The sequence below is a fragment of the Cetorhinus maximus genome, chromosome 11 (genome assembly GCF_964194155.1).
Source record: "Cetorhinus maximus chromosome 11, sCetMax3.hap1.1, whole genome shotgun sequence".
NCBI lineage: Eukaryota > Metazoa > Chordata > Chondrichthyes > Lamniformes > Cetorhinidae > Cetorhinus > Cetorhinus maximus.
Window position 1 is genome coordinate 38,801,532 of NC_135889.1, and position 279,360 is coordinate 39,080,891.

Genomic DNA, 279,360 nt, shown 5'->3' on the forward strand with positions numbered 1-279,360 from the left:
ATGCTCAAATTTCCAAGCATATTTAAAGTAGAGTTGACAACACTAAAATCACCAAATCCGTTAAATTTGAATCAGTATACGTTTTCAGCCTTGTGTAGGTCAGGAATTATAGTGAATTGTTGATTGCTTTAACCAGGGCAGACCTTATCAATATGGCGGGTAGAAGGGAAGGTCGTGTCCCCTCCGGCGACATAACGTCGATGACGTTGCTACGCCGCCTTGTGAAGTCAACCTAACGTGATAACTGAAAGATAAAAGCAAAAAACTGCGAATGCTGGAAATCCAAAACAAAAACAAAAACACCTGGAAAAACTCAGCAGGTCTGGCAGCATCTGCGGAGAGGAGCACAGTTAACGTTTCGAGTCTGTATGACTCTTCATCAGAACTGATAACTGAAAGTTCGCGTCCCCGTCTCTTAATTTGACAAGCCTGGGCGCTGCTCAACTGATTGACAGCACTCTCCACCAATCAGGTGGCGGTTCCCCAGACAGGGCGGCAGCAGGTTAGGTAGCACCAGCTCAGTCGAGAGCGCGGCGATGGCTGGCGGGCGGATGAGCTGGTTGCCTGCAATATTTTGGGGCTTTCTATTGGCTTTTCTGGGTCTCGGAATATGGGACGTGTTGTTCGTGTATGAAGAGAACAAGTGCAGCATGACCTACATGTTCGAGTACCCAGAATATATTGTAAGTTGCTTCAGCTCCGACGGCTGAATGAAAGATCCTGGAGACTCCTGGTTTGTGCAGAGAGTTGTTCCCTGCCTGACAGTGCAACAGGCCATTGGGGTTCTGCTTATACAAGTTTTCTCTGTGCGAAGTGTTTTGCCAAGGTTTTTAAAATTTTGCTCGCATTCTATGATGCCGGGATCCAATAAACTTTCTAGTTTAATAGCTTTTTTTAGACAATACATAAATTCAGTGTTACCTTTTCCTAGGTTCTGATTAGCACCTATCCACCTTTTCTTGCACTATTCAAGGATAGTCTTTTTTACTCTGTCATTGTGCCATGATTTTGCTATTAAAATAATTGACATTTATAGCATAGAAGGAGGCCATTTGGGTCATCATGCTGGTTTAGCGTCCACTTTCCCATACCCGTTTAAATGCACCTTCTAAATGCTATGGTGGTTTCTGTTTCCACCGTTGTTTCATTGTAGGGCTTACCATGTCCCAACAACTAACCCGTCATTTAAAGCAAAAAAAACATCTTTTTGTTTTTTGATATATTTGTGCTTTTTAGGTACTATGTCATCAATGCCCCCTGAACTTTCGACACTTTCATTAGGTATCATCATAACCATTTGTTCATATGCAATGAACCCTATTTTCTCTCTTGGTCCACAATTAAAGTATCTCATTGTATTTTCGTGAACTTCCTCCATATCATTTCCATGACCTTAATGTGCTGCCTTAAAGTGATGTGCCCATAAACAAACACACTTCTTCCTCTGGTCTAGCCAATTATTTCTCTAGATTTTTGCATTTGTGCTCTGGTCCTTTTTGTAAAATCCAGGATCAGCTTACTGCCAAATTGAGCTGCTCTCCCACGTATAAGAAAGAAAGACATTTTTTATATAGTGCCCTTCACAATCAAAGGCTGCCCAAAGTGATACATAGCAAATGAAGCACTTTTATACTAGACACTTTTGTAGGAAATGTGGCAGCCCAATTAATCAATTATGATCAATTAATCTGTTTTTGCAATGTTGATTGAGGGGTTAATATTGACTAGGACACGTGGGATAATTTCCCTGCCCCTCTTCAAAATAGTATCATGGGATCTTGTACATCCATTTTAAAGATGCAGTATTGGAACCAATAATTATTCAGTGAAGGTGCCTTCTTTTGTTAAGCCCAAAACTAGGTAGCAATGTGATCACAACTTGAGTTTTGATGATTGCGGCTGATGAACATTAAAAATCAATATCTCCAAATTGCAAGACACAGAAGAAAATAAACTATCTTACAGGCCAGACTTTTAATGTTATGTTGTATTTTCATTTTCAAGTGACCACTCAAAAATAAGATTGGTCAAAAGGGACACCAATTATGTGGGTTCAATCCCTGTACCAGCTGTGTTAATTCATGGAGGCCTGCCTCCTTTGATGTGGAGTGGTGCCCCATCAAACTATATAACCACATCTCTCTCTAGCAAAGTGAGATACCTATGGTCCCTTGTAGACTATGGCTAATTACCAACCCACTAACCAAAAATAAGAGTGTCAATCCCAGTCCTAAATTGAAGCCTATTTTATCTATCTCCCCCCACCAAAGCCAGAAAGATCTTTGAATCAACATATCAGACCTCATTTTTCCCAGTGCAGCAGATGCCTTTAACTCTTAGTTAAGTTTTCATGCAAGACAAGATAACGGCTATCCATGTATATATTGCAAGAAAAAGAACATTATTGGAAAAACTATTTCAGTGTTCATTGGAGCTGAGAAGATTAATGAGAATATAAATGTTCAGAATATTGAAAAGATTTGAGATGGGAAAACTGATTATTTACACTAAGTAGCACATGGATAATTAAGCATACATTTAGGTCTAACATTAAAATGGTGGAATTTTGAATTGTTATCGGTGATGAGTATTGAAGCCAAGTGAATTACTTTCTTTGAGAGGGAATAACATAAATATTTGAAGGAGGAGGGAAAGGGAGTTGGGATTAGTACATCTAAAGTGCAGTTAGCAATTGGCACATGCTCAATGGACCTGTGATGTTAAAGATAAAACTTTACAGTTGGTTTTCATAATTGAAGTGGCTGTGTTTCTTCTTTGTTCCTACTCATGGTGCATTCACTTCGTTTGAGCTTGAAGGGCGAAACTTAGCAACTTGGAAGCAGGATCTGAAATGACTGAACATAATGCAAATTATGTAGATACACACTTGTGTAGTATGTTGTTTTTCAAATAATGCTCACACTTAAAAAAATTAATTGTCTAGGAGTTCTACTTATTTGATTTTTGATTCAGCTGAGCCCCTCAGATATGTTATAGCTTCCTAATCCTCTGAAGGCAGCAGTAATTCAGCAATTATTTTCAAAAGATTTGATAAATTGAAAATTAAGGACTATGGTCTTGAAAATGAAAGTGAAACACAGACAGGTTGGTGGGTTTAAGAATATAGAGAGTCAGACTAAATAGATTGAAAAATGTAGCTGATGGTTTGCTGAATAAGCTGTGTTGGGCCATCTTTTGTTCTTAATGACTTAGTCAGGGATTCAGAAGGAATATCATTGCAGTTTGCTTACAGTTCCAAGTTTGGGGACTTGGTAAATTGTTAACTAGATTGTGACAGGGATGGATTTCAAAGGAATTGCCAGACTTGTGTCAAGTGCAGTTAAACACAAATATATGTGAAGTAATACACTGGGGAAAAATGAAAGTTAATGCTAAATGGTAACATTCTCAGTAGGGTGGAGAAACAGAGAGCTCAAAAGGTGCAGCTTTTTGAAAGTAGAAAATACAGGTGTGAAAGAGGTAAATGAGCTTCTGAATTTATCTATAGTGTCATTGGATATAAAAGTGAGGGAATTACGAACCCGCATGAGGCGTTAGTATATCACAGTTGGAATACAGTGTAAGGCTGTGGTTACCCTTTATTTAAAGTTTATTGAAGACATTAAAAGCTGCAGTTTAGTTGCAATGAAGAAATAAGAAATTTACAAATGGATATGGACAGGTTAGGTGAATGGGCCAAAATTTGGCAGATGGAGTTTAACGTGGATAAGTGTGAGGTTATCCATTTTGGTCAGAAGAATAAAAAGGCGACTTATTATTTAAATGGAGAGAAATTTCAGAATGCTTCAGTGCAGAGGGATCTGGGTGTCCTTGTGCATGAATCGCTGAAAGCTAGTATGCAGGTACAGCAGGTAATAAGGAAGGCAAATGGAATTTTGGCATTTATTGCTAAAGGAATAGAGTATAAAAATAGGGAAGTGTTGTACTAAAAGGCAAGGCTCCTATGCTATCACCATTTTTTTGGTGGTCGGAAGATCTACTTCTGAGGTTAATCGCTGTATTCTAGCAATTGGCCAAACTGCAAGTTGCTTTTTCATGCAAATCGGGTGCGTTTGTCTGTATGTGAAGGGAAGCCTGCTCCCTCCGACAAGGCAAATGGAATTTTGGCAGAGTATAAAAATAGGGAAGTGTTGTACAAGGCATTGGTGAGACTGCACCTGGAGTACTGTGCACTTTGGTCCCCTTACTTGAGGAAAGATGTAGTTGCATTGGAGGCGGTTCAGAGGAGGCTCACTAGATTGATTCCAGAGATGCGGGGCTTGTCTTATGAGGAGAGATTGAGCAGTTTAGGCCTATACTCGCTAGAGTTTAGAAGGATGAGAAGAGATCTAATTGAGGTATATAAGATGCTAAAGGGGATAGACAAAGAAGACGTGGAGCGGATGTTTCCCCTTGTGGGGCATTCTAGAATGAGAGGCCGTAGTTTTAGGCTAAGGGGTGGCAGATTTAAATCAGAGATGAGGAGGAATTGCTTTTCTCAAGGGTTGTGAATCTGTGAAATTCACTACCTCAGAGTGCAGTGGATGCTGGAACGCTGAATAAATTTAAGGAGGAGATGGACATATTTTTAATTAGTAACAGGTTGAAAGGTTATGGAGAGAGGGCGGGAAATTGGAGTTGAGGCCGAAATGAGATCAGCCATGATCGTATTGAATGGTGGGGCAGGCTCGAGGGGCTGAATTGCCTACTCCTGCTCCTTGTTCTTATGTAGATGGGGATTAAAAGATACATTTCCGATGAGGCACTTGGAAAAACTGTTTGTGTGTTCAGTGGGGCTGAGAAGGTTAACGGGAACATAAGTGTTCAAAATCTTAAAAAGATTTGGGTTGGAAAAACCGATTATTTCCACTAAGTAGCAAATTGATAATTAGGCATAAATTTAGGGCTAACATTAAAATGGGGGAAATTTAGAATTGTTATCAGTGATAAGTTTTGAAGCCAAATGGATCACCATCGTTGAGAGGAAATAACATAAATATTTGAAGGAGGAGGGAGGGAAAGGGAGTGTGTATTAGTACATCTAATGTGCAGTTCACGATTGGCACAAGCAAATTGGACCATAACCTGTGCTGATGTACAACAACAATTTGCACTTACAAGGCACCTTAAACATAGTATAACATCCTAAGGCAGTTCACAGGAGTATTATCAAACAAAATATGACACCAGCCTTATAAGACGACATTAGGCCAAATAGCCAAAAGCTTGGTCAAAGACATGGGTTTTGAGAAGTACCTTAAAGGAGGAAAGTGAGTTAGCGAGGCAGAGACAGAGAGATAGAGGGGGGAATTATGGAGTTTCAGGCCTAAGCAGCTGAAGGCAGAGCCCCCAATGGCAGAATGATTAAAATTGGGAATTCACAAGAAGCTAGAATTATAGGAATGCAGATATCTGAGGGTGGTAAGGCTGAAGGAGGTTGCAGAGATAGGGAGGACATGGACGGATTTGAAAATGAGGATGAGAATTTTAAAACTGAGTTTTTTCCTGGGAGCTAATGTAGGTCAATGGGCACAGGAATGATAGGAGAATGGAACTTGTTCATGACTCATTTGTTTCAAATAAAGTACTCTTAATTTAAGTTTTCTGATGGTGCACACTAAATTTCCACTTATTTTCTTTCTCATTTCAAACCACTGGATGATTCAAATTTTCATGATAAAAATAAGTCTATTTTACTTGAAGCAATTGTAGGACTGGTAAAAAGTTCTTGGTTAGTGGTGAAATCTAGTATTTTCTGCATCAGTGTGTTTGAAATTAATCTTACTGTAATAGATTGGCCATTTAGTGCATTTTCTCCTCTCAGCAATATATAGAAAACAAAACATTTAACAAACTGTTTACTGTAGAATGAATTAATGATTTGCTGTTGGTCCTATCACTATGCCCAATCTTGCATTGTCAACGAGGCTGATTCAATATGTCTATTTAAAAGTGTAAAGAATTTATTTAGATATTCTCTGTACCAGTCAGGGATAAGTTCACTTAATCACTTGAAGGAAAGCTACAGATTTCTTTCAAATCTACCACACAGTGAATAGTCTTTCCAATGTGTTTTTTCAAACAATAAAATATTATACCTTCAACATTATATCAGAAATCCTATAACATTTGCATTCCCAATCTCTTACCTGCTTTGATCTAGGCTTTAATACAAAATTTACTAAGCAGTATTGAGTTTAAAATTATATTTTTGTTTCTACTGTTGGCTTAGTGTCCCCAAGAACATTTATCAGACTTTCAGGTTCTAATTGTGATTCATTACTGAACGTGTGGATATCTGGTGAAGATGGGATCAGGTTTGCCTGGGATGGTGCCCATAATTCACTGGCATTAATCATGTGAGCACTGAAAAATGGCGAGTCCTGGAGGCCTTTTGCTGCTCTGCATGAATTATTCTGTTCAATAGAGGACCGTAAGGGTGGAAGCAATCCTCACAGCTGTTTACCGTCACTGGACTACCCATTTAAAATTTCCGATTTATGACCTAACCTGTTGATACCTTGCAATTTTCCAGTATTGCAGAAAATATTTTCTATTCAATTTCTGATATGGCTATTTTGTGTATACCCTAGCTATTATATCAGTGAATCCTTAAGTTGTAGATCATTTACATCATTGTGACATTGACTCTTGTGTATATGTTTATAAGGACAAGTCAAAAATGTGAGCGCTTCAGTTTGAACCATTGTAGTTTTAAGAACAAAAAACTTCTTATAAAATGAAGAGATATAGCTCCAGTTAATTTTTCTCTGTTTTCTGTGAACAGAAAATCAAGCTTCCGAATAAACTTACCAGAAAGTATCCAAGTTACAGCCTGTACCTTTATGGAGAGGGAGACTCTGCTGAAGCACACAAGAATCTAAAAGCCACAGGAATCCCTGTTCTGTTTCTTCCGGGAAACGCTGGGAGTTACAGACAAGGTACGCTTAAACTTGTTAATCAGCTTTTAATCATTCATACCCTAATGACTGCACAGTCTGATCTTCAAGAAAGGTTGACAAATCAGCTGAATGGCAGATAGTAAACACAACTTTTAATGAGTTAAAGAGCCTCTTAAATGGATCAGAAGAATCTAGTTAGAAGCTCAGTTTTATTTGTATGTTATTTGTTTCATCTGAATATTTACAAATCCTTTTCATTTTGATCTTGTGTTTCAGTTCGTTCCCTGGGCTCTGTTGCACTAAGGAAAGCTGAGAACATATATAACAAGTTCCACTTCGATTTTTTTAGCATTGATTTTAATGAGGAGCTTGTTGCACTTTACGGTGGAAGCCTTGAAAGGCAAACCATGTTTGTACATGCGTGTATAAAAGTCATTCTTAAACTTTACAAGGTAAGATTGGAACAAGATATTTCCTTTCAAAATACTTCACTGATGAGAAACTAAACTGTTTTGGCATTACTCACTCTGGAACTTATTTCAAACTTGGTTCTTACTTCAGTGGATCATAAATTGTACATCACAGAAACTGGCCCTTTGGATAATCAGGTTCGCATGGATGTTTTCTTCGTGTGAACCACCTGGTCTAGTCCCATTCTCCTGCACACTTCCCATACTATTTAATATTTGTCATTTTGATAGGAGCCATCAAATTCCCTTTTAAAAGGATTGATAGACCCTGCTTCAGCAGTGATTTAAGGAAGAGAATTCACATCCTAACCACTCTATAAAATATGATGAGGCAAAATTGATCAATGCCAGTCATGCAAAACAGGCTTACAGTGAATCAAAGGTAAAAGCAAAAAACTGCGGATGCTGGAAATCCAAAACAAAAATAAAAATACCTAGATAAACTCAGCAGGTCTGGCAGCATTTGCGGAGAGGAACACAGTTAACGTTTCGAGTCTGTATGACTCTTCAACAAGAGTCTTGTTAACACAGGAACACAGTTAACAAGAGTCTTGTTGAAGAGTCACACAGACTCGAAACGTTAACTGTGTCCCTCTAAGCAGATGCTGCCAGACCTGCTGAGTTTTTCCAGGTATTTTTATTTTTGACAGTGAATCAACATTGACATCCAGTGTAAAGAAAATTGGGCCCAGTGTAAAACAGCCTGCTAATTGGCTATAAACCCATTTTACCGTCGTTGACCAATTTCGCCCCCATTTTTTTCCCGAATTTTTCTTTAATTCCTTTTGTGATTATCTTAAAGTAGTGCCTGTTTGCTGCTTTCTTATTCACCAGTGAGAACAATCTGTCACTATCATAATTCTTAATAATCTTCAATACAGTAATTCAGGTCAGGTTTCTCTTTATTCATTCCTGGGGAGTAGGCAATGCTGGCAAGGCAGCATTTATTACCCCTTCCCAGTTGTCCTGAGAGCATTGAAATCAGCCATATACTGTGGGGCTGGAATCACATGTTGATCAGATCAGGTCAGGTGGCAGGTTCCCTCACCTGAAGAACATCAGTGGAACCCTTGAGTTTTTACAAAGGTTTAGAAATCAAATGACCAGATTTATTGAATTGAAATTCACAACTTCCTATAATGGGGTTTGAAATCACAACCAAAAAATGCCCTGACATCTTGAGTTTCACTCATAGCTATAATCTCTCTTTCTTGATACCATCCAAGTAAATCTGCACTGCAACTTTTCCATTGCTGTTGTATTCTTTCTAAAATGTGGTTGCCAAAATTATATGTAATGCTGCAACTACAATCTAACATCTCGGTCGAGTTCATGGCATTACATTTTTGCTTTTGTAGTTTGTGCTTCTAGATACAAAATTAAGGATTCTGTTTGCTTGTTTTATGGCCTTATTTACTTGTGCACCTCCTGTTTCCCTATTTTTCTAAAATGTATTACTTCACATTTTGCTGCACTAGACTGCACCTGCCACCTACCTGTTCATTTTGTTATAAAAATAAAATACTGCGGATGCTGGAAATCTGAAACAAAAAAAGATAGACCTGCTGAGTTTTTCCAGTATTTTCTGCTTTTGTGTCCATTTTGTAGCCTATCTAGGTACTGCAGACCCTAAGCTTTGTCACAATTTGAAATTTGCTGTAACCAGCAAATGTCGTTATTGCTCCCTCAACTCCTAAGTCTGGATTATTTATTAGAAAGTAAAAAAAGAGTGGCTCAGTGGAATATCAAACCACAATTTTCTAGCCTGACACATTTATTTTTACTTTAACTCTTTTCTTTCTGCCCTCCAACTATCTAACCATGTTTTCATATTCCACAAAATGCCATATATCTCATATGCACTTTGTTATTGAATGCTTTTTGAAAATCCATGGCCAGAATTTTCGGCATCGGGTGTGTGCCCCGACGTTGCCACACGTCATTTAGATTTTCAGTTCGGTGGGTGAACAGCCGACTTGGCTGCGCACCCCCTGAACTGTCAAAGGCCTATTAAGGCCATTTAAAAACTCATTAAACTAGTAAACTGAGCTGCCCGTCCAACCTTAAGGTTGGCGGGCAGGCGAAGAGCCCAGGCAGCCTTCAGGTTTTTCATGGAATCTCATCCACGGGTGGGATGAGGTTTCGTGAAGGGTTTATAAATTGAATAAAAAAATTTATAAAAATTCATTGACATATCCCAGCTCATGTGACACTATCACATGTGCGGACATGTCTTAAAATTTTTTATTTTCTATATTTAGATTTTTAAAACTTAAACGAATCTCCCTGAGGCACCTTGAGGGAGATTTCTGCACTCTTTCGTGCGCATGCCCCGATTCAGAGAACCCTCCCCCCGCCTGCACAGGGAGCGCTCAGTGCTTCCGGGTGCGTGTCACGCTGAGCGGGCCTTAATTGGCCTGCCCATGTAAAATGGCGGCATGGACCTGATCGGGTTTGCGCCTGCGCCCGTCCTCGCATAACCCCCCTGATGGGGGGAAAATTCTCCCTAATGTAAACTGCGTTTCCATTATCTCTCATATTCTGCAATAGATTCTATTAAAAGTGTTTTAGATATTTTAAACAATATAAAGCTCAAATATAGTTAATTAATTAATGAAGTACTCTCATGCATGTTATTTGATTGGCAAATTGTTTTTCAGTTTTTGCTTTGAATGTTAATTTTCAGTTCACTCAACATGCAGTGTATTGATCAGGTAGTACTGGTGGATAACCCCTCTACCTCCACCCTGCCACAAGATTTACAGGTCATTAAAACCTGGATAAAGATACACTGCAGTTTGAAGACATTATTGCTCCTTCTGTGGAAACCCTTCATTACACTGCATATGATTTTTGAAATAGGTTGTCATTTCCTTTTTAAATCTGAAACCCACAGTTAAAAAATTATTTTGCCCATTGTTTTTCCTATTTTAAAAAAGGAGCTGCTTTGTATGTCCATTCTCAAACATCCAATCCATATGCTGTTTCCTGGTTGGGAAGATCCAGCCTTCATCGAAGTGCAGGAGGCATGCTTGAGTGATGTGGACAAGAATTGTTTCCTGTTCTGTTTTCTTTTTGTCTCCCTCCCCCTAATGAGACTAAGTCTAACCTTCTCTTGCTGTAAAACTTTAAGGGAATGTTTGAGTGGGACAAAGGAACAAGAACTGGAGTAGATCTATAACCCCTTAACCCTGTTCCACTATTCAGTTCAATTCTAGCTGATCTATGCTTCAACTGCCTTTGATCTACATCCCTTCACATCCTTACTCAACAAAGTAGATATCAATCTCGGTCTTAAAAATTTGACTATAAACTTGGTGTTCATGTGACCCTTATGATCACAGAATCCTTATACATGTCAGAGTCTCACAAAATGTCAAAATAATTTTATAATCCAATTGTGTTAAATTACATCTGTTAATCTTTTGCTGCAATACTTAAGCTGCCATTGTGATATAAGATGAAAATCTAGACTTTCCACATTTGATATGTTATGCTACATTTCTGGTATATTTAGAGACACAATGCACTGTTATGGGATATGATTGTCAATTAAAAGTTAACAAATGACTCATCTGCATCAAGGATTGGGCATCTCCCCAATTCCATATCAGGAGACTAACTATCCAAAGAATGCATAGTTGTGTTTGTGCTGGTTCTCTGCAAAAGTATTCACCTAGTCCCACTCCCCTGCTTCTTCTCTCTAGCTCTGCAATTTTTTTCTCATCAAATAATTATCCAATTCTCTTTTGAGTGCCTCAATTGATTCTGCCTCCACCACACTCAGACACTGCATTCCAGATTTTAACCATTCGCCGTGTAAAAAAAGTTTTCCTCGTGTCACCATTACTTCTTTTGCCAGTAACCGTTAAATCTGCCCTCTGGTTCTCAATCTTTCTGCCAATGGGAACAGTTTCTCCCTAGCTACACTGTCCTGACCCCTCATAATTTTGAACACCTCTAGCAAATCTCCTCTTCATGTTCTTTTCTCTGAGGCAATGACCATCTCCAACAAGAGAGAATCTGATCATCTCCCCATGACATTCAATGGCATTACCATTGCTGAATCCCCTACTGTCAACATCCTGGGGGTAACCATTGACCAGAAACTGAACTGGACCAGCCATATAAATACTGTGGTTACTAGAGTGGGTCAGAGGCTGCCAATTCTGCAGCAAGTAACTCAACTCCTGTCTCCCAAAGTCTGTCTGCCATGTACAAGGCACAACTTAGGAATGTGATGAAATACTGTCCACTTCCCTGTATGAGTGGCTCCAACAAAACTCAAGAAGCTCGAAACCATACAGGATAAAGCAGCCCGCTTGATCAGGACCCCATCCACCATCTTAAACATTCATAATCTCCACCACTGACACACAGTGGCAGCAGTGTGTACCATATACAAGATGCACTGCAGAAAACCACCAAGCCTCCTTTGATAGCACCTTCCAAAACATCACCTCTACTACCTCGAAGGGCAAGGAGAGCAGATGCATGGGAACACCACCATCTCAAATTCCCCTCCAAACCACACATCATCCTGATTTGGACCTATATCGCTGTTCCTTCACTGTTTCTGGATCAAAATCCTGGAGCTCCCTTCCTTATATCACTATGGGTGTACCTCCACCAGATGGACACAGTGGTTCAAGAAGGTGGCTCACCATCAATTTTTAAGGGCAATTAGGGCAATAAATGCTAATCTTGCCGGTGATGCATCCCATCTGGTCCTGGTGACTTACCAACCATAACTACAGCCAGCCTATCTTACCACCACCTTATCAAATTTTAGCCCATCCAGCATCTCAACTACCTCTCCTTTTACTATGACTTGGCAGCATCTTCTTCCTTGATAAAGAGGACTTTTGGAGTCCTTTTTACATTAGCTGCTAATCTCTTCTCATAGTCACTGTTTGCTTCTCTTTGTGTTTTTCACTTCCCGACTGAACCTTTTGTGATCAGCCTTTTTGTGAATTGATTATCCACTTGACATATGTCATATGCGCCCTTTTTCTTTTGTCATCTAGGGAGCTCTGGATTCATTTGCCCTACCTTTCCCCCTCATGGGTATGTACCTTGACTCTACATGAACTATCTCCTCTTTAAAGGCAGCCCATTGTTCTGTCACAGTTTTGCCTGACAGTATTCTCCTCGAAATTACCTGGGCCAGTTCCATTCTCACTCTGTTAATGTTGGCCCTCTGCAGTTAATTATTTTTACTCTGGATTTCTTCTTGACCTTTTCCTTAGCTGACCTAAAGCTTAAGGCAAACAAGTGCAGCTTTGGAACTGAGTGCATACCTGGGAATTTGGTTAGTGGGGGAGTTTGAAGTGCTAATCTTGTTCTTGAAAAATCTAGCCTAGTCTGGAATTAGCAGTAACTGGAAAGTACTGTGTAAGTAGACTAAGTTTCTTTCTTTCTTCCAGCCTTAGGCAGGCTAAACACACTCTGCTGAGAGAGCTGAGTAGTTGATTAATTAACTGGTTGAATATGGTAGCTCTGGTTCAGTTTACTATAAATCCAGGGTTCTTTCGTGCAGCTAAGGCAAACGAGTGCAGCTTTGGAATTGAGTGCACACCTGGGAGTTTAGTGAGTGGGAGGAGGGGAAGGAGGTGGTTCTTTCCTCCTGCTTTTTCTACCTTTCTCAACCTGTTGGAATTGGTTCTTAGTCTATTACAGGGAAAGGAGCTAGGTATTTGTCGAGCACCTGGTAAGTAGTTAAGATATGTTCCAGCCTAAGGTTTAAAATAGTACACAAACTTGTGGTAAAGTTAACAAAATACATAGAAAAGGAAAATAAATAAGGGAATAATATAATTAAGTAATGAATTAAAACACATTAAGGATTGCAGGACAGGTGATGTGTCAAGGCTGCAGTATGTGGGAGCTCATGGATGCCAGTGTGATCCAGGACACAAACAACTGCAATAAATGTTTGCCGCTCAGAAGCATTGAGCTAGAGACCGACCTGCAGATACTGAAGGAGGAAAGTTACCTAGATGCTTTGTACCAGGAGACAGTCACACCACTTAGGATAGGGTCTTCTGATTTGGCCAGTGGTCAAGGACAGGAGGGTGTGATTGCAAGTGAGGCAGGTAAGGGGACCCAGAGGACAGCAGTGCAGGAGCCTCAGCCTTTGCAATTGTCTAATAGGTTTGAGGTTCTTTCAGCTTGTTTGGATGAGAGGAAGGGCAGGGTGGTGCTGCAAGGTGGATGAGCTGACTGACCACTGTGGTAAAGGAAGCCATTCAAGTTGGGGGGAGCAAAAAGGAATGTAATGGTAATAGGGGGCAGTATAATGAGGGGGATTGACATTGTTCTCTGCAGCAAAGAGCGAGAGTCCACACAGCTGTGTCAACTGCCTGGTGCTGGCGTTTAGGATATCTGCTCAGTGCTGGAGAGGAACTTAGAGAGTGGGAGGATCCAGTTGTCATGGTCCATGTAGGTACCAACGACATAGGTAGAACTAGGAAAGAGTTTCTGCATAGAGAATATGAGGGGCTAGGCACTAAATTAAAAAGCATGACCTCAAAGGATTGTTACCTGAGCTCTTGCAAATTGGCATAGGACAAATAAGATTAGAGAAATGAATGCATGGCTCAAAGGCTGGTGTGGGAGAAGTGGCTTCCAGTTTGTGGGACACTGGCACCAGCATTGGGGAAAATTGGGGCTGTACCATTCGAATGATCTACACCTGAACCATGCTGGGATCGGTGATCTAGCGAGCTGTTTGACTAGGGAAGTAGACAGGATTTTGAACTAAATAGTGAGGTCAAGGGTTCAAATTTGGGAAGATGTGGTAAATCAAAGAGCATAGACAAGACAAGAGAGACAGGTATTAATGTGGGAAATGATAAACAGACTGTAACAGGAAGGGGCAGAGTACAGGGAGTGCACATCTAAGAGTAAATCAGCAGATAAGGCTAGAGGTTGCAAAAATAATAAAAGGATGAAACTAATGGCTCTGTATCTGAATGCAAGTAGCATTCAGAACAAAACAGATTAACTGAAAGTGCAGATAGAAATAAGCAGGTACGATCTGATAGCTATTACAGAGACATGGCTGCAGCATGACATGGATTAGGACCTGAATATTGAAGGGTACATGACATTTCGGAAGGACAGGAAGCTCAGAAAAGGTGGAGAGGTGGCTCTGTTAATTAATGATGGTATTAGCACATTAGAGAGGGATGATCTAAATTCATGAAAGGATTTAGAAACAGTTTGGGTAGAGGTGAGAAATGATAAGGCAAGAAGTCACTTATGGGAGTGGTGTACAGGCCCCCTAACAGTAACCATTTGGTAGGACAGGGTATAAGGGAAGAAATAATGGGACTTGTCAGAAAGGTACAGGGATAATCATGGGGTACTTAAATCCAGATATAGACTGGGAAATTCAGATGGACAAAGGTAGCCTAGAAGAGGAATTCATAGAATGTTTTCAGGATAATTTCTTAGAACAGCACTTCCTGGCACCAACCAGAGACTATATTAGACCTGGTATCAAAAAGGGAGGGAGACAGAAAGGAGGAAATTACAGACCTTAAAAGGGTGGATGTGGAGAGGATGTTTCCTCTTGTGGGAGAATTTAGTACTAGGGTTTAAAAATAAAGGGTCACCCGTTTAGGACAGAGATGGGGAGAAATTTTTTCTCAGCCTTAACCCTCTTCCTCAAGAGGTGATGGAAGCAGAGTCTGAATATTTTTAAGGCAAAGGTAGATAGATTCTTGATAAGCAAGGGGGTGAAAAGTTATCGGGAGTGTAGATGGGAATGTGGAGTTGAGCTTATATCAGCCATGATCTTACTGAATGGCAGAGCAGTCTCTAAGGGCCGAGTGGCCTACTGCTGCTCCTGATTCGTTTGTTCGTATGCTATGATGCTGTGGTCACTATCCCCTAAATGTTCCCCTACTGACACTTGATCCACTTGACCAGTCTCGTTCCCAATAACCAGATCCAGCAATGCCTCCTTCCTCGTTGGACTGGAAACATAGTGATGTTGAAAATTCTCCTGAACCTTTTTTAAAAACTCTTGCCCCTCTCTGCTCTTTATACTGTGACTATCCCAGTCTACATTAGGATATTTAATGTTCCCCATTATAACTACTCTGTAATTCTTACACCTCTTTCTAATTTCCTTTGTTGTTCTATATCTTTCCCACTAGTTGGTAACCTATAGTATACACCTCGCAATGTAATGGTACCTCTGTTGTTTCTTAGTTCCATTCAAATAGATTCTTTCCTTAACCTCTCTAGGACATCCTTGCTTTCCAGCACTGTAGTCCTTAATCAATACTGCTACCCCTTTTCCTTTTTTTCCTTTCCTATCTTGCCTGAACATCTTGTATACTGGAATATTTAGTCTCCAGTCTTTTTTGAGCTAGGTATCTGTTATCACCTCAACATCATATTTGCATGTGGCTATCTGCACCTGCAGCTCACCAGCCTTATGTACCACACTTCCTGAATTCACATGTGTGTACAGTAAGCCTAATTTACATCTCTTCCTCTGACTCTACGAAATACATTACTATTTCCTACTCTCATGCTGTCTGTATCTCCCAATTATCTGCACCTTGCTTTTCCTTTCTAATATTACTCCTGGTTCCCAAACCCCTGTCAAGCTAGTTTAAACACTCACCTCTAGCACGAGTAGATTGTCCCGTAAGGCCATTAGTCCCAGCTCTGTCCAGGTGCAACCCCTCTGGTTTGTACAGGTCCCATCTCCTCCAGAACCAATCCTAAAGTCCCAGGAATTTAAAACCCTCCCTGCTGCACCATCTCCAGCCAAGCATTCATCTGCTCCATCCTCCAATTCTGTACTCACTTGCACATGGTATAGTGTTGCTTGCTAGTTTCTTTCCTAGCTCCTTAAACTTTGCCTGAAGGACCACATCCATGTTTCTACCTATGTCGTTGGTACGGATATGGACCACTGGCTGTTCACCCTCCCCTGGCCTCAGAGTGCTTGGCAGCCACTCAGTAACATCTTTTACCCTGGCACTAGGAAGGCAGCATAGCATCCTGGATTCACATCTGTGGCCGCAGAAATGCTTGACTGTTCCCCTAACTATAGAATCCCCTCTGTCAATATTGCTTTTCCAATCTTCCTCCTGTTCACCCTGTACAGCTGAGCCAGCTGTGGTGTCTTGGACTAGATTCAGAAAGCACTTTTGAGAAGAACCATCATTCTCACCAGCATTCAGGATGGAATACTGGTTGGAGAGTGAGATGCACTCAGGGATTTCTGCACTACATGCTTGGTCATTCTTTACTACCTGGGGTCACCCATTCCCTCTCTGCATACCCTTAAGCTGTGTGGTGGCTACATCTATAAATGTGCTATCCCCAAAATTCTCAACATTGTAGATGCGCCGCAGTAATACTAGCTACTGCACAAGCTCCAAAACCTGGGGCTTGAGCTGCCGCAACTGATTACGCTTCTTACATATATAGTTACCCAGGATACGAGAAGCACCACGGATCACAGAATTGTTACAGCACAGAAGGAGGCCATTCGGCCTGCCATGTCTGTGCCAGAATATCCACATGGAACAGAATGCACACTCCATGGATCAGAGCTGCCCTGCTATGCCTCTAATGGATATTTAAACTTATTGCTTAAATAAAAAGAAGACTTACCACCTACTCGCCAATCAGCTGCTTTTCCAATGCTGATGCCACTTTATTTTATAGGGAGGTTAACTGAAATGTTTTTTATTTAACTTTTAATATCCAAAAACCTTAGATTTTAATTTACTAAAAACGTCAGACATCTTTAGTTTTACTATCCCCGACTATTTAACTTTTAACTTTATCCCCTAGATCTGATTGATTAATTGAGCACTGATTTCATTGATATGATAAACCTAAAGCCGATTTGATAATTTTACTTTTTATACTAATTTCATCAAATCTAAAACAAATAGCCTCTATTTCCTCTATTACAATCTAGTACCTTATTTAAACCATTAATTTTAATTAATACCTCTAGACCTGTTCTGGACTAATAACCTTATTAATCTGCTTACTGATATAATTAGTGCAATTGAAAATTTTAATTTCTTGGCTCTTATTTTGAACAAATACCCTAGTGTAGAGAGGAAAAAAAGAGAAATATCAATCAATCACTTCCTAGCTTTCCTGAGACGTCCCACTTTTTTTTTCTTTTTTTCGAACATGGCAGCTCCGGTCTGAACCATCCTAGCCCACTATATTCAATGGTTTCACTGTTATCCTGCTGTGTCACTGCTCCTTATACCCTCCAGTCTTATTGTGTTCCTGCTACTGCTCTCGCTCTGCTCTGAACTACCAGGCTTTTTGTAACCATTGGCCTCATAAGAACCTAAATAGGAGCAGGAGTAAACCATACGGCCCCTCGAGCCTGCATTACCATTCAATTCAATCATGGTTGATCATTGGCTTTAACTCCGCTTTATTGCCCAGTCCCCATATCCCTTGATTCCAAAATCTACAGCCTTAAATATATTCAACAATGGAGCATCCACAAGCCTCTGGGGGTGCAGAATTCCAAAGATTCACAACCCTTCGAATGAAGAAATTTCTCTTCATCTCAGCCCTAAATGATCGATCCCTTATTCTGAGACTATGTCTCTTTGTTTTAGATTTCCCCTGTCAAGGCAAACAACCTCTGTGTCTACCCTCTCAAGTCCCTTCAGAATCTTGTATGTTTCAATGAGATCACCTCTCATTCTTCTAAACTATAGAGTATAGGCCCAATTTACTTAGTCTTTCATCATAGGACAGTCCTCTCATCTCAGGAATCAATTTAGTGAATCTTTGCTACCCTGTCTCCATGCAAGTATGTTCTTCCCTGAATGTGGAGACCGAAATTGCACACAATATTCCAGGTGTGGCTTCACAAAGCCCTGTACAATTGTCACAGAACTTTGTTATTCTTGTACTCCAATCTCCTTGTAATAAAGGCCAACATATAATTTATCTTCCTAATCTTGCTTTATCTGCATGCTAACCTTCTGTGCTCCTTGTACGAGTATGCCCAAGTTCCTCTGAACATCAACATTTCAAGGTTCACACCTTTTTTAAAAAAAAAATCTGCTTTTCTATTCTTACAACCAAAATGAATAACTTCACACTTTTCCACGTTATACTCCATCTGCCATGTTGTTGTCCACTCACTTAACCTGTTTATATCTCTTTGTTGCCTCTTTGTGTCAGCCTCACAGCTTACATTCTCAACTAGCTTTGTATCGTCAGCAAACTTAGATACATTGCTCTTGGTCTTTGTCCAAGTCATTAATATAGATTGTAAATGGCTGTGGCCCTAAACACTCATCTTTGCGGCACTCCACTAGTTACAGCCTGCCAACTGAAAATGCCTACTCTCTGTCCATTAACAAATCCTTTATCCATGGATATCCATTTATATATTACCTGCAACTCCAGGAGCTCTTATCTTGCATATTAACTGTGGCATCTTATTGAATCCTTTTGGAAATCCAAATCTACAACATCTACTGGTTTCCCCTTATCTACCTTGCTAGTTACATCCTCAAAAAAACTATTATAAATTTGTCAAACACAACTCCCTCTCATAAAACCAAGTTGACTTTGTCTGATCTTACTATGATTTTCTATAAGACTTTCTTAATAACAGATTCTATCATTTTCCTGATGTCTGGTGTTCCTAGTTTTCTCTCTCCCTCCTTTCTTGAATTGTGGAGTTATATTTTTTAACTTTCAATCTGCTGGGACCATTCTAGAATTCAGGGCATTTTGGAAAATCATAATCCAACTCATCCACTATCTTTCAATTACCACTTTTAGAACCTTAGGCTGTAGGCCATCAGGTCCTGGAGATTTGTCTGATTTTAGTTTTGTAGGTTTCTCCAATACTTCCCTGCTGACATTAATTACCTTAAGTTCCTCACATTTTTAGCCCCTTGGCTAACCTCTATTTGTGGTATCTAATTTGCGTCTTCTAATGTCTCACTGTTTTCCTGCTGCTGGTCTCGCTCTGCTCTGCCACCGCTCTTTGTACTCACTGGCCTTGCTGTGTTCCTGCACTGGTCTCACTCTGCTCTGCCACTGCTCTTTATATCTGCTGTTGTCACTGTGTTCCTGCTGCTGATCCTGCTGTGCTCTGCCGTTGCTCTGTCTACCTGCAGGTCTTGCTATGTTATTGCTGCTGGTCTCACTTTTGTTATGGACAGGAGGGGGTTTAATTTAGAAGAGCTGTGATTTCTCCTCTCGCTACCTGTCCGTAAATAGATGTTTTTGATTTTTGATTTCCCTGTTTATAAGTGGTGGTGTATTTTCCCCAACCCTTCGGGTTTGGAGTGGCCCAATCCTCTATTAATAACCTCACAAGATAAGGTAAAAAATAAAAGGAGTAGTTTACTTTACACACACACAAAACGTGGGAAGGGGTTTTGCAATATTTTTCCATTCTTGCATTCATACAATAAAAGAGGGATAAGGGAAGGAAAGGGTTAAGGGAAAAGACCACAATAAGATACGAATTATGTTTTCACGTGAGTCCAGAATCAAAGTCCAGTGAGCAATTCTTCTACAGAGTTCGGCTGGCTGAAGACCGGTGGTGTAAGATTCGCTTTTCTGGACGTGTTGATGTTCCAAGAAGAAGTAGGCATGCAGAGATTGAAACAGTTTTGTAGGTGATAGTACAAAATCTTACCAGCAGAGTCAGGTTAGATGGGTGCCAGTTGTCCAAGCTGGCCAGAATTTGATTCTATGTGGCCTGCCAGCCAGATGTTAAACAGCAGACCAAAGATGGAGTCCAAAGGCTGTAAAATGAAAGCAGTTCAAACAGCTCAAGGCTCGGCCATGTGATTGGATGGTTTCAGGTTGAGCTATTCTGTGAACAAGGCCTCTTCTTAAAACCTATTGTGTTTTGAGCAGGTAACTGTAGAACTATTAGCACAATGTTGGGGATGAGGAGTCACAAATAGCTATGCCTTTGTCCAGAGCTGGCTGATGCAGCCATCTCATGTACTATGTTTTGTGTTGGCTTGGCTGGAACATTTATACAATGCAAGGAGTGTTACATTCCAGGGGTTTGATGTGTTAGCCTTTGTACACTTTTAAACTGCTTAGAAAATTCTAGAGCAACCACCATGTGGTCAGCAGCAGCCATTTTATCAGTCCAGCCATTTGTCCAAATGTTTAAAAGAAAAATAATTTTATGAAGTAGCCAGGGTGACGTAGATATATATAATGTCTTCTGATCATGACACTTAGCTCTGCTGCTGCTACTTTTGCCACTGATCTCATTGCGGAACTGGACAATGGAGACTTTTAATTTGGAGAATGTCTTCCCTGACTGATGCTTTCTTTTGAGATTCCTTGGGACAGAGGGAAAAAGCTAAAAAAGATTGAAATCTCATAAATTAAAGGAAGGCACTGAAATTATTGTTTGTGATCTACAAAGTAGAAGGCTCAAAAGATATGATTTTGGGGAAGGGAGTAGTATGAGTGCAAATAGTTTGTAATCATCATCACAATTAGTTTCTTATTGTGTTCTCGTAAATTATAAGAAACATATTCCGTAAGGCGCTTTGGGTCAGAGACCTTTCTCTGCTTGTGATAGGTCCTCCACAATTCCTTTTGTGCCCATAATAGATGTCTCAGAGTAACTTTCAGTGTTGTATGACCCACTTTTAAATGCTAAGGTGCGTCACCTTTAATAGTAGAAAAATTTAGCGTCCTATATATATTATAAATATTTATTCTCTCATATCCTGTTACTCATCATTACATCTTAAGTTATATTAAGGGTGAAAATAAATGTAGGGTGAGCATTTCAGTGAAAACTGCTACACTCTGTTATCTTCTTGACAAAGATGCTAAAAAGTTCTTGCGTTGTGGCAAGGATTTTAAATTGAAGACATTTTCTCTTTCTATGGAGATCCAACGTTCTGAATTTCTAGATTCAACATGAAGCTTTTTAGCTCAGCAAATTGAAATGCTGGACACAACAAGAGAACTAACATGGCTGAGAACATGAAAGCACTAACAAGGCTTTATATTATAAACCCCTGGCAGAATCAGAACTTAAGATAACTGGGACAAATAAAGTACACTTGACTCATCAAGTTTTCTCCCACTCCACAAGACATGCATGATTACTTTATTTCAATCATGGACACCGCCCCCAAACCCATTAGATAGTGGATGTTGGTTTTTGAATCCCATGCCTGTATGTCAATTTTTGCAGTAAAGATTTTGCAGTACCTAGCCAGCTTTTGCGGTGGAACAGTTCTGATGTTTGTTTCACGTAGTAAAGGGAAAAATGGGCAGAAGTTGTCTGCCCTGGGGAAGCACCTCACCTGTTTGTTTTTCACAAAGATCAAGCATACTGGCTGTGGGAGAGTTCAGAGTGTTCCAAGTGAAGAAAGTAGTCATCCACTAGGGCATTGTAAAGAAGAATACTCAAAACGCAGAAAACTTTGGATATTACTCACTTAAAAATGCAATTTCAAAGTAAAACCCTGAGGATGGGGGGGGTGGTGGTGGTTTGGGTTAAGTGAGATTTAGAAAACCATAGAAAAATGTTGAGGAAATAGAACAGTGTAGGAAAGTGGGCAGTGACGAGCAAAGCAGGACAGGGAGTTTAACAGTAATTGTGCATCAGTAAGAAAGGACCATGAAGGGAATACTAGTAAAACGATAAAATAACATTTTTTATCTGAATGAGTGAAGCATCTGCAATAAGATAGATGAACTCGTAGCACTATTAGAGATGAATGGTTTAAATCTAATTGCCATTACAGAGACATGGTTACATAATAAAATAAACATTTCAAAGTACACAGTGTTTCGAAAAGACAAAGAATGGCAAAGGAAGAGGGGTAACCCTGATAGTAGGGGACTGCATAAGGACATTAGTCTTTGCTCAGAAGATAATGAAATAAAATCAGTATGAATGGCGATTAGGAATAGCAAGAGTCAGAAACGCTGGTGGGGGTAGTTAATAAGCCCCCTAACAGTCATTATAACATTAGACAGAGCATTAAACAAAAAATTATTGGAGCATGTAACAAAGGCAATGTAATAGTCGTGGGGGTCTTTCATCTTCATATAGACCACACCAATCAAATTTGTAAGGGTGCTCTAGAGATTGAGTTTGTAGGTGAAAGTTTCCTGGAGCAATATGTGTGGACCCAACTGGGGATAAAGCTATTTAGATCTAATATTGTGTAATGAAGCAGGGTTAATTAGTAAACTCATAGGCCAGAATCTTCTGTTTGGCGTGCGGGGGTAGGCCCCGTATGCTGACGCGTAAAATGATGCATGGTGATGTCGGGCGTACATCCCGACGTCACCACATGTAATTCCGATCTCCCTGTTTGGCGGACGCACATTGGAGTCGGCTGCGCGCCAGCCGAACTGTCAAAGGCCTGTTAAGGCCATTTAGAAACCAGTTAGTCCTATTGAGAAAGCTGCCCGTCCAACCTTAAGGTTGGCGGGCAGGCGAAGAGCCCAGGCAGCCTTCGCATTTATCATGAAACCTCACCCACGGGCAGGATGAGGTTTCATGAAGGACTTGTTAATGAAATAAAAACTTGTATCAAAATTAATAAACATGTCCCAGCTTATGTGACACTGTCACATGAGGGGACATATCTGAATAATGTTTTTTTCTTTCTTCCAATGTTTCATAATGAACTTAATCTCCCTGAGGCAGCTCCGTGCCTCAGGGAGATTTCTGCTTTCTTTCATGCGCATGCACGAAAGAGCGCAGGCCCTGACTCTCCCTCCTCCCCCTGCACGCACAGGTAGCACTGAGCGCTTCCGGCTGTGTGTCATGCTGGGAGAGCCTTAATTGGCCCACCCACATAAAATGGTGGTGCGCAGCCAATCGCGGGCGGTGATTGGCTCCGCACCCACTCCCAAACGGCCTGCTTGATGGGGAGAAAATTCTCCCCATAGTAAAAGACCTACTGGCAGCTAGTGATCAAAGTACAATTGAATTCCGTGTTAAGTTTAAAAGTGACATACTCCAATCGTAAACCAGAATCTTGGAACTTAAACGAAGTCAGTTACATAGGTATGAGAGGAGAACTGGCTAAAGTTGAATGAGCAAATAGACTAAAAGACATGGCCATAAATAAACAATTCAAAATGTTCAACAGAAATATATTCCATTAAAAACTCAGCAAAAAGACTTATCCGTGGCTCACTCAAAGTTAATAATGGCATTAGATTAAAATAAGAGTCTTTTAAGGTTGAAAAGAACAGTAGCAAATCTGAGGATTGGGAGTGTTTTAGAAACTAGCAAATGTCTACCAGAAAGTTGATAGAAAGGGAAAAAGTCAAAAATGAGAGACCATATCCAGTTGGCCCAGGCGTCCAAAACTCAAAACACCGTGTCCAACACATATGATTCTATGATTGGACAACATTTGCAAAATAATCCTCAGTGTCTTAAGAATTACGCTGACAACCAATTTAAGATCGTCAGTCGGGCTTGCATTTTCGTGTACTGGAAGCTACATATATTAATGCACAGGGCCCTGTTCTTTGCAGACAGAAAGAATATATATGCACATTGCACCTGTTTCAGCTAAACAAAATAAATAATAGCCATTTGCTGACTCATCCCTCAAGGCAGTGCCTTGACCAATCAGGGCCAAGCTTCCTGATTTAAATTTCAAACAATGCTTGGCAGTTAACTGTCAATCACCATTAACTGGCGCATTCTCTATGGCTGCTCCTCTTAACAATCAGAGTCCATTTACCAACCAATCAGCACTCTCTTCTCATACGGTATAAATTGTTGTTTTCCCCTTATATTGGTATTCTTGCGAAGTGCCCTGATGAGTGCATGACAAAAAGCCTCAACATATCTCTTTTTTCAGCAATATTAACAAAGCCTTAACAATGCACTTGGAAAATCATTGTATGATTCATCAAAGTCAACATGGTTTTGCAAAAGGGAAATTGTGTTTGACAAATCGATTAGAATTTTTTGTAGATGTAACTAGTAGGGTAGATAAAGGGGAACCAGTAGATGTAGTGTACCTGGATTTCCAACAGGCTTTTGATAAGGCTACAAAAGGTTTTTACAAAAGACTTATAGGTAAGACAAGGGCTCATGGATTTGGGGTAATATATTAGCATGGACAGAGCATTGGTTAAGGCACACGAAGCACAGAGTGAGAATAAATTGGGCATTTTCGGGTTGTCAGACTATAACAAGTGGAGCGCTGCAAGGATCAGTGCTCGACCTTAAGTTATTTACAGTCCATATTAATGACTTAGAGAGTAATGGATCTATGTTTGCTAATGACACAAAGCTAGATGAAAATGTAAATTGTGAGAAGGACATGGAGTGGCTGCAGAGAGGTATAAACGGGTTAAGTGAGATGGCAGATGTGTGGAAGTGTGAAACTGTTCACTTTGATCGTAAGAATAGAAAAGCAAGATATTTTTCAAAAGGCACGAAGCTTTTAAATGTTGATGTTTAGTGAGACTTGGGGGGGGTTCACACAAGGAGCACAAAGTTAGCATGCAGCAATTAGAAAGGCAAATGACATGTTGGCCTTTATTGCAAGGGGATCGGAGAACAGCAATAAAGACTTGCTACAATTTGGTGAGACCACACCTGAAATACTGTATGTAGTTTGTAGTTTTGGTCTCCATATTAAAGGAAGGAGGTACTTGCATTGGAGATAGTGCAGCAAAGGTTCACTATAATAGCCCCTGCATTGAGAGAGTTGTCCCATGATGAGAGACTGAGTAAATTGGACCTAGACTGCTTGGGGCTTAGAAGAATGAGAGGTGATCTCATTGAAAGATACAAGATTCAGGGTAGACACTGAGAGATTGTTTCAGCTGGCTGAGGAATCTAGAACATGAGGGAACAGACTGAGGATGAAGGGTTGATCGTTTATGACTGGGATGAGGAGACATTTCTTCATTCCAAGGATTGTGAATCTTTGGAATTCTCTACCCGAGAGGCTTGTGAATGCTCCATCATTGACTATATTTTAGGCAGGGATAGATAGATTTTTGGTCTCAGCGAATCAAGGGGTATGGGAAGTAGGCGGGAAAGTGGAGTTGAAGCCCAAGATCAACCGTGATCATGTTGAATAGCAGAACATGCTCAAGGGGCCATATAATCTACTCCTATATAAAGTATTCTTGTGGTCTTAATGTAATAAAACTCCCAAGGCACTTCTCAAAAACATTATAAAACAAAATGTGATACCGAGCCATCTAAAAAGGATATAAGGTCAAATGACCAAATGCTTGATCAAAGAGAGAGGTTTTTAGGCCTTAAAGGAGGAAAACGAGATAAATAAGTGGGGAGTTGTAGCAAGGGAGTTCCAGAGCTTGGGGCCTTGGCAACTGAAGGCAAAGCACTATGGTGGAGCAGTTAAAATCAGAGATACTTAAGAGGTCAGAATTAGCTGAGCGCAGCGACCTTAGAGGAGTGTGGTGCTGGAGTTTACAGAGATAGAGAGGGATGAGGCCAAGGAGGAATCAGAAAACAAGAATGAGTATTTTAAAATCAAGATTTTGCTTGACCGGAATCCAATGTAGATCAGCAAGTACATGGATGATAGATGAACAGGACTCAATGTGTTAACACAAAATTCTTCTCATTTGACAATAATCAGCATTCATACCTTAGAATATTCAGAATATAAACTAATGTCATGTTGGTATTGTAAGTGGTATTTTTTGAGGTTTGGGCTGAGGCATAGATTCAACTTTGCTCTTGTCCCATAATTTTGTTCAACAACCTCCTTCGATCTATTTACTTGTCCTCTCAAATCTTTATATTTAGCCCTTTTAAAGTTTTATGCCTGACTGTTGGCCTTTGATGTTTCTAACTCCTAAGATATTCTGTGAACATTGTCCTCCCAGAGTTCCAATTCCTGTTTATTGTTTGGGTCATTAACAAATAACAGGTCAAGATGAGCACTGACTCACAGGACTGAATTTTCCCAGACCCATGGAGGTGGGTTAGGAGACGTGAGTGAGAGCAAAGTTGGAAAACACCATGTCAGGTTGGCTTATTGATGTATTCCTGCTCCTGAGCAATCTTGCCAGAGGCAGGGTTAATGCAGCAGTGGCTACCTGCCCTCGGCAGCTGTTGGAGCCCAGCAGGTAACTGGAGGAGTCCTCCTGTTGGCAGGGCGGTGGTAAGAGGGGCCATTGATGCCTCCTCTTCACCACCCCAGCATGAACCTGCTGGGATGCGACAGCCATAGCTGCAAACTCAACTCATCCTGTAGGGGGATTCCCCTCAGCAACGATGGCCTGACAGCTGTGGCCAGCGTGATTTTAAATTTTTCACAATGCTGCAGAGAGTGCATCCATTTTGAGGGATTCTTGTAGTCACTTGCCTGTCTCTGCAGCACCCACGTCTGCTGTTGGGATTGCTGGCTGTAGGTCATTGTGGCCCCCTTTCTGGACCTCCCACTCCCCTGGTCTGCCTGCTGTCCATATTTGGATAGGGCTTCTGGAGGCAGCCTCGTCATTGGCTGCTTCTGGGAAGATTGTGATCGGCATCCCTCCACTTCCATTTCTTGGTTCTGGATCTGGAATTGAGGCAGACATCGGGATTGTGACCCACCTAGAAAATTCTGCCCATGGTTCCCTTGACACAGTGGATTGTGAAGCAGTCATGTATTATATTGCTAACTCTGACTCAACTCTTTGAGGTAGAGTTATCACTTATTTACACTAAGATTCCAGCGCAATCTTGTCGAACCAGTGCAAAAAAAAAAGTGGGTAATTTTAAATGTAGGTGAGATGCACCAAATTGTGCTTATTTTCTTAGATGCATAGGTACCTGGTTGATATGTTTTAAAAGTTTTTTTCATATCAAATAATATTTAAATGCCATGTACATCAATGAAACTAATAAATGGTTCAGTATAGTTTTTTAACGTAATTTTCACTGACTTGAATTCAAGTTACTCATGGGTGCGGGACTTTGCACCTTTACTAAAAATGCTTATTTTTTGAGTTAAATCCATTTTTGTCTTTATTAGAAACAATGCAGCAAGTTATCACTCATTCATCAGGGAACACTTTTTAATGGCATGAAAAAACAATTATGTCTTATTACACTGCCTGATAGTATGTTTGTGATTATGCAAATTAATTTTTGCAGAACCTTGAAACCGAACAGAACCACCACAATTTCAGGCACATTTTGCACACAATTTCCAAAGCAGAAGCTCTGCCCTTTGGATTTTCCTAATTTGTATTAGGCTGATTGCAATGTCTCATTAAAATAATTTTCCAGTTCTTATATATACTTCCTATTTCTTCACAGAACAAACTTAATTGTGCTGACCTAGTGTAGCGTACTGCTAGTTTTAGCTCAGATTTTTTTGTATTAGAGGCTTTTGATCAAAATGGTTGATTTTGTAGCTTTTCAAACTGCACAAGATCAACTTTACTCGCCTTCTTAATCACAAATTTACCAAACCAAAAAAAAGGACTTTGCTATCCTTGTGACATCTTCTCTGTTTGTTGTGGGGAATTGATTTTAAATTCCTATGTTTGTTTATTGCATAATAAAATGGTTTAGCCTGGACCTCAGTTGGTCGTAAACTAGCTTGACAGAAGTTGATGTCTCCAACCTGTTTTACCGTATCTATATGGCATTGAAAGTACACCGTGTGCCACATATCCAGGCTTCTGATGTTGTAATAATAGTTCTGGGTCTGGGAAATTCCACTTACCAGCCAGTCTAAAAAATATTGCTATCTAATTTGATAATTTGGCCAAGCAAATTAACATTTTAACTTGCAATGCCAGTGAATTATTATATTTTCCCAGTGTTTTGTTATAAAACTCTCTGTTGCTGTGCTATAAATAATTCCTCCTGTTAGACTTTTATGGCGACGTTCAAATTATGGTTATGGCTGAATTTGTCTCTCTATTTTTACTCACATATTTTCCCAGTTTCTTGTTATAAAACTCTCTGTTGCTTAATTTAGTTCATGATAATTGATTCCCTGCACCATATATAATTCCTCCTGTAAGACTTTTATGGTTAACGTTCAAATTATAGTTATGGCTGAATTTTAAAACAGTGAAGTTTCAAACCAAGTTGCAAAGAACTTTCTAACATTTCTCAATTATTGACAGGATGAAATAAAATGCCTGTTTGTTCTCAGAATGTCTACCACATTCCATGCAAACAGCAACAATTTGCTACTGAAAAATTTTAGAAAAACTATTCACAAATAGAAAGAAAGCAGTTATTTCCTGGCACTTTCCTTCTCTTCAGATAATCTGAAAAGGTTGCTGAGGTAACATGGAAAGGAATGATGTAGATCCAATCCAGGTAAACTTTCACAGCAATAATTAGCCTGAAATTGTCAGAGGACCCATTCAGATCACTTCCCAACCGGGGATACCCAAGCAGTGCCCTGAATGGGACAGGTTAATTTTGTAGCCACATATTATAGCAGTGCTCCCCAGGAGCAATAGGTGAACCAGTCTGTTTACTAAAAGCATGGGTTAGCGTATAAAGGTATCCCACTTTGTTATTCCTGCAAAGCAATCTTAAAGTGGCGCACCTAAGTGGCAACCTGAAACTGCACATCCCAATCTGCAAGGTTTCCTAATTTAAGGGAATATCTGGCTAAGGTTAATTGGGTAAATAGACTTAAAGGTATGGAAGTAAATGAACACTGGGAAATATTTAAAGAAACAATTCAAAATGTTCAACGAAAATACATTCCATTGAAAACAAAAACTCAGCAAGAAAAACCCATCTGTGGTTCACTCAGGAATTTAAGGATAGCATTAGATTAAAAGAAGAGGCTTATGATATTGCAGAGAACAACAGTAAGTCTGAGGATTGGGAGTGTTCTCAAAACCATCAAAGGGCCACCCAAAAGTTGATAAGAGAAAAAATTGAATATGAAAGTAAACTAGCCAGAAACATAATAACAAGTTGTAGGAGTATTTATATGTATATAAAAAGGAAGAGAGTAGCTAAAGTTAAGGTTGGTCCATTAGAAGCAAGACAGGAGAAATTGTCATGGGGAATGAGGAAATGCCAGAGGCATTGAACAAACGTGTATGTCTTCACAGTAGAAGACATAAGTTTCATACTAGAAATAGACAGTATCTAGAGGTTAAAAAAGGTGGAGAAATTAAGGAACTTAATATTAGCAGAGAAAAAGTATTGGAGAAACTTGAGGAACTAAGATCCAACAAATCTCCAGGACCTAATGACCTTCACCCTAGGGTTCTAAAAGAGATGGCTGCAGAGATGGTGGATGTAGAATCTATGATTTTCCAAAATTCCGTAGATTTGGGAACAGCCCCATCAGATTGGAAGTTGACAAATGTTACATCACTTTTCAAGAAAGGAGAAAGAGAGAAAACAATGAACTACAGGCCAGTTAGCCTAACATCAGTTGCTGGAGAAAATGCTAGAATCTATTATTAAGGAAATCTTAATGCACTTGGAGAAGCATAGTATGATTAGAATAAGACAACATGGTTTTAGTAAGGGGAGATCCTGTTTGACAAATTTATTCGAGTTTTTTGAGGATCTAACTGGTAGGGTAAATAAAGGGGAACCGGTAGACGTAGTATACCTGGATTTCCAAAAGGCTGTCGATAAGATGCCTCACAAAAGATTAATATGCAAGGTAAAGGTTCTTGGCGTTGAGGGTAATATATTAGCATGGTTAGAGGATTGGTTAACAGATAGCAGAGAGTGGGCATAAACAGAGCTTTTTAAAGTTGGTAGGCAGTGAATAGTGGAGTGCTGCAAGGATCAGTGCTGGGACCTGAGCTTTTTGTTTTATTCATTCAAGGGATGTGGGCATTGCTGCCCACCCCTAGTTGCCTAAAGAAGGTAGTGGTGAGCTGCCTTCTTGAACCACTGCAGCCCATTGGTGTGGAAGAGAGTTCCAGGATTTTGACCCAGCAACAGTGAAGGAATGGCAATATAGTTCCAAGTTAGGATGGTGAGTGGCTTATAGGGGGACTTCCAGGTGGTGGTGTTCTGATATGCTTGCTGCTCTTGCCCTTCTAGATGGTGGTGGTCGTGGGTTTGGAATGTGCTGTCAGACGGAAGCTTGTAGTGCATCTTGTAGGTGGTAGACGCTGCTGCTTCGTGCATCGGTGGAGGCAGTGAATATTTGTGGATGAGGTGCCAATCAAGCGACCTGCTTTGTCCTGGATGGTGTCAAGCTTCTTGAGTGTTGTTGGAGCTGCACTCATCCAGGCAAGTGGAGAGTATTCCATCACACTCCTGACTTATGCCTTGTAGATGGTGGACAGGCTTTGAGGAGTTGGGAGGTGAGTTGCATGCTGCAGGATTCCTAGACTCTGACTTGCTCTTGTAGCCACAGTATTTATGTGGCTACTCCAGTTCAGATTCTGGTGAATGGTAACCCTTAAGAAGTTGATAGTGGGGGATTCAGCAATGGTAATGCCATTGAATGTCAAGGGGCGATGGTTAGATTCTCTCTTGTTGCCTGGCACGTGTGGCGCGAATGTTACTTGCCACTTGTCAGCCCAAGCCTGGGTATTGTCCGACCTTTGCTGCATTTGGACATTGACTGCTTCAGTATCTGAGGAGTCGCGAATGGTGCTGAACGTTCTGCAATCACCAGCAAACATCTCCACTTCTGACCTTAGGGTGGGAGGAAGGTCATTGATGAAGCAGCTAAAGATGGTTGGGCCTAGGACACTACCCTGAGGAACTTCTGCAGTGATGTCCTGGAGCTGAGATGGCTGACCTCCAACAACCACAACCATCTTTCTTTGCGCTAGGTATGACTCTAGCCAGTGGAGAGTTTTCTCCCCGATTTGCATTGACTCCTGTTTTGCTAGGGCTCCTTGATGCCACACTCGGTCAAATGCTGCCTTGATGTCAAGGGCAGTCACTCTCAACTCACCTCTGGAATTCTGCTCTTTTGTTCATGTTTGAACCAAGGCTATAATGAGGTCAGGAGCTGAGTGGCCCTGGTGGGACCAAAACTGAGCGTCAATGAGAAGGTTATTGCTAAGCAAATGCCGCTTGATAGCACTTTTGATGATACCTTTCATTACTTTAGTGATGATTGAGAGTAGACTGATAGGGTGGTAATTGGTCGGGTTGGATTTGTCCAGCTTTTTGTGTACAGGACATACCTGGGCAATTTTCCACATTGCCAAGCAGATGCCAGGGTTGTAGCTGTACTGGAACAGCTTGGCTAGGTGCACGGCAAGTTCTGGAGCACAAGTCTTCAGTACTATTGCTGGAATATTGTCAGGGCCCATAGCCTTTGCAGTATCCAGTGCCTTCAACTATTTCTTGATATCACGTAGAGTGAATCAAATTGGCTGAAGACTGGCATATGTGATCTGGAGGAAGCTGAGATGGATCATCCACTCAACACTTCTGGCTGAAGATTGTTGCAAATGCTTCAGCCTTATCTCTTGTGCTGATGTGCTGGACCTGCCCTATCATTGAGGATGGGGATATTTGTGGAGGCTCCTCCTCCAGTGAGTTGTTTAATTGTCCACCACCATTCATGACAGGATGCTGCAGGACTGCAGAGCTTAGATCTGATCCATTGATTGTGGAATCGCTTGGCTCTGTCTCTCGCTTGCTGCTTATGCTCTTTGGCATACAAATACCCCTGTGTTGTAGCTTCACCAGTTTGACACCTCTTTTATTGGTATGCCTGATGCTGTTCCTAGCATGCCCTCCTACACTCTTCATTGAACCAGGGTTGACCCTTGGCTTGGTGGTAATGGTAGAGTGGGGGATATGCCGGGCCATGAGGTTACAGATTGTGGTTGAGTACAATTCTGCTGCTGCTGATGGCCCACAGCGTCTCATGGTTGCTCAGTCTTGAGTTGCTAGATCTGTTTGAAATCCATCCCAATTAGCATAGTTGTAGTGCCACACAACATGATGGAGAGTATCCTCAATGTGAAGATGGGACTTTGTCTCCACAAGGACTGTGCACTGGTCAATCCTACCAATACCCCCTGGACATATGCATCTGCGGCAGGCAGGTTGGTGAGGATGATGTCAAGTATTTTTCCCTCTTGTTGGTTCCCTCACCACCTGTCGCAGACCCAGTCTAGCAGCTATGTCCTTTAGGACTCAGCCAGTTCGGTCAGTAGTGGTGCTACCGAACCACTCTTGGTGATGGACTTTTAAGTCCCCCACCAGAGTACATTCTGCGCCCTTGCGACCCTCAGTGTTTCCTCCAAATGGTGTTCAACATGGAGGAGTACTAATTGATCAGCTGAGGGGGGTGCAGCGGTACGTGGTAATCATCTGGTTTCCTCGCCCGTGTTTGACCTGATGCCATGAGACTTCTTGTGGTCCACAGTTGATGTTGAGGACTCCCAGGGCAACTCCCTCCCGACTATATGCCACTGTGCTGCCACCTCTGCTGGGACTGTCATGCTGATGAGGCAGGACATATCCAGCGATGGTGATGGTCGTGTCTGGGACATTATCTGTAAGGTATGATTCCGTGTGTATGACTATGTCAGGCTGTTGCTTGACTAGTCTGTCAGACAGCTCTCCCAATTTTGGCACAAGCCCCCAGTTGTTAGTAAGGAGGACTTTGCATAGTTGACAGGACTGAGTTTGCCATTGTTGTTTCCGGTGCCCAGGTCGATGCCAGGCGGTTTGTCCAGTTTCATTCCTTTTAGACTTTTTGGGGTTTGATACAACTGAGTGGCTTGCTAGACCATTTCAGGGGGTATTTAAGAGTCAACCACATTACTGTGGGTCTGGAGTCACTTGTAGGCCAGTCGAGGCAAGGATGGCAGATTTCCCTCCCTAAAGGGCATTAGAGAACAGAGACACAGAGACGCTGCCAATAGATATGGGCAGCAAGGTAGCAGATGCAGTATAATGTAGGGAAGTGTGAAGTTATTCACTTTGGTCATAAGAACAGAAAAGCAGAATATTTTTTAGAAGGTGTGAAACTTGTAAGTGTTGATGTTCAGAGAGACTTGGGTGTGCTTGTACAAAGAATGCAGGTGGAGCAAGCAATTAGAAAGGCAAATGGCATGTTGGCCTTTATTGCATGGGGATTGGAGTACAAGAGTAAAAAAGTCTTGCTACAAATGAGCTTTGGTGCGACCCCATCTGGAATATTGAATGCAGTTTTGGTCTCCACATTTGAAAAAGGATATACTTGCATCAGAGGCAGTACAGCAAAGGTTCACTAGATTGGTCCCTGGTATGAGGGGGTTGCCCTAAGATCAGAGGCTAAGTAAATTGGGCTTATATTCTCTGGAGTTTAGAAGAGTGAGAGGCGATCTCATTGAAATCTACAAAATTCTGAAGGTGTTTGATAGGGTAGACGCTGAGAGATTGTTTCTGCTGGTTGGGGAATCTAAACCATGGGGGCACAGTCTCAGGATAAGAGCCAATCATTTAGGACTGAGTTGAGGAGAAATTACTTCATTCAAAGGGTTGTGAATCTTTGGGTCTGTTTTTAACTGGTAAGCAAACTTTTTGTCTTTAAAATAGAGAAGCCAGGTTAAAGCAAGATGGACCGTAGCAGCAGAATAATAAATTGCACTTTATGTTGCGTTAACACATTACCAAAGAGCATGTCATCTGATTTACAATGAGCAGTGTCACAGAAGGCTGCTGTTATATAGAAAACAATCGTGCAAATAGTACGTCACATTTTAAATGTGTCTCATGCAGATAATGGCACACTTTACTTATTGGCCCAAATTTTCCATGTACCAATCAAGAAGCACTTTACCTACATTTACTTACTTTATGATTTTCCACTTACTTCATTCCCTCTCACTGCATCGTTCACAAACTTTTGTCAATATTCTCTGCCTCATTATGAGCTAGCCATAGGAAATCCACTTGTTTTCTATACAAATGTGTGCCCAGAACATTTAATGGAAAGAATGTGAGTAATCTGGCCTGTGCATGTAAACAGCAATCTTCAGAGACTGAAATGTGTGCTTCTATTTTCTTATCATCCTGACGGGGAAGTAATTTAATGTAAAGTAAGTTAACAGTAAAGTAAAAAAAAGTAAAATGATCATTTTAAAGCTTAGTCTTGCTACACTATTGCAGAACTCAGTAAATCACATGTCAATAGCTCAAGCTTGAACTTGCTTTTTAATTGAGGGGCATAATGCTTCTCTATAAAGTAATACATTTCCCCAAGACTATTGGCAGGAGGGGAAATTTTAGCCATGGTCATAGTGAAATCAGAACTTGATCTTTTTATGTTGCAGCTTCTTCATTCATCACCATCAGAAAACCAAACTGGTTGAGCCGAGTTCATGAAATAGAAATATGTGCCAAATTTGTGGAATGAGTGATATAAATATAATATAAAAATATTATAGTATGATATTAATATAAACTTTTTACATTAAGTAAATCTTTCCATTTTGCATTTCTTCAGTTTCAGCCTTGTTTAAAATTTTCAAGGATCAATAGGCCCCTAACAAAAAATAGTTATGATCAGCAATTTCACGTAATTTCTGAGCAATTCTCCTCCGGCACCCCCCCTGGACTTTGAATGATCGGTGACCAACTCAATTGGTGCTGTTGTTCAATCAAACTTATATATTCTGTGTGTGGGATGCAGGTGTTGGCTCCTTTTATGGCTGCAGTTGCTACTTGCAACTGACAGCTTTCTAGAAAGTTGGGTTACAAAGGGTAAGTCTCACATATTAACTTGTGTCTCAACAGTAATAGAGAAACTAAAAATTCCTCCCTCCCATCGCGCTAAAATGTGCATAACCAATTTAATGTCATCTCTTCTAGTTTTCCCCAAAGTCATTTACCCAAAATGTTTACTAGGAAGTTAACTTTGATCTGTTTGTGTCCATAGGATCAAAAAGCTGCACCCTGCAGTGTTGCTATTGTGGGCCATTCAATGGGTGGCATCGTTGCGAGAGCATTATTCACTTTACCCAACTTCAAACCTACACTGATAAGTCTTATTATAACACAAGCTACGCCTCATATTGCGCCAGTCCTACTATTGGACAGCTACCTCATAGGTAAGTCTGACGTGATCTCATTGCTGGTCCAAATTCAATTCATTTCTACAGGTGTTTCCCTCAACAAATTTGAACATGGGAAAGGTTTATTGAAATCAATTTTCCTTTAATTGTTTTTAATTTTTTTGGTTACAACATGATGTACATGACATTCATGGTGTACAAGCAATAGTGAATTTTAGTGAGTTATGCTAAGTGATTGAGGTTGTGCAAGACACCACACTACTGTTCTCACTCACTGTATTAGTGCCTGACGGGTTTTAATGCGATCACCATGAATTTGACAGTTACCTAGTTTAGGTGGATTTGAGCAGAAAGCTTACAAATGCTTGGCATGCAACGAATGTGGAATCTGCTTTGGATGGCTCATTTAACAGCTGGTAGTCAGCCAAGAGTAGATTTTGAGGAATAGTTCCTGTATTAACCTGAGACAGCAAATTAATTCCTTTGGCTGGACTATCCTCCCTACTACTTCAGTTCAGATGGCATGAGGGGATTGTCCTGCTACCACTTTTGTGTGATTTATCAATAAGCTGTGGTCAGGGGAAAGGAAATAAGTGAAGAGAGCAAATGCAAAGTGAGATCAAAATGGGAGATTTAATAAATGTTATGATCCTGAATTGTTATTCTGTATGCAAATAAATAGGAACTTGGAAAGATGTGTAAAAAAGGTTCCATTGTTTTCAACCATTTTGTAACTGGGGAAGCAAATGGCAAATATAGAAGAGAAATATTATAATAGAACATGAGCTACTGCTCTTTATAGTAATATTAGAATACAGTCATTTACACATTTGTATAGTTAATGGTAGTTTTGATGTTTTAGTCATGCTTGAACCCCCATTTATATATGATGATATATGTAGTCAAATATGTCTCCAAAGTGTTTGCAAACTCAATTGTATATTTTCTGTGGTCCTGATCCTGTAAAACAATATGTTATATTTATGTTTATCAATAAATTTAGTGTGGCTATTGTTTAAAATGGCAGTGCTACATAGCTGTAGGATGAACAGAGAAAGCACATTGTAATGCTGGGTCGTGAGTAAGAGAGAAAATGAAGAATTGCAGATTTTAACATGGTCAAGAATAAATGAGGTATAGCATAGAATAGTGAAAGAATATTGAGTAGAGCAAGGAATAAGAAAAAGCTTGCATTGACAGAGAACCTTTCATGCCTGCAGGATGGTCCATATTGCTTCACAGCCAATGAATTACCTTCAAAGTGTTGCTCAGTGGTGGCACTCTTGCCTCTGAGACCAAGGGTTGTAATTTCAAGCCCCATTCCTGAAAATTGAGCACATAATGTCGGTTGGCACTTCGGTGCAGTACCATGGGAGTTCTCTCCTGTCAGAGGTACAGTCTTTTGAATGAGACATTAAACCAAGAACCAGCCTGCCCTCTCCAGTAAAAGATCGCAAGGCGCTATTTGAGGAAGAGCAATGGCGTTCTCTTGGTCTGGAAGCCAATATTTATGCCTCCATCAACACCTAAAACTGATGACCTGGTCATTGTCTCATGGCTTTTGTGGGAGCTTGTGTGTATTTATTGGCTGCTGCGATTCCTACAATACAACAGTCACTACATTTCAAAAGCACTTCATTGGCTGTAAAGCATTTTCATAGAATCATAGAATGGCTACAGCACCAAAGGTTACAGCCACACATTCAGTCCATAGTGTTTGACTTGGCCATCTGAAGGAGCAATTCACCTAGCGCCATTCCCCTGCCTTTCCTCTGTATCCCTGCAAATTTTTCCTCTTCAGATAATGATCCAAATCCTTTTAGAAGCTTGTTTGATCCTCCCTGCACCACACCCTAAGGCAATGCATTCCAGATTCTAACCACTCACTGCATGAAAAAGCTTTTCCTCATGTCGCCCTGGTTTCTTTCACTAGTTACCTTAAATCTGTGCCCTCTGGTTCTTGATCCTTTCACCAATGGGAATGGTTTCTCCCTATCTATTCTGCCCAGACCCCTTATAAATTTGAATACCTCTATCAAATCCCCTGTCAATCTTCTCTTGTCCAAGGAGAACAGTTCCAATTTCTCCAATCTTTAGAAGAACCATAGAACACAACAGCACAGAAAACAGGCCATTCGGCCCTTTTAGTCTGTGCCGAAATATTATTCCGCTAGTCCCATTGACCTGCACCTAGTCCATAACCCTCCAGACCTCTCCCATCCATGTATCTATCTAATTTATTCTTAAAACTTAAGAGTGAGCCCGCATTTACCACGTCAGATGGTAGCTCGTTCCACACTCTTACCACTCTCTGAGTGAAGAAGTTCCCCCTAATGTTCCCCCTAAACCTTTCTCCTTTCACCCTAAAGCCATGTCCTCTCATGTTTATTTCTCCTAATCTAAGTGGAAAGAGCCTACTCGCATTTACTCTGTCTGTACCCCTCACAATTTTGTAAACTTCTATCAAATTTCCCCTCATTCTTCTATGCTCCAAGGAATAAAGTCCTAACCTGTTTAATCTTTCCCTGTAACTCAACTCCTTAAGACCCGGCAACATCCTAGTAAATCTTCTCTGCACTCTCTCAATCTTACTGATATCCTTCCTGTAGTTTGGCGACCAGAACTGCACACAATACTCCAAAGTTGGCCTCACCAATGTCTTATATAACCTCACCATAACATCCCAACTCCTACACTCAATACTTTGATTTATGAAGGCCAGTATGCCAAAAGCTTTCTTTACAACCATGTCTACCTGTGACGCCACTTTCAGGAAATTATGTTTCTGAACTCCCAGATCCCTTTGTTCCTCCACACTCCTCAGTGCCCTACCATTTACTGTGTATGTCCTACCTTGGTTTGACCTTCCAAAATGTAACACCTCACACTTTTCCGCATTAAATTCCATCTGCCATTTTCTGGCCCATTTTTCCAGTCGGTCCAGATCTCTCTGCAAGCTTTGAAAGCCTTCCTCGCTGACCACAACGCCTCCAATCTTAGTGTCATCAGCAAACTTGCTGATCCAATTCACCACATTATCATCCAAATCATTGATATAGACAACAAACAATAATGGTCCCAGTACAGATCCCTGAGGCACACCACTAGTCACAGACCTCCAGTCTGAGAAGCAATCATCCACTACCACTCTCTGTCTTCTCCCACACAGCCAATTTCGAATCCAGTTTACAACCTCTCCATGGATACCAAGTATCTGAACCTTCTGAACTAACCTCCCATGTGGGACCTTGTCAAAGGCCTTACTAAAGTCCATGTAGACAACATCCACAGCCTTTCCTTCATCTACTTCCTTGGTAACCTCCTCGAAAAACTCTACAAGGTTCGTTAAACACGACCTACCACGCACAAAGCCATGCTGACTATCCTTAATCAGCCGTTGGCTGTCCAAATAATTATATATCCAATCTCTCAGAACACCTTCCAATAATTTACCTACTACTGACGTCAGGCTCACTGGCCTGTAATTACCTGGTTTACTTTTGGAGCCTTTTTTTAACAACGGAACAACATGAGCTACGCTCCAATCCTCCGGCACCTCACCCGTGGCTAAGGACATTTTAAATATTTCTGCCAGGGCCCCTGCAATTTCTACACTAGTCTCCCTCAAGGTCCGAGGGAATATCATGTCAGGCCCGGGGGATTTATCTATCTTTATCCGCTGTAAGGCAGCAAGCACCTCCTCCTCTTTAATCTCTATATGTTCCATGAAACTACTGCTTGTTTCCCTTCCTTCCTTATACACTATGCCAGTTTCCTGAGTAAATACTGATGCAAAAAAACTGTTTAAGATCTCCCCCATCTCGTGAGGCTCCACACATAGACGACCACTCTGATCTTCAAGGGGACCAATTATGTCCCTTACTATCCTTTTACTCTTAATATACTTGTAGAAACCCTTCGGGTTTACCTTCACATTATCTGCCAAAGCAACCTCATGTCTTCTTTTTGCCTTCCTGATTTCCTTTTTTAGTATTTTCTTTCATTTTCTATACTCTACAAGTACCTCATTTGCTTCTTGTTGCCTATACCTGCTATATACCTCTCTCTTCTTCTTAACCAGATCGCCAATATCCCTTGAAAACCAAGGTTCCCTATGCCTGTTAACTTTGTCTTTAATCCTGACAGGAACATGCAAACTCTGCACTCTCAAAATTTCGCCTTTGAATGCCTTCCACTTACTGAACACATCCTTGCCAGAAAACAACTTATGCCAATCCACTCTTCCTAGATCCTTTCTCATTTCCACAAAATTGGCCTTTCTCCAATTTAGAATCTCAACTCGAGGACCAGACCTATCCTTATCCATAATTAGCTTAAAACTAATGACATTGTGGTCACTGGACCCAAAATGTTCGCCTACACATACTTCTGTCACCTGACCTGTCTGGTTCCCTAATAGGAGATCAAGTACTTTCTATGTAAGTGGTTCCAAGGATTAGGAATTTCATTCTCATGAATCTTTTCTGCACCCTTTCGAATGCCTTCACACCCTGTAGCATCCAGAACTGAACTCAGTACTCCAGTTGAGGCCAAACCAGTGTTTTATAGAGGTTTGACATAACTTCCTTGCTATTGTACTCAATGCCTCTTTTGATAAAGCCCAAGATGCTGTGTGCTTCACTAACCGTGCTCTCGACCTATCCTGTCTCCTTCAATGATTTATGCACGTATAAAGCCAGGTCGCTCTGCTCCTGCACCCCCTTTAGAATTGTCTCCCTCATGTTGTATTGTGTCTCTGCGCTCTTCTTACCAAAATGAATCACTTCACACTTCTCTACATTAAATTTCATTTGCCACTTGTCTTCCCATTCCACCAACCTACCTATATCCTTTTGAAGTTCTTCACTATCTTCCTCATAGTTCACAATACTTCCAAGTCTAGTATCATCTGCAGATTTTGAAATTGTGTCTTCTACACCAAGGTCTAGGCCATTAATATATGTCAGGAAGATCAGGGGCCCTAACACCAATCCCTGGGGAGCTCCACGATAAACCTTCCTTCAGTCCGAAAAACAATCATTCACCGGTCCTCTTTGTTTCCTATCACTCAGCCAATTATGTATCCATGTTGTTACCGTCTCTTTTATCCATGAGCTCAAACTTTGCTCTTGAGTCTGTTGTGTGGCATTTTATCAACTTTCTTTTGGAAGTCCATGTACACGACATAACAACAGTACTGCCATCAGCCTTCTGTTACCTCATCAAAAAACCCAAAAAAGTATATGATTTGCCTTTAACAAATCCATGCTGGCTTTCCTTAATTAAGCAACATTTGTCCAAATGACTACTAATTTTGTCCCAAATGACCTGAAAGCTTGCCCGCCACCGAGGTTAAACTGACTGGCCTGTGTTGCTGGGTAGATGAAAGTATTTTTTTTGTAGTTATGTAGTAAAACACTGCAGCTGATTTGTAGAATTTGCTAATTTTGTGTTTCAAATATTGTTTTAATGTTTATTTTATTTTTAATTTATTATATATTAAATGTAGGACCAAATGTAGGATGTTTGATAGAGTTGCATTTGTGTTTCTCGCATTTGCTGAGATCCAGTCAGAGAAATGTTAATTAATGGAGCCATGGATGTCACATATCACTAATTATAACTTGCTGTCTTTTTCGAAGGTTATACTATTCCTTTTGAAGCTTAAAATACAGTATCATGTAACCTGATTGAGGAAAAATGCAGTATGAAATGTGTGAAATTGACTTCTAATTAATTAAAAACATTCATTCTTGTAGACTTTTACACCACTGTGAACAATTACTGGATTCTCAAGGAAAAAGATTTAAGAAATATCACCATTCTTTCGATGGGAGGTGGTTTCCGTGATTACCAAGTCCGGTCTGGTCTAACCATCGTGCCAAGCCTGAGCCTTTACAATAATACTCTAAATGTTGTGGTAATATAAAGATTTTTTTTTTTAAAGATTCTATATTGTTTGCTGTTGGTAACAGTGATGTGCTCATATTGATGCTATGTGCTCATAATGATGCTATGTGCTCATAATGATGCTATGTGCTCATATTGATGCTATGTGCTCATATTGATGCTATGTGCTCATATTGATGCTATTTGCATCTTTGTTGCATTGGCAATGCTACATTAGCTCATAGGGAAGATTCAAATCTTCAGGAGTTCAGTGTTCTTGCTCTCATTTTATATTGCTGTACATTGCAGTTCTTCAATTATTTGAGGGTGCTTTAGCTCCAATGTTAGTGATGGTTGATGCTTTCTTGCTAAGAATCTGCTTATATTTTTGTCTGATTTTTCACACAACAACTTATTGTATAAAAGTGAAATTAATCTAACATTATAACAGTAAAGTTGGATTTGTACTACTTTAGGCTTTTCTGACCATATTTTTCTAATAGTAGTGGGCAACAACAATCCTTGCCAGGGAAATAACACAAGAGATTCAAACCTGCATAAAATATTTGAATACAGTTAGGCAGTAGTACTTCAGAGGTTACTGAAGAAAATGAGGAGGAGTGAGTTAATGCTGCGTTTTGTTTCCTAACACTGCCATGTTCAAAGGATATTGCTTGGTTGAAAAATAGTACGCTGTGAAATTCATTAATATGTCTGGTCAGGGATTGTCTTGAAAGAAATGACAATTTGAGAAAAAACATTTCAAACTACAGTGCACTGAAAAGTTATTGACAAATTCAGCATGTTTCTGCTACTGTATTCTTTGTATGACTAAAATAGTTTTTATAAACTTCCCAGGTTAGCAGGTTTTCTTATGATGTTTTTAAATTTTATACTCTGTTACTTCGGCACTGTTGCAAACTGGATTCTATTCGTTTAGTGCAGCCTGTTCAGTTGGACGAGATTTATCTTACTTATTTTTATTATACAAAACCCAGTACATTTATCCAACTTTGTTTATATTGGTCTAATAGTTTTTCGGTATATGACCATGATTAACCTTTTGCTGCACCTTCTGGAAGTTCTGATGTAACTGATGAGGCCTGCATATCCCATATCCAAGTGCAGAAACTTCCTCTTAATTATAAGGAGGGCTGGTAATTTTTAGGCAAATGAAATACAGTACAAGAATACCTTTTGCACTTTTACCCACCCTGAGGTTAGTTTTCTTCAGACTCTGTGGTAGCTAGCTCATGTTTTTTAAAAATTCTTTCACAGGATGTGGGTGTCACTGGCTAGATCAACATTTGTTGCACATCCCTAATTGCCCTTGAGAAGGTGGTGGTGAACCACCTGCTGCCTTGAACCACCACAGTCTATGTGATGTAGGTACACCCACAGAGCTGTTAGGGACCGAGTTCCAGGATTTTGACCCAGCGACAGTAAACGAATGACAATATCGTTCCAAGTCAGGATGGTGTGTAACTTGGAGAGGAACTTGCAGGTGGTGGTGTTGCCTTGCACCTACTGTCCTTGTCCTTCTAGGTGATAGATGTTGCGGGTTTGGAAGGTGCTGTCGAAGGAGCCTTGGTGAGTTGCTGCAGTGCATGTTGTAGATGGTATACATTGCTGCCACTGTGTGTTGGTGGTAGAGGGGGTGAATATTTAAGGTGTTGGAGGGGTGCCAATCAAGCGGGCTGCTTTGTCCTGGATGGTGTCGAGCTTCTTGAGTGTTGTTGGAACTGCGCTCGGCCAGGCAAGTGGTGAGTATTCCATCACGCTCCTGACTTGTGCCTCATAGATGGTGAAAGGCTTTGGGGGTGAGGAGATGAGTTACTTGCCTCAGAATTCCCAGCCTCTGACCTGCTCTTGTAGCCACTGTATTTATTGCAGATCCAGTTCAGTTCCTGGACAATAGTAACCCTCAGGATGTTGACAGTAGAGGATTCAGCAATAGTAATGCCATTGAATGTTGAGGGAAGATAGTTAGATTTGCTCTTGTTGGACATGGTCATTGCCTGGCACTTGTGTGACATGAATGTTACTTGCCACTAATCAGCCCAAGCCTGTCTATGGTCCAGGTCTTGCTGCATATGGGCACAAACTGCTTCAGTATCAGAGGATTCAAAAGTGGTACTGAAAGTTATGCAATCATCAATAAACATCCCCATTTCTGACTTTATGATGGAGAGTTGTTCATTGATGAAGCAGCTAAAGATGATTGGACCCAGGACATTACCCTGAAGAACTCGTGCAGCGATGTCCTGGGACTGAGGTAATTGACCTCCAACAACCACAACCATTTTCCTTTGTGCTAGGTATGACTCCAACCAGTGGAGAGTTTTCCCCCGATTCCCATTGTGGGTAGCACAGTTGCGGGACTTCAGTTAAGTTGATAGACAGGAGAAATTCTCCTTTGCGCAGAGAAAGATATAAGGGGATATTTACTAAAAGTGTAACCAAAGGGGACAGATTTAAGATAATTGACAAAACAAAGTAAGGTGATAGATGAGTAGGCATTTTTAATAAAGTGAGTTGTTGTGACCTGGAATGCACTCCCTGTTATAACCACAGCAGATGTTGCTGAGCAAACCAAATCCCAGAGAGAAACTTGGCTTACAGGCCATACCTTTTTGTATTCTGAAAACTAGAAGAAAACGCACTGATCTCAGCAGCAAGAAGTCCAGGGATACTTCTGGGATTTTATAAATTAAAAGTAAGAAGAAAAAAAATTAAGTACACAAGATTACAGTTACACAGTTAAAAGTAGTCTTACAAAACATTCCCCCAAAAGACTCCCTACTTGGCCAGGCCCACAAAGTAAATACCTTCCAGGCAACACTCCCTTATAGATGTTTAACTATAAAAGTACAGTAATATTACCCAAGGCAAACTGCTGTAACTTTAATAAAGACATACTACCCGACCCCTTAAACACTCTTCCGCTCTGCTGTGGAAATCAAAGACTTCAGAACAAGACTGCTTGATGCAGCCCAAGACTTTTCTGGCTTGACTGGGTGGATGATTCAAATTGCATCTTCTCCCAGCTTAGAGCTGTTCCCAGGGGCAGGATTTTGAGTTTGGCGGGCCCGGGAGTGGCTGGGGAACACATCCCGACCGCGATTTCATGCTGGCTGGCCAATTAACAGCCAGCCAGGGTGAAAGGCCGCTGAAAGGCTTAGCGCTGCCGGGGTGGGGGAGGGAGGAGGGTGTGCGGTGAAGTAGGTGTAGAGGAGTGTGGAAGGAAAGCTCCCTGAAGGCAGAGAGCTGCCTCAGGAAGCTGAAGAATTTAACAGCAAAAAATAAAGATTTTAAAAACCGGGAAAAATGCCCACGCATCAGAATCAGTCACTGGAACACATACCTGATGAACATTCTGTCCAAACATTTTGTCTTGTTTTTAAATAACTTCAGACACCTCATCCTGCCCTTGGATGAAGTTTCCTCAAAAAAGCAAAGGCCGCCTGGCCGATTCACCCACCTGCCAACCTTAATATTGGACGGGCAGCGAAAAACCACCTTCAGTTACTACTTCAATGGCCTTAATAGGCCTCTTGATTGTCGGCGGGCGAGCTACTGACTCTCGCGCGTGCCTGCTGACCGAAGTATCGTGGAAGTGCGTGATGACATTGGGACGCTCACCCAATGTCATCGTGCGCTATTTTACACACGAGTGTGCCGGGCGCATGCCCGCACGACGAGTGAAAAATTCTGCCCCAGGAGATCTTCCTCACACAGTGAGCCATCAAGCTCTCCACAGTAACTCTAAAATACCTTTTTTCCCCCTTTCATTTCAGGTTCCATTATTCTCTCACCTGTTTGAAACTCAAATCCTTCTAAATATAAAATCTTTCATGTTTCTATTTTCTCTCTGCTTTTGGGTCAATAAAATGTAATATACTGTCTTGTGTTTACCCATGGAACTCTTGTAAGATGCAAAAATGTTTCTTGTTAACTCTGACTTCCCTTTGATATTCAAACAAACTCTCAACTTATCTAAAAGTGCAAATATTAGATCCAACCTCTTTAACTCTTTTGGAGTTAACCCAATAAACTAAATTAACACAATGAGGGATAAAATAAACACAGCCCCTAAATTAGGGAACTGCAAAACCAAAGACAAAGTTTAAAGGAAACTGACAAACATCAAATTAAAATGTGATTAAAGGGGTCGATAAAGCACCCCAGTCCCCGCGGTGCCCACCGGGCATGGAAGGCCTCGATGGTGCCGGCAGACACCGCTTGCTCCCTCTCCAGGGACACGTGGCCATGAACGTAGCCGCAGAAGAGGGGCAGATAGTCAGGTAGGACGACACCCTCGATCGCCCGCTGCCTGGATCTGTAAATGGCTAACTTGGCCGGGCCCAGGAGCAGGTTCACGAGAAGGTCCCCCTCCCTCCCGGCCCCCCTCCACACTAGTGCCCGTAGATCAGGAGCGTGGGACTGAAGTGCATACAAAACATCAATAAAACGTTTTTTAAATAACTGAAAAGGGAGTGCAGCCTACAACACTCTACATACATGTGGTCCACGGACTCCACAAGGCCGCAAAAGGCGCAGGTCTCTTGGGAATCCGTGAACCAACATATCCTTCAGTTATACGGGACTGCTGCGTGCAACACCCTTCACCCCAGGTCCCCGATGGAAAGCGGGGGGACACCTTCTTGGAGGGCCCCCCAACGGAGACCTCCACCGTCGGACGGCAACAAGGCATGCCAGGGAAAAAAGGAACAGGGTCCATCAGCAGCTCCTTATGCTGCTGGCCGACGACGGATCCCTTGTCTTGGACCCGGAGGGCATCAGGGCCATTGCTAAATCCTACTGCACTGTCCTGTTCTCTCTGGACCCACCCAGCAAGGATGCTCGCAGAGTTTTGTGGGAGGACCTGCTGCAGGTTGGACCGGAGGGCGCCGGAAAGCTTGACTCCCCTATAAGTCTGGGGGAGCTGACTAGCGCCCTCGACAGCCACTCCAGGGGCAAATCCCTGGGCTGGGCAGGCTGACTGTGGAGTTCTTCAGGGCGTTCTGGGACGTCCTGGGGAGCGACTACGTGGGGGTCCTAGGGGAGAATATCGCAACTGGGGAGATGCCCCTTTCGTGGCGCAGGGCGGTCATTGCCCTGCTGCCTAAGAAGGGGGATCTCCGCCTACTTAAAAATTGGCGCCCGGTCTCCCTCCTCAGCACGGATTATAAAATCTTCGCGAGGGCCATATCTTCTCGCCTTGGCACCATGCTGGACCACATGACCCACCCTGACCAGTCCTATGCTGTCCCAGGCCGAACCATATCCAACCTATTTACTTGTACCTCAAGCCCACCAAAATATCTTATAACAAATGCACAAACCTGACACCTCTATTCTTTCATGTCTTAATATAATGAATTTGCACTTCAGTCCCAGGTCTCTAGTAACCTTTCCCCAGCTTAATTAAATCATTTACACACACACACAGACACAGCCTCCTTCACAGAATAACACAATATTCCCCAAAACATTTTTAAAAATCCATTCTCACACCCCTTGAAAGGGTGGAGGAAGCAGATTCTATTTTTTATTCATTCATGGGATGTGGGCATCGCTGACTACATCAGCATTTATTGCCCATCCCTAATTTCCCTTGAGAAGGTGGTGATGATACAACTGAGTGGCTTGCTAGACCATTTCAGAGTCAGTCACACTGCTGTTAACCTGGAGTCATATGTAGGCCAGACCAGGTAAGGACAGCAGATTTCTTTCCCTGAAGGACATTAGTGAACCAGATTGGTTTTTATGACATTTGACAATGGTTTCATGGTTGTTGTTAGACATTTTTAAAATTCCAGATCTTTATTGAACCCGAGTCCACCTGACCCTGGGTCTCTGGATTATTAGTCCAATGACAAAACCACTACGTCACTGTCTCCCCTTAAACGTAGTAACTTTCAAAAAGGAATCAGATCAATACTTGAATAGGAAAGATTTTTTGGATTATAGAGAAAGAGAAGGAAAGTGGGAGTAATTGGTTAGCTCTTTCAAAGATAGCACAATTGGCCAAATGACCACCTCGTGCTGTGAGATTCTTTGAATCCCAGGAACTATGCTGCTCTTGAAGGCTCACTACTCATCAGTGTTCAGTTTTTGGCTTCTATATCCGATCTCAGCCTGCCCACTTGGCATGGCAGTAGAGTCACACACGCAGTGGCGAGCGTCTTCATTGTGAAGATGAGACTTTGGGCTGGATTCAGTGTAGCCAGTCGTAGCGGCTATCAAGGCGGCTGGGCCCAATCGCGGGAGAGGCTGCACATCAGTCTCCTGCAGCATGAAAACCTCCAGTGCTTCAGTGGGAGGTGGGAAGAGGCCCCACCAGCTCATGGCGGACTTCCAGTTAGGTTCATTATTCAGCCGGCTGACACCAATTATCTCTGAGCCCAGCGGATTTAGTGGTGGGGCTGGGGGATTATATACAAATGGCCTGGCTTTCCCATGCCTGTGATAGGGGTGGGGACAGGTCCCTCTTTCATTCAGTGCCCGATTGAGGGAGCTGGCATCGGGCAGGGGATGGCCGCTGAAAGCCACTCCCTCCACTCCCTTGCCTCCTACACCCCTGCCCCCCAACTCTCGTGACCTCCATCCCACCCTCACCTGCAGCCTGGATCCCGCGGTGATCCTAGGCCTATTCAGTCACGGTGTTGCCTGTACTGGAGAGCTGCTGGCCTCTGATTAGCTGGTAGCTCTCGGTGGGCGGGATTTCCACCTGAATCCTGGGGAAAACTGATGCTGGCCGGTTAAGTGCCTGACAGGCATTTAATCTGGTTGCGCTTCCCACTCAGAAGCGATGCAGATTTCCCACTGGTTCCCCAACCAATGGATTGAACCGTGCTAGTTACATTAAAATCCTTTGTCTTTGCAAGATCTGTGTGCCGGTCATTCCTAGTAATTCTATTGTGGACAGAAGAGTCAGTGACAGACAGGTTAGTGAAGGTGAATTCAAGCTGATTATTCCCTCCTTTTGGTTCCCCAACAGCTGACATGGGGCCAATCTAGAAGCCATGTCCTTTTGGACTCAGCCAGCTCGGTCAGTAGTGGCACTACCAAGCCAAACTTGGTGATGGCCTTTCTAATGGCCTTGCTTCCTCCAGGGCTTCCTGCAAATGATGGTGGACACAGTTTGGAATGAAGGTGGGTAATAACCAGCAGAAAGCTTCCTTGGTCTGTTTAGACCTAAAGCTATGATATTTCATAGAGTTCGGAGTCAATGTTGACTACTCCCACCCATGATTTCAGGTACACCTGTTCTGCCCATTGAATAGCAACTACCCAGGGATGGTGATTGAGGAGTCTAGGATTTTGGCTCAAAGGTATCAGTCTTTGAGTATGATTTTGTCAGTTTGTTATTTGAATTATCTATGGGACAGCTCTCCTAAAATTAGGTACCAGTTTCCAGACATTAATGAGAAGAACATTTTTAAGTTGACAGACCTAATATTGTTGAATCTTAGCCTGATTCTATTCCTGTTTTGTTGTCGATGGGGAGAAGTCAAGAATTTTTTTCGTATAGAGGGTCATTGGGATGTGGAGTGCCCGAGATGGGTATTGAGGCAGAAATTAGGGCATCAGTAAAAATGGAATTGAAAAGGAATATTGGGAAAGGACATGGGAAAATGGGATTAGTGTAGGTAACTGCTAATGAAGAGCTCATACTGGCACAGGCATGATGGGCCTTATGGCTTTCTGTGCTGTAGCTTGATTTGATGATACGTTAAATATTTCAACCGTAATCAAGTGGAAATTTGGTTATCTGATTGGAGATAATTGTATTTTAAAATATGGAGACTGAGAAAGCATGTGAAGGCTTGTACATTCTAAATGACATGCATGGTGTTTTGACACAAGTCAGGAGCTGCATTACATTGACTGTACGCAGCTTTGATTAAAGCCTCTCGGACATGTTGCAGCTCTTTCTGTGTGTCAGGATTTTTTTCACTTATGGAGAGAAATCAGTTTTCAAGCAATGTGACTTTTTTTTATAATATGCAAGTGTCTAGACTGGAAATACAAGAAGTAGTTTGTGTTTCAGGGAGGGTTTCTGCAAAACAATTTTCCATTTGAAACATGGAATAATCTTTCAGTTTCACACAATACTTTATGGAAGGATGCTGGAAATCTGAAAAATTTCTAAACTGTTCTTGTTATGGGTCTGTATAGTTAAAGTTAATTTGGTCACTATTACTTTCTCAGATTTCCATATAAATATTGTTTGTATTGGGAGATTGAAGGGAGACTACAGCAGTAGCTTCACTTTATGCCTTGCCATTTCAGTTTGTTTCCCTGACCATACTAGTTACCATATTGACCTCACTAGTTTCAATGCATTATAAATAAAATATCCTTTTATACTCTTTTTATTATTTTTCTGTTGTTGCACAGGCTCAATGTGCACCTCAATCATATTATTGTCTGCCTGCCGGTAAGGTGTTTTGTGAAGAAAATGGTTTATTGCTAGTTTTACTTGAGAGTAATTAAGCTACTCTTTGAACCCATATTACCTTCAACCTGTTCCTCACTATTACTAGAAGGCCCCAGGATGGAGGCTTTATCGTTTCCCACAACACAATTTCATGAGCTCAGCTGTGCCATCAGGGGACTGTATCAAACAAACATTGGGTATTTCTTGGTGGGGGAATAGTGTGTAATGCTGCAGCTTTAGGTAGGCATTTGATAAAGCCTTTAAAGGTATACAGAATAACTTGACAGTGCTTTTTATTTCATAGACATCAGCTGTCCCAAGAGCATGGCTCTCAGTAGATCACCTCTGCATAGTTTGGTAAGTATAAAGAAAGACCAACCACTGGCAAGGTCCTCATTATATGAATATGTAGTGTTACGGACAGGGGAGAGAGGCAACCTTGACCTCTCTTTCCTCTCCGTCTGTCTGTAAGCAGAGGTGTTTTTGATTTTTGAAATAGGCTGTGACTTGTTTCCCCAAACCCTTGGTTTGAGAGGTCAATTTTTAAAGTGACTCGCAGCAAACTCTTCAGAGTTAAATCAGAAGAATTGTTTATTCATGTATTCAAACCCAGCGAATGGTCGCAACTTCATACACACACACACAAGCACGCAATATGGTGATAGGAAAGAGGAGTTTTTACAACAATGAATAACTTAAAAATAAAAAGAACCACAGATATGCATATCAGTTGACATCATTGCCAGAGTCTGGAAAGTCAGAGTTCAATGAGGGCTCTTTCACGGAGGAGTCATAGTTCAGACAGGCTCAGCTAGCTGAAGCAGGAATTGCAGAATTACTTTAAAGTTAATGGTGACGCAGCGAGATGTGGTTGGTATACAGAGACTTGGTCTGCTCGGCAGACAACGACAGGAATCTTAACAGCCTTTGAGGAAGCTTGGACTTGATGCAGGCTGTTGGTCAGCCTGGAGTTCTGCTGTGACGTTTGCAGGCTGGAGGTTAAACAGTAGACTGACTTGAGAGTCTAGAAATATAATATTACAATTTTACAACAGCTTAGGTCATGTGTTTTTGCCCATTAGTGAGTCAGTTGCAGGCTAACAAGCTGTTTCTATGCCTCTGGTCAAAATCCATTGTTCACCTTCGGAGATAGATCATGACTATTAGCGCCTCTGTGGATATAATGAGTTTTGATGGCTCTCCCTTTGTTATAGGACCAGGCTGGGCTGCTCATCCCTGGTTTCGTTGATTTCTGTGTCCTCACATTGAGAGGTGTGAGATTCCACACAGATGAGGGTTGAGTTTTTGTCTAGTAACTGCTGTGGAAATTTCTAGAAATTATAGCCAACTTGTGAATCATATAACCTGCAGCAGCCATCTTTTGGTTCAGCAAGTCCACTTTTTAAATAAGCAAAAAGTAAGGTTTAAACAGTTTGTGATCCCTTTCATGTGTTAGGGATATGACAATAAAAAGGCTGAAAAAAGCCCAAGTACATCTCTCCAGCCAGTTACTATTTTTGGTTACATTGCTGTCAGCATCCTTCCATCTATATAAAATGATGAAAATGCAGCAAATTCATTGGGGATAGGGTAGCTTCATATACTACACTTTTGCTTACGGATGAAGAGATCAATTCACGTGAGTCGCATATGAAGTGGTTGTCAGGTGTCACTGAGAGTTGTTTTCGGTGTTGGTGCCTGTTGCCAAGCCGCTGTAGCCACTGATCGTCATGTGGCACATGCTGCCCCATAGATGATGTCACCATTTCCCTCTGTGTCCTTCCATGAGATGCCCAGAATGAGTTGCAAACAGCGAAGTTGAAAGTTGTTGAGCTCCCTTTCTTGATAGCTATATGTTGCTCTTGTTTCACAGCCATATAGCACAGGCCTCATAAACAAGCATCTTGGTCCTAAGAGTCAGCTTAAAAGTTTTTCCATGCGTGTTTTGTGAGTCGGCCAAAGGTGGTAGTTGCTTTCCCTATGCATTTGTCAAGTTCTGTATCAAGAGACAGATTGTCTGGTAACATGGATTCAGTGTAGCAGGATTTGCTAACCATCTTGAGCAGGGTGTTATTTAGTGTGATCAAGGACAGAGATGTGACACCCTGTCCCATAACCACGGTTCCTTGATGCTAATATTTAGTAAGGGAAAACAATTTACAGGCCTGGGAGAGACTATCTGTGGTGTTTGTGTTTAATGTTTATGCTTTTTTGTAAAAGGGCATTTTAGTTATAAAGAATTGTTATATAAAACCTGACAGTAGGATGTGCTCAATCCCGGGGATGTATTGCCCTCTGGTGGAGAATAAGGAATAGAGGAACCTTCTGTTTTTCATACAGGAAGTTGGAGTTCAGAAGCAGATAGCTATGTGTGTATTCTTAATTGTTAAGAAGTGACAAAACACTTCAAATGATGACGACGATGGGATCATCGTTATTAGGGGCTTTTGATCCAGCTACTATGGACTTTGGTTTATGTTGAGCAAATGGAACAGTTTTTCATTGCGAATGAGATTGAAGAGGAAAAGCAGGCCTCAATGTTTCTTACAGTCATCGGAATGAAAAATTTCACTTGACTGAGAAATCTCATTGCTCCTGACAAGCCAACGGATAAAAGCTTTAAAGAGCTTGTAGATGTTTTGAAAAAACACTTCGATCCCAGACCAGCAATTATTGCCGAGAGATTCAAGTTTCACCGAAGAGAACAGCATGACAGTGAGTCAGCTTCCCAGTTCCTGGCTGAGTTGAGAAAATTAGTGGAACATTGTGACTTTAAAGGTTACCTGGAAGAAGCGTTGCATGATCACTTGGTTTATGGACTAAGAGATGAAAGAATTCAGTGTAGATTGTTAGCGGAGCAAGAATTGACACTGAAGAAAGTGTTCAAGATTGCGCAAAGCATAGAAATGGCAGAGAAACAAGCTGGAGATTTGAAAGCGTATTCTAACAATGCCAAAGGTAAAATAGTAAAGTCAGGGTATACTCGCTTTCAAGCATGTTACCGCTGTAATAGAATAGGACATAATGCAGAAGCCTGTAAGTGGAAAACTACAGATTGTCGCTACTGTGGAAAAAAAGGACACATACACACATACAGTGTGCATGTGGATCAATGACTGATCACAGTAAAGCAGTACCACCAAGAAAAGGCCATCACGAGGAGCACACAAACAAGTCACGCTTGAAAACAAACAGGCAGTTTAAAGAAAACGCATTACTTGGAAACAAAATACAAAAGTAATGAGTCCAGACAGGACTGAAAATGAAACTAACAGCGACAGTGAGGAAGAGCAATTCTATTGCATTCAGTCTGATCTGAAACTAGATGAAGGACTAAAAGTTGGCATTGCCTTAAATGATAAAATGGTTGAATTGGAGGTTGACACAGACGCATCTGTTTCTGTTGCTTCAGAGAAGACATGGGAGAAAATTTTCAAGAAATGCCCATTGGAGAAAACCATCCTCTAGCTTAGCACCTACACTGGTGAGCCTGTGAATATATTTGGAAAAATGTCTGTTCAAGTTAAATATGGAGATCAAATAGCAAAGTTGCCACTTATCATTGTGAAAGGGGATTATCCATTGCTTATGGGCAGGAACTGGCTAAAAGAAATTCGGCTGGACTGGAATAAAATAAACAAAGTGCATTGCAACCCCCTGTTGCAATCCTTGTTAAACAAGTATACTGAAGTCTTCAAAGAAGGTCTTGGAGTTATTCAAGATATTGAAGCCAAACTTGCTGTGAAGGCCGAAGCTCCTCCAAAGTTCTTCAAACCACGTTCAGTTCCCTACTCAATGCAACAGAAAATCGAGCAAGAACTAGAATAACTTGAAACTTTTAGATAAAGTTGATAATGCAGAATGGGCAGCTCCAATAGTTCCAGGAGTGAAGGATGATGGGTCTATCAGAATATGTGGTGACTATAAAATCACCATTAATCCTTCCCTGGAAGTGCATCAGTATCCGTTGCCGAAAATTGAGGACCTATTTGCTGCTCTGAATGAAGGTGAATTATTCACAAAGCTTGACCTATCAAAGGCATTTTTGCAAATGCAGCTGAGTAAAGATTCCAGGAAGTATATAACCATCAGCGCACATAGAGGTCTAAATCAATACAAATGACTACCATTTGGAAGCACGTCATGACCAGCCTTATTCCAGCAGGCCATGGACAAAATACTGCAGGGCCTCCCTGGTGTAATCTGCTTCCAAGACGACATGCTCATCACCAGGAAAAACCTCCCGACTCGTTTAGAGAACCTAGGCAGGGTCCCGCGTAGACTGGAAAAATACGGCATCCGCTGTGAGAAGTCCAAATACTCGTCCTTGAAGCCCTCAGTGGAGTACCTGGGACAGGTGATCGATGAAACTGGCCCCTCAAACTCACCCAGAAAGGTGGAGTCAGTGGTGAATGTTTAGCCCAAAAATGTTAAGGAGCTTCGTTTGTTTTTGGGACTTGTGAATTACTACGGCAAGTTCATTTCCAGTTTGGCTACCTAGGCAGCACCACTGAATAACCTGCTGAAGAAGAATGCAAAATGGGATTGATCACAAGCCTGTCAGGAAAGTTTCAAGGAACTAGAGAAAGAGCTCACTTCTGCTGAAGTCCTGGCACATTTCAATGAAAAGTTACCTGTCAGCCTGGCTTGTGATGCATCTGGATATGGTGTTGGCGCTGTCATCTCCAACACATTTCCTGATGGCAGGTGAAAGGCCCATTGCATACGCCTCACGCACATTGTCCAAGGCAGAACAAAGTTAGGCCCGAATTGAAAAGGAAGCTCTTGGACTAATCCATGGAGTCAAAAAGTTCCACCAATATTTTTATGTGCGTAAATTCACATTAACTACAGACCACAAGCCTTTGATCTGGTTGCTTAGCCCGAAGTCACAAACTCTGCCACTTGTCATTGCATGCTTACAAAGGTGGACACTGATCTTATCTGCTTTCCAGTACAAAATTACATTTTGCTCGACTGAGAATCATGGAAATGCGAATGCACTTTCCAGACTTGCGTTACTCCACACTCCACGACCCGAAGTGAAGTCGCTCCTTTCAATGTGAACCAGATAGACATGTTACCTGTTAAAGCAGATCAAATTCGACTTGAAACGCTGAGGGATGCTGTGCTCTCCAAAGTTTACCTGTAGACACAGAATGGTTGGTGTGTACCTCAAGAAGTACTGAGGTACTGAGCCACTGAGCTTAAACCTTACGACATGCGTAGATTTGAGATGACTTTGCAAGACGGTTGTTTGTTATGGGGAATCAGAGTTGTTGTTCCTCCAAAATTCCAAACACGAATGTTAGAAGAACTTCACCTCAGTCACATGGGAATCGTCAAAATGAAAGCATTAGCTTGTCTACATGCATGGAGGCCACACCTGGATAAAGACATCGAAGGCATGGTCGTTGATTGCCTTCCATGCCAAGAAATTAAGTCCTCTCCTGCACCTGCTCCATTACATCCGTGGGCTTGGCCTGACCGCCCATGGCAGAGACTTCATGTGGACTTTGCTGGACCACTTCTCGGACATACATTCCTGATTGTGGTGGATGCCCGCACAAAGTGGCCTCATGTTATTCCCATGAAATCTTCAGCAAAGACCATTGATGCTCTCCGGAATGTGTTCACTACCTTTGGATTGCCGGAGCAGATTGTGTCTGATAATGGCACACAGTTCACATCATGTGAATTTCGAACTTTCCTGAAAAACAATGGTATCAAGCAGATTCTCATCTTGCCTTACCACCTTTCCTCAAATGGAGCGCTTTGTCCGGACATTCAAAGTGGCCCTATTGAAGGGGAGGACGCAAACAGATTGGAAGTTGAAGCTGAAGAACTTTTGATGATGTATCGTAACACTCCATATTCAACAACAGGTGTATCCCCTTCTGAGCTGATGTTTAGAAGACGACTGTGTACCAGAATGGGTTTGCTGTGCCCAGATTTGAAAGGAAATATTGGTTCAAGGCAATTTAATCAGAAAAGGTGACACGACACAAGTAAACAAGCTTGTGGTTTAATCTGGATCAGTCTGTTTGGGTCCAAAATTACTGCGGGGTATCAAAGTAGCTCCTGGGAAGAATCATCAAGCGTCGAGGACCACTGACCTATGATGTTGAATCTTCCTGTGGAACCTGGAAGAGACACTGACCAGATTAGATAAGCCAAATCCAATGAACCAAATTTCCAGGGATCTCCATTCACGATGGAATATTTTGGAAGATTTCTGGGAAACGTCTGCTTCAGTTGGTGGAACCTGACTTGATTCAAATGACAAACCTGTAGCTGCAACTGCTGAACCTGAACAAAAACAAGTGGAACAGCAGAACCTTCCATTTCGAAACAAACAAACTGAAACACCTAAGCCAACACTCCTCTCTAGACCAAAGTGAATCTGCAAACCGCCTGACTGATTTGTTCCTGTCTAAAGGGGCAGGAGATGTGATGTTTGTGTTTAATGTTTATGCTCTTTTGTAAAAGGACATTTTAGTTAAAAACAATTGTTATATAAAACCTGGCAGTAGGGTGTGCTAAGTCCTGGATGTATTGCCCTCTGGTGTAGAATAAGGAATAAAGAAACCTTCTGTTTTTCATATTGGAAGTTGGAGTTCAGAGGCAGATAGTTGTGTGTGTATTCTTAATTGTTAAGAAATGACAAAACGCTTCACTATGAGACTTTGTTGCTGAGTTTCCGTGTGAGCAACTAGCGCAACATCATCAGAGTAGAGGAGTTCTCTGATAAAGATGTGCTGTATTTTTGTCTTCACTTTCAGTGTGGACAGTTTGTAGAGCTTGCTGTCTGACCTAGTTTGCAGGTAAACTCCTTCCATATCTGCTGGGAAGGCCAAGGTCAGGAGCATGAAGAAGAAAATACCAAACAAAGTGGAGGCTAGGACATAGGCAGCCGTATTCCACCCTGAAACTGTCAGAAGTGGTCAAGTCAAGCTGTGCAGTGCATGTTGTCATGAAAGGAGTGGATGAAATTGAGGAGCTTTGGTGGACAGTGAATTTTCCCCAAAATCTTGTCGAGTCCCGCCTTGCTGACGGTGATTAATGCTTTAGTGAGATCTATGAAAGCAAAGTAAAGAGGTATATCCTATTCCCTACGCTTCTCTTGTAGCTGGGATATATAAAAGTTTACGTCCATTATAGATCTGTCAGCACGGAAACCACAGTGTGCTTCTGAATACACTCAGTCTGCAATTTGATGGAGTCTTTTAAGCATGACCATGGCAAAGGCCTCCTCAGTGACGCTGAGGAGTGAGATCTTTTTGTAGTTGTTGCAATTTCCTCTGTTGCCTTCATTTTTGTGTAATGTGATATCCTGTGGTACGGATCCTAACCTCCAACAGAGAAGGAGGTGGTCACAAATGTGTGGCAGCAGTTGGGACTTTTCATGCTTGAGCAGTTCAACTAGAACTCCATCCCTGTCGGGTGCCATTCTGCTTGCTAAGCAATCAATGGCCTTCTTGAGCTCAAGTTAAGAGGTTTCTTCGTCTATTTCAACCATGGCAAGAAGCTGTGGGAGAGCATTAAATGTAGACTGGCGATGTCCGTCTCATGGGAGCACAGCTCACGGTAGTGTTCAGCCCAATGGGATGTCTGTTTACTTCTGTTGGTGAATGCTTCACTGTGTGCCAATCAAGGGGGCAACTTTAGTGATGGCAGGACCAAGCATCTCCTTGCTCCCATCATACATAGCGCGTAGATTTCCGTTATCCCGGACAGTTTGGATTTCCTGTCATAGGTTGATCTGTATTTATTTGTGCAATATCTCCCTGTCTTTTGCACAACTGTCCTGACTACTTTCAATGGCTATTTGGTTTATGTTGTGCGTCAGGTAGTTTTGCTTTTTGCTTCAATGACAGATGTCATCTCTTCTGAATAGGTCTGAAACCAGTCTTTGTTGCGAGTTCCGCCTTTACCAAATGTCGCTGCTGCTGTGTCATAAATTATTGAACTCCAAGCTTTATCAATATCAACACCAGCATTTCCTTGGATCTTGAATGCCAGCATTTCAGACAAAGCTCAATTCTGTGACTCTCCACATGACTAGATTTCTAAGGCACATTTCAAATGGCAAAGTTATTCATCCTAAGTAATTTCAGTGCAAATGTTGGGTTGGACAGAAATTGACGCCTTGGTCCTCATAGGGTGGCTAGATCAATGGCAACGGACAATTGCTTCTTAAACATTGTGCCCAGAATGAGCTCTGCATCACCAGCACTTTCTTTCAGGGCACATATCGCCACAAGATATCATGGCGCCATCTGATATCTGGCCATTGACATCAACTCGACCAGATTATCACCAGAAGCCGAGCGTTTTTCATATCCACATCTACCTCTGCAGATTATGACACTGACCACTCTCTTATCAGCAGCAGGGTGAAAGTGCAAACCAAAAGTTTCACAGCCCCTAACACGATGGCCCACCACACATCAATATCTCTGGTACAAAAAATGATGCGAAATACCAGTAATTGTAAAAAAAGAAACAATTTTTTAAAAAACTAGTTAGTTTTTGGAAAAGCTATGGGAAATTCCTCACCAGTAGCTAAGGTAATCAGCTACCAGTATTGCTGTGAAGACCGCTAGTCAGTGCAGTGGCTTGATTTGAAGAGACTTGACTTCTGTATTGCCCCAGCATAAGATTCCACAATGTTGCAACATCGTATGGTGCAACCAAGATTGACAACAAATTTTTATGTTGTTGCATTGCTTGGTTTGGTGTGTCAAATTTTAAAGGTTTTTGTCTCTTTTACTTTTCGTTAAGATGAAATAGTGATAGAAAAAAAACTATACATTCATAAATTTTTGAATCCATTTAAAATGTTTAGTTTTAGTTGGATTATTCAACTTTTCTCTGTGCAAATGAGTAGTTTACAGTAAACCTGCTACTTTGCAAAATTTATTCTTCAGATATGAATTGTAACCTAATTAGAGTTCCAATTATAGCAAGATACAAGATATGACCGTTTTTTTCTTTGTTTTCTCAGGTGTAAAGAACTGGTCCTAGCCACTGTTAGAGCTTTTTTTGATCTCGTTGATCATCAGACTAATCAGGTAGACTTGTTTTTATGTGAAGTTTTATTCATTATTAATAATTGTTACATGAGTTTTGTTGATCCATAGACTTGGATTATTACTATAGATGTTAGTGTATAAGCCGACTTTTGAAGCCTTGAAAGGTCCTTCCAAAACTGGGATCGACTTAAAAGTCAAGTATAAAAGTTGAACCACTGGTGTGGGTGTGAGTGGTTGCCATTTTGAAATGTCATTGGCGTCCAACACGAGGAGTGGTTATGTCTTAAACTTCCATGCACCTTTGCAACAGCACCTATATTGCCTGCTTGACCCCTTGTGCCCAGTTATAAGTTACCAGTAAGTAAAACATGCATTCGTGAGATGAAAAATGGAGGCTGACTATTAATTCGTGTACAGCATGTCGTGACTGTAAAAGGGGATAGGGGTCAACTTATATGCCGAGCATATGCAAAAACTTGATTTTGGGGCTGGAAAAATGGGGTCGGTTTATACGTCGGGTCGACTTATATGCCATAATTTACAGTAACTCCAATGCTATAAATAGAGCCATTTGAAGCTCATTATTTAAAGCTCCAAACTATGTGATAAATTCCAGAATGAATCCATAATGCACTTCTACATCAAGGTATTTTCAAGGCATTTGCTTACCGTGTGTTTTATTCAAAGATAATGTCTATCCTTCTGCTTCCTTGGTTCTTTGTATGCCATAACCATCCTTTTTTTCCTGCTTGTTTAGTATTTTTCCATCTTTTTGCTGTGGCAAATTGCCCAGCCTCCACATAAAGCTTCCCCATGGTGAAAATTCAGTGTGCATAAATCATGGTCATGAATCTGTGCTTCAACAGCAGTGTAATTGTTGATCAGTTTTTTGATGCTGTTATTTGAGGGAAGAATGTTGGCTGTGACACCAGGAGAATTTCCTATTTTTTGAATACCGACGTGGGATTGTTAACTGTTATTTGAACCACAGTGACAGGGTTTAATAGATCTGATGGCAGACGAGGATTTTGTTTAATATTGCATCAATAAGGCATCATCTGCACAGGGCATCAGTACTTAGATTTAGGACATAGGATTTAGGAGCAGTTGTAGGCCATTCAGCCCTTCGACCCTGCTTCACCGTTCAATAAGATCGTGGCTGATCTGCTAGTGATTTCAACTCCACTTTCCTGTCCGCCTCCCTCAGCCCTTGACTCGCTTGTCTATCAAAATTCTGAAAAAATAGTGGAATAAAATTTCAGACAAGTTACTGGAAATAAAAAAAATGAAAAAATTAACACCAGCCTTTACAACAGAGAAAATATGGTACTTTGAACTCCTATAGGTTTGCTATTCAGTTGTAGACCTAAGAAACAAAATGGGACTGAATTTTCAGTGGGCCATGGTTGGCGAGGCTGGAAACAGCGGGCCCGAAAAAGGGTAGAAATTCTCGTCCAGCTGAATCCATGGCACATTCCTGGCTGTATGGGATTCTGAAGGTGAAAGATTGATGTCAGGAATTGTTACCTGTCCAGCCGTGGCGCGTAACCAATTAAGCTCCTTACGGGCTTAATTAAGGTCACTCTTCTGATGCCAACCAGATTTTCGATCTGGTGCACAGAGTGCCTATCTTGTTAGGAGGCTATCCATGAAACTCTGGTGACTTCCCAGCTGTAAGGCAAGCAGAAATCCAAGCCAGAAGGTTCAGTGTATTCGGTAGCCTCTGCTCTGAGAATCAGCCGCAGTCACGGAAGTGCCCATTACAGTAGGGGGCTTTCCCCCGATCTCCAAAGGCCTAACCCTTCAACTTGTGTCCCAGTTGTGTAGGTTTCCCAACCTACATTTCCTCCCGACGGCAGGACTGGGAATGAAAATTCATTGCATAGTGCCTTTGTAATTATTTCATGATCTCCAATACTGTTAAATAGGATGGAAAGGTCTGGTTTGCAGTATCGAAGTCTTTGTTAAGAATTCTTTGTTTTTAGATGGATGTAATTGTGATAATATTGTTAATGGAAATTCAAAATGACTACAAGTTTAAAAAAATGTCATTAGCCTCATGGAAGAGATAACAGAATTAGCTCAGAATGTTAGGATTCTCTTTTGTTTAAAAAAAAACTTTTTTGCTCTTTTTGCCTGCCCACAAACAGTTAGGCTTCGTCTACAGGTAATGCAAGTTGTAAACATTGTCGGGACTGTGTGTAGGGTCTTGAGTAATCTAGGGCCAATGTTGCAGTGCAACGTGTTCTGGTTGTGCTCCCCCATGACGTTCCAGTGAATTTCTGGATGAGGTTCACCTTGGTTTTTTTCTTTGTAGTGGGTGTTGATGAGATGAGGCTGTGGAATACTGCTCTGCCTCATGGTCCTGCAGCTCTCACGCAAAGATCATGGACATGCAACTTGATGCCACAAGAGGATGGTACTGGGGACACTCAAGTCCAGTCCAATTGAGTGGTTCCCAGTGATGTCCCACATTGCTCCTGCCTGCCAATTGCTTCAAAGTCATTGTACTCCGTAAGATGGAGAAGGTCCTGAGCAACACCGTCCTTCCCATTCACAAAGACCTGAAAAACCCATCAAGAAAGCACTTAAAATCACGCCTACCAATCTGGGAAACGGCAACTGATATTGAGTCAGCTGGTAACCACCTATCGAGGTGGACAGAATCATGCGAAGCATGCAGCATAAAAAGCCAGCAACTCGTCACTGACCTGACAGCAGAGGCCCTTGGCTTCAACCTCTCCTGAAACCAATGGATAGTGCTCAACCAAATCTGCATAGGGCATGAATGATGTAGCCATCTACTCCATAAGTTAAAGATGAGGGTTGACCCTAACTTCGATTGTGGACGAGTCCCAAATCATGGAACAGATCACATCAACCTGCCCACTGATATCTGTTGAGGGAGACATCTCATTTCTCCATTCAACATCTCAGGAGGCCATTGAATGGATAGCCAAACTAAGTATTCGGGTAAGCTGTTCCTGTAATTCAAAAGTAGTAGTAGTAGTAGGGTCTTGAGAGTGTTAGCAGCGGTCACTTGTCTTTGATAGAATCTTTGCATTATAAAAGAGGCCCCTCCCTGTGGATCTGAAATGATGGGAATAATGCACACTGTGGCTTTACCAGGTTTATATTACTTTAGTAACTGACGAATTTTAATTGGACTACTTCATGGCTACAGAGTTGACATTGTAAGATTATGCTGCATTATTGTTGGCCTGTTCAGTCATAAAATTACTAGTGATTTCTTGATTTATATTTTTTCAAAAATTTAGTTGTGACTAATGGTTTGTTTTTAAGATAACAACAGATCTAGAGAGGAGGATGTCTGTTCTTCACCATCATTTTGTCAACCATTCAGAAAAAGACTCTGAGGAAAATCTTGAGTCTTCTATCTCATTCTCAGGTTTGAAGCGGTACATTGTTTAAAATGAGTGATTTAGCCGAATATATAAAGTATGCTTAATATTTGCCTTTTCATCTTGCACTCATCAGGACAAACACAAGAATGCCAAATTCCCAACAATCTCAACAATTTATACTGCCAGAGATAAGAGTGCTCATTGTTTGGCAAGTCAACTCTGGTCGGCTAAGGCATTGCCGCGAAGAAAGCAATGGGAAACTATAGGCCCCCCAAGCTCCCGGGTAATTCAAAAAAGGCACAAGGCTTGAACATATTCTTTTTGTTTGCAGAGAATGGGTCTATGCATTTGTCACTTCTAGCCAGTGTAGATTGAGCTTGTAATGTAGCTAATCTTTTATCTTAAATTGGTTGTTAGTGTAGCTATTAGCACACTCAGGCTTGTTCAGCAAGTACTGCTCAATCACAGAATCACATCTAACAATAGAGGTACAACAGAGTACAGATTGTACTCAATTAGCTCATGCTTGCAAAACCCAAAACAAAATGTCTACTGTTACATGTGATTCTGTGACTGGACAGCACTTGCTGAAGAATCCTGAGTGTGCAAATAGCTACACCAACAACCAATTTAAGATAATCGATTGAGCTCAGTAACGTAGCTAATTTATGCTCGCTAGAAGCAACATATATTCATATGAAGGGACCCCGTTCTCTGTAAACAAAAGAAAGATGTTCAAGTCTTGCGTCTATTTTTTAGTTACTCTGGGGCTTGGGGAACCTATAGTAGTTCTCCGTTGCTTTCTCCATGTCAACGCCTTGGCTAATCAGAGTCCATTGCCAAACAAACAGGACTTTTTTTCTCCTGTAGTATAAATTGTTGTGATTGTTTGAAATTTGTCATTCTTGTGTTTGTCCTGATGAGCGCAAGATGAAAAACTTCAGCAACATGTCTCTCTCTTCAGCAATATTCAAGCTCTGTACTACCTTGCAACTGTTTAATATGTGTATTTATTTTAGATTCATCTGCTACATGGAGTGAAATTAAAACATACAAATGGACTTATATCAGTCCAGAGGTATGGGATACTGCCTTTATTAATCTTTTTTGGCATATTCTGAACATGTTTTCGATTTTGAAATTATTTATGTGCCAAAATATGTTTCAGTTTTCTGCATGGGAGCCCAAGGCAACATATTTTATTTTACCGCTTCCAAGTGAGAGGGAACCCTACAGTAATTTATATTGTCGAACTACAAACTTGGTAAGGAAATATGCCTTTTTTGATCAAAATATTTAATTATTAACACCTTTTGCTGAAGTATTCATTGCCATAAATAGTAAATTATGTCAACATTTTAAAAAATATATTGTTGGAAAAAAAGACGTGGGACTATACATCACATTGGAAAATATGCTGCATTAAAAAGCTATTTCCAGTTAATTATTTGCAAACCATTGATTGTGAATATGCTTTTATATTTTTATAAAAATGTAAGTATACTTTGATAAAATGTATACTTTTTTTTAGCTCAAACAAAAACAAAAATTGCTGGAAAAACTCAGCAGGTCTGACAGCATCTGTGGAGAGGAAGACAGAGTTAACGTTTTGAGTCAGTATGACTCTTCATCAGAACTAAAGAGAAATAGAAATGTGGTGAAATATAAGCTTGTGTGGGGGGTGGTGGGGAGGGGGTTGGGGAGGGGGTTGGACAGGTGCAGCTGGTTAGAGGGCCAGTGATAGGTGGAGGCAAAGGAGAGATAGCCAAAGATGTCATAAACAAAAGGTCAAAGGGGTGTTGACGGTGGTGATATTAGCTAAAGGATGTGCTAATGGTGACATTAAGGGTAGAAAGCAGAATGAGCAAGTGACAGATGGCCCTAGTGGGGGTAGCGTGGCGGGGAGGGGATCGAAATAGGCTAAACGGTGGAGATAAAACAATGAATGGAAATATATTTTAAAAATAAGAATAAATTTTAAATTTTGGATGGAAATAAATGGATTCTAGGTATTACTTTTGTGCCTCTGTTCATAGACTCACACACCTCAGTTTGCATTTTAAAATACTTTTATAACCTCAAATGCATCTGGATTTTTGAATTGACAGGAACCCAGTAACTGGATCTATGGCTGTATGAAAATTAACAAGTCTGTTTGGTAAGTACTTTTAGACAACAGATTTTTATTTGTGAGCCCGCTTTTGTGTGCACAATTATGTTAAGGTACAGTATAAGTACTTAAGTTTTGTCCTTAAAAACGAGGGGTGAGAACTTTAGAAGGATGGACCCTATGTTGTCACTTCCTACAGTTTCTTGTTGAAACAAGTCTTCTATTTTGGGAATATAAAAATTTGCAACCAAACCTTTATGTTCGACAATGTCACCCATTCGGTGTGCCATTAGCTTGTAAAAATAATTTTAACCGTGTATGAAGCTCCTGTGGGATTGACAATTGCATCTGAGTGAAAAAAATTGGGATCTGGATCCTGTTAAACACTAACAGCGGGTCCTGAGAAGCCCTCGAGCTGACAGTTTTGTAGATTTTAAGCTCATGTGTGATAAAGCTGAAGAAAAACTAATATTACGTTAATGGAACTACTTAAACACTGGAAGATTAATTCTGACCCTGAAATATATATGCCGAAAGCACAATTTTGAATAGAAAGAAAAATATTTAAAAGCTGTGCTCACCATTTTGATGCATTTTTGAACTTTCATGCAAGATTTTGTATTGGAATCTGTGTCACTGGCCACTCTTGCATGTGACCTACTAACCAGACTGTGTGTTTACCAATATAACTAGGTAGGTATAGTGAGACCGAAAGTTCAAACATATAACTCTTGTCACTGTGCTCCTTAGAGGAATACACCACAAGCATCTACAATATCTTTTGGTCTTCAATAAGCAGTAAAACTGAGACTTAAAGTATAAATCACTCAACAAATTTTTGGAAATAAAAATGGGTAGATGAGCAGTAGCCAACCCAAACAGAAGATTTACAGAAAATGGAGACTACACTATTCACTTCAGAATCGAAACAGCAAATGTGCTTTCCCAGTGCTAACTCTTAACCTAAATCTAATGCGTGAAACACAAGGCGATTACTTGTTATGTGATGGTTCACTGTCATGGAGTCTTCTGACTACCCTATCCCAGGCTGTAACAGTTTGAATGCTGTCTGTTAGTATTGCAGCCAAAAACATAACTCCAGTTTCTTAAAGATATCCCAGAGCAAAAGGAGATTAAAACTGTATTTCACTTAACTCCATTTGATGATTAACTATTCACAGGGCTCAGATTAATGTTTGCCATCTGAATGCAGCTATCAAATACATATATAATGTAAACAGAAAACCTGTGATTGAATGGAATGACATGACCCATTGAACAGTTTCAAACACTTAAAAGACTTGTTAGACAGGGCTCCAACAGTAACGTGACAGCGGCAGGGATCCACATCAGTGTTTCGAAGCCTTCCAGAACAAAGTTTGTGGCTTGATCTCAGATAGCATAGTCATAGCTATGTATTCTCTGCACCTGTAGAAACCTCGTAACTGTAACCATTTTAATCATCTGTGTGCTGTAACCAACAAGAAAGACACCAGCAGATAATCTATAGTACACAATTAACACTACTTTGTCAAATTTGGCCATCCCTTTTCTCCCTCGCAAAAAAATCTCACTTATTCCCTATCTTTTTTCTTCCCTGTTTGCTCCCAGAAAAAGATTGCAGAGGGAAGTAAATGCATCCATGGCTAAAAGATTGTAGAGGGAAGTAAATGCATCCATGGCTTGCTGAATGTTAAATTGGATCTTCTTTGAGCTTTTCATTGAGGAATATTGATGCAAATCAGATTATAATCTTTGGTATAGACTGCCCTGCCCTTTTGTCTGGAAGAAAAAAATTAAAAACACGTGAATTATTTTAAGGAGACCTGCTTTCCCCTTCTTTATAATGTCCTTACAGTTCCAATGTGTGCATATCCAATGTGTGAACAAATGTTAGTATTGAACAAATACAAATATTTGCAGGCATTCCATAATTTCCTTCAATAATCAATATGGATCACCTTTTCATCAAATGTAATTGCATAAACAGTGAAATTTCAAGCTAACCAGCCAGATTTATAACATTTTAGATTTGATAGCCAGGGTGTTTTAGTTGAAAATGGAAAAGCTATTTTTCTTGTGTTTGGAAATCTTGGATGTGACATTTGGAGTTAAAGACCAGATTTTGGTATGTTGGCTTTGCCAAAATACCCAATGCGTTTGACTCATTTTGGGTTAGTGGCAAATGTACAAGCATTTCTTCTGGCCCTTGACTGCGTAGGTATTGATAAGAAAAGTGTAACAAAATGCCTCCAGAGGGCAGTATATAGTGGTGGTTGACGATGCAGAAGTACATTGTGCTGAGAGGAATGTTCTCACCATTGATTTTCCCGGACAATGAGTTTGTTTTAAGGACTGCTTCTCCTAAAGACACAAGAAGTCAAGCCTCAATAGACTGGTGCTCTTCCTAGCAATGGCTAAAAGAGTGGTCTGGACAGAGCTTTGTGATCAAGTTGCCTGTGTGCCTTTTCAGGTGCTTTTATTTTACCTTTATGTTGTTCTGGCCTGAGGAAAATGACTGCCAGGTGCTGCTCTACCCTTTATTTATTACAGCTTTGTTCCAGGCTCTATCAGAGACCTGTTCAAGGATGAGCCTGAAAACATATTATTGGCTATTTCTGGATATCTGAAAGAGTAAAAAAAAAAGTGTAGATTGAATATCCGGGACATGAACCTGATGAATAATTTACGTGCTGGTGAATTTCATTGCGCTCCGAGCCAGTGCTTCTCCATGGGTATCTGCAGCCATTTTATTCATCCCCAGCAGCTGCTTATCTTGTACAGAAGCGATTGGTTATATATGTCTTAAGATACTGGCTTGGACACTTCACCGATATGAAGTAATCCATAAAGCTCCAATGTGCAAAATTCATTTGGCATGGAAGGCAGGATTGCTGCCTGTAAATTGGGCATGTTCATTTTTTCTGCGGTGACAGGCCCACCGAGAGCCAGTCTCATCTGCCAATGTACTCACATCTTGTGTAATTTTGTGTCAACCCACAGTAGCACTGAATGGCTATATGCACTTAATAGGTCAGTCAACATGGACTGCAGCAGTTCAAGAAGGTGGCTCACCACCACCTTCTCAAGAGCAATTAGGGATGGGCAATAAATGTTGGCCTAGACAGTGACGAAGATGGTTGATACGTGGATTGGAATGCCCATAGAAGAAAGTGTGTCTCTGCTGCACCCAGAAAGGAAAAAAGACATGTAACACCTTTACAAGGCCTCAGTACATCCCCAAGTGCTTTTCAGCCATTTTGAAGTGTAATCACTGTTGTATGTAGGGGACATGTCAACCAACTTGCCCACAAACTACAATGTGATAATGACCAGATAATTTGTTTTAATGATGGTGCTTAAGGGATAAATATTGGCTAGGATACTGGAAAGCGCATCATTGCTCTTCTTCAAATAGTGTCATGGGTCCTTTTATGTCTAACTGAGAGGGTAGGCAGGGCCTCGGTTGAGCATCGCATCCAAAAGACTCGATCTCTGACTGGATACGACCTGGGTTTTATGCTCAAGTCTTGGGAATGGAACAAACCCACAACCTTCTGACTGAGGCTTAGTAGTGCTACTACTGAACCATGGCTGAGACCATAGCTAGGTTTAGATATTCCCAAGTGTGGCTGAAGGGAAGAAATCAGCATTTTGCCTTTAGTTGACTTTTCTACCTGCAGTTACAGAAATGGCAGGATGTCAGAAGAAAACAGAACATACCAAATGAGGCCACAAGACAGAAAGAAAAGTACCAATGTTTAGTTGTTATAGAGAAGTTTGCAAACTGCACATCGATATTAGTAGCAGTTAGTGGGTGGATATGGTGAATGGAATCCTGGCACCAAGGATGATTGTGATCTATTGATGAGCTAAATTATTTTCTCATTTTTCATGGGGATCCTGTGAACAGATATTTAATTTATACGTGGCCAGAGCAGAGTAGGAAATGATGGTACCAAGAAGAAGGAATATATATTGTATGACCTTTTGATGTAGTTATTTTGGGATTTAAGATGCTTCCATGATTTGTTGGCACCTGTCAGTAGAGCTAGCACTCGACATAATCCTTGTTATTTTCTGACTTACCTTTTGTTTGTTTTTTATGATAGTGCTGGGAAATGGAACCCTTTCCCTTTTTATGCTCTCAGTGACCACTTGAAGCACTTCACTGTTAGGTATGACATGGACTGGTTGCATTGCAGGTCTAATGCCTGCATTGCTAATGTAGCTGAATCCCGATGCCAGAAAGGCACCCCTACTTGCACCAGTGCATGTTCCAACACAGTGTACAATCCTTTATTTTCTCTTTTCATTCTTTCCTACCCCCCTCCTCCACCCCAGTTTTACGTATGACTTATATCAGATATTTGCAATAATGCATCATTGGAAGATTTCTAAGCATGTAATTTTTTTGACTGCACTTGTAGATGTGATGATGCTTCCACTTCTCCATACAGTTTGTAATGACTGTGGTCCGCGCTATGTTTTTCAGGACTATAATTTTAAATAGCTGCCAACAAATGTAAATAATTGTTAAACCTGCATTATGCAAGTTTCACATATATACTTTGCTTAATTCTGATACGGTTCAAATTTAAACAAAATCTGAATGTAAAGAGCACACTTCGACCACAGGGATAGTTCTTTGAGGATGACGATAATAGATCTTTCAGAAAAAAATGATCTGTAAGGCGGCAGGGTGCTTTATGTTGAGATAATTCTAGTTTATGTCAAGATTACTGAGAGTTGGGAAAAAAAGTGTTCCATGCGTAGCACACCCCAGGTACTAACCATTATCAATGTGGAAAATATTGGACCATTGAATGTTAGGCTCTCATCGATAGTGGCTCATTATTTTTTTTCATTCTTGGCTGTGTCAGCTGGGCCATGTGACAAGTAGCAGAAGTGATTCACCCTGGGATGATTTTGCACATCTTGTGATCAGCCTGAAAAAGCTAATGTCAGTACCTGGAAGCAAGTCACTTGCCTACAATGCAAGTGGTTCTTTGGTGTAGAGCCCAAAATATCCTGAGATCTAAGAAGGCAAAAAGAAACTTTTAAAAATGAAGCAGAGAAAGTACAGCAATTCATTTGAATAAATGAAAAATCAGTTCTCGAAGTGGCGAAACTAAAAGTTTTTAATAAAAGCATTTAGCTCAATTAGCCATGCCAAGTTCAAATGCTACTTTTGACTGTCATTCACAATTGTATTTGCTTAGAAGTTAGTTGCAACAAGGCTCCCTGAGAGAACAGAAGGATAAGTAGGGTCTGCACTGCTGAAGTAATCTCGGTAAAGTGAGGGAAAGATCCATGGATGGTACTATTCTACTGCTCCTCCCAACGAATAATATGGATTGAAATGGAGACAGTCCTAATTTGAAATCGGAATATCACTTAGAAACTTAAGTAAAACTTCTCAGCTATGACCCCCAAATATGTTAGAAGTTGAGACTTAGGGATACATGAATAATTGGGAATGAGAAGATTGAGTTCAAATTTAGAATTTAGGACAGCAATTTTCACCTCTACCATAACTGAAGCTTAGCATTTGAGAGGGAATACCAATATGACAAATATAATAAATTCAAGGAATTAACATTTTAAATTATAGGGTCAGAGTTATTTACTCACTGACTCAGTCCTTGTTTTACTTGAATTCATCAAAATTACTGATACCAATTAATCTAGTGTGGCATATTTCTACAAGAGATCAAACAATACCATTGTAATATCTTAAATGATGCTCAATTATGTTTAACTCTTCTTTACAAACCTATTGTCATTTTGGTCCCATGCTTACAGACTATCAGCTAGATGCTCTGGAGGTGGTTTACATTTTCTGATGGCTGGTATCTGTGGTGTTTGTGTAAGGTTTTGTTCAGGTCGTTCATGCTGTGTGTAGTTGTATCTTCATTATTTCTGCAGATGCGCAATAAGCCTAGTTTTACAGGGCATGTACCTCAGATGAACCACGCCCACCACCACTACATATCTGGATATCGTGGCACATTTCCTGCAATTTTCCTTTTGATGGACAGGAATTGTAAGCAATGTGTCGGTGATTTCCTTGTGTGTTGGTGGTGAAAGTTGCTTACAGTCAGTACATAACACAAAAATATTTCCCTCGTAGCGAAATAAAAGCATTGATAAGGTTCAAAATCTGGAAGAAAATGAAAGTTTGTTAGATACTCTGAAGATTAGAAAAGTTACATATTATTCAGACTGATCAGATTAACTTAATATGGTTTATTATTGTGTGTAACTAGATTAAGAATTTAATCATCATTAACAGCTAACAATTCTTTACACTTCCAACAAATACAGAGATAGGATTATATAAGAAGCAGCATAGGTGCCAAGAAATACATCAGGAATTAATGTTGATTTCACAAAGTAGAAATAAAATTAAAGCTCTTGTATATTCCAAATAAATCCTTAACCCTTATCTTGTGCATTCTGTTTCTTTTCATGTTTGACATTTAATCCTGAAAGGAATGTAGTGAATTATCTAATGTGCATGTTTAGTGATTTGCTGTGGCTACTCTCTTCTTTGCAATTTGCATATTATTTTTTAAGTTACTTTTTAATGTATGCTTGGGAATGTTGCATGAGTTCTCTGATCCACTGCAATGAATGTCAACCTCTTCTAATTTTGATTTTTATCATAAACATTGTCTTGCAATTAAATTTCCCATGCAGCCAAGAAAGCTTTGACTTGACTGGGGAAGCAGAATTATTGAAAATGTACAAGGTAAGCTTAGAATTTCCTTGGAATTATATTTTTACTCAACCTCGAGGGATTTTCTTTCAATCAGCGTTTTTATATGATACTGTGTACAGTTCTGACACCTTTTTTTCTCAGGGTAAAAGTCTGTGATTTTTTTTTGACTTTCCTGCTAAGCTATTCTTCCTTGACTGTTATCCTTCATTATGTTCCCATTGGTTTTCACAATGGCCCACTCAAGCATCACCATCTGCCTACTTAATCAGTAAAATTAAATTCCTCTTGGTGAAGAATTATGATTTTAGAATGTAAAAATATTGATATTTGTGGATTGCTAGCGGCAATTCAAGCATTCAGTTTACGTATAACCTTAGTTGAACACTGAAAACAGGAATGTTTGCATAGTACAGATTCTGACCAAAACCAACTTGGAGTTTGTAAGAATCTGCTTCTGATTCCCTGTACTTGCTTTATCCTTCCAATTTTGAAGTATCTTTTTCTAAATATATGACCAAATTTTAAGCTTTAAAATATTCCAATGCTGCTGTATTTGGCTTCAAGACTTTTTCTGTCATTATACTATGTGCGCATTGTATTTGTCAAAAGTGTCAGTTGGAAGACAATTTTAACTGGATTATTCTATCAACTACTGGAAACATATCCAGCATTAGTTTATTTGAGTCAATTATCTGGTTAATAAATCTGGATTGACATTTTAACTAATTGATAGGTCCTTCAACTAGGATTATCATCCTTGATTTTCTGAGATTGCTAGTTTAATTATAGTACAAGGCCAAGCATATCTTCTAAATCCTAATCTGTTGTTTGTCCTTCAGATAGTGAACTTCAATCTGGATGAGTACCGCTCTTTCTCTCATTTTATCATTCATATATCTAAGGCTAGTGTTAATAAACGGGTAAGTGAAAACAAAATGACATATACACAGTCTTGCCTCCTTCCATAAATAAGAAATATTTCTATTTTACCTCCTTCACTGCTGAAATCATTGCAATTTTTATTGCTTTTGTTTTTATTTATAACTAGTGCTAAATCCATATGCTTATATAAAAGCAACAAAAGCCCTAAATATGACACTGGAGAGTTGAACACAAAATTAATAGATCAGAGTTCAGATTCCGCCTCTGCTAGTAGTTTTATCCAGATTATCTGGGGGAGGGAAAATGGTTCAGGAACGATTGCTTCCCACTTGCTTAAAACAAAGTTCTTGGCAGATTATAAGAAATCTATGAAATGTACCAACTGCATTTTGAAAGCTCATAATATTTAGCTTCTGTCATCATGCCTGGAAGATTATTCCAGACATTTCTCTTAAACAGAAGCTAATTCTTTCTAATGACTGTTTGAAAAATTTGTTTCAGTATTTTAAATTTCTGTCCTCTGACCCTGCTAGCTTGTTCGACATTGAAGTAATATTCTGCTTTTACCCCCTCTAAGCCATTTAATACTTTGTATACCATAATGAAGTCTCCTCATTGAATCTTGTCTCTCTAGTATAACTCAGATATAAAGGTATCTCACACTGAATCGGCTTTCTACCAACTGCAGTATAACTGCTGGATCAACTAGGACTTTTAAAAGTAATTTTTAACCCTTTCGTTGCTAGTAGAGCATCACCTATCCTGTTCAGTGATGGCTTTCTTTAAAACCTGACAAACATTTGAACACTGCTGTGCAATGCTTTCCTTAGTTTAGCATGTGCTGTGGGGCTTGCTGTATATCTTAGACTGCTGGCTCTATTACTTTCAGCAGGTACTGGCCTCAAATTGATGTCTTTTGTATGGCTATACCGTAGTGCTTGTCAATTCATAGAATTACATGCAAGCAGGGAGCCCATTAGCACTGATTATCTGTAAGTACCTCACCTTAGTAACTGTTATTCACGTGTGAGCCTAGGCAGTGAATGTCATCCAACTATTAAATTGTGTGGAGCATCATGATAAGACTCAATTCTGTCTTTGCCCAATGCCAGCTTGCGCACACCTTCAGCAAGAGTTACTGGAGCAGGAAATCTGACAAATTTTCATAGGAACAGGAGTAGGCCATTCAGCCCTTGAGCCAGTTCCACCATTCAGCTAAATCATGGTCGATCTTTGTTTGAGCTCAATCAACCTGCCTTGGTTCCATTGCCTTTGCTTAAATTGGGTACTAGGGTCAGGTGTATTGTTTCTATCACTGCCTCACCACAGACTCACCTAAAAATTCCTTGTTTTATGGATCAGCTACTCACTGGATAAATCTTCTGAGCCGTTGGGTTCATCTTTAAATGAAACTTGAATATTTAATTTTGTGTAAAATGTGTCAAGATATCTTTTGGCAATTTTATTTGTTTGAGCAGAAAGAGAAATAACTGGGATCACAAACTGTTAATGTAAAAAGTACTTTCCAGAGTCTACAGGTCATGAGTTCCAAAGAGAAAGCAATAAACCCACAAGACTTCAGCAGCAGAATTGTCAGATATTTCATGAATTATTTGTGTTGCTCCTGTAAGGAAGAAAATATTGCATCCAAAAATTGAAAGGTGCAATGTGTTGTAAAGTTTTTGATGTGGAATTTTGCTGAAAGTCTGTGTGTGTGTGTATCTAATTCATGAGACTTCACATTATTGAGGCATGTATTGGATCATGTCGGAGTTGTCAGCTGTTCTTAACAAAAGTAACTAAATCTGTCCCCAAATGGCAGTTGCCTTTATGCTGCTTGAGGACAGCAGTTGACTGATGGTATGATAGTTCCATGCACTGCTTTATAATTTTTTCAGTTTCGTTATCCTTACTTTGATCTATGTATTTTGTTTCAAGAATAAAAGTTGTAGAGCAAATTCCCTAATTATTCAGTAATTTTTATAGTTGTTTCCAAAAACAGTCTTTCATCTCTGTTTATGTAAGATCTCTGGAAATTCATATATGTCAAAGAGCCTGACCTTAAACTGAGATTTTTTTTTATCGTCATATTGCAAAGGTGAACCATCTTGTGCTTTTATGTACATATTATATAAGTATATAAACAGAAGTGCTTCACATCAAAGCTGAAGGGTTAAGTTTCCACTTTGTTGTACCATGAGTAGGAGAATAATTACAATTTTAAGTTCAAAGAATATACATCCATACTCCGTTCTATGTAGTTTCAAATAATGTAGTTTTGTTGCTAAGTAGTTAACAAATTACCACTCATTTTTTCATTGTATGTAGTATGCACCTCTTTGTTAGGTAGTTGGGAACCTGGTGCAAAAATGTTTTTTGTAACCATCTGCATTATTACGGCCTGGGCGAAACAATGAAAGGGCTGTTTCCCCATTCTCTGAAACTTTTGGCTTAGGTCTTCCCCCTCCCCCTCACTCTTTGAATTGCGCCATTGTTTTTTTCCTCTGGATGCTCACTTGCTGTCAGATTGAGGGAAGATAGACTGCGAGCCAAACTGGGCACACTCGATGTGCATGTTGTGGTTGACTTTCAGCATCATCCTCCTGGGGCTCTGCATGTTCAATGGCAGCAGTGCTCTCACTCGCACATCTCATGCATCTCTAACTTGGAAAGCAGAGCCCCAGGAGGTTGACTAGGAGCCTGATGGCTCCGATCTGAATCGCCACTACCACATTCTGGATCCCCCGGTGCTCGCTGAAGCGCTCAATGGCCTCGAATATGATGGTAAAGAAGAGGGTCAAGGCCAAGAAGTTGGCCAGTAATGGGACAAGTGCCCATGACCGGGAGACTTGTTGACAGTAGATACACTGTTTTCATACTGTGCTCAACCCCAGGGATGTAACTGGTGCCTGTCTCGGAGCCTGCTCACTGTGAACAGGTCGTGACCCTGGCTCATTATAGAGTAATCAGGAAAAACAAAACCGGTCTAATTGGTTCTTTCCCTTATCACTGGGAATGTAGATTTATTTACATTGTGTTTTGTTTATTTTTCACTCATAAATAGGGTGTATTTCATGTTTATGTTGCATATTGGGTTAGGAATGCATCTCCTGATATTACATTTAAATGGGAAAAATTGTTTCAATATATATAGTTTCGATTAACGTAGTGGCTTCCAGGAATGTATCTATTACTTATAATGAGATATTCTTCTGTTAATTTTGCCATCCATCATTTTGTCACCCGTAGGCACTCCAACTGCCACCTCTTCCCCTGCTGTAGTTTTCAATCACGCAATAGAAAATGTGTATCTGAGAAACTTAATCATCCTACTGCTTCCTGCCCTATAGCATCATTTGGCTAATAATATTATATCACCCAAAGGAGTCAAATTTGGAATGTCATTTGAGGCTGTGATTTTAACTGGAGCCTTTAACCTTTTATTGCTTGTGATACTGATACACATATATGCCCTTTGAGAATCATTTGCGAATGTTTTTGTGATGAATACAAGGAGGTAAAAGTGTAAACAGAATGTAATTTCTAAACATTAAGTTAATGATTATTAAATTCTATAACTTTCCTGTTGCAAATTCTTTTACAGTTCAGTATAGACTGTGAATTCTTGACAGCAAAGTCCAGAATGATGTCCACCCCAGTAACAAATGTCCTGTCTTTGGGTACATGATTTTCTTTTTCCTCCTCTATTATGTTTATTGCAGCAAACTTAATTAACTGTACTCATAAACTGCTATGAGAAACTAACTGCATTCCTTCCATGTAGGTGCCTCTACCAACAGAATTGTTATAAACTCTACGGGTCTAGTGCATAAGATACAGCTTCAAGACTTTAACCAGGTATTGCGCTGTATTACAGTGAGAATTGTGCAGCATGGAGACTTATTTCAGCGAGTGATCAAATAGCTTTCTCAATCCTCATATTTGTCTCTCTCCCATTTAGATATACCAGGCTTTTAAAATCCATGTAAGGAGTCAATGCCAGTTCATCCATGGTAAGCTATCATTCTAAAGTAAGTTGTATCAGTGTGCGTCTTGTAAATCGTTGAACTTCACTTGGCACTCAGGCATCATTTCACCTCAGGAGGCATTCTAAGTGCACAGGTGTGCCCAGAGATTATATATCCATCAAGGATTCATTGTCTTCTTTGCAAGCTTTGAATTGCAGTGCTTGAGAAATTAACTATTCTCCAAAAAGTTTTTGTATGGTTTGGAATATTGTGCAGAACATGAGGTACTGGAAAAAGGATGTTTATTTTATAAGGGAACTCTTGAATGTTACTGTAAATGCAGAGGAACTATGTATTACATACCATTATAAAATGTGGTGAACTTGACACTAGACTTACATGCAAAGTATTTCTTTTTACTGTTGCTTGTACTTGGTAAGGTTTCCCTTCATAGTCTTCTGCCAGGGAAATTTCATAGGAGGGGCGTTTCAGTGCAGTTGATAGTCACTTTGAGCTCTTTGTCTGTGGCTGCCTGGATAGTAATGGCTCCCTGGATATTAATGGACTGCCCAGCTAGGTGAAGTCCTGTATGATGTCAACATTGTTTTAATTGACAGTTTCATATGTTGGTTGTTGGTGGTCTCGTGTCATCATTTTTTGTTTTCTTGGCATTTATGATGATCCCCACTCTCTAAGCCTGATTGCTAATTGAGTTGATCAGCTGTTGCAACCTTGCTATGCTGTCTGATAGGGCAGCAATGTCATCACCAAAGTCCAAGTCTGTAAGCTGAACATCCCTGATCCATTTCAATCCAAGATTGCCCTTAGTTGATTCCTAAATGCCCAGTCAATGGCGACAACAAAGAGTAGGAGAAAGGATGCAACCTTGTCTGGCACCACACAGCACATGGAACCAGTCACTGCAACCATCCTCTGTTTTGACACAGCACCTGGAATTCTCATAGATCTTCTCAATAGCTGAAAGCATCCTTGATGGGATGCCATATGAAGAGAGAATTTTCCAGCGTGAAGGTCAGTGTAGGCTGTCAAAAGCCTTGGTGGAGTTTATAAAGCTGATGGCTGTTGTAAGGTTGTATGTTGTCTCAAGAAGAGGCCTAGAGGCTTGTATGGTTGAACAATAATTGTTTATTAATAACACATGGCTATATACATATATATATATATATATATATATATAGGATACAGTCCTGACTAGGTTCTATCTTCATGCTGACTTCTACCAGACTCACGATGACACTCTACTATTCCTACATTATGTGGGTGGTACTGTTTCCCCGGTCTCACATTAACCCTTATAGTCCTGAACACCCTAATCCCTAATACTACACCTCCCTCCCAAGTCTCTGACGTTACAGAATCAGATGGCCTGGAGGCTTTACGACTTTTCCAGATCTCGTTCTTTTCAAGTTTGGAGGAGAGGTAGCCTCAACTGCTTTGGGCTGATTTTGTTGGTCTGGAGTTAAAGTTGTAGTACTTGGTGTTTATGTACTCAGGTGTCAACATCTGGTTCACTTCTTGAGCTCCTTAGTGTTGTGTTTTCCCTTGTTGACAATCTGTCTTCCTTGATCGGATACCATGGGCTAAGCCCTCTCCTTCTGGAGGGAATGTTCGCTCCATTCGCTAATAGAGTGGGCTCAGGTTTTCTTTTATAGTGGGGTCTGCCATGTTCTTCCTGGAAGTGGTTTACTTCCCTTAAGTTTGTATGTTCCTCATCCTTGAGCTCAGCCTGCAGTTTGGCTTCTAATGCTGCATTTTGTTTCTTCATGTGCGCTTATGTCTCGCTGAGTTTTGTCTTGGTGAGTCAGTCGCTTCTCTCCTTCTGCAGGATCAACTTCCTGTTGTGCTGTGAGCTCGAAGCTCCAGCTTTGTTGTTGTAGTTTTTCCTGGTCCTGTGACAGCAACTGTTTGACTCTGAAGCTCGGGCCAACCTTCTGCTGCTGCTCCTTCTCCTCTATATCTTCTGTTTTAATTAAGTTGGTGCTAATCTGGAAGTTTGGCTGGCCTGACCGAAGAAGAGCATTTTCTGCCATCTGCAAAGGAGCTGGAATAACTGCTTCTGCAAAGAGTGAGGACAATTCCGAATTGAATTTTTGGACTTTTTGGACTTGCGCCTCTTCTCAGAGTGTCCCAGGTAGTTACAATGAGAGCACTGTATGGTGATTGCTGGACACAGCTTGTGCCTGTGAGACCTTTTAGTGCCAGAGCGCTGACGTAGTCTGTCAACATATTATGTTTTGCTTAGGTATTGCTTTCCTTGCCCTGTAGTCTTATTGTCTTTTTGTTGCGTTAAGAGCTGGACTCTTGGGGTTGCTCTTTACCATGGTTTAACTTCACCGTACAAAATGGATCAGTTTCGCAGGCAGACTTCTGATTGACGATGCGGATGGCTTTTTCCAAAGTCTGATCGTCTTTAGATAGGAGTATGTCCGAAAGAGTGACATTGTCTATTCCGACTACTATTCGGTCTCTTATGAGCTCCTACTCCTACACAGCCTTCAGCCAAATTTGTATAACTCATTTATGAAGGAGTCTATGGTTCCCCGGGCTTTTGGACACTCTTGTTAATTTTGCTCACCCCAAAATTTTATTGCTTCTTAGTTTAAAGTAGGTATCAAAGGACTTCATGACCTCTTCAAAGTTATTGGATGATTAATTTATTCCTTGACTGGCAATTATATTGTTGGCTATTGGACCTACTGAATATAGTAGTGTATCCATTTGTTCCGCCTCTGTTTTCTTGTTCAAGACTGATGCTATCATATATCTTAAAAATCATAATGCCCAATTTTGCACCTTTTATCTTCCTTAATTATTCTGGCAGTGTTGATTTACCATCCATGGCTGTTCTCAGCACAGGGGAATACAGCTTTAATTTTTTCTTAAATGGCGATGCAGTAATTTTTTTTTTCTCTTCTTGCACTTTGAGATTTGGCAGTCTCGCATTGCGGTTACAGAGCCGGTTTAAACTTCAGTGATTCTGTAGAAAATCTTTTGAATGAATCATTTTGGCCAGCTAGTTGCTTTCCGGAGCTTGGAGAATCAAACTGAAGCAGATTTTTTTGCTCTGACTTATTTTTCAAACATTTTTTTCTCCTTTTGTTCACATGGGGTCGCGAACTCTGGATCCATGCTGCAGCGTTCTTCAAGTTGCACTCGTTAAATAATCAGGTAGCTAGTGCTACCTGATTATTACACCGATTTTACAGGCTGATTTCAGCCAGCTAGTTGCTTTCCTAAGCTTGGAGAATCGAATTAAAGCTGATTTTTATTTTGCTCAGCCTTCTCTTTAAAAGGAAAAATTTTTTTTTCCACTCGTGTGTGGGCTGACTCTGGATCCGGGGTGCAGCGATCTTCAAACCACACTTGTTAGAACAATCAATCTGCTAGTGCTGCCTGATTATTGCACTGAATTTAAAAGCTTATTTCAGCTGTTTTTTGTTGTAGTTTGCTCAACCTGTTGCTATCCGGCTAGGTGCTTTGACTCTGCTTTCAATTGCGTCTCGCAGTGGACCTCCATGTGCTCTGTTGGAGTCCTCTTATGCTGCACAGTGGATCTTTCTTCTGCCCTTCAGCCTTCATGTCTATAAGGGAGCTTCTTAGGTGATCTTCAGCTGTGTATTCAAGGTCTTCAAGTTAGGCACACTTCTCTCAGATCAGACTGCAGTTTCTTTACTTCTTCATTCTTAGGGATTTTGGGGTCCTTCAGCTGCTGCCACCATTTTATAAGGTTGTATGTTGTCTCGTAAAGAGGTCTAGAGGCTTGTATGGTTGAGCAATAACTGTTTATTAATAACATGTAACTATATGCATATATATAGGATACGGTCCTGACTACGTACTATCTTCATGGTGGCTTCTACCAGACTCACTAATACACTCTGCTACTCCCATGTGACTCTCTACATCGTAATGTGGGTGGTACTGTTTCCCCAGTCCCGCATTAACCCTTACAGTCCCGAACACCCTAACACTACAGTGACCGGGCGGGGCTTGATACTCTTGGCAGTTCTCAATGATGCACCTTAGTGTAAAAATCGGTTTGGCATAGAATCATTTTTTTGGTCTGAAGGTTGCCAGCTCTTCTTGAAGCCTGCCATCCAATATCCATCGAATACGGTTAAGGATAATTTCACAGGCCTCATCAGAGTCTTCAAAATTGTTGTAGACAAAACCATTGGCCCCCTCCTCAAAAACTCTTTCTTAAGTCTGGGGTAGCACCAAATTTCAAGCATTAAAGTGGGGTCACAGGGGGAAAAAGTTTGGGAAGCACTGTCCTACAGGCTACCGGAAGAATATTGAAACCACAACAAAGGTGCAATAAAGATCCACTAGAATTAATGCCAGAGGAGTGAGAAGTTAGTTATGAAGAAGGTTTGAGAAATTGAGGATTTTTGATTGGAGCATAGATGGTTAAAGGGGATACAGTGGTGGTTGTCAAAATTATGAAAGTTAAAAAGGTAAATGGTGAAAAATTGCTTCCCATCATTAGCAAATTTGTAAAGAGGAGGTATTAACTAAGGATTATTGTGTAGAAAGAATATTTTCATACAGAGGGCTTTTAGAAAATAGAATTCTTTACCACAATTGGCTATTTAGGCAGGGATTATAGCATCATTTGAAAAGCAAGAATATATAATGATATGGGATAGGGAAATGAGATTTTAGCTTCTGTTGAAGAGCAAATAAAGACCAAATTCACTTAAAGACCTTTTTTGCTGCAGTTTGCATGACTCAATAATTTTTTGTTTTTCTGTATTTATCCATAGCAGTACATCGTAATTCATCCACACAATAAGCATTGTTTTTGTTACTTTTAGAATATTCAATTTTTTTGTATTTTGTTGTTAAGAATGACACTGATAACTTGTGCGTTATCCTAAATATTTTGATGGCTTATAAAAGTAACATGCATTTATATACTGCCTTTACCTTGTAAAGGATACCAAACCTGGAGCACTAGGTCTGATGATGAAAGATTTGGTCAGAGAGAATTAAGGAGTAATTTAAAGGAGGAAAGAGAGAAAGAGGAGTGGAAAGGTTTAGGAAGGAATCCCAGAGTTTAGGACCTTAACAGCTATTGGAACAGTCACCCATGGTGGAGCAATTAAAATTGAGGGATGTGCAAGAGGCCAGAATTGGAGGAGTGCAGATATCCCACAGCATTGAAAGGCTGGAGGAGATTACAGCGTTAGAGAGGGGTGAGGCCATGGAGGGATTTGAAAACAAGGATGAAAATTTTTTAATTGAGGCCTTGCCAGACCAGGAGCCAAAGTAAGAAGTGAGTAAGGGGTGCTGGGTGAACAGAACTTAGTGTGAGTTAGGATATGGGCATCAGAGTTTTGAATTACCTCATCATTATGGAGGGTGGAAAATGGAGGATGACTAGGGGAGCATTGGAATAGTAAAATCTAGAGTAAGAAAAGAATGGATGAGATATTTATAGTGATTTTGCACTATTTAGGAATGCATTAATGGAGATTATGACCCTTCAAGGCCATCGATCTGAAACGTTAACTCTGTTTCTCTTCACAGTTGCTGCCTGACATGCTTGGTACTTCCAGCATTTTCTGTTTTTATTTCAGATTTCCAGCATCTGCAGTATTTTGCATCAATTTTGCTTAATTTTATTTGTCTTCATTGTAAAGTTTGATTTTATTGTGACTTTTAATTATAACAGTTCAGTTCTTGTTCAGATTGTGCACATTATCTTCCCTTTGTCCCAAATTACACATCATACTTTAAGCAAGAGGCTGAACAAGAGACCATCTCGTGGGCCAAGGGTCTACAACCTTAATGACAAGAAGGGCCATTAGTCAAAAATGCAGTAATCTTAAGAGCCACAATGCTGTTACTCAAGCTCCAATAATAACAAAAAAAAAGGCAGACACATTTGTAGATTTTTATGCAACACCATTTCACTCACCCTTGTAAACAAACTTGTTTTAATATCAATGAAAGAGGATATTTGATTATCGACAACCTTGTAACAATTTTTACAAGTAGTTGCTAATTTGAATGATGCTCCCTCATGTACATTGTTAATAAAAGTTTAAAACAACAAAACAAGCTATTTAATTAACATAACTCCTCCCTTAAGTGAAAAAAACACTCTTACTTTAATGTGATTTTTGCTGCTAGATTTCTTTGGAGAGTCATTTGATATTTGGACAGTATGCTTTCATTTTCATTTCCAAGCAAGACTGAACTTTCATCCTTCAGTTTGCTTCTCAATTTGCTTTTTATGAAATTATTACTTGAAGATACTTGCACACCCTGGAGCTGAATTTATACCCTCAACCCTGTGGCTGGTGATATCTGTTGCCATTTTCACTGTTCTGTCCCTCACAGTCTTCACAAATAAAGGCATGTCTTCAATTTTTGAACAATTTCATTTTGGTTTTTAAATCACTGAGACTTTGATAAAACATTCCTTTATATATTCACCATCTGTGACTGGCTATCCTTGTTTCAGTCTCTTGAGCTGCCACAGAACTAGCAGTCGTTGAGCTACTTGGTGATTCCACATACATAGCAAGGATGTTCCTATATTTCTCGGCCTTCTTTCAAACTTCTACAGCAGGATAACTTTTGGCTAAGGCAGTGAGCTTTTTTAGTGAATTGCCTCTCAAGATTTGATTTCTTCTTGTTAGTGAATTTCTCATTATAAATGGGACACACAGGGAGGCCAGCTGAATTTGGGATGAATGTGGATGAATCAATCCATTCATCTTAAAATCCCTGATTTTTCTCTTCAACTCTTCTCCTCTTCGCAGCCATTTCCAAAGCAACCTCAAAACAAGGGCCAGAGTAAGTTTGTTCTTTCAATGATTTATTGCCTGCCTGCACATGATGTAAGTGCTCACCAACAAAGCCTCAGCACCAGAACCAGAGTGAGTGCGCGCTTTTATTGATTAAAGTACCTGCCTGCACGTTTTCACCAGCACAGCATCAAGAGCACTCTGTTAAAATTGACTAATCAATACCCTATTTGTACATCTACCCAATCGCGGAACACTTACCATTAATACCAATCAGTCAGGTTCAAATTATGGCGACCAATCAGAATGCGCCAATTTAGGCGAACTGAGTCAGAGTGAAAGTTTATTGATTAATGTGCTAGCCTGCATACATGATTGGATGGTGGGCGATAGCGCAGGTAGCATTCGAAAGATAAGAATTTTCAGATAGCTAAGGGTCCTTTTCCATGTTTCTGCATTGGGAGCACACTGGGGGAAGAATTTTCTGAAAACATATTGCAGTCAACATTTGAAAGATGTGTTGGTTGGGAGCAGCACATTAGACCCCGGGGAGCTGCATGTTGCCGACCTCTGTCCTAGGCCTCTAACTATGGGACTTGCGACGTAGATGTGAGTGTAGGCAGGTTGATTTTTTTTCCCTTGTTCCTGGCCCAAGGTGTTTAGCTGTGGCTTGCTACTTATTATCTGAATGGCACCTTGTGGGTGAGAATTTATGATCTTCCAAGATCAGGATTCCTTTGTTTTCCCATCTGCAGTCATGCTCAGGTGTCAATTAAGCTTCTTTTATAATTTAAGACAAGGAAGATAGGCCACTTTCTTTCAACATCAGCTCTATTTACCATGCTTATTACCCTCATTTTGCAGCAAAGTGAGAGTCCTGACAAAACAGCAAAAAACATAAGTGGGCCTACTGAAACTGGGAAGGAAGCAAGACCATACAACAGAGCCATTGTTGTTCATGAGGGGACAGCAGAGAACCTTTGGTTGTTTGAGTCCCCACTGATGTTCATTCATGACTTCCTTAAACAAACATTTAATCTGAATTAATGACTTGAGGAGCAGATGATTAACAAATCTTGGAGCTGCCCACTTTCAAGTCTGAATAGTTTTTGCCATTTTTAAGATATAGTTATTTTACCATGTAACATCTTCAAATTGGTTATTGTTGCCATATGTTTTGGTTGATGAAGATGTTTGTTTTTTAAATGTGTTGGTTACATAAAGCTCTTTCTAATCTGACAGGGAAGACAGAGGACGTGTACAGGTTTCATGTACCATGGTCGCATGAAGATTTTGTTGTAACAACAAGGCCAGTATTACTTTATAAACAGCTCGACTTAAGACTATTTTAAAGCTTAATCTTAAGGTTTTCATATGTAAAGTTTAGAAAAGTCAGGTTTCCTTTCCTTCCTCTCACCTTTTGTTTCTCTTATTTTTGTATTCTTTTTGTCTCCTCACTACTCAAGGTGACTTGGAGCTAGATGGACTCTGACTTCTGCGGAAATTATCTTGTTACCTCTGCCTGGGTACAAAATAGGGCATCGGGGTGGGAGGGAAGGAAGATCAGAACAGGGGCTCAGATTGGAAGAGATTGGGAAGTGTTGAGCCACCGGAGTAAAAATCAGGAATCTGAGGTCTGATTCAGGGGAAAAACAAAGTGGCTGCATAAGACCAAGGGGCTGGCTTTAGTTCCACCTCTACCTTAGGCAGGCTGGATTCTCTTGCAGTTGCTAATGCATTTGCTCTGGAGCTATAAGCAAGCCTGGTGGTGTTCCCAGAGTTGACTGCAACATGTACAAGTGAGAGAGAGAGAAGTTGGGGGCCTCAGCTGGAAGGGAATAAGGAAGGCCCAGCCCTTAGTAGGGCTGGGAGGAAGCAGTGATATCCATGGCTGTTAAAACAGGAGAGCCTTGGAGGAGTTGTGGGCAGTGAGGAGATAGAATGTAAATGCTAGGCTGGAGCTGTGGGAATGTGTGTCAGGTAACAACATGAATATTAGTACATTAGCAATCTTAAACTCAACACGAGCTAATCACAGGTGAGATTTTGTTTACACTGATGAATCATTTCTCTGAAATTGTATAACTAATGATTAATGCCGGATTTTTTTTACCTACATTACTATATAGCATTACAAGTATATTATTACAAAATCCTAAATATACATTAAAAACCCTTTCAAGTTTTGAAAAGAAATTTGTCTCGTAGATGCAAAACCTTCTGCCTGGCAATATCAATTTTTGCCTGATACAGGTTTTAAAATATAAAAGCAGTGTATATGTTAACTGCAATTACATTTGATTGTTTTCTAAAAATATTACCATTATTTAATACACTGGAACAAAAGCACACAATTAGTGTATGATTTCCTGTTGCTGACCTTCAAACCATTTCAAATTTGATTTTATCGACAGTATTACAGAATGAAGGGGTGTAAAGCACTTTACATGGTGCATCTATAGATTTTTTTCGCCAACTAAGAGGGTGGAGTGGAGTTGTTTTGAGTTAATGAAGATGACTGATGCAGTAGGAATTTGGCATTTGTTGACCTTATCAGCCTGTAAAATGGAAAGTATGGGCAAACCATTTGGGCCTAATTGGGACTGAAAGTGTCGGAAGTGGGAGTTTGCTAGCCTGCCAACCCTGAGTTCTACTTATGTTTCAGGGTGAGAGGGGTTGGTGAAACAATTTTGTCTGAGAAAGTCACTTCCCACAAATGGCTATGTTGTTCAGCTAAATACTAGTATTGACATTCAACTGAAGCATGTTTAAAACAGTGTTGTCCAATAGAATTTTGATGCTCATCAAGCTTGTGGTGACCAGGTCACTGTGTTCGCCACATGATACAAAATGTATACAATGTTAATAAAACAAATGCACAATCTTTTGAAAATGTTTTTTGGTTTTAAACCATCAACAATCCAGACCGATACACTCTCAGCCAGAGCCAGGATAACAGCTTCGAAAAGGGTTTTGCAAGCTAACTGTTCGGCAAAGTAGTCCTGCTGTATACAGTCAAATTGTGATGACAATCTGTTATCTGAAGCGTTCTGTTTCTGACATTGTGCTCCAGTTTATTTCGAAAAAACTAAATTTCTTCAATTGTAAATTATCTCTTTTTTATCAGAATTGATACATTACGAGACTGAGGGCAGGAATAGAATTGAAGAATTTCTATGTATTGGTTTCAGCGCTTTTGACTCTCCTTGCTTTCTCAGTCACCTACCATTTCCAAACACAGTGTCGGGACATTTAATATACCTTTAGCTCATGACCAACTTGATGTAATCTCTCCTTTTTGTGTCAGTGTCGCTCTGTTCCTTTTAGTTACTCATTTTAATACATTTATTAAGATGAAGGCTGAATACATTTGGATCTTGCTGCACCACCTAACTTGCTAAAATTGCACATTCAACCCTCATTGGCAGTCATTCAGTGCCCTCAGTTGCTCACTCACCTCAACTGTTTTGAGAAAACTGCCAACTACCACCTAAACTAAACCAAAATTCTTGAGTTAGCATCCCCTGTATCATTAGATTCCCCAAGCAAGTCTCTAGAGCAGTCAGACTGCTCTCCCTCCAAAGGCTGGCCCTGCTTTCACAGTGCTTCACAGATTGTCATTTAAGAGAAAGTAACAGATGGCAGACTATTTTTCTTGTTTCATTGAGCAAGTGGTCCTTCAGCTTCCAGGTCACTAGAAACCTGACAACTGAGCTATATTCTGATAAACGTGGTCATGATGTGACCAATATGTGACTCCTGTCTAACAACGATGTGGCTGATTCCACCCTGCTCAATTAGGCACAGACGTCAAATAACGCTTTAGCAAGTGACACCCATACATATACCCACCACTGCAACTTTAACATAGCTCCATATTATGTAGCTGTATTCATGAACAACATCAAACCGCCACACATGACAAATGGCGAGCATGTTGGACAACACTGGTTTAAAAGATGTTCTTTCACTTGCATGCAAGAAGCAATGCTTCATCACTTTTAAAGAAGTTTTATATTTCGGATGAAAGATGATCGAACCTTGGGCTGGATTTTCCCATTGGATCACAAACCTGATTTGAGACTCAATTCCAAATCTGAAAGCAGGAAGTGGCCACAGTGAGACATCCCTCGCGATCTTCCCACACGCAACCAATTAAGGCGCCGCCTCCAGGGACCAAATTCAATTCAGGACCGGGTGGGCCATTGAAGTGAGAGGCCAAATCAGAGGGCCTGCTGTGATGTGCAAAATGGAGTTCCTCTCTATCACATTGTGAAAAGCAAAGAATACCCTCATGGCCATAGCTGTCAGGAGGGGGATCCAACTCACCTGCATTCTAGCAGGTCTGTGCTGTGGTAATGGAGATGAGGACTCGATGTCCTTCTGCCCCCGGCCTTCCACCAGCAGACCGCCTCTAGTTCAGTTCCAGGCTCTGTTCTCTGTTGGGGACCTGGCTGCCGTCAGGAAGATCCCAGCAGTGTCAGCATGCCTCACCCAATTGGCCTATTGGCTACCCCTGCTGCTAGGCAGATAACTGACAAGATCTCTTGGAGGCAGGAGTGCATTGGCTGGCCTACCTAAAGTGCCGTTTCCTGATTTCATTCCAGGTTCCGCCTCCTAACTCACCTCCATAGAATACTGCTAGATCTGCTGGAGTGTTTCCAGCATTTTCTGTTCATTTTTCAGATTCTATTATCCATTTTTCTAATTGATTCTTTCCCCTCATCAGATTCCATTTCTATTTGAAAGTGCACACAGAGATCCACACTTCCTGTGCAGGAAGCTCTAATATTTCTCCTATATTGGCTCCAGTGATTTGAAAATTCATAAATGGGAATGGTGTCTAATGGGCCAAAGGGACTTTTAAATTTCTCTAAAAATGAAGCATTGGTTCTTAACAGTGGATAAAGTTGGCACTGAATTTATTTTTAGGTAAGTTGGTTTTCTGTATTGAATTCTAATATGACTGTTTTAATTTCAGTGTACCATCTTCCACTGTGCTCTTTGCCAAACTACACAGAGCAAGACCTGAGAATGATAGCTCTGTACCAGAGTTGCAACTTCACACTGCTAGAAGTTGTCAATATGAGGTAAATAACAAACTTATTTTGGTTTTGTGCTTTTACCCTTTTATGAAGTAATTTTGTCCATTTAAGACTGTAGATTGGATAAGGTAGAACATTATAATAATGTTGGGGTCTACTGTATGCTGGACGACTTTACTCTGCAAAGAGGCATTGTTGCAGCCTTATAGAGCAGCAAGGAAACTACTAAGGGGAGCAGGAGCAGCCTGAAGAGGTTGTGGAAGAAAACCCGATACTGACTTTGAAGGTTGTTAAATAAGCTCTTGCATAGGAAATGAAAGGATATGGGGAGCGGGCAGGAAAATGGAGTTGAAGCCCAAGATCAGCCATGATCATTTTGAATGGCGGAGCAGGGTTGATGGGCCGTATGGTCTACTCCTTCTATTCCTTATGTTCTTTTAAGCTTTCACCTGCCTTGTATTAAATCATCCTTGTCAATCACAGATTTTCTAGTTTCTGCCTCTGAACGAAACATGTTTCCTAAGCTTTCTAAGAACACAGTCTGTACATACAACAACTTTAGGTTAACCAGATTTTTAATAGCCAAACATTTCATGTTTGAGTTTGTTTGCTTCCGTGGTGTTCCCCTTTAGTGCAAAGTGTAAAGCATATGGTCTCAAACCTGCTGTTACAATGGGCTGGAGTTTCACGGAGTTGGGCATACTCAGCAGACTTTTAAAAACAGTGGACGGAACCCTATTCCAGGATTCCAGCCCCCATTCCTGACACCCCCAGTTTTCACCAGCATGGGAGAACGGTGTGGGCGGCAAGCCCACACACTGCATCCCTGACCTGGCTGGCTCCATTGCAGGGGTAGGCATCTCCTAGTCCACCCCCAACAATTTTCGTGGAGTCGAGCCAACTTCTCAAGGACTTGTGGTTCATGGCCCCTCAGAGGAGTCATGAACCATAGTCTGGATCTGGGAACCTTTTGAAATATAACTTCAAAAGGCCTTACCCATGCCAACCCATGCTCCTCCACCCACCCACCCAATGGCTTCTCATACCCTCCATACCAACCCATGCCCTGTCATACCCTCCATGCTAACTCATGCCCTTCAACTCTCCCCAATGGCCTTCGTAACCTCCATGCCCCCTCATGCCAACTCCAGCTTCCATTGCCATTCACTCAGTATACACCCTATACAGAATCATTGAACCCTACAATAACTATGACATGTGTGGAAAAGCTTCCAAAAAACAGCCTTTCATAACTTTTTTTAAAAAATTGCTCTTAACCACAATCCTATAAAAGTTTCAATCAACCAGACCTTTAAAGTATCGATATTAGAAACTATAAGCGTTTGACACCTCTTTATAATGTGTAAGTGAACATTGCACCATTGAAAACATAGATCTAAGAGTAAAAAGCTGTCAATCAAGTAATGTTTTCCCTAGTGTGCTCCAGTTACAACAAACTAATGGGAGCCTGGACTCTCAACCAAGCCTCATAATGCATACACCATTATGCCAACACCAGCATGCACCCGTCCCTCCCTGGAACAAAACTTGTAATTTCTCCCGAAGCAGGCCGAGCCAGGAGATTTCCCAACTCCCGCTACCAACGCATTATATTTATAAGCTCAGAAATGTGCAAGCTGGCTGTGTGCTTTGTGTGCATGAGAGGTGACCCTCTTGTCCCTGCACCTGAGTCCAGACGTACAAACTGCACTAATTCCACAACTATGTGACAGCCTGCCCTGAATGCTTACTGTCACCTGCAGTTATTGTAGCGGCCTGGCAGGAACATCTGATGTCTTATCACCCTGAGAGATGGCACCACCACCAATCCAAATTCCTGCCACGATCTTGCTGCTGGCAATCACCCAACATGAAGACTAATTTCTTTGACAACAGACCTAATGATACGAGTTAGAAGTCTTGCCTCATTGTTGTGTCTAGGTGATCCTGAAGCTTGTTGAGGCCAAAAATTCTCAGTTTTCTGGAGCTTCATCCCAGTTGTGTTGTTCAATATTAGGCCCTCTAGCTCTCATCCCTCACATTCTCACATCCCCCCTCCCCTAGGTACATGCTCTGTGCTATGTCCCATTCTGGTGTGGAACCCCAGCCATTTTGGACAGCAATTTAAGCATAAAGTCCAAATCCCTAGAATTATGCTGTATGTCCACCTGATGCATTCCTGCTAGCGCTCTGTATTAACCCCACAGGATGTGCTTGGGCTGTTACTTCGAAGGGATAAATAATGAGTCATGATGCATGCAGGTTCATTGAGGACTACCTTGGTTTCCTCTAGCAGAACTGACTTTCAATAGAATGAGTGTCTTGGTAAGGTATTTAAGCGCAGACTTTGTTACCTGAAATTGAATGAGAAGAAAGATCGTTAGAATATTGTAATGAACTCTGAGTTGGTGTGAATCCTCCACCCACCTAATATGTAACACCTTTTAATGGCCTTTCCAACATACCTTATGGCAAATCTACATGGCTGACTCTTGAAGTTTGTATTGTCTTTTAAAAAAAAACTAGCATTAGACATTGTAAAGTAAACAAATAGATTAGGAGATTGAGATGATCTGAATGAGGTGTTTTAAACTAATAAAAGGTTAGATAGCTAAGGAATGATTCATATAGTTGATGAATCAGTACTCCTCTGCTTGGAGGAAGCACTGAGGGTGGCAAGGGTGCAGAATGCACTCTGGGTGGGGGACTTCAGTGTTCATCACCAAGAGTGGCTCGGTAGCACCACTACTGACCGAGTTGGCCGAGTCCTAAATGACAGCTGCTAGACTGGGTGTGCATCAGGTGGTGAGGGAACCAACAAGAGGGAGAAACACATTTGACCTCATCCTCACCAACCTGCCTGTCGCAGATGCAACTGTCCGTGACAGTATTGGTAGGAGTGACCACTGCACTGTCGTGGTGGAGACGAAGTCCCGCCTTCACATTGAGGATACCCTCCATTGTGTTGTGTGGCACTACCACCGTGCTAACTGGGATAGATTTTAAACAGATCTAGCAACTCAAGATTGGGCATCCATGAGACGCTGTGGGCCATCAGCAGCAGCAGAATTGTACTCGAACATAATCTGTAACCTTGTGCCTCAGCATATCCCCCACTCTACCATTACCATCAAGCCAGGGGATCAACCCTGGTTCAATGAAGAGGGCAGGAGGGCATGCGAGGAGCAACACCAGACGTGCCTAAAAACGTGGTCTCAACCTGGTGAAGCTATAACATAGGACTACTTGTGTGCCAAACAGCAAAAGCAGCAAGTGATAGACAGGGCCAAGCGATCCCACAACCAACAGATCAGATCTAAGCTCTGCAGTCCTGCCACATCCAGTCGTGAGTGGTGGTGGACAATTAAACAGCTCACTAGAGGAGGAGGCTCCACAAATATCCCCATCCTCAATGATGGAGGAGCCCATCACATCAGTGCAAAAGATAAGGCTGAAGCATTTGCTGCAATCTTCAGCTAGGAGTGTTGAGTGGATGATCCATCTTGGCATCCTCCAGAGGTCCCCAGCATCACAGATGCCAGTCTTCAGCCAATTCTAGAAATAGGAAGATAGTGCAGCTGAACACGTGGCTAAACAGATGGTGTAGGAGGGAGGGTTTCCGATATCTGGATCATTGGGATCTCTTCCGGGGCAGGTGGGACCTGTAGAAGAAGGACGGGTTGCATCTAAACTGGAGGGGCACCAATATCCTGGCTGCGAGGTTTGCTAGTGTCACTCGGGAGGGTTTAAACTAGTATGGCAGGGGGGTGGGAACCAGAGCAATAGGTCAGCAGGTGAAATAAAGGACTGGGAACCAGTGAATATGGCTAGTAGGACTAAGAGGAAGGGCAGGCAGGGAGAAATTACTGAACACAGTGGGACTGGGGGTCTGAAATGCATTTGTTTCAATGCGAGAAGTATAACAGGCAAGGCAGATGAGCTTAGAGCTTGCATTAGCACTTGGGACTATGATGTTATTGCTATTACAGAGACTTGGTTGAAGGATGGACAGGATTGGCAGGTAAACGTTCCAGGATTTAGATGTTTCAGGCAGGATAGAGAGGGATGTAGACGAGGTGGGGGAGTTGCACTGCTGGTTAAGGGGAATATCACAGCTGTAAGACAGGAGGACACCTCGTTGGGCTCATGCAGCGGGGCAATATGGGTAGAGCTCCGGAATAGGAAGGGTGCAGTCACAATGTTGGGGATTTACTATGGGCCTCCCAATTGCCGGCGGGAGATTGAGGAACAGTTATGTAGGCAGATTTTGGAAAGATGTAAAAGCAATAGGGTTGTTGTGGTGGGTGATTTTAACTTTCCCTATATTGACTGGGAATCACTTAGTGCTAGGGGTTTGGATGGTGCAGTAAGTACCAATTAGTAAGGTGCATCCAGGAGGGCTTCCTGAGACAATATGTAGATAGTCCAACTAGGGAAGGGGCAATACTGGACCTGGTATTAGGGAATGAACCCGGCCAGGTGGTCGAAGTTTCAGTAGGAGAGCATTTTGGGAAAAGTGACCATAATTCAGTAAGTTTCAAGGTACTGGTGGATAAGGATAACAGGAGTCCTTGGGTTAAGGTGCTTAATTGGGGGAAGGCTAATTATAACAATATTAGGCAGGAACTGAGGAATCTAGACTGGAGGCGGATGTTTGAGGGCAAATCAACAACTGACATGTGGGGGGGTTTTCAAACGTCAGTTGATAAGAATTCAGGACCGGCATGTTCCTGCTGGGATGAAGGATAAGCATGGCAAGTTTCAGGAACCTTGGATAACGAAAGATATTGTGAGATTAGTCAAAAAGAAAAGGGAAGCATTCGTAAGGGCTAGAAGGCTGGGAACAGATGAAGCCCGTGGAGAATACAAAGAAAGTAGGAAGAAACTTAAGCAAGGATTCAGGAGGGCTAAAAGGGGTCATGAAAAGTCACTGGCAACCAGGATTAAGGAAAATCCCAAGGCCTTTTATACATATGTAAAAAGCAAGAGCGTAGTCATCAGTATTCACCAAAGAGAAGGACTTAGCGGTCGATTTGTCTAGGGAAGAGTGTATAGATAGCCTGGATCATGTTGAGATCAAAAAAGAAGAGGTGTTAGGCGACTTGAAGAATATTAAGGTGGATAAGTCCCCAGGGCCAGAAGGGATCTACCCCAGAGTGCTGAGGGAGGCAAGGGAGAAGATTGCTGGGGCCTTGACAGAAATCTTTGTATCCTCACTGGCTACGGGTGAGGTCCCAGAGGACTGGAGACTGGCCAATGTTGTTCCATTATTTAAGAAGGGTAGCAGGGATAATCCGGGAAATTACAGGCCGGTGAGCCTTACGTCAGTGGTAGGGAATTTATTGGAGAAGATTCTTCGTGACAGGATTTACTACCATTTGGAAGCAAATGGGCGTATTAGTGAGAGGCAGCATGGTTTTGTGAAGGGGAGGTCGTGTCTCACTAACTTGATCGAGTTTTTCGAGGAAGTGACAAAGATGATCGACGGTGGAAGGGCAGTGGATGTTATATGCATGGATTTCAGTAAGGCCTTTGACAAGGTCCCTCATGGCAGACTGGTACAGAAGGTAAAGTCGCACGGGATCAGAGGTGAGCTGGCAGGATGGATACAGAATTGGCTTGGTCATAGAAGACAGAGGGTAGCAGTGGAAGGGTGCTTTTCTGAATGGAGAGCTGTGACTAGTGGTGTTCCGCAGGGATCAGTGCTGGGACCTTTGCTGTTTGTAGAATACATAAATGATTTGGAGGAAAATGTAACTGGGCTAATTAGTAAGTTTGCAGACGACACTAAGGTTGGAGGAGTTGCAGATAGTGAAGAGGATTGTCAAAGGATACAATGGGATATAGATCGGTTGGAGACTTGGGCGGAGAAATGGCAGATGAAGTTTAATCCGGACAAATGCGAGGTAATGCATTTTGGAAGGTCTAATACAGGTAGGAATTATACAGTAAATGGCAGAACCCCTAAGTGCATCGACGGGCAGAGGGATCCAAGTACAGGTCCACAGGTCACTGAAAGTGGCAACGCAGGTGGATAAGATAGTCAGGAAGGCATATGGCATGCTTGCCTTCATCGGCAGGGGTATTGAGTATAAAAGCTGGGAAGTCATGCTGCAGCTGTATAGAACCTTGGTTAGGCTACACTTGGAATATTGCGTGCAATTCTGGTCACCACGTTACCAGAAGGATATGGAGGCGTTGGAGAGGGTGCAGAGAAGGTTTACCAGGATGCTGCCTGGTCTGGATGTTATTAGCTATGAGGAGAGGTTGGAGAAACTCGGATTGTTCTCACTGGAGCGACGGAGATTGAGGGGCAACTTGATAGAAGTTTACAAAATTATGAGTGGCATGGACAGAGCAGGTAGTCAGAAGCTTTTTCCCAGGGTGGAAGAGTCAAATACTAGGGGACATAGATTTAAGGTGAGAGGAGAAAACTATAAAGGAGATGTGCGGGGCAAGTTTTTTAACGCAGAGGGTAGTGAGTGTCTGGAATTCGCTGCCAGAGGAGGTGGTGGAAGCAGGTACGATAGTGGTGTTTAAGAGGCAGCTTGACAAATACATGAATAGGATGGGAATAGAGGGATACGGACCCCGGAAGTGCAAAATGTTTTAGTTGATGGGCAATGTGATTGGCGCAGGTTTGGAGGGCCGAAGGTCCTGTTCCTGTGTTGTACTTTTCTTTGTTCTTTGTTCTAAAGGAGAAGGCATGAACAAGAGGACTTGTTCTTAAATTAAAACTACAGCAGTTAAGTGAATCTTGAAAAAATAATCTCCATACAAATGGTTGTGAAAATGTGCTTGAGAAGTAAAGGTATTAAAGGGATCTGGAAAAAGCAAGAAAATGGAATTGATGAAGATAGAGCTATCAGGGTAACATAATGGACAAGCATGATTGACAGAACAAATGACATATTCCTGTTCTTTTTGAGCGAGGTTGAAGAAATCAGAAAAAAGTTAAAATATTCATGATAATATGATAATGACTAAGACTGCACTGTTAAGATCTATAGAAGGGTTTATAGGAAAACAGTTCTGGTCATTTGGTTTCTTTCCCTTATTGTTCCTAAAATCTTACCCACTGCTGATGTTAAGCTGACCGACCTGTCATCACGAAGAATATCGTGATACCCTTTCCTGAATAAGGGTGTCACATTTGTCACTTTCCATTCCTTTGGCACCTCCCCTGTATCTAGGGAAGATTGGAAGATTATGGCAAGCCCTTCCACTATCTCCACTCCCACTTCATTCATCAACCTAGGATGAAAACCATCTAGACCAGGTGACTTATTCACTCTAAGCTTAGCCAGCCTTTCCAGGGCATCCTTCCCATCCATTACATCCATCATCCCCACTTTTAGCAATATTTTGTCAGCATCCTCTTTACTCAGTAAATACCAATACAAAGTACTCATTGGGTTGGATTTTATGGCCCCCTACTGGGTGTGTTTCCAGGGGATTGGGGGGGGGGGGGCACATAAAATACAAGGGGTGACAAGCTCATCACCTTCCTGCTCACACCATAATATGATGGGTGCATGGGCGCTAAAATAGGCAGTCCACCTGCCATTTTAAAATAAATAATAAGGGCAATTGAGCTTGTTACCAAGCCAGTTGACCTGTATTTCACACTGCCCATGCCATAAAATGGTTGGCGTAGGCAGGCAGGCGGGATTGGGCTAGCTGTTTTGAAAATAAAATTATGTAAAGGAGGGGGCAAAGCATGCGGAGGCACCCTTTATGCCTACTGCCTGACCTCCGAAACCTGCCCCCTTGCCGCCCCCCCACACCTCCCCACCCTCGACTGCCCAATTCTCCCCACCCAAAAAGCCCCGACTTACCTGGCTCCGGCGTCCATCTTCTCTTTTCCGTGGAGATGCTTGCCGTCCCAGCGGCGCCCACTACTTAGTTCTGGCACTGCTTGGACTGCTAGAGCTGCCGGCCAATTTCTTAGAGTAGCATGTTCCAGAGCCAACCAGAGAGTAGCCTGTTCTAGACCTAGTAACGTGCAGGTTTAATTAATGACCTTATGCTAAAGGAGCCTCTAGGTAGTAGTGATCATAATATGCTTGAATTTCACATTCAGTTTGAAGGAGAGATGGGTAAAAAGTGTGGGTCTAGGACTAGTATCTTAAACTTAAATAAAGGCAAATACAAGGAAATGAGAACAGAGTTGTAAAAGTGAACTTGGAAAATAGGTTAAATGGTAGGACAGTAGAGAAACAATGACAGACATTTAAGGAAATATTCCATTACTTTCAGCAAAGGTATATTTCATTGAGAAAGAAAGACCCTAGGAGAAGGATGCACCATCTGTAGCTAACTAAGAAAGTTAAAGATAGTATCAAATTATAAGAAAAAGTGTACAATACTGTGAAGTTTAGGGGTAGGTTAGAAGATTGGACAAATTTTAGAAATCAGCAAAGAATAACAAAAAAAACGAGAGAGAAATTAAAGTATGAGAGTAAACTAGCTAGAAATATAAGAACAGATAGATAGTAAGAGGTTTCATGAGTATTTAAAGAGGAAAAGAGTAACTGAAGTGAGTGTTGGCCCTTTAGAGGGTGAGACTGGAGAATTAATAATGGGAAACAAGGAAATGGCAGATGCATTGAACAGGTATTTTGCATGTCTTCACTGTAGAAGACACAAAAAACATATCAAAAATAGTTGAAATCATCAATAGGTAAAAGGGAGGGAGGAACTTAAAACAATCACTAGGAAAAAGGTACTGGGAAAAGTATTAGAACTAAAGGTTGACAAGTCTCCTGGACCTGATGGCTTTCATCCTAGGGTTTTAAAAGAAGTTGCTGAAAAGATAGATGCATTGGTTGTCATCTTGCAAAATTCGTTAGTTTCCCAGGGATTTGAAAATGGCTAATGTAACACCTCTATTCAAGAAAGGAGGGAGATGGAAAGCAGGAAATTATAGTCAAGTTAGCCTCACATCTGTCATAAGGAAAATGCTAGAATCTATTGTTAAGGAGGTATAGCAGGATATTTAGAAAATCGCAATACAATCAGACAGAGTCAACATGGTTTCATGAATGGGACATCATGTTTGACTAATTTATTAGAATTCTTTGAGGATGTAATAAGCAACATGGATAAAGGGGAACCATAGATGTGGTGTATTTGGATTTCCAGATGGCATTTGACAAGGTGCAACATCAAAGGTTAATTCATAAAATAAGAGCTCATGCTGCAGAGGATAACATATTAGCATGGATAGAGGATTGGCTAGTTAACAGTAGGGTTAAATGGGTAATTTTTGGGTTGGAAAGCTGTTGCTATGAAGTGCCACAGGGTTCAGTTAGGGCCTCACCTATTTACAATCTATATCAATGACTTGGATGGAGGGGCTGAAGGTATGACAGCTAAATTTGCTGTTGACGCAAAGATAGGTAGGAAAGTAAATTGTGAAGAGGACATAAGGAGTCTGCAAAGAGGTATAGATAGGTTAGGTGAGTGGGCAAAAATTTGGCAGCTGGAGTATAATGTGGGAAAATGTGAACTTTTCCACTTTGGCAGGAACAATAGAAAAGCAGTATATTATTTGAATGGAGAGAAACTGCAAAACTCTACGGTATAGAGCGATCTGGCACATGAATCACAAAGTTGGTATGCAAGTGCAGCAAGTAATTAGGAAAGCACATGGAATATTGACATTTATTGCAAGGGAAATCGAGTATACAAGTAGGGAAGTTATGGGGTGCAGGGCATTGGTGAGACCACGCCTGGAGTACTGTGTCCAGTTTTGGTCTTCTTACTTAAGAAAGGATATAATTGCATTAAAAACAGCTCAGAGAAGGGTCATTCGACTGATACCTGCGATGGAGGGGTTATCTTATGAGAAAAGGTTGGTCAGGTTGGGCCTGTATCCATTGGAGTTTAGAAGAATGAGAGGTGATCTTATTGAAACATATAGATCCTGAGGGGACTTGACATCTTGCAAAATTCGGGTGGATGGTGAGAGGATGTTTCTCCTTTTGGGAGAATCTAGAACCAGGGAGCACACTTTAAAAGTTAGGGGTCTCCCGTTTAAGACTGCGGTAAGGAGAATTTTTTTCTCTTAAGGTTGTTAGCCTGTGGAATTCTCTCCCCAAGAAAGCAGTGGAGGCTGGGTCATTGAATATGTTCAAGACTGAGTTGGATAGACTTTTGATCAGCAAGGGAGTTGAGTGTTATGGGGCAGACAGGAAAGTGAGGTTGAGACCACAGTCAGATCAGCCATGATCTTATTGAATGGCAGAGTGGGATCAAATGGCTGAATGGCCTATTCTTGATCCTAATTCTTGTGAGTTATACCTGCTTACTATTTACGTGCCGATAGAGGATATTTGGGTTCCCTTTTTATTGTTAACTGTCATTCTAATCTCTCATTCCCTCTTTGCCAGTCTTAACTTCCTCTTCATTTTCCCTTTCAACTTATTACATTTGGCCTGGTTTTCACTTGAAGAATTCACCTGACATGCATCATGCACCTTTTTGTTTCATCATAATCTTTATCACCCTTGTCAATCAAGGAGCCCTGGCATTAGTTCCCTTACCTTTTCCCTCTTGTTGGAATGTACCTAGCCTGTACCTGAAATATCTTCTCCTTAAAGTTCACCCATTGTTACCTTACTGTTTTTCCAGTCAAACTTTGGTTCCATTTTTTCCTGGCAAGATCCCCCCTCATCCCATTGAATGGGATAAATTGTCCTCTACCCAAGTGTTCCCACAGACACCGGTCCGTTTGGCCCACCTCATTCCCTAGTGCTAGTGCCTCCTTCCTATTTGGACCAAGAACTTACTGGTCACAGAATCACAGAATCTTTATGTTGCAGAAGGAGGCCATTTGGCCCGTTGAGTCTGCACTGGCTCTCTGAAAGAGCATTCTGCCTAGACCCACTTCCCCTGCCCTAACCCCATAGCCCTGCACATTCTCTCTTTTCAGATAGCCATCCAATTCCCTTTTGAGTATCTTGATCAAACTTGCCTCCCCCACCCTCTCAGGAAGTTTGTTCCAGACTTCAACCACCCTCTGGGTGATGAAATTTTTCTTCACATCACTTTCACTCGTTTTGCCAATTATTTTGAACCTGTGCCCTCTAGATCTTGATGCTCCCTTGAGTGGGAACAGTTTCTCACTATTTACCCTCTCCATACCTGTCAGGATTTTGAATACCTCTATCAAGTCTCCTCTCAGCCGCCTTTTCTTCAAGGAAAACATTTCCAACCTCTCCAATCTATCCCCATAACTATAGTTCTTCATCCCTGGAATCATCCTTGTGAATCTCCTCTGCTCTTTCCAATGCCTTCACATCCTTCCTCAAGTATGGTGCCCAGACCGGGACGCAGTACTCCAGATGAGGCCTCACTCGTGTCTTGTACAAGTTCACCATGACCTCCTTACTCTTGTACTCAGTGCCCCAATTAATAAAGCCTCAGGTACTATATGTTTTGTTAACTGCCCTCTCAACATGCCCTGCCATCTTCAATGACTTATGGTCCCTCTGTTCTTGCATCTCTTTTAGAGTTTCTCCCTTTATTTTATACTATGTCTCCATATTCTTCCTGCCAAAATGAATCACCTCACATTCCTCCATCTTCTTTCCCTTTTCTCTAACATTACCCAATCAATGTTTGGGTAATTAGAGTCCTCTAATATCATCACTCAATAGTTCTTGCACATCTCTGATTTCCCTGCCGATTTGCTCCTCTGTCTCTCTCTCTCACTATTTGGAGGCATATGGAATACCCCTTGTAGCGTGATCATATTCTTCTGCTTCTCACCTCTAATCAAATGAATCCTGTTTTTGCCCCATCCAGGACGTTTTTCCAACACTACAATGTGTTCCCTATAATCAGTACTGCTATTCCCATCTCCCTTTTTCTCTTTATCTATTGTTTCTGAATACTTTGTGTCCTTGAGTATTAAGCATCCAGTCTTTACCATTTTTAATCTACATTTCAGTTATCGTCACTACATATATTCCCAGTCACTACTTGTGCAACTACAATCATTTGCTTGCTCTTAGTTTTATTCTTATGGTTACATCTGCCAGATAATGCTGAATGCTTGCAAAGGATATTCCCATTCTGACTTCTTCTTCTGGTGTTGCAGTTCACCAAGCTACTTTGATAGGGATTGAATGTGTTAGATATGAAAAGAATTATTCTCATTTTTCTTGGCGAGAAAAAACTATTCACTAAGAAACAAGAAAATGCTTTAGAATCAAGTAATGCTATATGAAAACATACTAAAACATTACACTAACTTCTTGCCATGTTTGACATTCTCAGTATGGTCCAATCCTATGAAATAGTTTGAAATCCAGTCGGACTAAAGGAAAAGTTTGAATTCAAAATCTTAAAACACAGCTTCATTCCTGGTGAGAATATGCACCCACTTTGACAAACAAGTTCTAGGATAGCCTTTCCGATACAATTTGCTCGTAGAATCCAAATGATCTATTAAGATGAAACTTTGAGGAAGAGGAAAGCTAATATTTTGTACTGCATTTAGCAATTAAATAAATTACTGAAGATTAAGGGCTTCAGTAAATACTGCATCTTTCTATTCATAGCAAACACACAGGAATTGAAAGGGAAAGAATAGGAGTTGATATTTCAGTTCATTTAGCTCTGCTGCAATTAGTTAATGGTTTAATGAGAGTTATTATGGGCAGCTCGAGATTGTGCTCACAGATGGTGAAACCTTTGCAGTGTGCAATTGTCTTCATTGTATTTTGCTGAATATTCGTATTGGAATAAGCATTACAACTATCCATTAAGATTTCTTTTAAGCAATGGTGTTTCTCATTTTCTTGTTAAAATCCTTATTGAAGAGAACATAATGATTTTACTGGTCATGAATTTGTACAGTGTAGCGAAGAGTATATCATAATTGCCGTTTATACAGGATATCAGTCCTAACGACATAAAATTTAAAAAAACAAGGTTTCATAGAAATAGGATAAAGCCCTTGTAGGTTCTAATTAAATAATTGTAACATAATTAAATGACCTGAGAAAGGGCTGTTCAACAGTGCTCCTATTCCTAACAGAAATTGAAAGCACTTAGTAAAGGACTGAATTTACAGTAATCTGATTTTAAATATACAAAATATAGATGTTTCCTTTTCTCAAAATTATGGCGCTCAATAGGTCCACTGAACTTCACAGGAAGTGAGTAACTAAATTTCCTTAGACAGTATGTAGTTCTTTCAGGTCAGTCTCCTGCATAGTGTTATCACCATGTACACGTCAACATAAGTAGTGCAGAGATAGATAAATAACAGGAACTCATCCTTGTAACTGACTTTTTAGAAGAATCCTGATTAGTAAGATACATTTATAGATATGGTTCTTCACAATTCCCATTACAGTTTTTGGTCCTAAAATGTGTTAAGTTATAACAATTGTAAATTGTTTCAAAATGAATGCCTAGTGAATGAGAGCTGAATCCCATTAAATATTAATATTTAAAGAGCAACACAGGAACCCAATGAGTGGCTACAGTATGAAGAAGTAAATCATTATTAGTATTTTGAATCAAAATAATTTCTGTGTTCAATCATTTTAAAATTTTAAAAACTGTGACATTCATTTATATCTTTACCTGCTTTGTCAGAGATTCTTATTTATTTCTCCATTTCAAATCAGAATTTTGTTTCTTCTGTTTTAGATAACCATCAGGACGTCTTTCCTTGAAGTACTTGGGCAGGTAAGGTGATTATGGTTTAGTTTACATTTTATCCTGTTTCATTAGGGTGATGTGAACACCACCTGCATATGTATAAACAATGTTTAAAAATTTACTGTTCAACATTTGTGTAGAAGTCATTTTGCTGAAAAATTGTGTGCTTTCCATTAATGGGGACAATATTCCTAGGCTTAGCGCCCAACCAGCATCTGAAAAACCATGCAATGTAGAAGCAAAAAGGGCACCTATCCTTTTCTTCTATTCTGTGCCTGAATAGCAGAGTTCTGCTGTATGGTTTTTCAGGTATTTAAACTTGAAGAAGGTAAATTTCATGCAGATAAATCGTATAGACCTGTGCACATAGAGTTCAAGGGCCAGATTTTCATGAAAGAGAAGGGACAGTTTCAGGACAGTTTTGAATCCACAAACACGTCTCGGTTAAGGAGGCCCTCACCTGCTATAATTTTTGTTCCGGGTAGGTGGGGGCAGAATGGAGATGGGCCCGCCACCTCCAGATGCAGGCCCGATGCAGCAGCGGAGACAGGCGGATGTTGAGATAGCAGGTTAGAAGGCCAGTCTCTATTTATTGGGAATTGGTCCAGTTGTGATCATGTCTGTCAGGCCCTTAAGCTCCCCACTCCCGACCCCACCAACCCCCATGCCTGTGACCTACCTCCCATGCCCCCTGACAACAAGAAAAAATAAAGTTATTGGAAATTATTTTAAAATAGCGTTCTATTGGGAGTCTGTGGCTATGTGTGTGTCTTAATTGGATTAAAACCAGCTAGTCTGGGTGCTTTGGGGCGTTAATTAGATAAACGTAAGGAGGGTAGAAGGTAAAGTGTAAATTTGCATTTGTTAAAAGAAACCATTCAAGACTGCGGGTGAAATCTTACACCTAACTAGAAGACGCCAAGCAATGTGTTTATTTTTTTCAGCTTACTAATAAAATTGGTGGGATGAAAGAATGTTATTGTTAGATGAGGTAAAGTTAAAAGCCTAGTGACACAATGGAAAATTTACATTCAAAGAGAAAGATATGTATAAGGAGAAAGGAGATTGTGTGCAAGGCAGAGGCATTTTAAAATCCAACAAGTGTGAGAAGCCTCCAGCCTGTAAGCCTCAAGTCTGCCTGCAAGGACCCAGAGCTGAAAGAAACTCCTTTTGAATGCAACTGTCCAGGGTGTGCTTTGCCGGAGGTTTGTTAAATCTGAGTTTTACTAAGATAAAAGCAAAATACTGTGGATGCTGGAAATCTGAAACAAAAACAAAAATTGTTGGAAAACCTCAGCAGGTCTGACAGCATCTGTGGAGAGAAAGACAGAGTTAACGTTTCGAGTCCATATGACTCTTCATCAGAACGGATCTGATACACCATTCTGATGAAGAGTCATATGCACGTGAAAGGTTAACTCTGTCTTTCTCTCCACAGATGTTGTCAGACCTGTTGAGGTTTTCCAGCAATTTTTGTTTTCGTTGTCCATGAGTTTTATTGTTGCCATACTGGGGGTGTAATTGAGAGCCAGATTAATTAGGGGATTTCTGTAGTTATTATAGTAGTAATTTTGTAGACATATGTATGTGTTTACAATCTTTCTTGTATGAATAAATGTTTAATTTAGTTTTATAAAAAGCCTCTTGAGACTTGGTGGCCTTATTACTACTGAATTCAAAGCCTGCATCTCAAAACATACAAATTACAAAAATGGGTTATGACAGTTGTTTCAAGTTTCCTTCTGGGATTTGAACAACTCAACCTTTACCATCGGCTGTGTCATAATACCCCATGCACTCTCATATCCACGTGCCCTTCCCATGCTCCCATACCCCTTCCATTGCCTCCATGCATCCTCCATATCCACTTTTCCAGTATCTACTATGTACAGAAGCACTGAGCCAATGACAAATCTAGAAGCCTCTGAAGTGACCCTAAAACTGATAACATAAGCAGAGGCTTTGACAAGATACTTTGAAAATATCTGCTCAGCTTACAACATCTTAAAAGCATCAATTAATCACAGCTATTCATCATATCAGTGTCAGGCTTTAAACTGAATAATGGGGGTGGCGGGGGTGGCGTGGGGAGGTGGTTGCGGAGGCTTCACATGAGGGGAGATTTGGAAAGTTGAAGAGAAAAGTACAGGGTAGCGATACAGGTAAGAGTATGTCAGGAAGTGACAGAGCATACAAATGTAAGAATACACCAAGTAAGGTCAAAGTAGGGAAAAATGGTAAAAAAGACAGAAGGAAAGGCTCTTCATCTGAATGTATGCAGCATTCTTAACAAAATGGATGAATTGATGAGACAAATATAAATAAATGAATATGATATGATAGCCATTAAGGGACATGGTTGCAAAGTGACTTGAATATACAAGGATATTTTGACATTTTGGAAGGACAGGAATAAAATAAAAGGAGGTGGGGTAGCTCTGTTAATAAAGGATGAGATCAGTACATTAGTAAGAAATTATTTTGGTTTGGAGGATCAAGATGTAGAATCAGTTGAGTGGAGATAAGAAATATCAAAAGAAAGGAGTCAATGATGGGGATAGCTTATAGGTCCACTGACAGTAGCTACACCATAGGGCAGAGTATAAATTAATAAATAATGGAGGCTTGCAAGAAAGGTATGGCAATCATCATGGGCGATTTTAACCTTCATTTTAATTGGACAAATCCAGATTGGCAAAGGTAGCCTGGAGGATGAGTTCATAGAGTGCATTCAGGGCAGTGTCTCAGAATAATATGTTCTGGAACCAACCAGGGAACAGGCTATTTTAGACCTGGTAATGTGTAATGAGGCAGGATTAGTTAATGACCTCATAGTAAAGGATCCTCTTGGTTAGTAAGACCATAACATGGTAGATTTTCACGTTCAGTTTGAGAGTGAGAAATGTGGGTCTGAAAGCAGTGTCTTGAACTTAAATAAAGGCAATAATGAGGGTATGAAGTCAGAGTTGGCTAAAGTGCAATGGACAAATTGGTTAAAAGATAAGATATTAGAGAAGCAGTGGCAGACATTTGAGGAGATATTTCATAATGCTCAACAAAGATATATTCCATTGAGAAAGAAAACCCTAGGAGAAGGATGCACCAGCTGTGGCTAACCAATGAAGTTTTGGATGGTATTAAATTGAAAGACATACAATACTGCAAAGATTAGTAGTAGACCTGAAGATTAGGAAAATTTTAGAAACCAGCAAAAGATGACTAAACGAATAATAAAGAGGGAGAAATTGGAGTATGAGAAATATAAAAACAGACAGTAAAAGCTTCTATAAATATTTAAAAAGGAAAAGAATAGCTAAAGTGAGTGTTAGTCCCTTGGAGGATGAGACTTGGGAATGAATAATGGGAAACAAGAAATGGCAGAGACTTTAAATATGTATTTTCTACCTGTCTTCACAGTAGATGACACAGAAAGTATCCCAAGAATGGTAGAAAATCAAGAGGCAGAAGGGAGGGAGGAACTTAAAACAATCACGGTCACTAATGAAAAAACCCTAGGAAAACTAATTAACTAAAGGCTGACAGGCCCCCCAGACCTGATGGCTTGCACCCTGGGATCTCAAAAGAAGTGACTGCAGAGATGGTGGATGGACATGGCAGGCCTGTGATTTCTTGAATGGATTTGATGTTTTTGAAGTTGAAATGAGGGCCTTGTAAAGCAAAGGGTTCACACCAGGTTGAGAGATTTCCTGAGTATAATATCTAGGAGGTTGCATCTCAGATGAACTTTGAAACTGGAACAGGTACTTTGGCTGCTTGATGGCTTGCAGACGGTTTCAGAGTTTGGTTCTCAGACTGGGTGATGACTGATGGATCTGCTGGGTCCTGGGGTAATAAAGGCACAGTCCCTGTAGCTAGTTTTGATCACATGACCATTGGGTTCACTTTTCTAAGGCCCACCCTGTCTGGTTTTGGATGGGGGAGGCCATCTTGATACAGTGGGAAGTTGTGAGTGGCCATTGGGTTTCAACCTCCCCCTTTGTCCGGTATGAAACATGGAGACAGGCGATCTTGAAACTCCATAGTCTTTAGTTGTTAGTCCATCCTTAAACAATGAGGTGTGTGAATTCCATAGATGGCTGTGAGGTACCCTCACCCATGTTCATATTTAATTTGGTATTCGCTACTGATACTGTCTGTAGTCCAAACGCCAAAAGTTATGATTTGTGGCAGCCATCTTAACAACTTGTTTGTATCCAGTTTTTAAACTTATTGACTGAAAGTTCATACTATGACATCTGTACTGGGCACGACAAGAATGAGAGGTGACCTTATTGAAACATATAAGATTCTGAGAAGTCTTGACAGGATAGATGCTGAGAGAATGATTCCCCTCATTGGGGAATCTAGAACTAGAGGGACACAGTTTAAAAATAAGAGGTCTCCATTTAAGATGGAGGGAAAGAAGAATTTCTTCTCTCAGAAAGTCTTTAGTTTTTGGAATTCCCTTCCTCAGAGAGCAGTGGAAGCTGGGTCATTAAACATATTCAAGGTTGAATTAAACAGATCTTTGATTGTTAGGGGAGTCAAAGATTATGGGGAGGAGGCAGGAAAATGGAGTTAAGGACACAATCAGATCAGCCATGATGCCATTGAATGGCAGTGCAGGGTCGATAGGCCAAATGGCCTCCTCCTGCTATTTCTTGTGATCTTTTATCCACAGACCTCTTGTGTAAAGATACACACAGGCATCGAGAAACCACATCGAAGAATGAATAACATGGTAATAGAGATGTCAATCAAACAAAGCTTGCAACCCCCTGCAAGCTGTGCTAGCATTGCCTGCTGAGCTAAGTGGACCTGTCATTCTTGGAACTCTGCCAAGAGCAACCAAATCAACAGAAGCAGGCATCTGTTTTTCCAAAACCTGTTTTTTCACCAGTTGTACCCTAAATATTGATATTATTTTAGTCCAAATTCCAGGAATCTGGCATTCATGTGTCAGCTTCTAGCTTTGCAGTACTCAATTAAATTCCCTAACCTACCGGGCAGACCAGTATTTTGGATAATTAACTGAGATAGAAGATCACGAGTTCAAGTTCTCACCTGAATATGAGCACATTATCTACAACTACTGAGGGACTGCCACATTGTTGGGGATGCCATCTTTAAGGTGAGACATTAAACCCAGGCCCTATCCACTTGTTCCAGTAAACATATAATATTGCATGGTAGTAGTGGAAGAAGAGTATAGGATTTCTTCTGATGATTTGGCCAGCATTTATCTCTCAACAAGCATCAGTTTAGCTAACATAGCAACCAATTTGTGTATACCAACATCCCACAAACTGTAAATTGGCTGCTACATTTGTCTGTATAACAATAGCGAGTACACTTCAAAAGTAATTAATTGGCTGTGAAACGAATGACATGCTGAGGATATGAAAGACATTCTTTAAATGCATCACAAAGCATATTTGTTCCCCTTCCAACTCTTGCTTTGTGTCTACATTCACTTTGTGAAGAGTCAGGTTGGGGGGAGGGGGCGTTTTGCTATATTAAATCCTTTTAGAAGTGCAAATCAGAGCTCTTGTGAGCTCTGTAAAATGCTGAGTGTTTACTTTAGTCTGTACCTGATCGCAGTGAATCATTTAAAATCATAAAATTGACTCATCAACGAACAGACATTGCCAATGGTTAAGAAGCTAAGAGTTGTTTGTAGGTGGTCCAGTCCCAGGCTACAGTTTCTATTCAAATAATTTTTTTGAAGTCCAAATTAAGGCGACCTTAGTCATAACAATGGCTGCATATATGCTGCAGCTGCCAGACTCAAACCCATAACTGCAATTTCGATCCTGCCAAGTTTTACCCTATTTACATTGCTCAGCTCCTATCCGACTGGCATTCCAGTTATGCTGCCTGGATTAAGTTCTTTGCATTTGTGTAAACACATGTGCACAGGTCCTCTCTTAACCACTGAAATTTAAATATTGAGAGAAGAATCCATTTAAACATTTAAACTGATATTAAGTTGGTTTAAAAATGCTCAAAAGGTTTAGTGGGAGCCTGCTGAGCTCTTTGCATGTCAGAACAAATTGCTCCAGATGCTTTTATATTTGCTTTCTCAAGCAGCCAACAATTCATTCGGAGTTTAACATTATTCCCAACAGTACTAAATATGTGGATCAACCAATACAAGCTGGTTGTAAATAGAATGGTCAGTCAGTGTAGTTGTTCTAGGAGGGTGACGCACAATTGGATTTAGGAGCTGGAAACAAAGGTAGATCAATGGGCAAAATGTTTTGATTACATTTTTGTTAAAATCTGAATCTTTCTAAACTGGGCTGTTATCCAGCTGAAGTAAAGTTAGTTGTATTTAACATTACTGCTACACAAATGCAGTTAGCAAAATGTTAGTATGCAGTATGTAGATAGAATGTTTGTTTCTGAAGTGAACTCGCATCCTGCGTGTTTAGTGCTGTGACTTTGAACACTTTATACAATAGTATTGATTTACATTTACTCTTTCAATTCTAAATTTGTGAATCACTTTTAGTCAATAGTACTGTGTCAATACTTCACAATTTAATCATTCTTACACATAATTTTGGCAATTTAAGACACTTAAATGTAATCAATTCATTTAAAGAAGTAAGTAGTTGAAATATTGAACCTTAGCCCCACAATACTTTTTTAAAAAGAACAAAATACAGAGTTGAAGTGTAAACAGTAGTGATTAGTTCCTGTTTAAGTTGTGGGAGTGTATTAGAGGCTTCCAGTAGCTTTCCCAGATTGGTTGGTTTTCTGTTTGTAAACCCATTACGTTGGACTAATGATTTAAAAGGGTTTTTGGCAACATTAGCGAACATTGTAACCAAGAAGACTGCAGCTGGTTCATTCTGACAAGTGGAACTTGGTTACTGGCTGGGATTTTGAAATATGAAAATCCCTTTTCCCAATAAATGAATGACAACACTTTGTGGAAGAGATGGTTTTGCATGAAGTGGCTGACTCCTTTTCTGAAGAAAATGTAAAGAAGCACACAGCATTGTTCCAGGAACAGGACTGCAAACACAATCAGCTTATCAAAGAAAACATAACATCAAGGGAAAAGTGCTGTAGGTATCTTACACCATTAAAATTGCTGGAAATAGAAATGTGGAGACTCGCTGTAATAGCAGAGAATGAAATGGCACTGATGAGAACAAAAGTCTCAAAGTACAAAATGGCAAGAGAATTGATACCGAAGGAGGCCTCTGAGTTCCATATCTATCCTCTACATGCATGGGCAGGTGAAAGGAATCTGAGTATCACCCTTCAAGAGGACAAAAATGCTGATTTACATGAAGATAACTCGAAGCAATTTAAAACCTCTTTCAGTGCAACCAGATTGCCACTACAATTACCAAAGGTGCCATTCTAGTACCTGAGGGAGAGATACACTATTTCTTCATCCGTTAGCCAGACCTCATTAGAAAATCGTTTCTATAATGTTGGCTCTTGCTGCTTTTCCCTTCGAAAATCTTTGTGCAGTCCAGTAAAAAGTGGTGGCTCTTTGCCTAAATTACCCAGACACACAAGAATACTTTAGTCTGCTTTTCCAAAGAAAGAACCTGTAACACAGTTTTTAGAAATAGTTAAATACAAATTTATACTTTGAACAGTGCAGTCTAAATATTTTGAAAAACAACTTTCAAGATTCAGTGATAGTTATTTTAAACAATAAGGAATAATGCAAACTGTAGTTTTTGTAAAATATGTTTTCTTTATAATATTAACTGTGTATGTAGTTAAAGAAAGCAAGATCGTTCATATGTGAAGCAATGTTGCTGATTGTTGTTCTGCATATATGAGGGACAGCTGCTTCCTGTAACCTGGGATTTCAAACGAAGCGGGATGATATGGTTTTGAGTGGACAAACCTCTTCAACAGATCTTTGCTAAGTTTACTGAAATTTTTCCTGTATTTGCATACCTGGATTTACTTGTACTTTTATCAATGCAGTTTAATATTGTGGTGTTTTGTAATGTATAAGATCTTTTTATAATTTGATTTGGCCTCAGATTGTAGCAAACATCAGAAAGCAAGAAAGAAGTACTGCCTATACCCCATTCAGTGATTTATCAAATCTCAATCACTTCTCCAGAATGAGCAGTGGCATAAAGTTGGACTGTATATTGCCGCAATAAACTGCAGTATTCGGGGATTAGAGTTCCATGAGTTTTTAACGTGATTGTTCACAACTGCATTTGTCCTTTGTGTTTAAGCCAAAATTAAACTTGGACTGCATTTTGCTGTTGGTTACAATTTTTTTTCTCCTCTTGATATTTCACAATTTTCCCATGTTTTTTTCAATTTTGTAGAAAACACTTATACAGTCCCCATTGCTTATAGTGTGTACGTTTGTGTGAGTGCGATTTGCCGGCTTAATCGTGATGGCCGGTTTAATGAAGTAGTATTGTAATGTAGGTGTAGAAATCTTCCCGATGGGATCTGAACAACCCCAGACACAGGAACAACTCCAGCTTTCTCCCTCATCACCAAGGAGTAGATTATCTGCAAACTACAATTCGAGAGCTGTAAATATGGAATGACCAGTGACTGGGTCTGCTGATGCAATCCTATTACTGATGTTTGGATCAATATGTTGCTGCCTCCTTTTCTGTGTTGATTGCTTACGGTTTGGCTCAGGGTACATCTCACAAAACACGGATGGGCTGTAGTAACATCATTGTTAAAGGTATATTCTCTCGCTTGTTTAATGTTGTCTTTAATTTTAATCGGAATAAGATTAATATGCATTGAGTGGCGGAGGTTCCTCAACAAAGAAACAATTGAACAAACCAGGAGACTGATTAAATTTCAATCCTGAAATTTGAAATTGAAATTGAAATTCACAGAATTTATTTAATTTAATTGGATATAATCTGTGTTTATTTGAAATGCAGTGTCACAGTAATCAAGGTGGAAAGGAAAGATAACAATTCATGAAATTGTCAGGGACTCATAATACAGATGTTTCTACCCTGAATAAAAAAGCACATACAACGCAATAAACTAGCAACATTAAAAATGATGCTAAAGCACGTACATAAGTGACAGCAAGTTGTAAACCTGGATGTTCTAAAAGTGGTGGGTATGCATTTAATGAGCCTATGCGTGGTTCCTTAAAATGTGAATTCGGGACAATTTTATTTTACAACTCAAAAAAAACCCACAAAGTCTTAATTCTCAAAATATTTTAAGTAAATCATAGACACGGTATAACTGTTTATTAAAACTATATAATTCCTTGATAGTAATAATCACAAAGTCCCATTATTGCAGACCGGAAAACACCAAAGCAAACAGATTGCTGAGCTGAATTGGCAAATCAGTAGAGTACAAGTCCAAGGCCATCATGCTTATGCTGTATCATAGCACAAAATGTAACCCCAGATCGTAATGTTAGCTGAGTGAATCATGAACAGAGCAGGACCCCAGATTGTAACTTTAACTAGTGACTAAACTGCTGACCACTCAGCCTCCCCTTTTGGTCCCCTTTGTAGGTAATATTGTTAATGGTTCTCTCTTTCCTGGTGTTGACCCTCTATCCTTTTAATCTGCTCCCCTTTCCTCAAAATACCTACCGTTGATCCCGCCCTACTTGAAAGCTTTCATCTCATTCCCAATCTCTCGTTCCTCTCCATAGTCCTTGAGCACATTGTTGCTCCCCAAATCCATGCCCATCTTTCCCAGAACTCCATGTTCGAATCCCTCCAATCAGGGTTCCACCTCACCTAAAGTACAGAAACAGCTTTTATCAAAGTCTCAAATGACGTGCTATGTGACTGTGGCAAAGGTACACTTTCCCTCCTTGTCCTTCTCAACCTCTCTACAGTCTTTGACATAGTGCACCACACCATCCTCCTCCAATGTCTCTCCACTGTCATCAGCTAGGTGGAACTGCTCTTATCTGGTTCCATTCTTATCTATGTAAGCTTAGCCAGAGAATCACATGCAGTGCTTCACTTCCTATTCCTGCAGTTACCTCTGGTGCCCCCAAGGATCTACCCTTGGCCCCCTCCTATTTCTTATATAAATGCTGCCCCTTCATCCAGAAGCACAGTGTTAGTTTGCACATGTATGCTGATGACACCCAGCTCTACCTCACCACCACTTCTCCTGACTCCTCCATTGTTGCTAAACTATGAATCAGACTGCTTATCTGACATCCAGTACTGGATGAGCAGAAATTTCCTTCAATCAACTATTGGGAACACTGAAGCCATCGTTTTTGGTCCCTGCTCCAAACTTTGTTCCTAAGCTACCAGCACCATCCCTCTCCCTGGCAGCGGTCTGAGATTAAGCCAGTCTGTTTGCAACCTTGTGTCACATCTGACCCTGAGAATTGCTTCTGACCTCATACTCGTTTCATCACTAAGACCCCCTATTTCCACCTCCATGGCATTGCCTGACTTTGCCCCATCTCAGATTATCTGCTGCTGAAGTCCTCATTCATGCTCATGTTACCTCTAGACTTGACTATTCTAATAGATCCCCGGGTGGTCTCCCACACACTACCCTCTGTAAACTTGAGGTCATCCAAAACTCTGCTGTTCATGTCTTAATTCACTGTAAGTCCCTTTCCCTTCTCATCCCTGTGCTCGCTGACCTACACTGGCTCCCAGTCAACCAGTGTCTTGATTTTAAAATTTTCATCCTTACTTTCAAATTCCTCATGATCTCAAGCCCTCCCTATCTCTGTAATCTCCTCCAGCCTCACAACCCTCAGAGATATCTGAGTTCCTTTAATTCTGGCCTCTTGAATAACCCTGATTTTAATTGCTCCACCATTGGTAGCCGTGCCTTCCATTGCCTCGGCCCTAAGCCCTGGAATACTGTCCTAGCAACTCCCTGCCTCTCTACCTCGCTTTCCTCCTTGAAGTCACTCCATAAAACCTTTTTCTTTTGGTCATCTGACCTAATATCACCTTATGTGGCATGGTGCCATATTTTGTTGTATAATGCTTCTGTGAAGCACCTTGGGACATTTTTGGGATGTTAAAGGTGCAATATAAATATAAATTGTTGTTGTGAATTGTGAACAGAATGGGAAGTTGAGAATTTGGTGAGAGTAGAAACTCAACACAGAGGGGAAGGAGTTTCTTTTTGCCTTTAAAACTTGAGATGAGACAGCAAGAAGTTAAATTTTTGATCAGTATTTTAGCATTTAGTACAAGTTCGTGTGCAAAAAAAAATACAATGTAGATTAATTACTTGTTAATAAATATAGGATATAGGCCAACATAAGGTTAAGAACCAAAAATAAAGAACAAAGAAATATAAACTGGGTTTCAAAAATGTGATTTTCCAATGGCATCCATTTGCCTGGGGTAGCGTACATTGAACCCCCTGATGTCTGTAGAAAAACACCCTCTCAAAGAACACCACCAACTGACTTAATGAAGCACCCCCATTGACAAATGACCTAGGAAAAAAACCCCCACGCATTTGTCTGATATCCTGTAGCTCCTACTGGGACACACTCCACACCCTCCAAACTGGACATAGCCTCGATGGTGCACCTACTGGTTGACCGCAAACATCACCAACCGCAATCTGGTAACTGACCTGAGAGTTGAAGACCCATATTTCAATCTTCCATGGAAAATTTGGACAACCCTCAACCATTTGAGGAAGGGCCTAGGAAGACGTGGTCACTTGTTCTAAAGGTAGAACATGAGGAACAACTAAAATTATGACTGTGAGTCAGATCATCACCCACATATTGAACTTCTGCCCTGAGAGATTAATTCTGGTGGCATCACAACTACTCACTGCGTCAATTAAAGCCATTGAATGGATGGTTAACCTCGACATTGAACTATAACTGCTCTCCCAGTCTGGGGTAAATAACTCCTGGATTTGTCAGCATCACAGGACAGCAGGTTGTTGATTACTTGACAAATAATACATTTTCTTTGCTCTTGGATGAGCAAGACAGTAAGTAGTTTTTTCTTTAAACTAAAGCGGCCTACCTAGTTTTAATTAAGGCTAGTGATGACAGGGCTGGCTAAGTATTAGGACTGTAATATGTGGGAGCTTGTGGACAGTGAGACTCCTGGATTTGCACATCTGCAGCAAATGTCTCTCCCTTCAGTCACTTCAGCTTGGAGTAATTGGGCTGGAGTTGAGTTAGAGACACTGAAACATAAGAAAAGGGAGAAGTTTCTGGATAATTCCATCTACAACTCAGTCATAACCCAGAGGAAAGCATAGCTTGAGGAAGGGGAGTCTGTTACTGTCAGGGAGCTGGATAGCGAGAACTTAGAAGTGGTTGAGAAGGCGATCCAACAGACACTAGTCCTGTTCAATAGTCAAAATGCACTCATTACCTGTGAGAACAAGGAAAAAAAATTGCAGCATAACAGCCACAATGCAGAACAAAGCACCATGGCTTAGAAGGCTGTCCAAAAGGGGAAGAGCAGATTAGAAATGTGGTAGTGATTGTGGATTCTATAATTAGGGGGGTAGATAGTGCCCTCTGCAACCATGAACTGGAGTGGCAAAGATTGCCTAATCAATGCCAGGGTCACAGATATATTAAGATGGCAGGAGAGGAATTTGGAAAATCGGGTGGGGAATCCAGTTGCCCTGGTTCATGTTGGAACAACTGGTGCAGGTGCATAGAGAGGATGCCCTGTTGAGGAATTAGCAAGAATTACAAGAAATGAAACAAGCCTGACTAGGAAAGCATGGAACAGAGTTAATTATAGGACATAAATGACCAGGGAATAAATAGAGGTTTAGAATAGGAATGTAAAAAAGATGGTTAAAAATAAACTGAAGGAAACTGCTATTAAAAATAACTCAAACTGTACAGCAATGCACACAGGATCCGTAATAAAACAGAAGAACTGGAGGCAGTAATATAGTCAGCATTACTGAGAAATAGCACCAGAAAATCAGGACTGGAAATTAATTGTTGCAGGCATATTTAGAAAAGATATTGGGGAAAAGGGGGAGGTGGAGTGTAGCCATAATTATTAGAGCTAGCATAATGGCAGTAGAAAAAATAACAGCCATCAGCAAGATTGAAATAGAGTCCATGTGAATAGAGATGAAAGATAACTAAGGATCAATCACACTAATTGAAGTAGTCTAAGGACTATCTAATAGTGGAAGAGAGATGGAGAAACAAATATGCAAACAAATCAGGAAAATGAGTAAAAAAACATGTGTAGTAATCTTGGAGGATTTCAACCACCCTGAAATTGACCAGAAGAGGCAGATAAGAGATAGGGAATGGAGTTCCTACAATGTATACAAGACTGCTTTTTAACCATTATGTAAGAAGTTGAGCATGGGAAGGTTCACTACTGCATCAAGTAAAGGGGACTGAACCGGCAAAGATAAAATAAGTAAAAGAACAGGAACATTTAGGTAATATTGACCAAAATGTAATATAATTTATGATAATAGGGAAGAATGTGACAAAGAAGCATGACAAAGATTAGGGTAATAAATTCAAGAAAAACTGATTTTGAGGGGCTGAAATACATGAACAGCAAAGGAGAGCAGAGTGATTAATATCTGATGTGGTCCTCTGTATAGGATATTGAACGCAAAATTTCTGGGTTCAATCCAAAGGGAGTTAGATGATGTGGTAAGGGTACTGTAGGTTTGTTAGAAAGGATAGGCTGAGTGCCTCCCTTATCTGTACCAACCTTTGCGATGTATGTCCTACTGTTCTCAGTTTCATTAATTCTTTAACAGCAGGGATTTTATATTAGGCAGCACTGAGGCCACTTTGCGTTGTTAAAGCTGCTATATAAATGCAAGTTTTTTTATTTTAATTACAGAATGCCTGTTGCTTTTGAGTTAAGATCTTGGTGGCACCTCGGAATCATTTTGCCTGTTTGAAGTACTTCAGCCATAAGTGAACTTAGGCCAGCACAACATAATATTGTTTAAGCTTGTATTGCTATAGCCAGCTACGAATTATTCATGCGGCTAGGGTTAATGATCTTGAGACTTGAGTTAAACGCTAAATCTTGGGCAGGATCCCCCCGTCAGGGGGTGTTGTGTGGGAGTGGGCAGGTTCCTGATCGGCGCCCCCCAGTGGGGGCGTGCCACCATTTTACGAGGGCGGGCCAATTAGGGCCCACCTAGAGTGATGCCCGCCAGGAAGTGCTATGCGCTCCCTGTGCAGGTGGTGGGGGGATTCCCTGAGCCGGGAGTGCTGCCTCAGGTAGATCGGCTCAGGTTTGAAAGTTTCAATAAAGAAGGGGAAAAAAATTACTGATATGTCCACTCATGTGTCACATGAGCTGGGACATGTCAATTTCTTTTATTTAAACATTTAATAAAAATTTTAATACCCTCATGAAAGCTCATCCTGCCCGTGGATGAGGTTTCATGCTTTGTCAGAAGCCCGCCTGGGCTCCAGGCCTGCTCGCCAACCTTAAGGTTGGACGGGCAGGTCCATTAATCATGTCAATTTTTTAATGGCTTTAATAAGCCTTTGACAGTTCAGCAGGTGCGCAGCTGATTCAGCTGCGCGCCCGCCAAACTGAAAATCTAAATGATGCGGGGTGATGTCGGGATGCACGCCCGACGTCACCCCGTGCCATTTTACGCGTCAGCCAGCAGGCCCTGCCCCCCCGCTCGCCGGACAGAAGATTCTGCCCTAAATCTTGATTTGAGATCATTTGCAAGCAACTGCTATGGCCCAAAGTAACTTTACTATAAATATTTCTCAGTAAGCTCACATAGGGCGGAACCTAGTGAAGCTCCCAGGAGCGAGAAACAAGGCAGGTGTGGGCATTTAATAGTGTGGGAGGAGAAATGTCAGCCTCCCGATGGCAGGATGCAAGTTGGCAAGTAAATTGGCAGCGGTGTAAAGATGGATTGTGGCGCCTGATAGCAAGTGGCAGGAACCTATTTTAATACATTAGCATGTTGTGTATACTCATTAAAATACATCACCAGATTAAATTGTACCTTTGCGATTGAGTTGGAGGAAACGGGAAACACATGCCTTCAGATTGACGACTGTTTAATGGTGACATGCAGCAGACAAGGTAATTTTTGTGGTGTATTTGGAGTGTGTAGGAGCTGCTTTTCTTCTATGGGGAACTTTGTTGGACCAGAAGAGAGGAAGCTGAGCTATTGTATTGAGTTCAGGTGTCAGCTGTCCAAGGACGTCAGGGCTTGGCTATCCATGGAAGGAAGTGTGGTAGCTGTCCAGACAGGCCAAGGCATGGCTATTCATGGAAGAGATAGTGACGGCTGTCCAGGGAGTCAGGCATGGCTGAGGGAGAGAAGGGTCATGATGGACAGAGGGAGGGAACTGGGTGGCAAATGGAAGGTCAACCTCTACCAAAGGCAGCACAAGTATGATAGAGGGGGAGAGCAAGGGTGATTGTGGCAGGTCAATGGCAAGGTTGGGTAATATCGAGCATACCCGAGGGCAAGTCAAGGGTGATGGAGAGGAGGGTCGAAAATGGCAGGGAAGCAGGTCCTGGGTCCTGATGGCTAGCTCAGTGATGATGGGTGAGGGGAATGGTGGGCAGCTCTGGGTTGACAGACAGCTAATCAAGGGTGATGGAGGGAGGGTCACAGAAGACAAAGCTAGAGTGATGGAGGGAGGGTTGAGGGTGATGGAGCAAAGGTTTAAAGTGGCTGAGAGAGATGGCTTGCAGCTCCAGGGATCCAAGTGTGGCAAGTGGGGAGGGAGTTGCAGCAGTTCAAGTTCTAATCCTCCTCTCAGACAGGCAGAGCAATGCTGCTGGCTTGCAGGGAGTGGACACCTGTCCAGGTGCCATTTAAATATGGTGCCTGGAGCTTCGACCACCATGAAGTAATGGCAGGATCGGTGACTTCCTGCCTGCCCCTTTCAGATAATTGGCCGGGCGCCTTGAATGTGCATAGCTGATTGGCTCGCTGTCTCGGGATTGTGCGTGGCCAGCCGTCCCGCCTCCAAGCGGAAGGCCTGCTTACTTCCAGATCTGCTGTCAGGACACTTCCTGCTGCAACAAAATTCCGTCCATAATGTTGTTTGATCTACCATTTAAAAATTTCAATGCAATTGTGTTATATTTAACAAAATATCAATGTAGGCTCATGCATTGTTTCATTCTTAGCATTTCATCTACGGAGGAAGTTTTTATTTCTCTTTGGGTATGCTTGAAGCCATCTTGTACATTTTGAACTGTTAGCATAGGATGGATTTCATTGTCTTTAAAAATGCTTCAAAATAATTGTGCTCAGCGACTGGGGTGAATCTGCTATCTTTCAATTTTCCCAAAAATATCAGAGTTAGTTAAGTAGTTACAAAGATGATTTAAATTTCTACTTCCAAAACTAATTTTCCTGATTTCACTTTGTAAATGTGGTTGAAGTTAGTGATCTTATATTGGTGTTGCACACTGCTCCAAGTGTAAGCTTTGATAATGCAAGTAGCCTGTGTGAATAACAAGATTCATTGATCTGCTGTGCCAGAGGTTGGGAGCACTGATCGCCATCCTTCCATCTTAAAGTTCAGCTCTATTTTTAAAAATATTTGATTTATGAGCTAGTCTGACATAGAATGAGAAATTTATCCTACAACAGTGATTCTTTTTTTGCAGGAGGAGAATTTGAAATACCAATGCTTATAGGAACATATTTAAATTGTTTATCGTTTCAAAGAAGCGCAGCTGTATGTTCCTTGGAGCTATTAAATTAAAGAGGCATTTTTTTAAAAAGAGCTGTGATAAGTATGGTTCAGAGAATCATACAGTACAGAAGGAAGCCATTCTGCCTATCATGCCTATGTCAGTTCTTTGAAGAGACATGCAATTAGTTCCCCTCACCTGCTCTTGTCCCATAGTCCTGAAAATTCCACCTTTTCAAATGTATATCCAATTCCCTTTTGAAAATTTTTATCAAATCTACTTCAGCTACCTTTTCAGACAGTGTCTTCTAGATCATCATAACCCATGGGTTAAAAAAATTCTCCACATCTCCCCCGGCTTTTTTTGTCAGTTATCCTAAACTTTCCACTATGTGCAGCTCAAAAACATACCACATTGTAGTCACTTGCTTTATGTGAAGGGAGTAGATTTTATTTTCCCAAAATATTTTTGTTCAATGCGGTGAAATGAAATTGCATCAGTGTGTTGGTGGACAGTTTGGATATTGAGTCTTTTGGCAGGGATATTGATCAAGCAGACTGTTCTGCCTGGATGGTGTCAAGTTTATTGTGGCTGCATCCATTAGGTCATTCTCTTGACCTGTGCTTTGCAGATGGCAGGGAAATTCTGAGGGGCCAAAAGATGTGCCACTTAGCAGACTGCTCTGCTCTTGTAGTCACACTGTTAATATGGTTAATCCAGTTAAACTTGACCCACCGCCCTCCCACCTCCCCCAAATAATGTTGTTGGAGGAGGACTTGGCATTTAGCAATGGTGGTACCATTGAAAGTCAGGGGAGGTGATTGGACTTTTTTTTTCTCCTCTCTACAATCCTGAAGCACGTATTGACTTCGCGACTCACTGTTCACTTCTTCCACAACTGGCTTTTAGAATCCTTTCAGTATGTGGTTTCTGCCCTGCCCCCTGAGAACACCCTGGTCAGAATCACTGATATTCCCTAACTTGACTGCAGCATGTTATCTTTCTTTGTCCTGCACAACTTCCTGTAGTATTCAACATGGTTGACTATGCCATTTTCCTAAATGGACCCGTTCTTCCATAATTCAACTACTTGTCCCGACACCCAGCATATATCTAGAAATGTTGTCTTGTCTCAAACCTCGCATTCCACACAGATCCATTTTTGGCTGCCTCCTCGTTCCCATCAACATACTGGCCATGAGTGATATCAAGGGCAGAATTTTTAGGTTGCCATGCGGGTGCGTGCCTGACCCGATCGGTTGTGAAATGCGCGAGATGATGTCAGATGAGTGTCCCAATGTCATGCTACGTTTGCACGAAATTTTGGCCAGCGGGCGCGCGCAAGTGTTAGAAGCGTGCCCGCCGACAATTAAGAAGACAATTAAAGTTGTTAAAGTTCCAATTGTCCCCGATTTTTCATGGTCCATCCAACCTTACCGTTGGCGGACGGACGAATCTGCCAGGCGGACTTTGCATTTTTGATGACAGCTCATCCAAGGGCAGGATGAAGTTTCCATTATTGAATTTAAAAAAAAAATCTATGGACAGCATTTTTATCATGTGTATGTTCACGTGATTGATTGTGATGCATGGACATTTTTTTCATGATTTTAAAAGCTTTATTTATTGGTTTTGAAGTCTTCAGCTCCCTGAGGCAGCCCTCTTTAGGGAACTTTCATTCAGCACTTGCCCACATTTACGTCAGCACCCGCCCTCCTCCCACCCCTACCCTGGCAGTGCTGATCATTTTGGCGGGTGTTTCACACTGGCTGGCCATTAATTGTGTAATCTCTCCTGGTAATTGAAGCTTTGTGGTAAACCTACATTGTGCTCCCTCAAAAAGCCAATATATCCCTTCCTAAGGTGTGATTCCCAGTATTGCTCACAGTACTGCAGGTATGGTCTAACCAGGGCTATGTACAGCTGATGTAAGACTTCTACCCCTTGTATTCTAGTCCTCTAGATATAAAAGCCAGTATTCCATTCACCTTTTTGGTTACTTTCTGTACCTGTTCATGACATTTTAATGATTTATGTACCTGGACCCCAATGTCTCTCTGGATTTCCATTGTTTCTATCTTTCCCCATTTAGAAAGTACTTTGTTCTATCCCAGGGTTGTCCAACATATGGCCTATGGGCCACAGTCTGGCCTGCCAAATGTTTGTATTCAGCCCGCCAACTGCTGCGGCAATCCCTTTAAAAAAGGTACCATGCTGTTACCATAAAGTTTGAATTTCTCCAAGTATTCATGGATTTTCCCACCAGCTTTTCCCGACGCTGACATTTAAAAGTGAAGAGTGGGAACACAGGCAGAGTCTGTGCTACTTGGACCATGTTGGTGACTTGGACAGGGATTGAGAACAGGGTTGGTGCAGTGCCAAAAGTTCCCACCACCATGAAGAAAGCAGTGAATGAAAGAGAGAGAGGATGGTAGGGGGTGTGAAAGAGAAGGAAGGAAGGAGATGGAGGGGGGAATAGGGGGAAGAGAGAGGGATGGGGAAGGGGGAGAAAGGGAGGGAGGGGAACGAAGGGTGGGGTGAAAGAGAAGGAGGGATGGGGGAAGAGGGGGAAGATGGAGGGGGGGAGAGAGGGGGATAGGGAAGGAGAAAGTGGGGGATAGTCACTGTCACCTCCACCCCCCAACCATACCATACGCACTCATACGACCCCTTCAGCAGATGACCTTCCAGGACGCACTCGAGCAGCTCTGAGCCTTGAAAGTCCATCTTCAAACTGCACCACCTTGACATGGGCAACAGCAGTCTGGGCTGGCTTGCTGACAGGCAACAGCAAGGATAGTAGTGGAGAGGCAGTGGTAGGAGAATGAATGTTGTCATTCCTGGGTCGTGCCTCTGTTAGGGGATGGATTGCTGTGAGACACCCGCAAGTCCCTTTGAACATTGATACCTGCAGCCTGATGGTAACAGTCTGAACTCCATGGCAACAAGCTGAGATTGCATGACTTCAGTCTGAGCTTCCACTGCAGCACTCAGACACTGGGTGGCTTTTACTTGTGCTGAGGTGTAAACTAAGACATTGGCCATCAGATACTTCATCATGGTTGGGTTTGCAAGTGTTCTCAGTTCCACACTGGAAAGGATGGACTCCAAACTCTGCACAAAACCCTATGCCAAGTTGGTGCCAGATTCCTCCATGCCCCTTGACAGTGACATCTGGCTTTATGGCAGGTGTGCCAATGCATTAAACATGCCCATCAGCCATTTTCTCTAGACCACCCCATAGACATCCTCATCTATGTCCTCTGTAGCAGACCTTATTTGCGACCTTGCCCTCCAGGGAGCTGACACCTACACTACCTTTCCCTCTCCCCTGGCTGCAGGTCACTCATGCCTGGTGACTCACCATACACAGATTCTGCCTCTATGTTGCCCTCTAAAGTATGCATAATGCAAGTATCTAAGTTGATGGCAGTGAATGTGAGGTCAAATGACAGTGTTTCATCATGTCAATCTTCTATTCCTGTTGCACTTCAAGTTCCTCCACCACTGCCTGGCCACGTGGCTACTCTTGGGTATCTGAAAGGAGAAAAGCACAAGGATAGGGTTGCAGTAAGGAAAAGGAGAGAAAGCAAAAGCTTACACCATCTGCAGCTTGTAAATCACAAGAGATTGTGGCACGAGAGATGGGATTTGAGAAGATGGATTAGGGAGGAACATTCCATTAACTTCAATCCCTCAGCACCACCGCTGGCCACAGTCTCAGTTGTGGCCACTCCAATGATGACTAGAATCATCATCTCCATGGAGGTGAGAATACGGAGCCATGTCTGCACCCATTTCCCCCCACCCACCCCCGGTCTTTGCTGCTAATATCTGCACTCGTGCATCACCTTGTCCTGCAGGAGAGGAAAAATTATGTCAGTGAATGTGATACAATCTTTTTGGGTCATGTGCCTGTCATAGTTGAATAGCAGACAGTATGCACAAGGAGTGAGATGCAGGAACGAGGCTTGCAGCTGTGCCAAGTGTTACGAAGGTGAAATAAAGTTATAAATATAAAGTATGAGTTATGGTTGATCAAGATTGCTGGAAGGTGAGTGAAGTGATGTGGTGAATTGAGCAGTGTGTGAGGCTAGCGGTTCAGTTGTAAGGACATGACATTTGAAGATGCATTGACTCACCTCGACCAGTCATGAGCCACTGAACTTCTTTCGGCACTGTGTCCAGGCAGTGGTCCCTCTAATTCCCCTTTGTTATTCGCATTCTGTTTCTTGCACTACACAATCTCTTTAAGGAAATACCTTGCTTGTGGGTGGCCTGTTTGTCCCTACCTGGCACATTCCTGATTGCTGCACGGCCATGCACCCAAGCAGCTTAGAGGGAACATTGTATCCAGGTTCTTGGGGTTACAGTGCTGACATTGGCCTCAATGGTTGTCTGCTCCCACTGTAATTGCAGTGCCTCTCTGGAGGGTGTGCTGGTCCCTGTAAATAGAGGGCCATCCTCCTTCTGTTTTATTTCCTGCACCAAGGTGCTCATCTGAGAACCTTAAAGTGCACTCTTTGCACTGTTATGCTATTAGTCAGTGTTCTTCCTGCTCAGAATGTATTTCCCAACCATTTCCAGCACTTGCTGTAACCAGAATGCACCTCCCCTTTAGATAGTGCAGGTTGACTTAAAGTGGCATTAGCTTGCACAAACTTGAGCCCTCCGCTGAGGAGCCTGAGCCACTCAACAACATGTTTAACACTGGACCATATGCTACATTTAACTTAGCAGGCAGTGCAAAGTTTGCGTGCTACCTGCATCAGAAGGAATCAGTGCAGGTTAATCATGCATGGTGATCCCTGCACCCGTTTTCAGGCCTTATCCAATTTTTCCCCCAGTAACTTGTAAAGTAATAGCTATTTGCATTCCATACCTAGTGGTGATTCTGCATGCATTCAGCCATATGGTGTACTATATAAAACTGCTGTAGCTAAGTGCAATAAAGAAATCAAAAATCTACTCAAGCCTGGCGTCTCAATTTTTATGTTTTCCTTTCACCAGCTCCTTTTACACATACCTCCCATTAGGAGTACCAGAGATCATATGATAATGTTTGAAAGCAGCTGAGCTGAAAGGTTAACTTGTTCTTTGAAGCAAAGGACTCCATTGTAAATACCAAGCACTTTGTTAGAAACCTTGATGTGCAAGATTGCAAAGATACTGGCACACTGCAAAATCAACAGTAGTAGGCTTTGCCAGAGGGGCAGTGTTTTCCGATGTAGCTGACAGGATTCAATTCTTTGCACACTCCAGTAGAAAGTGGAATTGAGATTATTTACCATGGTATTACTGGCAGCTAGCATATTTGTGGCATTGCAGTTTTGTTTTAGGTCAATTGTCCTTGTCGTTTGCTAATGTACAGGACCATGACACCATACATCAAGACATACTGTTGAAAATTTATTGGCCAAGTCAATCGATGTATTATGAGTCCTGAATGTTACCATCTACCTTCCTTGCTTGTATCCCAAAATAATTTGAGTCAGGTTAATACTGGTGTAGCTAGTGTTCCTGCTAAGCAGCATTCGTGTGCAACTGCATAGCAGTCAGGAAGGTATCGTGCAGGCTTTGTTCCTTGTTAAATACCATACCTGCGGTCGCCACGCAATTTTTGAAGATACTGCACATTGAAGAAACTGGCTGCATGCAACAACAAAATTTTACAGGACATATTGAGGTGCAGGAACAGGACTAAGCTTTTTAGTCCCTCTAGTCTGTTCCCCCATTCAGTGAGATCATGACTGATCTGCAACCTAACCCCATTCACCCATATTATTGCTTAATACCTCTAGCTAGCAAAAATCTTATCAATCTCAAATATAAAGCACAATTGATCTATGTGAATTGCCTTTTGTGGAAGAGAATTCCAAACTTTTCCCATCCTCTGTGTTCAGATATATTTCCTAAATTCACTCCTGAGAGTTCTGGTTCTAATTTTTAGCCTATGCCCCCGCTCTTCCTAGACTTACCAACCAGCAGAAATAGTTTCTCTCCTTCTACCCCTCTATTCCCCTCAATATATTGAAAACTGATCAACTCACCCCCTTACCCTTCTAAATTCCAGGCAACGCAACCCTGATTTATGTAATATCTCCTTGTAATCATACCCTTGAAGCCCAGGTATCATTCTGGTTATTTATTTATTTAAATATGCATAGTCACAGAGCCAAGCAATAGCCTTGTCAGTAGTTAGATGGACTTCTTTTCATCATTCTGGTGAACGTAATTTGCACTCCCTCTAAGGCCAGTATATCCTTCCTAAGGCTTGGTGCCCAGAATTGCTCTCAGTATTCCATGTGTCATCCAACCAGGACTTTGTATAGCTGAAGCATGTATTCTATTCTTTTATATTCTAACCTTCTAGGTATAAAGGCCAGCATCCATTTGTGAAACGTTAAGGATGTATTGATTTGGACCCCCAAGTCTTTTTTTGCCTCCACTGTTTCTAGCTTTTCCCTATTTAGAAATTACCTTGTTCTATTCTTTTAGGGTCCAAAGTGGATGACCTCACATTGCAATCCATTTACCACTGTTGGGCCCATTCACTTATCGCTTTGTAATTTTATGCTTTCATCCACACTGCTCAAAATCCCTTCTATCTTTGTGTAGTCGACAGATGTAGATATGTGACTTTCTTTCCTATCACCTAAGTCTTTAACACAGATCCTTGCAGGACACCAGTAATCACATCCTACCGATTAAGGTACCTGCCCATTACCCCAATGCTCTGCCTTTTGCCACTCAGCCATTTTTTAAAAATTTGCCTTCAATTCCATGGGCTTCAACTTTAGCTAACAATGCCTTATGAGGCACTTTATGACATACCTTCTTGAAGTCCATATAAATAATATTCATAGACATTATCCTGTCCACTACCTTTTCAAAAATTCAATCAGGTTAATCTGGCATGACCTACCATCCTCAAAACAATACTGGCTCTCTGTTCAATTGAAAACTTTAAAGGTGTTCAGTCATCCTGGCCAGGATTTTCAGGTCCTACCCGTGGCGGGAGTCGTTGTGGGTGGGACAGAAAATTTGATGGACCAACCAAAGGCCCTTTGACTTTGGATGGAAATTTCCTGTGGGACCAGAAAATCCCGGCCCCTACCTTTACTTATAGGCTGTAGCAATTTCTCGACAACAGATGTCCAGCTAACTGATCTAGAATCCCTTGAATTTGCCTTCTCATCTTTCTTAAATTGCTGAGTGACATGTGCAGTTTTCCAAACTAAAGGTACAATTCTTGAATTGAGAGAACTATGGAAGATTATAGTTAGGGCATCTGCAATGTTCTTACCTACTTTCTTTAAAACATGGGATGGAAACCATCTAGCCCTGGGCATTTGTCATTCTTTAGTGCCATTCTTTTTCTTATTATTGTTATTCCATCTTGATTCATTTTGGTGTGTCTCTGTCCCTGAATCAGTATTAGCTTTCTTGGAATTTCCAGCGTACTAACCACTTCCACTATTGTAAATACTGATGTAATTATTCAGAATTTCCACCATTTCCTTACTTTCATTGGCAATATCACAGTTATCCGTTTTCAGGGGGCTTATGTTGTTCCTGACCACCCCTGCTTTTCTTAATATAATTGTAAACACTTTTGTGCTGATTTTGATACCCCTTACAAGTTTCTTTTCAAACTTCCTTTTTGTAGGTCTTACTATCAGTTATGCCACCCTTTGCTTTGTATCTTTCCTAGTCACTGGAATTTAGGCTATTTTTTGCATTTTTGTATGCTATTTTTTTAAGTTGATGTTGTCTTCTACCTTTTTAGTTGCCCCTGGCTGTTTTCTTTGGCAAGTAGAGAACTTGCCCTTTGGGGGCGTACACTGGTTTTATGTCACAAATTCTTTTTTGAACATGAACTACTGTTCTTCTGTCATTTTACCTATTAACAAATTTGTCCAGTTTAGCATGGACTGTCCCTGTCCAGTTGCATTGAAGTCAGATTAATGAAATATAGTACTTTGGTAGCTGTTTTGTGTTTCTCCCTTTCGACCACTTCATTGATCTCAATCATGTTATGATTGTATTAGATACATTTTTATGCACCCTTAGGCTGTTAACTAAATCCATCTCTTTGCTCATTAATAAATCGAATATGGCCTACCATGTTGTTCGTTCTCAGGCATATTGTTGCAGAAAACTATCCCAAACACACATAAAAATTCATTACCTTTCTGACATGTGCTAGTCTGTTTCTCGCAATCTATATGAAAATTAAAATCCCACATTAAAAGTACTCTGCCTTTTCTACATGCTTCTCTAATCTGTGCGTTTATGCAATCTGCCACTTTACTGCTGCTACTAGGGGGCCTATACACAACTCCCAATACAGTCTTAAATCCTTTTCTGCTTCTAAATTCTACTCATAAAGCCTTCACTGCCAGCTTACCTCTCACTATATCTTCTCTTATCATTGAAGTGATTTCATCCTGAATCATTAAGGCTATCCCTCCCCATCTACCATTTTCCCTATCTTTTCTGTAGACTTTTTAACCTGGTATATGCTTTGACTGTCCTGCAGCTACTTCTCAGTAATGGCTACCATGTCATTATCCTCCAAGTTTTAACCTTAAGGATTTTCTTGGGGCTTCTGAGGCCATCTGTTTTTGTCAGTTTATTAGCATATAATCTGTGTTACCCTGTACTAAATATGTAATCCTAGCACTGTTTTTCTTCAGTTAGCTGGAATTTAGGACCAGGGTCCTAGGAGTGTGTCAGTATTTGCAGAGGGTTCCCATACAGAAATATTTGAAAACCATTGATGGGGAGATGACTGGAAGCATTACTCATTTGGACTTATAATAGAAAACCTATTGATGCTAGAGGGATGATTTCCATGGGCTTAGCACCCAAATAGTGCCCGAAAAATGAACACTGCACAGGAACATTAGACGCTAATCTTTTACCCCCACTTTTAACCTGAGTAGCAGCATCCCACAATTTTTTCTTGCTCTCTCCAGTTGTTCCGCCTGATTGAGCACGAAGCAGACACAGCAATATAAATTTCATGAAAATGAAATGTTGCAGGCTTCTGCATATACGCTTATTGGTATATGAAGATGCCATATAAAGATCAGCTGTAGAGTGTTCCCAAAAAGCCAGATGTTGCTGCTATTTGGATATTATCTGACTCAAACAACAGGCTAGCTTTGTTAAGAAGTGTCTTGTTTTTGGCCTTTTAATTAAAGATGATTTTTTCTACTTCTGAAGTTATTGGACAATGTGCAACTCTCTTCATAGATGTAAGCTGTGTTTGATACAGCGGCTGGTTCTTTTTGTCAGATGTTTTATTTCAGAGCAAATGAACAATAACCATGGGTATATATTACATGACAAATGGTACAATATTAATGAAACACCTATGATTTCTACTTTAGCTATCATTGGAGATTTAACGAAATTGCAGGTGATTAAAGGTCATCTGATTGTTGCTCCCTACCCCTTGAATCAACCTCAGTTAAGACTCGATGAGAGATCTGCACCGACACATGCATGAAGTATTTGGTGTGGTCCATCTGCACATCTTGGTGCCAATTCCTTTCTCTGGCCACACGTTCTGGAACATTACACTTGTGTTGCCCTCTTACACCTCCCATGTAGATAATCATCTCTTGTACCATCTGATAACTTGAGACAAAAATGTTACCCTGAAATGGGCCTTTGAAGATTTAAGACATGTCTGAACTTTGCTGTCATGAACATTAAGGGAAAAAAGCATATTTCATTATTAATTATTATTATTAATAATAATGGAAATGAGTACTTATTTTTTTGTTGGTAGATTGCTAAGTTAATACACAACAACAGAACCTGAATTCATGAAAATATTAGGACAGGGAGTGGCCTTTCAGCCCATCATGCCTGTTCTGACAATCAACTCATGACCTATCAGCACCTCAACTGCCTTTGATACAGACCCATTGACACCTTTTACCGAACAAAAATCTATTGACTTCAGATTTGAAAGTTTTAATTGAATTAACATCCACATCCTTTTTGAGGGTGAGAGTAGTAGATTTGGACAACCCTTTGTGTGGAAAAAGTTAAACCTTGCCAGTTCAGAACATGCTGTGCTTTAAATTGCTGCTGGCTATTGGAACCACTTTCATTTTAGACTGCAAACAGATCTGCGTGTTGATAAAACCTCATGCAGGATTTGTTTTGAAAGGCTCACTGTTTGTAATAATAGACCTATAAAATATTTATATGTTTGGGAGCAAGGTTTCTTCAGATACTGCATATGTATAAGTCACAGCAGCCATATTTCTTCAGCCAGCATGGTAGTATATTCTAAACAAAACATGAATATGTAATTTCAAAGAAAGCATTAGTTTAAATATAGTTATGTTTACTAATGTTTCATTCATGAGTTTGTTAAAATAATATTCCTTTTGCTGATATTGATTCTCAATCTCCACTGTTCCCCTTCACAAACCATGAGAACCCATTAGAAATACCTCCTTCTTGTCCACCACACCAAACCCTAGCCAGCTTTTCTGAGTCATCCTCCTTATTTTATTTTCTTCCTCAAACTAATCAATTTCAATCATCTTTCTCAAATTTATGCTCTCCTGCCTTTCTCCCAACAGAGAAACTATCTTGAGTGCATAACAGCCACCCCCTCAATGTCACCACCTCCATAGCCTCTACTGCAGTGTCCTGATCACCAACAAGGCCACCCCTGATTGCTTCCTTATATCACTCAGCACCCATATCTCCCTGCCCTCTTTCAACATCACTTACTTCTGAATCTATCCTGGAAAAAAAAATCAAAGGAAAGTTACTTAATAATGCATACAGTTCAGCCTGAATGGTACAACTTAATTAATTTATGACAATACTCTAGCATGTTATTGTTCAGCATGTTGGCAGAGTTTAGCTCATTTCACAGTAAATATATTGCTCTGATGAAGGCTTTGGAAACCTATGCTCATAGATAAATAGTCCAAGCATTGTACTACTTAGGCACAAACTGTAAGACACTCTAGGCAAGGGGACAGTATACCATTTGCGAACTTAAACCACAGGTTGATACTTGAGCCAGAGCTGCCCATTATGTAGAATATTCGCATACACTGACAAACTGCAGCTCCAGCAGCAAGCATTGTAGGTAGACTTCTTTTTTTTTTCAAATTTGCCTGTTTGAAGACCTTGATATTGGTCTAAATAGAATAGATTTGGATAAAGAATAGATTTATTTTGAGAATTTCACTATCTAAGATTTCATGGCTGCAGATGTGTGCCTTTGTCCATCAGCTGTAAACCATGATAATCCCCCTTTGGGAGGGGAGGTGAAAAGAGATTTTATGTAGTGATCTGAGTTCCCACTATGTCACAGTGACATCTGGTAGAAGGCCCATCAGTATAAAGCTTTGCATCACTGCAAGTCCAATAAACACACTTTACCGGGTTTGTAAACAAGTAAGCAGAGGATACATATCATTCACAAAATTACAAAATAGGCTTTGCTTATACAGCAATGTACTATTTTCCTTAAAATTCTGTTGACAGTCCCAGAAGTAAACAAGTATCATGCAATTTTTTTTTTTAACCATTCATCAATTATTCCAAAAACTACTGGAGAATCTCATTCCAACCTTGATCTTAGAAACTGAAGTACTTAAAGAATGTCAGTCTTGGCTCAGTAATAGCATTCCCACATCTGAGTCAGAAGGTTGTGGGCTCAAGTCCTACTCGCAAGACTTAATGCAAAATCTAAGCAGAAACTCCAGTTCAGTATCGAGAGAATGCTGCACATTTGGAGGTTTTGTTCTTTGGCATCCATAATTAGCCATAGCCCATGAGGGGCCGTAGCTACCATCTCTGTTCACTGCAATTCTGCGTGCCGCTGTCATTCCTCCCGCTGTCCAGTTTCTGATGTTGTTCACCCATCCAATCCTTATCCAACCTGGCCTGTCCTTTTCTGATGTTTAATCTTCTATTATCACCAACGCCTGACTCTCACCCTGCCTCTTCCAGTGGTCATACTTTCTCAATTTTCTTCACTTCAGCTAAAAGCCCAAGAGATGCTGGGACTCTAGTTTTCTTGCGGACAATTTCATTGGTTCTTCATTCCGTCCAGCTGATTCTAAAGGCCCTTTGCCAGTGCCATTTCTCAAAAGCTGTAATCCTCTTCACATCAGCCTGATTGAGGGTCCAACTCTCACACCCATTCAGCACAATGCTCCAGACTAGGGAATTTGCAACTTGGTTTTTCAAATGCAAAGGTTCTTTTAACTAAATGCTAAACCTGTCTGCTCAGGTGAACATAAATAATTTTATGGCACTATTTCCAACAAGAGCAGAGTTCTCCCTGTTGCCCTGGCCAATGTTTGTCACCAACCATCATTCCTAAAACAAATTAACTGGTTATTTATTTCATTGCTGTTGGTAGGAGCTTTCTGTGCACAAATTGGCTGCCATGTTTCCTATGCTGAACAATGACTACAATTCAGGAGTACTAACTTGGCTATAAAGTGCTTTGGGACATCATGAGAATGTAAACACACACAATATAAATGCTAGTTCTTTATCTTTTTTCCTTCACCTATGGTTTCTCATCAGAAGTTGCAGTTTTCTTCTTTTGTGCTTGCTGCTGCTATTGCTGCTATTGCCTTTAACTGATAACTTTTCAGGTAGGTGAAAAATTCAAAGTGCTGGTTCAAAGCAACTTTGCAGTGTTAATTTAGCAATTTAATTGGTTGCTTTGTGTTATTTGCTAGTTCAGCATAGGTGTTTCCTATTAACCAGTTGAGAATTGATAGATTTCAAATAAGGCATGATTTGATTGAATATTCCTGAAAAGAGAGACACGTTGCCGAAGCTTTTCATCTTGTGCTCCCCAGGACAAACGCAAGAATGCCAAATTTCAAACATTCACAATAATTTAGACTACAGAAGAAAAGGGTGCTGATTGGTTGGCAAGTCAACTCTGATTGGCCGAGGCGTGTCATGGAGAAAGTATCAGGGAACTAAGTCTCCCCAAGCTCTGAGGTAATTCATAAAAGGCACAAGACTTTAACATTTTATTTTTGTTTGCATTGAATGGGTCCCTTTGTATGAATTTATGTCACTCCTAGCAAGCGTAAATGAGCCATGTCATGCGCTTGACTGATTATCTTAAATTGGTTGTTAGTATAGCTATTTTCGCACTCACATTCAGCTACACTAACGACCAATTTAAGATAATCAGTCGAACTTGTAACGTGGCTCATCTACGCTTACTAGAAGCGATGTACATTCCTACAAAGGGACCTGTTCTTTGCAAACAAAAGGAACGTATTCAAGCCCTGTGCCTTTTTTGAAATACCTGGGAGCTTATGGAGCCTATAGTTCCCTTATGCTTTTGCCATGGTGGCACCTTGGCCATTCAAAATCGACTTGCTAACCAATCAGCACCCTTTTTCTCCTGTAGTATAAATTATTGTGAATGTTTGAAATTTGGCATTCTTGTGTTTGTCGTGACGAGTGCAAGATGAAAATCTTTGGCAGCTCTCTTTTCAGCAGTATTCAAGTTCTATGCTACCAAGCAACTGCATGATTTCATTACTCAGTCTTCTATTGCTAATCATTCCTCGTTGGTGGTTCTGAAAAATCAAAGTGCATTTAATTCTTAAACTTATTTTAATTAGCCAATTACTAATTTTTGCTTTTGAACTTAAGATTCCTTAACAAATGCGTATTAGATCCAGCATTTTAAAATATCCGGTCAGATGGATTGTCTAATTTTGGATACATTTTGCAATGTCATAGTAATAAATCTAACATTGTCATGAACTCTGTTATGTTTCATCATTGAAAGAGATGTGCCTTTTTCCTTAAAACAAATGGTTTGACAAAAGTTAGAATTATCAGCCAAGTATGTGTATGGCTGCTATGAACATTGTTTTAGTATTTAATCTATATTTAATTTTGATTATCTATCTTCCTGAGGTTTATTTGGAGAAAACCAGTTTGTTGGGGTAACCAGTTTGAGAGCTAACAAAACCCCATTGATAGGTAGATTTGGTCCTTACTGTTTTCCTCCCTCAGCCACTGCACCACGTGACTTCTCACCTTCAGTGATTTCAACCTCCATCTCAGCTCAACATGCTCTCTCTTCTGAATTCACTGCTCTCTTATCCTCTCTTAATCTCTCCCTCCATGTAGACTCCACAACTCATTCACCGTCATCCCTTTAACCTTGCCATTTCACATGGCCTTGCTACTCCTATCAGATCCCAGTCCTTCACTTCCTTTTATCATGCTCCACCCACATCTCCCTTCCACCTCCCAACGTTACTTCCTTCTGTGTCCATCCCTGGAAAAATTTATCCCTAAATTCTCTCCCAACAGCACTTTCAAAATCCCAACTGTGTAGCCTTTGGCCCTCCGTTCATCACAACATTTTGGTAGCTACAGATTGGCTAAACCATACCATCACCTCCACCTTTACCATAGTCCCCACTAAACCATTACCCTTTCTCACCCTGGACCCTGGTACGGCCCTCATCTCTGCTCCCATAAGTTCAAGGGACACAGAATTTAATAGATATGGCGGACAACTGGTTTAACCATCCAACTGATAGATTTGGCTGGACCGCTAAAAGCACCAATGGCCCCTGCTGTTTTCTGCTAAAACTGCTCTCAATTCCAGAATCATCCCAGAAGCAAAAGTAACCCCCATATTTATTTTTGTAGTGCGAACCATGTTCTTAAATTCCATCCTCAGCACAGTATTAAGTGTGAGGAGCAAAAGGTTTCTTTGTCAATAACATTGAGACCATCCATTTAGTTGTCTGTCATCGCTTCCATCCCTTCCCCTAGCTATCAGCCCAAACGTCCTCTGTTCATGAGATCCTCATGCTCCCTTGACCCCATTCCCTATAAACTACTGACCACTCAGCTTCCCTTCTTGGTCTCTATGCTAGCTGATTTTGTTAATGGTACTTCAGGGACTGTCCCTCTCTCTTCCAAAACTGCTGTCATCATCCCATCCTCAAAAAGCACCCCTTGATTCCACTGTCCTTGCTAGCTACTGCCTCATTTCCGCCCTCCTTCTCTTCTACAAAATCCTTGAATGTGTTGTCACCGCCTTCTAAGTCCATGTCTGTCTTTCCTGGAACTTTGGACTTCTGCCACAGTACCGAAATGGCTCTTATCAGTGTCTCAAATGACGACATCTCTGACAAAGGTAAACTATCCTTCCTCACATTTTTTAACTTGTTACGGTTGAGCATACCATCCTCCTCCAACGTCTCTCCGCTGTTGTCCAACTGGATGGAACTGCACTCACCTTGTTCCATTCCTACCTATCTAATTGTAGCTAGAATATCACCTGCAATGGCTTCTCTTCCTGCTCCCGCACTTTTAGCTTTGATGCACCCCAAGGATCTATCCGTCCTTGGGCCCCCTCCTATTTCTCATCTGCATGCTACCCCTCGGTGATATCATCAAAAGCATGGTTAGTTTCCACATGTATGAGGCCAATACCTAGCCCTACCTCACCTCACTTCTCTCGACTTCTCCACTGTCACTGAATTAATAGGCTGCTTATCTGGTTATGGATAAGCAGAAATTTTCTCCAGTTAAATATTGAGAGGACCGAATCTATTGACTTTGGTTCCCACTGCGAACTCCATTCGACTCTGCCGACTCTATCCCTCTGAGGCTCAACCAGACTGTTCACAACCTTGGTATTAAATTTGATCCCGAGCTGAGCTTCTGATTACATATCTGCACCGTCATCAAGACTGCCTATTCCCACCTCTGTAACATTGTACGAATTCACCCCTGCCCCAGCTCATCTGCTCCTGAAGCCCTCACCCATTACTTTGTTATCTCAAGCCTTGACTATTCCAAAGCACCCCTGGGTAACATCCCACATTCTACCCTCCATAACCTTGAGGTCATCCAAAATTCTGCTGCCCATGTCCTAACTAGTACGAAGTCCCATTTACCCATTATTCCTCTGCTCACCGACCTAAACTAGCATCAGGTTAAGTTACGTCTCAATTTTAAAACTCTTGTCCTTGTTTTCAAATCCTTCCATATTCTTACCTATCCCTATCTGTGTTAATCTCCACCAGCCCTACAACCCTCCAAGATGTTCGCCTCTTGAGCATCACCAATTTTAATCATTCCATTATTAGTGGCCGCACCTTCATCTGCCTGGTCTCTAAGCTCTAGAACTTGCTCACTAAACCTTTCCAGCTCTCTCCTGTACCATCTTTCCTCCTTATGACCTACCTCTTTGACCAAGCTTTTGGCCATCTGCCTTAATGTCATCTTATATGGCTTGGTGTCAAGTTTTCCTTTATAATTCTTCTGTGAAAGAGCCTCAGGATGTTTTATTTTGTGAAAGATACTCCATAAGTACAAGTTGTGGTTGGTTGGAGCTTCAAATCATGACCAAACAAGTACCTCAGGTGAAGATGGATTTTAAAAAAAATATTTTTGGGAATATAGTGGTATTCTGTAAAAAAGTGTGTGTGTGTGTGTGCGCGTGTGTGTGTAATTAAATTGGGGAAGGTTAGTAAAGATAGCTTGTCTGTGGGAGCAGAGAGATGAAAGATAAAGGTGTTAGATGCATGCATTTGTAATAAGAGGCTAAGGTGAAGTTGAGCATACGAGTAAATAGGTTGGGTTTTAAAATTTGCATTAGATGATAGTCAAGGACTTGACTTTTCAGCTGTTACATTTCAAAGGGAGTTTAGAAGTGACAAGGGACTTCTACAGCTTACAAAGGTTTCATAGGTTAACAAGGGAGGGTTATTAAATTTTATTTGACCTGAAAGTGGAGACAATAGGAAACATGAAAGATTTTAATATTTTGGAAAAATTAAGTTCAAAGAGGTGCTTAGAACAATGGAGTCTAAGATCAAAGAGGGAAAGGATATTTAAGGAAAGATGTTTAGTTGAGTTGTTGGCTGTGTGGGGGAGATATCCTGACTCGAGCTGAGAAAAGTTGTGAATTTGAAGCAGCCTTCCAGTTTCAAGCTGGAAAAGTCTTTGTTTTCAGAGAGCAGTCTGTTTCTGAGCCTTTCTTTCTGGGATTTCTACAGCAGAGCGGAAGAGAGTGAGATGTCATGTGGTATACCTTATTAAAGTAGCAGCAGTTTTTGCATTAAAATCTTGGTTAAAATTTTGGTTAAAATCTATAAGGGAGCTATTGCCAAATAGTTTACTTGTGTTTCCTGACCAAGTGGGAATTTTTGGGGAATGTTTTTCAAGACTCTTTTAACAGTGTAATATTAATCCTGTGTGCTTAAGCTTTTTTCTTCTTCTTAATAAATCTTTTCATTTTAAAATCCTAAAAGTGTTACAGGGATTCTATGCTTCTGGGATTAGTAGCTTTCCCCTTGTTTTCAAAATACAAAAAAAAAGTTATGATCAGTAAGACAAGTTTCCCTCTGGGACTTGGCTTGCTCAGCGAATAACATCGGCTGTGGTCGTAACACTCATCAACCATAATAATAAAAGCAAAATACTGTGGATGTTGGGGATCTGAAATATAAACAGGAAGTGCTGGAAAAACTCAGCAGGTCTGACAGCAACTCAAAGTTCCAAAGAAGAGTCATATTGGATTCAACATTAACTCTGTTTCTCTCTCTATAGATGCTGTCAGACCAGCTGAGTTTTCCAGCACTTTCTATCTCATCAACCATGTTCTGGCTATCTGAAACTGATTATTTAGCCATTTAGTAAAGTTATGTGGAGCAATATGTGTTAATTTTATACTTGCTAAATGCATAACTGCAGCTTTTGTGTTCAAATATAATCTTGAATAAGCTTACTAAATGAATTGTTACATTTTTTTTCAGCTGATCAGATTCCATGGTATATACCTGCCGGTGTATGTTGTCGCAAACATTCTATTAGCATTTGGAAGACAATTAATGAATCTTTATTCTGAAGGTAACAAACAAGTAAATACCTGTAATGCTTTTTCAAGTAGTCAATTTATATGTAAACAAAATTCTCATGTGATGCTCCACACAATATAATGTAGCATCAATGTGCTGCAGCATACAGGGACAAGAAACTGGTACAGACTCCTATGCTGCTCACTTAGCCACATTTGCTTTGCAGAATCTCAACCGTATTATCTTCTCAATATGGTTTCTAACCATTCTTTAAATTAGTCCAGTGTTCTGACCACTGCCATTATTTGCTAGCAGCCCATTTCAGCTGTTGAAAAGATTACAGGACAGGTTTGGATGGATGACAATTGTAGAGAAGCATAGCAAAATAACCAGGCTTTTTTTTCTCTTGAACGAGGGCAAAAGAATGTATGGAATCTCCATTCTGCCACCTTGGCTTACCAGAAGGCGGTATGCAAGAGTATGGCATTAGTAGATGGTCCGAAAGCAGCTTGCCCATTTCACCATATTGGATACCAGAACGATATAACCTGGGAAGGACATGAGAGGACAGTATACTTGGAGCAGAAGGCTGGAAAAAGATAGAGATGGCATATTCCATTCACTTTAGCAATAGAGCATTTAACTCTGATGCAGAAAGCTGGCATTTAAGCCCATGTAAACCACTTCTGCGTTTGTCGCAGTGTTTCCAAACAACAGACTAGAAACTGGAGCACTAACTAGCCCTGCTGTCCAAAAGCAAGTGATCAGATAGTTTCCCTCTTTAGTGGACGGAGGAATGTATGGTGGCTGGAAGAGGAGTACTTGAAGGAAAAGTGTATACATTTATTAAAAGTGTGATCATGACTCTAAATTTGTCAGTTGCAAGGAACTTTTATCCAAACTACAGTTATCTCTCCAAAGCTCATCCTCTTTCAATTAGAAGTTTGAGAGTTTCATATCTATTTTCATTAGTTCTTTCTAGTCTGGGTTTCTTTTCTTATTGCTTGATTGGTTAGCTCAATATGGCTATGAGAAGGCAGGATATTCCAGTTCAGGTAAGGGAAAAATAGTGTGCATTCTACCTGAATGGTGTCTCCTAATAATCAACCACAGGGACAGTAATATGGCCTTAGGTAAGTCTTTAGAGCACATTTTCCAGCTGTCCTGGGAGAACGAGTTGGCACTGTGTCCCAATATAAGGCTGAGAAATAGGAAGATCTTGTGAAAGATATAGGCTTGAGTGTGACATTAACGCCAACCTGGACTGGCCTGAGTGTATATTCTATGTAATCCTATGTAATATACATGGCAGTATGAAATTACACACTTCCCTATTTTTAATAATGGGCTAGATTTTGCAGTCAGTGGTGAAGCGATGGCACTTGCTACTGAACATGAAGAAAGCTGCCCTTTAGATGTAGCAATCTCTGGCAAGGATTTCCCCTTTCCCAATAGTAGTTTAAATCCGACGCCAAGTCAAGGGGATCTCCAGATGCCCCAACAGCAATAATATCAGCATATGTGGTAAGTAGCCAACCACATTAAAGCACTTTTACAGACAGCAAACCAGAAAATTTTCATATAGCAAAATAAATGATTGACTGGATTAGAGTTTTTCAGGGCTCATAAGGATGTTAAGCAGTAATTATGAACTTAGTACGCTGTTTAAAAACTCAATTACATCTCAGTTAACAAGGTGTAACCTTCTCATGGGTTTTTACAGTTAGACTAACAACATAAAAATGGAAGTTTTTGTCAATTTGCTGATTACTCATGAATTGTAGTCTCAGGGGACTTTAACACGCATCCACTGGAGAAACTGGAATCACTGACAACAGCTTTTGGATTTCTGTGTTATTTTGCGCATTTTAGAATATAATCGTTTTCTGTTTGTAGGTCACTGTTTGGATTTCAACATTGCCTTAAATGCGGCAGCGAAACCATACAAAGTTATTCCATTTGTCAATCTTTCTGTGTTTCTTTTAAGGTAAGCACTTGAAATTCAGTTTTGAAGTGAATGAAAAATATTTGAATTTTGATTTGTGTTCTCAATTTTGTTAAATTTCTAGCTTTGTTTCTACGTGCTAATTGAGATCAAGGGTTTTTTTTTTACAGATATGACTGGTTTAAGGAGATATGGTCTTTACTTATGCTGCCTGAAATTGACATCCTTACTTTAAATGAAGAAGGCAGCTCCTACCCAATGATATCTATTCTCCTTTTTTTATTTGGAACAGCTATTGCCTATTGGAATGGAATATTCTTGCATTTGATACTTAAACAGCTTTCCTTCTTGTGGTCAATCTTTCACAGGTAAGGCTTCTGTCAACTGAACATGTGCAGTGGTTGGGGAAGGGAAGGGAAACTTCTGTTTGCAGTTTTTCATACATGACCACAAGATTATTTAAAATTAACACTGCATTCAATGCGGCACGTGTCTGATAGCGAGAAGGAATGAGAGCTTAGTTGAGTATCATATTCCGGGAGGATGGCTCCTTTGCTCTTTGTTCAATCACATCTCAGCTTTCATACTTTCTTCTTTGGTATCCATTCCATATGCACTGTTGGAGTGCTTCGGTGCCAGAACATGCTCTTGCGGTGGGAAGGAGGAGTGCAATCAAAAAGAGAGCTTCACTCTTTCAGGCTTGCAATGACACCTAAGCATCAGCCTTGGTCATGATGACATTGCTATTGTGCGATCTTGCTAGCAGCAGGTTAACTATTGAGTTTCCTACATTACAACAGTGAATACACTTAAAAAAATACATAATTGGCTGTACAGGGCCCCCACTGGCGATCAAAAACCCAGCCCTTGGTCCCTAAGGGATATGGGGAGCAGGAGGAAACATGGAGTTGAGGCAGAAGATCAGCCATGAACTCAGTGAATGGAAGAACAGGCTTGAGGGGCCATGTGGTCTGCTCGTTCACCTGTTTCTTATGTTCTTAATTGGAAATGAGGGAATGAGCAAGAGTTGATAGTGACAGAGAAGGCAATAAAAGGTGTATAAACCATACAGAGAAAGAGGAAAACAAGAAGAAAGAAGATCAACAGAGAGGCAGTTAACGACCGAAGAAGAGAGAAAGAAATATTTTTGTGAGCAATGCCATGAGAGTTCAACTACTAATGAGTCAAAACTGCTGAATTCTGCTTGTGTGAATGAGGTTTAAACTTTTGCATTTATCATGTTTGCTGCAATAATGAAAGAATCACACAGGATATGGTATTGAGCCATCAGTACGATCACTTGATGAGTCATGCTGGAATTTTTCACAACCTAAATATAAACAAAAGGATTTGAATTCTTCCTATGCCCGTAGCATACCTTTGTTTTCCATTCTGAATAAAGCTATTAGTTTTGTGGGATGACTAAGGCATACAGTTGTTCAAGGAGGTCCTTTGTTGTTGCTCAATGGATTGCAGTGCATTATTGATTTCCTGTCATATTTTTGTCAACTCTTGGTAATGTACCTTATTGCAAAACTCAGGCATTTTAACCAACCTTAGATCTGTTGATAAGGTCAGTTGACAGGATGATGAAGGACAGACCACAGACTATTCTTCAATAACAGCTCTTCACTTTTTACTAGAGCCTCATGCTAGAGCTTACATTAGAGTATACCCGTCCACTCTTAATAACCAGGACTCTTAGGATGTTGTTTATGTATGTAAAGAAGTAGATTGCTTTGGCAAGAGTTTTAATTGTGCCACCTCAACTTAAGGTTCCATAGAAACCGTGAGGCAACATGAGACCAAAGATTTTCTAGTTCATTTGGCTAATGCATAGAACAATTATGAAAATTTCTGTTCTGTTACTGAAGTGAATTATTTCTATCAATTTAATGATTAGGTGTACAAAGGAAAACAAGATGTTCTGTTGTGTAACAGAACTGGGACAAAATAAGCCAAGGGATAACTTGTTGAAATCATTTGAGTTTCACAAAGTGGTGTTAATGGCAAGACTTGCTTTTCGGGAAACAAAAAAATCTAAATGTTCCAAGTAGATTGAATAAGAATTACATATTAAGCTTCATTTTTACAGTTGAACACTGCTCTAGTGTATTTTATTGTTCCCATCTTGCAGGCCATGTATTATTAAAAATGAACATAAGCCACTAAATTTTCGAAGTTCCAGTATTATGATTTTCCTGCTCTTTATCACCTGGATCACCTGTGGTGCTGCGGCCCTCATACTTGGTTACATTCTTTATCTTGTTAAGGTAACATTTGTTTATTGATTAGCTGTGCCATTAAATCATTCTTAGATGATCTAATGTTCATGTAAAGTTGGTGTCCAAGGTAATCATCTTCATTTTGTAATGAAAACTGACCTGTTGTCATACCATGGCATTTATTCAATGAAAAATATATGCTTCTAAGCCACTTTTGAAAAATCAGAATTAATGTATTTCTTGACCAAGCATTGCATATTGCATTAGGAAGAGATGCATCACTTAATTCTTGTTTATATAGTCATAAAGCATGATTAAGGAAGATAAGTGACTATTTCCCCATATTTCATTGTTTAGCAATTCTGCTCCATTTTGATGTTCTTTATGTAATGCATGATTCCTCAACAGAGGTTGGCCGTTGGACCAATTTCCAAGCATCTCCCAGTCTTGATTTGCTGGGAGTTGCCTCAGCAGTGTATGGCCCATCCAAAATTGATATTGGCACTAATGAGAGTTTGTGGGCATGCACCTGCAGTGATGCACAATATTGAATAAAGCATGGGCTGCAATCTACAAGTGTTCAAATGTGGCCTACGGTAAAACGAGTAGCACTTTTCAACTTGTTTTCACCGATAAAGATTTGCCATGGCTTCTCTCTAGTTTTGTGGTGCTATATCAGATTCTGGAAGTGCTAAAGGGGAATGAAGATCCATTACATCATTGCACTACCTCACTTTTCACCATAATTTCTGGAGGCCAATGGAAGTGTAACACTCTTAAAATATTGATTGAAGGTGGTACTGGCTTGCAGATCATTTTGTGGTGTTCAGAGTGTCAGACCCAAAATATGTGCATGTGAAATGGAAGCTTCCAAGATTATTAAGTAGCAGTAAGGTCATGGAAAGGCCACAGAGGTGGAATTTCACCCATTAATGAACTGTTCATCATTTTCTTTCCCCTGCTTTCACTTGGGCTCTTGTGAGCCTTTGTGCCACTTATACAGCAATTTTTACATACAACATTCATATATTTCACGGTGGAAATCGCCTTAAATGAGACATTTGAAAGAAGAGGAGCAGCAGCAAAGGGGTTATACCCAGCCCAGCCCAGCAATTGTTTTGCATCCACTGCTAATGGAGGTGATTATGGCTCACTTTGGGACACATTTTATACCGCCTGGTGAAAGCGACTAATAAACTATGGCCGGAATTTTCCATTCCCGTTGGTGTCATGGTGGCATGAGTGGACATCAGTGTATGGCCCATCCAAAATTGATATTGGCACAATGAGAGTTTGCAGGCACACACCTGCAGTGATGCGCAATATTGAATAAAGCATGGGCTGCAATCTACAAGTGTTCATATGTGGCCTAAGGTAAAACGAGTAGCAATTTTGGAAGTCCAAAAATTGGCTTTATGTCGTCATAAAACCAGGTTGCAATTGCCCGCTCCGCAAGTCAATGGCAGGCGGCCTTTCCTGCTGTGCACGTCAGGAACATCATATTTGTACATCTGCAACTAATTATAAGCCCTGCTCGCTGGAACCATCCTCCCAGGTCAAATTTATCGCCCACGTCGCCAAGAAAGCACACCGACCCGGAACACGTTTAGGCAAGCGTGAGGTGCAGAAGTCGGGACTTAGCATTAGGGCATTGCTCACATCGCGAACATCGAGGAGCAGAAGATGCTGTAGCCCTACAGCTACTGGACCCTGGAGGAACACGTGCATTGTATGCTGGGTGGATTCTGATGGACATGGCTCCGCCGTGAAGCAGCTTATGGAAGGTAGAAGGTCACCGTTGCTGTCTGGGGTATGCTTCAGGACACCAGTGTCTTGGCCATGGTCTACTACGGATAATTGTCGAGGGGGTGGAGAGGAAGGTGTAGTTTTGACTGGGAGTGGGTATACCAGGGGTATGAAGTTGGGAGGAGGGAACGAGGGTGTCAGGGTGTTGAGGTTGGGATGGGAGTAATGAAGGTGATGGGGGGGGGGGGTTGCGTGAGGTTGGGCGGGGGGAGTACAGGAGAGGGGGGTGTAACTGGGATAATGCGGCAACTGAGGAGATAGGTGTAAGGGAAGGAGTTTGGGGGGGAGGAAGGAGTTTGTCAGGGGAAGGAGTCCAGGGGGAGGAGGGAGTTTGGAGGGAGGGGGGAGGAAGGGGTTAGTGAAGAGGAAGGAGTAAGTGGGGGATGTCCAGGTGAACGTGCAAGGGAGGGGTCTGTGGAGTCGATGACTGCCTCCTGGGGAGTGAAAGGCTGAGTGTGGTAGGGGGGATGGTGGGAATGAGAGAGGGCAGAGTGAACCGGTAGGGTGGGAGGGTGAGGGTGTAACAGTAGCAGTAGAAAGAACGGCAAGGATGGTTGGTGGGAACTTGGGGGCAGACACAGACCCTGGGAGTGGAAAGGAGGAGGCCAGGAGGTTAGTGTGGATGGGGGTGGGATTCTGTGGAAGATTGGGAATGTGCATGTTCACCTGGACATCCCGGAAAGAAAAGAGTTCTTGCTGGTAGGTGACAGTGGAGAGGTGGAAGGTGATGCCAGTGGGGTCAACAGTGATGGGGGAAAGGATGTGGGTGACTGTGGGAAGGAAAAGGAGGGGGAGCTGAAGACATAATTCAGAACAACTTATAAAATCGAAAGCGAAAGGAGCTTTATGTTGGGCAGGCACAGGTGTTGCCTGGGATCAGTGGGTGGGCAGAGATGCAGGTCAGCTCAGATGGACAACTGAAAGAGAACCCCAGCAGGCAGCATTGAAAATGCTTGGAACAGTGAGATGAGTGTGATGGAGAAAGGCTCCGCATGTGTGGGAGAGTGCTTGCCTAAGGCTCCGAACGACCCTGCCACACACACACTTCTCCCTCCAGAATCACTGGTGGGCCAGCTGCGTGCAGCTAAACTGCTAATGGGGGAAGATGCAGGGGGAGGACTTGTGAAGCCTGTAAATGAAGGTGAAAGACACCATTACACATTATTCAGTGAAGGTGAACATATTTTCAGAGTGACAAAATGTGTTCACCCATGCAGCCACTTTTGATCAGAAGTTCTTAACTTTTCTAGACTACCGCTTCTTCTCGGTGCTGCCCTGACATCTGCAGCAGGGGTGGAGACAACCTGTGAAATGGTTGGCCCTATTGTCTCTGACGACTTCAACATGGGTCCTCTGGAGAACCAAGGCCATGAGGGCCCCGGCTTGCTTTGGCTGTCCTGCTGTGGGCCAGTTGCTCCCTCTGCAGTGACAGAGGATGAGGCTGAGGGTCACAGGCAAAGGGAACTCGGAGGGAAAGGACAGCCTCTGAGATTCCTGAGTGGATGATCCAGGGGTGTCCAGCTGCCACTCCTCTTCCCTTCGGGTGCCTGAGGGCCCCAGCCTGACTTCTTGAGGGGAAGGAGGGATGTCGAGGTGCTCCCTTTCCCTTTTGCGTTGCAGCTGTAGGAACTCAACCATGATTACCGCGATGGAGTGCAGGCCTACCCACATCTTTGCACTCTGCTGAACCAGGGTCTCCATGGCATCTGCCACCCTTCCCTTGGAGACCTCCATACGTGCACATGTGGTAATCACTTCATCAGAGAGCAGGCGGACACACTCCTCTGACTCGCGAGCCGCTCTGCTCTGGGCTTCCAACAGCTCTGCGTGATGTTCCCGTCTTCTGCTGACTCTCCACGATGAGTTGAAAGGCCGAATCCAAAGGCTTGTCATCTGACTCAGACCTCACAGATGCCTCTTCCCCAGCAGTCTCCCATGTGTCAGGGAGCTCGACTGAACCTGCCTCCTCCTGCTGCAGACACGTGTCCGTGCGGTAGCCACCAGATTGTGAACCTGAGCCTGCTCTAGATCGAGGTTCCACCGAGGTGTATCTCTCTGGGCTGGTGGAGGGTGTGGGTAAGTGCTGTGACGGGTCTTCCAGGCTGTTTATTTCCAGCTCTTCAATGGAGGTGGTGTCCTCTTCGCTGGAAGTGAGGGCCTGGATGGAGCTGAGGGACTGGCTGGCTGAGAGTGTTGGTCGCTTGGCAGAGCTCCCTGTGTACCACAGTGGAGATAATTAATGCATGACAGCAGTGCCAAAAGCAGGAGAGAGAGCACTCATAGTTGGATTGAGAGAGGAATGACGTGGTGCAGGATCCTCACGTGAGCGTTCGCCGTTGACCTCACTGCCTTCGCAGGCATGGTCCACGTCCTCAGCAGTCAGCACGATGGCACGCTCCTCAAGGTGAGTGAGGGGCCTAATAGGGCCCTCTACCCCCCCCCCGCCCCCCGGTCTGAGACCTCTCCCTAATGTTGTGAACCAGCTTCTCCCGCATTAAAACAGATGGAGAGAGTGTGAGCAGGATGCATGGCTCTGCACAGAACCTTTGTGCGGTGACCAGAGCCATGGACGTCATGAAGATGCAAGCTCTGGAAGATATGAGCCTGATGGAGATGTGAGGGTGTGTGAGAGAGTTAGTGGTGTTGTCTCTTGAGGTGTGAGATCCCTGTGTATTTGTGATGGGTTTGTGAGTGTGTGAGTTGAAAGTGATGAGAAGAGTGACTTACCCTGGCGGAACAGATGAGAGTCCTCGTCCTCTTCCTGCACTGGGTGGCTGTCCTGTTTTGCAGGGCATTGGCGCTGGCTACTGCTGCCACTGCCCCTCATGCTGGATTGGTGACCTTGCTTGCTGTCCTTCGTCCAGAGTGGGGGTAGATGACATTGCAGAGGGCCTCTACTGCATCCAGTAGGCGTTTCAGGGAAGTGTTGCTAAATCTGGGACAGCATGTTTCCTTTCTTTGGCAGCCATCAGTTCCCAGCAATTTCCTATCCCTTGAAAAGTGCTAGCTCTTTGCAGGTGCGGCCTTTAAATATGGCACCCGATTTACTGAAGGACAGAGGTGACGGTGGGTTGGGTGAATCAGATGCCGCCCACCAGTGACCTGATGTGTTTCCTGAGAATGCATAATGAATGAGCCAGGAATGGGACAATATGGCATGAAAGCCCGCCATTGCAGCCAGTGGATAAATGTCCTTTTTCCTGCCTGCTACCGAACTTAGTGCAAATCTGGGACAATTCCACCCTATGGGTTTGATCATGGGTGCATATACTAAGTAAGCAATTACATTCTGTCTGAAACTGTGCATGAAGGAATATAACCAAATGCTGGAAGGTTTACATTTCACATAGCCTTTATTATTTTATATAATTCTAGATGACCAGCTCTCAAATGGCTCCTTTCCAGGCTGAAGGGCCGAACTTCTTCCTGTCTTTCCTTATAATTTAGACCACTGGCAATATTGATCAGTCTCGCAGTTCTTCTCTGCAGTGCTCCCAGCACTTGAATATTCTTAGCGTTTCGGCACCCAGAACTGGATGCAGTATTCAATGTGTGGTGTGACTAGAGCACTGTGTGGTTTGATCAGAATTTCCTTTGTTTGCACTATTTTGAGTATGTAGTTCAGTGTTATATTGGCTGTCTTTATTGTTTTTCATTGACTTGGATATGTCTTCATTGACTTGAGCATCTGAATATCATCCTCTGTCTGCTCCATCTGTTTGAGCTTTGTCTGTGTTTCAGCACCATGCATGGAATTCATGTTACCTTCCTTTTCACAGCACTTTACACATGTCTGCATTGCATTCCACTTGCCATTGCTGTACACACAAACATATTTTGTCCAACCCTTTCTGTAATTTCAGAACACCCCGCAACTTAGTTTGGTATCATTGCAAATGTAACCACTTTGAGATCAAGTCATTTGCTCAGTTATAAGCAGTAGTAGTCCAAACACCAAGTCCTTGGATACCCCACTCTAATCTAGCTCCCCAACCTGGCATGTCTAATGAGTACTCAAGTACTTTCTAAATGTAAGCCAATCTTTTATTCATTCCCAGAATATACCCTGACAACCATAACTTGAGTTAGAATATTAATCTTTTTGTGTGAATTCTGCAAAATGTTTATGAGGGCATCCAACAGTATACTAGTCTTCAGGGTTAGTCAAGCAGGATGTCCTTCTTCTGAATCACTTTGGCTGCAATTTATTAGGTAATTATTGTACAGATAATCGTCAAGTTTACTCCTGAATTATTTTATATGGAATAGAAGTCGCCGTGACGGTTTTGTCCACATCATCCAAAACTCTGCTGCCTGTGTCCTAACTCGCAACAAGTCCATCACCCCTATACTCACTGATCTACATTCACTCCTGGTTTCACAACGTCTCAGTTTAAAAATTCTCATCCATGTTTTCAACTCCATCCAGTGTTACAAACCTCTGCAATATCTCTCCTTGTCTAGTTCTGACCTCTTGAGCATCCTTTATTTGATGTTTCTGCAATTGAAGGCCATGCCTTCAGCTACCAAAGCCCTAAAATCTGAAATTCCCTCTTAAAAACTCTCTATCTCTCTGTCCCTCTCTTCTTCATTAAGGCAATCCTTATAACCTACCTCTGACCAACCTTTTGGTCATGTGCTCTAATATCTCCTTATGTGGCTCGGTGTCAAGTTTTGCTTGGTAACACTCCTGTGAAATGCCTGGGGTGTTTTTACTTCATTAAAGGCATTATTATAAATTCAAGTTGTTGATGTTGCCACCTTTTTGAACATGTGTGTCATGTTAGCCTTGGAGATTGGAATCTCCAAGTACCTTTACTGTGCCTTCTTCATCTCCTTTCCCAGCCTTTTAGGACATGGCATTACATTAGCCTGTTTCCAATTCAATGGCACCATTGTAGTATTTAACGACTCCTCCAAGATCACTGCTGATGCCTCACAGCTCTCTTACTTTCTATCTCAGTATAGGATAAATACTGTCCACCCCTGAGGATTTTTTTTGTTTTCAATCCTTTTAGCCTGTCTTGGATTCCATTTCATCCCTGTATGTCATTAACTCTACTTATGTTATCACTATTTATACAAAGGACATGTTGCTCATGTTCCAACTTGTGAATACTTGGAGGATGTAAGCATTTAGAATATTATCTAATTCTCATCTTCTTTCAACCTCTATTTGTATATTTTAAAATTCTCTTCTTTAAGACTGCCTTTTACTGTTAAGTTTCTTATCTACAGCTATGCCTTTTTAATGTCTTTTACTCTCTGGATATCCTTTTGACCGGAATCTAAATTCCACTAAGCCCCTTCACCTTTCTCCTCTGATTTGTGGAGCTTCTTTTTCCTCCTCGTTTAATTTTGGTTTCTTCATTCATTTAGTGTCATGCTTGTTTAGTCTATTTGCTCTACATGTTCAGGATCATGTCTTGGTAGGTGTTTTATTTCTCTACTTGGCTGTTGTTGAGCAAAAGCAACTTGCTTACACTGTTCATTTATTTTTTTGAAGTTAACCTTTTTAAAATGATATACCTAGCTCACTATTAAATTGCCGGTTCTGTAATTGTTATCTCCTAATGTGCCTTGATTTTCATTTCCAGTATGTTGTCTGGATCACTTATCATCAAGTCAAAATGTGTGCTGCATTCCCTCCAACTGGGTCATGAAACATTATCTTTACCAATTTGGATGCTGAACCATTTAGAATCATAAGAATCAAATAATGATACAGCATAGAAGGAGGCCACTGTGTCTCTATCAGTTCTTTGTAACAGCTATTCAATTAGTCCCACTACCCTTCTCTTTCACTGTAGTCCAGCAGTTTGGGTATTCCTCATTTATATTTAGTTAATTAATGTCACCCATAGAAAAAGTATTACATTAAGTTTGAGAAAGAGCCAAGGTTTTCAAACCAAAGTTTTAAACTTGTGAAGCTGGCACTGAAGAAATAAGATGTAAGACAAACATGTGACATTGGACTGAGCTATTAGCCAGTAAATCTCCAGAAAAACAGTGGGAGCTATTCAAAAAAGTATTAGTACAATATCTAACTATTGCATACCCCAAAACTTATGCAATCAAGCAACCCGGTCAAAATTTGAGGTATGGTGAAGTATAAAGCTAATAGAAATGGCTTTCACAAATGCACAGAAAGGTGGTAATCCAGCAGACTGGAATAAATATAGAAAACAACAAAGCGACACGCAGAAATTGTAAAGAGCTACAACTAGCGAATGTAATGGAAACTAGCAGGTAATAGAAAGACTAGTCGTAAAAGCTTTTGGAAATATATTGAGTAAGAGACTAAGGGGGATGTGGATCCATTAATGACAGAAGCTACAAACATTCATGAAACTGCGTTGTATTTTAGGTTTTCCTTTTTTCTTGGCCACTCAATGTTTACCTGTTTCTGGCATCCATTTCCTGTATGCACCTCTCAGTCTTTGTGTCCACATTTGCTTGGATACTACATTCTGCTCTACATTCACTGTTGTCTCAGATCCAAATTTATCCCAACTCTCCTTTCCCACCTACCTACTTTAAATTGATCTTTTAAACTGTATTTGAATGACTCGTTTTTCTTGTTTCCATTTTATTTATATGCAAGCTGTTGATCCTCTTTGTCTAAAAAATGTTCCCAGTTATTATAAAGGCTGCATCATTACTTTAAATTTATGCTTTTCTTGGGTGCTGCTCTTTTGTTTCCCTCCGGCATCCCTTTTTAAATTAAGTTCTCTCCTGTTAATTTTGTTTCACTCTAGTTCTCTGCCTTTTAAGTACACTTCTCTCGATCGGTGGCCTTTTAATTTTGAAATGAATGTTCCTTTTTAACAGACCCCGCTTTGTAATTTGCTTCTAGCTGGTGATGGCATTTTACTTTTCCCCAGTCAGGTGCTCACCTTTTTATATCTTTAACTCCCCTTTTCAAGTTATCTGATCTCCGCTGCTTCTTTCTGCTGATTCAAGGATTTTGGATGTTTGATGAACGATGAAATGCTGCATCTTTTCATTTAAATTATTTCGTTACCGTGCCTTTAAAATGTCAGAGGTTCTGGTAGAGAATCTAGTCTTACTTTGTTCTTTTGCCTTTTTCTGTGCTCTTCGATTTCTGTATGTAACAATGTTGTTGCATTGCTTCAGACAAATGTGAGAGCCCTCCCAAGAAGTACCCACGTCACTCAAGTGGAAGAGAACAGAGTTAAACAGTAAAGGACATAATTTAAAGAAAAGCATGCAATTTTCCAAATACCCTAGCCAACATTTTCCTTCAACCCATACCACTCAATGCAGATTAACTGATAACACCTCATTATTGTTCACAGGCCATTATTGCTACAAAATTGCTGCCATGTTATGCGAATACGATGGTTATTGTATTCCATAAATAACTCATTGAGTAAAAACTTTGGTATCTTTAAACATAGTATACTATGTAAATGACAGTATTATTTGTATTTTATTATGTGATTCATTTCAGCCATTGCCATAAATTTAAACTGTATATTTAAGATTTTTATGTGTATGTATTTTAAATTAAACAATTTGACATAATTATTGTATCACATGTTGGTAGATAACTATTAGTTATAACTAAATGCCCAATTAATTAACTTGAATTTTCCCCTAGGTCTTAAGCCTGCAATCTTCAGTGCGCACAATGAAAGGCATTCTTAATTTGGTATGACTAATTTTTATTTTTGGTACTTTATTATGTTAATGTATAATTTGTAAGCATTGTCTTTATATGGGATAATTTCATCATTTTCTGGCAAAAACAAATGTCTGGTCAGAGCCTCTATCTGCATTATCCTTGAAAATGTGCCAGAGTAAGTGGTAAACTGGCATAATGATTTTATTGTAGCTGTTTTACAGCCTGACTAACATAACCCTCTGATGAAAATCTGTGTGTAACAGCTTTTCAGTCAGCAAGTTTGATCCTGCAGTTAGTGAGAATAAATTAGATTTATTTTTGTAAAAAAAACACCTTTATTTATTCACTTGTTCTATTTATAATTAAAGAAAAAGTCCAGAATGTAAAACGGTTTTACTTTTTCATTATTGTAGTTAATGTTGCCATATTTCAACATTGCTGGAATACGTAAGAATTTTGAAAATGTATTAAGTTTGAAGGAATAATCTTAAGTTACCAATTGTACGACACACCTGTTCTGAAATAATAATATATAAAAAGAACAAAGAAGAATATCGAGATGATAATTCACATTTTCACCTTTAAAAAAAATTTGACAAATTTGGATCTGATTTTGATGGGTTTCCGTAATTTCAATTGTTGGAAAAACAGGAGGCTCCAGACTATTACTTGGATCACACTCATTTAATTAAGAGAACAGGTCTTGTAAATGTAAGAATCACATCAGTAGAAGATGCCACATATTTATTTTGTCAATTCATTTACATTGCTGCTTTAACCAATGCACTTGTTTTTATCTTGCTCTCCATCTCAGTGCAGGAAATGTTCATTTGTTTTTATTCATTTATAGTTCAAAAGTTTTTATCCTTTTATACAGGTTTATACTAGAAATAGCATTGATTAAGCACAGCTTTTGATCTAGGTATGGAAATGAAATTGTCATCCTCACTCAGATAAGGAATAGGGTGCATAGAATTGGGAGTGAGGAAAATCTTGAGCCTGGTTATAGAAAGGGACACCTTCGTCACATGGACAGTACACTGATGGAGCAGATTGCCTAAAAGTTGTTGAACCGGTCTGATTTTTAGTTTCATTTATTGGAAATGATGATCAAGTGAATTCTGCAAAGGGCGGGTGATCCACTCGGCCAGTTTACCACCAAGGAGTGATGGTGAAAATTGTCCCCATTAAATCTGTCGGCTCTGTCAAGTGTAATCTATTCTACCATTTTTGCAGCATTTATGTTTATTCATTTCAAGTGCTTCTTTTCAAAATTATTTATTCTGGTCATCACCATTTTGTATCATCTCCTTGCATGTGATACACCTGCTTCTGGATGCCCCAGCTGAGATCAATGACTTAAAAAGGAAGGGAACTGCTGGGGACACTTCATCTTGGAATGGAGTACAGCAACAATCAGTGCACTTTGCCAACTTGTACCTATGTAATTCATAGTACTCAGCTGTATCACTGGTTTAAAAAAATACAACTTTAGAGATTTATTGAGATGGCTTTTAAAATAGCATGTTAAAAACTAAAACTTGTAAATGCAGGCCAAAAATTCAACATCTCCAAATGAAGTTCTTAAAGTTTTATGTTCAAGATGAGCAATGTCAATGCTTAGAATGGAATATTTTTCTGCTTTTGGTAATCACTGACAGTTCAGATATAGAACAGGCAGATTCAGAACCTTAAATTCAGCTTCAGAATCCCACCTACATAATTCTTTTTCTCATATAAGTCATATTTATGACAATTCTGAGTAGAGCTGTTAATTTAAAGCCAACTTCTGCCAAAATAAGGGCAAATTTATCACTACTCGCTTGTCCCTACAACCACCACCCCCCCCACTTCTCTCACCCCCCCGCCCCCCACTTCTCTCTTCCCCCCACCTTAAACCAACTTATATTTCACCCCTCTCCTAATATTACTCAGTTCTGTTGAAGGGTCATGAGGACTCGAAACGTCAACTTTTGCTGCCATTACTGCTGAGTTTTTCCAGGTAATTCTGTTTTTGTGTTGCAAATTTGTGATGTTGGATAATACCTGCAGGGAACCCGGATCAAGACTTCCCAAATTCATTTCATACTAGATCTTATGACTAATAAAAGCAACCTTGCTTTTCATTAGTCAGGATTCAAACTCACCTTCCAGAAATGAGAGGACACGACGCTGTTCTGTTACTGAACTCAATTGTTTACTAGTTCTTGTTTTAACAGGTAGTAACAACATTTTGGACAAATATTCATGGAAATCGTGGCAAGGAACTTAGTTTAATGCAAGTTTAATGTACAGTAGCTATTAAATGTCAGTTGTTTGAAGGCAGAAATTATTGTCTACTGCTCTCTTCCAAAAAAAACCACAATGTGTTTATTGAAAAGCTTTAGCACAACACTAAACATTAACTATTGTGAAGATTACTTTTTAACATTTTGTTTGAGCCCAACCTGCCTCTGGATTCCCTCGAGGGGGCTCCTCACGTTGCTTCGGTTTGATACTGCATGAACTGTATAGGCAGAGCAATGTCAAGTGTGCTTTCCAAAATGCTATGGGGATACATTTTGGACAGTGCAAGTACTTTGTCTAACCTTATTTTACATGTTTAGAAAGCAGGGATTCTCTGGCCATGTTTGTATCTGCACATAGTCAAATCTTTCCCCTAAAACAGAAGCAGACCCAAACAACGCTAATAGGACTTGACCAGTAGCTGCAGTGCAAATACGCCATCAGATTCATTTACCTTAGTTCTCTTATTTCTCATCTGGAATCACCTTGCAATAAATTTGGGGAGAAGCAGATGATAATTAATTTATATTGTATTATGCAGGGCTGTTGTTGCTCACAGAGCAGTTTTGATGATAGCCATGAAGCAAAGTTTGCATTCCATTCCATTGTCCTTGTTAAAATAAAACTTGTGGAAGCTTGGGGCCGGCAAGATATATGTATTGGGCACAAATTTAGAAACAAGTGTAGAAATGTTTTAGATGGTCATTGACTTTCTTTGAAACAGGAGTGTTTGTGGAAAACGTTTGTTCTAACCCTCCTTCCCCCGCCCCACTATGTCATAAACTTCTAATTTAAAAGAAAGACTGCATAATACTTCACACACACAGACTTTATGTATTGTACTTGTCAGCAAAGGTTTTAAAGGTGCACTTTCAATTGTGTGCATTATGCAGCTAGAGAGATCATCAAATGCATAATTCCAAAATTATATACTATGAATGGAAAATCACCAGCAAGTTACTAGCTTTAATGAGCAGTTTTTTTTTGGTTTCAGTTACTGCTCAGAATTCATTTTTAGTTTATTTGCAAGTATTTCAGAAATACTGAAATTTAACCTCTGTCAGCAACTCATCGTCGTTCATGTTCAATATTTTTATTATATTTCCTTGTATAATATTTCTGGCTGTGTTTTTTTTTAAAATTCTAACAGGCAAAAGTTCTATTTTTCAGGCACCAAATCAAGAAGATGTGAAGAAAATTACAAAAAAAGGAGACAAGTTTGGAATGAGAGAGCATGTCCTGAAAGAACCAGAACAGCCGAGCTCAGATAGATTTAAACTGCTTTCAGTTTCAGATGTTGACGATGCTGTGGATACCCTTCAGATTCACATTACAATCCTACATTTATTGAACTGGATTATTCTACTTAGTGCACCTTCATTTATTTACTGGTTTAAAAATCTCAGGTAAGATCTTTTTGTTAACAATTTGAGTAGCCGTTGAGAATATTAACCTTTCTAATTAAAAAATTATTCGGCATTAAGGGTTAAAGGGTGTATTCTTTTGATCTGTCAAAATTATTGTATCACTGCCATTACATTTTATTAAGCTGAACTGAATAGCTTGGATTGGATTTAAAGCAGAAGTGAGTAGTACATTAATGCTGATGTGAGAAGGCAGTCTAATAAGCTTGTTTTTTAAAGGGAATTTAATTTGTAGGGGAAAGCAATGTATACAGTGTCACCTACTTTGTTTGTGGTACTTAATGTTTGGGTACAAAACAGCACTAATAGTGACTGTGGAGAAAATTACATCCTACACACTTCCACACATTCCTAGCTAGTTGAGGCAAAAAGCCTGTGAAGGGGGTAACGTTTATATCAATTCCATCCACACTGCACAATCACACTCATCTATGACCATTGCACCCAAGTGGTTTGTCCAGTATGTAAATATATCACTGCAGATATCTAGTAATGCTTTATGAGTCTCCCACTGTGTTCCATAATGAAAGATAGACCGAAATGAAAACTATGCTGGAATTGCCCATCTATGCAAAGTGAGCAAAGTCATGCTTGAAGTTACGCCAATTTTAAAACACTGAATCTAAATTCTAAAATGCTTAACTGACCAGAAGAGAGGGAATTCCGAAAATGCACTATTACTAGGAAATGGTACAATATTTTTATGTATTAGTAAAATTACTGTCCACTGTTTTCATCAGTCATCAAGTCACTCACATTCACTGATGATCTGACACTAAAGTATGAAGTTAGTTACTTAAGCTTGACTAAGATTTCACCCTATAAGGGGAATTTACTCAAATTGTTCCTGTGGTGTGATCTGTTCACACTGTCATCTCTGTAAACACACATTGCCATTGTGTCATTGGCATTTATACTATGCATTTCTTAAGTTAGCAAACAAACTAATTTTGTACCTAGAAACAATTTGGCATTTTTTCAAAGAGTTAAAAATATAATGAAAGAAGAAAAAATGTGCTGCAAACCTACATTTGTGAAGTACAAGACTTGTATAGACCTAAAACCACACTGCTCTCTTTATGTGTCTCTAAATTGATGTGTATCCTTATCTTCTATTAACAACAGTTAAATATTATTTGCCACAAGGTTAGTTTATGGACATAAGAGCAATTTCATGGATAAGGTAAAAAATGCAGTCTGATTGCTCAGTTACTCTTTTAATGTGCAGTGGATTTATTAGTTTGATTTGCCAGTTCTTTTCTCCATTTTCCTTGTTTTCAGATATTATATTAGTAGTATAATATTTTGTTCCATTAAACAGGTATTCCAGAAGGCTTGATCCTGACCCTTGTGGTTTTGTTGCAATTATTCTGGTGTTCTCCATGGGAGTTCTCATTAATTCACATTCAACTTCAGTGAAGAGAAGGTAATTTTATGTTGCTTTTACATTTTTATAACTTGTTAGCAAAGTACATAGTGAGTTTCAAGCTGATATTTTCATGATTTCCTGCTTTCATTGAATATTTTGATGGAGGATAACAACCCCTGTGCAACTCTTCAAAAAATGCGAACATATTAAATTTGACAGCTAGGCATTGACATGGGAGTGTAAAGACAGCTAGCTAATAGCCTGTCTAGCAGGAGATGTTGTTAACACACTATTGTAGTTATTCCTATTACATAATTCATCTTTCAAAACCAGTTTCTCAATGTAATACAGCAGTAGAGTGATGCGAGATTAAATGATATGGATGTTGTAATCATTATTTGCTTGCCCCATGCTAAAAATGTAATTGTGAACACGAAAGGTCAGTTTTCATTTTTATCCTGTAAAATACTTAAATTGAGTCATTATCTTCAGAGAACATTGGGAAGACTTTGATCAGAAACAGAATTGCACATGATGACAATGCAAAATTCAAAATTAGGCTAATTATGCAATATTGAAGGGTAGTGGTTTTCAAACTATTTTTGTTGAAGGAACCCTTTTTAATTGGATCGGTTATGACAGACCACCCTGTCTAAATGACAATATCTCATAATATGAAGTGCTGCATGTAACTACTTGTAAGAAAACAGGTATTTACTTTCAGCTTACTGTAGAGTCTGCCTATCCTTGGCAGGAGCCCAGAGGTAGCAGGAGCCTGGAGAGGGCAGAACACAGGGAAAGTACTAGGGGAGCAGAGAACATCACAGCCTAAATGATGATGAAGTTTCTTAAAGCAGAGAATATGTTTGTGATATGAATCTGGACTCATAAGCCATTCATAAATAGGAAAATATATTAATTTTAGCCAAGCATTTTACTGATATTTTTTGAGACAGTGGCTTTGTTTACATATTAGATAACCCATTTTGTACAGGTAAAACTTAGCTTGATTAATTCTTGGAAACAAGAAGTCTTGAACGTATGAACGTTCCTTTGCAGTAATGTACTAATGCACAAATCAATTAGAAAGTTCAAGAGATATGTGTGAGCCAGCATTTATTGATCATCACTAATTGTTCTTAAGGTGCTGCTGAGCCATCTTCTTTAGCCACTGTCGTGAGTGTGGTGAGGGTATTCCCAAAGTTCTGTTAGGAAGGGAGTTTCAGGATTTTAACCTAGTGACATTGAAAGAACGACACTATATTCTAAGTAAGGAGGTGGTAGCATTGCCACTGTCTTTCCTTTAAGTGCTGCCCATGTCTTTCCTGGCAAGGTCGCGGGTTTGGGAGACACTGTTGAAGAAGTCTTGGCAAATTGCTGTAGTGTGGATGGTTCATATGGCTGTCATAGTGCGCCAGTTGTGGAAGGAGTAAATGTTTAATGTGGATGGGGTACCAATCAAGGAGGCTGCTTTGTCTTGGATGGTATCGAGCTTCTCAGGTATTTTTGGAGCTGCACTCATCCAGGAAACTGGAGAGTATTACATCACAATTCTGACATGTGCCCTGTAAATGGTGGAAAGCCTTTGGGGATTCAGGAGGTTATTCAGTCACTGCAGGATACCCAGCCTTTGACTTGTTTTTTGAGCCACAGTGGTTACGTGGCTCATCCATTTAAGTTTCTGGTCAAAGGTGAACCTTCAAAATGTTGATGGTGGGGGATTCAGCAATGGTAATTCAGTTGAATGTCAAGAGAAAGTGGGTCGACTCTCCTTTTTGGAGATGGCCATTGCCTGGCGTTTGTGTGGCACAAATGCTACTTATCACTTAACATCCCAAGCCTGAACCTTGCCCAGGTCTTGCTGCAAGCTGACATGAACTGCTTCATTATCTTCAGGAGTTGTGAATGGAACTGAAGATGATTAAGCTCGGACGGTCCCCTGAGAAACACTTGCAGCGATGTCCTGGGTTAAGAGGCTTGGCCTCCAACAGCAGCAACTATTTTCCTTTGTATCAGATGTGACTGCTGTCAATGAGAGTTTTCCCCCGATTCCCATTAATTTAAATCTGACTAGACTTCCTTGACGTTGCACTTGGCCAAATACTGCCTTGATGGCGCACTCAGTTCATCTCTGAAATTTAGCTCTTTCATCTATGTTTGGGCAGAGGCCTGTAATGAGGTCTGGAGCCTCAGAACGCAAACTGAGCATTGGTGAGTAGGTTGTTCATAAGGGTAGGTGCTGTGTTATAGCACTGTCAGTGACACCTTCCATCACTTTGCTGATGATTGAAAGTAGAGTAATGTGGTGGAATTTGGTGGTGGCAATGTGGGTCCTGCCCACCAGTTGGAGAACACATGTGGAGCAGGAGTAGGCCATTTGGCCCTTCAAGCCTGCTCCGCTATTCAATAAGGTATTGACTGATCTGATTGTGGCCTCAACGCCACTTTCCTGCCTGTCCCCCAATACCACTTGACTTCTATGCCGATCAAAAATCTATCTAACTCAGCCTTTAATATATTTAATGACCCAGCCTCCACTGCTCTCTGGGTAAGAGAATTCCACAGACTAATGAACATCAGAGAAAAAAATTCTCCTCATCTCAGTCTTAAATGGAAGACACCTAATTTTTAAACTGTATTGCCTAGTTCTAGACTTCCCTACAAGGGGAAACATCCTCTCAGCATCCACCCTGTCAAATCCCCTCAGGATCTTATATGTTTCAATAAGATCACCTCTCATTCTTCTAAACTCTAATGGGTATAAGTCTAAGTTGCTCAATCTTTCCTCATAAACTAACCCCAGGAATCAGTCCAGTGAACTTTCTCTGAACGTTTCTAAGAACTGGCGGGAGATCCAAGTTGCCTTTTCATGGGAGGTCCACACTATTCTGAGATAATCAGGCACTTAGCTGGACAGTGTCAGGCCTCCCACTGAATTAAGGCTCCAATAGGGTGAAAATCCCAACTTCAGGAGCTGCTGGCCAATCAGAGGCCGGCAGCTCTGCAGTGCCAGCAGCACCACAGCAGCAGTGGGCACTGCCAGATTGCATTGGGCCTACCCAGAGGATCACTGATGGATCCTCCGGAGGCGGTTAATTGGGCAGGGTGGGGTTAGCAGAAAGTGGGGTGCCGGAGTGGGGAGGGAGGTCTGATGCAAGGGTGGGGGCATGGCTTTCAGTGGCACCCCCTATCCCAACACTAGATCCTTCGATTGGGCCTGTGAATGAGATGCCACCCACTCCCCCATCAAACAAGGTTTGCTGGGCAGCCTCTGCGGATGACGAGTTCCTCGCACACCATTAATTAAATACTAGTGGTGGTGGGATAAGGCCTTTAAGTGTCCAATCAAGGGCCTCAATTATCCTCCGGGGTGGGAAGCCTTCCCACCCTGGACTTGATCACAGGGAGGCGGGGAGGCAGGGGAATTTCCATCCCATAACCTCCTGCCTGATCACGTGGCACCACCGTGCCTCCCTCCCCCACCACCCCAGCCTCTGAACTGACCTAGTTGGGGGTGGGGAGGGGCTTTAAATTCTGTACATGGGGTGGTAATTAATGGGTTGGATTTGTCCAGCTTTTTGTGGACAGAACGCACCTAGGCAATTTTCCACATTGTCGGGTGTTGAAGCTATACTGGGACAGCTTGGCTAGAGATACGGCTAGTTCTGGAGCTCAGGAGCTCAACACCATATTTGGAAATGTTGTGAAAGCCCATAACCCTTTCTGTATCCAGTGCACTCAGCTGTTTCTTGCTATCATGTGAAATGATTCGAATTGGCTGAAGACTGGGTTCAGTGGTAATGGGAATCTCATCTACTCAGTTCTTCTGGCTGAAGATGGCTTCAGCCACATCAACCTTGCCTTTTATATTCACGTGCTGAGTTCCGTCATTATTGAGGATGGGGAGGTATGCGGAGCTTACTCCTTCTGTCAGTACTTTAATTATCCACCACCATCCATGACTGAATGTGGCAGAAGTGCAGAGCTTTGATCTAATCCATTGGTTGTAGAATCACTTGGTTCTGTCTATGGCATGCTGCTTCCACTGTTTAACATACATGTAGTCCTGTGTTGCCACCTCTAATGGGTCTGTCCCAGTGATGGGCAACCTAGGCTAGTGAGTGGGCTGCATGAGTGGCTCCCCTTCATCTCAGTGTGCCGCAAGATTGAAATCGGACATGTGCACTAACCATGACCCCATAAATAAGAATTTGCGGGACATGCCAATTGAACCGTAGCAACGCTTTGATTGGACACAGAGGGAGCTCACAGCTCTCTCAGTCAATGTTGTGTGCAATCAGCACGCACTTCATTTCATGTGCCCTTGCTTTGCGTGTGTATCACTTTAGTAATAACAGTAGGAAAAAAACTATGCAGATGGAAACCAACAGAATCTGGCAGCTCTGCGCATGGACTACGGTCAACAAAATGCCCCGTGGGCCTCACTCAGAACCCTCATGGGCTGCATGTGGCCTGCAGACTGTAGGTTGCCCACTACTGGTCTGTCCAGTTGCTGTGACAGGACATGCCCAGGATGGTGATGGTAGAGTCTGGAATTTGGCTGAAAGCACTGTTGTAGGTACAACAATGTCAGACTGTTTTTTGACTAGTCTATGGGCCAGCAGTCCCAATTTTGGCACAAGTCCCCAGATGTTAGTGAGGAGAACTTTGCAGGGCTAAGTGTGTTTTTGTTGTGTCCGATGTCTAGCTCAATACTGAGCTATTAGTTTGTCCTGTTTTATTCTTTTTATAGTTTTTCGTGGAAGTTACAAATCATTGCAGTACATTGTCCAACAAAAGGATAATGGCTTATATCTAAAATCTCTAATTATTGTGATAACCACAGCAGATGTTAATTGCTGCGCAAACCAAATCCCAGAGGGAAACTTGGCTTACGGGCCATACCCTTTTTTTTTGTATTCTGAAAGCGAGAAGAAAACGTACTGATCTCAGCAGCAAGAAGTCCAGTAAGACTTTTGGGATTTTAAAAATTAAAAGTAAAAGTTTTATTAACAAGAATAAAAATGATTTAAGCACACAAGATTACAGTTTCACAGTTTAAATTAGCCTTACAAAATATTCCCCCAAAGGACCCCCTACTTGGCCAGACCCACAAGTTACCTTCCAAGCAACACTCCCTTATAGATGTTTAACTATAAAAGTCCAGTAATATTACCCAAGGCAAACTGCTGTAGGCAAGAGGCATACCACATGACTTTTTAAACTCCCTCCCACTCTGCTGTGGAAATCCAAAATTTCAGAGCAAGACTCTTTTTAGCTGCTCAAGACTATTCTGGCTGATTCAAATTGTATTTTCTCCCAGGCTAGAGCTATTTCCAGGAGATATTCCTCACACAGCCAATAGCCCACAGCTACAGCTAACAGCTACCAGCCATAGATAACAGCTACCCCTAAGCTCTCCACAGTAACTCTAAAATACTTTTTTTCCCCTTTCATCTAAGGTTCCATTGTTCTCACACCTCTTTGAAACTCAATTCCTTCCAAATATAAAATCTTTCATGTTTCTATTTTGTCAATGATTTCAGGTCAATAAAACGTAATATACCCTTTTCTATTTACCTAAGGAACTTCTGCAAGGTGCAAACATATTTCTTTGTACCTCTGACTTCCCTTTGATATTCAAACAAACTCTCAACTTATCTAAAAATGCAAATGTTAGATCCAACCTATTCACTTGTACCTCAAACTTAACGCCTCTATCCTTTCATGTTTGAAACCCCCAAGACAACCTGTCTTCTAGTAACCTTCACCAACTTACACACATGTGCGCACATGCACACACACACACACACACACGCGCGTACATGTGAACATCCTTCTTCACAGAATAACACAATATTCCCCAAAAATATATTTTTAAAAATCTTCTCTCATTATTAATAAGTGTCCTGCCTATAATTCTGATCTAAAGTGGAGCATCAATTTCAGTCCAACAGTAGACTTTTAGATGTATTGCGGTGATAAGGAGCAGTCATATTTTATAGCTATTGAATAACAGACTTTCGTTCCCCTATGGATTTCAAGATTGAGAATTTTCCATTTTGTAAATGCACTTTGCCCTGGTTTTATAATTCCACCACGCTATGCACCATTGACTGTTTAGAGCAAAGGTGGGGAGCCTTTTTCTTATCATGGGCATTCACACACAGCCAAAATCATTTGCGGGCCACGCACATAAAAATCAACAGTGTGGGTAGAGCTTTAGTATATAAAACTGCATTGGCAACTGGTAATCTAGTGATTTGAGCTCTTCCCACAGAACAGCAACCATAGTCAAAGATAATGTTTCTCAGAATTCCTGGTGTCATTCTTTTGTTTAAACTAGGTGGCAAGTTTCCCAACCCAAAAGTCTAACACTGTCTTAAAGTTCACCTGCGACTTAATTGTTTTCATGCACCATCGTGGTCTGTTACAGAGACAAACGAGCAGTCATGCTGTCATGATGAGTTTGTACAGATCTTACTAAAAATAGCATCTGAGACAGCAAATAAAAACAAAGTAATTTAGGCAATAGAAAGATCTAGTACTGCATTCAGACTCTACACAAAACATTTGAGCTAATCTTGCTGCATGCTGGATAAAATTGAGCAACAGGCCAGATCCGACCCATGGGCAATAGGTTCCCCACTCATGGTTTAGAGCCCTCTGCAATTGCAGACTGTGCCTAAAAGAACTGTACAGTTGACTCACTGTCCTGTTGTTCAGTCACATGAAAAGTCAGTCATGTCTGCTCAAAGCCATCAAACAGTTCAGAATGTATAAAGAATCTTGGGAAGAACCCATACCTGGGTGAGTTTTTCCACCAATAATTCTCAGGTTAATATTTTCTCCCTTCTGTACCTTCCTGCTTGAATATAAGTTGAAGGTTATTTGCAGACACCCCTAGCTCCAGCCATTTAGTCAGGCAGCATGGGGTCTTTGAATTTGAATTCAACTGAAACAATGCTGGTTCCCCTGCCATCAATATTACATATTGTACAACTGTCGGCATAGCTCAAAATGTATTGTAGTGTCCCAACCTATTTACAACACTACCTCACTCGGGTTATTGTGTCCTAATCAAGTCCTATTGCCCGTAGTCAATATCCTGAGGGGTTACCATTGACCAGATGAACTGGACTAGCCATATAAATACCGTGGCTGCAAGAGCAGGTCACAGGCTAGGAATCCTACAGTGAGTAACTCATCTCCCAACTCCCAAAGCCTGTCCACCATCTACAAGGCACAAGTCAGGAGTGTGATGGAATACTCTCCACTTGCCTGGATAGGTGCAGCTCCAACAACACTCAAGAAACTTGACACCATCCAGGACAAAGCAGTCCGCTTAATTGGCACCCCACCTACAAACAATTCACTCCCTCCACCACCAGCGCATAGTGGCACCAGTGTGAACCATCTAGCAGATGCACAGGTGGAACTCACCAAGGCTCCATAGATAGCACCTTCCAAACCCACAACCACTACCATCTAGAAGGACAAGGGCAGCAGACACATGGGAACACCACCACCTGGAAATTCCCCTCCAAGCCATTCACCATCCTGATTTGGTAATGTATCGCCATTCCTTCACTGTCACTGGGTGAAAATCCTGGAACTCCCTCCCTAACAGCACTGTGGGTGTACCTACATCACATGGACTGCAGCAATTCAAGAAGACAGCTCACTACCACCTTCTCAAGAGCAATTGGGGATGGGCAATAAATGCTAGCATAGCCAGCAATGCCCACATCCCATGAATGAATTTTTTAAAAGTTGCACTTGGAGATTTTTTATGCAAGCACCTTTAATTTAAATGCAAAAAAATTATATTTAATTCTCTGCATAACTAATAAAAGCTTTTATTTTTCATGTTAGCAAACTACTGAAACACACAGCAAGACTGCAGCCCCTCTTGGCCATTGCCATGGCGGCCTTCGGACTAGTGCACTTGTACAGGGTTCCTTACTTTGTTACGTTTTCATTGGTTTTACATGCACTTGGTTGCCTGGTATAAATTACCATGTAACATGATGACTTGCTGATTTAACCCATTATACTTGCAGCATCTCACAAAATGTATGTTTTGTATTTTTTAAAAACATAAATGGTGCTAACTAATTGTAGTTAGTCATTATTGGCATGCCTTTGCTGAATTGTTACATGATGTAACTTGTTAAAAGTTCCCAGTTTTTGGAAAATTCAAGAAGATAATTTATGTACAGTTCTGTAACATTTTAATTTTCTTGCTATAAATGAAACATCCAGAGTATCATATCTTCAAGTCCTCTTCAAGATGATGCTCTGAATTAGATTGCTGTCAAGGCACATTGCAAATTGCCTTGTAGTGGTAGCCTTTTTTAAATTGACCATTTCAGGGCTTTTGTAAGTAACACCTTTGACCATATTCAGACATCTCCAAAGAGATTTGAATATGACTTGGTTGCCTATAATTATTATTTCAGTTTAAGAGGTCCAAAAGTTGGTTTTGAATTTTTGGGATTCTAGCTTCAACTACCCTGAGTAAAGCAAACCTAAGAGAACAAAAACAAAATACTGCAGATGCTGGAAATCTGAAACACAAACAGAAAATGCTGGAAATGCTCAGCAGGTTAGGCAGCATCTGTAGAGAGAGAAACAGAGTTCATGTTTAAAGTCGATGACATTCCATCAGAAATGGCAAAGGTTATAGATGTAACAGGTTTTTTAAAAAGTATAGAAATGGGGACAAGGAATAAAAAGAATAACATGGAAGATTTGTGAAAGGGTGAAATGCAGGAGAAATTAAATGACAAAATAAATGATGATACAAGGCAGGAGGATAGTAATGGGACAAGTGAAGAAACAAAAGATGGGTCTTGAGGAGCTGCAAATGGCAATGGCTGAATCATTATCAACAGCGGCTGTCCAAAGAGAAAGTGGGAGTGGTAGCTATGATCTGAAATTGTTGAACTCAATGAGTCTGGAAGGCTGTAAAGTGCCTAAACGAAAGATGAGATGCTGTTCCTCTAGCTTCGTTTGAGCTTCATTAGAACAGTGTAGGAAGCCAAGGACAGAAAGGTCAGAGTGGCATGGAAAACTAAAATGACAAGTGAACAGAAGCTTAGGACAGAAGCTTATGGACTGAACAGAGGTGTTGAGCAAAGCAATCACCCAATCTGCATTTAGCCTCCCCAGTGTAGAGGAGACCACGTTATGAACAACAAATACAGTGTTCTAAATTGAAGGAAGTACAAATAAATCACTATTTTACCTGGCGCTTGGACAGTAAGGGAGAAAGTAAAACGGCATGTGTTGCATCCCCTGTGCTTGCACATGAAGGTGTTGTGGGAAAAGGATGGATTGTTGGGGCTGTCGCCAAAGAAGCTCAAAGAACAGGACCTCATCTTCCTATTCAGCACTTCACAATTTTCTGGACTCAAAATTTTAGATCAACAATTTTACAGCATAATCAAAGATCTCATTTTTTTTTGGCAGAAGGTTCTGGTATTGATTCCGTTGTTGGCATTAATGCCTCTTCTCAACCCATCTTTTGTTTCTTGACTTGTCTATTACCATCAGCTTTTGCCTTGCACCATCATCCCTTTTGTCAGTTAATCTTGCTTTACTTCCATCATTTCACAGACCTTCCCTTTTGATCTTGCCTCCCTTACTCATTTCCCTGCATCTGTAGTTGCTTAAAACCTGTTACAGCTCTAACTTTTGCCAGTTCTGGTGAAAGGTTATAGACCTGAAATGTTAACTCTGTTTTTCTCTGCACAGATGCTGCCAGACCTGCTGAGTGTTTCCAGAATTTTCTGTTTTTTGAGAATCTTGACCGGAAGCCTAGACTTTTAGCTGTACTGAAAGCCCAGCGCACAAGCTTCAACTCCCCTCATGTCAAATTATTCCACTTTTTAGCCAAGTATTTTAATGGTGCACTATATATTAGAAGAATAATGCTAGAGTCACTTTAGCTATGGGGAATTCTGTAAACTAAACTATCTGCAATGGGAGACACCAGTATGGGAGCCACAAAGGGTGATAATGCAAAGGAATAAACAGGGCTCTAAAATTATACCTTGAGATTCCAGCATGCAAAAGTAAAATGTTCATCTGAAGTTGTTCTTTCTACCATTTTAATAAGTCATTAAACATTTTAATGCATCCTCTAAAATAACAGAAAAATTTCAGATGACTGTATTTAGCTTTTGTATGCTACTACCCAGTGCCATAATTTGAGGACTGAGGGCATTTCAAAACTTGAGAGTATTGCTTAAAGTGGCTTCAGATAGTCTTGGTCATCAGTTGAAAGTACAATACGATTGGAAGAACTTCCCCTTGTCTAATACTACAACATACTTTGTGCAAAATAAAGTTATTATCTTTGCCCTTGCGATGCAAGCATGCCTGATGGACTTTGAGAATGTAATATTTGCAATCTTATTCTACAAAACGGGAAGTAAAGAGAAGTATTGATGATGTGCACAAAAAATCAAAATTTAACAAATGTCTATGATGACATGTTTGAAAGCTCTTTATTATAAATGTTTTAAAGTTTAAATATTTTGATACCCTACAAAACATTCTTTAAAATTGAGTTATCATATTTCCACGTGTTTTCTTGCCTGTGTTGAGCTCTTTATTTACCCCTGGTGGTGAGGATGGGCAGTAGCCTACTCTCTGACTCCACAAGTCCTGCTTAGTAAGTGCTCAAGGTAGATATGCACAATGACCCCCTCTTTTCTGCAGTGTCATCTCTAACCATATATACACATGTGCAATGGACAGCTAATATTGAAACATTTGGAAAATAATTAAGGCATCTAAAGCTGTGCACTTATTAAAATAAAAAACAACATTGGACTAGAATTAAATGACAGATTGCACATTTCATAATAATACAGGTATTTACAAAGAATGCAAAAGACATCTAGAAACAGGAATCATTGAAATTCTTGTTTCCTGAAAATTGGATAGGGGAATTTCATTTAACTCATGGTTTCATCAAGTTGAATCCAGTTGTGCTCTATTTATAGATCTGATTGAAATTGGGAACTCATTATGCTGAGAATCTCAGGTTGGTCGGGAAGTCTAATGACTCCATGCTGCATGATAGTATCTTAACCTACTGTGCCACCAGTCCATCTTCACTACTTTTTTAAGTGATTTCTATTTTTTCAAAATCAGCTGAGTATATTCCACTAACTTCTTAGAGAGTGCAGTGTCATTCCTCCTAAGGACAGTTCCTGGAACAACAGGCACAAGCTCATTATAAAAATTTTGAATTTTTATTGCTTACACTTAGAAAATGGCAGCTTCATGTTTGGATGAAAGGTAAAGCCATTGTCACACGGATTTCTACCCATTTTACCGATATCCAACTAGGGGAAAATAGTGACCCTGTTATCATCACAACCTGTAGCTGGCATTTGCACCAAAGTATCAGTCAATCAACTAGCCAATCATCTACAGGTTTCAAAGTCAGTGCATAAGTTTTCCTGTGCTTTGACCGTAATATCACTGTTGTGACTTACTAAGACACAGATTTGCAATGGAACCAGTTCCCTGTGCTTAAATCATTTGAAAGGATATTTGTGAAATTTGTGTGATGCAAACATTTTTGTAAACTATTTAGTGATGTAAACTATGTTAATTTTGGAATAAAGTTGTATCAGTAATGTTTGCCAGGTTTATACAATCTAATGATGTACAGTTTCTAACTGTGATATGTTTTGTGTGTGGACAATCAGTTGTGGTATTAGTACATACTTAACCAAAAGTCAGTAATGCCATTTTTAAGAATTAAACCTAATTTGAAAACATTAACTGCTGCAGTGTATTTAGTACTGTTTCATTTTATAATTGCCTTGAAAACCAGAAAACATGCCTCAAAGCTTCAGTGGGGTATTGTTTCCTAAGAAGTTTCAGGAAGAAGCTGGATTTTTGTGGCATATCCATTGAGCTGGTGGGTTGAAATGTGACTTTTCTCAGCAGGTGCAAATGTTGAGTCACAAATGTGCATTTTGCCATTGCAACACCGACACAAGGAAGCATATTTTGTCCATTATTTTTTCTCATTATTTTAGTTAATCTGGGTGTTAATCAAATTCATAGCCTACATTTTGCAGTTAGCGGTGAAGAGACGGTACTCACTACTGACTGCGGAAATAGCAGCTCACAAAGTATTAATGAGCTCTAGAATATTGATTTCAATGTGACTTTCAATTTGATGCCATCTAAAGGGAATTGTGACTTCCAGAAACAGTGAGTAAGCAAGGAGGCTGAGCAGCCTATCAGTTTAAAGAATTCTCAGACAACAAACCAGAATGTCAAAAGAGCAGGTTATAATTCACTTTTTAATTATTTTACAGAAAGCAATTTAAAGGTTGGGATATACAAATGGGCCTGATGTTGAAAGTAAAGTAAAATTTTTTAAAAGTAATTTTTATTTAAAAATCATGGCATTTTTATCATGAGATAAAGGGAATGACACTCCATGCTTGTAAAATTAGTTGTTCAAGGGCAGGGGGAATTATTGTTTAGCATGCTGTTAAAAACTCAGTTTTCAAGAAGAATTAACATTTTCAATAGTGAGCATAGTGTGGAAAAGTTGAAATTCACCCCAAACCATTGATTCGGCAATAATTGTATCAATTAAGAGTGCAACGCTGCATCCATCATGAAGGGGCAGCGTATCCCTTACAGCAACTTGAGGAATTCCATGTTTAACTTTGCATGTGCTGTCAATTTTGCACAATGAAGAAAGCGAACTCTGAAAGTTTTGCTGTCATTACAACTGCAAGTTCTGGACAAAAACAGAAACAGAAATACCTGGAAAAACTCAGCAGGTCTGGCAACATCGGCGGAAAAGAGTACAGTTGACGTTTCGAGTCCTCATGACCCTTCAACAGTTCTGTTGAAGGGTCATGAGGACTCGAAACGTCAACTGTACTCTTCTCCACCGATGCTGCCAGACCTGCTGAGTTTTTCCAGGTATTTCTGTTTCTGTTTTTGTTTTGGATTTCCAGCATCCGCAGTTTTTTGTTTTTATATATGCAAGTTCTGGATGTTTGTGTCTTTGCTGACTTTTTTTACACCACTCTCTACAAATACCTCAATTCAAGCACAAGTGGTCATCAAACATTGCTGACAAATAGATAGAGAACTGATCGACAGAGAGTAAATAATATCTTATCTTTGATGCTGAGAAGACTGAATCAGGAACTCTGCTGAGTAAAATTGACCATGATAGTCCTCATCAATCTCGACTCTTAAAGTTGTAATGTCCTTTTTGATTACAAATATTCAGCTCCTCGGTTTTGCTGTTTTGAAGGCAACAGATCGAAAATTATCAAGAAAATTAGGAGCTAATTTACAAAGAAAAAGCTAACGCTATTTTTTGTTTAGTCAGACTTGCATTTATATTGTGCCTTTCACAACCGAAGGATGCACTTCACAGCAAATTTAAAGTTGTTTTGAAATGTAATAATTTTGTAATGTAAGAAATGCAGCAACCAATTTACACACAGCATGGCCCTACAAACAGTAATGTGATGATGACCAGGTAATGATCTTAGTTGAGTGATAATTATTGGCCAGGACACAAGGAAAACTTCCCTGCTCTTTGAAATTTTGCATGGGATCTTTTACTTCCACCTAAAACGACAGATTGGCCTTTGGTTTAATGTCTCATCCTAAGGACAGCACCTTTAATGGTGCAGCAGTCCTTCATTACTACACTCAGATATCAGTCGATTTTGTGCTCAAGTTCTAGGAGTGGAGATATGAACCCATACACTTGCAACTCAGGTGAAAGTGCACCCACTTCATGGCTGACAATCTAATGATGAAAGAGTTTTGTGCTGCCGCAAACTGAGATAGTGTAAACAGGAAATAAAAATTGGCTGTTGATAGGAAAATTGAAAAGACTTCATTTTGACAAGTAGCCAACACACAAAACTCCTGATGCACCTGCACATTTAATAAGAGCCTACTGGTTTCCTTTGTGGCTGGCATGGCCTTTGTTCAGAAAACAAGTCAAGTTATGTGGTTAGAGCATACCTGTCTTTGAAATGATGATATGAGTTAGCAGACTGGGGAATTAAATTAATTCATTATTTAATGAGTTGATCTATTAAGGGATCCATGAGATAAAACTAGCTAATGTGATTAAATCTATAAGAAGAAACATTTAATTTGACATAAAAGCCACGGTACTTGATTTTTAGTTCAAGTTTCAGCTTCTGGAATTGCAAATTTAACACTATGTAGCAAACAAGAGTATTGCCTCTTCAACATTCAAACTTTGCATTTGGATACCTACAAAAGATAGTCATTGCAAAAGTCTTTGCAGTTGTATGAAGTATAATCTAAAGATATTTTTGCCCCTGTGGATGGTGCATATACAGAATCATATTTTTGGAAGAAAGAGATGATTCTATTCAAAGTAAAATCATGCACTGCTTTATCGGCTAGAACCTGGCTTAAAGTACTTTCACAAAGTAAACAGGTGCCATCACTGGAGCTAGATTTATGCAACTGTTGAAATTCTGCTCTATGTTGATTTCTTCTAGGTTGATAAAATACATAGTTTCAAAGCAGGACAAATAGAATTCTCTGTTACTTATAGATTCTCGGGTGATGCATCTACCTCTGGACATCATCCAAGCGAATAAAATAACAAGGGAAGTCACTTGAGTTTACTTGTTGCTTACTCTGTAAGTGTACACCAGTTCATTAGAAATCTGTTTGAAAGGCAGCATGATCTCTAAAACACTGATTATTAAACAACCGTACATTCAATAAGGTTTTCCTCACAGAAATTCTGAAATAAAAATGGCATTGCACAAAATACCTACATACTGATTGACGTAAGTGGCAAAATTACATTCAACAATAATTAAAGTAAATCAGTGGATTAAACAAATGTTAGGATGATAATTTTCAGTTGAATTAAGTAAACATATGCTCTGATATGACTCAGATTCAGAGCGGAATCTCAATGGAATAGACCCGCCCACAGCAGGGAAACAATAGCAGGTGGGGATCCCATTTCTAATTGGAGTGGATTTTGCTGTGGCTTATTAACTCAGGCTGGCATTAACACCTTGCTTCCAGGTGTCCTGACCAGAGAAGGTGGGCAAGATGATCCACCGAATCTGTCAAAGGAAGGATTTCTAGTTAATGGTACCCCAGCAGAGGTCAAAATGGCTAACAAAACATTGATTCTTGAGGCTTCAGCTATCTTAGGAATGTAAAGAGACCTGGGAAGGTTGTTGCCCAAGTCTTCCTCCGTTTCTTACCTGGATATCATGCTGCGGGACCTAAGAGACTGAAATGAGGTGGCTAGCCTCCAATGATAGCCACCTTGATGACCATGAGCAATGTATGCCCACCTGGTTCTCTGGGAAAGAGGCCTTGTTCCGCAAGGCTGCAGATGTTCAGTAATGACCTGCCGTGAAAGCCTAAGCATTCTGAAGCACTGTTGCTCTCACATGTTGAAAGCTAATCCTCAGCCTGTATGTCCTGTGTTGGGGTCTTGCCTCCTTTGAAGTAGATCTATATGTCCATCCTCTCCATCCTGTGGGGTGACGTGGCTGAGGAGAAGGCAACCGGTGCTCTGGTTGGTGTCATTCCTGGTGTTTTTTGTGTTGCTGCTCCTTTTGTTCCTCATAAAGGATGCAAGATAAATCTGCATAAGCTGCATCCTATCCCACAATGAAAGCTGGCAGCAGGCGGGTGCAGACCAAGGTGACTGAAGTGTAAGATAAATGAACTTACTTCAGAAATGTTGGAAGTTATTTGTCAAGCAGTAAGAACACATTGAGAAGAAGTGCTGTGAGCACCAGCCTCCCACTCAGGCGTGGCCCAGTGCTTTTTAGTATCACTGTTTAAAGGCTTCTCAACCTGTCAGATTCACTGTAGGAGCACTGTCCACTGTGCTGTAGACTCATTGACCCTGGCGAGATTCAGAGAGCTCAGGAAATCTGTGCGCCAGCTGTTCAAGTAAGAAAGCAAGGTTAAATTCAAAGTTAATTAACTGCTTGCATATTATGACATCCTACAGCTGCATGGGCACTGCCCCCCACCACCACCACTCACCTGCAATCCTGGCCAGGTCAAACCTGGAAGTGGGAGGCATGTTGAAGAAATGACCTGCCATCAGTTTCGGGGCATTACACCCGTGCCTGCACCTGTACTGGCCTCACCTTGGCTGTTAAAATTCTGCCTTTAGGGTGTATCAACAGTCAGATGATATCTCTCTTTCATAACCTAATCAAGAGTTATTTGAGCACCAATGACATGTTGGTTTGTTTTATTCTTTGATTTTGAAGAACCAATTATTTTTACCTTGGAGTGTGCATAAAGGCATTCATGTCCTCATGAATGTAAGAACTCCCCTCAAAGAAGGAATGGGACATTAAAGAGCAGATTATTGAGAGTTACTTTTGTGTACCACCAAGTAGCAGGTTACAACACAATGCATCAGAACATAAGAAATAGGAGCAGGAGTAGGCCATTCGGCCCCTCAAGCCTGTCCCACCATCCAATAAGATCATGGCTGATCTGCCCCAGGCTTCAACTCCTCTTTCGTGCCAGCTCCTCGTAGCCCGCAACTCTCCAATATTTCAAAAATCTATCTACCTCCTCTTTAAATACTTTCAGTGATCTAGCCTCCGCAACTCTCTGCTGTAGAGAATTCCAGACATTCACTACCCTCTGAGAGAAGAAATTCCTTTGCATCTCAGTTTTAAGTGAGCATCCCCTTAACCTGTAACTATGTCCCCTAGTTCGAGATGCCTCCACTAGTGGAAACACCTTCTCAACATCTACCCTCAGAAGTTAAGGATCAAGCCCCCTCAGAATCTTGTACGTTTCAATAAGATCACCCCTCATTCTTCTAAACTCTAAAGCATAAAGGCCTAACCTGTTTAGCTGTTCTTGATAAATCAACCCCTTCATCCCAAGGATCAGCCTAGTGAATCTCTTGAACTGCCTCCAATGCTGGTATATCCTTTCTTAAATATGGGGACCAAAACTGTACACAGTACTCCAGGTGCGGCCTCACCAACACCCTGTACAGTTGTAATAAGACTTCCCTATTTTTAAACTCCAACCCCTTAGCAATACAGGCCAAAATTCCATTTGCCTCCTTAATTACTTGCTGCCCCTGCATGCTAACTTTTTGTGTTTCATGCACAAGAACACCCAGAGCCCTCTGTGCTTTACTTTTTTGGAGTCTCTCTCCATTTAAATAATAGTCTGCCTTTTGATTCTTCCTACCAAAGTGCATGACCTCACACTTTCCTATATTAAACTCCATCTGCCAAGTTTTCACCCATTCACTGAACCTATCTATATCCCCTTGCAGATTCCTTGTGTCCTCATCACAACATGCCCTCCCTCCTATTTTTGAATCATCAGCAAATTTGGATACCTTACACTCCTCCAAGTCATTAATATAGATAGTAAATAATTGAGGCCCTAGGACTGACCCTTGATCCACTAGTTACATCTTTACAACCTGAAAAAGACCCCTTAATCCCGACTCACTGTCTTCTGTGTGCTAACAAATCCTCAATCCATGATAATACGTTACCCCCAAAACCATGAGCTCCTATCTTGTGCAATAACCTTTTATGTGGCACCTTATCAAATGCCTTCTGGAAATCCAAACACACTGCATCGACCGGTTCCCCTTTATCAACTATGCTTGTTATATCCTCAAAGAATTCTAGCAAATTTGTCAAACATGTTGACTCTGTTTGATTGCGTTAAGCTTTTCTAAATGTCCTGCTATTTCTTCCTTAATAATGGACTCTAGCATTTTCCCAACAACAAATATTAGGCTGACTGGCCTACAGTTTCCTGCTTTTTGTCTCCCTCCCTTCTTGAACATGGGCGTTACATTAGCGGTTTTCCAGTCTGCTGGGCCACTCTTGGAATCCAGTGAGTTCTGGAATATTTCGACCAATGCCTCCACTACCTCTGCAGTCACTTCCTTTAAAACCCTTGGATGCAGGCCATCAGGTCCTGGCGACTTGTCTGCCTTTAGTCCCATTAGTTTGTCAAATACTTTGTCCCTTGTGACAGAGACTGTTACAAGATCTTTCTTCCCATTAGCTCCTTGCTTATCTGATATCTTTGCAATGTTTATAGTGTCCTCCACCATGAAGACCGATGCAAAATATTGGTTTAAATTACCTGCCATTTCCCTGTTCCCTGTTATCAATTCTCCAATCACATCCTCCAAGGGTCCCATGTTCACTTTAGCCACTCTCTTTTTATGTACCCATAGAAGCTCTTGCTGTTCATTTTTATATTTCTTGACAATTTACTTTCATAATCAATTTTCTCCCTCTTTATTAGCTTTTAAGTCACCTGCTGCTTCCTAAAAAATTCCCAATCCTCTGGCCTACTACTAGTTTTAGCCGCTTTGTATGCCTTAGTTTTTGATTGGATACTCTCCTTGACCACCTTTGTAACCACAGGTGGCTCACCCTTCTCATCCAGTCCATTGTTTTGACCAGGATATATTTTTGCTGAGTGTTATGAAATATCTGCTTAAATGTCTGCCACTGCTCATCAACTGACCTTCCCCTTAGTCTATTTTCCCAGTCTGCTTTTGACAACTCTTCCTTCATACCTCTGTAATTGCCCTTATTTAAGTTGAGGACACTAGTTTGAGACCCGAGTTGCTCACCCTCAAACTGAATTTGAAATTCTACTATGTTGTGATCACTACCCCCCTAGCAGATCCTTAACCATGACATCTCTTATTAATCCCACTGCATTACACATGACTAGATCTAAAATAGCCTGTTCCCAGGTAGGTTCTGCAACGTATTGCTCTAAGAAACAATCCCTGATGCACTCTACAAATTCATCTTTCATGTTACCCTTGATTTGTCCAGTCAATATGCAGATTAAAATCACCCATGACAATTGTAGTGCCCTTCTTATACTCCTCCATTATTTCCCAATTTATACTTTGGTCCTACAGTGAGGCAACTTTGGGGCCTATAGACGACTCCCTCCTATGACTTCTTTCCCTTGCTATTCCTTATTTCCACCCAAACTGATTCCACATCACGATTTATTGCACCTATATCACTACTCACCACCACACTGGTATCTTCCTTTATTAACAAAGCTACCCCACCTTCTTCTACTTTTTGTCTATTTTTCCAGAACGTCGGATACCCTTGAACATTGAGTTCTCACTCTTGGTCACCCTGAGCCACGTCTCTGTAATAGCTATCAAGTCATATTCATTTATTTCTATTTGTACCGTCAACTCATCTATCTTGTTACAAATGCTGCATGCATTTAGATAAAGAGCCTTAAGCTTTGACTTTTTACTATTATTGCTCATTTTGGTTCTGATTTCTGCTGCACTCTTCTGCTTATATTTTCTGCCCCTTCCTGCTACACTTTGATTATCGTTTGCCTCTTCACTACCCTGCACCTCTGCTCCCTCACTTAATTTTAATTTTTTAAACTTCTCTTCAATTGAATCCTCCTCCCACTAATTAGTTTAAAGTCCTACTACAACCCTAGTTATATGATTCACCACGACACTGGTCCCAGCATGGCTCAAATGAAGCCCATCCTAACGGAACAACCCTCTCCTTCCACGGTACTGGTGCCATGAATTCCCATGAATTGGAACTCATTTCTCCCACACCAATCTTTGAGTCACACATTTACTTCTCTAATCTTATTTACCCTATGCCAATTTGCACGTGGCTCAGGTAGTAATCCGGAGATTGTTACCTTTGTGGTTGTGCTTTTTAATTATTCCCGAGCTGCTCGTAGTCCCTCAGCAGAACCTAACTGGACCATGACAGCTGGATCCTCCCCCTCCCGTTCCAAGTTGCTCTCCAGCCCAGAAGAGATGTCCTTAACCTTGGCACCAGGTAGGTAGCCTTCGGGACTCTCTGCAGTCTTTAGCTGATACATAACAGGACAAAACTATTGGTAAACCTATATGATTTGTTTTGTCTAGTGTTTGTCATTCTGTGGCTTTTCCACCAACAATTCTGTGGATGTTCATTTGAGCGTCCTAGTGCAGTTCAGACCAAATGATGTGCAAGTGAGAACTGAAGTAACAAACCTTTTTTTAACATCAAACACAATGGGCGGAATCATCCCAGATTTGTACTAAGTGCAGTAGCGGGCAGGGAAAAGAGCATTTTACCCGTCGGCCGCAATGGCAGCTTTTCACATCGTATCGTCCAGGTCCCATCTCATTAATCATTCATTCCTGGGAAACACACTGTTTCGCTGGCGGGCGGCCTCCCATTCACCTGCTATGGCATCACCTCACCACTTCCTCACGCTGAGCACCATCTTTAAGGTGCAGCCACATGCACACCTCTCAGTGCTTCCAGCCCAGGACTGCTGCACAGAAGACTGCCGCACTCTGATTCAGTGACGTGTCCCTGGAAACCCTTTGGGACACTCGCCATGATGTCCTCCAACTCCGCTTTGGGCAAAGGCCAGCAAGCAAGATGACAAATCCAGCATGGGAGGCATTGGCAGTGGTGGTCAGCGCCAACATCCTGCAAAAGAGGATGAATGGTCTCATCCATTCCACCAGGGTAAGTCACTCTTCTCATCACTCTCAACTCCCACTCACAAACCCATCACACAGGGATCTCACACCTCATGGGACAATGCCACTAACTCTCACACACACCCTCACATCTCCATCAGGTTCATACCCTTTTGAGCTCACTCCTCATCCTGTCCATGGCACCGCTCACCACACGAACAATTCCACACAGTGCCATGTGTCCTACTCACACTCTTTCCATCTGTTTTCATGCAGGAGAAGCTGGATTACGACAGTGGGCATTGGTTCCAGACCAGGGGTGGAGTGGCCCACATTAGGCCCCTCACTTTGAGGAGCGTGCCATCGCGCTGACTGGTGAGGACAAAGGTCGTACCTGCGGCGATGGTGAGGTCAGCGGTGAACACCCACGTGAGGATCCTGCACCACATCATCCCTCTCTCAACACAAATGTGAGTGCTCTCTCCTGCTTTTGACGCTGCTGCCATGCACTAATTACTTCGGTTCACAGGGAGCTCTGCCAAGTCCTCAGCTTGCCAGTCCCTCAACTCCATGCACATCCTCACCTCCAACCAAGAGGACACCTCCTCCAATTAAGAGCTGGAAATAAGCAGCCTGGAAGACCCGTCACAGCGCTTACCCACACCCTCCACCAGCGCAGAGACACACACCTCGGTGGAACCTAGATCTAGAGCAAGCTTGGGTTTACAATCTGGTGGTCACCACATGGACACGTGTCCGCAGCAGGAGGAGGCAGGTTCAGCCGAGATCCCTGGCACCCAGAGGACTGCTGGGGAAGGGGCGTCGGTGAGGTCAGAGTCAGATGATGACCCTCTGGATTCGGCCTTTCAACTCATCCTGGAGAGTCAGCAGAAGGTGTGGGAACATTATGAAGAACTGTTGGAAGCTCTCAACAGAGTGGCACGTGATTCAGAGAAGTGTGTCCGCCTGCTCTCTGATGAAATGGTGCCCACATGTGCATGTATGGAGGTCTCCATGGTAACGATGGCGGATGCCATGGAGACCCTGGTCCAGCAGAATGCGGAGATGCGCGCAGGCCTGCACTCCATCGTGGTAGCCATGGGTGAGTTCCTGCAGTGACAACACGAGAGGGAAATGGGGCACCTTGACATCCCTCCAGGTGCTCTTTCCCCTCATGGAGTCAGGCCAGGGCCCTCAGGCACCTGGAGGGAGGAGGAGCAGCAGCTGGACAGCCCTGGGTTATCCACTCAGGAATTTCAGAGGCTCTCTTCTCCCTCCAAATCCCCTTTGCCTGTGACCCCCTCAATCTTGTCCTCTGTCACCACAGAGGGTACAGCTGGACCACAGGAGAACAGTCATAGCAAGCTGGGGCCCTTGGTTTTCCAGAGGACTCATGCCAAAGTCATCGGAGGTAGCAGTGCCAACCATTGCCAAGGCTGCTCCACCCATTTGCAGATGTCAGGGCAGCACCTATAAGTGTTAGGCCTAGAAAAGTTAAGAAATTCTGATCACAATTGGTTGCACAGGTGAACACATTTTGTCACTTTACAATCTGAAAATATATTCACTTTCACTGAATAATGTGTAACATTGTCTTTCAGCTTCATTGACTGGCTTTGTGTGTCCTTCCACTGCATCCTGCCACGCACCCACCCCCCTCCTCACTAGCAGTTCAGCTGCATGCAGCTGGCCCACGAGTCCTTCTGGAGGGAGAAGTGTGTGTGTGGCAGAACCTTTTGGAGCCTCATACAAGCATTCCCTCAATGTCCTGAACCTTTTGAATGCTGCCTGCTGGGGTTCTCTTTCAGTTGTCCATCTGAGCTGAGCTGCATCTCCACCCACCCACTGACCACACTCCCATCAGCACCTGTTTCTACCTAACATGAGTCTCCTTTCGCTTTCTGTTTTAGAAACACGGTGCATGTAACATTTGTCTTTAGTTTCCCCATCCTTTCCCCTCACCCAGTCATCCATGTCCTTTCCCCCATCACTATTGGCCCTCAGGCATCACCTTCCACCACCCCACCATCACCTAGCTACTCTTTTCTTTCAGGGATGTCCAGGCAAATGTGCACATTCCCTATCTTTCTGAAAATCCCACCCCCATCTACTATGACCTCCTTCCCACACCCTGGATCAGTGTCAGCCTCCGAGCCCCCACCAACCACCAGTAGTCCCTTCTACTGCTACCATCAAACCCTCACCCTCCCACCCTACCGCCTCACTCTGCCCTCGGTCATTCTCACCATTCCCTCCTACATGTCCACCCTCAGTTAGGCACTCATTGAATTCACACACCCCTCCCTTGCACTTTCACCTGGACGTCCCTCCCCCAACCCCCGGACTCCTTCATCCCCCTTACTCTTTCCTCCCTGCAACTCATCCCACCCTCCAGACTCCTTCCTCCCCCTTTCTCTTTCCTCCCCGCAACTCCTTCCCCCCTCTGGATTCCTTCCTTCACCTTTACTCCTCCCCCCTGCCTTACTTCTTCCTCCACCCTTACTCATTCCTCCACCCTTACTCATTCCTCCACCCTTACTCCTTCCTCCCCCTGGACTCCTTCCCCCCGCCCCCACACTGGACTCCTTCCCCCCTTGGAACTCCTTCCTCCCCACAAAGTCTGCCCCCTGCAAACTCCTTCCTCCACCTGAAGTCCTTTCCCCTCCAAACTCCTCCACCCTCCAAACTCCTTCCCTTACACCTTCCTCCCCCTTATGCCTACCTCCCCAATTGCTGTCTTCTCCCTCATTACACCCTCCACCTCTCGTACTCCCACCCCCTCCCAACCTCACCATTCTGACACCTTCGTTTCCCCTCCAACCTCACCCCCCAAACACCTTCATTGCCCCCTCCCAAACTCACCTCCCCCCATGACAAACCTTCCTTTCCCAGTCAGACCTAGACCTTCCTCTCTCACTCCACCGCCCCCCCACCCCCACCCCCCACACCCCCCCATCACAACCCCAGTACACATTCTTCTCCCAGTCAAACCTACACCATCATCTCCACCCCCTTGACGATCATACGTTGCAGACCATGGCCGAGACACTGAAATCCCGAAGCAGACCCTTGACGGTGACCTCCCACCTTCCATGAGCTGCTTCACGGCAGAGCCATGACCATTCTTCCTCCAGGGTCCCATTGCTGTAGGTCTGTAGCATCTTCTGCTCCTCGGATATCCGCGATGTGAGCAAACTAAGTCCTAGTTTCTGCACATCACTTCTGTCAAGATGTGTTCTTCACCGGCGTGTTTTCCTGCCAACGTGGGTGGTAAATTTGATGTGGGGGGGATGATTCCAGCAAGCTGGGCTTATAATGATATGCAGATGTGTTACAACAAAGTTCCTGACGTGCAGCGGCATGAAATGCAGCCCCCCTTGATGGGTGGAGCGGATGATTGCAAGCTGGTTTCACAACACTGTGAAACCAATTTTTGGCTTCCCACCATATTTTCTGCTCACGTCTGCCATGATCCCCAACACCATTGGACACAGAAAATTGCCCCCAATGTTTTAATGTGTTGGTTGATAGTTTTAGCAGTCCAGATGTTAACATATCCCAGTGATTCAACATTCTGCTTATACACCCAAATGCTGGGTAACCAGAGTTAATATTGTTGCCTATAAGTTTGCATTCAGGTTTCAAGCTTACAACTGCCAAGAATTTCAACCCGACCATAGTGTGCTGTGGTCAGTGATCAGAGTCATACAGCCACTTGTACAGCTGCTCAAAGCAGAGAATACTTCAAAGTAATGAATAAGTGACTGTATGATGACAGCCTCAAAGAAATAGACGTTCTAATAACTTCCCCATTTTTATTGGCTATCTTTTCCCATGGCATGCATACAGAACCCTTTTAAGAATTTTGACCATAGCACCGAACTATGAGTGATCACTTTTTTTCCTTGTAATTTGAAATCAGGTAACATGACCAAACAATATCAATACCTATTATGATAAAGTTATCCTCTTCAAACCTACGTATCAGAAATGTTTATGTAGGATTGCAACTTGTTTCGTAGAATTATCTGTTAATAATACATAATTACCCAAAATTGCAGTGTGTGCACTTATTGCCAGTGGATTAAACAAATGTTTGGATGAACATAGTCTATTGAATACAACAGACTGGTGCTTTGTGACATGATTCAAAGATTTAACTTCTCTGAATCACTGTCTTTCTACAGAGGAACAATTACTGTTTTGGCATTCTGGATGCTGTCAATAGTTTCTGCTTAATGGTGTCACATCACAAGCCCTATCAATTAAGGTTTAGCTTGAGGTTCATTGAAGTAATGAAGCAATCAATAGCTTGTTCAAGTGGCAAGGTGCAAAGTTTGGTTGATAGCAAAGGCATCAGGAGATAAAACTCGAGTTACCTAAGGAGTTGGGTGTGTGACATGCTCAAATTAAAGGATTATCCTTGTAAGGCATGTCCATATTCCAGATATCCTTGTAAAACATACAAGGGTATATACACATTCTGCTTTAGCCATATGTTAATAAATACTTTTTATAGTAGCTTGGGTAAGGGACATGCCAAATTGAAGAATGAAGCAAATTAATGACCTTGTTCAAAGACAGAAAACCCTTAATAACGCCTGGAAAAAGAAATGTTATATGACTGTTGATCACAGATCTGGCAGTTGTAGGGATTTGGACTCTATACTAAACCCCAGAGTAAGAAAATTATTGTCGAGGAATAGCCATATTAACAAAAAGGACAATCACTAATTTAGAATGCAATATTGAACAATAAAGATTGATACTTAACCTTTCATCAGCCGAGGCATCGCACAATACACAAGGTCAATGCATATCAGTCTGTCTTTCCTGTGGATCCCGAGACATCTGGGTCTTCTGTTCTGGCCCCTCCAGTCTGTCAAGGTAACACAAGTGCCTCATGCCTGGTACCATTCTAGTAAATCTCTTCTGCACCCTCTCTAAGGCCTTGATGTTCTTCCCTTGTGGTGCCCAGAATTGGCTACATATACTCCAGCTGAGGGCTAAACGGGTTTTATAAACATTTAGCATAACTCCCTTGCCTTTGTGCTCTACGGCCTGAGTTTTCAATCCCGGGTCGAGAGCACAGAGTTGGGACAATTCCCAGCTCTGCAAACTTGATCCAGGAAAAAGAGCCCCAGAAGTTCAGATTTTCGTCCTAGGTGGGTGGGTGAAGATGCAAGTTTTGGCAGGCGAACCCAGAAAGAGTCCGGAGTGGGATGCAAAGGCAGGCTGGGTGGAAGGCCTGCCATGGTGCTCTGGCACTTTGTCAAAGATCTCAAAAAGTTAGTAAAACAAAAAACTCATCCTTCACATCCATTCACCTCCCCACGCCCCATTCATGCCAACCCATGCTATCTTATGCCCCCACCCACCCCCATGCCAACCCTGCCCCACACCCACCACTTGCCCTTTCACTTACCATGCCAACTTAATCAGTATCCACCATGGCCAGACCTCAGAATCCATGCTGCGATTAAAGACATTCTCAAGTATTTTTGATACATTCACTATTTCAAGAAAAAACACTGACATTGATTAAAAGCATATTTACTACATTTAGCTTTCTTTAATCCTATGTGAAAACAAGCATCGATATTCATAGACACACTTCAAAGAGTTAATAACCACTTGGAGCTGTCATCCAACTGTGAACTGACAGGTACCCCAATGTGATGCTGATATGTTATGAAATTGTCATGCAGCACTAATGCTGTAATTATAACCCTCAGGCTAATGTCAACAAGGAGTGAAATAGCAAGCAGTGGCAAGCACTTTTTTTTTAACATTGCAGGCTTTTTTTCTAATATTTAAAGGGTAGGACATTTAGATGCTTTGACAGCTTGACAGTTCTTTTGACAGTTCCAATGAGTTTATGCACTTTTATGCACATTCATGTCCACTTTTAACAAGCCCAAAGGGCACTTTACATCTTCCAAAGAGCACCTGGCCTCTCCCAAATGTGTCCAAGGACTATTTCCAAAAGTGTTCCCAAATCTAACTGGATCTAACTGGAGGAACAGCACTTTACAGCCTTCCGGACTGAATATTGAATTCAACAACTTTAGATCTTGAACTCCCTCCCCCATCCCCACCCCCTTTCCGTTTCTTCCCCCTCCATTTTGTTTTGTCCAATAATTTACATAGATTTTTCTTTTCCCACCTATTTCCAATATTTTTAAATCTATAACTGTAATGCCCTGTCAGTCTTTCCACCCTACCCCCACTAGAGCTGTACCTTGAGTGTCCTGCCATCCATTTTCAATTAGCACATTCTCTTAGATAATATCACCACCTTTTACACGTCTTTGTTCCTTTGTCTGTGACATCTTTTGATTATCTGCTCCTATCACTGCTTGCTTGTCCCTACAACCACCCCCCCCCCCCACCAACTTCTCTCTCTCTCTCTCTCTCTCTCCCCCCCCCCCTCCCCCCACCCTCCTTAAACCAGCTTATATTTCACCCCTCTCCTAACTTTACTCAGTTCTGCTGAAGGGTCATGAGGACTCTTTTCTTCTCCGCCGATGCTGCCAGACCTGCTGAGTTTTTCCAGGTAATTCTGTTTTTGTTCCAGGTAAAATAAAGTTACATAAGTAAACCAAAGTAAAATAAAGTTAATGCAAATGAAGTAAATTGAAGCTATGGCAGGACAGCTTGCTCATGTGGAATGCATGTCCTGTAATATGTGGGAAGTTGTGGATGCTACCAGTGTCTTAGATGACCACATGTGAAGGAAGTGTTACCAGCTGCAGAATCTTGAGCTCCAGGTTTCAGAGCTCGAGCAGTGGCTGGAGTTACTGTGGCACATCCTCGAGGCTGAGAGCTATGTGGGATAGTATATTCAGAGAGGTTGTCACACCGCAGCTTAGGAGCCTGGAGACATAGAGGGAATGGGTGACTGCCAGGCAGTGCAAGAAAATTAGGCAGGTAGTGCAGGAGTCTTCTGGGGCCCCGCTCTCCAATCGGCTTTCCATTTTGGTTACTGGTGAGGGCATTGGTTCCTCAGAGGAGTGCATTCAGAGCCAAGTTTGTGGCATCACAGGCAGCTCTGCTGTATAGGAGAGGAGTAAAAGAGGGGAAGAGCAGTAGTAATAGGGGATTCATTATTTAGGGGAACAGACAGTTGTTTCTGTGGCCGTAGACGTGACTCCAGGATGGCATGTTGCTTCCGTAGTGCCAGAGTCAAGGATGTCATGGAGCAGCTGCAAAACATTCTTCTGGGCGAGGGTGATCAGCCAGAGGTCGTGATCCACGTTGGTACCAATGACATAGTTAGGAAAGGGGATGAGGTCCTGAAAGCAGACTTTAGGGAGCAAGAAAGGAGTTTGAAAAGCAGGACCTCTAATGCAGTGATCTCAGGATTACTCCTAGTCCCATGTGCAAGCGTGTATAGAAGTAGGAGAATTGAGTGAATAAACACATGGCTAGAAAGCTGGTGTAGGAGGGAGGGCATCAGATTTCTGGGGCAATGGGACTGGTTCTGGGGAAGGTGGGACCTGTACAAGCCGGACGGTCTACACCTGAACAGGACTGGGAGGAATATCCTCACAGGGAGATTTGCTAGCGCTGTTAAAATCGATTGGCAGGGGGATGAGGGCAAATTCAGAGCAGGGAACATGAGATGGAGAATTAGTGACTGACTCTGAAGACAAAAGCAGCACAGATTAAAAAGTGCACAACACAGGAATTTGGCAGTGTTAAAAGGTATATATGTAAATGCAAGGTGCATAATAAATAAAGCTGATGAGCTGAGGGCACAGATAGACACCAGGCAGCATGATATAACTATAACAGAAACTTAGCTTAGGAGGGCAAAAATGGAAGCTCAACATCCTCGGATATAGAGTTTTCAGGCAGGATAGGGAGGGGGATAAAAAAAGTGGGGGTGTAGCACTATTGTTAAAGAATCACTTACAGCTGTGAGGAGGAATGATATACTAAATGAAGGATAAAATGAGGCCATATGGGTTGAGCAGTGAAATAAAAAAGGGGCAGCCACACTACTACGAGTGTATTATTGACCCCGAAGCAGTGGAAGGGAATTAGAAGAGCAAATATGTAGACTGATTTCTGAGGGCAAAAACAAAAGGGCAGTAATCGTTGGGGACTTCAACTCCCCGAATATCAATTGGGAGTGTGAAGGGCACAGAGGGCAAAAAATTCTTGAACTGCATTCAAGAGAACTTTTTTAGCCAGCACAAGGCAAGCCCAATGAGAGGGGCACAATTCTAGATTTGGTCTTAGGAAATGAAGATGGGCAAGTGGATGAAGTAGCAGTGGGGGACCATTTTGGAGATATTGACCATAATAGAGTTAGATTTAGCATCATTATGGAAAAGTACAAAGGAAGAACAGGAGTAAAAGTTCTAATTTAGAGGAAGACAAATTTTACAAAGCTGAGAGGTGAGCTGGTGAGAAAGGACTGGATACAACTATTGGAAGGGAAAACAGTGTCAAATCAGTGGGAGGCATTGAAAGGCAAGATTCTACGAGCACAGAGTAGACATGTCCCCACAAAGAAAAAGGATGATACTGCCAAATCTAGAGCCCCCTGGTTATCCAGAAGCATACAGGCCAAGATAAAACAGAAAATGAAAGCTTATGACAGTCACAAAAGACTTAATACTGTAGAAAGCCTAAAGGAGTATAGAAAGTACAGGGGTGACGTAAAAATGGAAATTAGGAGATCTAAGCAAGGATACGCAAAAATATTGGCAGGTAAAATAAAAGAAAACTCTAGGATGTTTTACCAGTACATTAAGAGCAAGAGAATAACTAAGGAGTCGGTAGGGCCTATCAGAACTGTACATTGTAACTTGTGGGTTGATGCAGAAGATGCGGGCAGGGTTCTCAATGAGTACTTTGTCTCCTTCACTAAGGAGAGAGATGATACAGGCATTCTAGTTAAAGAGGAAGATTGTGAAATATTAGATACAATAAGCATAGTGAGAGAGGAAGAACTGAACAGACTGGCATCCCTGAAAGTGGATAAATCACCAGGGCCAGATGGATCGTATCCCAAGCTGTTGAAGGAAGCCAGGGAGGAAATAGTAGATGCTCTGAGAATCATTTTCCAATCCTTACTAGATGCTGGTGAGGTCTTTGAGGAGTGGAGGTCTGTGAACATTGTATCATTATTTAAAAAGGGTGCGAGGGATAGCCCAGAAAATTATAGGCTGGTCAGTCTGACTTGGGTGGTGGGCAAATTATTGGAAACAATTCTGTGAGACAGGATAAACTGTCACTGTCAGGGATAGTCAACATGGTTTTGTTAGAGTAAGATTGTGTTATGCTAACTTAATAGAATTTTTTGAGGAAGTAACAAGGAGGATTGTTGAGGGAGCGCAGTGGATGTTGTCTACATGGATTTCAGTAAGGCATTTGACAAGGTCCCACATGGCAGACTGGTCAGAAAAGTGAGGTCTCATGGGATACAGGGGAAGGTGGCAAGTTGAATCCAAAATTGGCTCAGTGACAGGAAACAAAGGGTAATGGTCAATGGATGTTTTTGCAAATGGAAAACAGTTTCCACTGGTGTTCCACAGGGCTTGGTGTTGGGTCCCTTGCTGTTTGTTGTATATATTAATGATGTGGACTTAAATGTGGGTGACATGATTGGGAAATTTGCAGATGACACAAAAATTGGCCATGTAGCTGATAGCGAAAAGGATAGCTGTTGACTCCAGAATGATATCAATGGTTTGGCTAAGGGGGCAGAGAAGTGGCAAATGGAATTCAATACAGAAAAGTGTGAGGTAATGCATTGGGAGAGGCAAACAAATGAAGGAAATACTCAATAAATGGGAAGTTATTGAGAGGGGTTGAGGAAGTGAGCGACCTTGCAGTGCATGTCCAGATCCTCAAAGGTGGCAGGACAGGTGGACAAGGTGGTCAAGAAAGTATATGGAATGCTTTCCTTTATTGGGCGAGGTATTGAATACAAAAGCAGGGATGTAATGATGGAACTGTATAAAATGCTGGTTAGGCCACAGCTGGAATTTTGTGTGCAGTTCTGGTCACCACATTACAGGAAGGACATAATTGCTCTGGAGAAAGTGCAGAGGTGATTTACAAGAATGTTGCCAAAAGGCTTGAAAATTGCAGCTATGAAGAGAGATTGGATAGGCTAGGTTTGTTTTCCTTAGAACAAAGGAGGCAAAGGGTGAACTAATTGAGGTGTACAAAATTATGAGGAGCCTAGATAGGCTAAGCAGGAAAGACTTGTTTCCCCCAGCTGAGAGGTCATTTACCAGGGGGCAGAGGTTTAGGGGACATGAGGAAAAACATTTTCTCCCAGAGGGTGGTGGCGTCTGGAATTCACTGCCTAAGTTGGTGGTTGAGGCGGAAATGCTCAACTCTTTTAAAAGGGACCTGGATCTGCATCTAAAGTGCTGTAACCTGCAAGGCTACGGACCAGGTGCTGGAAAGCGGGATTAAAATGAGCAGCTAGTTTATTTTTTCTCTTTTTGGCAGGCACAGTCACGATGGGCTGAATGGCCTCTTTCTGCACCGTACCTATTCTATAGCTCTATGCAGGATACTCATGAAGAGATGGACTTCCAGCAGATCTTGTGGTCTTGTTACCAGGAGGATGTATTGTGGACTTAAAAAGGAACAGGCTTGGAGACCTTATGATGATATGGTATCCAGTTCTAAAGGCATAGGTGTTGCTGCCCTTTCTGCTGCTGCTGTTACTGCAGTTGAACCTTGCAGACAACACTTATAAATTAAAAGAGGGACCATAGCTGCCTACTCTATAATTTCTCACAGTCCCCTTTTCCAAATACGATGTTGTGTTTCAGTGGATGAGCCACAACCTGGGCTATTGTTTCCAGACATTCAGCCTGGAGATTTGAGACAATCAGAATGACCCATTCAAGTCAGGAAACACCTTTTGGATGGTTTCAGGAAATGAATAGTGGCACTTCTTAGTCTGGAATGTTTTTTTCTGTCTTTTTGAGACAGTGTGGTAGTATGAACCCTCATGCCAAGCCAGGTGACTCTCAACAGCCATCCTTTGCAGCATTTCAGTGTCCATTTTTAAAAGAAAAATCAGTTCCAGAAGATTCAGTTACAGTTCATGTTTTAAAAGTTACAGCTAGCACATGCCTTTACTGGGTATGGCACTACCCTCCTCGTAGTTAACATTTCAAGTTTTATTTCATTTTTTTTTTTCTTTATTCTTTCATGGGATGTAGGTGTCAGTGGCAAGGAGAGCATTTGTTGCCCATCCCTAATTGTCCTTGAACTGAGTGGCTTTCTAAGCCATTTCAGAGGGTAGCTAAGTGTTAAGAACATTTCTGGGGGTCTGGAGTCACATCTAGGCCAGACCAGGTAAGGACAGCAGATTTCCTTCCCTGAAGGACATTAGTGAACCAGATGGGTTTTATGACAATCAATGGTAGTTGTCATGGCCACCAATACTGAGACAGCTTTATGTTTCAGATTTATTAATTGAATTTAAATTCTACCAGTTGACATAGTGGGATTTGAATCATGTACCCAGAGCATTAGCCTGGGCCTTGGGATTACTGGTCCAGTAACATTACCACTACACAACCATCATGCCTAATTTTGAGACATTGAAATTATGCCCTGTGTACCAAAGTTAAGGTAATTAATGGCTTTCGAAAAGAGAAATGGTCCTAATACTGACTCCTGGAAAACATCGCTGTAAATTTTGTTCCAGTTTAAAAAACAAGCATTCCCCTCTGCTTTCTGTCCCTTATCCAAACTGCCACTGTCCCTACAATCCAATGGCTCTTAAATTTTGCTAACTAGTCTATTAAGTGATACCTAATCCAATGTCTTTTAACTTTATACACAGCAACCAAACAACCCTCTTTTACTTATAAGCAAATTACTGGAAGTTTGATTTTAAAATTTAAATGTTGCTTGATGCTCCATTGTGTGCATATATGTGGCCCACAAAATATAAAAAAAGACATCCTGGTTTATATACTGCAATAATTTCTCCTGAACAGCTAAATTTAAATATCACCCAGCATAAACCTTGTATTGTGCAAATTGACTGCCACATGCATTTACATAGCCGTGGCTGTAGAATAATAGGTTATAGTTATGGGTTATAGTTATATGAATCATGATGTAACAGTGTCATCAGCAGTCATATGCTAGAAACCCTTTCAGAGAGATGGAATAGCCTGTACACAAGAGAGATGTTCTTACCTCGTATAGGTAAAGTAGTTTTGAAGAAAACTACCTGAGTCAGACCTAAGTCCCTCATGAGTAGAGGGAAACCTTCCCAGTATAGATTAGGCCACAAGATAAACCACAAAACATGGTAACACCAACTTAACAATGATTTGCTGCCATTGACAGAACACCCATGGTGAGAAATTGAAAGAGGTCATCTTCAAAGGAAGAATCTGAAGACTTACCTTGGGGAGAGGCACACTGAGAATCAGTGACTTAGCACCAGTCACTGTCCCTTTGCAGTCATTTGATAACCTCGAAGATCCAGAGAGGCCAGCATTGGAAGTTGTGGAAAAAACACTTCCTGAGGAATTGAGCAGCGTTGGGTTTGAATGCCAAAGAGTAGAAGGACCAAGTTAGCTCATTCCTCCACACAATGGGGCCAACAGTGTCCTCCTGAGACAGTGAGTAGAAGCATCCTAAAAACCTTTGATGCATTCTTCAGCCCAAAACAGAACCTCATAATCAAGCGAGCATGTTTCAGAGATCCTAAAGGCCAGGGGAATCTGTCGAATTGTTTCTTACAGACCTGTATAGACTAGCCAGTTGTTGCGGGTATGGTGCATTGAAAGATGAATTTGACCGTGACCACATTGTCATCAGAGTCCGCAACAAAAAGCTATCAGATTTTTTAAAAGCCAAAGGTGATCCAACACTCGATCAAGTGGTTCAATACATGAGGCAGGCTGAACATAGGGAGCAAAATTGGGCTATTATCCGTCTAGATACCAAGGCTTCAGTTGAGTTTGCTAGTTGAGTAGGCCCAAAGGCAGTAGCTGCGCCCACTTGAAAGCCTGCAAAAATGGATGAAAGGGTGGGAAAACCTGCAGCAGTCATCTTGAGGTACGCACACTATGGCACTAAAAAGCAACATAAAAGTCAAGATTACCCAGCAGGGGCAACCTTGTTCCAAAACATTGGAACTATCTTTCCAATGTGGAAAGACAGGACACTTTAAGCAGTTCTGTAAATCTAAAAGTTTCATTAAAGGATGAAATAAGAGAATGTCTATGAAATGCAGACAATTCAAGAAATTGAGAATAAGGGAAGAAATGAGGTTACAGATTTCCTAGGAGAAGTAAAGGATCATGAACAAGTCACTGTGGAAGTTAAAGGCTTTAAAACCAACTTCAAGCTTGACACCAGAGCTGGTGTTACAATACTGGCTGATCATTTGGAACGGCGCAAAACAGTACACAACCAGCCATTAAGTATTAAAGTGCAAGGTCCAGATGGTACAGATCTTTGGATAAAAGGTCAGATAACTACCACCCTTCGCCACAAGGGGTACCAGATTGTTGCCAGCCTCTATTTAATTTACAATCAAAGCATATCTTTACTAAGTGGAGATGTATGTGTACAACTAGGCATTCTGGAAACAGTAAATGAAGTCCTACAGCGAGACAGCTGGTTACCTTTCATGGCGGAATCTCCAAAGTCAGGTGCAGAACAAATGACTTTCCATTCAGTAGCAGCTGATGAGCTTTATTCATTGAACAGTGGATCATTCTCTATCACAGATCCACCATCTGCTGTTCCAGAGATGAGATTGAGATTGTAGATCTCATGGTTCTTTTTGAAGGTAGGCCGGAAGGTATGGAAACATAAGGCACTGCAGCAGATGGTGACCATCTGCAAGAGGACCTCCTAGACCTAGCTTGGCTCTTTGCTGAAGAAGGTTATGAAAAAGGAGCTGTTGTAGTAACGAGTGATCTGTTGGAAGACGTGGTCCTAGAGATTGGTATGCTGTTTGAATCTACTGCTGAAACATATGAAACCTCTATTGTTTCTTTTGAGGAGTCAGCTGTGTTTGCTGCCAAAAAGCAGAATTTGTATCTTTATCTCACTGAACCCACCAATGAGATGCACTCTTTATCACTGGATAACCATAGAGAGTTGTGCAGGGAGAACATTATGATTCCATAGTGGATCACACTGCCAGAGTGTTGGTAGAGCCTATCAGCTTGGGTTAAAGTAAATTGACGCCCACACTTCAATCTCATCAGAAAATCTTCCTAAGAGTCCTATCCAAGAATATTCCATTGCTGAATGTCATGTTGTCTTATCTTCTCGTGCTGACACAGTCATCCCATTGCCTACAGTGGAGCAACCTTGCCTGGAAACAAGTGTGGCAATGTTACCACCACCTCCAGTAAGTGAAAATAGTTCCCTAAGTGTAATAAGGAAGTCATATCTTCTTCATTTTCTGCAATGTCTACAAGAATTTTATCATTCTTCTTCTCATTGCCCAGATTTATTCAAATCTCAGATATTGAATATACTTTTCATCCTCAATGCAGCAGTGAAAGATACAACTGTGCAATTCTTCACTGGAGTTGAAGATACTTCATTTTCTCAAGCCTTTCTCCAGTGTGCTAAGAGGAAGCAGAAGATTCCTGAGCGAGTGCGAGTCTGTCCTCTACCTGTTCTAGAGAGGTGTGATTGTTTATGTCCTGAAGTCTTCTCTCTTGGTTCAGTCTTTCTTTGAAAAGCTTTCTTGATCCTTACAGTTCAGTCATTGTGGAGATCACACATCAGTTACCAGCAGTCATGGAAAGCTGCTGTTCCACTTCACCGATGTTGTTGTCTTCCAGGGAAAAGATGAGCAGCCATACTTGTCTACAACGTCCTCCCAAAGAGCCGAGAACATTGTGGGAGTTTGAATCCTTTATAACAGTGACTTGGGGGCGGGGTGGTGGGGGGGGTGAAGATTAAGAGTAGGAGTTAGATAGAATCTGTAACTTTAAAGGAGGTTACACAAGTTCAAAAAAGTAATGTAAATGGTTTAAGAAATAGTTTAACATTGTTATTAAAAAGTTGAGATTATTCTTGCGGGAGATGTAGCATAATGGGTTAATAGTTATGGTAATGAGATATCATTACCATAACTATCGTGTATCATGTTGTAACAATGACATCATCAGTCATGTGCTAGAGAGTCTATGAGAAAGGTGGAGTGGTCTGTAAACAAGAGAGCTGTACTTACCCCATAGCTTATCATGCATATAGAGTAAGTGAAGCAGTCTTGAAGAAACCTACCTGAGTCAGATCTAAGTCACTCATGAGTAGAGGAAAACCTTCCCAGTATAGATTAGGCCACAAAATAAACCACAAAACAGTAACTGCATTTCAAAAGTAATTTATCAATTTTGAAACGCTTTGGAACATATTGAAAATGTGGCATCTGCTATAATAAATGTACATTTTACACTGCTGATTCTCATTTCTTGAGTTAACTCTTCCTTAAAATAACAGAAATACTTTCATTTGTACCATTAGTCCCCATTTTCATTAGAGACAAAATTACAATTCAGAGTTTACGCTTAGAATGAATAGCTTTTAAACTTGATTGTAATATTAACAAAATTCTGAGTTTTTCAATGCTGCACTAGGGAATAAAGAGTACCCAAATAATTTACCTTTATATCTGGCACCTGTAAAATATCCAGTTACCTCTCAGCTTTGAATTTGAGATAAGTGTTTGAAACTTTACAATAAATGTAACCTTAGAAATGTATTTGTTCCAAGACAAATTATAATTGCCACTTCCTATGCATCTGAAGTGATAGTCCTCCATTTTTATAGGAATTTGCCAAACTATTGGAGCTCCCCATATTAAATTAATGTGTACTATGTTTTCCATAACTTTATCCCCTACCTATGTGGAGTTTTCCCATAAACCTGGTTTGAAACAATGGCAAGTGCCAATGTTATAAAAGGTTTCTGCAGAGTTCCTTACAAAATAAACAACTATAGGAAGAACATAAAGATTGTATTTATTGCTGTTTAATAATAATAATCTCTATTGTATTTATTCACAAGCACTCCTAAACTCAGCTAGTACAATAATATTATTCATGTGATGTAGGCATTGCTGGCGAGGCCAGTATTATTGCTCATCCATTATTGCCCTTGAAAAGCTGTTGGTGGGCCACCTTCTTGAACCATGGCAGCCCACATGATGAAGGAACTCCCACAGTACAGTTAGGTAGAGATTTCCAGGATTTTAACCTAACAACAGTGAAGGGAAAGTGATATATTTCCAAGTCAGGATGGCGCGTGATTTGGAGAGGAACATGCAGGTGATGGTCGTGTTTCCATATGCCTACAGCCCTTGTTCTTCTAGGCTGTAGAGGCCATGGGTTTGAAAGGTACTGGTACAGAAGCCTTGGTGTGTCGCTGAGTGCATCTTTTAGAGTTTACATACTGAAGCTGCAATGAGTCAGTGGTGGGTGCAGTGAATGCTTAAGGTGATGGAAGGGGTTCCAATCAAATGAGTTGCTTGTGTCCTAGATCAGCCTTGTTCAATGCCCAGTCCACGAACCATAACCCGGCCTGCGGACTCACTGTTCAAACTATAGCTAAGTTGAAGTAACAACAGGTAAGGCGAGCCTATCAGCAGCAAATTTGGGAGAAAATCAGTCTCTGATTGGAGGGGCAGCGAGTGCTGTGAAGGTGAGTGGCTGTTCCTTTGTTTTCAGAGTGTGTGCTCTCTCTTGCCCTCCTGCCCAGACACCGCCCCCTGAAGGAGCACAGGACCAAGATGGTGGAGCGGGGTGGGGAGGCCATGAAGAAAAATAGATTCACATAACTGAAACAAAATATCAAAATCTGCAAATACAGGCTGAGCTGGCTGAGAACATGAGATGAAATCATGCTGCTTCCTGATGGTGCTGATCACTCTGCAGCCTGTTCCAAGCAAGGGAAGCAAGCAAGGGTTCAGCAGAGGGGCGGTGAGAAAGGTGACAAGCAGGAAGCAACAAGTGTTCAGCAATCAGGAGGAAATCAGGAAGGTCTGCGGAATGGGTGGAAGTCGGGAAGGCCCAGGAGCAGGTGGAGGCCAGGAAGATCCATGGAAAATGAAGCAGCGACATGCTCTGCAGAGCAGGTGGAGACCAAATGGGAGGTGGGCCTGACTGCCACATCCTAGTCGATTCCTCTTGAGGTAAAGTGTCCAAGCTTCGTAGGCCTGGGTGGGGAGTGAGTCTGTGTGTGTGTGAGTGTGTCTATGTGTGTGAGTCTGTGCACATGTAAGTGAATCTGTGTATGTGTGAAATTGTATGTGTGAGCCTGTGCACGTTGTATGAGTCTGTGTGTGTGTGACTCTGCATGTGAGTGAGTCTGTGTGTGATTGAGTCTGTGAGTGTGTGTGTGAGAGTCTGTGCGTGTGTGTGAATGTGTGTGTCTATGTGTGAGTCTGCATGTGTGTGAGTTTGTGTATATGTGAGTTTGTGTGTGTAAGTCTGTGTGTAAGTGAGTCTGTGTGAGTGAGTCTGTTTGTGTGTCTATGTGTGTGAGTCTGTGTACATGTGTGAGTCTGTGTGTGTGAAATTGTGTGAGAGCCTGTGCACTTGTGTATGAGACTGTGTGTGAAATTGTGTGTCTGCACATGAGCAAGTCTGTGTGTGAGTCTGTGCATGTGTGAATCTGTGTGTGTGCTTATGTGTGTGTGTCTGTGTGTATGTGAGTTTGTGTGTGTGAGTCAGTGTGTGTTAGTGAGTCTGTGTATGTGTGTGTGAGTTTGTGTAAGTGAGTCTGTCTTTGTGTGTGTGTGTCTATGTGTGGAAGTGAGTTTTTGTGATTCCGGGTGAGTGAGTGAGAGTATGTGTGAGTCTGTGTGTGTATGTGAGTCTGTGTGTGTGCATGAGTCTGTGCGTGTGTGTCTGTGCGTGTACGTGAGTGTGTTTGAGTGTGTGTATGTGATTCAGTCTGTGTGTGTGAGTCTGCTTGTGCGTGAATGTATGTGTGTGCGTGTGGGTGTGTGAGAACGAGAACCCTGAGACTGGGAGTGAGCCACACACACCTCCTCCTCCCTCCCCAAAAACCTATCCACAAAGCAGGCCAGGAGAGAAGGGAAACCTAGGCTTCAGACCATTGCTTCCATGAATTCCGCCGAAGCCAGCACAGAGTGTGTGCAACCAGAGGTGAAGGTAAGGTCGGTGTTATTTAAAAGCAACTCCTTAACTCAGGCCCGGTCCTCATCCCTTCCCTGGTGACCAGGACGTGGGGCCTCGTCAGTCTCTTACTAACTCTGCTTCTTTAGCGAAAAGGCAAAAAAGGTTTATTGGTGAACTCTGCTGCTTGGCACTTTTTAATAGGCATTTTTATTAATTTATTTGTTTTAATTTTATTATTTCTTTTTTGAAATCATCAATTTATTGCTTTGACATTGATTTTTTAAAATCATGTTTGATGTTGTGTGAAACCTTATATAAATGAAATTTGATTATTGGCCCCTTGAGTGAGAAAAAAATTGAAATGTGGTACCCCAACTGGAAAGGGTTGGACAAGCCAGTCCTATATGATATTGAGCTATTGAGCTGCTTGAGTGTTGTTGGAGCTGCATTACTTGCTGCAGCATTCCCAGCCTTTGACCTGCTCTTGGAGCCACAGTATTTTTGTGGCTTCTCCTGTTAAGTTTCTGGCCAATGGTAACTCCCCCAGGGTGTCGATGGTGGAGAATTCAGTGATGATAATGCCCTCGAATGGTGATCAGAGACGGGAAGCACCGTTGGATATCAAGTAAATATTGTGTTATAAATAAGTTATGAATTAAAATTGAACTTGTTAAATGACTATCTGGAGGAATTAACACCATTTCAGAGCGCTGAATGACAAGCCCGGTTGCGTTTTGTATGAGCGAAGTACTGCGAATGTTGGGATTCTGCGTTGAAAACAGAAAATGCTGGAAATATTCAGCAGGTTAAGCAGTAACAGTTGAGACAGGAATAGAATTAACATTTCACGTCGATGATTTGCTGCCAGGCCTGCTGAGCACTTACAGCATTTTCGGTTCTGAACGCAGTATTGCAGGTTTCGCCAGTCCTTGCGCCATAGCTGGAGGGAAGTTCGAAATTCCATGGCGAACATGTTGCGCCGCCTGTGGGGACAAAAGCACACACCATGCGGACATGGTTCCTCTCGCACCGCCTGTTTTGTCATTGCGGTTCAATGACGCCGTTTTCTATTTCCCCGTGTTCCCAAACTTGCCTTCACTGCCGCTCACAATAGCGGCCGGAGAGAACACCGATGGGGAGTGGGTTCCTAAACTTGTGAATGAGACCCATCCACTAAAATCAGTTTAACATTAAGAGGTATTTGTGGGAAGTTCTGGCAGTAATGGAACAACACAGCCAACTGGAAGCAAACAGCCCCACCAGATAAGATTCGGGTTGCATTGCGATCGGAAGCTCCTTTCTAATTGTCTAATCTTTTGAGTTGATCCATTGTAACAATGCATTCTTTTGAAATTACGCGTTTCGATTTATGAATGCGAGCTCAAGGTATATTCATCCATGTGCTTGTTTCGAAGGCTTTGCTTTGGTACGTTTTCAATTGTAATGTTTTGCAGTGTTGCGGATTGAGCCGGGCCGTGAGCACTGTCCCTGGTCCTGAATGGGATCTTTCCCATAGACTTACCTGAAGAAGTGACTTCTTAATTAGTGTATTTAAAAACTGAACACTGGTCACACCCAAGGAACAGAGTCTGGGTTCAGATTCCCAACAGCATATTCTATATTAGCACTTGAAGCCCGATTTCTGAAGCAATTTATTTGAGATAGCTATTTTTTTCCTCCAATCGCAGTTTCCAAATGTTTCTTTAAGCAGGAAAATCAATTTACTTTTTTCACCCATTTTGCTTGTCAGCACACACATGAATACATTCTGTCTGTGAGCAACATTAAACCTCGGCGCTCCACCGCCTAAAATTCCCATTGCGCTCTTGATGTCAGACAGAGAATTAACCATTTACTGACGATTAGGAGGAACCTGAAAAACAAGAGAAAACTTTGGTATCAGGCGGGCTGGATGGGTTTTATAAGTCACTGTTCGGTCCCACAAATAAATTAGCACCTGATACAGCGTAAACAAGTAATAGTTACAAGCAGATGATCATTAAAGCAGGTATTCACCAAAACAAGGGAAAGGACTTAGACCCGGCAAGCGGGTTTTCTAATGGGTCCATCTATCTCAAGTGCAATGTCGAAATGATGTTTTTTTTTCTGCAGAGTTCCTGGAAGATTAACCAGGTCTTAACATGCAGTTTGGAGCTTTAGCGTATCCCGAAGCGATCATTTCTGACTATTATTAATGCATGTCAAATATATTAATACAGAACGACTCAATCGATGTGGAAAATGGAGAAAAAGAAACAAACATCATCCAGTCGGTTTAGCGTTGAGGTCTCTCCTAGAAATGACTTGCTATTTTGCTTATCGGCATTTCTATAGACTCTGTGGACAGAGAAGAAGCAGAAATTCCCCTTCCTATTATTTTTATTGAGCTCCACAAACTTGCTCAAGCACCACTGTCAACCTGTCAAGAACCTCTTGTCTCAATTCGGACCATCACAAACAAACGCACCGTAAACCAAAATTATTCTGTTATTTCCGCAGCTTATGCGGCACTGCATTTTAATTGATGCTGTGTAACTTTTCATTAGCTAAATGCAAATTTCAAATGAGGTGAGACTTGTTTGAGCCCATAGAAAGTGCCACCATTAGCACGGCCATTCGGGACACAGGGATATGTAGAATCGTCCTACTTACAGTTATGGCAAAACACAACATATGGCTTGGGATGTCGGCTGCCGCGCTGGCCACCCACGACTTCCTTGCACATTAAAATGAATGGGGTGAGGGAGAACTGCGGGCTGACGAAATAAGAAGTGATAAACCTCTCCCATAGGGGTGAATAGCTCAATCTGCTCTAGTGTATAGCGATAATCGTTGGTGCGACTACAAAAGAAAAGGCAAGGTGCAGTTCAGTTCCTTTATTTTCACTCAAGGTTTTATGAAATGGTAACTCAAGAAGAAAAATCAGCTTTGGCAGAGATTAGTGTCGGTTTTAGGGAGGATACTAACTTTTTAAATGGCGACATGAATAGATAAACCTCGCTAATCAAGTTTGCGTTAAGGAAGAGTCTTGGGAATCAATTTTCAGAATGGGTCTATGTGGAGACAAAAAAAAGTCAGGAATGCGGCCAGTAACCCAATCACATGCCGTTTTCACCACGGTTTCCAAAGCGCAGTCTAATAATGTTTTGACTTGAGAGTGTGACTGCATTTGTGCTTCCACCTTACAGTCGTTGCGAAGTCCGGCTGGGTGTACAACTGAACTGGGAAACAGTGACACTCAGAAAAATGCCCAGCCCACGAAAGCGCAGAGGTTTGAGGTCTCTTCCCGGGAAGCCCTCTCCACCTCTGTTTGAATTCCCAAAGCGTACACGACAATCCTAGACTGCAGTGAAACCAACAACCTTTACTTCTGCAAAGTACATTTCCCAAGCGCCTGGGTGATCTGGTTAACCCCTTAAACTGTGGCTTCCTTCAGATTTAAAACCTGAAACTCAGGTTTGAAGTTACCAGAAATGAAAAACTTGCATTTATAAAGCACGTTTCAGATCTTCAGGGCTTCACGGTTCATTTTGAAATGTAATGTTTATAGTTAAGAGAGGATTCACCTGTTTTCGGGGCGTTGTTTGAGAAACACATGATGCTCTTTAAAAGACGGTGCTACGGGATGTCAACATTTCATCTAGACAGGGTCTCCTTTTAATGTCTTATCTGAAAGGCAATGCCTTCACAATTCAAGTAGCCTATATTTTTTTTATCGATTATGTAACCACATCTTGCACCGAGACCTGATCCACGACTTTCTGACTCGGAGGTGATATCATTGGGTCAAGCTGACTCCGGTTTAGCCTGTAGATTTTATCAAATTTTGCCAAAGTTTGGAAATAGCTATTAAACAGGCGCTAAATTTCAGGTTCGAGAACCTCCCATCTGGATCAATGTAGTTAAAGATCATATTTTATGCAGATACATAATTATTTCCGTTTTGAATGAAATTGGGGTTAGTTTATCCCCTGGAGTTTATCAAACCCATTGAAATATCATTACTCTGGTACACTCTGCTAACGTCACTGACACCCACACAAAATACCACGGCTATAAAATGGAACTAACTGCAGTACTGTCAGAGGCATTTCCAAGCTGCACAGCGCTAACTCAATTCTCGTCTTGAGCGTCAAGATATTCCGTGAGTATAAAGATCTTCCAAACTCGTATACGCCTATTTTGTTTGAAACGTGTACGATATAAACCCTTCTGATTTTTCCCCAGTGGCATCCACGCACTACCATGCTCAAAGTGCAGGCTTTTACTTTATGCCTAAGTATCTCCCTCGTGACTTTAGCCCATACAATTCCCTTGGAGCCTAAAGATGCCTGGAAATCTTTGGAAAACCCAAGAAACAGGGAGCTGGTAAGAGTTTAGTTTTGCATGAGTTCGATCAACCTAGGTCTGTTTCTCGGCTCGGTAAAATGCAAGTGTCAGTTATGTTAGTTCACTCTCTTTTGGTCTGATTCATGGTGGTCTATTTTGTTGGATTAAAATAACTTTTGTTACTAAGACTGGGAATATATTCACATGTTGTCCGGCGAAGTATTTTACTGTCGAATTATGTTTAAGATTTTAATTTGTTAACTGAATTGCCGTTTTTAGTAAGGTATGTCTACCCGTATTGTCCAGGAAAGAAACGGCTAGTATTTATCTAATACATACACAGAGGTGTTTACTTTGATAGCTCTAAGGTGTCAATATGAAAGATTCTGAAACTTGTCACCTGATAAAGCGCCTCCTACTAAATAAGAGAAGCTAAATCTTCAGTTTGTGGGAGGCAATCTGTGTTGTATAGATTCACTGATTAAATTATCCCAATAGGATTAAGATTCATTGATCCGACTGAGGTAGGTCGGCTGTTGTTGTCATTCTTACGCAATGGTAGTATGCCAGAGGGAGAATATTTCTGTTACAACACAATTCTGAGACTTTTTTTATTTTTTATAAAGACTGGACCTTGAGTTATCTGTGTTAAGGTGGTAAATATGCTTTGGGATCATCCAGATACCATGTACACAATAGACCTGCTATAAAGACATCGTTACCAGTCTCCTACCTGATATGCGAGAAGTGTAGCTCACCTACCTTGTTGTACTGCAATTGGATTAAGGTCAAACATACAGTTAATAATAAAACAGCCTGCAAATACTTGGACATTAATTAACTTAAAGTGGAGCTTTGGTTTTGTTCTCTCTAGTTTTTCAGAACACTTCAAGCTTATTTTTCCGGGAGAGGGTTTGATGTTGGGAAGATCTCGAAATCTCTAAGGATGGACAATAGGAGACCATTCGCAGCAGCCGCTCTTTACCCGGACCACGTCGCATCTGCCTTTTCAGACTATGAAGGCCAGAAAGATTCCTTTGCAGCGTTCTTGAAAGGATGACTATAATGACATCTAATAAAATTATTTGATTATCTCAGCAGTAGCCTAGAGTTAATCGTGAATCAACTCACTAAAGCCACAATTTCCTTCACGTTACGTCGTCTCTTGTCGTCTTTTCCTTTTGTTTCAATATTTTCTATTTAAATTACCTTACGCTTATCGTGTAGTGCTTGATGGTCCTTCACCTACCAAGCGTTCAACTAGAGGTGGTAATTTCTATGTTTAGTTGCTATTTTGCTTCAACTTATGCCTCTTTATTTTCCTTCGAAGGGCCACATTATACAAAGTTTGCATCCTTTCATTGTGACATTTCAGTGCAACGAAGGCCAGAGTTTTATTTGTCCGGCTGTAAATAGATGCTAAGCAAAGCCAGGGCAATGTAAATAAAGATATAAAATCATACCAAGTTCGTCCGTTCTCTTTCTTGGTCTCTCTTCTGTTTCGTTGCATTATACTGGCTTGTGTTCCCAAGAAACAACGCGTAAAATATGGCAACAGACCCAAGCTGTTCAAATATCTTGGTGGGGAATTTAATGATATCAACATATATTGAGAGATTACACATTGTCAGTTTCGAACAGGTTCAAATTATTAAATGGAAAGACTGATATTAGTAAAAGTCTTCACCGAAAATAAAAATGAAGGGGCTCCTGAAGTAATGGCGGTGAAAATCCTTGAATCTTTTAAGAACCAATTGGATGTTTCAAGGCAGCAGGGCTTTTGGGTCTAGATGAATCAATTCAAATGGGCTAAATCACCTTCCATATCCATGACTGTCTAATGATTCTATGATCTGTAATAAAGTCAATTGAAATAAGTAAAGGTTCACTTACTCATTGCTGGTTTATCTTATGAAGAAAGGTTGAACAGGTTGGGCTTATACCCATTGGAGTTTAGAATTGAAACGCATAAGATCCTGAGGGGATTCGATAGGGTAGATACCAGGAGGTTTCTACTTGTAGGAGAGACTAAGCCAATGGATATAGTTTAAGGATCAGGTCTACCATTTAAGAAAGAGATGAGGAGAATGTTTTTTTTTCACCCAGGGAATTCTCTTCCTCAGAAAGCAGTGGAGGCTGGGTCATTGATTTTATTCAAGGCAGAGTTAGACAGATTTTTGATAGACAAGGGAGTCAAGGGTTATGGGGAGCAGATGGCAAAATGGATTTGAGACACAACCAGATCAGCTGGTTCAAAGGTCTGAATGGCCTACTCCTCAGTCCTATCATTCTATTTAAGTACTTTTGTTAGTTGGGGGAGGGGGTGGTGGGGGGAAGATGTGTGAAAGGAATCTCTGGTACTTTAGTTACCTATTTTATTTCTAAATAAACACAATTAACATAAATTGTCAACCTTTTCCAGGTTAGAGTGCGAATGCAATGGCTTATAATATTATATATTATACATCTTCAATGTTCTCAATGATTCCAAATGCCACAGGGTCTGTCTCAGGCTCATAATTCTGAGAGATATCTCCTCCATAGCACTCAGAAGATGAAAATCTCCTTGTCTGCATCAATTCTGCTCTGCTCCTTTCTAATGTGTTCCACCTTGTACTGCAAGAGAGAGGGCATAACGTCTCTTGTAGTGTAACACTGTATTGGGTGATGTGCCTGCCATAGCTGAATAGCTTGAGGAAGTGAGGGGTGGGTGTGAGACTGGCAGTGTTGATACATGTGTAAAGATAAGCTGGAGTATCTGGAAGTTACGCATGAATCAGGAGTGTCTGGGAGTGCTGCTGGGGACTGTTGGGTGTGATGCATTAAACAGTGTGGAGGTTGATGTTGCAGGAAATGTGATCTGAAGATGCATTCACTCATTGACCAACTGTATGAAGTCATGAGACTTCTTGTGCCGTCACTGCCAGGTCCTCAGTTCAGGCTCTGAGAGTTGACCTTCCTGGCCACCTGCTCCCACTCTTTTCTGAAGGGTCCTTGAGGATCTCCTGCCCCCCACAGGACCAGAACAAATAGTTCTTTGAGGATGTAACAAGCACTGTGGATAAAAGGGAACCAAGCGATATAATGTATTTGGATTTCCAAAAGGCATTCGATAACATGCCACACAATAGGTTACTTGCCTGGTCTGGCTTACATGTGACTCCATGCCTACAGCAATGAGGGCAATTAGGGATGGACAATAAATGCTGACCTGGCTAACAACACTCACATCCCATGGACAAATAAAAAAAATTACACTCAACGCCATGAGCTCTTGTGTAATATATTAGCATGGATAGAGGTTTGGCTAATAAACAGAAAACAGAGAGTTGGGATAAAAAGGTCCTTTCCAGGTTGGCAAACTGTAACTGGTGGAGTGCCACAGGGATCAGTACTGGAGCCTCAACTCTTTACAATCTATATTAATGACTTGGTGAAGGGACATTGTAGCCATATTTGCTGTGATGCAAAAATAGGTAGGAAAGCAAGTTGTGAGGAGGACATGAAGGGATATAGATAGGTTAAGTGAGTGGGCAAAAATTTGACTGATGGTGTATAATGCAGGAAAATGTGAGGTTGTTCAATTTGGGAGGGAGAATAGAAATGCAGAATATTATTTAAATTGAGACAGTACAGAGGGATCTGGGTGTCCTCATACATGAATCACAAAAATGATAGCATTGTAGGTGCAACAAGTGATTAGGAAGTCAAATGGAATGTTGACCTTTATTTCAAGGAGAATGGAGTACAAAAGTAGGAAAGTCTTGTTACAACTGTACGGAACATTGATGAGACCACACCTTGAGTACTGAGTACAGCTTTGTCCTCCTTGTTTATGGAGGGATGTACTTGCATTGAAGACAGTTCAGAAAAGTTTCACTAGGTTGATTCCTGGGATGAAGGTGTATCTTATGAGGAATAGTTGAGCAGGTAGGGCCTGCTGGAGCTTAGAACAATGAAAAGTGATCTTACTGAAACATCTAAGATTCCGAGGGGGCTTAACAAGGTAGATGCTGAAAGATATTTTCCCTTGTGAGTGAATATAGAACTAAGATGCACAGTTTCAGAATAAGGTGTCTCCCATGTAAGACAGAGATGATGAGGCTTTTCTTCTCACAGTGGGTCATTAATCTTTGGAATCTTCTACCCCAGCAATCAGTGGAGGATGGGTCATTGAATATATTGAAGGCTGAGTTAGACAGATTCCAGGTCTACTAGGGAGTCAAGCATGTTGGTGACAGACAGGAAAATGGAGTTGAGGGCACAATCAGATCAGCCATAATCTTACTGGATGGCAGAACAGGCTCAAGGGGCCAAAGAGCCTATTCCTTGTCCCCTTTATTATGTTCTTCTGTTTCACTATCTTTCAAGTCAAGAACTGGGATACTCAAACTGGCCTGAATCAGTGCAGGTGCAGCAACAATCAAAGGGTTGAACACCAAGCAGGATGGCAGTCTGCTTGGTTTACAACAGGACTTGATGTTCACTCCCTTAGCGGTTGCAGTATTTCCAATCTACAGGAGGCACTGCAGAAACTCACCAAGGTTACTTCAACAGCACCTCCGTACGTAATACCTATGCCACTGAGGGCATGAGCAGCAATTATTTATTTATTCTTTCATGGGATGTGGGTGTCACTGGCAAGGCCAGCATCTAAATCCCATCCCTAATTGTCCTTGAGAAGATGATGGTGAGCCACCTTTTTGAACCACACAGTCCCTGTAGCTGTTCAGTACAATTGAAGGGCTTGCTAGGCGATTTCACAGGCAGTTAAGAGTCAGCCACATTGCTGTGGGTTTGGAGTCACATGTAAGCCAGGCCAGGTAAGAATGGCATTTCTTTCCCTACAGGATGGGAACACAAACTCCATGATTTCTTCCAATTTACACACTAGCCTAACATGGGCATGTTGGCATTCCTTCATTGTCATTAGGTTAAATCCTGAAATTAGTTACCTAATACCTGGTGGTGCATCATCACTGTTAGGACTGTAGCAGTTCAAAAAGAAGGCCTATCACTATCTTTTTGGATGGGACATTAAACCAGGCCCCATCTATCCTCCCAAATGGATGTAAAAGATGCCCCAGCAGTATTCAAAGAGAAGGGAAGAATTCGTGGAGTCCTGGCCAACATTTAACCCTGAACCAACACCTAAAACAGATTATTTGTCATTTGTTTCATTGCTATTTGTGCTAGCATGTTTGCTGTGTGCAAATTAGATAATGGCCCAAATCTTCTAGTATCCGTATTGTCGAAATTGGAACTTAAGTTGGGAGATGCATGTCAGGATCCCGTGAAAGTCCTGACGCACACACATATGCTGTAATTGCCAGGGAAATTGAAACTTCAGAAGGGTTGATTTCTGCTGCCCGGGACCCACTACAAAATTCTCTGAACCTGAGCTCAGTGTCAGAGACTTGGGCTAGTTTTGCAGGACTTACCTAAATAATTTCCCTGGAAATGTTATGCTGGTTAATATCTGGTCTAACTTGGCGATCAGCCAGTGTAACTGAACTGACCACCACAAAGGACCAACCTGTCACGAACCCCAACTAACAAGACCCCATCTCCCACCACCACCCCGACCCAACTCAACTACCCCCCTGACCTGACTCACTCTCCCGCCACTACCCCTCTGACCCAACCCAACAGCTCACTCACTCACCCACATGGTGGTTTTCTAGAACAGTCTTATGGGAGGTGGGTTTCTAGAACAGTATGCTGAGGAACCAACTAGAGAACGGACTAGTTTAAATCTAGTATTGTGCAATAGGAAAGGGCCAATTAACAATCTTGTTATAAAGGAGCCTCTAGGGAAGAGTAACCATAATACATAGAATTTTACATTAAGATTGAAAGTGATGTAATTCAATCCAAAATTAGAATCTTAAATCTAAACAAAGGAAACTTGGGCAAATTGGCCGTGGTAGGTTGGGAAACCACACTAATGGGTATGATGGTAGTCAGGAAATGGCATTTAAAGAATTAGTACATGGTTTACAACAAATTTACATTCCTTTGAGGCACAAAACTCAGCAGGAAAAGTGATTCAACAATGGCTAACAAGAGAGTTAACGATTGCATTAGATCAAAGGAAGAGGCTTATAAAGTTGCCAAAAAAGGTAGTAAGACAGAGGATTGTGAGCATTTTAGAATTCAGCAGAGGAGGACCAAGAAACTGATAAAGAAAGAGGTCATAGAATATGAAAGTAAACTAGTTAGAAACATAAAAATGGAGTGCAAAAGCTCCTATAGGTATGTAAAAAGAAACAGATTAGCAAAGACAAATTGTGGGCCTAATACAGGCAGAGACAGGAAAATTTATAATGGGGAATAAGAAAAATAGCGGAGTAACTAAACAAACACTTTGGGTGGAATTTTCCATTCTGGAAGTTCGGTGGCAGCTGGGAAAGTAGGTGTGATTTCCATTGGGCGGCGGGTCGAATGAATCCAGGTGATCTTCTGCCTTTCAGCTCATTAATTACATATCAGTGAGGAACTCATCGAATCTCATGGTGGTGCAGGCAGGGGTTTGTCTGCCCCGCCTTTACCTCATGGGAGCGAAGGTCCTGGCACCATATTTAAATGGCACCCGGACAGACATTCACTATCTGCAGGCTAGGTGTGTTTTGTCGTTCATGTTTCAGTGGCGCCAAAAAAAAAAGCAAACCCTCCACTCCATGGTTCAGTGAGGTCTCCCTGGAGATTCTCCCTCAGGCCATCCAGGAAAGGCGGGAAGTCCTCTTTCCTCAGGATGGTAGCCGGAGGTCCTCTCACCTGACCATGCCAGCTGGGAAGAGGTCGCCAGGGAGGTTAACGCCAGTTGGCAATGAAAAAGGACTACCCTACAGTGCAGGAAAAGGATGAATGATCTGATGCACTTCGCCAGGGTAAGTGAAACTTCTACTCACTCCAAACTCTCATAAGGGATCTGGTAGCCTAAGGGTTAAAGTCCACAGGGATGTCACACACTACCATCAGGTGGGACATCAGCACTGAATGTCTGCCAGTTACGTTTAGCTCATATCTCACGTAAGTTTTTGCACAAACAGCGTCTTAATCTTTTACTGCGGAGGGCGCAGCACATACAACAGGCATGCATGCTTCTGAAATGCTCTTTCATCCATAGTGCTCACAGTCAATCCACCTATCTTTATGCAGGACAAGATTGCCTACAACAGAAGGGAAAGACCCAAGACTGGAGGGGGGACCCCAGAGCTGAGGACGCTCTCCTCCTATGAGGAACAGATGGCAGAGCTCGCTGTAGAGGGTAAAGGTTGTTCCTGTGCAGAAGGCAAGATGGGTCTCCCCCAACAAGCCAGTGAGGGTCCATCCAGTATACATTAGCCACATGCAGACAATGACTGAGTGACCTATAACGTAGGAGCCTGCCTAGTCAATCACTAATTATCTTTATTCCAGTCACCAGCAAGAAACGGCCAAGGATGTCCTCAAGCAAGGGCCTCCGCCCCAGCCACCAGACCAGCTCAGATGAGGATGCTGAACACCCATCTGATGAAGATCTGTCACTGAATTCACTTGCGCACTCCACCAGTGCACATACACACACCTCGGTGGGACCTAGTTCTAGAGTAGGCTCAGATTCACAATCTGGTGATCACCTTACCGACATGGGTCCACAGCAGGTGGAGGCATGGCAGCCGAGGTCTCCAACACTCGGAGTACTGCTGGAGATGAGGCCCTTGCTGAGTCCAAGTCCAATAAGGAGCCTCTGGAATCGGCCGTGAGAGAAATGTTGGAGATGCAGAGACAGGCAGGGGAACATCAGGCAGAATTGTCAGATGCCGTCAGCAGGCTGGAATGAAGGATGGAGGGGTCCATCCACATTCTGTCTGATGTTGTGGCTCCGGCATGCAAGCACATCGAAGTCCCCACGGGAAGGGTGGTGGCCGCCTTGGAGACCACAGTCCAGCAGTTTCTGCTGGGTTTGTGCTCAGACCTGCACACCGTTGCTCTAGCCACAGGTGTGTTCCAGCAGTGTCTTGGTGAGAGGGAATCAGGATACCTCAAAATCCCTGCAGTGGCCATCTCCTCAAGGAGTCAGGGAGGGGCCCTTAGGCAACCAAAGGGAGGAGGAGCACCAGCCAGACACCCTGGGGGCATCCAACCAGGACATTGCCTGTGACCCCATCAACTTCAGCAGGTCAGACCTAGGAGGGTGCACCTGCCCCAGAGCAGGAGACCCTAATCAGGCTGGGGTCCTCCAGGCCTCGGGCCACTGGAGGATGCTCGCCAAAGTCACCTCAGACAACAGGGCATAGCAGTCAGCAGGTTGCATCCACCTCTGCTGTGGATGTTGGGGCTGCAGCTGGATGTAGCGGTAGGGTACAAAAAAAATTAAGATGTTTTGAATGCACAATGGTTGCACAGTTGTTCATTCATCATATATACTCTTCACCATTGTACATATAGTTTGCATTTATCCCTCGCCAAGTCTCAGGTATACAATGGCTAATCAATGTGATGCAAGGTCCCGTGTTCATTCAAGGGTCCAAAATGTACCAACCAACCACCCCCCAACCCCGCCCCCCACCCCCCCACCCCCTCCACCCCTCCCCCAACCCCCCAGTTAGCTCCCATCTGGATCCTCAGTTCCATTAACTCTCACTCAATCTCATCACATTGATTAGCCTTTATTTCCATGTCTGCAACATTAACATAAGTACTTTATATAAGAAAATAATGGCTGGACAATACACACAATCCTTGACTCACAGGCAAACATTATTTAGCCTCAGAAAAATTACTCATCAAGGTTAGTGATTATGCTGCTGCTGTCACACTGAAGTTTGTAGTTTGTGGATGTACCAAGTGTTTGTCGTGACCAACATTAGAATCTTTTCTCTAAAGTGTATTTTGCATTGGGGTTTATTTTATGGCAGTGAATTTTTGAGAAAAGTAGCATTTATTGTTGGGCACCAGAGGCTTTCATATCTTCCTGCAGCTTGTTTTCATTCCCGTGTTTAGGAGAATGTTGTTCCTTTCCTAGTTCCCACTCTGCTCGTGCATGATGCTGAACGATGGAATTTGGTTCCCCTTGGTGACATTGGAAATGTCTGCCAGGGGGGAATGAATGTGTAATGTCAGAGGTGTGCACTCATCCTGATGAAGCCGTCTACTTATCTGTGAGGACCTTACTTTGCTCCTGAATGGTTGCCTAGTGGTGCTTTATGGAGTCCTTCCTTATAGGCACAGTACACAACTCGATATGGAATTCACTGCATGACTGTGCACTCATTGACTTAGGGTAGATAGAAAGGATTGGCCTTTGTGAGATAGACAATGTTGATGACTGGAATGCTATGAAAGCAATGTTTTGGCACATGTCCTGAGCCAGGATCTATGAAGGGAAGAAGCTGTCATTGACTGCTGTGTCAATACTGACTGGGCCACATCACCCCCAAATGCCAAGGCAATGCAGGATTAGGATGTAGACTTGACAGGCTTCTGACAAATGCAGGTTAATGAGTGTTTGTAAATAATCAAATGATGGTCCTGCTGAACCACTCTCTGTGAGGACAATGTGGGCATAACTCATAGCTTTGGGTGCATGCTGTAGAGTAACAGGTCACTCGTGTCCTGATGTCCGAAGGCACATTGGGACTTAGTAGCAAGATTAGGCCTCTGCATTATTCATCCATGAGAGCTAACGTTTGGAGAGAGGTGCTGTCGGGATGTTGCTCCCACTTGAGATGGTCAAGCGCTAGCCATTGACGAATGCTTTTCCTGTTAGAGCTGCTTTGCTAAGCTGCTGTCATACTGGCATGAGTGCATTCATGTGTGCAATGGTGTTTTAGCAGCTTGGAGGCTTCCATGCCCACTGAGTTGTCGACGCCTTGGTTGAAAGGACTGCACTGTTGAAGTTGTTTAAGGAGGTGCGCTAGTGGAGTGCTTAATATATTCCATAGCAGCCACATGTTCCCAAGGCTACTGCGCCTTCCAAGGATAACCCAAACATTAGCTATGAAGATGACTTATACTGCTTCTGTGATCATTGTGAGATTCATGACCTTTCCTGATATGTTGATGCTGACAGTGAAGGTTTTGTGTGTCCCCTGCATTGAAGTCTGAAGAGAACTTTGATTGTGAAAACTTGTCTTCACTTTCTTCCTCTTGAAATCTTGTAGACATGAGATTGTTACGTGCACATCTGCCATGTTGTGCTCGTGCAATAACACCCTCATATGGGTCATCTGAATCCTTGCCCTCTTCAGATTCATCCCCTTCCAAGTCCTCCACATCCGAAGAGAGGTCAAGCTCCTAAATGTCTCCCTCTGTCAACACGTTCCCCCTTTGCAGCATTAGATTGTGCAGGGTGCAGCAAACAATGATGTTGCATGACATCGTCTGGGGTGAGTAACGGAGAGGCCTGCCCGACCAGTCCAAATATCGGAAACGCATTCTTAAGAGGCCAATAGTTTGCTCTGTTAAGGACCTTCTGGTGGAATGTGCAGTATTGTGTCTCTCCTCAGATGCACTCTGTGGCTAATGAACGGGCATTATTAGCCATGTCTTCTGGGGTTACCCCTTATCACCGAGGAGCCACCTCTACGTGCTGAAGTCCCTCAAATATCTCTGCACATAGGTGCGACTCAAAGTGTAAGACTCGTGTGAGCTCCCTGGGTATCGAGCACAAATATACTAGATCTGCTTTCTGTGATCACAAATCAGCTGACATCCAGAGAGTGAAATCCTTTTGTTAATGAATATCACAGACTGCTGCCAGGGAGCTCTCAAGGGCCCATGTGTGCAGCCAATGGCACCCTGCACTTGCGGGAAGCCTGAAATCGCAGCGAATCCTAAAGCCCTGGCAGTCTGGCTTGCTTCATCCATGCAGAAATGCATGTAATGGTGAGCTTTAATGAAAAGGGCATCTGTCAACCCCCCTAATGCATTTGTGTGTTGCTGATTATGAGATTCCACAAAGATCCCCGGTAGAGCTCTGGAAATATCTGCTGGCAAAAATGTTCAGTGCGGCGGTAACCTTCAGAACAACTGGCAACGGATGCCCTCCAAGTCCTTGTGGTGTGAGTTTCTCATGGACAATGTAGCAAATATGAGCTACAACATCCTTAGATAAGTGAAGGCACCTGTGGCACTCTCTTTCGCTCATTTCCATATATGAGCTGTGTCTTCAGTAGGCCCTTGGTCGTGCCAAACGTCCTCGTGGATTTGGCCCCCCTTTGTCAGCATATGGGACTTCCTAGGGCCCTGCTGGCTCTTGTTCTTCAGGGTGTTGGTCTTTTCTGAGTTGCGTTAATCAGCGACAGGTCCTTCTCCTACTCTAATCATAGCTATCAACAAGGCAGCATTGCCTGCAGCCTGCATTCTCCACTCTTCCTTGTATCTGTGAATGGATACAATTGAGCAATCAATGGTAGTTCTCCTTGAATGGGCTCCCTCCATATACAAGGTAGGAATGCAGTCTCTAGCCCTTGACTTATCCTCAGTCCGTACATCGCATACCAAAGCCACTCCTTGCAGGGTGATAGCATCCTGGAGGACAACAGGTGGCTGAGCTTTCCCCTCAGACTTGACTGCATATTCACAACAAGGGTCTTAATTAGGGTCAAAAAACCCATGTCCAAGAACCCATACTCAGGCTCCTGGTGGTTGTCCTCCAGTGGCCTTGACAATAACTATCGATACCCAATCTTTGCACTTATGACCTGACTGCAAGCACGGTGCCTTGAATGCCATGACCAGTGCAATGGGAACATGGAAGCTTGTAGAGTCCTTGCTGCCTCTGCACAGCAGACATGGCCCTTGATTATTTGACCCTATATCCATTCTCACATGCCTCTGTAAGGATTAGATGCCAATTAAGACCAAATGCACCACAGCACCTAAACTTAATGGGTTCTTGCCTAAGTGCGCACCATTAGTAAAGGAGCCAAGCTTGTTCATTGTGCATTAGACCCTCGAGTCCAACACTCAACTGAGCCATGCTTTCCAATGTTTGAGCAGGAAATTCATAGGGTGCCCCTTCAATCGGCCAAAAAATACTGCACTGAACTTCTCCCACACACCCAGAGACCCCTCCCTGATCGATTTTTTCCAGCTTGTTTTTCAAACTGCATTATTCTTGGTGAAAGTGAAAATGGTGCTGTTGACTTTCGGCATGAGACCAGCTTCCAACTTCCCCCCATCACCCTCCAAGTTCCTCCCATCCTTCTCCACACTCACCGCCTCCTAATTCCCATTCCTTCTGCCACTATCCAGCCTCCCCCATCATTGTTCATGTGGATACTCCTGTTCTCCCCACTGAACCCTTTAATGTTGATGTCCCCTCCTCTTCTCGAGGCCACATGCATCCTTACTTCTTGGGACGCCCCCCATGAGACCATCCTATATCCATTGCGCTCCCCCCCCATGACTTTTCAGCAATAGACTTTTCCAGATGCCTTCCCTGAGCGTTACTGTGACCTTTGCCTCACAATAGCATGACTCGAACCCCCAGGACAAATGCCTTAGGTGACTGATCATGCCCTGTACACCATTCTGTGCACAACTGTCAATGCCTGGAGAGGCCTTCCCCCACCCAAGAACAGGACTAAGCCATGCGTGTCACGCAGAGCTCTCTAACATGGCCCATACAGCCCAAAGACAGTCTCTTCAATATGTGCCCGCCAGCATGGCCTCAGCCTCAGGACAGTCTCTGCTTCTTCCTTGGACAGTCTTATAACTCTTGCCCCAGGAAAGTTTTCCCTACTCCACTTCCTTGACAATCCCCTAGTCCTTTCTCCATCTTTTCCCTCCCTTCTCATGTTGGCCCCCACCTCCAGCTCTGCCTGTCTCCCCCCTCCCCTCGTGTTTCCAACTCCCAAGTCCTGCCTCTGTCTGCCTCTCCCCCTCTTGTTTCCCCCCAGTCCTGCCTATCACCCCTTCCCTTCTCATGTTCCACACAACTCCCCAGTCCTGCCTCTGTCGCCCCACTCACCTCTCATGTTCCACAACCACCCGCCTTGCCCTGCCTTCGTCTCAACACTCCCCTCTGGTCTTGCCTCCTGTGCCCAGCCTTGGAGCAGCTTGTGTTACAGGCACCCAATATTTCGCAGCTGCACTCTTAAAGGGGAAAGCAGCATCTACTGATCCCCAATTCATGGATGAACTGAAGCTGGCCAGGTGCGTGCCACTTATATATAGTTATGAAACAGACCATTCTAATTATCCGCTGGTGGGGTATTTAATTTGAAGGGGGGAAAGTCACTCCGGAAACTTGGCCTTTTAATGAGCATTTATGAGATGCAAATGAATGCAAATGTGGTTCCCAACATAGGTCAGCGGGAAACTCGACCCGCCTTTAACCAACATCAAAGTCAGGAGAATAAAATTCCAAAATAATTTGTCGCCAGCGGAACACTGATATTTTCTATCATGCCAAATTTAGTGCCCCTACCTGCTAGGATTCCCACCGCTGGTGGGGGCGGAAAGGTCCAGCCTTCGTGACTGTCTTCACGGAGGAAGTTACAAAAAACCTCCCAGGAATATTAAAGAGCCAAGGAACTGGTGAGAATGAGGAACTGGAAGAAGTATTAGTAAAACAGTAGTACTAGAGAAATTAATGGGACTGAAAGTTAATAAACCCTTGGACCTGATGATCTTCATCCCAGAGTGTTGAAAGAGATGGCTGTAGAGATTGTGGATACATTGGTGATCTTAGAAAATAACGGTTGGGAGAATCAATATGGATTTATGAAATGGAAATTGTGTTTGAAAAATCTTTCTGAGTTTTTTGAGGATTTAACGAGCAGAATAGATAAGGGGGAACCAGTAGATTTGGTGTATTTGGATTTTCAGAAAGCTTTCAATAAGGTCCAACACAGGAGGTTTGTAAGCAAAATTAGAGCACATGGGATTGGGGATAATATACTGGCATGGATTGAGAATTAGTTAACAGACAGAAAATAAGGGTAGGAATAAATGGGTCATTCTCAGGCTTGCAGGCTGTGACTTGTTGGGTATTGCAAGGATCAGTGCTTGGGCCCCAGCTAAGCACAATCTATATCAATGATTTGGATGTGGGGACCAAATGTAATATTTCCAAGTTTGCTGACGACACAAAACTAGGTGGGAATGTGAGTTGTGCGAAGGATACAAAGAGGCTTCATGGGGATTTAGACAGGCTAAGTGAGTGGGCAAGAACATGGGAAATGAAATATAATGTGGAAAAAAAGTGAAGTTTTCCACTTAGGTGGGAAAAACAGAAATGGTGAGAGGTTGGGAATTGCTGATGTCCAAAGGGACCTGGGTGTCCTTGTTCATAAGTCACTGAAAGCTAACATGCAGATGCAGCAGGCAATTAGGAAGGCAAATGGTATGTTGGCCTTTATTGCAAGAAGATTTGAGTACAGGAGTAAAGAATTGTATAGAGTATTGATAAGACCACAACTGGAGTATTGTGTACAGTTTTGGTCTCCTTACCTAAGGAAGGATATACTTGCCATAGAGGGAGTACAACAAAGATTCGCCAGATTGATTCCTGGGGTGGCAGGATTGTCCTATGAGGAGAGATTGAGGAGACTGGGCATATATTTTCTAGAATTAAGAACGAGAGGTGATCTCATTGAAGCATACAACATTCTTACAGGGTTCGACAGAGTGGATGCAGGAAGGATGTTTCCTTGGTTGGGGGTCTATCTCGAACCATGGGACACAGTCTCATAATTAGAGGTAGGCCATTTAGACTGTAATAAGGAGGAATTTCTTCACTCAGAGAGTGGTGAATCTTTGGAATTTTCTACCCCAGAGGGCTGTGGGTCAATAGATTTCTAGATATTAAAGATATCATGGGATGTAGGTAGGGTGTGGGAAAATGGCATTGAGATAGAAGATCAGCCATGATCTAGTTGAATGTCAGAGCAGGTTTGAGGAGCCAAATAGTCTACACCTGTTCCTAACCCACCCACTCACCCACCCATCCACTCACTCCCTCACCCACCCGCTTATTCACTCATCGAAAGCCTTGACACCTTTAAAAACTTACCTGAATATGGTAGCTAATATCGTAAAAAGATGGTGTCCTTTCTTTGCCCATCTTCTCCTGCTGCAGCCGGGATTGGAAGTCCAGCTAAAAAATAAATCGCAAAAAGTTCATGTCATAGAAATCTATCCTGGCAGCAGCAAATATGTGGGCAGCATTGACACTGACCTGGGCCAATGTGTTGACTGCATTTCAAAAGTATTTCATCGGCTGTCGAGCACTTTGAGATGTCCTGAGATCATGGAAGGTTCAATATAAATTCAGATGTTCTTTTCCTCAGTACATTTTGGCAGAGGCAACAAGTGCTGTGTTGCCAGCATCACCCAGTCCACATCCCAGGAACAAATATAGAGAAAAAAATAAACAGTACAAGTCCCTTCAATTGCACCTACACATTCCATTCGAATCATCGTTTGTTAAAGAAAGGATTTTGCCTACTTCGTCTGTTAAACACAGAGTTCTGACATTTGCAGTTTGACATTTTAAGTTTAATAGTTTTGAAGATATTGCAGAATAAATTATAACAAGATCATGTCAACAGTTGAACCGGGCCCTGCTCACATTAAATTATAAGAAAGCTAAGGAATATTTATAAATTAATGTACAAACTTTCTTCGATGTTGACAAATGAAGTTCTCCCCTATGAGATATGCAGCGATTAGATTGAATCGATTGGACGGATGAGAGATCAGAGCCTGGAGGGTCACCGTGCACCCGGAACGGATTCGCGGCGCCGAAGTTCCACCGGACGGTTTATGTGAACGGACCAAGGGAGCGAGTGTCATCCTGTAACCCATCCGGCTGCGAAATGTCGGGCTTCAGTCCCGAGCTCATCGATTACTTGGAGGGAAAGATCTCATTCGAGGAATTTGAACGGCTCCGAGAGGAGAGGAAAGCCTTAGAGCGGGTGAGAGGGAGGGAGGGAGACGCGGTCTCGAGAGTCTCTCAGGTCACCCGGAACTTGAAGCATCCTGGTGATGTGGACGGGCACAGCAAGATCCCAAAAACAGCTGTGAGAAAAGTGATCAGTTTCTCCACAAAGAGACTTAACGAGTCAGGCACAGCACCTATGCAGAGAAATGACAAGTTAAGTTTCAGGCATTGCCCTTTGCTAACCACCGCCCCAAGAGAACTGCCCTTACATTTTGTTAATATAATGGGACCTCTTATGTCCCACCCTAAAGGACCGAGGGGAGCAGCTGTGTCTCTTGTTTAAGATCTTATTGCACCCCGAGAGTTAAACAATCCTGCACTGTACTGAAGTGTCATTTTAGATTGTGTGTTTGAATTGCCGCAGTGGGGGTTGAACCCACAACCCTCTGATTCAGAGGTGAGCAGGTTACTAGGGAGTGGCGAGAGGCACTGGAGACAGACAGAACCACCAGACAAACATAAGCCTCTGTCAGAGACCACAGCCATGAGATACTCCAGCTCACTGCACGCGTTTTTGTATGTGTACTTTACATACTCCCCTTGTCCATGCCCAACCACAAACTAATTATCTTTTTCTTGATTACACATGTGCACACATATACTCCCTCTCATATGGTCTGGACAGCAGAACACTTATCCAGACTGTGGCCTTGTCAGACAGACAGTGACATGCTCATTTAAACAGTGTGACTGAAGATCACCAGGTATACATTCGCTATGTATATCTGCCAGAGACATATGCAAATTAAATTAATCAGATACACACACTCACTTAAACCAAAGTCCCCAACGTCACAGACTTAACAAGAAAATCTATTGACCAAACATCCTCACTGACACAATGGGTGAGCATGCCTAAACGGGCATCAACATACGAACACATGAATTAGGAGCAGGAGTAGGCCCCTCGAGCCTGCTTGCCATTCATCAAGATCATTCTGAATGTAACCTCAACCCCACATACCCGCCTATCCCTACTTTCACCCCTTTGCTTATCAAGAATCTATCTAGCCCTAACTTAAAAATATTCAAAGACTGCTTCCACCGCCTTTTGAGGAAGAGAGTTCCAAAGGCTCACAACCCTTGAATAAAAAAGATTCTCCTCATCTCTGTCTTAAATGAGCAACCACTGATTTTTAGACAGTGACCCCTAGTTCTAGATTCTACATTAAGAGGAAACATCCTCTCCATATCCACCCTGTCAAGACCCTTCAGGATCTTAAAGGTTTCAATTAAGTCGCCTATTGCTCTTCTACATTCCAGTGAATACAAACCTAACCTATCCAGCCTTTCCTCATAGGAAGAAAGAAAGTTTAGAGCAGCCAATGAAAAATATGGACCTCTATACTGTAGAGGTAATATTTGTCCTGTAACCTGGGTAAGAAGAATTTAACGATTCTCACTGTGAAAGCAGGGTACTGATCATTCATATATTTTATATAAAATACACCAGTGGTTGATTTGAAGCTCTGATTGTTTTGAGAGAATGTTTTTGGTTCACCTTTGTAGACAGATTTTTATTGATTGATCAGCTGTCTTCTTGAACTGCTGTAGTCCTTTTGATGTAGGTATACCCACAGCACTGTTAGGGAGGGATTTCAAGGATTTTCAGTGATTGTGAAAGAATGGTGATATAGTTCCAAGGCAGGATTGGTGTCTGACATAGAATGGAACTTGCATGTGTGATATTTCAGCCTTCTGTAAAAGGAGGAAAGGTTCTCTATCTGAATTTTTTTTTATTATTACCGATTTTTTTCCCCTGGAATAAGGAGGTCCCTTGTATTTTGGATGAAAACAGGAGATGGGAGGATAACATGAAATATAAAGAATTTAGGAATAGGAGTAAAACTTGCTTTTGGGTTATAAGCATTTAGTGCTGAATCAGAAATGTAGCTGAATGTAAATGACTTGTAAATGGAAATTTTGTTCAGGATCACCTGAATTGGGTATCATTAGTCTGAGGTAACTATACTGCAGATATCCCAAGGTGACACATTGTAACATGCCAGGAGCTGGTAAATTGTAGACTGGCACTTGTAAAGTGACCATGAAAGCTCCATGATTGTTGTTAAAACCCACTGGGTAAGGAAGGAGACCCTACCATTCCTGCTCGGTCTGGCCTACAAGTGACTCCAATTCCACCAACATTAATGCCCCCCCCCCGGTTACCTGGAGGTGAGCAATTAATTCTGGCTTGCCACTGTCACCCACGTCCAAGAACCAATAAAGGAAATTACCCAGAGGTCAAATATGAAACGAAAAAGTCCCAAAGATATTGCTGGAGGAAATAATACTGGGAAAGCCTTGAATGGTTACATCATGGTATATTTTACTGATTTCCCCCCTTAAAATGTGAGAAATGCTTTGTCATGTCTTAATTGTTCTGGGCTGCACTGTGAAATTTTTATAGTCAGAGGTAGGAAAATAAATAGGCAATAGAAAATGCATAAGTGTGATTTTAACATCCTTTCATATATGGTTTATTTTTGCCATGAGTATCATACGAACATACGAATTAGGAGCAGGAGTAGGCCACTCGGCCCCTCGAGCCTGCTGTGCCATTCAATAAGATTATGGCTGATCTGATTGTAACCTCAACCCCACATTCCTGCCGACCCCCAACAACCTTTCACCCCCTTGTTTATCAAGAATCTATCTAGCTCTGACTTAAAAATATTCAAAGACTCTGCTTCCACCGCCTTTTGAAGAAGAGTTCCAAAGACTCACAACCCTCTGAGAGAAAAAAATTACCCTCACCTCTGTCTTAAATAAGTGACCCCTGACTTTTAAACGTGATCCCTAATTCTAGATTCTCCCACAAGAGGAAACATCCCGTCCACATCCATCCTGTCAAAACCCCTCAGGATCGTAAAGATTTCAATCATGTAATGAATGTTTTTTTTTTAAGGAAGCCATAGGTGATGGAGTGACCGAAGATGAAGCAGAAATCACTGCAGTGGAAGATCGGGATGGCCCTTCCAGGGCCTCTCACAGCCGAACTAAGCAACAGGCAGACGATTCAGGTGCAGTATTAATCTAATTTAGAAAAGGGTTTATTCTTGTCAGTGCCATCTTTTAGGCGAGCAATTGTAGGTGCTGTGATGGCATGTAAACAGAATGAAAAGTAAAAATATTTAGCTTATTCAATTAAATGTTAACATTTTATTCATTGTAAATTACTAATCGATAAAGCATTTGGCAAACCAAATACAGATTTAGCAGGTTCTACTCCTATGTTATGTGGGTTATATCCATCTTGATGTCTTGCATTTAAAACAGCAACTTGCATTAATGTAGTAGCTTTAGCACAAAGAATCACCTAAAAGCATTTAAAGGAGGCATAGTGATAAAAATGGATGCCGAGCTGGCTTTTAGGAAATGTGGCCTTAAGAGCTTTGTCAAAGTAGTTGGCTTTTATGGAGGGTTTTTTTTAAAAAAAAGGAGGCAATGACGTGGTTTAGAAAGGGAATTCTGCAATGTGGGGCCAGGGCACCTGAAGGTGAGAAGAACAAGAAGTTTTAGAGAGAGTAGCAGAGAGTTTTATGGGAAGGCAGAGTGGGGTTTGTTGCAGGGAAACAATGCAGAAAACAATATTTCTACTTGACTGTACATAACTTTTGGAAGGTAGATGGTGAAAACTGGGAGTTGAGGTGGTCCTGAGTCACATTTTATGGAAATGCTGTTAAGGTATAAAATCTCCATCTAAAGACATTTTGACATTGCTAGCCTCTTACGTCGACCAGTATTCCTGTTTAGAGTATTAGCCCATCTTCCCCCAACCACCTCTCCTCCACCCCAGTAGAACAAAAACGTTCATCACCTCTAGTGTGTTCTCAACCATCTCTCATTGAGAGAAATCTTGCTGGGATAATTATGTTGCTATTTTCATCATACCATTCAGGCCCATCTCTGCTCACTTTGTTTACTCGAAAAGTAAAATTTGGGAAATATTTTGTGAAATCAGGCAATATTTTCAACATCAGTGGACATTCTCTGATATAACCTTAGGGTTGCTTGACACCTGAAACAACTGACAAGGCCATGCACTGATCATTCTGGGTGGATGCGATTGATGTCAGTATCCAGGAACATGCATTTTGGTTGCGTTTGTTGTAGCTATTACATTTTTTTTTATTCAGTCATGGGATGTGGGCTTCGCTGGCTGGGCCAGCATTTATTGCCAGTATTTAGTTGCCCTTGAGAAGGTGGTGGTGAGCTGCCTTCTTGAACCGCTGCAGCCCATGTGGTGTAGGTACATCCACAGTGCTGTTAGGGGGGGGAGTTCCAGGATTTTGGTCCAGTGAAGGAGCAGCGATATATTTCCAAGTCAGGATGGTGAGTGACTTGGAGGGGAACTTCCAGGTGGTGATGTTCCCATCTACCTGCTGACCTTGTCCTTCTTGGTGGTAGTGGTCGTGGGTTTGGAAGGTGCTGTCAAAGGAGCCTTGGTGAATTCCTGCAGTGCATCTTGTAGATGGTACACGCTGCTGCTCCTGTGCGTCGATGGTGGAGGGAGTGAATATTTGTGGATATGGTGCCAATCAAGGGGGCTGCTTTGTCTTGGATGATGTCAAACTTCTTGAGTGTTGTTGGAGCTGAACTCATCCAGGCAACTGGGGAGCATTCCATCACGCTCCTGACTTGTGCCTTGCAATGGTGGACAGGCTTTGGGGAGTCAAGAGGTGAGTTACTCGTTGCACGATTCCTAACCTTTGACCTGCTCTTGTAGCCACAGCATTTATATGGCTAGTCCAGTTCAGTTTCTGGTCAATGGTAACCCCCCAGGATGTCGATAGTGGAGGATTCAGTGATGGTAATGGCATTGAACATCAAGGGGCGATGGTTGGATTCTGTCTTGTTGGAGATGGTCATTTCCTGACACTTATGTGGCGCGAATGTCACTTGCCACTTGTCAGCCCAAGCTTGGATGTGGCCCAGGCCTTGCTGCATTTGGACTTGGACTACTTCAGTATCTGAGGAGTCGCGAATGGTGCTGAACATTGTGCAATCATCAGCGAACATCCCTACTTCTGACCTTATGCTGGAAGGAAGGTCATTGGTGAAACAGCTAAAGATGGTTGGGCCGAGGACACTACCCTGAGGAACTCCTGCAGTGAAGCCCTGGAGCTGAGATGACTGACCTCCAACAACAACAGCCGTCTTCCTTTGTGCTAGGTATGACTCCTACCAATGGAGATTTTTTCCCTTGATTCACTTTGACTCCAGTTTTGCTGGGGTTCCTTGATGCCATACTCGGTCAAATGCGGCCTTGATGTCAAGGGCAGTCACTCTCACCTCACCTCGGGAGTTCAGCTCTCTTGTCCATGTTTGAACCAAGGCTGTAATGAGGTCAGGAGCTGAGTGGCCCTGGTGGAACCCAAACTGGATGTCAGTGAGCAGGTTATTGCTAAGCAAGTGTCGCTTGATAGCACAGTTGATGACCCTTCCATTACTTTACTGATGATGGAGAGTAGACTGATGGGCAGTAATTGGTCGGGTTGGATTTGTCCTTCTTTTTGTGTACAGGACATACTTGGGCAATTTTCCACATAGCCGGATAGATGCCAATGTTGCAGCTGTACTGGAACAGCTTGGCTAGGGGTGTGGCAAGTTCTGGAGCACAAGTCTTCAGTACTATTGTGGAATATTGTCAGGGCCCATAGCCTTTGCAATATCCAGTGCCTTCAGCTGTTTCTTGATATCACGTGGAGTGAATCGAATTGGCTGAAGACTGGCATCTGTGATGCTGGGGACCTCCTGAGGAGGCCGAGACGGACCATCGACTCGGCACTTCTGGCTGAAGATTGTTGCAAATGCTTCATTTCATCTTTTGCACTGTTGTGCTGGGCTCCTCTATCATTGAGAATGGAGTTATTTTTGGAGCCACCTCCTCCAGTGAGTTGTTTAATTATCTACCACCGTTCACGACTGGATGTGGCGGGACTGCAGAGCTTAGATCTGATCCGTTGGTTGTGGGATCGCTTAGCTCTGTCTATCACTTGCTGCTTATGCTTTTTGGCATGCGAGTAGCCTTGTGTTATAGCTTCACCTCATTTATAGGTATGCCTGGGGCTGCTCCTGGCATGCCCTGCTGCACTCTTCATTGAACCAGAGTTGATCTCCTGGCTTGATGGTAATCGTAGAGTCGGGGATAAGCTGGGCCATGAGGTTACAGATTGTGTTCGAATACAATTCTGCTGCCGCTGATGGCCCACAGCGCCTCATGGATGCCCAGTCTTGAGTTGCTAGATCTGTTCGAAATGTATCCCATTTAGCATGGTAGTAGTGCCACACAACACGATGGAGGGTATCCTCAATATGAAGGTGGGAATTTGCCTCCGCAATGACTGTGCAGTGGTCACTCCTACAAATACTGTGATGGGCAGATGCACCTGTGGCTGGCAGGTTGGAGATGATGATGATGTTGTCAAGTATGTTTTTCCCTCTTGTTGGTTTCCTCACCACCTGCCGCAGACCCAGTCTAACAGCTATGTCATTTAGGACTTGGCCAGCTTGGTCAGTAGTGGTGCTACCGAGCCATTCTTGGTGATGGACATTGAAGTCCCCCACCCAGTGTACATTCTGCGCCCTTGCAACCCTCACTGCTTCCTCCAAGTGATGTTCAACATGGAGGAGCACTGATTTGTCAGCTGAGGGAGGGCCATATATGGTAATCAGTAAGAGGTTTCCTTGCCCATGTTTGACCTGATGCCATGAGACTTCATGGGGTCCGGAGTCAGTGTTGAGGACTCCCAGGGCAACTCCCTCCCGACTGTATACCACTGTGTCACCACCACTGCTGGGTCTGTCCTGAGAGTGGGACAGGACATACCCAGGGATGGTGACTGGGACATTATCTGTAAGATATGATTTCATAAGGATGACTGTCAGGCTTTTGTTTGACTAGTCTATGAGACAAGTCTCTCAATTTTGGCATTAGACCCCAGATATTAGTAAGGAGGACTTTGCAGGGTCGACAGGGCTGACATTGCTGTTGTCATTTCCGGTGCCTAGGTGGATGCTGGGTGGTCCGTCCGGTTTCATTCCTTTTTTGTGACTTTGTAGCAGTTTGGTGCAATTGAGTGGCTTGCTAGGCCATTTCAGAAGGCAGTTATGAGTCAACCACATTGCTGTGGGTCTGGAGTCACATATAGGCCAGACAAGGTAAGGACGACGATTTCCTTCCCTAAAGGACTTTAGTGAACCAGATGGGTTTTTACGACAATTGTCAATAATTAGACATAATTAGACTTTTAATTCCAGATTTTATTGAATTCAAATTCCACCATCTGCCGTGGTGGAATTCAAACCCAGGTCCCCAGAGCATTATCCTAGGTCTCTGTATTTCTAGTCCCCAGTGACAATACCACTACGCCATCGCCTCCCCTGTACTTTGTGTTGGAAAGGACCCCTTAGTGAAAAGCTACTGGGGGAACTTTATATACCATCAACAGGACTTTGGAGGACTTGCATTGCTCAGGAGGTGAGCATCTTTTACTGCACAGCTTGCAATTGTAGACCAACATAAGAACAGGAGTAGGCCAGTCAGCCCCTCAAGCCTTCTGCCATTTAATGAGATCATTGCTGATCTGAATCCTAACTCCATTTACCTAACTTGGTTCCATGTCCCTTAATACAAATGGGTAGCAAAAATCTATCACTCTGAGATTTAAAATTATAAATTGAGCTTGCATCTACTGCTTTTTGTGGAGAGAGTTCGATACTTACACTACCCTTTACATGCAGGAGTGTTTCTTAACTTCTCTCCTGAATATTTCTGATTTTCAGGTTATGTACCCCTGCCCTAGACACTGCACCAGCAGAAACAGTTTCTCTCTCTCAACCCGATCAATTCTTTTCAGTATCATCATTGGTGGTATACTGCACAGGACAATGTTACAATATGTAAAGATATAACGCAACAAATCAAATCACTTCTTAACTTTATATACTCCAGGGCATCAGATAATATTCTGAATAAACCATGTGAAAAGACAACCTTAAGATAGTTTTAACATCAGCACCAGTCAATGTTGAGTTATACCTTTACACATTGTAACATTGTCCTGTGCAGTATAGCACCCATGATGGACCAATTAAAATCAAGGGTGCTCAGAGAGCCAGAATTAGATAAGCACAGATCTCTTGGAGGTTTGTGGGGTAAAGACTGAAGTGAGGCCATGGAAGGACTTGAAACAAGGATGGGAATTGAGGCGTTGCTTAACCATTAGCCAATGTAGGTCATTGAGCATATAGAGGCGATGGGTGAACGGGACTTTAGTGCAATAAAGACACAGGCAGCTGAGTTTTAGATGACCTCAAGTTTACGGAGGGTAGAACTTGGGAGGTCGACCAGGTACGTTGAAATAGTTAAGTCTAACAGTAACAAAGGCATAGATGAGGGTTTCAGCAGCAGATTAAGCTGAGGTAGTGGCAGTTTGTTTTGACTACTGCTTTACTACAAAAATGATGCCTATGTATTTCATGCAAGGCCTGAGAGGACGGGTTGGAAAGAGCGTAGTGTTGAATCTTAAAAGCAGGAAAAGACCTCCTCAGCTGATTAACGTATCAGCTTTATTGATAAGGAGCCATCTCTGCAATAGCCAGGGTCTTTCCAGCTGGCAGGCTAACCCTAAATGCAACATGGACCTGAAAATTCAGTATAGCTTGGATATTTCTAATAACTTGATCAGTGTTGATTGTTACCTTTTGGGGCTGAGTCAGTGCTGCTCTTTGCTGAAGCAGTGAGAACTGCTTGCTAATATATAGTGGTAGTGATCTGCCTAAGATAAAAGAAAGACGTGCATTTATATAGTGCTTTTTACAACCACTAAATATCTCAAAGCATATTACAGCCAATATGTACACTTTTTGAAGTATAGTCACTGTTGAAATGTAGAAAACATAAGGACATGTCCTCTGATCATTTCTCCATCCTCACAGTCTTGTGTTTTCCTCTTCACTTGCTTGTAAGAGTCTCCCGTTTTCAATTTCAATGAGCAATATGATTAAGGAAAAGAATATATCAGGTGGTTTCCTGTTGCCTTCCTTGTGTGCTTAAAGGAAACACAAGTTCTCCTCCCAAAGGATAACCAACCATTATCCCTCAAGCTTTTCCACCATCACCATTGATGTTCCATTGTTGTCCATGGCGTATAATGGGACCCTGACCAGGGCTTTGGGAGATTTGCAAAAGGGCAGGAATGACAACCCCTGAGGTCTCAAATGACCTTGCCACCCTTCTGGTTCGCACTTAAACCTGTTTCCATTCAAACACCGTGCGTATGATCTACAGTATACAACTGGAGATGAGAGAAAATTGGTGAGCCCTCCTTTTCGGCAGCAGAAGAATTTTATAACTTTTTTTCCTGAAATAATATGGGGGAAGAACTTTACATTGCATGCACCTTGCCTCATAATAATATGTCCCTTTGATTTGTTTGGACATAATGTTATTTTTTCAGCTACCCTTTATCATGGGTGGTTTCATGTCCATGAAAATCATAGAATCTTGCAATACAAAAAGAGGTTATTTATCCAGTTATGCTAATGCCAATTGTTTGAAAGAGCTGTCCAATTTAGTCCTACGCCCTAGCTTTTCCTCCATAACCCTGAAAATTAGTTCTCTTCAAATGCATGTCCACTTGCCTTTAGAACATTCTTATGAGTCAGATTCTACCACCCTTTCAGGTAGTGCTTTCCAGACCATAACAATCTTCTGAGTGAAATAATTTTTCCTCACTCCCCTTCTAGCTCTTTTGCAAATTATTTTAAATCTGTGACCTCTGGTTATCGATGCACTTGTCAGAGGAAACAGTTTCTCCATACTTGCTGTATCACAACCTAGGATAATTTTGAATGCATCTGTTAGGTTGTCCCTTAACCTTCTCTACTCCAAGGAGAAAAGACGCAGCATCTCCAATCTGTCCATGTAACTGAAATCCCTCATACCTGGTTTCATCCTGGAAAACCTTCTCTGTATCATCTCCATAGCATCGATATCCTTTCAAAACTGTGGTGCCCAGAATTGTACACAATACTCAAGTTGAGGCCTAACCTGTGATTTGTAAATGTTTTGTGTGATTTCCATGTTTCTGTATTCAGTATCCCAATTTACAAAGCCTATATGTTTTATATGTTTTCTTAACTGCCTTATCAACTTACCCTGATACCTTCAAAGATTTGTGAATATGCACCCCCAGGCCTCTCTGCTCTAAGCATATATATTCTTTTGACTTATTATTCTCCTTAACTTTGATTGAACTGAGGGTCTGTCTGTCATCATCTGAGTCAATTGGCAGTTTCTGGAAATTTCCAGTTGTTTGTGCTGCATGATTGCCTGAAAGTTCATCGTTGGAGGCTATTTGTTGTTCAAAATGTTGGTGAAGCTTCAAAGTTGAACCGAAGTAGTTTAAACTGACGTCAGTAGACGCTGCACTTAAAAGCACTTTGAGCCCCTCAGCTACAATGCCCCAGTTCCCAGTGGAACCATCTTTTCAGTATAGAGACACCTGGCACAATTTTTTTAATTAAATGTATTCATTCCCCTGTGGGCCTCAGAACATATCCCCTGCAGACTGTTTTATCAGAGAAGGAAAAGTGCAAACATCTAGCACTGGAAATGGGAAGTCATAATTAGATAAAGCAAACTTGTGACATATGTATATAATTTACAAATTTACACAGCCTTGTTAAATGGACTTTGCTTGTGGCCTGTAATAGTGCAATGGTTATAATATTTTTTATTCATTCATGGGATATGGGTGTTGCTGGCTAGGCCAGCATTTATTGCCCATCCCTAATTGCCCTTGAGAAGGTGGCTATGTGCTGCCTTCTTGAACCACTGCAGTCCATGTGGTGTAAGCACAGCCACAGTGCTGTAACGGAGGGAGTACCAGGATTTTGACCCAGTGAAGCAATCGTGATATATTTCCAAGTCAGGATAGTGAGTGGCTTGGAGGGGAACTTCCTGGGAGTGGTGTTTCCATGCATCTGCTGCCCTTGTCCTTCTAGACGGTAGTGGTCATCGGTTTGGAAGGTGCTATCCAAGGAACCTTGGTGAGTTCTTGCAGTGCATCTTGTAGCTGATACACACTGCTGCCACTGTGCATCGGAGGTGGAGGGAGCGAATGTTTGTGGATGTGGTGCCATTTAAGCAGGCTGTTTTGTTCTGGATGGTGTTGAGCTTCTTGAGTGTTGTTGGAGCTGCACTCATCCAGGCAAGTGGGGAGTACCTTATCACACTCCTGACTTGTGCCTTTGTAGGTGGTGGACAAGCTTTGGGGAGTCAGGAGGTGAGTTACTCCCTGCAGGATTCCTAGCCTCTGACCTGCTCTTGTAGCCACGGTATTTATATGGCTAGACCAGTTTAGTTTCTGGTCAATGGTAACCCCTAGAATGTTGACAGTGTGGGATTCATTGATGGTAATGCCATTGAATGTCAAATGATCATGGCTAATGTTATTAAGATTAAATATGAAACCATTTGAGCGAAAGAAATAATTTGCATTTATGTAGCACCTTTCACATTTTCAGGACATCCAAAAGCATTTCACAGTCTATGAATTATTTTGAGGTCACTTTTATTATGAAGTATCAGCCTGAAGCTATCCTGAGCCAATTTCTACCATTTCTCTGTCTTGCACTGGTGCAAGGGAGGCATCAGAAGTGTATTTTGTACATTGGGATAGTCTTAGCACTGTAAAATGGCAGATGATTTTATGATACCTGAGTAACTCTGGTATAGGAAAATGAAAAATAATGAAGAAGCTCAGTTTCCTAGAGCACGTAAAGGCCAAAAGTCTGATGTATGTTATAAAGTACACTGGGTGATGAATTGTAAACCGTCCTGTTTTTACTGTAACTAAAGTTATGAATGTTCAACTTCTTTAAAACAAACGTGGATACAAAATGATCATTTGTTTATTCTGCAGAGGAAACCTCTGATGGTGTCAGCAAGTCTGTCCATCGAGTTTTTGCTTCAATGTTTGGTGATCATGTCAGTGATGATGATGAGGAGGAACAGGAACAAAGTGAACAGCTCTCTGCTGGAGAGGTTTTTGCCTTGGAAATGGAGCTACACCGAGAACATAAGAAAATGCAAAGGGTGAGCAGGTCATGACGCAGCACACAGAAAATATTACATTGAGATTAGTTGAGTTCAGGAAATATTTTCTGAGGAAAATGATCCCGTAATAAATCATTAAATTAGGTCCATTTCTTTCCCAAAATATTTTCTTTATTCAGTGAAACTTTGTCTAATTGTTTTTCAGGCTTTTTTGTGCAAAATGGCTTGAATGTGGCAGAAGGATGGCAGATGATTTTAAAGAGAGACTGAGTCCAGTTTGCTGTTGCATGAGACTTTGTTCTCCTCTTGTTGATTACCATGTTAAGTGGTGATTATCTGGTTTGTAGAAGCTGCAGGAAGCATATGCCTACAGATGAGAGTTTAAATTGTGTGTGCAACCGAAATTAAGTTGACACAACACAGTTGTTTACATTAAGGTTCTTTTATAGATATATATATAGGTTCAGGCCTCCAAAAAAAATGGTTTAAACATGAATGGTTTTACTTTTTGAAATAGTGAGCCGTAAGGTAAAGATATTGCTCCATTCAAAGCAAACATAATGCATTTTAGTACAGCTGAGTACTGATTTTTCTGCATTTTCTAGATATTAGACATTGTTCAGATAACAGGTTTAATGAATGTGACATCAATGTTACCAGTAAGTAATCTAAAGTTGATACTAATGTGCTAATTAGTATCTAATTAGATACTAATATGCTAATGTATGGAGAATAATGGATATCTATGAGTGATTAAACATAAGTAATTCATTAAGATTTCAAAACATGTCATAAGCCATAAGGCCAAACCCTAAGCATCTTAGTGCTGAGTTGAGACCACTGTATATTTATTATTCTTTGCACATGGGGAATGAAGACTGTGCAGTATGCAGGACAAGCGAGATTAAGAAAGGGGAGGAGTGAGAGGTGAAGAGGAAGGGGAAGGAGAAAGAAAGAGAGGGGGTTAGGATGGAGTAGAAGGGGTAGAGGAGTAGACATGGAGTTGGGGAGGGAGAAATGGTGAACAGAAAGAGAGGAGGTGGGTGGTCAGCTAGTCTCTTCAGTGGAGAGCGTGGAAAGATTGGACAAATCCGGTTTTGAAGTGCAAATGTTACCCATTTGGGAAGTTGTGGAAATGTCTTCTTCTGATGCAGAGAATAATGCTCAGTGGGTGGCACCATTCACCAGTGAAGCTCATATAAAGGGGCAGATCAATACACCATAATGCAATTCAGTGGCGGGGGTCAGGGTCAGGGGGGAAAGGGAAGGCTGGTCTATACACTGGGTAGCTGAATGATTGATAGTCCTTTCCATAAAATATAGCTGAGTGGAAGGGAGTACACTCCAAATAACCACTGGTAAGTTGGGGTGGTCCATCCACAAATGTTAGATTGCAGGATGATGGGGTATGCACCCCAAGTTGGGGTCCCATCAAAGATTGCTGAAGCTAGGCCACTGGGCTGGAGGTCAGGAACATTGTTGGCCCAAAAGGTGGCAGAGCCATGACAAAAGTGTGCTTAGTGTAAACAACTGTGTTGTGTCAATTTAATTGCAGAGGTTTAGATGGACTGTCAGTCACAGAATCAGGAGATCCAGCAAAAACCAATGTCGTATACTTGCTTCGTGCCTCTCTGCTTTCAAATGCACTGCATTGGAGATCAATAAGAGCAGTATAAATAAGTAAAAACTGGGATGATCTGTGACATCATCAAGTTCAATCTCTGATCTATACTGAGCTAGCTAACGTCGGCACAAGATTTGCCCTTAGCCCCCTGAGATTCATTGAAGAAAAACAAAACATCTCAAACTCTCGCTCTAATTGCCTACTCATTACTTTTGCTGAACATGTCTGTGTGTAGGTGCAGACAAGGTCTGGCTTAATTATGATACCTTCCACAGCTGGATATCCTGCTGATATCATGAACCAAACCCTTTAATCTGAGTGATCTTGCAGGAAGGATGCCTGCTCCTGGAGCAGTACCCAGCATAAATCACTGCCATCATAACAAATGGGGCACAAGAATTATTGGGTAGGGAAGATAAAGAAAGAGGCTGGCCAATCTATGCAGCATCTCAGTGGGATTAGTTGTTTGTTACAATGAAATGTTATTGCTAACTTGTATTGGAAATACATGTTTATTGATAAGAGTTGGCAGGAATCTTTATTCCAGATTTTACAAAAGCAAATTAATTAGCCAAGCCCGTTTTTGTAGAAACTCCCTCTGTAGAAACTTTGTATCGATACTCTTTAATAGAAAGGCCAGCTGAGGTAACCCTTTTATTGTTGTATTTTGGTAATATAAAGACACAAACATAAAATGTGTCATCTTCGTGGAAATTGCTTCAACACCGCTTCCACTCCTACCCAGATGATAGCCCAGTGTAAACTATGTCATTGTGTTAGGACAAGCACAATCTTTACATTTCACACCTCTGATGTCAAGAGTATATTGTTCTCTCGTGTAGAGTGATGGTATTATTCTTCATTGACTTCAGTTTAACCTGAGATACCACTGGTGATTAGAAAGTATGGAAGTTCTAGTTGCGAAAAGAAGCAGGGCCAACATCGAAATACTGAGGAAGCTCATTTGAGTGTAATTTGGGAAGGCTGTTGGGTTGGAGTAACAGAGACAGTGGAAGAGATTTGCTGTGGCTGTTAGGCAGAGGCTTTGGTGGAGTGTAAAGCACAAGCCAGCTTACAGTGTAGAAGAGGCAACAATGCTGCTGGGCCAGAGCTCTTGAGCCGAGATTGGTCCCACGGCCCAGGATCACCCGAAGTCCTTGTTTTTTTTCCAGGGTTTTTGGGGTTGTTAGGGTATTGTAAGGCAACGTTCATAAATTAATTTTGTAGGCAGGATGGATAGCAGGATCTGGACAAAGCAGAATTTTACTAAGAAGACCTGCATCAGAAGCAGATGTTTCCCCAAACTTCCCAACTGGGCAGCATTTGTACATCATAACCAGATTGTCCGATCTTTCCATGCTTCCTACTGAAGATGCTTTCTGACCACCCATCTCCTCTCTTTCCCTTCACCATCTCTCCCTCCCAACCCCCTGTCTCACTCCTCTGCCCCTTCCACCCCATCCTGTACCCCTCCTGCTTCCTTTCCTCTCTGTCCTCCTCTTTTCCCTTCTTGCACCAGTGCAATGCCATGCAGCATTGAGTATTCAGAATTGAGGTGAATGTTCAAATAAACAGCAGTTTATTGACAGCTATGTAACACTAAGGAGAATGTGACATAAGTTTAAAGGTCCATAACGTGATACAGCATTACTACAGATATCTATTTATTTAATTTCATTGCATTTCTCCTACAAATGTTGTGGACATGACACCAAAGATTTTTGATGCAGTTGATATATGTCACTTTGTCCAATAAGAAATAATTATGCTGTAATTTCTGTAAGTTTACAGATTGATCTAAATTTAGTTTCAGTCTACTGCTAGCCTGCATGTGGGTTTGAGTGATTTAAAATGGAGAGCAAAACTTGAATGGCTTTTCATCAACATTCCATCTCTGAAATAAAATAATGGTGTGATTATTTATAATTTGACAAAAAATGATGTGATATTGTACAATCTTATTTGACAAGGATTAGTATCCGATTCCTTTAATTGAATGCCACAAAAATATTGCTATTACATGTATTTGTTATACAATTTAAAATTAACTGGGACATGAGGTACTGTGAAAGCCAATGTTTACACTGAGTACTAATGCTTGTAGAAATGTAAATTATTATGTACTATTAGCAACAATACTGTAACATGATTTGAGACGTTAGTTTAAATTTTGCAATTTGCGGAGTTTTGACATTAATCTGAAATTTCTCCTTTAATTACAGCTTAGGCATTTTTCAACATAACAATTGCCCCATATTTTGAAAATATTTAGATCCAGAATAATTAGGAAACACTAGACCTTTTGGTATATTTGCAAATATTTTATTGTCTGTTAGATTATTTATTGTAAATTATCTAAATAGTGAGGCCAGTTCGGGACTATGATATGTAGTTTTGGTTGCTGTCTCTCAAGAAGGATACAGGTGTATCTCAAAGGCTTTATATAGGAAGAACGAGGAAAGAGTTCCTGCTGAGGGAATACGAGCAGCTAGGGGCTAAATTAAAAAGCCGAACCAAAAAGGTAATAATCTCCGGATTACTACCTGAGCCACGAGCTAATTGGTACAGGACCAATAAGATTAAAGAGGTAAATGCATGGCTCAAAGATTGGTGTGTGAGAAATGGGTTCAAATTCATGGGACATTGGCACCAGTACTGGGGAAAGAGAGGGCTATTCCATTCGGACGGGCTCCACTTGAATTATGCTGGGACCAGTGTCCTGGCGAATCGCATAACTAGGGTTGTAGATGGGGCTTTAAACTAAATAGTTGGGGGGAGGGTTCAGTTGCTTGGAAATATAAAAAATCAAAGTTTAAGGAGAGGGTAAGAGTGCAGGTTAGTGACGAGGCTGATTGTTACCAGAAAGTGAAAGGAAGGGACAGAGTGTCTGAACGCCATATTGCACCAAAGAATCATATAAGAGTAGGGAAAATTGACAACAGGGCAAACTTAAAGACTTTTTATCTGAATGCGCGTAGCATTCCGAATAAAACTAATGAGTTAACAGCGCAAGTAGAGATAAATAGGTATGATTTGGTGGCGATTACTGAGACGTGGTTACAGGGAGAACAGGTTTGGGAGTTGAGCATCCAAGGGTACTCAGTGTTTTGGAAGGATAAGTAGGAAGGAAAAGGAGGTGGTGTAGCTTTGTTAGTAAAGAAAGAGATCAGTGCTATAGTGAGGAATGATATAGGCACTGGAGAGCAAGACGTAGAGTCAGCCTGGGTAGAAATAAGAAATAGCAAGGAAAAGAAGTCCCTGGTGGGAGTAATCTATAGGTCCCCAAACAGTAGTTCAGCAGTAAGGCACAGTATAAACCAGGAAATACTGGGAGCATGTAAGAAAGGCACGGCCATAATCATGGGTGATTTTAATATGCATGTGGACTGGACTAATCAAATTGGCAAGGGTAGCCTCGAGGGAGAGTTTATTGAGTGTATTAGAGATTGTTTCTTGGAGCAATATGTTGTGGAACCAACCAAGGAGCAGGCTATTCTGGATTTGGTTTTGGGTAATGAAGTGGGATTAACTAATGATCTCAGAGTAAAGGATCCTCTAGGGAAGAGTGATCACAGCATGCTAGAATTTCAAGTTCAGTTTGAGAGCGAGAAACTTGAGTCCCACACTAGTGTTCTGGAGTTAAACAAAGGTAACTACTTAGGCATGAGGGCAGATTTGGCCCTAGTGGACTGGGCAGGAAGACCACAAAGTAGCACAGTTGATGAACAGTGGCAGATATTTAAGGAGATATTCAATTCCTCCCAAGTAAAATATATTCCAAAGAGGAAGAAAGATGGTAAGAGGGGGAAAAAGCATCCAAGGCTAAGCAAGGAAGTTAAAGATGACATAAAGGCAAAAACTAAGGCGTACCAAATTGCAAAGGTCAGTGGCAGGCTGGAAGATTGGGAAACTTTTAAAGATCAACAAAGGGTTATTAAAAAAAATAATAAAAAGAGCAAAGGCAAATTATGAAAGAAAACTAGTGCAAAATGTAAAAGCTGATAGCAAAAGCTTCTACAAGTGTGTAAAAGGAAAGAGAGTAGCTAAAGTGAATGTTGGTCCCTTGGAGGATGAGACTGGGGAGTTAATAGTGGGGAACGCAGAAATGGCAGAGATAGTTTTAGGCTAAGGGGTGGCAGATTTAAATCAGAGATGAGGAGGAATTACTTTTCTCAAAATATTTTCTCAAATATTTTGCCTCAGTTTTCACAGTGGAGGACACTAGCACCACCCCAATAGTTACAGGTAGTGCAGAGGGTATAGAGAAGGAGGAACTGAGAACAATCACCATCACTAGAGAAAAAATACTGAGCAAACTATTGGGATTAAAGAATGACAAGACCCCAGGACCTGATGGCCTACATCCCAGGGTCTTAAAGGAAGTGGCAGCGGGGATAGTAGATGCATTGGCTATAATATTCCAAAATTTCCTGGATTCTGGAAAGGTTCCAGTGGATTGGAAAATGCAAATATAACGCCCTTATTCAAAAAGTGGGGGAGGCAGAAAGTAGGAAACTATAGACCAGTTAGTTTAACGTCTGTCATTGGGAAATTGTTGGAATCCATTATTAAAGAAGTAGTAATGGGGCATTTGGAAAGTCAAAATGCAATCCATCAGAGACAGTAAGGCTTTATGAAGAGTAAATCATGTTTGACTAATTTGCTAGAGTTCTTTGAAGATGTGACAAGCAAAGTGGATAATGGGGATCCTGTAGATGTAGTATATCTGGACTTCCAGAAGGCCTTTGATAACATGCCGCACAAAAGATTAATACACAAGATAAGATCACTCGGAGTTAGGGGTAATATGTTAGCTTGGATAGAGGATTGGCTAACCAACAGAAAGCAGAGAGTCGGGATAAATGGGTCCTTTTCTGGATGGCAAGCTGTAACTAGTGGGTTGCCACAGGGTTCGGTCCTTGGGCCCCAACTATTTACAATCTATATTAATGACTTGGATTCAGGGATAGAAGGTAATTATAGCTAAATTTGCAGATGACACCAAAATAGGTGGCAAAGTAAATTGCAATGAAGAAATAAGAAATTTACAAATGGATATGGACAGGTGAGGTGAATGGGCCAAAATTTGGCAGATGGAGTTTAATGTGGATAAGTGTGAGGTTATCCATTTTGGTTGGAAGAATAAAAAGGCAACTTATTATTTAAATGGAGAGAAACTTCAGAATGCTTCAGTGTAGAGGGATCTGGGTGTCCTCGTGCATGAATCGATGAAAGCTGGTATGCAGATACAGCAGGTAATAAGGAAGGCAAATGGAATTTTGGCATTTATTGCTAAAGGAATAGAGTATAAAAATAGGGAAATGTTGTTGCAGCTGTACAAGGCATTGGTAAGACCGCACCTGGAGTACTGTGCACAGTTTTGGTCCCCCTTACTTAAGGAAGGATGTAGTTGCATTGGAGGTGGTTCAGAGGAGGTTGACTAGATTGATTCCAGAGAAGCGGAGCTTGTCTTATGAGGAGAGATTGAGCAATTTAGGCCTATACTCGCTAGAGTTTAGAAGGTGAGAAGAGATCTAATTGAGGTATATAAGATGCTAAAGGGGATAGACAAAGTAGACGTGGAGAGGATGTTTCTTCTTGTGGGGCATTCTAGAACGAGAGGCCATAGTTTTAGGCTAAGGGGTGGCAGATTTAAATCAGAGATGAGGAGGAATTACTTTTCTCAAAGGGTCGTGAATCTGTGGAATTCACTACCTCAGAGTGCACTGGATGCCGGGACGCTGAATAAATTTAAGGAGATAGACAGATTTTTAATTAGTAACGGGTTGAAAGGTTATGGGGAGAGGGCGGGAAATTGGAGTTGAGGCTGAAATGAGATCAGCCATGATCGTATTGAATGGTGGGGTAGGCTCGAGGGGCTGAATTGCCTACTCCTGCTCCTAGTTCTTATGTTTAGAGAAGAGTAAACAGGATGATTCCAGACTTTTTAAGTTTTGAAGAAAGGTACAAGTGACTAAATTTATATTTGCTGGAGAATAGAAGTTTTAGAAAAACCATGATACTGATTTGAAAATAATGAAATATGTAGATATGCTTGAAGTAAGCAGCTATTTAACTTAAACAATGAGAGTTGGAAAAGTTGGCACAATTCCAAAGTTTACAAGCCATAAGAAAAAATAAAGATTGAAAAAATAGTTCCCTATGAGATAGTAAAAGTGGGGAATTGGCCTTTGGAGAAGACAGTTCATTTGGGGCCAGTTAAGACTATTAAATCAGAATTAGATTAACATTTGTTGAGAAGGAGACTTGAGGGTTTTGAACATATTAACAGCTCTGTTTGATGTTATTTTCAGGGGGGGTAGGCAAAGGAACTTTATTTTTCTTGAAATATGGTTGTTGGAGGGATGTCTATGCCCAAAGTCCATGGTATAGAATGACCATGGACTGAGCTTGATGGGCCTATATGCACTCTGGTTGTTCAAACACTCAAAGGTGGAAAAAAATGCTTCAATCTTGATATTCTATATAACACAAAAAATGGTACCTATGAAGACTTGGGAATTTAACTTTTATCTTTTTTGCTTTTCTCTCTCCCCATCCCCTCAAACATTTTAGGAGAGGCGCCCTCGGAGTAAACTCCCTAAAGCTTTGCGAGGTCTCATGGGAGAAGCTAACATCAGGTTTGCGCGAGGAGACCGAGAAGAAGCTGTGATGATGTGTATGGAAATCATTAGACAAGGTACAGGAGTGCTTGGTTTACACACTGTTTGAAGGTCAAATCTTTGTCTGCAAAGTTATAGATCTCCAAACCTATTGAAGTTACTGTGAAAGATATACCAAAGTATGAATTCAGAATTTTTAAATATATTTGCTCATAGAATTTAAGCATAGCTAGCAAGGCCAGCATTTGTTGCCCACCTCTGATTGCCCTTGAGAAGGTGATGGGGAGCTGCCTTCTGCTGAAAAGTCATTGAGATGCTGCCAGACTTGCTGAATAGTTCCAGCAATTTCTATTTTGATTTACGAATTTAAAATTTTGCCATCAATTAGTGAAATTGTTAGAATTAATTGAGATTTCCACGACCATTATTGGCCCAGACCTCCTGGTCAGCGGTAATGCTCTGTGCATTGCCATTGCCCATGAAGCTTTCTGCGCCCTGACGCAACTGCCCATTTTCAGTCGAGACTTCCGACCTCAGCTGAAGCATAAGTGGGCTAATGGCGCCTCGCCAGGGTAAATGCAGCAAGTGCAGGAGAGTCGAAGGAAGGAGAGGACATGCCTCCCTTCCAAGGCACTAGCTGCTATAAAAAAGGTAAAAGTCTTTTAACGAATGAGCGTAGGCTAGTGAATGGATGAGTGAGAGAGTGGGTTGTTGGGTCGGAGTGGTCAGTTGGGTTGGAGGCAGGGTGGTCAGGTCAGGTGGGTGGTTGTGGGGTGGGGTGGGGTGATTGTTGGGAGTTGGTTGTGGTGCTCAGTTCAGTTATGCTGGCTAATCTCTGAGTTAGACCAGGTATTAACCAGCGTGACATTTCCCGGCTAAGTACTGGGTAAGTCCCACATATCTGGCCAAAGCCTCTGACACTGAGCTCAGTGTCGAAACATTCGTGGAGGGTCCCGGGCCGTGCAAATCAACCCACTGGAACTTTAAACTTCCCGGGCAGTTATGGTGCACGTGTATGATCTTCCTCAGGGTTCTTACACTCAACACAGACGTAAGCCCAGATTTCACTGCTCTGGATATCGGAAGATTTGGACCCTTGTGTTTACGTTCTCCAGAATTCATTCAGTTTATTTTATTCTTTTCTAACACTCAGAAAATTTTTGTTTTATAATCTCTGGGGTGAATTTATAATTCATGAGCACTGCACATTTATATACTTCACCATACTATTAAATTGCGCAGTCATACTGTGCCTAAAAATTGATATACAGATCTGCATTGCATGTCCGACATTCAATGCATAAGAATACAAGAAATAGAGGCAAGCATAGACTATACGCCGCTCCCTTGAGCCCGCTTTTCCATTCAATACGATCATGGCTAATCTTCTGCCTCAACTGCACTTTCCTGCCCGCTCCCCATATCACTTGACTCACTGAGAGACCAAAGATCTGACCATTTCAGCCTTAAATATACTCAAAAATGGAGCATTCACAGCCCTCAAGGGGGTAGAGAATTACAAAGATCCACAAGCCTCAAAGTAGAGAAATTTATCCTTATCCCAGTCCTAAATGATTGACCCTTTATCCTGAGACTGTGCCCTTGTGTTCTACAGTGATGAGAAACTTCCACCTTTTGGCAGATTGCCAACATTATGTCTCAGAAATCCGGCAATTTAAATATATGTTCCGATCTTCTGGGATAGCCCAAAGTATTAGGCTTAAAAAGAATCACAACTCAGCTGCCAGTCAGTGTGAGCACAAATTGACTGCAGTATTGTGATTGGAGCAGCAGTGAATGCTGGAGAGATAGAGATGCACATCCAATCACAGATTCTGTCTCTCCCGTGCTTGCTGGTCCAGCTTTTCCAATCACAGGTCCCCTCCTCCTCCCCTGCTCCAGCTCTTGCTGCTCCTTCAGAGACAGAATCTATGATTGGAGGAGCAGCAAAGAACGGTTATTGTGGCCGGTTCTGCTACCGCCATACAGGTGACTTTCAGCTACACTGTCAGCAATCTCTTTTCAACCAGCTGCTGGACGGTAAGTCTGCTTGTTCGACATCCTCCAGGCGGCAGGAGAAGAAGCAGAGAAAGAGAAAAGATGAGAAGGTGTCAGTAAATCCGGAAAATCTCCACCAGTAACGAGGCTGGGAGCAGTCCTAGGGGTGCCACCACTCATCCTTGGCTTAGCCTGGTCCTGGCTGTCATCCACACAGGCAGGGCTTGGGTTCTTGGTTGACCTTTCACCTTTTTGTAGTGAAGAACCCGGATGTGTTTTGAGGATGACGTTTTGAAGGGAGTTGAGAAATGGTGAAAATTTACAGAAGCGCCGTTAAATGGGAGAGTTGGGGACCCGGGTCTGGGCCTGGTGCCCATAAGGGACCCGCCGGTTGCCATTTACTATTCAGCTCTTGCCACTTCAGATCAGTACCATGATTTTCAGAACACGTGACATTGCTGTTCACCAGCTCCTGCAGTTAGTTGTGAGATGTTCCTAGTAGTTGACAGTATTATATAATTTGATTTGCCTTCTTATCTGTTTTTCTGCTTATCCTGATTTGCTTGTCATTCCAGTTTCCTATACAGAATGCTGTTTGGTAATCTTGAATTACCCTTGTAAATGACAGCCTGAGCAGCATTGCCACAATGCAGATAGTTTTGGTGGATTTAAGGATATTTTGATTGCTAATTTGTCCTGCTGTTAAATGCACATAAAAGATAGCAAGATTTGCAAGAAAAGCAAACCAGACGACATAACAGTTGCTTTTGATTTTTCTTCTGAAATTTCTTTTTGGCTTCTGAGGGTAATTGAGTGTGAATCCAACATTTTAACCTGACTTATTAACTATGACTATCTGCATTCCACAAGTCTCTCATCTATATTCCCAACAGCATGTTTCACATAGTATTTGATCATCTGTGTTTCTATTCTTTTGTTGACAATCTCTGTCCATACAGCTTATCAAAAAGTTTAATTGACACAGCATCAAATGCTTTGTTTGTGAAGGTGATTGTTAATTTTTTTACACTCTAATGCCTACATTATAAATGCCTTTCATGATTTTTTAAAGATCTAAATTGTGTCACCTTTTAATCTTTCTGCAATAATAAAGAAGTTTCAGTTCGGTTATTTCTATCAATTGTATGCTATTGGTGGCAGCTGTTCAGAACTAATACAAAATAAAGGAGAAAAACTGCTCATTCCTGACAAGCACCTTTTTTTACATTAAAGACATAGATGCATGCTGTTCTTGAGCGGCATGTTGGATTTGAGTCACTCCCTTTATACCTAGGATCTGTTAAAAGGCAAAACCAAACCAGTCAGTTAAGACAGTGTTTGTAAAACTTTGACACTGAAAGATTTATGAATATATTTTCAAGATTATATTCTGTTGTTAGTTTGGACTTCACGCCGTATTACTTGCACTAATTGCATTGAATGTTGAAATGCTGAGGTCAATTTTATACAAATGCATTGGTCCACAGTCTTGGTGTGGTAATAGAAGATAAACAAAGGAAAAATCAATGTCTCTACCCACTTGAAGTCGAATAATTCCACCCATTTGAAATAACCTAGAAGCATTTGAATTGACTACAGATCATAAAGTGCTTTAATTACTTGATATCTTGTCACAAAAGACTTTTTTGTCTTCACCACTCATATACCAGGTTCCAGATTTCCCAGCCATGGGAAACAATCTCTCAGCCTCTACCCTGTCAATCCCCTTCAGAACCTTTGTATGTTTCAGTGAGATCACCAATAATTTTTCAAAACTCCAGAGGGTCTCGACTCAACCTTTCGTCATAGGAACCAATCTAGTGAAACTTTGCTGTATCACCTCCAAGGCAAGTATATCCTTCCTTAGATATGGAGAACAAAACTGTACTGTAGTACAGTCTCTAGGTGTGATCTCACCAAAGGCTTGTACAATTGCTTTTTCTTATACTCCAATCCCTTGTAATAAAGGCCAAGATGTTATTTGGCTTCCTAATTGCTTGCTGTGCCAGGGTGCTTGTGTTCCTTATACGAGTACACCCAAGACTTGCTGAACATCAACATTTAGATGTATCACGTGTTTAATAGAAATATTCTGCTTTTCTATTTTTACTACCAAAGTGAATAAATTCTCACTTCCCCGTGTTGTACACCAAATGCCAACATGTTGCCTGTTCACTTAACCTGTCTATATCTCTGCAGCTTCTTTGTGTCCTCACAGCTTATATTCCCACCCAGCTTTTTATCGTCAGCAAACTTGGGTACATTACTCTTGGTCTCTTTGTTTAAGTCATTAATATAGATTGTAAATAGCTAAGGCCTCAGCCCTGATTCTTGCAGCACTCCACTGGTTATAGGCTGCCAACTTGAAAATGCTCCTTTTATCTCTACTCTCTTCTTTCTGTCCGTTAACAAATGCCTTGCCCATGCTAATAAATTACCCCCAACTCCATGAGCTCTTACCTTGCATATTAATTTTTTGTGTGGCACCATAACAAATGCCTTTTGGAAATCCATGTATATTACATCTACTGGGTCCCCTTTATCTATCCTACTGGTTACATTAAAAAAAAACTCTTCGTAAATTTTTCAAACTATTTCCCTTTTGTAAAACCATGTTGACTTGGTCTGATCATATGATGATTTTCGAAGTACACTGTTAAGACTTCCATAGATTCCAGCATTTTTTCTGATGACTGCTTTCAGGCTGACTTGTAGTTCTCAGCTTTCTCTTTCTCTCCTTTCTTGAACAGCAGTGTTACATTTGCTACGTTCCAATCTGTTGGGACTGTTGTAGAACCTAGGGAATTTTGGAAAATCATAACCAGTGCATCCACTATCTCTGCAGGGGGAAGCAGTGGCCATAAGGCCATAAAGCATAGGAGCAGAAATTAGGCCATTTGGCCCATCAAGTCTGCTCCGCCATTCAATCATGGCTGATAAGTTTCTCAACCCCATTCTCCCACCTTCTCTCTGTAACCTTTGTGGCTAGTGGCATAGTGGTATTGTCGCTGGACTAGTAATTGCTGGGTCAAAATCCTGGAATTCCCTCCCTAACAGCACTGTGGGTGTACCTGAAGCACAGGGACTGCAGCAGGTTCAAGAAGGCAGCTCACCACCACCTTTTCAAGAGCAATTAGGGGTGGGCAATAAATGCTGGCCTTGCCAGCGATGCCCACATCCCATAAATGAATAAGTAAAAAAATAACCCAAGGTAATGCTTTGCGTACCAGGGTTCAAATCCCATGGCAGATAGTGAAATTTGAATTCAAGAAAAATCTGTAATTAAAAGTCTAATGATGACCATGAAACCATTGTCGATTGTTATACAAATCCATCTGGTTCACTCATGTCCATTAGGGAAGGAAATCTGCTGTCCTTACCTGGTCTGGCCTACGTGTGACTCCAGACCCACAACAATACAGTTGATTCTTAATTGCCCTCTGAAGTGGCCTAGCAAACCACTCAGTTGTTGTAACAAACCGCTACGAAGTTTATAAGAAATGAAACCGGACAGACCACTCGGCATCGACCTACACCACATGGATTGCAGCAGTTCAAGAAGGCAGCTCAACACCTCCACCTTAATTGCAATTAGGAATGGGCAATAAATGCTGGCCTAGCCAGTGACGCCCACTCCCCATGAATGAATTTAAAAAAAGCTATCTCTTTTAGATCCCTAGAATTCAGGGGTCTTTTTTGTTTTGGATGTTAGTCCCTTACGTTTCTCCAATACTTTTTCTCTGGTGATATTAATTATCTTAAGTTTCTCACTCTTATTAGCCCCTTGGTTACCCTCAATTTCTGGTATGCAATTTGTGCCTTTTACTGAAGACAGACACAAAATATTTATTCAATGTCTCTGCCATTTCCTCATTTCCCATGATAATTCCTCCTGTCTCTGCCTCTAAGGGACCAACATTTACTTTAGCTAATCACTTTTTAATGTACTTGTAAAGGCTATTAATAAAGAAGGGAAAAAATAGAATGAGTAAACTAGACAAGAACATGAAAACTGATTTTTTAAATTCATTCACAGGATGTGGGCGTTGCCTAGCCAGCGACGCCCACACCCAGTAAATGAATAAAAAGAAAGTCAGTTTTCATGTTCCTGGCCAGTTTACTCATTCTATTTCTTTCCCTCTTCATTAACTTTTTGGTCACCGTTTGCTGGTTTCTAAAACTCTTTCAATTCTCAAACTTACGACGATTCTTAGCAACATTAGCAAACCCTTCTTTTAATCTAATACTATCCTTAACTTCCCTAGTAAACAGCGGATGGATCTTTCTGGCTGACTTCTTGTTTTTTAATGGAATATATTTTTGTTGAACATTTTGAATCATTTCTTTAAATGTTTCCCACTGTTTATTTACTGCTCTACCTTTTAGTCTTGTTAAGGGGAATACAGTAAGAACTTATTGAAAGGGAATTACTCCAAGCAGTCAGTGCCATCAAGTACATTAACAGTTAAGGGCTACCAGATGAGCTTTGCACACCCTTAGAGCCTGCAAACACCAGAAACACCCTGGGAACTAGACTGGAGACAGAGGATGGAAACAATATAGATTAGGTGTCCTGGGAACTAGACTGGAGACAAAGATTGAAAATAATATAGATTAAGTGCGCTCTTCAGCAGATAAGGAAAGGCCAGATGGCTCCAGCTTAGACTGGGGGAGAAAGCTTTGCCTGGGTGTAAGGGGATGTGTGTACCTATATGTTGACAAGATTGGAATCTGAACAATGTTCTTGTACGTGACCAATAATGTATAAATATGCTGAACACTTGTAATTTAACAGAGTGCTACCTCATGCTGCTTGAGGTGGCTCGCTCCTTGCAATTGCTCGAATGAATGATGGTAACCTGTACCTGAGCCTCCTGTGGTTCGTTCATCAAAGTTACCACAACAGTCTATTTACTCAATAAACCGTAGCCAGCTCACCCCGCATGCTCATGTTATTTGCTTTGTTTAAGTTTAAAGGCAGGATTCTTCAGATGGCAGGCTTTCCTGCCCTGCCACCTGAAGAGTTGTTGGGAACCTCATTCCTGCCGATTGCAGCAGTCCCAAAGCAATTTAATGCTCCGAGGAGTGTTAATTAGCTGGAGACGGGACTTCCGCCCATCACTTGGGCAAAAGTCCCACCTTATAGAGCTGCTGACTAATCCGATTCGCCATCAGCTTTGTGGCCTCAGTAGTGCAGTGGCCAGGACTGGGGCTAGAAGCAGCCCTCAGATTATAAGTCCCAATGTCCAGGACCAGATAACTGCTAGGGAGAGTGAGGTCTCAAGATGGAGGGGGAAGGTGAAGCCCAGGGGAGTAGTGAGAGAGGGGCCTTGATGGAGAGGAACTGGGGAAAATGGAGCACCCTTGGGGGAGGAGGAGGGGGCAGATCTAAGGTGGGGTGCATGAGGAAAGGGGGCCCTTGTTGGAGGCGCCCCTCCCTTCTGCCCAAGGCCTAAGCTGCTGATCTTCCCTTGCTGCCATCCCTCTGGTCCTGAACTCCCACCATCCACGAAGTTGAGGCAACCCTTAAGTTGCCTGCCCACGTAGAATTGTGTACAGGTCAAAGGAGGGCGATGGTTAGGCCACCTGGTGAATTTAACGACCCCCCCCCCCCCTGCAAACCCACCGGTGGGGTAACGTAAAGTTCTGCCCTAAGATTCTTGTTTGGGATTGGAGTATATAGCGTTCAAACAATATGGAATTCAATTGTATTATGACCACTTTTTCCTGGAGGATCTTTTGCTATGAGATTACTAATTAACCCTGTTTTATTATGCTAGATCTAAAATAACTTTATCCATTGTTATAATTGTTTAACTGCCGTTAGAAGACCTATAAACTACTCCCAACAGCATTTTCTGACCCTTGTTTTTCCTAATCGCCACCCATGCTGGTTCCATATCCTGATCATCTGAGACAAGATCCGTTCTTACTGCTGTCCTTACATCAGGGCAACTGTCTTGTGGTGACCCAGACTCTGCGCAACCTCAATGTTATATTTGACACTAGAGTGAGCCTTTGACCACATCTGCTTCATCTCTAGTGCTGTTTACTTTCACCTCTTTAACATGGTCATACGACACTCTTCCCTCAGCTCATCTACTGTTGAAACCTTCATCCATGCATTTGCTACCTTTAGACTTAACTTTTCTAATGCTCTCCTGGTTGGCTTCCTATCTTCAAATCTACGAAAACCTGAGCTCATTTGAAACTCTGCATCCTGAATCCTAACTCGAACCAAGTCCCATTCACCCATCTTCCCTTTGCTTCTGAACAATATTACATATTCTAGTTATTTCATTAAGGCCCTTCACATATAATCTGGATAGAGATTGATTAAAATAATTTTTCTGGTATCTAAACAGTTGGAATGTAAGAAGTTTTGTGATGTTCTGAGTAGTTTACTATGATAGACTACTTAGCAAAGACAATGAAATAACTTCATTTACTGATCAAAACATTCTCGCTTTTGATATATATTTCACCACTTTGTTTTCTTTTTTCTAGCTCCTCTTGCCTATGAGCCCTTTTCCACTCTTGCAATGATTTATGAAGATCAAGGAGACATGGAGAAATCATTGCAATTTGGACTGATTGCAGCTCACCTGAATCCAAGTGACCCAGAGGAGTGGGTGAAATTGGCTGAAATGTCCCTTGAGCAAGACAATATCAAGCAAGCTATTTTCTGTTATTCAAAAGGTACTGTAAGTTTATCTCTTAGATGGAAATTAGACTTGAAAGACTACTTCAGTCCAGTGCTTTTGGTCCCAGACTAGCAACCCAATTGTTGTCAACTCAAATCCCACCATTTTAAATTGTAAAATTGTAGTCAATAAATCTAGTAATTTATGGGCTGACTCCAAAACAATAACCACAAAAATTACCAGATTGTCATTAAAAACACAGCTGCTCAACTAATGCCCTTTAGGAAAGGGAACTTGCTAGTTCTGTTCAGACTGGCCTACATGTGACTCATGCACTATGTGGTCAATTCTTTAATGCCCTCTAAAGGGACCCAGAAAGCCACCCAATTGTAAACAATAGGTACCAAATTGAATTGACTTATTGTCAGTGACCCAGACACACATCAGGATAAGGCTCAGGTAATTCCAGTCAACCTTGCGAAGCCCTCTTCACCAACACGGTACCCAGATGGGAGAGTCACCTCACTTTACAGTTGATCAACAGACTGATATTGCCATACACACAGAATTATATCTATCAGCCAATTTCCCAGAGTTTTCTTTTGCCAACCCTGGATATGCCCTGTCACATCAGTGGGATAGGAACAGGAGTAGACTTTTGCCTTGAGCCAATTCTGTCATTCAGTGAGGTCATCTTTGAACTCTGACCTAATTCCATATTTCAGGAAAGACCCACCAGAGGTGAGGGCAGGGTGTATACTCAAGTGGGAGAAGCCTGATTGTCCTCAGCATTGACTTTGGGCCCCATGAGGTCTTATGGCCTCATGTCAAACATGGGCAAGAAAATCTGCCAATTCTTATCTACCACCCTCTCCCTCAGCTGATGAATCAGTGCTCTTCCGTGCGGAACATCAAGACTTCAGGGAAGCAAGGGAACAGAATATAATCTGAGTGGATGACCTCAATGACCAAGTTGGCCGAGTCTTGAAAGACATAGCTGCCAGCCTGAACCTGTGTCAGATAGTGAGAAGCATCACAAGGGATTAACCTACTTGACCATGTTTTTAGTGACTTGCCTCTTTCAGACACGTTAGCCTGTGATTATGTTGTTAAAAGTGACAACTGCACAGTGTTGTATTCACTGCGAGGGCAGTCTTTAGTGTGTGGTGTGACACTACCATCATGCTGAACAGGACAGCTGCAAGATCCAGCAGCCCAAAACTGGCTATCTCTGGGATTGCTGTGGTCCATCAGACCAGCAGCAGAATTGTACACAGAACAATCTGTAACTACGTGGCCCAGCACATCCCCTACTCTGTGATTATCATCAATCCAAGAGGCCAATCCTGGTTCAATCTGGGGTGTAGAGTACTGCCAGAGCTGTAGGTAGAGTTAAACAGTACCGTAGTCAACAGATCAGAGGAAAGCTCTGTAGCTGTACCATATAGTTGTGAGTAGTGGTGGAGTACCAGGCAACTGATTGGTGGAGAGGCTTCAGGAAGGAACATCGCCATCTTCAACCTTGTGGAGCTCAGCAAGTGACTGCAAGAGATGAGGCTGAAGTATTTGCATGAATCTTCAGCCAAAATCTGAACTTAATCAACCTCCTGAGGTCCCCACCATTATAGATATTAGAGTAAAGCCTAATATCTGTTACTGCTGTTATAAAATGCCTTAGAGTTTTACATTTTTATGGCAGGTCTCTGTGTACAGTTTACTAAATTTGCAGCATTAGAGAAGCACTTTGTATTTTTATAATAAGTCTTTGAATATTAAATGTAGTCATTTTGGATATTGGAGATATATGATTAGATTTGTTTTTATATATTAGTGTGCATGGCTATTCAAATTATTTTTGATTACTGGCTTTGTCCAGACTGCCACAAATCAAGATTTTTCACGTATCTGACCATGTACTTCTAAATCCTTCATGCAGCATCAGTGGTCATTTTTCTGACACCTGGTTTCAATTGCAAGATTTATAGCCCTGAGCTCCAAGGTCAATAGCAGTCAAACTTATAATCCTAGCTTTTCTGAAATACTTGGTTTTTATTAAATGTAGAAAATCCTGGTCTAGGATTTGCTCTGCTTACATTTCTGAAAGCAGAATTATTGCTACACTAAGTGTGATCTTTTTGTAATTCTGCAAACCTGTCCTCGTGAAAATGAAATTACATGAAAATCAGTATTTATTTTCATTGTTGCATGATAAGATGGTTAAGCTTTAGAATGGTAATCAAAAGACGGAGATAGGAATGTATTTAATTTCTGCTAAAATTGACCAAAGGGATTTGTGATATATTCAATAAGTCATACAACATTTCTGTTATGTGTAAATCTTATTCCTGTAACTCTATTAAACCTATTGAAAAATTGTTGGACAACTTGTGTGGGAAAATATGGAAAAAAATTGAGCTGAAATCATATCACACAATTGCTAATTATTTAGGAATTTATTCATGAATTTCATGTTTGTAGATGTATGGAAATAAAGAATATATGGTTTAAAATGTGTAATCTTAAACTTTAAAAAATATTTATTGCACACATAACTGATTTGTTTTTAATATATAGCCATAAAATATGACACAACGAACGTCCGGTATCTGTGGGAGCGTTGCAGCCTATATGAACAGTTGGGTGAACACAAGCTAGCTATGGATGGATATAGGCGTATCCTGAACATTCTGCCACCTACTGATGGGGAGCACTTCATGCAGCTAGCCAGAGACATGGCAAAGTAAGTTTTCACAGACTTGTGGGTTTTTGTTTTTTTCAAAGCGCACATTGGTACAGTACTGCTATATTTTGCTCAATAAACTCATAGGAATTATACCAGCTGGTTGGCTTCTTGATCATTCTATGTGACTTGTATTCAGGGAGACCACATGAGAATGTGTAAAAGTAAATGTACTTTTGACAATAGGAAACACATTTTTACTGTCAAATAAAAAAATCACTGTAAAGTCTTGATGAAAAAAAACTTGTTTTTGTGCAATACAATTTGTTTATTCTTTCATGAGATGTGGCATCGATGGCAAGGCCAGCATTTGTTGCCCATCCCTAATAGCCCTTGAACTGAACTGCTTGCTAGGCCATTTCAGAGATCAGTTAAGAGTCAGATACATTGCTGTGGGTCTCAAATTGCATGTATTCCAGAGCAGGTAAGGATGGCAGATTTCCTTCTCTAAAGGGCATTAGTGAACCAGATTAGTTTTTATGACAACCCATGATAGTTTCATGGTGACTATTACTTAGACTAGTTTTCAATTCCAGATTTATTAATTAATTGAATTTAAATTCCACCAGCTGCTGTGGTGGGATTTGAACTCATGTCCCCAATGCACTAGTCTGGGCTTCTGAATAACTAGTTTACCATCATGCTACTGTCTTCAGTGTTAAGTGCGCTAACAACCAATTTAAGATTATCATTCAGGCTCGCAATGTAGCTCACTCATGCTTGCTAGAAGCTACATTTATTCATATGCAAGGACCTGTCCTCTGTAGGCAAAATGAATATGTTCAGACATTGCACTTAAAAAAAAAATTAAACAAAAGCTTGGGGGCAACACCTCAACCAATCAGAGCTGACTTGCCAACCAACCAGCAGCCTTTCCTCATGCAGTATAAATTGTTGCTCCCTTTGGAATTTAGCATTCTTGCACCTATCCTGATGAGTGTAAGACTAAAAGCTTCGACAGCAAGTCTATTTTTGTTCAGCAAAGCTGCAATTATTATCCATCACTAACCGTTCTGTGAGGCTGAGAATGGGTCTTCTCCTTGAACCTTCACAGTCCATGTGGTGCTCCAGCAATTGTGTCAGGCGGGGAATTCCGGCATATTGACCCAGCAGCAATGAAAGTATGGTGATGTATGTGTATGTTCACGACAAGGTGTGAATTGGAGGAGAACTTGGAGATGCTGACATACCATGACATTGTGCTTTGTCTTTCTGATTTATTACTCCCACTTTGCTCTTCAGCCTCCTCTTTGCACCCTCAGGTCCTGCAATTCAGCCCATAAAGGAGCCTGCAGCCATTTTCTGTCTCCCAGTTCCTCCTGTCATTCATCATTACCCTGCAGCATCTGCCCTCATGGTTTCTTGTGTTGTTGACCTACACATCTCCCTGAACTGCTCTTACTGTCCATAATCTCTCCCTATAGCATCCTCTTTTCTTCATGGTGTTGCTGCTCCTCTTGTTGTTTGTCTCCATGCCCTTTGCTCCTTGTCCTGCAATCCTTCCTTTGTTTCCTGCATGATGTTGCTCTCACTTCCTTTTCTGTTGAACATGTACGTTCTTTTCCTATCAGCTGCTTCTCTGCTGCCACACCACTAAGTCTGCACCTGTCTCCCACCGTTTGACATCACATCTGTTGCATTTCTCACTTAGCTTAGAGTCTGGCCTCTAACCCTTTCTTCAGTTGGTCTTTGAGCCTGGCACCCCCATCAGCTCATGACCTGCACCTCGCTTATATTAGGCTGAGAAGCAGCAATTTAAAAAAAATAAATTCTAGCACTAAAATTTGTTCATCACCTTATAACCACTTTACTCAGTGTTAGGAATCAACTTTAATGAAACATTATGATTTAAATGAACCTGAATTGTGAATCCATCACGATTCCTTCTCACACTCTTACTGGAGATGAAGGGAATGTTTGGCTACATTTTTTAATTTTAATAGCAGTCATTTTGGAACTAAGTTTTTAATTTGTAAATAAAACCATAACATATAACCCTTTCTTTCAGGAGCTATTATGAAACCAATGATATTACATCAGCTATTGGTGTGATGGAAGAGGCTCTCAGCAAACATCAGAGCCTGGTTTCTGCTGAGGATGTTAACATGGCAGCTGAATTATACCTGTCAAGCAAACAGTATGATAAAACATTGGAGGTAAGGAATGTGTGAACAAAGGAAAAGATGGATGAAATAATGCTTTCCTTGTCTATATATCCCACTCCATCTATTTTACTCCAGACCAGTAGCTTCACTGAGTCAGATAACTGATAAACTGAACTTAAACTACATGTGTTTAAGTGGCAAGGTATCTATTAAAAAAGTTGAGAATATAGTCACTTCTGTAATTTGAATATTCTTTTGTTATATCAATAAAGTTAAGTCAAAAAGTCAGAACTGAAACTATTTTTCTTTTACTTCTTCCCACCCAATTTGCTTGATAACTTAAGTGCTCAAGGAGAGACTTTACATCAAATGTCAAATTATTTTGCTTTGCATTTCAGCCTATTTAGTGGTTATAAATAACAAAAGTGCTGTTCATCCCTTTCAGCTAACTTGCATAACCTGCTCATGTTATGTATGTCAATGAAACCTATGTGCACACCATAATAGATTTGTAATTATTACACAGCATCATATCTGAAACTGTTACACTTTAATATAACAGAAAGGTCAAGCTGCTATGTGAAAGAGATCTTGCAAACTAGAGCCTGTTGCGCACTGAAATCTTGAGAAACCATCTGGAATCTCAAATAATTTATCAATATCACTTCAATCTCAAGTTGTCATTGAAGGACAAGACATCAAAAATTCTGTAATCAAACCTTGTGGATTTCTATCTATTTATTGGTAAACAGCATACTCTATAGATATTATCTAAAGTTAGAGATCTTTATTTACATAAATAGATGTTTTTATTTTTAATTGAAACTTGTTTTTGAATTGTCTGACCTTCAACTTTTTATATGTGTCTGTCTGACATCATTCCTGGCTGTGTCAAAATTTCCTACAACTTAACCTTTTATGTAGATTAAAACCTTAGCTCAGTTTTGAACGGTCTGATATCGTTTTGGCTGCCTTTGCCTGCCTATTTGACATCAGGTCTTGGGTTTAGTCAAAGTTTCTACAGCTGAATAATACTGTAAAACTGAAGTCATATTGTTCAAATCTCACCAGTATCTACGTGCCTTTGATTCAACTACATAAGCCTCCCTATCAAGGTGAACCTGATGGGACATGATCTTTGGATTCTGCTTTGCCCTGAGCTAAACTTTCAAGCCCACATCCAGTCCATCATCTTCAGTACATTGCCAATGCTTAAAACCCACTGCTGCAGAAAGTCATCACACACGACATCCTCACCTTGTGGATTCATTTCTCCTGTGCCCTTTTGCCAACTTCATCAGTTGCAGTCTTCATAAATCCAGCTAACCTAGAACTGTAGTCTTCTTGTACATCAAGTCTTAAACTTGTCATGACTCACTGGGCACAGTGCGCTGTAATATCAAGCCCCACTGTTCCCCAAGCCGTGACAAATGTGAAAAGTTTGACCAAACTACCAGATTGCTCCAGTTCTACCTAACTGTTTAATTTAGGTTAACAGAATACGAGCACGTGGTTTGTAAACTTAATAAGTAAACAGCTGTTTATTAAACAAATTGTCTTTAACTTGTGGCAAAAAAGAAATATGAACTGCTAACTTCTAACTCTATAACTTAAACTCTACCCCTTCTTAAACTCCTATACACACACACACACACATGCACTCACACGCACACATACACATAAGACACACAAAACATGGATTTTAAGGGTGAGATAAAACAGTTCAATAGCACAAATCTGGAATACAGGATTAGATAGGTTGATTTTGATTGATGTCTTCCAAATTCCTTGCAGTTTGTTGTTGATAACACAAGGTGGTCTCCCAGCACTTTCAGTCTGTGGTTCATTGGTTGAAAAACTTACTTTCCAATGTCTCTTCTGGCGATTTTTCCCCTTTTCCTCTTGACAGGGATTTTCAGAGAAAGAGGTTACAGAGGTGTGAGGGATAGCCAGCTGGCTATTATGGCAGAATTATTGGAATCTTACAAATACAGAAGAGAGAGGTTTCAGGTCTTCATTCTTTCCAGGCTAGGAGCTGTTCTGTCTGCACTGTTACCACACAAAACCCTGGTCACCTGGTCAGGAGCCAGTTAAAATGCTGTCATTAGGCAGCTCCCCCCCCAGTCCAGAACTCTTTTCTGACACCGTCCTGTTCCCTTATGGCACCCTATGTTCCAGGATAGCAACATTGTAGATATTCCTCATCCTGTTCCAGTGAACATGTCTTTCGGCTGCAGCCATGGTGGTTTTCAAAGCCACAGTCCAATTTTAAAGCCACAGTCCAAGAAAAATAAAAATTAGGTTCTTTACACACTCTTGTCATCGAAACCTTCTCTAAAGACTTTTGGTTTTCGTATATATAACCGAATTAACTTTAAGATCCTTGTTCTTATTTCCATATCCCTCCAGGACCTTGTCCACCATACCTGGGGAATCTTCACCAGCCTTTTTATGTCCCAACGTGCAAAGTTCTGATTGTAGTTAACTGTGTATTCCACACTCCCTCTGATTTTACATGAAAACTACTCTTCTAGCAATTATTTCTTCGCTGTTTGGAATTTTCTTTTTAAATTTATCTCCATTTGCGAAAGTCTGCTAAAAACCTAACTGCATCCTTCCTCTCCCCTTTTCTGAAAGAAAAATTGATTTCCCTTTCTGTGGTCCACCTGTTCTCCTTTATATTGCTGCTGACGTGTTCTTGAACATCACGAATGTGAAATAAATAAATGCAAATTGTAGATGTTATCACTCGTTTTATGGAATTTCATTTATTTTTCATTGAATTGTTTTAATTTTCTTTGCTTTATAGATTATAACTAAGTTTACTGAAGTTGTGGTTGAAAAGGTTTCCACAAAACAAGATCTTTCAGAGGAAGCTGCAGAAGGTAAAAGTGTTTGCACTGTAAACAACTTATGGTATGTTATGAAGGTTACAGGCTCATAGATAGACATACAGGTGAACTGGATTAAATACTGGGGAGACTGAAGCCAATAATTTTGGTCCCCGCTCCAAACTCTATTCCCTAGTTATCGACTCCATCCCTCTCCCTGGCAACAGTCTGAGACTAAACCAGTCTGTTTACAATCTTGGTGTCAAATTTGACCCTGAGAAGAGCTTGCAAATACATATTCGGACCATCATGAAGCCCACCTATTTCCACTTCCATAACATTAGCTGACTTTGCCCCTCTCTCAACTGATCTGCTGCTGAAACCATCATTCATGCTTTTGTTACCTCTAGACTTGACTATTCCAATGCACTCCTGGCTGGTCTCCAACATTCTACCCTCTGTAAACTTGAGGTCATCCAATACTTTGCTGCCTGAATCCTGACTTGCATCAAGTCCTGTTCACCTATAACCCCTGTGCTCACTGACCTACACTGGCTCCCGGTCAAGCAACGTCTTAATTTTAAAATTCTCATCTTTGTTTTCAAATCCCTCTCCCCTCCCTGTTTCTGTAATCTCCTCCAGCCCTGCACCCGCCCAAATTCTTGCAGTCATCTAATTCTGGACCTCTTGAGCATTCAGATTTTACTTGCTCAACCATTGGTGACTATGCCTTCAGATGCCTGGGCCTTAGCTTTGGAATTTACTCCCTACAACTTTCCTCTTTTAAGACACTCTTTTAAACCTACCTCTTTGACATAGCTTTTGGTCACCTGGCCTAATATCTCTATGTGACTTGGTATCATATTTTGTTTAATAGTGCTCCTGTGAAGCAACTTGGGATGTTTTATTACATTAAAGGCGCTATATAAATGCAAATTGATGTTGGTGGTGCAGTGGGTTAGCCACTGGTCTTTCACCATAGTAATCTGGTTTAAATCTAACTCGGGGATGACTGTCTCTTCTGTCTACTTACCATAAGTGTCCTACGTGGAATTGATTCCAAGTCTCACTATAATTAATGAACATGGGACCTACAGCATAAAACTTTCCCCAATTCAGCACAAATTGGCAATCTCCTTTGGAGAGGTAATGGATTGATGGTGTGGAAAATGGGGAAACCCATTACTGTGTGTAGTAAGCAGTAGTCCTCTGATGTTGGCGCTGAGCAGTGTTGTTGAATAAGTGAAGGAAACTTTACTCTGCACCTGGATGTGTTGTATCTGACCTAGCAGTGCTTAATGCTGACACTGGGGGCCTGAAGTAGGAAGAGTCCATTTCCTCATCTTGTTTACCATTTAAGTCATCCTTTATATTTAAAGAATGAAAAATATTTCCCCATATTATTATCTAGCTTTCCTTCAATGTTCCCATTGTATTTGTTAACAATGTGGTGCAGCACTTTGCTACACTGCAGCATTACCTTTTGCATACAACGCATTTCTGTAAAAGGCACTGTTTTGAGTGCAGCTGTTTCTTGTGTAAAATTGTACACATTTTCTAGTAGCTATATATAGATAATTTGTAGTTTTTTGTGAAGCTCTACAAAGTTCTGTTTTTCTTGTACAGAAAATATCAAATATCCTGGTACCATTTTAACCCTGTATTTACAATAGCAGTTAGTGCGAAATCAGAGGTGAAATGCATGGAAATCCAGGTGCTTCTTGAGTTTCTAAAATAATAGTGCATTTTAAGTGTCTTGGAGAGCCAGACAAAAAAATTCTGAGAGTTAAATACCAACTTCTATTTGTATAGTGTCATCAATGTAGAAGAAGCCTGCAAGTGCTTTACAGAATGGAGGGGAGGAATAAAATAAAGCGGGAGTCAAAGGGACAGACATTAAGCCATGGAAATATTAGGAATGGTAAAGATATATTAGGGTATGATGGTTTGCCGATGAACTGAAGCGCAGTTTACCAGTATGTCTTAATTCCCCACGTAGCAAGTTTCCAATTTTGACTATACTGCTGGGAAGTGGCAGGAGGTTAGAGGGTGACTCACTCCTGGCCACTTTGAAGAGCCAAGTGGTCACAATGTTTTTAATAGCCTGAGAATATATTGGCACTTTGCAGCCTAGGCCTAGATCTAGAGCATGCTGCTCAGGGATTGGAAATGGGAAGAAAATAATGGAGTGTGGAGAAGAAATGGAACTGTAATGAAGAAGGTAATTCAAACAAGACTATTCTCTCTGCTTTATCTGATTTTAGATGTTACTTACAACTGTCAGATTCCAGAATCAGTTCCCATAGATATCCGAGTCAAGTTGATAGTGTGCTTGATCCATCTTCATATCCTCAAGCCTCTTGATGTAAGTTTCAACACAGCATGATTTTTATACTAAATTACAACCAGTTTAGGACATAAGTAAACTTCAGGTTTTCAAAATAGCTTTTGCAATAATTCAGTTTAAATGACTGGTTCTGCATTTATTACTAATATAAAAGAAAATGGACTTGGGGGAGATGGTGGCGTAGTGGTAATGTCGCTGGACTAGTAATTCAGAGGGCCCAGGCTAATTCTCTGGGGATGTGGGTTCAAATCCCACCGTAGCAGCCGGTGGAATTTGAATTTGATTAATAAAATCTGGAATATAAAGCTAGTATTAGTGATGGTGAACATGAAACTGTAATCGATTGTCATAAAAGTCCACCTGGTTCACCAATGCCCTTTAGGAAAGGAAATCTGCCATCCTTACCTGGTCTGGCTTAAGAGTTGACTCTTAACTGCCCTCTGAAATGGCCTAGCAAGTTACCCAATTCAAAGGCAATTAGGGATTGGCAACAAATGCTGGCCTTGCTGGCAACACCTGCATTACATGGAAGAATAAAGAAAAAAGAACTTCAACTTGTTTTTTTTGCTTTATCTATGTGAAGAAGCCAGTGCTTGGAAAGGGATGTTTTTCATATTTTTGTGTGAAGCATCAAACACTCATGGTGCAAGTTATGCATAGTCTCTGAATATTCCAATGGTACACTTGAACCCCACTTGCATCAGTTTCCCATAGCAGCTATAATGCCTGCTTCTGTCTGACTGCTAGTTCAATGTTAATTGGTGCTAGATTACAAACAAGTTTGCTGCTGTGGATTCATTCAGAAGACGAACTAGATTAAAAAGATATGAACAGACTTCAGTTCAGACTTTTTCAGCAAGCAGTGGGAAATGTGGTCCAACAATTCAAGCCAGGTGATGTCTAATCCCAGATGTGAAAGGACACCCTTTTAACCTGCTGCCCCATTTAATTCTCCTTTCCTTTTGCAGTTTTTTGAATACCTGGAAAATTGAATTTCCCCCAATAAAATATATTCAGCATGTTCTAATACACATAATTCAGTTGTATTATTCTTTAATATACAACCAGTGTATAATTTTTATTGATACATGTGTATATAATGTTACCATTAAACATGAACAAAAGAGCTAATGCCATTTTTTGAGACAAAAAATTGGATTTTCTTTAATGAAGGGATTCAGAGTTTTGATTTGGATACTAAATTGTCATCTTAAACATTGGATTCTTGCTAGAAGCATTGGATTGTAGCTTGCTAGAATTGAAATTTACCCAAAAGCATTTGCACTTCATCTTGGTTGCAATTGAGAGTAATTGTAATTCCTATAATTCCCACAGACCAAACCCATTTTTGTAAATTGGCATTGTGCTTTTAATTCAATTAAAGTGTCCTTTTAAAATTCAAAGAAGACAGAATTTAATTAAGCTTTATATTGCAACATAAAGAAAATAATGTTAAGAGCTGTTTTGGCTATTAACTAATGGAATCACATTTTCTTCATCTTAAGCTACTGATGACCAACTTAATGGAACAGAACCCTGAAGACATGGGAGACCTTTATTTAGATGTGGCTGAGGCTTTTCTAGAAATTGGCGAGTATAACTCTGCATTGCCCCTTTTGAGTGCCCTTGTCTGTTCAGAACGATACAACCTTGCAGTTGTTTGGCTTCGTCATGCAGGTAACTAGACTCAAAAACTGATCATTTGAACCTCATTATTTAAAGTAAATCTTTTTATTGTATAGTGAAATTCATTGAAAGGACTATAAACTGGGGAAGTAGGCTTGAGTTAAACATATTTTAAATGAACAGTATGCTGCTTGTTACAGAATGAGATCAATCCAGTTTCAAATTACAAGGAGTTCTATGTTTTCATGTTTTTATATCCAATGGTAGCTTGCCTGGGCAGCAAAAACTTTTTCACACAGTGAGTGGTTAGAGACTGGAATACACACCCTGATTGGTCAAATTGCCTGGTTTTAATTTCAACAATGCTTGGCAGTTAACTGTCAGTCACCAGCACTGGTGCATTCTCTGTGGCAGTGCCTTTACCAATCAGAATCCACTTGACAACCAATCAGCACTCTTCTCATACAGTATAAATTGTTGTTTTCCCCTTATATTGGTATTCTTTCAAAGTGCTCTGATGACTGCAAGACGAAAAGCTTCGACTTGTCTCTTTTCTCAGCAATACTCAAATGTTCACTCTTGAGCATTGGTCATCATATATCACTGTGACTGCAGTGGATTGGAAATATACAGGAACACAGGGCAGGATTTTTGCTGTATGGCGGGAAACTGACGTTGGGACTGTTTCAGTGGGGAAGCAGTCTTCTGCCCTGGGTTTCATGGGGACACTCCTCTGATTGGCATGAAGACGGGTTTTGTGGCCAGTGGCTGCAGGAGCGGGAACGGAGTTGGGACTACTCAAGTGCGGGCTTGATTGAAACAGACCATGGCAGCCGTTACTGTAGCTGCCGTTCCACTGCTGTTACTTCAGACTGGAAGAGCATAGAAGCTTTGAATTTAAAAATGTTTCAGGAGAGCCAGAGGCTTGGAACATGGGGCAGGGCAACCCCTTGATTCTCAGAGGCAGACCTGGACGTCCTTCTGGAAGCCACAAGGGAGGAGGGAGGTCCTCTTCCTGGAGGTGGCATGAGGAGGCCACCACCCAGACAAAGCAGGCCTGGATGGAGGTACCTCACCCAGTCAGCAGAAGGAGTGTGGTCTGCAGAAGTTGGACCCATTGTTGGAAGAGGTTCAGTGACCTGATACGCTCTAGTAAGGTAAGCATAACCCCCAACCCTCAGGACAGACCTCTGGATATTCATCTTCCAGCAGGCTCACCATCTGGAGTGTCAGAGCGTATGCTGCTCCTGAACATGGGATGAGTGTGTGTCCAGACTACTTAATGACCCCTCAAAATGGCTGAGTCATAGTGTTGCAGAGGACTTTTCAGCACTGACACATGCAGCCTCTAATGAATAAGCACAGTTGGCATTGGCCACAGATGCTCTCTTTTTTCTTGCAGGAGAAACGGAACCATAAGTCCTAGGAGAGGGCACAGACTGGTGGAGAGGCCCCTCACCTTCACGTGATAATAGCCATGGAAGAGAGATCCATGCAAGTAGCCAAGATTGCAGACCATGAGGAAGTCAGCCATGCAAGGCAGGCACTCATGGTGGAGATGATGAATAGGGAAGGCAACGCGCTCATTAAAGGGGTGCATTGCACTTTACCCCATCTGACAGCATTCTGAACAGTGATGAAAGCAAAATACTGCGGATGCTGGAAATCTGAAACAAAAACAGAAAATGCTGGAGAAACTCAGTAGGCCTAACAGCACCTGTGGAGAGAAAAACAGAGTTAACATTTCAAGTCCGTATGTCCCTTCTTCAGAGCAATTGCAGCCATCTAGAGTGTCAGCCAAGGGCTGAGGATGCCTTTGAGGAGGATGAGTGTTCCACCACTCACATGGCGGCATCTTTATCTTCAGTCTCCTTGGTATCTGGTAAAGGGAGCATCTGGTAGTAGGGCTCGGATTGAGATTTCCCTCACAATGATTCAGTATAGCAGCCTTTGGTGATGCCCTCACGGACTCCACAAAGAGGACAACTGCCGTGCATCTCAGCTGCAAGCAGAGACAAGAGAGCAGGCTGCCTGCACCTCTTATGCCACAAGGGAATCACTGTGTAAAAGTGGGAGAGCTTGGAAGGCACCCATTGCACAGAGCACTGAATGAGATACTGGAGTGTCGTCTTCTTGTAACTGTGCACTGTTTTCCTTTGTGAGCACAATGTAAATAGTGGCACTTGAAGTCCCATGTGTGAGTCTCCTTTCATAAATGGTAGAACAAGGAAAGAGATATGAAGTGGTGAAGGAGATCAAGGGTTCATCAATGATGATGGTGAAACTACTGAGCAGGTGTACATCCATCATTGGCAATAAGAATTGAGTTATTCCAGGCAGCGTCTTCAATGGAAGTGTTAGCACAAATAGCTCAGAGTGAGTTAAATACCATGCCTGAGTCAGAGAGGCTCACTTGAAATGTGACTGAATCAAATGATCCCTGATATTAATGCATCCCGACGAGACCGACAAGCCACATGCCACACCTGGCCTCTTCCCTGTACAGCTGGGGCATCTCTGTGTTCTGTATCTTCCTCCTCTGCCTCCTCTTCCATGTCCTGCTCCTTCTCTTCCTCAATGAGCTGTGTCCTTCCAGGGCCACACCGTCTTCCAAGTCCACACCTCTTTGTAGGGCCATATTATGGAGTGCACAGCAGACCACGGTAATGAATGAGAGGCCTTGCAGGTGTGCATATTGAGGGTGCCTCCCGACTAGTCCAGGCACTGATCGCCTCCTAGTGAACAGATGACATTGACTGTATTCGCTTTGTGCCTCTGTCTGGGACACTCATAGAGGGGTGAGGAGCCATCTGTTGAGGGATATCCCTTGTTCCCTAGAATCCAACCATGGACTTTCAGGGGTGGAATGAAGAACTGTGGCAGCCTGGATTACAGGACGATGAAGGAATCATGGCAGCTTCCAGTAAAGTGACCGCACACATGGAGGAAGCTCATGTGGTTGCAGACCAGATGCATGTTGAGGGAGTGCAAGCCCTTCCTGTTAAAGAATCTGACTGGCTGGCCACTGGATGCCTAAATGGTATATGGATGCAATCGATGATGCCCTGTACCTTGGGGAATTCTGCCATGGTGGTGAAATGTGTTGCCCTCTGTGCCTGCGATGCCGCATCCATGTGGAAGTGAATGTACTGTCCAGCTCTGACAAATAGGGCACCAGTGACCTGGATTCAAGCCCCATTCCAGCAACTAAGCATATAATCTAGGATGACATTCCAGTGCATTACTGCAGGAATGCTGCATTGTCACAAGTGATATCATTCAGATGAGATGTGTAACTGAGGCCCATGGTTAAGTTGACGTTCCAGATACTATCACATACATTCTGGTTTCCTTTGTCCTGACTAACATTTGTCCCTCAACTACCATAACAAATTAGTTGGCTATTCATTTCATTACAATCGTGTTATCTTGCATTGTGCAAAATAGCTTCAGTGTTTGCCTGCATAAGGACATTGACTGCGCTTTTGAAACTGTTTATTCTGTCTAAAGCGCTTTGGGATGTTTCTGAGATATGAAATATAAATGGAAGCCTTTAATTTGAAAACCATCCAGGTTTACCTTCAAGCAGTTCTGAGAACATTGCTAACAATCTCGAACAAAAATAGAAAGATAATATCAATTATTTACATTTGAAGGAAATATTCAAAAGGAGGGCATAGCTATGGCACCAAAATGGTGCCAATCATCAAACTTTACTGCTGTGAAACAACCCCACTTCTCATGCTATGTACAGCTTCCCTTTTGTAACGTGTAGTTAAGCTAGCCTTGTGCGAGACATATAGGGCAGAATTTTCCCCCTGCCGGAGGGGATATTCAGGAGCAGGCGCGTACGGGCGCACCTCCGATCGGCTCCCCCAATCGGGGACGCACCGCCATTTTACATGGGCAGACCAATTAAGGCTCATCCAGCGTGACGTCCGCCAGGAAGCGCTATGCGCGCCCTGTGCGGGCGGTGGGGGGGATTCCCTAAGCCGAGAGTGCGCTTTTTTGCGCATGCGTGCAAAGGAGCACACTCCCCTCCCAGAGGCTAAGTACTGCCTCAGGGAGATCAGCGCCAAATTTAAAAATGTTAAATATATAAAAATAAAATTTCCCTGACATGTCCCTTCATGTGACACTGTCACATGAGTTGGGACATGTCCATTACTTTTAATTAAACTTTTATAAAATTTTTAAAAACCGCCTGTGGATGAGGTTTCATGCTTTTTCTGAAGTCTGCCAGGGCTCCCTGCCTGCCCGCCAACCTTAAGGTTGGACGGGCAGGTCCTTTAACTAGTTCAATTAGTTTTTAAGTGGCCTCAATTGGCCGTTGACAGGTCGGCGGGCGCACAGCTGATTTGGCTGCGCTCCTGCCAACCTGAAAATTGAAATGACGCGGGGTGATGTCGGGAGTTCTGCCCAACGTCATCCAGCATCATTTTACACATCGGCGAGCAGGCCCTGCCACCCCCGCTCGCCGACCTCAATAACCTGCCCATAGTTAATTTCCTGTAGAACTTAAACTGTCAGTTGAGACATTTACTGTATTACATTCTGTTAATATTTCCTTTATTTGTGCTTGTGTCCTGTTTGATTGTAAGGGCATGTGGAAAACTATAATGGGGAGGGAAATGAAAAGAAAAGGGAACAATTTTGAGAGAAGAAAAGGTACTATGCTCAATTCTAATTTTCTAACTTCAGAGTGTTTAAAAGCCTTGGGACACATGGAGCTGGCAGCAGAGAGCTATGCTAAAGTGGTGGCAATGGCACCTTTGCACTTGGATGCACGTATTTCCCTGTCAACCTTACAACAGCAACTAGGGCGACCAGAAAAAGCTCTTGAGGCTCTGGAATCGATGCATGATCCAGAAACACTAACACATGATGCGAATGCAGCTCAACAGGTATGAAATGTAGTTTCTGGTTAATTACTCACCTGGAATGTCAAATGCATTTTGTAAAATAATTTACTGGCGATATATTGGATGTATTAAAATGGCAGTGAATATTTGGTTTGCCACTGTGGAAATTTGCTTGGTACAGTGGAAAGGATTTTGAGCCTCACTGAATTTCGCATATATGCCCATGCATAAATTCCGAAATAGCATTATTTAGACCACTAAACAGAAACTTTACAGCACATAAGAAGCTTATTTGGTCCACTAAATGGAGCTTACAGCATAGTGTATAGTGGAAGAGTTGGCAGTCCATCCATCAGCCTCTCAGTTTCTAAAGATATCAAGTGAAATTCACTGCTACTCACTTACACCTCTTGAAATGCAGAGCACGTTGCTAAATAATGGTCTTAATTAAAATGACTATTAATCACATTGTTGAATAAATGACTCACAACCAAAAAGTTTTTGATTCATGCCTGCTTGGCAATATTAGTGTTTGTTAGTTGGTGGGATTTGCAATTTTGTAGGGCTGCTAAATTAAATACATTCTGCGATTGAGGTATCCTGTCTAAAGAAGACAGTGATACTGTCTGTGAAAATGATTGCCCCTGCTGGGTGATCAAAGTGATGACACTCATGAAGAAAATGTCAAAGCACCTGCAGAATGGCTGGGGTGGGGAACAGAGCAAAGAATAGTACTTTAAACACCAGTCACTTATTCTGTAGAATATCTAAAGTTTATTATAACCTGTGGAATAAAAGATTGTCAATAAACTATTTGCAGACAATTTCTGCAGGAGAAATTGTGTAGGGTTTCATTCTTTCTTTCCTTCCATTAATGCTTTTAATTGTCAGATTATCTAAAACTCAAGTAATGTCTTCTATTACCTCTAGGAACTGAAGCTGTTACTCCATCGCTCTACCTTACTATATTCCCAAAAAAAGCTGCCTGATTATGTGGATGCTTTACTTGCAATGCTAGCAATGCTTTTAAAGGTGAGTTGAAAGTTAGCTCTTGTTTCACAAATTCTCAGTGAGAGAATCTTTGCAAACAAAAATATTTTGATATGTGTTATGATCCCCAGCTGAGGTTACCAGTGGACAAGCCTGATCCCAGGGTGGAACCCAGCTTGATAGATCCTAACTTTTATTTGTTCATTTAGATATGTGGAGAGGGGCTACTGAACAGAGTCACCGGAGTCTAATGAACTTTTAACAAAAGTATAAAACATTTATTAAACAAGAAAAGATGAACTATGTTACAATACTCCTTCACCCACAACTATACCTTTACAAATATATACAGATTTGTAAGGATAACACAAGTTACAAAAGCTTTCTTATACTTTAATGTTCACAGTAAGTACACAGTCCATGTAAACCTATGGCGACCTGTGATCAGACACACCACACTCTGAAACCAAGTGACAGATGCCACCCCAAACAGATGCTATGGATCTCTCCTCAACTGCCCCCGCCCCCCCACAAATGCTTGCCACACCGTGAGCCAACCAGTCTCACTGAACTCCGTCTTTCACATGAGGGTTTCCAATCTCCACTCTCAAAGAACTTGCTTTGGAATCTTCTCCCAAACCGATGCTTTCTCTCAGACGCCTTCCACAAGGGTTCACCTCCAGGGTTTCGAACTCTCCTTCCGATGTTTCTCTTCCCTGGGTCACCACATGCTGTCTTCCACAAGTAATTTCCAGTATTATTATTGATTTGTGATCAGATATAGGAGCCCTGTATGATTTGCCTTTCCCTGGCCAGGGTGTTCTTGCTAACTGTAGTACCTCTATTGCTAACACAGCACAGAGCAGGACACCACATGGTGTCAAGCTGTCTTCCATGGACTGTCTCTCACTGACTCAGCTGTTAACAGTACACCACTGCTGCACATGTCCATAGCAAAGAATTACAGACCTTCAGCTGTCTCTTTGGAGCTTCTGACTTCTCAAGCGTTTATCTCTTTAAGCTTATAGCTTTAAACTTGAAGCTTGGAGCCTTTCTTTGCCCGTCACTCTTAACTTCTCTTAAAAGGACCTTTTACCAAGTTCCTGTCCTTCCTTTGACTAGAAGGTCTGCTTGGAACTTTCTCCGGTTCCACTCCCCTGGATTCTTGGGGGCTTTCTTCTTTAGCTTGGGACTTGCTATCTGTCCCCTTTGCTCCAGTCTCCTCTGGCAGCTGTTTTCACAACCAACTGAACTCAAACAGCTTCCAAATCAAACTGCTGTTTCTAATTTCTTCTGTGTGCCTGCCTCTCTGGACCCCTGTTGCTAAGCAATAGCCCAGGTTTTTTCCCCCTGTATGCTTTACTTAGCTTAGTGTCATAAACCACTCATTAGAAATCCAGGCACCTTTTAAAGTGAAACTAAAACTCTATTTGATCTTTCTTAACACACGGATACAGAAATGCAAATCAAACCTAAATATTAAAGCTAAAACTCATTCCTAACACCTACAAATACCAATAACTAATTTAAACTATCTCTATTTCCTAACAGATGCAACTTGCAATACCAATGTAAAATAGCCTTTTTTATTTGCATGTTTGCTCATGAGTCCTCTTAATATTGCACCTGTTCAAGTCTGTAGTAATTAGCATAGTCAAAATTGCAGATAAGTTCAAAAGGCTAGATGATTAGAATCATATGAAAGTTAGTAAAGTTTTGTATCAGTTAAGTGCACATCCCTTTTATTGTAGATAATTGGCATTACTGAAAACCGTTGGTGTGAGTATATACTTCTGTAAATGCCATTTCCTTCAGCTCATAACCTTCATATTGGCACTAGTAAAGATTTAGTGTCATGTGAGCCTACAACTGATCAAATAGAAGCAATTAAAAATTGGGCTGCCAATTCACATAATAGTTCATATTAGTATTTATCATTATCCACTAGTAAACACACATCATTTTGTTTTTGCTTAAAATAGTGCACTGTATGATAATGTAACAATATCTAATTTTGGTTGGAGTGGAGAGGTTTTGTAAAGATCAAATTAAATAATGGACCTATAGACAGGGATGGTCCCATGATAAAAACAGAATTACCTGGAAAAACTCAGCAGGTCTGGCAGCATCGGTGGAGAAGAAAAGAGTTGAAGTTTCGAGTCCACATGACCCTTCAACAGAATATAATCCTGCCCTGTGCTCTGCGTTAGCAATAGAGATACAACAGTTAGCAAGAACACCCTGGGCCAGGGAAAGGCAAATCAGCCAGGGCTCCTGTACCTGATCACAAATCAATAATAATACTGAAAATTACTTGTGTAGGTATCTGGTGGAGGTAAGGTAGAGCTTAGCTGTTATTTTCCTTGTGGTTGCTGACACTTGCTTTCAAGCCTGACATGTGAATAATATCCGATTGGGTGAGATATCACAGGGCACTTGTAGAACAGTGAACGTTTAAAGTGCCGAGATCTTCGGAAGAGAAAAGGGACAAAATTGGCATAGAAAGAAGTGAAGACAAAGCAAAAGAATAATTAAGTTGCACCATCAAGTTCTCTCTAACATAGTAAATATTTTATATTTAAAGGAATTTTCTGTCCTGTAATATTCTTTTCCAATTATGGAGAAGAATTGGAGAGCCTGTCTCTAGAACTTTGGTTGGCTGCTCAGAAATGAATTAGAATGGCCTGGGTTGACTGACTAGTTTAATTTTTTTTCACTTTCTATTCAATTGCAAAGTAGGAGATTACAAGTTAAACAGTAAAACTAGCAAGCATTTACCAATTAACTATCCTGGAAAGGAACAACTAACTGTGATGTATAGAAGGGCACATTTATGACTTAATAATGCATAATTGTACAGTAAATCAACATGCTTGAATGCTGAATGCTGATAATATTGTCTGACAGGATAAAATGAATATGCAGAGTTGAAAAAAAAATTGCTTAGGCATCTTGCATTGAAGATGAATGCTAACTGCTCAGTTTGACTCCCACACACTGCAGGATACTAAAATGCCTCTGAATGTTGCTTTTTAATCATTATCGTTCATTGTTTTAGAGTGACAGAAAACTGCCAAAATTGGAAGACAAAAAATAATGCCAACAATTTGTAATTTTTTGTTTAGATTATTGATGACATGACTTCATCTTTAAGGAGAATCTTTGCAGTAGCAACTACATTACCTTAGAGAATTAGCTGTTATTGATTTTTCTTTTTGCGAATAAAAATGATTTACAAAAAAAATTGTGTCGAAGTGAAGAGAAATTAAATTATTTTTTATTGTAGGTTGCAATGAACAGAGCTCAAGTTTCTTTGGTTTCAAGGTCCAAAAGTGGGGAAAAACACCTGTATCTTGTAAAGGACTCGAGAGATAAAGTTAGTGACATTGATGACCAGGAAGCTGCATATTTGGATGTTAAAGGTAAGTAATGAAACTTGTAACCATATAGTGTTTTGACTTAAAACCACTTTCCCAGACAAACTGGCCTGGCACCAATCTACAATGAGATCCATCACTAAACTGATATAATCAACTGTATGTGTTAGTATGCCATACAAAGTGAGAAATTCTACAACTGTATGTGTTTGACTATGGCAGTACTCTGTCCTCTATAATTCTCCACATGATATTTCCATTCTAATTTTCAGAACTCTGGCCTAATAATGGCAGTTAAGTTGATGGATAGTAATTTCATTATTGTGTTATGGGCTTGTGTTCTATGGAAATTGACAAACTGTCAGAACTTGGCTCACTTAAATGCAATCAGGAGTTGATGCAGAATCCTATGGGATTGCTCCAGAGTGATCCTAGGTAATGTGCACTACTGATCATGCATGTCTGCCGCAATCTCTTCTTAAATTCCTGCTATGATATCATTTGACCTCATTGATTGTAATCCTCCTTGTGGAATCAAGCAGATTCCCACCGTATTGGCATATTTAGCAAGAGCCTTTCTTATACTTTTCAGACACCCTGAAAAATTACAAAGTCCCTGGTGAATATATATTGTGTATAGAATTAATGTAAGAAACCAAAGCTTCTCTAATTCTGTATCTTGTGGTCCATTTGTTCACAATGACCAATCTATAACTGAATCATGCACTGTAAGGGGAAGGAACAAAATCTCACTGAAGGCGTAGTGAAGGAAGAGTTTTTGCAAAAGCTTTTGAAGAAGAGAGAAATAACTACACAGAGGCAGGCAACTTAAGCTTGAAGGCAAGGCAACTGGAAGTTCTGCTAATTTAAGGTGGAGTGAAGGTGCAGATGATGTCAGCTGGAAGAGCATAAGGCACACGCTGGCACAGACTGAAGGAGGTTGCAGATGTGGGAGTTGCAATGTTGTGGATAGACTTGTAAACAAAGGTGTGTTGGAGAATAGGGCACTAATGGAGGTCAGCAAGGATGTCATTGGTAAAGGTGCAGGAGAGAGGCAACAAGAGTTTATGAAGAATGGAAATTGGGCAAAATTGGAAGCTTCGCAGCAGCACTGTAAATGATGTTAGGGCAGTGGTGGGAAATGTTACAGTAATGTTGGTGATAGTTAGGATATGGGGTGTGATGCTTAGTCCAATGGGATACCAAGGTTATCCATCGTAGCAAGATGGGGAGATGGAATCGTGAGTTGGGGTGTGGAGTTCTTGGTGGGAGTCAGGTATGATTTATGTTTTCATTTCAAATACATTAATCAGAGCTTTTAAGAAATACAATTGGTGATTAAATAATGAAACTTAAAGAAAGTGACATAGATTCAAATTGCATATAAAAATGCACTGAACCTGAATCTGATCATTGTTCATTTGCCACTTCACTGCAGAAATTAGTTAAATGTTGGGAAAAAAAGGTTATGTATGTTTTTAGATCAGCCAGACATTGATCCACTTTAATAAAAGAACAGAAAATGCTGGAAAAACTCAGCAGGCCTGGCAGCATCTGTGGAGAGACAAACAGAGCTAACGTTTCAAGTCCAATATAACTCTTCTTTCCAAAGAAAAGTCATATTGGACTCAAAACATTAACTGTTTCTCTCTACACGGATGCTGCCAGACCTGCTGAATTTTTCCAGCATTTTCTGTTTTTATTTCAGCTTTCCAGCATCCAAGCATTTTGCTTTTATTTATCTACTTTATTTGTTGCAGTTTACTAAATAATGAATTCTGTTATGACACGGCAGTTGTTAAAGGCTGAGTTATTTAAAATCCCAGAGGGAAAATTTAAACAACTGTCATAACCTATATTTTCACTTGGTATGTCTGAGATGCAGCTCTAATTTCAGGAATAAGACCACCAGTTCTTGAGAGGTTTTTATGTCACACTAAATAAGACCTTTATTAATTTACAAAAAATTAAACATATACACATGGCTACAAATTACTACTATCATAACTTTTAACAAATTCCCAAACTAATCTCCACTAAGGCAACTACAACCCATAGACTTCAAATAGACACCAGGCAAAGCATTTTCACTTTACAAATTCAAATTGAGGTTCCTTTTAATTTGGTTCCTTTGCAGACAGTTGTCGGCTTACAGCTGCTTTGATGTTACATGCCTTTGACTTCCACGCACAAAACCTTCTCAGGTTATACCCAGCCTTTCCCATTGAATGCAAATTCTCATTATATCACCAGGCACCTCTTCTAACAATAAAACCCCTTTCATAGTACCAATTTTATTAGTAATATAAACATCTTGCTTGGTGTCTCCTAGCTAGGTGCAGGATTTCACTCCCCTTCTTGAATGCTCTATTCAACAAAATGCAAATGTACCTTTACCTCTGTTTACACCTCAAAACTACTGTACATCAAAGCACCCAGACTAACTGGCTTTAATCCAGTTAAGGCATATGCAGACACACCCACAGACTAAAATTCTATTTAAAAAAAAAATTCCAATAACATTATTTACATTAATAGCTTCATGACAATTCTAATAGATTATTTTGGAAAGGTAAGTGGGGTTTGTTTGAGATTGAATTTGCTCCAAGGTAACACGTCTAGTGATAGTAAGTTAGAATCCAAGTAACCTTGCGTGGCTAATTCAATATTTAAGCCAATAGGTCTGGAGTATTGCTATTGATTGACCAGTCAACTTTGCTTACGAATTGGAGCAGGAGTAGGCCATTCAGCCCCTCAAGCCTGCTCCACCATTTAATGAGATTGTGGCTGATCTGATGGTAACCTGAAACCTGTATCCCACCTAGCCCCGCTAATGTATCACCCCCTTGCTTACCAAGAATCTATCCACCTGTACCTTAAAAATATTCAAAGACTCTTCTTCGACTACTTTTTCAGGAAGAGAGTTCCAAACACTCACGACCCTCTTGAGTAAAAATATTTCACCTCATCTCTGTTTTAAATGGGTGACCCTTATTTTTAAACAGTGACCCCTTGTTCTAGATTCTCCCATAAGAGAAAACATCCTTTCCACATTGACCCTGTCAAGACCCTTCAGGATCTGATATGTTTCAATCAAGTCAGCTGTTGCTCTTCTAAACTCCAGTAGATACAAGCCTAGTCTGCCCAACCTTTCCTCATAAGACAACCCACCCATTCCAGGTATTAGTCTGGTAAAACTTCTCTGAACTGCTTCCAATGCATTTACATCCTTCCTTAAATAAGATGACCAGCACTATACACAGTACTCCAACTGTGATCTCAGTAGTGTACAACTGAAGCATAACCTCCCTACTTTTGTCTTTAATTCCCCTCGCAATAAATGACAATATTCTTTTAGCTTTCCTGATTACTTCTTGTACCTGCACACTAGTCTTTTGTGATTCATGCACTAGGACACCCAGATGCCTTATTAATGGGACATGGAGCAGTAGGGTTGTCATTAGCAGCTTTAATTCTTCCCATTTGACACCAAATTCCTTGCAAACCAATGCCCTAGTTGTTGAAGTAGTCCTAAGTGGACAAGCAGTAGGAAGCTTACCAGCCAACCTGTGTACCTCTATTCTTGTGTCAACCTACGGTTATGTTAGGATAAGGTGTGTTCCTACAGGGAGGGAGTGTGCACACCATGTCATACAAAATTAGATGCATTTGTGGAAACGCTTAAGCATGGTGACAGGCATCAGATGCCCAGCTGACCAAATAAATGTTAGCAGAAATGTCCAGCCTGTTGTGTAGATTTTGAATTGGACAGTTTCACAGCAACACAGACTGGTTATAGAATCATGCATGTCCACCTCCCAAAAGCTGCTTTCAGTGGTGCTTTTCCAGAACTCATCGGGAGTGGCCTAGCAAGGAGAGAAAGCATACTTGAATGTGTCTATGGCAGCAGCAAAATTTATGTTTGTATCCCTTGCACTGTTTTCAAAGTTCCCCTTCTGTTGTTTTCAGTCGTCACTCTAGGATCCATGGCACTGTTTCCTGTAATTTACGATATCCATTGGCCCGGTAGGACGTGAGATTCCATTTGAGCAAATGAATTCTGAATATTTTTAAATGTTGAACCTCAAGATAAGTGCATTATTTTGCTGCACAAATTAAGGGGAGCACTTTGAACGACAGTACCCAGACACTTTTCTTCTCTTTAAATGATACATTTTTAATGGACATTGTATAATTTGCTTATATTGATACATAATTTGATTTTGTTTAAATTCTGCACATTATAAACAGTAAATACTTTTTTCCACCAATTGTGAACAGGTAACTTAAATGCTTCTGTGTTTTTTTTAAACCAGGAAAAACTAGTGTACTGAATAAGGATGACTGGTGGAATTTATTATTAAAAGCTATTTACACATTGTGTGACCTCAAACGTTTCAAAGAAGCTGAACTCTTGGTTGATTCATCCTTGGAGTACTACTCGTTTTATGACGATAGGCAGAAACGGAAAGAGTTGGAATACTTTGGCCTATCGGCTGCTGTTCTGGATAACAACTTCAGAAAAGCATACAATTACATCAGGTACTCCAGATCAATCCATTTTCAACATCAACATCTTGTGAATTCTAGTTCACAATCTACTGTAGCCTTTTGGTGATGTGAGCACTCACAGAAACTGATTCTACATAAAAGAAAGAACTTACATTTATACAGTGCCTTTCACCACCTCTACCCCAGAGGGTTGTGGAAGGTCAGTCATTCAGTTATGTTTAGAATAGAGATTGACAGATTTCTAAATACCAATGACATAAAGGGATATGGGGAAAGTGTGGGAAAAAGGCATTGAAGTGGATGATCAGCCAAGATCGTATTGAAATAGCGGAGCAGGCTTGATGGGCTGAATGGCCGATTCCTGCTCCTATGTTCCTATGCCCCCCTGGCCGCTGACCTCTCTGCTAAGGGAAATAGGTCCTTCCAATCCACACTCATAATTTTGATCCACCTCAATTAAATCTCCCCTCAGTCTTCTCTGTTCCAAAGAAAATAACCCCAGCTTATCCAATCTTTCCTCATAAAGTTCTACAGTCCCAGCAAAATCCTTATAAATGTACCCTCTTGGGTATGATCATATCTTTCCTATAATGTGACCAGAACTGTATGCAATACTCTGGTTGTGATCTAACTAATGTTTTATACGGTTCTAGAATAAGCTCCCTGCTCTGGTAATCCATGCCTTGGGGCTAATAAGGTAAAGTATCCAATATGCCTTCTTAATTGCTTGCGGCACCTGCATGTTAGCTTACAATGACTTATTGATGAGGACACCCAGGTCCCTTTGTACATCTACACTTTCTAATCTCTCACCATTTAGGAAATACTCTGAACATCTGTTCCTCCTACCAAAGTAGATAACCTCACATTTTTCCACATTATATTTCATCTACCATGTTCTTGTCCACTCACTAAGTCTGTCCAATTCGAGTTGAATTGCTCTGCATCTTCCTCACAACACATTTCCACCTAGCTTTATGTCACCCATGAACTTTGAAATATTACATTTGGTCCCCACAACCAAGTCATTGATATATAGTGTGGACAACTGGGCCCGAGTACCGATTCTTGCGGTATCCCACTGGTCACAGCCTGCCAATGCGAGAATGACCCGTTTATAACTATTCTCTGCTTTCTGCCTGTTAACCAATCCTTAATCCATGCCAGTATATTGCCTCATATCCCTTGTGCTTTAATTTTGCGAACCAACCTCCTGTGGGGGAGTTAATCGAAAGCCTCCCGAAAATCCAAGTATACTACATCTAACGACTCGCCTTTGTCAATTCTGTTAGTAAAATCCTCAAAAAAATTCCAACACGTTTGTCAAACATGATATCCCATTCATAAGTCCATGTTGACTATGCCCAATCAGATCATTATTATCCAAGTATTCATTTATCACATCCTTTAGATTCTAGCATTTTCCCTACTACTGATGTAAGGCTAACAGGCCTGTAGTTTCCTGTTTTCTCTCTTCCTCCCTTCAACATACTGCTCTAGAAAACTATCCCTAACACACTCCGGAAACTTGTCTTCCACAGCTTTTGTGCTCATTAGGTTTACCCAGTCTATATGAAGATTGAAGTTACACATGATTACTGTACTACCCATGCTACATGCTTCTCTAATCTCCTGATGAATACCATGCCCCACACTAACACTACTATTTGGTGGCCTATAAACAATTCCTACCAATGTTTGCTGTCCCTCGCTGTTTCTTAGCTCCACCCAAAGATTCCACATTTTGTTCTTCTGATCTGAGTTCCTCCCTTACTAATGTACTGATCCCATCCTTTATTATCAGCGCAACACCACCTCCTTTTCCTTTTTGCCTGTCCTTCCTAAATGTTGAATATCCTTGAATATTCAGTTCCCTTGGTCACCCTGTAGCCATGTTTCTGTTATGGCAATTAGATCATACCCATTTATCTCTTTGTGTCGTTGTTTCAAAAAAAATACAAACTTAGATTTAAAGTAATTGATAGAAGGATTAAAGGAGAGCTGAGAATTTTTTTTTGCAAGTAGGTGGTGGGTATCTGGAACTCACTGCCTGGAAGTGTGACAGAGACAGAAACCGTCATTACATTTTAAAAATACTTGGATATGTACTTGAAATGGCTGTCACAGGACTTTGGACTAAGAGCTGGAAAGTGGGATCAGGCTGGATAGCTCTTTTTTTGGATGACACAGGCATGGTGGGCTGAATAGCCTCTCTCTCTGTGCCATAAACCTTTTGTGTTTTAACTAGTGACCTTTGAAGCTGCGGTACTTTTCTGTTTCATCTTCTTCCTCACTATCCATTTCCCAGACATTGCATTTTGCCTCGACTAAATGAATGAGGCTAAAGCTTCATTAATGAAAGAAATAATCATGAAATAAATGAAGGTGAAAGAATTCATTATATCCACTAGAGGGCTGACTTGCACCACTTTCATAGAGTGGATGTCTTTTCACTGCGTCTGGGCAATGTGCTGTTTGTGCAGTTTGCAGTGGCATGATTTCCATGTACCTTAATGCTGCAACTACTAAAATTCTTAAGCTATGTGGTTTTGGATACTAGGAACAAATTGCCACAACACTTGCTATTTTTTGGATTTTAAAAATATAACCTATGTGAAATGGTTTGATATATAAACTTGTCTTTGCCCAATATTCAAAATTCCAGGGTTCTCTTTGTCAAGAGAATAACACCATTCTGAATCAGCCCATTGAAAAGTCTAACTCTGAAGAAAAATTGAAGTGGAAAAGCATTTCTAAACTTCTATACTGGCTCATGATCTGACAATGGCTCAATTTTAAAATTCTCATCCTTTTTCTCTAATTTCTCAATGGCTTCGCTCCTCCCTTTTTTTTGTAATCTACCCCAGCCCTACAAACCTTTGAGATCCTTGCACTCCTCCAATTCTGGCCTCTTGTGTATCCCTAGTTGTAATTGCTCCACCGTTGATGACTGTGCTTTCAGCTGCCTTGGCTCTTAAGCTCTGGAATTCCCTCCCTAAACCTCACCACCTCCCCCCTCCCTAAACCTCTCTGTCTCCCTTTCTCCCCTTTTAAGATGTTTCTTAAAACCTACCTCTTTGGCCAGGTTTGTGGTCAGCTGCCCTGATTTCTCCTTCTGTAGCTTGGTATCAAACACATTTTATTGATAACACCTCTGTTAAGCACATTAGGATGTTTTACTACATTCAATCTGTTAAATAAATGCACATAGTTATTGCTGTCAAAACTGATGTCTTTTGAACTTGGGCCAGCTGTCCATTCTGAATGTATATCGAGTGCACATGTAATATAACAAAGTTACGTTGAACACCTCTGCCCTGGAGTTTACAATAAATGTTTCCTTTCATTATAATTCGTCTCTGTTCCCAGCCTAACGATTTGAAGCATCTAAAATCATTCAGATAATTTTTAAAAAGCAATCAAAAAGTCTTTCTCAATCTGACCATGGTCTACATTTTTGCTTCAAACCACTTGTCTGTTAACTGGCAACATAACTGCTACAAATAAAAAGCCAGACTCTCTGGGGTACAAGTGTAATTTTCCTCAAAGTTTGAAAACTAAAATAATCCAAGCAATCTTCATTTCACCTGAACATTTTCCCCATTTATGAAAAAATAATGCAAGCAAATCAAGAAGCCCATATCCAGCCAGTGTCCTTGGATTTCTATTCACGGAAACTGCAACTTGGAATAATGATTCCTCTTATATATTACAAACTTGATGGTTGTCAGTTTATTTTAAATATAAGACAGTAATTACTGCTGTTGCCTCACTAATTAGATGTGCTTTTTTTCTTTCAACTTTGGTGAAAACTGGAATTTGAACTTGGAGTGGTAATTGGAGGGAGCCTTGCTTGAGTACTGAGTTCAGTGCAGTACTGGGCCTATACACTCATTACAAGCTAGGCTATTCAAAGGTTGAACAAGCTTAAATGTGTACACCTATCAATGGCCAAATTTTGTTTGGTTCCTTTAGTGCATTGCGATTTAAAAAGTCACACACAGACATTGTAAGGAGCACTGACTGTTCTGAGTGGTTTTCAATAAAGAAGATAAGCTGATAACCATCAAATTTCATAAATTGGCATTGGTTGATTTAATAAAGAGCTACAGGTGAAGTCTTTGTAACAGTGCTCCTTGTCATTATACTGTTTGAGTCAATATTCTTTGTCTTAATTTTTTTAGTACTAGTCCCCCTCCTTTCGCAAAATTGATCATTTGGTTGAAATATGCTTTGATTACCTGTAAAATAATAACGTTTACAAAGTATTTAGTCTTTAAGAAACTATTTTTTTTGTTTGTTTGCTAAATAATTGCCTTTTTTTTTTGCTGTGCTTTCAAGGGTCATGGTGATGGAAAATGTGAATAGACCTCAACTGTGGAATATCTTTAACCAAGTTACTATGCACTCTCAAGACCTGAGGCACCACCGTTTTTGCTTGCGCCTAATGCTGAAACACCCAGACAACCATGCACTCTGTGTACTTAATGGACACAATGCATTTGTGGCTGGAAGCTTCAAGCATGCTTTAGGTAATAGGCATTGATAATTTTGTAATATATAATTGTTTGTTGGTAACAAACCATTAATATGAATGCATATTATAATTGCAATTATATTGCAATTATTAATCTTTCTATCTGGACATCACCATGCATCAATGATGTTGGGACTGGCTGCTGATTACACAATGTTGGGATATAACCATGTCCATGAACCTGACAATAACTGGCATGATTCTTTCTTTGGCCTCAGATGATTTTTATAAACAACTCAAGCTTTGCATCAAACTTAGCTTTAGTTGTTAATAATAGTTCACAAACTGTGGCCCACTATCTGTTTCCAAAACCTCAGTCAGCTTATTGCCTTGTCTATTTCTTCAATTGACTAAATTTCTGGAGGAAATAAGAACAGTCTGCCTTGTAATTTTTTAATATAGTGCCAACCAGTGGAGGAAGTAAGAATAACAGGCATTACTAACTTGCTGCAGCTCTATATCTACTTTTCTTTCTATTTATCTATGTGTCTCTGTATCAATGTGTCCTTTTGTTATAATATGTCCACCAATATCGGTTGGTCGCCTGTGACATTTCACGAGGTGTTAAAATCCTGTGTAGTCTTTAAGTACAGTTAAAGACTTGGTGTGCAAATATAAGATCTTTAATAAGAAAAATAGATTAGAAAATGTATATATGTATTCAATCCTCATTTTAAACTCAGATGTTTTGTACTTGTTTTTATTTATAATTTTCTGTGATTCTTTATAATTTTATATGTTCTCTGTGCACACTTATAATGGAGCCTGCCTATGTAGACTTGTCAAGCTTTAATTACATAAGTTTTGGCAATTTAAAATTTAAGTTTTGCACCTTATGGTTTTGTAGCAAAGAAATCCCTTTACCGCAACCAACTCTACTCTGCTTCCCAAATTACTATAACTATACTATAAATCACCCTGAAAAGCCAAAGTACAATATAAAAATAAGAACAACATGTAAGACTTTAAAATGGGAACTGAATTATGTGCGTGGTCCAGTTAACTCCTGATCGCTAACCCTGCTTCACCTGATGAATACATTTGGTGTCGACTCCATTTGTATTACACCCCCATACCGCAAATAATAACATATTAAAATGATGACCACATGCTCTATTTTAAAGATAGATAACCATTTCCTGTGGGGTTTCTGATAAAAATGTCACAGTTGGCTGTCACCATACCTTTAATATCTGTTGGTGCTGCTTTAATATGATTTCCCATTGTAAATTGAGCAATGTCACAGTATCATGCCATTAGAATCAGTACCACCATGTAGAGCTCTAAAGCTTGAACAAGCTCTGCTGTCCTTCAATACATCACCCAGCACAGTAATCATAATATTTCGGCCTCCCTGTTGGACTAGGAATAAGGTTAAAAAACATAATGGACTGGACCTTGCAGTCCCAATGAATGCTAAGATGTTAGCCACAACTTCCAGGGAGCCCACACACTCAATCTGGAAGTTGTGGTATGGCTGAATGAGTTCTAGAGGAGCCCACACTGATCGCCCTGCCAGGACCTGTCAGTGCTAAAACTTGGGTTGATTGTCCAGCACTTGCATAGAGTCTGCTCAGGAGCGTAGCCCTTTAAATCAACAGGAGTGTTCCTATTCTCCTGGCACCCTCAGCTCCATTGAACCCTGGGAAAGCAAGTTCCCATTGCAGTCGATGAAAAAGGTAGGTACTAGCTTTGCACGCAGTCAACGGCATACAACTCCGCTTTACTGCTAACCACAAGATCCGGGCCAATAGTCTTTATTTGCTTCTTTCAGCAGTGTATGATGGTGTTTCCATCATTTGTTGTTTCATCGACTAGCTTCAGGTTCTGCTTTTGATTCCTTACTGTGCCTTCATTCCAGCAGTTACTCCTGAGTTGTAAATATTCATTTATTCTCTCTTGCTGTCTGCAATTTTTACCTTACACTTCTTTCCCTGCTCAATGTTCCTTGTTCCTGGCTGCTACAAGAAAAATTTGATGCCTGAAAATTTAGTTCCTAGTGCAACCTTCTACAAAGTTACTCTTCCTATCTTAATAGCCTACTTACTACATTCCCTCTGACCCCCTTTAGTAAATATCCAACCCCAGTATGCCTATATATACGAGTGCTTTATGTCAATAAATAACAAATCCAAATATATTTTTCTGTTCTCCTGGATATTGCTGAATGGCATTTGAGCATTTGGAAAAAAAAAATGTCTATGTCCTTTTAAATCATATGAGTGTAATATGTGTGTGTATGTGCAAGTATCTCTACACAACACTTACTACCCTTCATAAATCTGAGTCACATCCATTAACCCATTCTCTTTGTTTTCTGTTTGTCAACCATTGTCTATTTATGCTGCTCCCTTTCCTCTCATAACACGTCTCTTGTGAGATAGAAACCACATTGATTCCATTAAATTATATTGGAAATGATATGATAGAGAGATGGTGGCGTAGCAGTAATGTCACTAGACTAGTAATCCAGAGGTCCAGGCTAATGCCCAGGGGATGGGTTCAAATTCCACCACAGCACCTGGTGGAATTTAAATTCAATTAATAAAATCTGGAATTCAAAGCTAGTCTCAGTAACGGTGACCATGAAGCTATCATCAATTATCATAAAAGCCCATCATGAATGTCCTTTAGGGAAGGAAGTCTGCCTTCCTTACCTGGTCTGGCCTACATGTGACCCTAGACCCACAGCAATGTGGTTGACTCTTAATTGCCCTTTGAAATGTCCTAGCAAGCCACTCAGCTCAAAAACAATTAGGGATAGGCAACAAATGCTGACCTTGCCAGTGACGCCCATATCCCATGAAGAAATAAAGAAAAAATATATATAATTAATATTTTTAAGATAGTATAAATGGTTCCTAAAAGCAATCATTTAACTATATCTTGTTTCTTCCCATTTTAAATTTCAGGTCAGTATGTTCAAGCTTTCAGGATTCAGCCTAATGAACCCCTATACAGTCTCTGTGTGGGCCTTACCTTTATCCACATGGCATCTCAGAAGTTTGTTTTAAAACGACATCCTCTTCTGGTGCAGGTTTGTCAAAGACATTGAATCCAGATTTAAAGCTTACGTTTTTTTCTGAATGAAAATCTATCTATTGAACTATTTTGATCCACTATTTTATAATTAGAATGTGCTCTTATCAACTGCAGCAAAAATTATCCCTTTTGTTAAAACTTTAAACTTTCCAAGTCCGAAGTATGGTGAGCTATTGATTCTCTTCTGTATAATCTCTGTACAGAATGCTGATAAACAATTTAGAAGGGATATGAAAATGTTGTGAAAAGGTGGTTTTTAATATTAATTTTGTACACTAAGATGTATCACATCATATGGCTGCTGGCTATGGAGTGCTGAGTTGAATTTAGGATAATGACCTGCGTGTTTAAAATTTGGAATTTGAGAAATTCTACTTTCAAATGAAGAATCCATGAAGCAAGTTCAATTTAAGTGAGAGAAGGGAGGAAGCAACAATATTAAAGGCAGGGAAGCATTGTAGGGGATGTGAGAAATTTGAAGGCAGGGAATAGCTAAGTAGTTTTTCTTTCCTTCTTGCTCAAAGGGCAGTCGTCTAACAAGTCATTTAAACATGGAGAGAAAAGTGCAATAGAAGCAACCGTACTGCACCATTGATCGATATTGCATCAAATGTGCTGGTCTTGTTAGTGGTGTGATGTGGGTTTGAGTTGCATCTAAAATTAATGGTTAACATAACAACTACAATTTAAAATTATATAATGCCTTTAAAGTTTGGAAAAAAACACCCAAGGCCCTTAACCTTGGGCCATGGAGAAAGAGATTACTGCAGGGCGTGACTAAATATTTGCTTGAAAAAATGTATTTTGCAAAGTTTTCACAGTGAGGTAAGAATTCAAAAGACTGAGGGATCTGTATAGTTCAAGGAAGCAAGGTCAAGGCAGCTGAAAGTTGTGCCTTCTGTGGATTGGCAAAGGGCATGGAGTGAGATTAATAGAATGTGGAAAAGACATAAAGCTGGAGAAGTTTGGAGATGGGCTGGGTTGAACCGTGAGTCATTTGAAGACTTAAACTTGATGCTTCGTAGGAAATTTGCGAGAAGGGAGAATAGCAATTAAACTAGGTCCTGCAGATACTCTGCTGCTTTTCATTGGATTTGTACTTTTTTATTCTAGGGATTCTCCTTTCTGACACGATATATGGAACTTCGAGGCCCATGCCAAGAAGTATACTATAATATAGGACGTGCATTACATCAACTGGGGCTCGTGCATTTTGCAATTCATTATTATGAAAAGGCACTGGAACTCCCACCTCTTCAATTAGAGGTATGTAGTACGTTAGAAATCTAAATTGATAAAACATTTTTTTTTCTTATTCACACAATGATACTTATACAGGGTAGAAGGTCCAGAGAACAGACAGAGGAATCAATCAGTTGTGACTTTAATTTCAGCAATTAGTTGGTACTTTGAAAGGCTTTGGACTTCCACATGGCTCAGTAGGTAAGCTTAATATGTAACAGCCATACAGACCCAGGAATTGGCACAATTTCATCCTTGGACTTTGCCAGGGTTATCTAAACTCAACTGGGCAGCAATGTTGGCTTTGTAGCCCCTTGCCTACAGATAGGAAGAGGTAGCCAACTTTCCCACTGAATGCTATCCTATGATGTCCCAAGTAATATCTCGTGACTCCTGCTGAAAAGTGTTTGCAGAGGACAAAATTAGCTCTATTGTATGGACACTGATTGTCTAAACTTGCAGCCGAAGGCTGGTCTCTTGGGAAAATGACTAGAATTGAATCCTGCAAAATCATTACCCTAGCAAGAGTTGGTGTCACCCAGAGAGGGGGGTTCTGATGGTCAATAAATACCATATTATTCTGATTTTATTTTTTGGGCTCGTTTGCTCCACAAAAGGGCTTTGGAAAAAATCATGTTTAAATTTAGAGGTTTTGTTTGAAAGCAAAGTGCATTCACACAAATGTGTGTTCTTTTAAATAAGGACACCAAAATAAAAGGTGGTTAAAATGCTAATCTTTGCAGTTGTTTTGCAAAGGACCATGAAAAATTCATTAGCTTGCCTTGGTAATTGATAAACTCCTCCCTAGCACTATATTAGTGGGTCCCTGGCTCTGTGTGCTTGGCTGGGATGGTCTAGTAAAGACCCTACCCCTGGGTTGTGAACAAAAGGAGTCTAAACAAAAACAGAAAGTAACACAGAGTGATTTTTTAAACCGCAAACTGCGAGGGCAACTGTTCCTTAAGCTTAAATAGTTAGGATGCAGGCTGACGGTTAGAAGTTCACCGTACTCATACTGTGGCTGAAAGTGTTAAATTATGAAGTCAGGCTGCAGAGTTGGGGGCCAATCCAAATATTAATAACTGAGATTGATAGAGTTTTGTTATACAAGGGTATTGAGGGATATTGAAGCAAGGTGGGTAAATAGAGTTCAGATACAGATTAGCCATGACCTAATTGAATGGTGGCAGAACAAGTTTGAGGGCTGACTCCTGTTCCTAATTGTTCAAAGGAAGTATTTTGTTTCAGTTGAGCAAGCTGACCTACGAATGTGGGGAAGTGTAGTACCTTTGTTATTTTGTATCATGAGAAGGTGACCAAATTAAGTGAGTTCAACTATCACTTTGCTCTATGTGCCCACTTGCCATATGTGCAATATGCAGATTAACTATATGTGTCTGATCTTGGTCTGCCTTCCAAAAATTGAAATAGAATATATGAGGGCATCTTGGAAAGACACAGTATCCAGTTTATTTATCAAGATGTGATACCTTGCTATGTCCCCTGAATTACACTTTTTTTAAAAAAAGGATATTAGACAATGTAAGTGAACTCTGCTGAGTAAGTGGGTGTGCTATACACATAAAAAAGTGCCTGGTATTACTAAACCTGAGAAGATAGCTGCAGCAGACTAAAATTTGACTTTTATCCAAGTTATTGCAAATAGGTTATCAACAGAACTGTTCAGTAGAATCTTGAAAGCCATGATCCTGTGTAGTCAGCATGTAGCCACACAGATGTCAATGCAAAATTAGCTGCCATTAGAAAATGACACTCAGGTATTTGAAATGATGAATTATACTTCATTGAGCAGAGTTACATCCAAGCCTTTGTTAATTTTGTACTTTTTGTTTGATTGTTTCTGCCCTTGTATTTGTATGCTAATTCACGATACAGTAAAATATCTGGTGCCACTGGCAATAATTAGGGTCTTATGAAGAAAACTGGTAAAGATAGGTGACAATTTACTGTCAAATACAATTAACCATCCTGCAATAGGACAAAAACAATGTAAAATTATCATTTTATGCACTCTATATTTAGGCAGCAGGTGGTAAGCATTCTGTACTAATGTGCTTACTGCTGGTAACAGCTTTTTTAAATTATTCATTAATGGGGTGTGGGCATCATTGGTTAGGCCAGCATTTGCTGCCGATCCCTAATTGCTTTTGAGAAGTTGGTTGTGTGCTGCCTCCTTGAACTGTTGCAGTCCATGTGCAGGGGGAGTGACAAAGTGCCTTATCCGGGCAAAATCACAAACACAGATTTTGTCCTTTTCCATGTCATAGAGCATTGGAGCTACTATACCCTCCTCTTATTATACCTCAGCATTTTTTTTTGTTGTACAAATGACAAATTAATTTTAAAGTGATTTAATTTAAAAGAAATGTCTTTTTTGTTGCAGGGAATAGACGATGATCAAGTTGATCTAAGACGAGACATTGCTTATAACCTATCGTTAATTTATCAGAATAGTGGAAACATTGATATGGCTCGAAAACTTATATATACACATTGTGCTGTATAATTGAGAGATTATTTAAAGGGTAAAGAGTAGCTTGCATCTTTTATGTATATAATCTTATTGTTTTCAACTGTTGTTTTTTATTATTATTTAAGACCATTAAAACATTTATGAAAATTCTCAAATGAGTTTATAATTTTGTTGCACATAGTGTATAAAGGAAATCTGTTGCTCTGAAAAGGCAGAACTTCTACCACTGAACTGTAATTATCCCAGTATAGTGCAAATCAGTGCAAGATCTGAGACGAGACTGTAGATTATACTGCTTTAAAAAAAATCTTCCACTCCTAGTGTGTTGTTAGATCTGCTATTATTTTCCAACCAATTAAGTTAG

General features: G+C 41.2%; 3 protein-coding genes across 6 annotated transcripts; all 3 read left to right on the forward strand.

Moving 5' to 3' along the window:
• The first annotated feature begins 526 nt into the window (after positions 1 to 526).
• Positions 527 to 166,222, forward strand: pgap1 (post-GPI attachment to proteins inositol deacylase 1). Of its 2 annotated transcripts, none has more exons than XR_013577940.1 (27): positions 527 to 683; positions 6,788 to 6,941; positions 7,179 to 7,354; positions 35,194 to 35,365; positions 41,089 to 41,249; positions 49,969 to 50,021; positions 58,672 to 58,738; positions 62,003 to 62,108; positions 63,084 to 63,142; positions 63,233 to 63,328; positions 64,173 to 64,222; positions 70,877 to 70,928; positions 71,738 to 71,818; positions 75,385 to 75,460; positions 75,565 to 75,638; positions 75,742 to 75,793; positions 83,770 to 83,836; positions 87,509 to 87,617; positions 101,241 to 101,279; positions 135,673 to 135,766; positions 137,611 to 137,701; positions 137,830 to 138,027; positions 139,797 to 139,932; positions 149,315 to 149,365; positions 152,782 to 153,030; positions 154,370 to 154,474; positions 162,293 to 166,222. XR_013577940.1 is itself a non-coding variant. In XM_078551836.1 (27 exons), exons 1-27 carry the CDS (start codon positions 537 to 539, stop codon positions 162,429 to 162,431), a joined length of 2,841 nt encoding a protein of 946 aa, XP_078407962.1. In that variant the 5' UTR covers positions 527 to 536; the 3' UTR covers positions 162,432 to 166,222. The 2 variants fall into 2 exon arrangements, 1 of the variants encoding a protein (XP_078407962.1); XM_078551836.1 differs by having other exon boundaries at positions 152,795 to 153,030.
• A 21,232-nt stretch (positions 166,223 to 187,454) lies between these two features.
• Positions 187,455 to 198,860, forward strand: c16h2orf66 (chromosome 16 C2orf66 homolog). 3 transcript variants are annotated; one of them, XM_078551839.1, is made up of 3 exons: positions 187,455 to 187,527; positions 197,297 to 197,437; positions 198,273 to 198,860. In XM_078551839.1, the coding sequence occupies exons 2-3, from the start codon at positions 197,315 to 197,317 to the stop codon at positions 198,456 to 198,458; spliced, it is 309 nt and encodes a 102-aa protein (XP_078407965.1). In that variant the 5' UTR covers positions 187,455 to 187,527; positions 197,297 to 197,314; the 3' UTR covers positions 198,459 to 198,860. The 3 variants fall into 3 exon arrangements, with proteins under 3 accessions (XP_078407965.1, XP_078407963.1, XP_078407964.1); XM_078551837.1 differs by lacking the exon at positions 187,455 to 187,527 and adding an exon at positions 191,965 to 192,078; XM_078551838.1 differs by lacking the exon at positions 187,455 to 187,527 and adding an exon at positions 197,090 to 197,213.
• Positions 198,861 to 213,078: 14,218 nt separating this feature from the next.
• On the forward strand, positions 213,079 to 279,151 carry gtf3c3 (general transcription factor IIIC, polypeptide 3). The gene is made up of 18 exons (XM_078551840.1): positions 213,079 to 213,309; positions 216,244 to 216,358; positions 225,269 to 225,441; positions 233,603 to 233,726; positions 242,155 to 242,346; positions 244,866 to 245,031; positions 247,040 to 247,187; positions 249,946 to 250,021; positions 252,232 to 252,332; positions 253,820 to 253,991; positions 258,642 to 258,844; positions 259,733 to 259,834; positions 263,079 to 263,214; positions 267,486 to 267,711; positions 272,023 to 272,213; positions 275,131 to 275,255; positions 276,374 to 276,526; positions 278,907 to 279,151. Exons 1-18 carry the CDS (start codon positions 213,211 to 213,213, stop codon positions 279,027 to 279,029), a joined length of 2,625 nt encoding a protein of 874 aa, XP_078407966.1. The 5' UTR covers positions 213,079 to 213,210; the 3' UTR covers positions 279,030 to 279,151.
• The last annotated feature ends 209 nt before the right edge of the window (positions 279,152 to 279,360 follow it).

Coding starts and splice junctions, on each gene's coding strand:
- pgap1 (XM_078551836.1), top strand. CDS start 537: ATGGCTGGCGGGCGGATGAGCTGGTTGCCTGCAATATTTTGGGGCTTT. Junction 83,837..87,508: donor GATTTTGTTGTAACAACAAG/GCCAGTATTACT, acceptor TTTTAATTTCAG/TGTACCATCTTCCACTGTGC. Junction 135,767..137,610: donor AATGAATCTTTATTCTGAAG/GTAACAAACAAG, acceptor TTCTGTTTGTAG/GTCACTGTTTGGATTTCAAC.
- c16h2orf66 (XM_078551837.1), top strand. CDS start 192,025: ATGGAAAATGAAGCAGCGACATGCTCTGCAGAGCAGGTGGAGACCAAA. Junction 192,079..197,296: donor AGGTGGAGACCAAATGGGAG/GTGGGCCTGACT, acceptor ATTTTTCCCCAG/TGGCATCCACGCACTACCAT. Junction 197,438..198,272: donor ACCCAAGAAACAGGGAGCTG/GTAAGAGTTTAG, acceptor TGTTCTCTCTAG/TTTTTCAGAACACTTCAAGC.
- gtf3c3 (XM_078551840.1), top strand. CDS start 213,211: ATGTCGGGCTTCAGTCCCGAGCTCATCGATTACTTGGAGGGAAAGATC. Junction 259,835..263,078: donor TGCTAGCAATGCTTTTAAAG/GTGAGTTGAAAG, acceptor TTTTTATTGTAG/GTTGCAATGAACAGAGCTCA. Junction 267,712..272,022: donor AAAGCATACAATTACATCAG/GTACTCCAGATC, acceptor TGTGCTTTCAAG/GGTCATGGTGATGGAAAATG.